We start from the raw sequence: 288,358 nt of genomic DNA on the forward strand, positions 1-288,358 counted from the left end.
TTGAAACATTTGATATTAACTTTCTACACTAACCTGTGATCATTAACTAGTAATATGTTTTCTGTCTTAAGTTTATTTTATTCCATTATTTTATTAGTTAGAACATACTAACATTGTTGTTCTTTATTTCATTTTATGAGTTCAAACGTTTATGTTTGTTGTAATCGTAATTTGTATAATGAGCACATCCATAATGGTTATTGTCGTATTTTTCATATGATTATTCATGCATTTGCATGTACTTTGCCTCCAATTGATACATGTACGAAAAATGTCATACCTGCATTGTTCTACATTTAAGTGTTTTAAATGTATTCGGCGCGTTAAATAGAAAACTGATAAAATATTAATGGTATTTATTTTAAAAGTACATGATTGATAAATATTTTAAGTGAAAACATTTAAGTTTCATTGTATGTTTCATTTTCAAACGAAAAATACACTGTTTCATTACGTTCAAACTCTATTTTAGTGCGTTTTTTTCTAACTGCAAAATCCTACTATGTCTTATTGTCTAAACCCACACATATTTAAAAATATTTTACATAATTTTCTACTATTATCTATAAAGAAAATTTATGTTATGTTTTTTTGCTTTCAATTGTGAACGTTGACAGGTTTTTTTAGTTAAAAGTGACATTGAATTAAGAGGTATAAAAGATAAATTATAAAGTTTATTAAAATACCAAACATAATAAAAATGTTTCCGCTTGATAGCTTAATACCTATTATTCTTCTAATATTTTATGAGTTGGTAGCTTGCATGTTGATTAAGCTTGAATATGCTTTTTTGGTTGCTGTATAATGGTCAAAGCGCTGTTACTGAACAGTCAAAACCTTTTTCGCTAGATAACTTGAGTAGGTAACTTTCTTTCAGAGCTAGATTCAGATTTACATATTTAAATAAAGTAATACTTTATTTTGATCTGCTTCAAAGGAGTGTTGATCTGATAATGTTATTTATATAATTATGTACATGTTTACATTTAATAATCGCATGTGAAATATATCCTTTTGACAACGATGCAGTCTTATCAGGATCACATGTACATCAGCCAACCAGAGCTAACATATCCATTAGTGGACTTTGGTGTGAGCAACAGACAGCCGTGTTTACACGAGTAAATCATATTTGGAATAAATAAATGCCATTACCTGTTCGTTTGTTATTACTCTAGAACTAAATAATTTTATTTTATATGTGTAACTTAAATTATATAAAGTAGAAACACACATTGAGACAATAGTTGTGTATTTATACTGGTTGTCAGCATTCCGGACATTGATATTAGAAGACGCGAAACCCGACTGGTCACAGTGTCTGTGCCATGCCCGATGTTTGTGAGACAGCGAACCTTGAACTATGTATTGCGGTTACACATGCGGAAGCCGTAAGTCCTGAGAGAAATCTAATCTACAAATAACAACAACTATTGGGTGGATGTATTCTACATACTATGTGCAAAATACATTTGAAATGATATGTGCTGGTGTTGACGTAAATGTAAAGTAGGCAACAAGAAAGAGTGTTTTGTTATCTCCACTTTGTAGAAGTGGTGTATATACACGCATGCTGTGCGTTATGTATTCATAATCAAAATGACAGCTTCCATTTCACTTTAGTGACTGTTCTTGCGCATGCGGACCTTTTTGGTTCATTACCAACTTTGCGGACACTCCAAGATGAAGGGTACAGCCAGATAGACCAGATTCCGCTACCTCCTACTTTCCAATTAATGTAAAACTTTATCGAGCGAGATAGCGGGCACTTTTACTAAGCATATTTCAGTAAATTAGATGTATTTCGTTCATGCACTTAATGGCACGATTATTAGTGTTAGTGCTCAAAGACTTATCGAATCGCACATTACAAGCCAATCTCTACGAATAGTTGTGGTTCCATGCTCTCACATACAATCTATGCCCTCACAGAAATCCTATCAGATTTGGTGGGATCTTATTTTTTTGTTTAAGTATTATATTATTAAAAGAAGTATCATTTCTTTTTTTATATTTTTAAAATTGTGCATTAGTTTAGGTTCAAAATAAAATATAAATTTATTATACAAAGTAAGAATGAAAATACGACAATTATTTTACCACCTGGCTCGGCTATCATCACATGGTTGGTTATCAATGATTTGATCATGCTATGCTGGTTCAAGTCAAATGTCTGTGCAGAGGTTGATCGAGAGAGCGATCTATTTGTAACTTCTGGAACTTCCTTTTACCAGTTTACAGCGTCAGCGAAAAACATATTCGATGAAAAACAAAGCACATACTTTTTCCCAATTTTAATAAGATGTAATCATCACAAGATCATGCACGAACATCAACTGTGTATATATTCTAAAATACCATGGTCGTTTGGAAAAAACACAAACAACACGAACAACAACAGCAATTTGTGAAAGAACACTTATTTATTAAGCGCATAATCCATATTTCACCAGACAAGCTCATCTACGAAGAATCATCCAGGTAGTCTCCGTTATCGAAAACCGTACAGCAAAGTAAAGGTTACAATATCTGCTTTACATGTAAAATTTTTATATTGTTCGTAATAAAATCGTGTCCTAGGTCAAAAAGCTGTTTTTGTTTTTTCCACTGAGATTATAACATTTGTTTATCAAATGAAGCAAAATATCTGCTCAAAACTCTACATGGAATAGCAAAAAAAGTTTCGGATTGGCACAAAATATGTTAAGTTTCGATGGTGGAAAGAAACAAATATGTATACAGTATTATACTTTTTTCATGGACATCTATTATCTTACATGTTGGTATCCGTAGGTCTTTCATTAACATAAAAGCACATATAAAAAACGATAATACAATAAAAGCCACATTGAATTATTTTTTTCTAATAAGGCTTCATATACCAATGTATATATTTAAGAAGAAACAATTATGCGTAATAAACAATACAAACCTTTGATACTTAATATATAGGGAATTGAATTTAATAATTGAAAGAATAGCTAGCAACAATTAACATATTTATGAAAAGGTCGAGTCCATGCAAACCTTCAGTCTATTGTTTTTACCACTAGATTTTCTAAAATATGCCAAACATTGACGATAATAACATATCCTTTGTTATAATTGACATGGTTCATATGATTTCAAGGAATATGAATAGCCGAAGTTCAATCCGTTAGTAAAGTTTTTAAATGATTTTTTAATTAACCATGTTTAGAAATCAAAATAAAATTCAAAAACATGACTTATATTAAACAAAAGATCATATAACTTGACAATAGTTGCCACCAACCCTGTACTTAAAATATAAAACTTATTCATCAATAAGTTAACATTTCTGTACTTAAAATATAGACCGATTCATCAATAAGTAACACCTTACCGGTGATTCGTTTTCTGATAATTATACATGTAATCCACAGCAAGGAAACAAAAAATACCAAATTCACAAACAAAAAAATAAACAAAATTCAGGTGAAACAGGAAACACAGAACAGTCCAGTTAATCAATTAATGCATTTTTTCTTCAGTATGGCATTTATTAGCAGACAGTTTTTGTCAAATACATAATAATTTTCATTGTTGCTTCAAATCACATCAACACAAAATAACCTTTGGAGGCATGAATGCACAGTTGAAACAATTTTTGAAATAAATTGAACCACAAAGTCATATAAATAGTCAAATATCCAAGCTGTAAGTTGATGTCCTTTGACCCATACACTACGGCAATGATTGTACGGCATCATTGAGGAATTTATCAGGATCAGGTATGTCCTCAAGTAGTTCTGTAACAAAACAGGATTGTTTTCAAAAGAGCGTGGCACTTATGTTATTTGAATACATTTTCTTCTGAGTTAAGAATGATAGATACCAGCCTGCTAAATTAAGATAGCATTTATGTACAATGTAATATTAATATTGCATATCAAGTTATCAAAATAAAGCTAAGCATTCTGTTAAGGAAATCATATTTATACAATTTTTTTTTAGATAGCATATATCTACAATGTAATATTAATATTGCATATCAAGTTAGCAAATAAAGCTAAACATTCTGTTCAGGAAATCATATTTATACAATTTAGATAGCATAAATATACAATGCAATATTAATATTGCATTGCATATCAGTTATCAAATAAAGCTGAACATTCGGTTTAGGAACTCACATTTATACTTAAATAATCATATTTATACAAAAATAATCATATTTATACAAAAGAATATATTTTTCAGAAAACATTTAATTTACCAGATTTGGAGTATTTTTATAGTACCTTTTGGTCTAAAGACTTGTTTCCTTTTACCCATGAATCAACTAAAATAATTTGCTATATTTATTTTAGAACACATGTGACTTTTTAGCCTAATGGAAAACAAACATGTTTTATTTAGTAAAAATTAAGAAATATACTAGACTAAATAAAATTATGAGACAGAGTTTGATATCCGGGTAACATAAACATGTCGATCCATTAATATTTATATCTTCAAAAAATTCCTGGAATAAAGGCAAATGGTAAATGAGACTAGCCTTCCAAGATTGTTTTGTGCTTTAATTAGACTTATTGTAAACTGTTCCTCACGTATTTTCTACATTCTCCACTCACCCAGTACGTCTGCAAACTCGGCGAGAGACTCGCAGGGCAACATCTCGTCTTGATAGGCAGCCAGCAGACGGTCACATGACTCCAGCACTGCCTTGTCGCTGTTGCGGACATAGTCAGCCAGACTGCGAGGCCAGTCGTCTTCTTGTATGGTGACATTCTGTGGAAATGAGACGGGAAAAATGGATTGACTTTATGAAATCTGATGATGGAAAGGCTAGCAAGAGCTGGTCACATTAGCTATGAGTACGATATTCCCACCCTCAAAGCTGCATTAGTATAATATAGCAGATGGTAGTAACAATGTTAGAGAAATTGAAAGTGTTCATGTCTTTTCATGTTTTTAACATAGGATAATGGAAACTGCACATGCACAACTTACAATTATAACAAAAAAATTCCTTCAAGTTTGAATGTTGTCAACTGATATTAGGGAGGCCATTTGTCCAACAAGGTAATTCATTTATATTACCCGCTAAACAGTATATATTTGCAATAGCCGTATTAGCTTTCAAAGGAGACCTGTGACATTCCATATTATGATATAGTATCGAAATAAAATACATTGATTTATCATAAGACTTAATTGCTTTTGCCACAATTAAAGGCAACAAATATTTAGCTTTAATATTTATATTGTTTGTTGTTGAATTTTGCAATAATAGCGGTCAGAAAAGATTGAACATTTTTGTTCATCAAATGGTCGGATGTCAAATGTTTACCAAATACTCACCTTGAAGATATAGCGATACATTCCATCAACAAGACCAAACAACACCAGATATGGTTTGTACACTGCGTATTCCTTAACAGTCTTGTCTGACACCCTGCAGTGATCAAACAGGCTTCGGTAATATATCATTTAATACATGAGCCCTGCAGTGATCAAACAGGCTTCGGTAATATATCATTTAAAGCGGGTATATACGATTTTTATATGTGCTGAATTGTAAAATATTGATACAAATATGTTATAATAACACACACTATGCAAGAAAAATGATACATTTATGACGAATTTCATAAAATACAGCAAATACAAATTAGCGCCCCGAGCCGTTTGTGACGAAGATAATTCGTAATTATTTTCCTACAATAACCGACGCATTCGTCATTTTTGTAAGTGTTCATGTGTCGTATGAATCGATATCGCTGCAGAAATTTCAAATGAACCGTTAAACTAAATTTAGATTCACATCGTACATGCATGATATATATGCCGGCGAATTCGGCTGTACAGCCTTTTTCGATTTCAGAATTAAATATCTGGCTTATTTAGCATTTTTCGACACATGTTCTTCTTAACTTTTATTTTAGTTTATATTGAAATATATGTATAATACGTTTATTACACATTTTATATTTATTACTAAATATTTGACAAGATCGTATATACCCGCTTTAATACATGAGCCCTGCAGTGATCAAACAGGCTTCGGTAATATATCATTTTATACATGAACCCTGCAGTGATCAAACAGGCTTCGGTAATATATCATTTTATACATGAGCCCTGCAGTGATCAAACAGGCTTCGGTAATATATCATTTTATACATGAGCCCTGCAGTGATCAAACAGGCTTCGGTAATATATCATTTTATACATGAGCCCTGCAGTCATCAAACAGGCTTCGGTAATATATCATTTTATACATGAGCCCTGCAGTGATCAAACAGGCTTCGGTAATATATCATTTAATACATGAGCTGCGCTCTGGAAAAGCGGGGCTGAATGTGTGTGCGCAAAGTGTCTACACAAATTAGCATAGGACGACACTTTTTGCCAAGATTGGATTTTTTTTTAAGTTCCAAAAAGCATGAAATGTCCAATTTTCAAGAGCGCCGTTCATATTTTTATTTATGTTATAAAATTATAAAAATATTTTTGTATTTCAGTGTACTGGCATTTTTTGTTTATCATGAGTGTTTAAGTTATAAGACCATGAGATAAGTAAAATAAACCATTAATTATGTTTTTCTGCAGCTTTCTTGCATTGTAAATAGTAATAGTTTTTGCAATATTTTGAAGGACTTTTAACATTAGAACAATGAAGTAATTTCTTGGTTTTAATACAAATGCAGCTAAAATGTCACTTTATTAAATGTAATTAAAAGGGAATCAAAAACAGTGGAATACCCATTTCATCACACAGATTTTTGGTACATTTCACTTCTTTACGTTAAATTCTTCACGCAGGTATCATTTTGTATAATATTTCTCTTCTTTAAATTTCATTAAAAATGCCTGTGAATCTAAACATAATTTGAACATTACATTTAGATTTTTTTAAATCAAGAAATCTGCCAAGAAAAACAAAGGCCTTCAAACCCAAACTCACGTTTTACTTCCTGGTGACCCCACATTTCGAATATGGGCTGTAACAAGAAGTCGCTCTAACAGCTGAACCCTCTTGGTTTTCCATTGGTCAGGGGACAGCAGGTGACTGGCCATCACACACCAGTATGGGGCAGACTCTGCCTGTAAACATTATGCGGAGTTAGTTGTCAGATATAATTTCACGCATTATATGGTAAAGAAAAGGGAACAAGTTTACCAGCAATAAAACAGAGTTACCTGTTATATTATTTCATTATCATTATTACTTTTATTATTATTCTTTCAATAATTATGATAATAATGAAAATATTTATTATTCTGAAAAAGTACAAACTTGTATCAAACATTAACAGCAATAATACAGAGTTTATATGTATATTATTTTATCATCATTATTATTTTTATTATTATTATTAGTAGTAGTATTATTAATTTAATAAAAAAATACAACAATAAAAATATTAATTATAATTATTTCATTTCATTATAATTATGATTTAAATTATTATAATATAATAATCATAATTATTATAATTCACATACCTCAAAGCAGCTGTCAATCCACTTGTCACGAGGGGCCTCCAAGAAATTGTTCAAATTCTTGTCTTCACGACTATTAGAACGGGTACTGGATAAACAGAAGAAGTTTCAATAAATGCAAACAAAAAAAAAGGACACAGTTATAGCCATTAGCATTCACATATCACATGTAAAGCTGTTTGATTTTATTCATAATTGATAATGTAGATGTATTTTGTTCCGTCACTGTACTGAAAATCACATGCTGAATTGGTGTCCTGTCTTGACAACAAAAAGCGTTCTAAAATCATAGCATTTATAAAACAATGGGAATGTACTTGCTATTCATAACTTTTTAAAGGGAGTGCTAGACTTCAAATTTTGTATGATTTTAGTGTTAGGAATTATATATAATCATACTGGAAAATGGTATTAAACAACAGACAAACAAATACAATTCTAACATGCTCTAATAACATATTCAGCAACTTAACTTTTTTCAGAACTACTTGTTTAAGATTTTGTTTTTGAAATATTTTCTTCCTTGCCATTTTCAAATATAAAATACCATATAAACCATGCTCTGTGAAAACGGGACTTGATGCATGTGCATAAAGTGCTGAGACAGCCTGTCTCATAGTGGTATCCTAAAAAGGGATTCTCTTCTAAATGAAAATACAGTCTAGACAGAAGGCGTTTTCCCAGATTAGCCTGTGCTGTCTTCACTGGCTAATCTAAGTGCGGACTGCACAGGCTTATATGGGACAACAATTTAAGCAGATGAATCAAACGCCCTTTTCCAACAGCACTGTTAATATATTTTAAAACCAAAATTCATGGTAACTCTTCAGCCATCCACTCTCCACCACCCCACCCCCACACCCATCCACTCTCCACCATCCCATTCCACCCCGACACCCATCCACTCTCCACCACCCCACCCCCACGCCCGTCCACTCTCCACCACCCCACCCCACCCCCACACCCATCCACTCTCCACCACCCCACCCCCACACCCATCCACTCTCCACCACTCCACCCCACCCCCACGTACGTGTTGATGACATAGAGACTCATATGCATCATGAATGGCAGCAGGTGCATGTTGCTCTGTCTACCACCACCGCCACTGTCGTCACTGAATGATTTCTCCTCCGCAAACTTCTGCAGCAGCAACTTCACATCGTGAACACTGAACTGGTAATTCGGGTCACGAACGCCCGTGCACTCTTGCAGATAAGTGTTGTGTCTGGAAATATCAATAAATTGGATAGTTGATCTGATATGTTAAAAACAAAAATAACTTTCATGCTATACACAAAGCTTAGGCTGACTCCTGCACTGTTCGTGTATGAATCATTTATTAAGACTGGAAAATGGTTGTTTACAGACAAGAACCAGGTCAATGCCAAGAAACCAGATTTTCCATGTTTTAGTTGTTCATTTAATATAAAGAATTGTGCAATTCCATGCTATGCTTATTTGAAGGCTACATATGCACAAAATTTCAGCACAATATGTCCGAAGAAAAAGCTACCCACACCTTTACCTGACTGGCCTCAAGTGTGCATGTAACTTTAACTGCAATACCTCCATCCCAGCTCCAACTAATGTTATGGAGAGGAAACATTATTTTTGTCTACTAAAAGTGAACCTGACCTTGACTGGACTGGCCCCAAATACAATCCCATTCAAGGTATGTAGTAAGTTTTATCAAGATTGCTAAATAGAAACTAAAATTATGACCAAAACCACATAAGAGCTTTCTTTCTATTTTAAGTAGCAGTGACCTAAACCTTTACCATACTAACTTATCATGCAATCAAAATCTCAAGCTTCATGTAAGTTATCAACGCACAATATTTCAGAGCGATATCCCAATCAAAACTCAAGTTATTGAGCTTAAACTGTAAGTACCAGTGCTCTTTGACAGACTAGCCCCAATACAAGACCAAACAAGCAAATTCGTTGAATTGATATCCCCCACCAATGTGCTTCTGGGCACAAAAGTGTTACATTTGACACTAAAAAAAGCATTTTTTCAAGATACAAAGGGCCATAACCCCATTATTAACAGATGATGTACAATGCCATTTGGCGTGCATCCTCCTCTTATCCATATATATATACCAAGTTTCGATGAAATCCGCCAAAGCACTTCCAAGATATGGCTTCGGACGGATGGAAAGACAGAAGGACGTACAACGCCAAAACAATATCCCTCGACCTATGGTGGGGGATAACTAAGTATAAATGCTAGCTTAATATATCCAAAGTTTAACCAAGATTGGTCAATCTAAACTAAAAATATTAACGGGTAACCATCAGTTTGACAACACGACTGCCCACCCATTTTGAACTGTCCAGACGCGAGGAAAAAGCACATATGCATAACCTTACCTGGTCAGACACTTAACATAAGCAGACTATGTATGAGCCTTGCTCTAGGTTTATGGGGGGGGACACTTTCCTCCTTAACTTGCTTTGCCCTAAATAGATACTTTTTTTAACCAAAACAGACAATACAAGCAGAAAGTGTTGTCCCTGATTAGCCTGTGCAGACTCACAAGGCTAATCTGCGACAACACTGGCTTATTTATGTACCTTGCCTTGCCAAGCGCGTAGCAAACCTTACCTGGCCAGACACGAAGCAAGCCTTACCCGGCAAAACCCATAGCAAATCTTACCTGGCCAACACATAGCAAACCTTACCTGGCCGAAACATAGCAAACCTTACCTGGCCAAACACGTGGCAAACCTTACCTGGTCAGACACTTAGCAAACCTTACCTGGCCGAAACATAGCAAACCTTACCTGGCCAGACATGTAGCAAACCTTACCTGGTCAGGCACATAGCAAACCTTACCTGGCCAGGCACATAGCAAACCTTACCTGGCCAGACATGTAGCAACCTTACCTGACCAGACACATAGCAAATCTTACCTGGCCAGACATGTAGCAAACCTTACCTGGCCAGGCACATAGCAAACCTTACATGGCCAAACATGTAGCAACCTTACCTGACCAGACACATAGCAAATCTTACCTGGCCAGACACACAGCAAATCTTGCCTGACCCGACAAGTAGCAAACCTTACCCGGCCAGGCATGTAGCAAACCTTGCCTGGCCAGGCACGTAGCAAACCTTACCTGGCCAGACATGTAAAAACCTTACCTGACCAGACACATAGCAAATCTTACCTGGCCAGACACATAGCAAACCTTACCTGGCCAGACAAGGAGCAAACCTTACCTGGCCAGACATGTAGCAAACCTTACCTGGCCAGACACCTAGCAAACCTTACCTGGCCAGACATGTAGCAAACCTTACCTGGCCAGGCACGTAGCAAACCTTACTTGGCTAGACAAGTAGCAAACCATACCTGGCCAGACACACAGCAAACCTTGCCTGGTCAGACATGTAGCAAACCTTACCTGGCCAGACATGTAGCAATCTTACCTGGCCAGACACATAGCAAATCTTACCTGGCCAGACAAGGAGCAAACCGTACCTGGCAAGACATGTAGCAACCTTACCTGACCAGACACATAGCAAATCTTACCTGGCCAGACATGTAGCAAATCTTGCCTGACCCGACAAGTAGCAAATCTTGCCTGACCCGACAAGTAGCAAACCTTACCTGGCCAGACACCTAGCAAACCTTACCTGGCCGGACGCCTAGCAAACCTTACCTGGCCAGACAAGGAGCAAACCTTACCTGGCTAGGCATGTAGCGAATGCAGACTCCTGCACCTGTGGCCCCCATAGAGGCAGCAGGCCGTTACACTTGGTGTTGGCATTCTGTAGGGCGGCGCTCTCCCATTCCTCACGACCTCTGGCATGCCTGCAAAACATGGCTCATATGTTTAGGATCTACAGGGAGTTTGAATTGCATACAATAATTCATACCATATGATCTGGCACGAATTGTCATTGGATACACCATTTCATATATAAAAAGGTATGACAAAACAAAACAAGAGCACCCCCTTGCGGGTGCAGACCGCTCATCTATTTTCTTTTTAAAGGTGAAGGGACTCTCATTTTCAATCACAAAGGAGGGAGGAGTGGAGTGAAGAAGGGTGTATAGTGTGGGGTTGTGGACATTTATTACATTATCTTCCAAAAAAGCGAAAAAAAAAAAAAAAAAAAAATCGATGGTTGGACGGTATTTCAAACATAACCGTTTTGAAAAAAAAATGGGGGGGGTATAGTGTGAGGGTGTGGTGATAATTTGTGAGATGATCTTAAAAAAAAAAAAAAAAAAAAAAAAAAAAAAAATAAAAAAAAAAAATTGGGGGGGGGGGGGTGGGGGGAGTGGGGGGGGGGGGTATAGTGTGAGGGTGTGGTGGTCATTTGTGAGATGATCTTAAAAAAAAAAAAAAAAAAAAAAAAATAGGGGGGGGAGGGGGAGGGGGGGAGGGCACGGGGGATGGTTTGGGTGAAGTCTATTGTGGTATGTCAGGTAAGAGTAGTTTCATCAAAGTATCAATCAAATCTAATCATAAATATAGAAGTTATGGCAATTTTAGCAAAATTTAATAATTTGACCTTGAGAGTCAAGGTCATTCAAAGGTCAAAGTAAAATTCAAGTTGCCAGGTACAGTAACCTCATGATAGCATGTAAGTATTTGAAGTTTGAAAGCAATAGCCTTGATACTTCGAGTGGATCGAAACACAAAATTTAACCATATATTAAAAGTTACTAAGTCAAAAAAGGGCCATAATTCCATAACAATGACAACCAGAGTTATGCAACTTGTCCTTTTACTGTACCCTTATGATAGTTTGTGAGTGTTCCAAGTATGAAAGCAATATCTATGATACTTTAGGGGTAAAGTGGACCAAAACATAAATCTTAACCAAATTTTAAATTTTCTAAGTATAAAGGGCCCATAATTCCGTCCAAATGCCAGTCAGAGCTACATAACTTTGCCTGCACCGTCCCCTTATGATAGTTCATAAATCTTGCAAGTATGAAAGCAATAGCTTTGATACTGTAGGAATAAAGTGGACCTAAACACAAAACTTAATCAAATTTTCAATTTTCTAAGTATAAAAAGGGCACATAATTCTGTCAAAATGCCAGTCAGAGTTACATTACTTTGCCTGCACAGTCCCCTTATGATAGTTAGTAAGTGTTGCAAGTATGAAAGCAATAGCTTTGATGCTTAAGGAATAAAATGGACCTAAACACAAAACTTAACCAAAATTGTCAATTTTCTAAGTATAAAAAGGGCACATAATTCTGTCAAAATGCATGCCAGAGTTATCTAACTTTGCCTGCCCAGTCCCCTCATGATAGTAAGTAAGTGTACCAAGTTTGAATGCAATAGCATTGATACTCACTGAGAAAAGTGGAACTAAACGCAAAACTTAACCAAAATTTTCAATTTTTTAAGTATAAAAAGGGCACATAATTGTGTCAAAATGCACGCCAGAGTTATCTAACTTTGCCTGCCCAGTCCCCTCATGATAGTAAGTAAGTGTACCAAGTTTGAATGCAATAGCATTGATACTTTCTGAGAAAAGTGGACCTAAACGCAAAACTTAACCGGACGCCGACGCCAACGCCGACGCCGACGCCAAGGTGATGACAATAGCTCATAATTTTTTTTCAAAAAATAGATGAGCTAACTAGACATACCAATAATAAAACAGAAGTCACATGATTTTTCATGGCTTACCATATATTTCGGAATGAAATGTGATATGATTCAACAGTTTTTTTTTCTAATCTTCACCATACTGCATGCAAATGCTGGGTGGGATGTTTTCTAGATGAATTTCTATTTCCTGCTACAATTCTTTAAAAGACTTCTTCAGACAAAACAAGAGATGTGTTTGTCAGAAACACAATGCCCCCTATTGCGCCGCTTTGAAGCCATATATTTGACCTTTGACCTTGAAGGATGACTTTGACCTTAATCTTTCACCACTCAAAATGTGCAGCTCCATGAGATACACATCCATGCCAAATATCAAGTTGCTATCTTCAATAATGCAAAAGTTATTGCAAAATTTTAACCAAGTTTAAAGTTTTGGGACACACACAATGAATGAATGAATGACAGACAGACAGACAGGCCAAACACAATATACCCCTGATCTTTCGATCTGGGGGCATAAAAAGAATAAACCTCTTTTGTGTTTAGCACATTTATTGTATATCACAGTATGAAAATAAAGGTAATAATGAAAACCCCAAACTTCAGGGCTGAACTTTACAAACAGTGCAGTGTAACCTACCTGACAGCAGCCGTGTGGCAGTCCACATGTATGACATTGAAGTGGGACACGGTCGTGTAGCCAATCGTCTTCCGCTGCTTGTTTTCAAACTCGTCCAAGACGCATCGCTTTGTGAAAGTGTAGATTGCCAGAACCTAGAAGGGCGATAGAATAGATTGCCAGAACCTAGAAGGGCGATAGAATAGATTGCCAGAACCTAGGATAGCTTTTCAAATGTCTGTATGCAGTGTATGCCATCTTTGCCAATGTCCGCATGCAGCGAAATGATTTAAATCTGATTTCAGATTTACTGGATAATCTAACAAAAGTATCTTACCGAGTTTTAATGTTTGCATACAAGACATAAAGAAAAACTTTTAAAAGGAAAGAACTAAACAACAAGTTGATACTAGGCAATGAATACACTGCCTTTTTGGGCATGAAAATAAAACAAAATAAAAATAAACATTAAAATATTAGCCTGTGCAGACATCACAGTCACTTTCAGTCTAGACTGGATTTTCATTTTGAAGATGCCTCAATTTAAAACAAATCTATAAAAGCGGAAAGTGTTGTCCCTGATTAGCCTGTGGGGGCTGCACATGCATAATGTCCAGTTTTCCAAAAAAGCCACTAATACAACTCAAGTATCCACCTTCTGGGGCTGGTAGCGGTATCCCTCCCTGCAGATGCAGCATGTGAGACCGGTCTCCTCCTTGATTTCTTCCATTTGCTTCAACACGGATGACTTCACCGTCACCTGACCCTTGGAGTTTGTCTGTTGGTAAATAAGAGTCTTGTTATGGAAAAACATGGCTTAATGCATGTGTGTATTCCAAATTAGCCTGTGCAGTCTGCACAGGCTAATCAGGGTTGACATTTTCCACTTTTATGGAATTTTAAGTTTGAGTGAAAAATGTTACCTTAGAGTAGCCTGTGCTTACTACACAGGCAAATCTGAGACGACACTTTACACATATGCCTTAAGCCCAGTTTTAAGAATAATAAGTTATATGTGTTTATGTAAAATTTTCTTTGCAGACATTTTAATAAAAACCAGCAACACAAGCAAGATTTGCATGCAAGCAAAATACACAGTTTTCAAATTGTTCAGAGGTTCAGAGGTATTTATACAAATTATAACTTATGAAGTTTTTTCGTTTGAAAATATCAATGTATTAATTTTAGTTGTTCAATCATTGCCATTCAAAACAACAGTTTTCTGCAAAATGTATTCAAAATATTAATGCAAAATTGATTAATAATATTAATGAATAGTGGCTTTTATGCATGTAAGAAATAAATGAGACGCCACCAGAAGACTCACAATGAGATGCCACCAGAAGACTCGCAATAGTACGTAACCAGAAGACTCACCGTCATGCCCAGGGCTCCAAGCTGTTTCTTCCTGACAGCCATGGCCAGACGCTTCTTCTCTGTCTTTGTCTGTTGTCGCACTTCCTCAATCTGTTCAAATCACACAAAAAAGAAAGAATAAAGTGTCAGACAATTTATTAAAGCTTGATTGCGCAAGTCCATCAACCACCCTAAAACATAAAAAGAACTGAACACTACAACACACAGATAAAGTCTCCGGTTTGCAAAGGATATTCATTTAAATGTATGCAACACACATACAATACAGAACAAGTTTCATGGTAATTATTTAAGTTTAATTCAACAGAGTGCTAGAAATATACCTCAATCCACACATGACCCACACAGAAACTAGAGCTTGTCACAGAAGAGAACAATAACTCCAACAACTATGGCGGGTTGTTAAAGTCAATTCATATGATTTCTGTATTAAAAATGCCATACCTTTAGCCATTTTCAAGGATGGACTAGATGCCAAAAAATGACATTTCTAATTATTGAACAAGAGATGTGTTTGTCAGAAGCACAATGCCCCCTATTGCGCCGCTTTGAAATAAAATTTCAATATATCATTTGGCAGGTTTAAAAATTATCTCCCTTTTAAAGCTTATTACTTCCCTTGGATTTTATATTTTTACTTTTGAACTTGGACCTTGACCTTTCACCACTCAAAATGTGCAGCTTCATGTGATACGAATGCATGCAAAATATCAAATTGCTATCTTCAATATTGCAAAAGTTATCGCAAAACTTTAACCAAGGTTGAAGTTTTGGGACAGAATGTCAGACAGACAGGCCAAAAACAATATGAGTGTGACCTTCACCTTTAAACACAAATTTTCTTAAGTAAAATTCATTTTAATTATTAAATACTTACCTGTTATCTCTAGCTTACCCCTTTCCAAGGGAGTTATTTCATCCGGAAAATATTCAAGCGCTGGGAATCGTCCACCTCTATAAGAATCCAAATCAGGTTAAACATAGTACAATGCAACCTAACAGGAAATCAAGAACCACAACTCATCTTTCCTTTACGCAAACATAAAAAGGCGATGAGCGGGGTGGGAGGTGGGACTTACCGATAACAGGTAAGTATTTAATAATTAAAATGAATTTTACTTAAGAAAATTTGTTTTAATATCATAAATACGTTACCTGTTATCTCTAGCTGATTTTGCAGCTGCGGCGGGAAGGTTCGCATATTTTTTCCCATCACAGCAAAACCCATATAGAGGGTTTACAGCCAGAGATAGTAGAATCAAGTCCTCTTATAATCTTTGTTAGTACAGTATAGTACTTAATTCTCGGATGGCACCAGTGTACTTACGCCATAGAAGAAACTACAGTTTGAGCCACTACAAGAGGACCCAACTTATACAAATTGTCTTGTTGGCACTCAAGAGAACGAAGATAAAAAGAGGAGAAGGTGGTCGGATTCCTCCAGAAAGCAGCTTGAAGCACTTCAGATAGTGGGGTCTGATTAATATAAGCCCACGAAGCCGAAAGAGCTCTTAATTCATGCGGTCTTATCTTAAACAGGGATAAATCCCTCGATGAAAGAGAAGAATAAGCTTTCCTTATAGTCGAGGCTATCCAACGAGAAATAGAAGCCGCAGACACATCGCCCCCCCCCTTTTAATGGAATGAAAAGTCTCTTGCGAGAACCTCGAATAGACTTTACCTTTTTAAGGTAGAACTTCAAAGCCCTAACCGGGCAAAGGAGTCTATCATCATCTTCATGTCCACAAGTTCTAGATAGACTTGGAACTTTGAAGGGTTTGGAAGCCATAGAGGGGAGTTGATTTTTAGCAAGGAATCCTGACTGACACAACAATGTAACAGAACCATCAGAAGAGTCAAAACGAAGATGACTATCCTCGATAGAAAGAGCATGAATTTCACTTCTCCGTTTGGCTGAAGCCATAGTAAGAAGGAAAACGGTCTTCCATGTTAGGAATTGTAATGAAGCCTGATCAAGAGGTTCATAGGGAGCCTTAATAAGGGAACCAAGCACACAAGCTAAATCCCATTTAGGAGCAAGTGTACGAGATACAGGACGACTAAGTTCCATAGCTCGAACAAGTTCTGAAATAGCTGGATCAGCACAGACTTGTGAAGACTTAGTGAAAGCCAATGTATGCGAAATCATAGATCTGTATCCTTTGATGGAACTAAGAGAAAGTTTCTTATCATCAAAAAGATAAATGAGAAAATCCGCTATTCGTCTAGCAGAGGGATTGAGGGGATTAATTTTCCCTCGAAAACACCAATTGGAGAAGAGTTTCCAACGAGCATCATAGACTGCTCTGGTGGATTTTCTCCTTGCAGAAGCAACGAGGGTTGAAGCCCTGACAGAAAAACATTTCTTCTGCAAAGATTGCCTGATAACGGCCAGACGTGTAAGTGGAACATTTTTGGGTCCGCATGTAGTCTGCCGCTTTGAGACAGAAGATCTGACCTGTGAGGAAGATTCCTGGGATAATCGTACAGGAGACTGAGAAGATCGTTGAACCAAGATCTTCTGGGCCACCAAGGGGCAATCAGGAGTATCCTGCAAGAGCTCACCCTGATTTTCCCCAATATTTGGGGAATTAGAATGGGTGGGGGATAGGCGTAAGCATCCAGTTGGTCCCATGCGAACGAAAGCGCGTCGATTGCCCACGCTGCTGGATCGTAAACTGGACTCACATACAGAGGAAGTCTGTGATTGTGTCTGGTTGCAAATAGATCGACCAGGGGATAACCGAACTTGAAAAAGATCTGGTTGGTCACTTCTTGATGAAGTGTCCACTCCGATGGAAGTAACTGGTGTTTGCGAGACAAACCATCCGCCAGGGCGTTGAGGCGACCTGGTATATATTTTGCCAGCAGATGAATGTTGAGTGTTTTGCAAAGAACAAGTAATTTTCTGGTTTCCAGATACAGGGATTGAGAATGTGTTCCCCCCTGTGCCTGGATGTAAGCCACCACAGATGTGTTGTCTGTTGACACCATCACACAAGAGTCTCGAAGATGTGATTGGAAATGAGATACAGCTAGAAATACTGCTCGCATTTCTAGATTGTTGATATGAAGGTGAGATTCCTGATGAGACCACAACCCTGAAATTATCAGACTGAGAGGTTCCAGGTGAGCACCCCACCCTTCCTTGCTCGCATCCGTTATTAGATATAATGACGGTTGCGGGGGAAGAAGGGGTACTCCTGCCAACAGAGTCTCCTCGTCTAGCCACCACTGAAGATGAGACCTTAAGGAGGGAAGGATTGGAATCTGTGTTAATAGATTGCCTGGAGACCATTTCCAACAAGCTGAGAGATAGTGCTGAAGAGGACGTAGGAAGAGACGTCCCAACTGCACAAAGTCTGCTACTGAGCTCAGGATACCGTTGAGAGAGAGGAATTCTTGAGCTGTTATATGAGATTGGGACAAAACCCAGTTGACCTTCATCAGAAGGTCTGATATACGTTGAATAGACACTCTGACCCGATTGATGTGGGTCAAGAAATTCATTCCCACAAACGTAAAGTCCTGTGAAGGAATGAGGTCTGATTTGTCTGCATTGAGAAGGAGCCCTAACGAGAGGAGCTCCTTCCAAGAGAATTCTAGGTTGTACAGAAGCAATTGACGATCGAGCTGGTGTAAGAGCCAGTCGTCGAAATACTGAAGAAGAATAATCCCGTGAACTCTGAGGTGTGATCCGACTGCCGACATTAGTTTGGTAAAAACTCGTGGGGCTGTCGCCAACCCGAAAGGCATAGACCGGAACTGGTAGACTTGGCCTTGAAAGGCGAATCGCAAGTACTTTCGGTAGTTGGGATGTATAGGAACATGGAAGTAAGCATCTTCCAGATCCAAAGACACCCCCCAGTGCAGGGGTTTGATGGATTCCCGTATGAAAGAAGGAGTCTCCATTTTGAAAGTTGGTTTGAGGAGATACATGTTGAACACTTTTAAATCTATTACTGGTCTCCAGGAACCATTTTTCTTTTGAACAAGAAAAAGACGACTGTAAAATCCTGGAGAATAAGGATCTTGAACCCTTTCTACCGCCTGTTTTTCCAAGAGCCCGAGAATGGACTCTGGAATATGTGGATGCCGAGATACCAGCTCTATAGGGACGCGAGAAAGTGGAGGCCTTTTTTCGAATTGAAAAGTCAGGCCTTTTGTCACAAGAGAATGAACCCATGCGTCTGAAGTAATTTGAAGCCATCGATTTGAGAAGTGGAAAAGTCTGGCCCCGACTGGTATTTCCGGCATCGGAGGTTGTGGCGGTAGAAAGGGAAGGGACCTAGGGCTGATAAGCAGGAGGTGCGCCCCTGCCGGTAGAAGGTTTGAAATTCCTCTGTCCCGGCTTGGGTTTGCCCTTTTTCCCAGAATCTTTATTAGAAGACTTGTGTGACAAAGAAGGTCTGTTATAGGAAGACTGCCTATTAGGACCTGACCGTGGATTAAAAGAAGGCTTTTTAGAGAAAAGGTTATTTCTCTTAGCCGTCTTGAATGCTGGAACTGCTGGTGGCCTAGAAGCAGGATGCTTAAAGACCCCTTGGCGTTGTCCAGAGTTGTTTCTAGCTAAAGAAGCATGAAGTTGGTCATCCTTGTCAGCTGTGATTGCTTCTTGTATCCTTCCACCAAAAAGAAACCCTGATGTGAGAGGAGCTGTTCTGAGCGAGTTCATACCAGGTTCCAACAGAAAATCTTTAGGTAAAGAAGTAAGGATAAGATCTCTACGAATCCTTAGCATCTCGGACATTGAAGAAGCAGAAGTGTGAGATAAGGCCAGTGTGGTCCGTGAGAGATGAATTAACAAATCACGGAGTTCCTCCGGAACAGATTCCGACCAATCACACACCATTTGTAAAATTGTCGCTAGCATGAAGTCAATTTGGTTAGTCAAACCTAATGATCTACGTTCCCTCATTTCCCAAGTTTCCAACATTGAAAACGGAACAGAAACTGAATTTGAACCACTTGGCATTACAAGAGATAGCTTGCTTATGTCCGGATCTGGAACCGGAAGTTTTGAAAAATCCAACCCAGATGTTGCATGTGGTACAGGAGGTTTGTAACTTTTACTACCTTCCTGGTGTTTTGGATCAGCTAGTTCCTTAGGAATTTTCCATGTTTCTCCTCGTTTTGGAATAGTCTTATTAGCTAATTCCAATGATTGAAGAACAGATAGAACAGTAGAACCAATGGGAAGTCGTGGGTCAGGACGAGCCGTCGACTTAATAACCCTGTTGGGATCAAATGTACGAAAAAGTTGTTCTGTCACAGAAATCGTCGCATTTGAAGACAGTTCAGCAGGTCTTGGACAGTAATCTTCACCAAGAGTACGAAACATCAGTTCATAGATCTGACCAATCGGAGCTAAATATTGATCCGTCTCAACATTAGATTCTGCATCTGAATCAGCCTCACTCTCTACAACACCAGCGGTTTGTATAGAATCAGCAGGAACAGAAGTGAGAATATCTTGTACCGGATTGTAATTGTCTGGTAACAGCGAATGATCATCCCCGACGTCAGTAAACTGATAATGTAAACCGGAAGAAGGTAAATTATCAGCATTGACCGGTACAAAATGTCCCGCCGAATTCTGTATCCATAGTGTATCAGGATTCGACAGGGTAGCTGTAGGGGGTACACGACTAGATACTGTAGATGATACCCGTGGTGTTGACACTGACGCCGTAGTAGTGAGATGAGCTCCTGAAGATGCAATACGTGTGGCAGTCAACGTTGGAACCGACACATTTGGCATGGAAACATGCGATTCCATAACGGAACACGATGGTGAACGACTATACGTATGGTAAGTCCGATGCTGTCTACGTGAACGTTGCCGACGTCCTCGTTTCCTGCAATGTCGAGATCTGGATCGGCTGCGCTGTCGAGATGTGGATCGGCTGCGATGTGATCGAGATTTTTTGGAATACCGTCTCCGTGAGTGACGACGTGATCGCTTATGAGCGCCGCGACGATGATAACTGCTCGACGAAGAAGAGCGTGTCCGATGTCCACTCCTTGATGAAGACGATGTATTCGACGACGAATCGGATGTAGAAGAATACGCCGATGATGAAGACCGAGTTCTTCTTGACCGGCGATTGGTGTTATCGGTGGCAGGCCCAACTGATGACTGTTGACCGGTGACCGGACCGGACCGGACCGGTGACCGGACCGGTGATCAATGACCGGACCGGACCGGTGACCGGACCGGACCGGACCGGTGACCGGACCGGACCGGTGACCGGACCGGACCGGTGACCGGACCGGTGACCGGACCGGTGACCGGACCGGACCGGTGACCGGACCGGACCGGTGACCGGACCGGTGACCGGACCGGTGACATGACCGGACCGGACCGGACCGGTGACATGACCGGTGACCGGACCGGACCGGTGACCGGCCGGTCATATTATGACCGGTTACGTCACCGGACAAAGACCGTAGAATGGCGGCTGCCATGTGGTCTGACATTGATCCAGTCGTTCCATGATCAATGTCGCCGGTATGCATGGTGTGAGTCAAAAGATCTGATGACGATCGACTGACAACAACACCATCTTGCCCGGTACTCGGTGACTGACAAAACCGCTGGTCATCCTTGACCAGTGGAGTCACCGGGTAATCAACGTCGGATGGAGGTTCGTTGCGTTTGCGGCTGATCGACGTCCTCCGGCGACCTGCTTTTGTCCATACGTCGTAAGCCCACAAATCGCAAACCGCACATTTGTTATTAAATGTGCAACCGGTACATGCCAAGCAAGTATCGTGGGAATCCCACCTTGCTTTGATATGACCACAAGAACCTCTATCCTGTAAGTTCATTCTGAAATAAAAGAAACAGAAAGAACCTACAAAAAAACAAATTAATGATTATAAATTCAAATAAAAAGTTAAACCACAAAATGTAAACACAAAGAACGCTGTCCAATTGACCTCAATTACTTATTGGGGAATAGGCACGAATTCCTCGTGGTTCACGTGCTCATGACGTCATGTACATGAGCGACGATACAAACAAAGAAACCCAGCAAAAGCAGAAATATGACAATTACTGCAACAAAAAGTATAGAAATATAAACCGAATGATACAAATAAAAGATAAATAAACTTTATCCTTTTAAACTCCGCCAAAAACACAGTGAAAAGAACACATAAGTCCTGAGCCTAAAATAGGCGTGCACATGGTTTTATCCGGAAAGGAAAGATGAGTTGTGGTTCTTGATTTCCTGTTAGGTTGCATTGTACTATGTTTAACCTGATTTGGATTCTTATAGAGGTGGACGATTCCCAGCGCTTGAATATTTTCCGGATGAAATAACTCCCTTGGAAAGGGGTAAGCTAGAGATAACAGGTAACGTATTTATGATATTAAAATGCAACACAAACATAACAACAAGGCAAATGTGTCAGGTATGTCATTCTAAAATTGCTCTTTGAAAAATATTACTTTCTTAAAAAGTTGGTTTATTCCCATATGTTTAGGATTTAACGTTAATGACCTTGACCTTCAAGTGACAGACACTTGCTCAGAACAAAACACGTCGTAGGAAATTGGAGAAAATTTACAGCAAGGGCCTGAGGAATTTATAAATTAAAGTCTGGATTATGCCAAATATGCTTTATGATCAGTGGAAGAAAAAGAAATGAATAAAGGCTCAGAGTATTTTAGGTACGAAATTTAAGAAAAACTTAGTGAATACAGACAATGAATATTCTTAAATGTTTAGTTCATATTCCAAGACTGTATTGAAGCACTCGGGCCCTTGTTTCTACAGGGGATTATCCACCCACCTTGCCAGCAACTACAGAACTCTTCTTCAGTGTCTCCATGAAGTTTTCTGCCAACGTGCCGATGTGTTTATCTGAGGACACCTGCTCCAGTTTGTGAAGTATCGGGATCAAGTGGTTACCTAGCAACAGCTGGAAATGAACAAAAAATGCTGATGAAAGTTTTAAAGTTAATGCTTATTGATTGCATTCAAACATTTAAAGCACTTATATAATCAGCCAATAAAAATATCAGATGACAATAGCTGTGTCATGCTTATTATCTTTTAAAATAACTTTTTGGGGGTAGAAAGCTAGGTTTTGAGTTTTTTTAATAGATCAAAAAAGTGCTTTGTGAAATTCAGTGGATATGGCAACATGGCCCATTAAAATCATAGAGATTTATATGACATTAATAAATGAACATAGTTGTAGGTAGTTGATTAATTATTCATTTAATCATGTAAGTATTAATTATATAGTTTTCACAGGCAAACATGTATTGGAAGGTTTTACTAAAATATTACTTTTGTCAAGACTTCTTTCCAAGATTTCTGCAGATTATGGACCTTGTAGAGTTGTTTTACATAAGCCTGTGTAGTTTGAGCAGGCTAATGGGTGAAGACACTTTCCACTTGATTTCTTTGTTTAGAGAAAGTCTCTACTAAATAAGACAGTTTGGGCAGAGAGTGTTGTCCCTGATTAGCCTGTGGTGATTGCACAGGCTACTCTGGTAAGACACTTTATGCATATGCAAACACACATACCTGGGTGTTCTCGTGTCCATCACAGATGCCAGTGAGGAACCTCAGTACGTAGTTGAGGGAAGGCTTAGACAGGAAGTCCTTCCACAGCTCGGAGTCAGTTCTGTTGTGACAAACACAGGGGATGTGAATAAAATATAAACAGTTTAACATATAGTCATTGTTTGTTTGATCGTTAGAACTCATGCTATAATTGTATTGCTCTAACCAGTAAAATACACTTTTAATTATTCAATGCATTTCCATATTTAGAGAAGGGAAAATCAATTAGAAAATATATACTTGACAAATTTAGGCATGCCTTACAGACATATTGTTATTTGACTACGAGGAATCTCTCATCAAATGTCGAGTACAAAAATCTAGATCAATAGCCATGAAATCAGTGTCTAGTACAAACCACATGTAGTGTCAGTATTTGAGCCTCTTTTTAGGAAAACTGGGCTAAAGGCATGTACGCAAAGTGTCATCCCACATTAGCCTATGCAGGCTTATCATGGGCGAGACTTTCTGTATAAGCTGGATTTTCGCTGACAATAAGAAGAGAACTATTTAAACGAAAAATGACATAAAATCAGACAGTATTGTCCCTGATTCTAATGCGCATGCTGCACAGGCTAATCTGGGACGACACTTCACTCACATGCATTAAGCAGAGTTTTTAAAAAATGAGGCTCATTTAGACGGTAAAACCAAATTCCCACTTACGCCAAGAGAGTCTTGATTTCGGGCGCATTTTTCATTATGTAATCCAGGGACATCTGTACCAGGCCTTGCTCCACTATCATGTCCTTGAGGCGGACACCATTGGCATTGTTCTGAAAGGATGGTGTGAACTCTGAAGACTGGCTTTTAAAATCGTTTTACTTCAGCTCAACTGCATCAAAATGCGTCAATACCTTAGGTTTATGGTGAAACTCATGTGTATTTTTTCTATAAAGTACCACTATTTTTGTGTTTTGGGGGAGAACGTGAGAAAGTGCTCCAGAGTGTATCTAACACAGGACCTCAATTTCCATTACACTTTTTTTGGTTATAATAATAACTTTATTAATTAAGCAAGAAGCAAGGAAATGCCAAAAAACCATTTTTTTCAATGTCTAAAATTTCATTGAGGGGATATATAAATTTTTTCTAAACTATTTGACTAACAAAGGCACCGAAGCAGAACTAGTTTCAAATGAGAATGACAAACGCCCCTCTGTTAGTTCCATACCTGTATGGCAGCAGCAATGGTACAGAAACAGTCGAGATGGACTTTCTCATCTTGGGTATGCTCCTCGTCAAACCTGCAACAGGGAACATTCTCAAACCTGCAAGAGGTAACATTTTCAAACCTGCAGCAGGTAACATTCTAACACCTGCAACTAATAACGTTCTCAAACCTGCAACAGGTAACCTTCTCAAACCTGCAACAAGTAACATTCTCAAACCTGCAACAGGCAACATTCTTACACCTGCAACAGGTTACATTTTCAAACCTGCAACAGGCAACAGTCTCACACCTGCAACAGGTAACATTTTCAAACCTGCAACAGGTAACATTCTCACACCTGCAACAGGTAACATTTTCAAACCTGCAACAGGTAACATTCTCAAACCTGCAACAGGTACATTATCAAACCTGCAACAGGCAACATTTTCAAACCTGCAACAGGTGACATTCTCAAACCTGCGACAGGTAACATTTTCAAACCTGCAACAATTAACATTTTCAAACCTGCAACAGGTCACATTCTCAAACCTGCAACAGGTATCATTCTCAAACCTTAAACAGGTAACATTCTAACACCTGCAACTGGTAACATTCTCAAACCTGCAACAGGTAACATAATCAACATTTTTCCAGGAATTAATAGGGTCACTGTACACTTTTTAGATGTTTTTTGCAGATGATGCACAATCATACAGTGTCAAATTTTTGTTTTTTAATATATGGTTAAAATTATACAGTAACCTAAATTATTGTGTTAATAATTTTTTTTTAGATGTTCTCACTTGCTGAAGTCCAGGTAGGGCTTGAAGTGATTGATGAGTGTCAACATCTTGTCCTCCTCCCCGAATGCCAGGAAGGGTATGAGTCTCATCAGAGCCTGCAGCACGCTGGTGTTGGAGCGCACGAAAGGGGAGTTAATCCTCTCCAGGAGCATCATCAGCTGGGCCTGGTCACCGCACAGCTTGGAAAACTCCTGGGGATTACATGAACCCTTTACCGCTTAGATACATATTTTGACGCATTTGTAGTCACATAGAAAGTTATATTTAATTAAAGACCTTTCTTTCTAGATTCAAGTTTTAAAGGCTTTATGTCCAACCCTTAGATAAGGATGAAAAGCAAACAGCATATAACCTGAACAGACAGAGTTACTCGCAGGCTGTACTGGTGTTATGCTGGTTGCAAAAGCCTTTTTCACTTTGCTTCTTACGGGGGAAAGGGTTAATAAATGTATGATATCATCCATTGTAAAAAAGCAACCTGCTGTACACTTAAGTTTCAATTATATAATCGAAATTTGTAATTTAATACGAGTGGTTTGTAAATTATGTATTAACCCCAATTTGAATGATGATGGGTTAAAATATTCAAGTAAAGTATTACTTTGGTATTAAGATATGCATTTGAATGATGATGAGTTAAAATATTCAAGTAAAGAAGTACTTCAGTACTCAGATATGCCACAGAAATGATTTTGATGTTCAAAGCCCTTGGGCTATGAACTTTTATCACTTTGACCTTATACTGAAAAGGCACTTTCCTTTATCAACAGAACACACACATTACAATTTAAACCATCATAAATCTTTCTCTACAGATATTAAATGCTTAAAACACACAATTTAATCCCAATGCATCTATACTCCTTACGATGGATTTATTTAAATCACAAACTCTTCTTTAACACATTCCAGCTCAGTAGCTTCATGAAAATGGCTATATGCAACGGGCACAGAACCAGAAATCAAATTGTATGCTGTTTGCTGTTCTTCAGTATCTTAGGGTTGGAAATGATGCCTTTAAAACTGGATTTAAGAAAGAAAGGACTTTCTAAGGGACAACAAACATATCAAGGTACATTTCTGAGTGGTAAAGGGTTATCATGGAAAGTTTTCCACATAGACTTACCGTGTACTTGTCAGTTGACTGTGAGCTCGCCTCCAGCAGGATAGTCTCCATGATCTGCAGTATCTGCTCCGTGATTGTCTGCCCCTTGGTAGCCGTAGTGCCGCTCTCTTGCTCTGCCCACAGTGCCAGGTTCAGTGCCCCAAGCATCACGGTGATGGTGTTCAGCTCTGGTTTGATCAGCTCCTGTCGATTGACCTTGACATTGACGGTGAACGAGAAGAGCTTCAGTAGGACCAGCATCAGTGGCTTGCCCAGCACGAGGTCCTTCACTGAGCCAAGTCTGAAGGGTAATGGTGTCAGACATTGTTAAATATTTGTCACTTAAAAATGTTTTTAACTTAGTCAATGACTTGTAAAATCTTTTTTTTTGTACTTCTCATAAAATTCACACTTAAAACTATGCTTTCACCATTCACCATGAAAGTCATATAAACTTCCATTCTTTTAAAGGCCAACATCAACTCATCAATTATATTTAACATAACAGACAATGACCCCCCCAAACTAAACATTTACCCAGCCTCATGATAAGTTCTGATCCATGATAAAGCACATTGCAGTACAAAGCAGTACATTTATACACCCTCTAAACAACTGCCCTTTTCACCTGATCATCCAACCAACTCACACCAACAAAATTAATATTTGCTAATTTAACATGGCTCCTACTACTCTATCTCTGTCATCATTTCTCCCCCTCCCCTCTAGAAAGACACAGACAACTTACAACCCACCACTTGCCCCCTAACCTGTCCCTCCTTGCCACCTATCCTGTCCCCACTTTAACGCTATCCTTCCTTCACTTGCGACCTCGCCTGTTCCTACTTTACCCTTTACCTGTCCCCACTTAACCCTTTACCTGTCTCCACTTTACCCTTTACCTTTCCCCACTTTACCCTTTACCTGTCTCCACTTTATCCCTCACCTGTCCCCACGCCTGTCCCTACTTTACCCTTTACCTGTCCCCACTTAACCCTTTACCTGTCTCCACTTTACCCTTTACCTTTCCCCACTTTACCCTTTACCTGTCTCCACTTTATCCCTCACCTGTCCCCACTTGTCACCTCACCAGTCCCCACTATTCCCCCCTCAACCTGTCCCCACATGCCCCGTCACCTGTCCCCACTTTACCCCCTCACCTGTCCAACATGACTCTCAGTCCACCCCCTTGTGCCAGCACATTGGCCATCCTGTACACCTCCTCCTTGTCCACATCCTCTTGCGTGTTGTTGTCCAGGGAGTTCACCATGTCCTCTGTGGCGTCACCCAGCAACCCTCGCATCCGGTAGATCACCTGCATGGGCTCCCCCTGAGACAATTTTTTTAAGTTATGAAGCTCGTATTCACCTCCATATCCAAAATTACATATTGCATTGTTAGTTTACATGTTAATTTGTTAGTATATAATACGAGTTCCTCTAATGATTTGTTAAACTTGCTTGATATATGATAGGTATTGCTATGAAAGAATTAGATAAAATTCATGCATAACATTATACATACAAACACACATTTTACTTAGACACATACATATATGACATGTTATAATAGAAAAACAAGTTTGGGCCCTGAATAATGAGAGTTTGACCCTCGATTACTATTTATCCTAATAACGATGGGAAATAACTATACCACACAGACTGTCAGCTTACTTTAGCACAAACAAAACCCCATTTTCATAACTACCGTACTTTAACACGTATTGCACACAGTTTTTAAACCCGAAAATGTCAATATAACAAATTGAATCGCGTTTAACATGGATACAACACTATTCTGAGTTCTAATTTGAGAAACAGTCATTGTGCTATCCTAAATATACATAATACAAGCTATATATTTAACATCAACATATCCGCAGGGCATTAAACATGGTTGAGTGTAATACTTGAAAAAGTACGGTTCCCACCTCCCCATGATCTGGAGCCCATATCTTCTTGTAGACGTCCTTCACTGGTAGATCCAGACTGATAATCTTCTTGTTCACGAGCAGCTCCATACCTGTGTCATCCTCCAAAAGGGCCACCAGCTCACAGTCTGCAAAATAAATAGGCCCTGTTCTGTAAAAAGGGTGTTTAATGAATGTGCGTAAAGTGTCGTCCCAGATAAGCATGTGCAGTCCACACAGGCTAATCGGGGACGACAGTTTCCGCTTGTATGTTTTTTTTCTGTGTAAAGACAATCTCTTCTTTTGGTGGAAAGTGTTTTCCCTGATTAGCCTGTGCAGACTGCACAGGCTAATCTGGGATGACACCTTATGCACATGCATAAACCCCCTTTTCACAGAGCATGGTCCAAATACATGCTATGTAATGTGAAATACCCTTGAGACTTCATAGCTCTACAGCAACTATTTCACCATGAAACCAGTGATACCAATTTTCTGTGTGATAAATAGTTTCCTGGGTGATAATGGACCCGAACCATGAACATTCTAAATTGTTTATGATAACTCCAAAAAGTAGTTTTGAGTATCCACTTAGCTGAGAAATGAGAATGTCAGCAGCTCACAAACAATGTTAACATTCATCTTTATGAAAATGCACATAATCTTCCTCAAACTCAGGGTTGAAAGAGACTCAAAACTCAAAAATACTTGTATGAACAACAAGTTATGCATGGCAGCAAGCTCATTTAAACGAATTGAGAAAACAAACTCTAAATTGAGTCAGAATATTGACTTTAGAATGTTCATAATAAACTGCTATATATTTTCTGTGTAGTAACATGTAATCACTGATAATGTAGTCCTGTTACCTTGACATATCTTGTTCTTGACGTCCCTCATGAGGGGCCCGAGCCCCGCCTCGCTTGAGCTGTAGGGGTTTCCCAGCATCCTCCCCTGCAGGAAGTCCTCCTGCTGCGGGTCCTTCTCCAGAATCATGAAGAAGTCACCTACATCATTCTCCTCCTGAATGAAAACACGTTTATTGGGGAGTTCATGTCTATATTTTTCAGCGCAAGATATATTTAGCCTTGTTCTAGGCCTAATGCATGAGTGCAAGATGTTGTCACTGATACACCTGCGCACACAGCCTAAACCCTTTGCATGCTGGGAAATTTGTTGTCTGCTAAAATGTCGTCTGCTGAATTTCTAAAATTAGCATTTTCTTCGATTTTTTTCAAAGAATATTATCAGAATAGCAAACAGTTTGGATCCTGATGAGACACCACGTTCTGTGGCGTCTCATCTGGATCCAAACTGTTTGCAAAGGCCTTCATAATTTGGTTCCCGCACTGAAAGGGTTAACTGGATTTTCATTTAGAAGAGACTACCTTTGAACGAAAAACTTAATAAAAGCTGAAAGTCTCATCCCTGATTAGCCTGTGATGTCTGCACTGGCTAATCTGGGACAACACTTTTCTGACATGCATTTAGCACAGTTTTTCGGAACTGGGCTCTTAACGTAAAAGGTTGCATTCTCAATTTTAAAAGCACAAGTTAATATGAGCGTATAAACCTATTTGTGCCATCACAACATAGATATGAATTAGCAGGAGCCTCGTTGCTTGTGGTTCATCAAATATGGGATGGACCTTTATTTTTTCATATGAAACATATTATATATGATTGTATTAAAGGTATGAAAGAACAAAGGTGGGCAACTGAAATGAACATTTTAGTGTACAACCCCACACAAGATTAAATTTTTCCTCCTGTTAAATATGTTTTTTGTTTCGAGCAAAAGATTTCATTACAAAAAACTTAAACGGCTAATTTGGAATAGCAGTTTTATACCATGCATAAAGCTTTTAAAAGTAGGCAAAATAATGACCCCACTTACAGGGAATATGATGCTGCAGAGTCTCTCAAAGATGAACACGGGGGACACCTGGTCATCAAGGGGATACTTCTTCACTGTGTCAACACACACCTGCATGAACTCACGGGTCTCTGACTCTGTACCTGCAAGCAAACAAGTGATATTAAAATGACACGAGCCTATAAAAACAAAGTTTCACACAAACTTCCAATATGGTTCATTAAACAAAACTAGGAGTTAGGGTCAATCACCCTTCTTTTTTTACCAAAATATTAACAAGGCCTTGCTACTTCGTGGAGATGAAGTAGAAATTAATTTAATTTCCCTGCCTACCTAAAATTAAAGCCCTTACATAAAACAGCCGAACAAAATATAAACATACTGTCTTACCTCAGGGTTATTTAACTCTTAACCACTCTGATACACACATTTATGCTTTAGTAGTCCCTTAGAAAATCAATTTGAATTTAAGACCTATCAATTTAGATTCAATTTTAAAAGGCTTCATTTTCAACCCTAAAGTACTGATCAGCAGCAAACAGTGTAAACCCTGAACAGACTGTGAGTTACTCATGCACTGTTCTGGTTTTATTCTGGTTCAAAAAAGCCATTTTCATTTTCTTTCTAAGCCAGAAATGGAAATTGAAACCTATTTCTTTTAGCTTGATTGCATCAAAAGCACATGGTTTATTGAAATGTTCTGAAACCCATTCCCTGGGTAGAACCAGTACTTGGTGTCTTTGGGAAGATCTAAAGAACCATCCTATAGTGGGAATCAAAGCCCTAACCTCCCATTCACAAGGTGGAAGGTATATGCACTACACCAAGGGAACCTATAAAGGGGAAAGGGTTAACATGGAGAGCAACAAACTAGCCCCTACCCAACGTAAGTCCCTCTAGGAACCGATTACCAAAAAAGCAACAGAATAGCCCCACTAGCAACAGAATAGCCCCAAAAGCAAGAGAAAAACCCAATAGCAACAGAATAGCCTTAATAGCAACAGACTTGTCCCAATAACAGCCAAACAACCCCAATAACATCAAAATAACTCAAATAGTAACAGAAAAGCCCCAATAGTAACAGAGTAACCCCAATAGCAACAGAAAAGCCCCAATAGGAACAGATTAACCCCAAGAGTAACAGAAACGCCCCATTTGTAACAGAACAACCCAAATATTAACAGAATAGGCCAAAAGTAACATCCAAGCCCCAACCTGACGTGAGTTCCTCCAGGAGCTCGAGCAGCTTGTCCTGGGTCTCGTCAATCAGTTTGGTTCTCTGCACCAGCAGCTTCTTCAGTGACAGGTAGCCATTGAGCACATATCCCACCAGTCTGTTCTTGTAGTGTTGCTTGATTAGCTTCTGCTGCACAAACAGGGACAGCAACTCTGCAAGAAAAAAGGGGAGATAAATGAGAATTCATGTTCAATGAACACAAATAAAAGAGGAGATACAAATGATAATTGATTTACAAAACAGGGAGATAAATGAGAATTGCTGTACAAAACAGGAAAATGATGAGACTTGGTGTAGAAAACAGGGAGATAAATGATAATTGATGTACAAAACATGGAGATAAATAATATTTGATGTAGAAAACAGAAAGATATATGAGAATTGACGTAGAAAACAGGGAGATAAATGAGCATTGATGTTGATCACAGAAAGATAAATGAGAATTGATGTCAAAAACTGAAAGATATATGATAATTGATGTAGAATTAACAGTTAATGTAACACTACAAGAAAACACGGAATAAATGAGAATTGATTTTGAATGAACAGGGACAGTCAAACTGCAAGAAAACAGGGGAGATTTATGTTGAATGAACATGGACAGCAACTTTGCAATATACAGGAGAGATACACGAGAATTGATGTTGAATAAACAGTGACAGCAAGTCTGCAAGAAAACAAGAAAGATAAATGAAAATTGATGTTGAATTAATAGTGACATTAACTCTGCAAGAAAACAAAGCAGATAAATGAGAATTGATGTTGAACCAACAGGGAAAGTTATTCTGGAAAAAAGCAATGAGTGAGCAGTGATGCTTACATGTAATGAACAGGGGACTCTAGAAGAAATTAAGTGTTGTAAATTAATAGCAATTTTGAATAAACAAATTAAATTACACTACAATTTTGCTGGACAAATAATTTAATAATAATGTTGAATGAACAGGAACAATAAATCAAGAACAAAATAAGGAAATAAATGAAACAATAAATCAAGAACAAAATGAGGAAATAAATGAAGTGTTTCTGAATAAACAGGAGTGTTTACAAATTTTTAAAATCTGTGATATAGATTTTTTTAACCTAGATATCATTGGGACAAATGTTCTGACCAAGATTCATTAAGACTGCACAATAAGAAAACATTCCCAGTGTTTTAATTGGCTTTTTTGTCTAACCAATCATTTGCTACTTTTATTGTCAAAATGATGTCATCACATCTGTAGACAATTTATAGCTTTCATTGGCATTTTTCTGTTCATAACAGCTTCCACAATCCAATAATTACCTGTCAAAGATTTCAGTGCAAAGCCCAGAGCCAGGTCAGAACTAAGTGTTGTTTCTTCCAGGTATTGAAGCTTCTCTACCTCCTATAATTGACATCAAGAAAATATATATAAGCCAAACTTTGGGAAAATGGGGCTTAATGCATGTGCGTAGTGTAGTCCCAGATAAGCCTGTGCAGTCTTCACAGGCTAATAAGGGACAGCACAGTTTTGCCTTAAATGTATTTTTGTTTAGAGTAGACTGCCTTTACACTAAAAATTCCAGAGAAAGTGGCAAGTTTCATTCATGGTTGGATTGTGGAGACTACACAAGCTAACATGGGATGACACGTAATGCACATCAATTAGCCAAGTTTTCCCAGAAGAAAACTCATATAATTGACATAATTGAATATAATTACTGTATAATTGACATCATGGACAAACACAGATTCTAAGTACATCCATAAAACTTGAGTGGGGATTGGTAAAAAAAAAATTCAATAATTTCTTTGAACGACCTCACCCTACATCTGAATCAAGAAGAGCAAATGTCAATTTATGGCAATAGAAATGTGCCATTAACTCAGAGGGGCAAACTTGTTTACCAGGATAATAGTAAGCATGTTTAGTCCACTAATAAATATAACCTGACAAAAAAAATATGGTCAATTCTGCAAAAACTAAAAAAATCTAATAAACATAATTGAGATATTTCTTAGATAATTATTTAGCGAAATATATTCGAATAATATGTGGGTACGTCTGTGCCAAAAAAATCAGTTTTAATATTTTAGTACTTTTTGTTCTTTATTTATCCAACAATACAACATCGAGACTGTCATAAATAAGCATATTAAATATCAACTATTAAAAGGTACCAGATATTTCTCTTTCTCCCACTATTGCTAAAGAGGCAGGAGCATATTTTTTTTCACCTAGAATATTTTCCTGGACCTGTGAGTTAACCTGCTCAGATCTACTCACCCGAGTTATGAGGTCCCCCAGTTTCAGCAGCATTCCTTTCACAGCCAGATAGTATTTCCAGTGTACAGGCTGTATGAGTCGACTGAACAGGGCCAAGAACTCCTGGGCACACTCCCCAGCTCTACCCACCTGCTCAAGGCACCTGCAGAAATGGTTATGCAGATGAGTAGAGCCTTGTTCTGGGAAAACTGGGCTTAATGCATGTGCATAAAGTGTTGTCCTAGATTAGCCTCTCCAGTTGGCATGGGCTTATCAGGGATGACACTACGCATTTTACCTGCACATCTCATCAATGTAATCTCCGTACCTATTTAGGATGAAATTGATACCTTTTACAGTTTCCAAGATACAATCCTGACAAAATTCAAGCAAAAAACAAAAATAAAGGGCAATCACTATTAAAACATGGGAGCACGTGTTATGGTTCTTATGCATTCCACATCACTAAATTAGATCTACCAATTATTTTTTCAAGTTGATAACTCTATCAATGTTCAAGATATGCTCTAAAGAGAATATAAGCAAAAAAACAAAACAAAGGGTGATCACTCTAAAAACATGGTAGCAAGAGTAACGTTTCTTTGTGCACTGCAGTTCCTCTCTAATGAGACCTGCCAACCTATTTAGTTTCAAGCTGACACCTCTCCTAGTCTCTGAGCTGTGTTTCCAACAACATTTAGAAATCAAAATAGAGGGCATGAGGTTATACAATGCCTTAGTTGAATACCGGCATAACTTCTGTAATTTTTTAAGTTGGATGATACAAATTGCACATGCTAAAATTCATATCATGAGAAACGATTCCTGCACGTTTGCATTTTTTTCATAGAAAGTTGTAGGAGTAAAACTGCAGAAGATTATGACAGACAAACACCCATGGTGATTTCAGTATACCACCACTTGCTATAAACCAGATCTCATAATAAGGCATTTCATTGAATGTATGGGTAAAATCAAGATGGATATCACAGCTTTGATCATTTTTAATATTTGTGTTGCAGATTCAATAAAATACATTTTGGGAGTAACACAAATTTACACACTAGCTGATTTGCAGTTAAACCAATATTATTAGTCTCACTTTAATTTAAGTGGATTTTGGTGAATCAGTTGAACCAAGATATGAACTGTTCTTATATCAGACATACTAACAAACATGCCTTTTAAAGATACAAATCATATGCAAGATTTTACAAATTGAAGTAATTAAATGTCAATGAAATAAATGATTCCACTGTAGTGTTGAGCAGATAACAGGGACCATCAAGATACACTTTATGAGAGTCTCTTCGCAAAAGTATAAACACTAAGCAATAAACCCATCACCATGAAATTGCAAGAAACTTATTTCCATAATATGGCAAGGGACAAATTTTCATATTTTCATGAAATAGCAATTAATAAATTTCCATAAAATTGCATTAAACCTTTTTGCATAAATTTACAAGAACACATTTCCATGAAATTGCAATGAACCTACTTACATGAAATTCAAAACGACTATTTCCATGAACCTATTTCAACTCAATTACACTTATCAGTTTCCATGACATTTCCATCAAATGTCCACAAAAGTTCTCACTCACCCCGACAGCATATCTATGATCTCCTTCCTCCGCAAGGGCACTTGCGCCATATACTCGATGACTCTGGTTGCTGTCTGACGCGCCGACTGAGAAGATGGTGAAAACATTGCAGCCTGGAGCCATGTCGTCTGCGTCAACTTCAGTGGCACACCCGGGACTTTCCACATTCTGTGGCGCCATCTGGTGGCATATTTTTCTGCTAGGAATTTGACACGCTGTCTGGCTCTCTCGTCTGATTGGTTGGGCTCCTCTTCTGCTTTTTCAATGTTTTCTTCCTTTTGGCCTTCAGGCTTAGCTTCAGGCGGTGTCTGGACCTTTTGAGTTACTGAAATTTGGGGATGCAAATTTGATTGTATGCCAAAGGTATCATAACCACAGACTTTGATAAATCATGGTTGAAAGCACAGACCTACTTCAATCATGGTTGAAACAAAGGACTTAGATCAATCATGGTTGAAACTAAGGAATAAGGACAAATATGGTTGAAACAACAGACCAAGATCAATTATGATTGAAACCACAGACTTTGATCAATCATGGTTGAAACCACAGACCTAGATAAATCATGGTTGAAACCACAGTCATCTGTATCATTATTGAGGGAGCAGTCTGTACAGGCCAATCAGGAACAACACTTTCAACCTTAACTGGTTTTTTGCTAAGAAGAGACTTCATCCAAGCTGAAAATACCATCAAAGCGGAAAGTGTCGTCCCTGATTAACCTGTGCAGACTGCACACTCCACGCACATGCATTAAGCCCCATTTTCCTAGAGCGAGGCTCAATTAAATACTCCCACAAGCCACAATACTGTCCCCTAGAGTGGACTCCATACCTGTCTGTGAGGGTACACACTTCCTCCAGTTGGCGTACAGGTACTTGGGGTTGCCCTGCAGCCACTCCTGACTGTTCACGTGTAACTCTGCCGGCAGGGACATAGTTGGAGTGGTCTCCCCTGGCTTGGCTTCCCCCGTCTGACGCAAAACATTCAGATTTAGTTTTCATTTCAGTTTCAGCAAAATTTGACAGATTATATAGGAATTGAACATTTTTTTCATGGCTTTTTAAATTTTTGAAGCCAAATATAGGCTATATTCCAATAATATAATTAATATAGCACCCCCCCCCCAAACAAAAAACACAAACTTATTCCAAGAAAGATCACTCCCTATGTCAGTCACATTACTTTCAAACTAAAATCTTGTGCACACTTTATTTCCACATGAAAACAGTGAGCTATGAAATAAAATTAACAGTTAAGCTTTGTCACAAAAACAACTCAAACTCCAACATGGCTTCATCAGCTGTGTTCAAAAGCAAAACTATTGTGAATCTGAATATCACTGAGGATGAAAAGTATGTCTTTCACTACTACTATTCATATGACAACATATTTAATGTTTCTATAAAAGGACTTAACAAATGTGAAAGTTATACACACAACAACACTTTGTGGGAAGACCAAGATCAAAGACCTATCAACCAACCATCACTTAAACAGACAGATGACTCCAATATATCCCTGGGATGTGTATGAATATTCTAAAACCCTCTGTCTAGCTGCCTACCTTTGCTGGCTGCAGCTTCTCAGGTGTAATTAGGTCCTTGAGGATGCGTAGGCAGGGCAGGGTGACACTCTCCATCACAACTGGCTGCTTCATCTGCATCCCCATCAGGAACAGGCGCATCACTGAGCAAAACAACATAGTTTATATGAACTCCGTTCTGGGAAAACTGGGCTTAATGCATATACCTAAAGTGTCCTCCAGAAGTCAGTGCATTCTGCAATCAGGGACAATATTTTCCACCTAAAGTGGATGTTAAGAAGAGAACACCTAAACATGAATACTTCCATAAAAGCAGGGCTGTCACAGATAAGCCTGTGGGAAATGAACAGGCCTATCTGGGATAACACTTTCCACACATGCATTAAGTCCAGATTTCCCAGAAAGCGGCTCATATATTTCAAACACTATATATTCCTTAACAATCAACCTTGGGAGCTGAAATGATTTTCTGAATGATGTAGGCGGGTCAATATCAGACAAATAATAAGCTAATCTATCATACATCCCAGATAAATATCAATATCACTGATTAAGAAGAAAGTCAGAGGAATGGGGGGATAAGCTATATGGACTACAGAAAGATTAATTGTTCAAAAACAAAAGAAATATTAATTGTTCAAAAACATAAGCTATAAGGTCTACAAAAAGATTAATTGTTAAAAAAATCAAATAAGTTATTAATTTTTTTCTTAATTTTGTTTGCTATTATAATTTCTGGGCCAAGTGTCATTATGATATATCTGCATGTCCATCAGGAACATCTAAAGATAAGTTTAAGTCCTAGAACCAGTACCTACAACATCCACCTAAGATTAATCTTAAGACATGTTTAAGTTGTGGGGCCGGTACCTACCACATCTGACTCTGCTCTCCCAGCAACTGTCCTCCTGTCTCAGTGAGTTGGACAACAGCAGGATCTCGTGACGCACTGAGGATCCCTGGCAAATAAACAAATCATTGATGTTCTAGGAAAACTGGGCTTAATTCATGTGTGTTAACTGTTAAGTGTCCACACAGGCTAATCAGGGACCACACTTTTTGCCTAGACAGGTATTTTGTTTAGAAAAGACTTCCATGAAATGACAACTTCCATAAAAGCAGAATGAGTCTTCCCTGATCAACTTGTGCAGACTGCAAAGGCTCAAGAGGGCTAACCCTTTCCACCCAGACTGGATTTTTGTTTAAAAGACTGACTTTAAACGAAAACTTATATACTAGCAGAAAGTGTCACCCTTATAAGCTTCCCTTAATAAAACGAGATGTGTTTGTCAGAAACACAATGCCCCCTATTGCGCCGCTTTGAAGCCATATATTTGACCTTTGACCTTGAAGGATGACCTTGACCTTGCCATTTCACCACTCAAAAGGTGCAGCTCCATGAGATACACATGCATGCAAAATGTCAAGTTGCTATCATCAATATTGCAAAACTTATGACCAATGTTAAAGTTTTTGTTAAAGTTTTAAGACACACACACACACAGTGACACACACACACATACAATGACAGACAGGCCAAAAACAATATACCCCCGATCATTCGATCCGGGGGCATAAAAAGGACAACTACCAGGTCTGGGTTGGAGAGGTGACCCCTGACGGAGGCTGCAATACGAGTCATGATGATGTTGTTCATCTCCTCGGTGCCGCGTCGGTTGTCCCTGGTCAGCAGGCAAAGCAGGGATCGAACCTCTGACCTCACAGGCAGCGTGCCACGGCGCAGGTTGTAGTCTATAAGCTCCTGAATCATGCCCTGAAAACAGGTGAAGGGTAAAGAATAAAACTATTGTAACTAGCATTAAAGTTGTGATTGAGGAACCACCAAAGCAGAGGAAACTGGCCCCCCAACAAGGATTAATCAATTTAACTTGTTTTCCATTCATTAATTAATCTTAAAATCTTCAACCAATTTATGTTTGTTTTATTTGCCACATAGATCATGTCACGTGATTTATGCAAGTGTTACTCATTCTGGGTTTTTATCTTGTCTTTGTAAAGTGGCCTTTGGCCTTTCAATTTGTAAAAAAAAATGAGATGAAACTTTTCATAATTGTGAGAAAAAAAGACGCACGCAAAGTTTTTAACATTGATAGAAATGAGTCGCAAACTTTTCAACAAGAGCACCGCATAAAGGGTTTCACGCTCGGCTGCGAAAGCTTGTCAGATTTTTTTTTTTTTAGAGGTCACAGTGACCTTGACCTTTGACCTAGTGACCCAACAAGAGATGTGTTTGTCAGAAACACAATGCCCCCTACTGCGCCACTTTGAAATAAAATTTCTATTGATCATTTGGCAGGTATAGACATCATCTCCCTTTAAAGATTTATTACTTCCCTTGGATTTTGTCCAATCCAACCGGGGGGAGGGGGGGAGGTCTGTAGAAAGTAAAAAATGACCAAGTCAGACATCACTGACAACCAAGAGGCCTCTAGATTATCAAAGAGATCATAGCCAGAGTTCATCATGTGTGTATGGACATAAGTCCACTGGTATTTAATGAAAACTAGCATTCACAAATTAGAACAGGTAAGAAATGATAATTATATCAAGAGATGTGTTTGTCAGAAACATAATGCCCCCTATTGCGCCGCTTTGAAATAAAATTGCTTTTTATCATTTGGCAGGTATAGAAATCATCTCCCTTTACAGCTTATTAGTTCCCTTGAATTTTGTCCAAGGGAGGAGGGGGGGGGGGGTCTCACAGTCAATTATGACCATGTCAGCCATCACTGACAACCAAGGCCTGTGGCCTTAAAGAGATCATAGCCAGAGTTGATTATGTATCTATGGACATAAGTCCACAGGTATTTAATGAACATCAAAGAAATTATAATTATATAATTAAAAAAAACTTTGACAAATCAATCATTTGAGTTATAAATAATCAAATAAATATGTACAGTAACTGTGAAAAGAACTTCCATTCTTGGTAAGGAAATATATAATATGAGATTTATAATTATATAAATTACTTCCCTTGAAAATAATTGTCTCTATCAAATCTCTATTTTTAGTGGCAGATAATTAAAAGCCACTAACGTAACTGTGATTGACCACTCAAAATGTGCAGCTCCATGAGATACACATGCATGCAAAATATATACAGTGGCTATGTTCAATATTGAATAATTATCTCCCTTCTTAAAGCTTATTACTTCCCTTAAATTTGTATTTTTTACAGTAGACTGTAAAGGATGACCTTGACCTTTTACCACAATGTGTTTGTCAGAAACACAATGCCACCTACTGCGCCGCTTTGATTTATTTAACAAAAATATATATGTGGGCAGGTCAGATAACTATGTCCATTTAAAGCTTAATTACTTCCCTTGACTTTGTTTTTTCAACCCCAGACCTTGAAGGATGATGTTCACCTTGAATTTTAACACTCAAAATGTGCAGCTCTATGAGATACACATGCATGCCAAATATCAAGGTGCTATCTTCAATATTTAAAAAGTTATGGCCAATGTTAAGGTTTTAGCACGACGCCTACAGCGGACGACGAGCTGGCTATGACAATAGCTCGGGTTCAGCCTCGCTTAAAATGTGCAAATTTGAGTCACAAACTTCTGAAAACTGAATATTTGAGTCGCAAACTTCCCAAAATTGCAAAAAAGGCAATTCTCCAGGAAGAACAAACAGCCCCATAATTACCTGGCTACAGAGGATCTGTCTGAGGTTGGTGTTGGTGACCAGAGCTCTCAGCAATGTGATACAGTGCTCTACTGTGGCGCTGGCACAGCCGAAACAGTTGCTCAACTGTCCACTGAAATAAAGGAACAATTTAGCCTCGTTCTTGGAAAACTGGGCTTAATGCATGTGCTTTAAGTGTTTTTTCAGTTAGTCTGACACTTCCTACTTTTATGGAATATTTTCTTTTATAGGATATCACTTCTAATGTTGTCACTGATTAGCCTGTTGTGTATTCACTGGCTAATCTGGCATGACACTTAACGCAAATGAAAGAAGCCCAATTTTCCCAGTATGAGGACCAAACTGAAACATGAGATGTGTTTGTCAGAAACACAATGCCCCAAATTGCGCTGCTTTGAAGCCATATACTTGACCTTTGACCTTGAAGGATGACCTTGACCTTTCACCACTCAAAGTGTGCAGCTCCATGAGATACACATGAATGCCAAATATCAAGTTGCTTTCTTCAATAATGCAAAAGTTATTGCAAAACTTTAACCAAGGTAAAAGTTTTGGGACACACACAATGAATGACAGACAGACAGACAGGCCAAAAAACAATATACCCCCGATCTTTCTATCTGGGGGCATAAAAAGGAGACTGAAACAAGTACCTCATTCACTAAATGCCACATGTATTGCTTTGCAAACTGTTATAATCTTGATAAAAAGCATAAGATCTAATACGTTGTAATAAGACATAATTTTAGCAATTGCTGTATGAAGAACAGCAATAATTGTATATGCTCAACTCCATACTATAATGAAAATTTAAAAAAAGGCATGTAATTTTTGATGTTAAACATTGCTCCAGTATACTGAAGACAGACAAACAGACAGATAGTGTGGCATCTATTGTAAATTCAGTTTACCGCCATAATCTGTATTGAAGGGGATATAACAACCTTACAAAAACATATTTTATTTCAACACAAATGTTGTCTTGAGTTATTTTATTATCAACATCTGATGTATAGCTCTGTTAAAAACTAACATTACCTAGACTGGTTGACTCTTCTTACAGGTGGTTTGATGCTCTCTGACTCCCTCGGACTGGTTACGGGTGAGCTGCTAACAGCCACGGCCTGCCGCTGTTGTCTGTCATAGTCCACCAGCTCTTTCCTGCAGGCTAGCACTTTCTGTTGTACAGATAATATGTGTCTTGTTCTGTGAAAATTGGTGAAAATGCATGTGCGTAAAGTGTCCGCACAGGCTAATCAGGGACAACACTTTCTGCTTTAATGGTATTTTGGGTTTAAAAGATGTCCCTTTTACCGAAAATCTAGTTAAAGCAGAAAGTGTCGTCCCTGATAAGCCTGTGCAGACTGCACAGGCTAATCTGGGACGACACTTTACGCATATGCATTATGCCCCGTTTTCTCAGAACAAGACACATATTGTGGAATCAAGAGTTACTTCTACTCTGTTATCATATACTTCATGTAAAACAGTGTCCGCATTGAAACGATTAACTGTATGTATTGATTAAAACAATCGAGCTTATAAACATTTGTTTAAAGAAGCAGTGCTTAGAAACTATACTTCTTCAAAAATTGTCATCATACCTTAAATTGTCTGCACATTATTTAACCGTTTCCAACTCAGAAGGTAAGTGAAATGGCTATATGAAACCAGCATAAAACCAGCACAGTTTGCAAGTAACTAGCAGGTTCTTCAGGTCTTATATTGTTTGCTTCTCATATGTACATTAGGGTTGGAAATAAAGCCTTTAATTTAAATAAATGTAAATCAATTCAGATTTACAAGTTTCTATTTTCATTTGATTTTTTAGGGACTTATAATAAGTTAAAATGCATATCTGAGGGGTAAATTTGTAAGTAAAAGAAGCTCAGGTTAATTAAATCTACTCTTCTTCAAAAATTTCCATCATATCTTTAAATTTATGTAAATTGCTTAATAAGAGAAGCTCAGGTTAGCTAAATACCAAGTACTAAAATACCAACAGGTTGCCGTGGCATAGTAGATATGGTGTCCGCCTAGCGATCGAGAGGTAACGCTCTCGATCCCCAATGAGAGAGCATTCTTTAAATCTCCCCCATAAACACCAAGAACTCGTTCTAGTTCCAGGAAACGGACTCGAGAGTGTTTCAAATAAGCCTAAGGCTTTCTATGCAATCAAGCTAAAACAAGACTATTGCCAAGCAATATATGTCCCCTACCGGCTCCACCATTGTCAGAAATCCCACCATTGTCAGAATTGTTGTTTTTGTTTGTTTGTTTTTTTAATATTTGCTGCCATAGCAACCAGAATTTTTCACATCAGAACAAAATGAAATGACGCGCATAATGTCCATATTTCCATCTATTCATGTTTCAAGTTTCATGAAAAAAATATGAAGAACTTTTAAAGTTATCGCAGGATCCAGAAAACCACCATTTTCAGCAGTATTTCTTGTCTATTTGTTGCCATAGCAACCAGAATTTTTCACGTAGGAATAAAATGAAATGACGTGCATAATGTCCATATTGCCATCTATCAGTGTTTCAAGTTTCATGAAAAAAATATTAAGAACTTTAAGATTAAGAAGTTATCACAGGATCAAAAAAAGTGTGGCGGACAGACAGACAGACAGAGCGCAAACCATAAGTCCCGTCCGGTGAAACCGGTAGGGTACAATAAATAGGTTTAAACTAAAACTAAATGCCATATACCTGTATAATCTTGCTGAGCTCATCAAAGCTCGTCTTGCTGTCGCTGCAATACTTAAGTGCAAGATGCTGTATGGCCCTGTTCACTGCAGGTCCCTGTGGTGCGCCTCCCGACCCCGCTGTGGCCGCTAGGGCGGCCCCTTCCTCGCGCCGCTCGGCGCCGTGCTCCGCCACTTTCACCATGAGCTCCTCCAGCTGAGGCCGGTGCTGCTGCAACTGCTTGTAGATCCGGTCTGCCTTCTCCAGTAGGGTGTTGATGGTTGTGATAGCCTGGGGAACGAGTTTTGAATTAGAATTTTGAAATGTTGCAATTTTACATCATTTTTTGTGTGGTTGCTTTTTTACCAATGAACACACATTTTGACATCTAAGTAATGTGTTAATAGTTGTAATAGATTGTGAAATGATTTTTTAATTTGTTAGATAATTTGTATTGGTGATAGTTGTTTATAGGCTAATAAACTGCAATGTCAAGACCTAAGTGATAGGTCCTTGGGAGCCATCGCCTGAGACGAGATTTCTTGAATGAGCCGCCTTTTCCGGAAAACTGGGCTAAATGATGTGATTAAAGTGTCGCCACAGATTAGCTTGTGCAATCTGAACAGGCTTATAATGGGTATCATTTTCTGTGTTAGCAAGTGTCGTCCCTGATAAACTTGAGCCAATTGCGCAGACTTGTCTGATATTAAACTTTACGCACGTCATTAAGCCCAGATTTCTCAGAACAAGACTTGAATCTGTTTGTTGAAAATATTTTGTGGACTGATAGTTGTTTTATAGGCTTCCATTTCAAGATTTAAATTAAACGGCCATGGTGGTGTTTGCCTGTGGTACGATTTTTGAAATGATGTAATTTTACAATAATATATTTATGTTTGTTGTTTGTTTTTTTTAACAATTGTAACTATCTGGAGCACTATTATTTTTCCCAGGATCCTAATTGTTCCCACGTAAAAAAAGAGATTACTTTTTTCCTGTCGTCTTCTGTTTCTATCGGGTCCACAGCACAGCAAGGCCTGGCAGTCAGTGTGAAGTCAAACTTGGCGTACTTGCAGAAACCACACGCGTTACACAGGAACGGGTCCTTCTCATCATAGTTGATGGCCCTGCACATGTGAACACATTATTTGGTGATCAGATTTGCTCCCATTTCACTGATGTCAGAATATGTTGGAAGGTGTAACAATCATGCTATCGTAATTCTTAGTTTACAAACTGTAACAGTCATGTAACATGAAAACAGTGTGACATTCCATGTAAACTTTAATATGTAAGAGAACAAATGATTCAATAGAACCGGCAATTTTCAACAAAAAATTGAGATAGGTGTAAATTTGAAATCTCTATACAAGCTTTACAAAACTGGCTCCCAGACAAATTACATCACATTCATGATTTGTAATGTTTACTTAGTTATCAAACTAAGTACAGCTGGGTCTATTTTAGCCTAAATCCCTTGTTCACTCTCTAAACAAATAACAATCTTCCGCTCTGGAGTCAGCTTCCAAGACTGCTGACCTTCGAGAAAAAACTCACATAAGCCTAATCCAAATCCAAATCATATAAGACCACAAAAATAAGCTTTACTTAACTGGCCCCTGGATCAATCACACCATAATTCTTAAATTATCAATCACATAACTGGCCCCTGGACAACTCACCTGCACTTGTGACACTGGAATACATTCTCCCCACAGTTTCCGCACACGCCCGGGTTGGCCGGCACAGACGCGCTGCACCGCGGGCACTGAAGTGTCTCGCTGGTAGCCTGCAGGTTGTCATGGAAGTCGGCGTACTCAATCATCAGGTTACACGCCACTATGGGGATAGGAAACTCGATCTTGACGTCCGTCTGTCCTGGCGAGAGAGTCATCTTTCTGGCCTTGTGCCAGAGACTGGGTCTAGTGATAGACATCATGTGAGCCTTATTATTTGTTCATTTAATTACACAGTATCACATGATGATTTATAAAACAAATAGATAATGTGTAGTGTACATTAGAAATTTATTAATCATATTTAAATTAATAAATTGAGCCTTGTTCTGAGAAAACTGCACAGGCTAATCAGGGACGACACTTTCCGCTTTTATAGTATTTTTAGTTTCAAAGAAGTCCCTCCTTACAAAATATCAAATTTAGGTGGAAAGTGTTGTCCCTGATTAGCCTGTGCGGATTGCACAGGCTAATATGGGACGACACTTTACGCACATGCATTAAGCCCAGTTTTCTCAGAACGCGACTCAATAATATTTTATTAGATAAGCTTAGTAATGCAGCTATTTTCAATTTAAAATATAACTGATATGCTTGTGTGAACAGCATCTCCAATCAGCTGTGCTTACTTGTTCTTCAGCTCCACCACTGCCTGCACTGTCCTGTTGTTATAGTAGATGTTCATCACTCTAACCTGCGTAAAACGCATGACATCAATTACTGAACTGCCAATGTGTGGTTTTGCAAACAAGGAAACATTTCAAGTAAATCGCTTACTTTTTATGCTTGCATTACTTTTAAAACCTCGTAATCATTTTGTAATTCAAATAGACATTTGATTAAATTATTTTCATGTTATCACCTTTGTGATAACAATTCTTGTCCCCTATGGATAAGTATCAAGAACCTTTGAGAGAGTAAAGAATATTTCTGTGCCTTTAATAAATTGTCAAACACAGTTCTGAGTGTCAGCAAATTACCATTTTAATCCTCTGGAATTCAGGAATTGTTAGTACAATTTTGGTCATAATAGAATTGTGATACACATATAATGCTAACTTAAGATAAAACTAGAGCTTTGTCACAGAGGTGACAAATACCTCCACATGCCGCATTGACACAGAATGTTTTGCATGTTGTCTTCACAAAAAACAGTGGACACCATGCTCGATGTTTAAAACGCACTAAGTGACGCTATGACCTAGTTTTTGACCCGGTATGGCCCATGTTCGAACTTGACTTACTTATCTTCTGGATACAATTTCTGACCAAGTGTGGTGATGAACGGATGAAAATTGCTTGAATTAGAGAGCGGACACCATGCTGAATGTGTTAAACGTACTAAGTGACCCCGTGACCTAGTTTTTGACCTGGCATGACCCATATTCCAACTTGACCTAGACATTCATCTACATGTAGATACAACATCTGACCAAGTTTGGTGAAAATCGTATGAAAACAACTTGAATTAGAGAGCGGACACTTAATATGGACAGACAGACAGACAGACAGACAGACAGACAGACAGACAGACAGACAGACAGACAGACAGACAGAACGACGGACCGACCGACCAACAGACAGACCGACAGACAGACAAGCTCACTCCTATATACCTCCCTAAACTTCCTTTGTGGGGGTATAACAAAACCCCACTTCACCATAAGTATTTACAAATCACCATCATCTTGAGTTTGGTTATTTAGAGCTTGATTGTAGCTAGCTATACTCATCATAGAAACTGTGATCACATAACATTAACCCATTTATCCCTAGCGTCTGGAAAAAAGGCCTTGGCAAACAGCGTAGACCCAGATAAGACGCTGCATGATGCGGCGTCTTATCAGGGTATGCACTGTTTGCTTAAAGGAATTTCTGTAAGAAATATTCTAAATATAGAAATTAATATGCTAGACATCCCTAATTTTTTAAATAAATTGATCCAATTTAGAAGGATGGGAGAGTCCACTAGGCATAAATGGGTTAAACTCATTGAAAATGATACCACAATTCAAAGCCAGCAGAAGTTACCATTTTGGTCCTCTTGAGTTCGGTGATTCTCAGAATGATCTTTGAGATGGTATAGCTCCCCACCAGCTTCACTATCTGCGTGGTCGTCGTAAACTTGCTGTCTACCTTCATGTTGGTCAGCTTCTCACTCTGGAAAACACAATATATTTGTTATTTCAAAGATTTTTTTGGATAACATTTGTATTTTGAAAAATTGTCCAATTATATTTGCATATTTAAATATTGTCCAAATATATTTATATTAGAAATACTGGCCAACCATTTTGTAATTTCAACACATATTGTCAGAGCTCCAGATAAGAGGTGTATCTGGGTATTTACGCGTTGAAAAAAAAAACACATTAAAAATCGGCCCAGTACGTAACAAAACGCAATACAAATCTTGGTACGTATTTTAAATCGATTAAAGTGCGTAACCGGTTTAACAAATAATCCAGTTGAGTTTTTAGTGTACGTTAAGCTTTGAATCAAAAGTAAGTCATTCAAATTAAGCTTGTAATAACAATGGCGGCCTATCATGTTTGTGGATCAAAAAGGGACGTTTTAAGGGACCTGCGGCTCCTTCGGAAATATTTTTTAAAGTAAGTCTGTTCAAATCGTCATTTTAAATTTATTATGTTTGCATTTAATAATATAAATAACAACAAATAATAATATTTCTAGATTAAACACGCCATTTACTATTTCAGTTTTCTATGGAAATGGAAAATACCCCTAAATATTCCTCAATACCCTTAATGGTTGAAACAAAGGAGTAAAATACGCTTTACCAATAATATCAGGTGGTGAAATACCATTTAGACTAAGTCCTTATCTGGAGCTCTGCATATTGTACACATATATGTGTGTTTTGAAATAATTTCCAACATTTTTGAAATTTCAACTACTATTCAACTATTTTTGTAATATTATATATTGTCCAAATATTTGTGTTATTTTAAATATTAGTGTCAAAATACATTTCCAATTTCAAATATTGTCTAAATTTATTTGAAATTTGAAATATTATCAAAATATTTTTTGTAATTTGAATTATTGTACAAACAGGGATTTCAATAGACGCAGAATCCTGCGTTTTGACGCGAGCAAATTAAAAATGACTCATTTTTGACGCAACACTTTTTTCTGCTGTGCGTCATTTTGACGCGTCGAAAATTTGACCCGTGTGTCAGTCAGTTAACGTCTCGAGTTCCATGGTAATAAATCCCGCTGTGCTCCTAATTGAAATTAATGTTTCAGTATTTGAAACTCGGTCTATAATCGAGGGAATTCCCCGGGCGTTGTTTATCTTATCTCATCTCTTCCAATACACGTGTCACCGTCTAAATAGTGCGTGCCCACTAACTGGGTAATTAGCAGCAGTGGTTACGTGATAATTGATTGACCATCCGATAATTGCAGGTTTTTTGCAGACTTTTCAGACGGCACGGTTAAAGAAAGTCGGCAAAATTAATTAAAGTAAAAACCATATTGATCAAAGGTCTATTAATTACGTAGATCCAATAGTAGATCTAAGTCCAGCGAGTTTTGTCAGTTGTTAATCCACCGATAATTACAAGTTACACCCATCTTATATAAACTAGAATCACAGTTCATTTTTTATACTAACAAGTAATAATAATACACATAAACATTGAGAAAACACATTTTCTCGATAAGATATAAATTATTCGAGTAGAATTAAATTGCTGCGGCATGACCTTTGTAAATGGCGGACTTAACATTCAACCCGAGTTCAATTCAAAGCTGGCGATTCAAATTGAAAGTAATGGCGATTCAATAATGGAGAAAGCATTTACTGGATTTAACAAACATTTGATAAGGTTTGTTAAATCCGATAACAACAAAAAAAATTTGGATTATTAAAGTAAAACTACTACAGGTAAGGCATTCCAAAGTGTACATATTTCGGACATGTATAGTATTCAGATAAACAGTAATAGATATACTAGATGTTCCATGCATTTAGATTGTGTTTTGTTAGAAAAGCTATCATAGGGATGATGATAATATAATGACGATAAATATGTGATGAAAAGGTGCTATTGGTACATATCTTAAATTATTTAAATGTGTTAAAAGTGTTATAACTATAAGGAAGTATAAATAATGTACCAATTCAATAAAATATGTTGTGTAATGTATCATGGTATTGTTATTTAATAAAGCAGTATAACTTTTTAAGATATTGTGTTACTCTTAGAGCATAGTTTTATCTAAAAAATAGAATAATACAGACAAAAACACAATTAATGCGTTCAAAATTGACCCCCACCATTTTTCAATTTGACTCCTCAAAATTTCAGTCCAGGGGTCATTGACTCCTGGTTTTTAAAATCTATTGAAATCCCTGTACAAACATATTTGTTATATCAAATACTGTCCAAATATTTTGTAATATGCCCAAATATTTGTGTAATTTAAAATATTGCCCAAATATTTTGGTAATCTGCAATATTGAACAAAAGGTGAAAAAATGGGCAGATTAACCCATCTATGTAAGTGTAGTTTTGATGCAGTTTTCAACCGTAGTTCATGTCAATGGTGTTATTTAACAGCTCCACACTTTTCCTGGGTAAGCAAGGTAATCAGTACTAAGTTGACATGGTCGCCGTGGTGTAATGGATATGGTGTCCACCTAGCAACCGGGAGGTCATGGGTTCGATCACCAATTTGGGAGCGTTCTTTTAATCTCCCCCAAAGACACCAAGTACTGGTTCTAGGCCCAGGAAACGGACTCAAGGGCGTTTATATAAGCCATAGGCTTCCAATGCAATCGAGCTAAAATAAATAGGTTTAAACTAAGTTGACACAGTTGAGACACTTTATATCTCCAGCCCCATGCCTTACCTTGAGCTGCACCTCCGGATTGTTGCACACCAGGCATGGGTCACTCTCAAGGTAGTAACCATCGAAATCTACCAGTCCTTGCAGCATGCTGAAATATGAACAGGAAGTTAAACTAAGTGTTATTTCTTTGGAAAGTTTTAAACATTAACCATGATAGCATTCAATAAACTTTTATTTATGATGTTGCTTGCTGAAGCGTTAACGTTTAAGTTAAACATGGTAGTTCTTTTTTGGAAACTGTCCATTGAAATAAAAAAACATTTGAAATGCTTTATATCCTTAAGTGAAAAAGTTAAGGATTGCTACAGCAGTGTTCAGCCAAGGCCGCGATTCCGCGATATTGTCGCGCAGAAATTGTATTTGTCGCTAAACAAAAATAGCTGGTGCGAATTTTGTCGCGACCGATTTGACTTGAGTAGGAATCGGAAAGCGATTCTTACACATTAAACATTTCTTAGAAAAGCGGATTTCCTGTTATGGCAGGTGCTCATTGCTTAGTGACTGCTTTGTTAGTCCAGTATTGATAAGATGATATGATTCTCACTCATTTGGTGGCGAATGAAAATGCTTGTTTCATTATGGCATAAATATAAAGTTATTCTATTCAACCTCCTAATGAATAGTTCCATAAATGTCATTGCCAAAGAAAAAAAGCCTTAATTTTTTTTAATTTTTTTTAGTTAATCATCAAGTAGTTCGAAAGAAACTACTTTATATAAGGAGCAAGTTAGTCCTCACTCTACACCTGAGAAGGTGCAAGATAGCCCTGTGACTGTTACTGTACAACATGAGCCAAAATTATCCCATCCACATAAAAAAATTAGCCCAAGCCGTCTGATAAAACGGATGTTAAAAAGTCCCAAAGAAAATTTTAAGAACGTTGGCTTCGTGATTATTCTTGGCTTGAGCATAATGTTACTGGCCAATTAAATAGTTACATGTACCATAGTTGATAGTTAACAGTTGAAAAAAAACTAATTTAATTACAAACAGTAACTAAAGAAACTGTCAGTGCTTTATGAAAGGGACAGAAAGGCTCACAAATGAATATTTAAAGGTATACTAGTTGTTTAAAACACTTGTGCTTTTGGCGTCTCCCTGATTTTAAGAATGTCCCCTATTTTTTAGGGCTGATGGGACAATTGTCCCTTTCTAGATTCTTTCTCTGCAGAATACTGCTACAGCTTAAAAAAAAAAGAATTTGGCATATCTATCAAAGTTGAGAATGCAAAGGATGCATTGATCACGCAGGAATGTTTCCAACATGGCTGTGATTTTGGAGAAAATGTACACTATATCCCTTACTAGGTCTACTCTAAACTGAACTTTCAACATATCATGTACACTATATCCCTTACTAGGTCTACTCTAACTGAACTTTCAACATATCATGTACACTATATCCCTGACTAGGTCTACTCTAACTGAACTTTCAACATATCATGTACACTATATCCCTGACTAGGTCTGCTCTAACTGAACTTTCAACATATCATGTACACTATATCCCTTACTAGGTCTACTCTAACTGAACTTTCAACATATCATGTACACTATATCCCTTACTAGGTCTACTCTAACTGAACTTTCAACATATCATGTACACTATATCCCTTACTAGGTCTACTCTAACTGAACTTTCAACATATCATGTACACTATATCCCTTACTAGGTCTACTCTAACTGAACTTTTAACATATCATGTACACTATATCCCTTACTAGGTCTACTCTAACTGAACTTTCAACATATCATGTACACTATATCCCTTACTAGGTCTACTCTAACTGAACTTTCAACATATCATATACACTATATCCCTGACTAGGTCTGCTCTAACTGAACTTTCAACATATCATATACACTATATCCCTGACTAGGTCTGCTCTAACTGAACTTTCAACATATCATATACACTATATCCCTGACTAGGTCTGCTCTAACTGAACTTTCAACGTATCATGTACACTATATCCCTTACTAGGTCTACTCTAACTGAACTTTCAACATATCATGTACACTATATCCCTTACTGGGTCTGCTCTAACTGAACTTTCAACATATCATGTACACTATATCCCTTACTAGGTCTACTCTAACTGAACTTTCAACATATCATATACACTATATCCCTGACTAGGTCTGCTCTAACTGAACTATCAACATATCATGTACACTATATCCCTTACTAGGTCTACTCTAACTGAACTTTCAACATATCATGTACACTATATCCCTTACTAGGTCTACTCTAACTGAACTTTTAACATATCATGTACACTATATCCCTTACTAGGTCTACTCTAACTGAACTTTTAACATATCATGTACACTATATCCCTTACTAGGTCTACTCTAACTGAACTATCAACATATCATGTACACTATATCCCTGACTAGGTCTGCTCTAACTGAACTTTCAACATATCATGTACACTATATCCCTTACTAGGTCTACTCTAACTGAACTTTCAACATATCATGTACACTATATCCCTTACTAGGTCTACTCTAACTGAACTTTCAACATATCATATACACTATATCCCTTACTAGGTCTACTCTAACTGAACTTTCAACATATCATATACACTATATCCCTTACTAGGTCTACTCTAACTGAACTTTCAACATATCATATACACTATATCCCTGACTAGGTCTACTCTAACTGAACTTTCAACATATCATGTACACTATATCCCTGACTAGGTCTGCTCTAACTGAACTTTCAACATATCATGTACACTATATCCCTTACTAGGTCTACTCTAACTGAACTTTCAACATATATTGTACACTTAAGAACTATAAGCTTTGCAATTTTGGCATCTAAAACCCTAACTACTGTAGATTCATTGGGCGAAGTTGACTTGAAATTTGTGGATTCATAAAATCTGGCGATTTCGTTTGGTTTTAAGTTTGTAGATTTTTGAAAAATGTCTGATAAATGACTTCCGACGTGAGCATTTGTTTGACTATTGATTTCATTATTTAGAAGATCCAAGAAATTCCACAAAACTTCGGTGTCAAAGTAATTATTGCTATAAGCGACTTACTTGTAGATCTTAATTATTGCTAAAAGCCACTTACTTGTAGATCTGTGAGTTAGGATGATTTGCCAGCCTCTGGTTCTCATCCTTCAGCAAGTCTATGGCTTGGTCCAGATACTCCTTGGTCTAAATGAAAAGACAATTTTATTTCATGAGATCGCATCCTTAGTTTAGGACAAGAATGACTCTTATTCTGTGGTAATTTTATCAAGTCAAATATTCCACATACACAATTTAGTATGCATGGTAATAGAACAAGAGCACAGCATAACGGGTGCCACGCTCGGCAACAGGTGCAGTTTTTTTAATAAATGAAAGCTTGTCAGATTTTTTTTTTTTTTTTTTAGAGGTCACATTGACCTTGACCTTTGACACAAAATGGGTGTGGCATGTAGAACTCATCAAGGGGCATCTACATATGAAGTTTCAAAGTTGTAGGTGGAAGCACTTTGATTTTAGAGCCAATGTTAAGGTTTTAGCACAACGCGGACGGCGGACGGCGGATGTCACGACTAGCTGGCTATGACAATACCTGGGGTTTTATCCGAAAACACCGAGCTAAACAAGACTATTGCCAAGCAATATAGTCCCCTACTGGCTCTACCATTGTCAGAAATTCAACCATTTTTTTAATTTTATTATTTATTGCCATAGCAACCAGAATTTTTGATGTGGGAACAAAATGCAATGACGTGCATAATGTCCATATTGCCATCTATCCATGTTTCAAGTTTCATGAAAAAATATTAAGAACTTTTAAAGTTATCCCAGGATCCAGAAAAGTGTGACTGACAGACTGAGAGACAGACAGACAGACAGAGCACAAACTATAAGTCCCCCCCGGTGAAACCGGTAGGGGACAAAAATATCCAGCATGGTAAATACCTGTAGTTTGATGAATATACAATGTATTAATCTAAGCTTGATGACAATTGAAAGTTTCCATCAATCAATTTCAGATTGATTGCATCAAAAGCCTTAGGCTGATTTAGACAATCTAGAGTCCATTTCATGGGCAGAACCAGTACTTGGGGTCCTCGAATATGATATTAGGAGTGCTCCCTGACTGGAGATCAAACCTTGGACCTCTTGAATGTGGACACCATATCCACTACGCCACCACAACACTCATGTACCAGCTAAACAATGTTCTCTGGCAATTAATCAACAGGAAAAAAAACATGATTACAAGAAGCTGAATAGTGTTAAGAACCTTTTTCTCCGAGTTCTGTGGGGTGATAAGAACAAAGTAGCCCAGTAGGTCCACAAACTGTGCTGCCTTGCGACCGTACATGGGCAGTTCTTTCCAGAGGGTCCACAGAAGGTCCAGAAGGCTGGCCTGTTGATCATCACTAGAGTTCCTGTATGGAAAAAATACTTAGTATATAACCAGTGAAGACATAATAAGAATAAAACAAGGATAAATACTGAGCATAAAACAAGGATAAATACTGAGCATAAAACAAGGATAAATAATGAGCATAAAACAAGGATAAATACTGAACATATAACAAGGATAAATACTGAGCATATAACAAGGATAAATAATGAGCATAAACAAGGATAAATAATGAGCCTAAAACAAGAGACAAAAAAAGGAGCGAAAAGTGACTCGGCAGACTTGAAATTTAGCTGTGTTCCTTGCAAACTGGGCTTAATGCATGTGCTTAAAGTTTCGTCCTAGATTAGCCTGTGCAGTCTACAGTGGCTAATCAGGGATGACATTTTCTCTTATCTAATAAGAGACTTCCTTTGAAGGAAAAATTAAACAAAGAAACTTTCTGAGACGGGTGATGCTCCCCAAAGTGTTTTTTTGTCACAATATTGCACTATATATTCAGATAAAAAGAAACGTCTTGAGGGCACAGTAGTTGGGGGGACAAGAATATTTGTATATAAAATTTTAAAGGGCCATAACTCTGTGAAAAATCATCTGACCAGAACCCACTGATAATATGCACATCTCTACTTGGTAGTGAAGCTTCCTATAAAGTTTCATTGAATTCCAGTCATTAGTTGCTGAAAAATAGCCCGGACAAGAATTGCACTATATGTTCAGTTAATGGAAAATTTCAAAGGGCCATAACTCTGTGAAAAATCATCAGACCAGAACCCGCTGATAATATGCACATCTCTTCTTTGAAGTGAAGCTTCCCATAAAGTTTCATTGAATTCCGGTCATTAATTGCTGAGAAATAGCCCTGACAAGAATTGCACTATATGTACAGTTAATGCTAAATTTCAAAGGGCCATAACTCTGTGAAAAATCATCCGACCAGAACCCGCTGATAATATGCACATCTCTACTTGGTAGTGAAGCTTCCCATAAAGTTTCATTGACTTCCGGTCATTAGTTGCTGAGAAACAGCCCGGACAAGAATTGCACTATATGTACAGTTAATGGAAAATTTCAAAGGGCCATAACTCTGTAAAAAATCATCCGACCACGACCCGCTGATATTATGCACATCTCCTCTTGGTAGTGAAGCTTCCCATAAAGTTTCATTGAATTCCGGTCATTAGTTGCTGAGAAATAGCCCGGACAAGAATTGCACTATATGTACAGTAAATGGAGAATTTTAAAGGGCCATAACTCTGTGAAAAATCATCCGACCAGAACCTGCTGATGATATGCACATCTCCTCTTGGTAGTGAAGCTTCCCATAAAGTTTCATTGAATTCCAGTCATTAGTTGCTGAGAAATAGCCCGGACAAAAATTGTGCACGGACAGACACACCGACGCACGGACACACCGACGCACGGACAGACGAAGCGGCGACTATATGCTCCCCCCAAATTTTTTGGGGGAGCATAATAAAAGTGGGAAGTGTTGTCCCTGATTAGCCTTTGTGAACTGCACAGGCTAACATGGTACCATACTTTATGCACATGCATAAAGCCCAGTTTTCCCAGAGCTAATTGTATATGGGCAGTACCTTTCATAGAGTCCACAGTATGTCTTAACTTTTCGACGTTTATCGCTTCAGCATCTGCAGGCATAGATTGCTATTGGTTCATTAATTATATTTTTAACATAACTGCTGCAGCCCTGCTGATGTTCAGCTAACAGGGCATGAAGGTGTTAAATATTTGTCAAACTAAAACTTTCAATCTGATTGAAAATAAAGTAACGGTAAATATAGGTAAATATACACATCCAGCAGGGTAATTTGGCCTTACAAGGGCTGTTTATAAATAATTCAGGTTAACCGATAATGATGAATTTTTACCTTCTAATGTGAAACTCCATTGACAAGTTCGAGTCAATTGTTGCTTTGTTGTTTATTTTTAAAGAAAACAATATTTGTCCACAATTCCTTTGAGGGCTAGATCTATGACACAAAAGCTAGGAAAATTGTAATACTTTGATTTACAAGATAAAGGACACTGACTTGTATATCTGGTGCACCAGGGCATGGGCCTGCCAACGTATGGATGTGGAGTTGGACTCGAGAAGGAACGTGCGCACGAAATGCATCATGAGACCGTCAGATATCTGGGAGCTAAGAAGCTTGATCAGGCTCATGCAGAGGCTTTCTTCAGGCTTCTGAATAGCGGTCTCTGTATCAGCATCTAAAAAGACATCAATACTTTGAATGAAATGCATCAAGTGACCGTCCAAGATCTAGAAGCTTGATCAGGGTTATACACAGGCTTATAAAATACTTAAAAAATCACTTATGGCTCAACCACTTGCAATAATATTCTTTAATATGGTTTGGAACCACTAATGCTCTATATTTACCATTTCAAGGCAGTGACCAAAGCTTATAATGTTTATAATGTTTTTAGTACAGTATTTAATATGCAATTGGTACTGGCAGATGGTAACAAAATATTTTTCTACTGATTATGTTAAATTATCCATATATTCAATGAACAGCAATAAAAGAAACACAATCTTTTACTGTAAAAAAAAGAGTGCCTCTCTCTGGGAAAACTGGGCTGTATTAATTTGCGTTAAGTAACGTCCCAGATTAGCCTGTGCAGTCCACACATTCTAAGGAAGAATTTTTGTTAAGAAGAGACTTTTAAAGGAAAATCCCATAAAATCTGACAGTGTCATTCCCATTAAACCTGTGCAAACTGCACAGGCTAATCTGATACAAGGCTCAACGCACAAGCATTAAGCCCCATTTGTCCCAAAAGGTGGCTAAAAAATCTATGCCTCAGACGACACCTTACACAAACGTATTAAGCCCCATTTTCCCAGAGCCCTGCTCAAATATCATCTGGGGTGGTATTCCAGAAACATCTCAAGTCATTTCTTAAATAATTTCACTTAAGTTAAAAATTACAATGTTTTGTATTTCTTTACTAAATAAGGAAACACATGTTTTTTTGGTATTCCTAAAATATCATTGGTATAATGATGCTATTTAAATGTATATCTTGATGCCAATCTATTGCAATATGAAATGAAACACTTAAGAAAATATCCCAATTTAAGGATCAGAATAAAATTTAACTTAAGATGCTTCTGGAATACAACCCCTGTATCACTCACCATGACCAGGGTCCTTGACCTTGGCCTGTTTGTTGCTGGATGCGGTGGGTCCCTCCTGTGGGGCACTGTTGGCCCTGACCCCTGGGGCCCCACACAGGGCACACTGCAGCAGCTGGAGCAAGGTAGGGGCCACCCCCTCATCCAGTGAGATACTGGACCGGACCAGGAACAACAACACCTCTGACAGGAGAAAAAATGCATTTAAGTAACAAAAACAACAACAACAACAAAACTTCTGACAGGAGAAAACAAAATTACAGAGACAAAGTTTTGCATTCTTGAAGTTTGATAGTGTACCGTAACCTCATGGGCATTTGTGGACCCCAGTTGGAGGGGATTACTTTAGAAGTTCTGTCAGTTGACCCAAGATTCATTTTATTTTCTTGACATCAAATCTCTGGATTTGATAAATCAAACATATTTTTATTAATATGACTTTGTTAGGGGTATATATGAATGAAACAATATAAATATGTTATAGGCAAACAAAATAATCATTTAGAGAAAAAAAATAAGAAAAAAAGGAATAGAAGATAAAAAAAATTCTAATCTCACCTGGGTGCTCCAGACAATACTTCTGCCAGTTGATTGGACGGCTGGATGCGATGTCTGAACACACCTTCAAGTGCTCGATCTACAAGATAAATCAAAGATGCAATTAGTGTGTCTAAATTTTGAAAACCTTGATCCCTTCATACTGAACATCTTAGAAAACTTGAGTAATACATATTATTTTAGAGTATAATAATTTATTAGCACCAACTAATATGAATAATTTATTTCAGTAAATCTATTCATTTCTTTCCAATCAATCATACATCATGAGGAATTTCAAACAATTTTTTGTAAGGCACATGGGCATAGACCCCAAGTTTTGGTAACTGAAAAGTCAAAGATCAGCTTCAGACACATTTAATTTTGTTTTTGATCCTCAAAAATTAAAGTGGAAAAGGAAACAAGAGCTGTGTTTTGTGAAACACAATGCCCTCTACTGCACCTTGTAGCCGCACAACAGCAGCTATTTTAGAGGAAATTGTTTAGTCCAAGGCCATCACTTTGTCGAAAATCAATCAACCATGCTCATTAGTATGTGAGGGCTAGAAATGAAGCCTTGAACACTCAAACCTTTTAAAAAAGTCTTTAATAACCTGAAGTTTATTTTCTACAGTGACTAAAAAGGCGTCAAAATGCGCATAATAGCAGTAAATGGTTAACTTTGCAATCACATACCAGCACCAGCAGAGAGTCATATGGGAGGAGAACGCTGTGTGGGGCCACATCTCCGGCAGACAGCCCGCTCTTCTGGCACTGGCTGGTAACACTCTGCAGGTTCATCTCGATAGAGTGGAGGTCCCGCAACTCTCGGTACTTCTCTTTGGTGCCGCAGATGAAAAGCAGCAGCTGTAATTGTTTAGTTTTTAAATTATATATTTTAATTTTATTTAATACTCCTATTATTAATCATAAATTATTATTCAAATAAAATTGAATTGTTAAAGAGTGTATTGTTTAAATGACCACTATAAAGTATTGCATGAAATCGGGTATATCAAGAAATAAACAAAATAACAACTAGAAATGGCGCGGCAGAGGCCGACGCGTATCCCCACGCCGAATGTTTGACCTAGGTGTGCCCCAGGGTTGGTAATGGGGCCATGCATAGCTGAGATTGACCGTATTGTCATAAGAGAAGTTCATCATCAATTAGAAGTGAATTGGTGTAGAAATGAAGAAGTTATAGTAAAAGGCAATTTTGGGTGGGTGTGGTCTATGTGGGCGGGGCCCCAGGGTTGGTAATGGGGCCATGCATAGTTGAGATTGACCGTATTGTCATAAGAGAAGTTCAGTATCAATTTGAAGTGAATCGGTGTAGAAATGAAGAAATTATAGTAAAAGGCAATTTTGGGTGGGTGTGGTCTATGTGGGCGGGGCGCCCCAGGGTTGGTAATGGGGCCATGCATAGTTGAGATTGACTGTATTGTCATAAGAGAAGTTCAATATCAATTTGAAGTGAATCGGTGTAGAAATGAAGAAATTATAGTAAAGGCAATTTTGGGTGGGTGTGGTCTATGTGGGCGGGGCCCCAGGGTTGGTTATGGGGCCATGCATAGTTGAGATTGACCCTAATGTCATAAGAGAATTTGAGTATCAATTTGAAGTGAATCCGTGTAGAAATGAAAAAATTATAGTAAATGGAATTTTTTGGTGGGTGTGGCCTATGTGGGCGGGCGCCCCAGGGTTGGGATTGGGGCCATGCATAGTTGAGATTGACCCTAATGTCATAACAAAAGTTCAGTATCAATTTGAAGTGAATCCGTGTAGAAATGAAAAAATTATAGTAAATGGAAATTTTTGGTGGGTGTGGCCTATGTGGGCGGGGCGCCCCAGGGTTGGGAATGGGGCCATGCATGGTTGAGATTGACCGTATTGTCATAAGAGAGGTCCAGTATCAATTTGAAGTGAATCGGTGTAGAAATAAAGAAGTAAATGTAAAATAACCTAAAAAAATGAGTGATAATTTCTGACGCGGCCCCACCCCAACCGCTATAACTTTTGACCCAGGGGTCAGATCAAAATTCCAAATAGTGCAGGGTCGCACATATGCTCATAGCTACCATGTGTGTAAGTTTCAAGGTTCTAGTGCTTTTAGTGTAGGAGGAGATAGTGGCCAGGACGGACGGACAGACGGACGGACGGACGGACGGCGGAGATAACCACAATATCCCCACCTTTTTTTCAAAAAGCGTGGGGATAAATACCATAGAACCCCATTTCCTTAACTCTATCCTTACACATACACAAATCTTGTTTAATCAGTTTGAATGGTTTACCTTTCGAACTTGTTTCTTGACGAATGGTGTGCGCTGGGTCATCAAATACTCGGCCAGTACGGTGTGCCACGCTGTGTCAAAGTCTGTGCGTGATACACTGGACACACAGTCTCCAATCTTCTTCAGCTGAAATAAGTAGTTTAAACCCTTAACCACTTAGAAACATATTTAACCCTTTACCACTTAGATACATATTTAACCCTTTACCACTTAGATACATATTTAACCCTTTACCACTTGTATACATATTTAACCCTTTACCACTTAGATAAGTATTTAACCCTTTACCAATAAGATACTTATTTTGACACATTTGTGGTCCCTTAGAAAGTTAAATTTAATTACAGACCTTTCTTACTAGATTCAAGTTTTAAAGGCTTCAATTCATCCCCTTATATACTGATGAGCAGCAAACAGCATAAATCCTGAACAGACTGCGAGTTACTCGCAGGTTGCTCAGGTTTTTTGCTGTTTGCAAAAGCCATTTTCACTTTGCTTCTTTTAATGTACATGTATATAGGAAAGGGTTAAAAGGCATTTGGAGTTTTTATTGTTCTTAAACTAAACAAATTTATACGTTAGTTGGACTGACCAGTTTTGTGAAGTCTGTTAAGCTAACTGTACAAAAGAACACATTTACATATTTGCATCTGATAAATGGACGATCTTTATAATTATATTTCATTTTTTCTTGTGATGTTTATCTTAATATTTGACATTGCCTTATTGCATGATGGGTTACCTTTGCAGAACCTCATGGCACACATGTGTCATTAATGACATGATTGCCCCCACATGATAAAACATTTGGTGTGTACACTGGAGATTTCATACATGGATATCTTAAAATTTCCGTACTGCCATGACTTGCTGTTCTGTTGGTGTAATAAACGTAAATGTTTTCATTCATCAAGAGCTTTTCAATGCAAAGTACAATCAGAAAACATCTTTAAGGGTTCGATTTTTTATGACCTGTTCAGATTTAGCTTCTTGGCCATTTCATTTCTATTACTTAAACAAAAAATTGTTGTCAAGTCAATTAAAAACGTTCATAACAATCTTTTCAGCACTTTTTTTTCAATTAAAAGCATGTTATATATATATTTATATATAAACAAATGAAAAAAGTTGCCATCTCATATAAAATTAAATCACTTCAGAAATTTAGCAATCACACTTTAACATTTCTTAGTCAAGTTGAATAAAGTACATTACATATGCACAAAATGGTCAACAGTGAATGCCTGCACACTATAAAATAAGAAAGAAAAAAAATCGCCCCCTTGCAGCCATGTTTTTCAACAAACACAAGCCATTTGATAATTGAGCCGTAATATCATTAAAATAAATGTTCTAATCAAGTTTCATGAGATTGGACTAATAATGTGACAACTAGAGCGTTAACAAGGTTTCACTATAGCCATGTAAGGAAAATGTACCTGATATGGCAGGCGGAGGGCCATGTAAGGAAAATGTACCTGATACGGCAGGCGAAGGGCAATGTAAGGAAAATGTACCTGATATGACAGGCGGAGATCAATATAAGGAAAATGTACCTGATAGGGCAGGCGGAGATCAATATAAGGAAAATGTACCTGATAGGGCAGGCGGAGATCAATGTAAGGAAAATGTACCTGATGTGGCAGGCGGAGGGCCATTTAAGGAAAATGTACCTGATATGGCAGGCGGAGGGCCATGTAAGGAAAATGTACCTGGTATGGCAGGCGGAGGGCTATGTAAGCGAAATGTACCTGATACAGCAGGCGGAGATCAATGAAAGGAAAAGGTTCCTGATAGGGCAGGCAGAGATCAATGTAAGGAAAATGTACCTGATAGGGCAGGCAGAGATCAATGTAAGAAAAATGTACCTGATATGGCAGGCGGAGGGCCATGTAAGGAAAATGTACCTGATATGGCAGGCGGAGATCAATATAAGGAAAATGTACCTGATAGGGCAGGGGGAGATCACTGTAAGGAAAATGTACCTGATATGGCAGGCAAAGGGGCCAAGTAAGGAAAATGTACCTGATATGGCAGCCGGAGAGCCATGAAAGGAAAATGTACCTGATAGGGCAGGCAGAGGGCCATGAAAGGAAAATGTTCCTGATATGGCAGGCGGAGGGCCATGTTTTGTAAGGAAAATGTACCTGATATGGCAGGCGGAGAGCCATGTAAGGAAAATGTACCTGATATGGCAGGCGGAGGGCCATGTAAGGAAAATGTACCTGATATGGCAGGCGAAGGGCCGTGTAAGGAAAATGTACCTGATATGGCAGGCAGAGGGCTATGTAAGATAAACATACCTGATATGGCAGGCAGAGGGCTATGTAAGGAAAACGTACCTGATATGGCAAGCAGAGGGCTATGTAAGGAAAATGTACCTGATACAGCAGGCAGAGGGCCATGTAAGGAAAATGTACCTGATACGGCAGACGGACGGCAATGTAAGGAAAATGTACCTGATACGGCAGGTGGAGGGCTATGTAAGGAAAACTTACCTGAAAGCAGGCTGAGGGCCATGTAAAGAAAAGGTACCTGATACAGCAGGCGGAGGGCCATGTAAGGAAAACATACCTGATACTGCAGGCGGAGGGCTATGTAAGGAAAATGTACCTGATACGGCAGGCAAAGGGCCATGTAAGGAAAATGTACCTGATACGGCAGGCGGAGGGCTATGTAAGGAAAATGTACCTGATACTGCAGGTGGAGGGCCATGTAAGGAAAATGTACCTGATACGGCAGGCGGAGGGCTATGAAAGGAAAACGTACCTGATATGGCAGGCGGAGGGCCATGTAAGGAAAATGTACCTTATACGGCAGGTGGAGGGCCATGTAAGGAAAATGTACCTTACACGGCAGGCGGAGGGCCATGTAAGGAAAATGAACCTGATATGGCAGGCGGAGGGCCACGTAAGGAAAATGTACCTGATATGGCAGGCGGAGGGCCATGTAAGGAAAATGTACCTGATACGGCAGGCGGAGGGCCACGTAAGGAAAATGTACCTGATATGGCAGGCGGAGGGCCATATAAGGAAAATGTACCTGATATGGCAGGCGGAGGGCCATTTCAGTGAGGAGTTGTGGGTAGTCCTCAAACACGTCATTGGCGTGGCCCCTTACGTACTGACGGAGGAAGAATGGGGACATGTCCGGGGGTGGGGAGGTTGGGCGGGGCCTCAACAGTTGCCCTGGTAACGGTGCACTCTCCTCCTGCAACAGTAATAGACATGAGTAAATAGGATAATGCTAACCCTTGACAAATGAGTTATGCATTTTGAAGCAACTGTATTCACTTAGAAATTTTTTTTTGTTAAGACTTTTCTTATAATATTCAATTTGTATAGGTTTCATTTCCAAAGTTAAGGCAATGATGAGCAGCAAACAGCATAAAACCTGCAAGTCAATTGCAGGCTGTTCTGGTTTTATGCTGTTTGCATAAAGCCATTTTGACTTTGCTTAAGAGCGGGTTAGGGCTAAGTACTTGCAATTCATACTACCTAGCTACTGATGGACCCCATATTGGATATCCACTTGGGCAAGAGATTGCCAAGCAATATGGTCCCCTACCGGTGAAACTCTACCATTGTCAGTAAAAAAATAATAATATTTGTATTAGATTTGTTGCCATAGCAACCAGAATTTTTGACGTAGGAAAAAAATGAAATGACGTGCATAATCTCCATATTGCCATCTATCCATGTTTCAAGTTTAATGAAAAAATATGAAGAACTTTTACAGTTATTGCAGGATCCAGAAAAGTGTGACGTACTGACTGACAGAGAGACAGACTGACAGACAGACAGACTGAGGGAAAACCATAAATCCCCTCCAGTTTCACCGGTAGGGGACAACAAGAAATGTGTTTGTCAGAAACACTATGTCCCCTTCTGCGCCACTTTGACATTTATTTTTTTATATTTTTTTACCTTTGACCTTGAAGGATGACCTTACCCTTCCACCACTCAAAATGTGCAGCTCCATGAGATACACATGCATGCCAAATATGAAGTTGCTATCTTAAATATTGTAAAAGTTATGGCAAATGTTAAAGTTTGACCAAATCAACAGACAGGGCAAAAACAATATGTCCCCCACTATAGTGGTGGGGGACATAAAAAGTCCAGATGTTACTCCAGATATTGCAAATAATTGCAAATAATTGTTCAAGTCAAAGCTAAGAAGTTAAAATGCCTACCCAGTTAGGATGTAGGATTGAAAGAAAAACACTTGATTGTTCAAAAGCTGGGAGCCAAGATGTAACAATATCTACCTCAGCAGGGTTGAAGTTCCTCCAGTATGGCAGCAGGTTTCTCAGGATGGTCAGGCAATACGGGATGGCTCCGCTAGACACTAGCATGGTGGCCGAGATGTTGCTGATAAACGATGACGACTGAAATAAAACATGATAAAAATATACTCCCTATTACAGCTAACAAGCATCATTACGAATAACATGTAACTGACATAAAAATAATTGATAAAAATATTGGCTGCACTACTTGAACCAGAAGTTTTTAATTGCTTGGTACTTCATAGCACAAACCCATCTAGCTTTTGGAACAAAATCAAATCAAATTTCCTTCTTTTTGGAAATAATTAGACAGCAATTGGGAATTTTTAATTTTTCCTCCATCGGGAAAATAACTTACTGGAACTTTATAACCTTAAAGTGCCCTTACCTCAGTGGAAGGTTTGGTCCCTGACTTTGTGCGGGACAGCAGAACACTCAGTAGTCTCAGGTACACAAGCTTCACCTCAAAGGCATCAGTGCGGTTGTCGACCGCCTCAAGACTCGAACCGGATAGGTTCAGCTCCGTAAGCAGTACGGAGAGCAGTGAGTTCAAGGCCGCACAGTCTTTGTCATCATCACAGTCCAGGTCAGAGGTCAGCATCAGGATGACCTGTGAAAGTGATAGGAGATAAAATAAGCCTCGTTCTGTAAGAAAGGAGTTTAATGCATGTGCTTAAAGTTAAAGTGTCCTCCCTGATTAGCCTTGCAGTTCGTACTGGCTAATCAATGATGACATTTTATGCCAAGACTGGATTTTTGTTTAGAAGAGGTTTCTTTTACACACACAATTCTATAAACGCAGAAAGTTTCGTGCCTGATTAGCAAGTGTGGACTCCACAGACATATCTGGAATGATACTATCAACATATGCATTGAGCACAAGTTTCAAAGAATGAGGTTCAATTTAAAATGTAATTGACCAAGGAAACAACATTTAAATTGAAAGATGCAAAATTAATGCATCTGCAAATGCACCAGCTGGTAAATCAAGGTTTAATAAGCACCAATGCATTCTATAAGGATCTTCTGTTAATGTTATGCACTGGTTCTACCTAGGCAGCAATACGCCTAAGTGTTTCAACACGCCTAAGGCTAAAGCTCCAATCCTACTTAAACAAGACTAGAGCTTTGTCACAGACGTGACGTTACCCCCACGTGCCTCATTGACACAGACTATTTTGCATGCTGTCTTCAGAAAACAAGAGAATCAAATTTATGGCGATTTTTAAGAATTATAATGCCATTATCATTTATGGCCATTTCGACCTGTGAACTCTTTAATTCTTTCGCATGACATGCCGTCCAAATTTATGGCCATTTTTTTACTTTTGAACTCCAAGTGTGACCTAGACCTTGGAGTCATCGAAATAATTCTTTCGCATGACACATCGTCCAATGATTGTGAACAAATGTATCAGTTTTTTTTTTAAATCTCACAATAAATGACATAGTTATGGCCCGGAAAAGATCATTTATGGCCATTTTTGACCTTTGAACTCACAGTGTGACCTTAACTTTGGAGATATTGACGTAATTCTTTCGCGCGACACACCGTCCAATAATGGTGAACAAATGTGCCAAATGATTTTAAAATCTCAAAATGAACAACATAGTTACGGCCCGGACAAGCTCATTTATGGCCATTTTTGACCTTTGAACTCAAAGTGTGACCTTGACCTTGGAGTTATCAACGTAATTCTTTGCCAGACACACTGTCCAATGATGGTGAACAAATAAGCCAAATGATTTTAAAATCTCACAATGAATGACATAGTTATGGCCCGGACAAGCTCATTTATGGCCATTTTTTACCTTTGAACTAAAAGTGTGACCTTGACTTGGAGATATCGACGTAATTCTTTCGCGCGACACACCGTCCAATGATGGTGAACAAATGTTCCAAATGATTTAAAAATCTCACAATGAACGACATAGTTATTGCCAAGACAAGCTAATTTATGGCCATTTTTAATCTTTGAACTCAAAGTGAAACCTTGACCTTCGAGATATTGACTAATTCTTTCGCGCGACACACCATCCAATGATGGTGCACAAATTTGCCTCATAATATTAAAATCTCACAATAAATGATAAAGTTATGGCCTGGATAAGCATTTGACCCTTGAACTCCAAGTGTGACCTGGACCTTGGAGATATTGACGTACTTTTTTCACGCAACACACCGTCCCATGATGGTGAACAAATGTACCAAGTTATTTTAAAATCTAACGATAAATGACATAGTTATGGTCCGGACAAGCTTTCAGTTTAAAACACACTTAGTGACCCCGTGACCTAGTTTTTGACCCGGCATGACCCATATTCAAACTTGACCTATACATCATCAAGATACAACTTGTGACCGAGTTTGGTGAAGATCGGATGATATTTCGGGACAGACCGACAGAACGACCGACAGACCGACAAAGTGACTCCATATAGCCCCCATTACCAATGGTAATGGGGGTATAAATATAAGTGAAATTGACAGATAACCCCGGATGATGCATGTTGTATCAATATATGGATTGTGTGGGAACAAATATTTTTCAAGGAGCAAAAACACCTGAAAAGTCACAGGAGCTTATGTTCATCCTGTAGGGATACTGCAAATTTTTCAACGAATTCATATTAAGAGTTTTTGTGATCTGACAAAGAACCATAACAATCATTAGAAAATGTCATTTCATTAATCACAGGGCAATAACTGCTTGACAAATTATTGGAATTGAACAACATGAAAGTATTCACATTTCCAGCTAAAATGAATGCTGCATATGAAGTTCCATAAATCAGACCATTAGTAACTGAGATCTACCACCCAAAGGAATTATTATTCAAAGGGCACTAACTCCCTGCAAAAATCAATGGAGAAGAAAGACCTCACAATATGTGCATGTCTAATCTAAGAAAAATGTGCATATTAACTTTTATTAAATTCTGATCATTAGTTCCTGAGATTTCACCAAAAATAAAAAAATCCATTCATAAAAAAATGAAAAAATAAAAATAAAAGGGAAATTTCTAGCTGAAAAATAATTTGACCTCAAAGAATCTGACAAGGATGCAACTGTCCAGCCTATATGGAAGGGGCATATTTAGTTTAATTGAGGTCCGACCATAAAAGTCTGAGATCTCACTTGGAAAACGAAAAGTGACATATTAATAATCAAAGGGCAATATCTCCATGAAAAATTGTTGGTGAAACAGTCTGTTAAGGATGCAAATACCCATCCTATAGCAATGCTGCATACTTACCAAGTTTCATAAGTCAGATAATACCGGGGTAAGTGTCTGATAGCTTGCACAGAAACAAAATGTGTGACAGACCAAATAATGGAAGGAGGAACACCGAGTAAGTAAGACAGGAACTGATATCAGGAAAAATCATTTCAGACCAAGCCCTACTCAATTGTTATAAAGTTGGAATTCATTAAATAATCTGTAGATTTCTATATAAAATAAACGCCTTTTTTTAAACATTCAATCAAAAGAACACCAATTCGCGTTTCTTCATAGATTTTTTCAAGATTGCAACTTAGACTTTTTTTTCAAAATTTCCAAACTTCAAGTCCTCACATCACACAGCTCAGTGCCCATTTCCAAAAAAAATCACTATGATTGTAACCAACCTGCATGAAGGGGATGGCGTTCACCCCGCCCCTCTTGGACACATCCGGCAGGTACTGTAGCAGACGTTCAAGCAGAGCCAGCCTCAGACTATGTAACCTGGAAAAGATTGATTGGAAAAACATTTTACATGCCTGAAATTTAGTGAAAAGATTGTTTGGAAAAACATTTCACATGCCTGAAATTTAGTGAAAAGATTGTTTGGAAAAACATTTCACGTGCTTGAAAACACGTGAATGTGTGAAATTAATCAAAAAGGTTCTTACATTCCTAGATTTTTTTGTTATATCTAATATGAAAACCAAAGATGTAAACCTTTCTTTCATCATTTTGTCAATGGTTGAGCAGACACACAAACATACACACAATTAGAAAAGCATTTGATTCACAGCATTTATTGTAAAATAATGAAATTCAGACGCCTTATTTTGCACAAAATGCATTAAAGAAATAATTGTGATGTATAATTATGTCAATTAAAGATGATTTCAAGAATGTAACCGCAAATGCTTTGCCCAGAGTGGTTTAACAGCCATGCATTGGAACAATAAAGAATGGAAAATGTACTGGAAAGAATGGAAAATGTAATGGAACATCTAAATTAAGGGAGTCTTTGTCAGGAGACACCGGACTTAATGCATGTGTGTAAAAAGTCCAACCAGATTAGCATATCATTTAGATAGAACTTGTGACCAAGTTTGGTGAGGATTGGATGAAAACTACTTGAATTAGAGAGGACAACATGGTGAGGTTTAAAACGCACTAACATACCCCGTGACCTAGTTTTTGACCCGGCGTGACCCATATTCAAACTTGACCTAGACATCATCTAGATACAACTTCTAACCAAGTTTGGTGAAGATTGGATGAAAACTACTTGAATTAGAGAGCGGACAACATTGTGATGTTTAAAACTTACTAAGTGACCCCGTGACCTTGTTTTTGACCCGGCATGACCCATATTCAAACTTGCCTTAGACATTATCAAGATACAACTTCTGACCAATTTTGGTGAATATTGGATAAAAACTACTTAAATTAGACAGCGGACAACATGGTGAGGTTTAAAACACACTAAGTGACCCCGTGACCTAGTATTTGACCCGGCATGGCCCATGTTCGAACTTGACCTACACATCATCTAGTTAAAACTTCTGACCAAGTGTGGTGAAGATCGGATTTAAACTACTTAAAATAGAGAGCAGACACCATGCTCAATGTGTAAAACGTACTAAGTGACCCTGTGACCTAGTTTTTGATCTGGCATGGCCCATGTTGGAACTCGGCCTTCAGAGCATCTAGATAAAACTTTTGACCAAGTTTGGTGAAGATCGGATGAAAACTACTTGAATAAGAGAGAGGACACCATGCTGAATGTTAAAAAACGCACTAAGTGACCCCGTGACCTAGTTTTTGACCCGGCAAGTCCCATGTTGAAACTTGGCCTTAAGATCATCTAGATACAACTTCTGACCAAGGTCGGTGAAGATCAGATGTAAACTACTTGAATAAGAGAGAGGACAACATGCTGAATGTTTATAACGCACTAAGTGACCCGGTGACCTAGTTTTTTACTCGGCAAGGCCCATGTTGGAACTTGGCCTTAAGATCATCTAGATACAACTTCTGACCAAGTTTGGTGAAGATCGGATGAAAACTACTTGAATTAGTCAGCAGACAACATGCTGAATGTTTAAAACGCACTAAGTGACCCTGTGACCTAGTTTTTGACCCGGCAAGGCCCATGTTCGAACTTGGCCTAGACATCATGTAGATACAACTTCTGACCAAGTTTGGTGAAGATCGGATTTAAACTACTTAAATAAGAGAGCGGACATTTAATACAGACCGACCGAGAGACAGACAAGTTCACTCCTATATACCCCCCTAAACTTCGTTTGTGGGGGTATAACAACAAGTAATTGTTATCAAACATCTACCATTTTGAAGAAGTCTATTGTACAGGCTAATCAGAAACAACAATATATTGTTATCAAACACCAACCGTTTTAAAAGAAGTCTATTGCACAGGCTATAATCCTCAACAATACTTTATGCTTATGCTTTTTGTCCAGTTTTCCCAGATCGAGACCCATAGATATTTGGGACACAACTCACTTAGAGGCACTGTCCCTGTCTGACTCTGTGTCTACAGCATCCTGAGGCAGGGAGGCACTGGGGACCCCCAGACTGCTCGTCTCACTCCTGGGTCCTCTCTCCCTGTCACCATACACGCTGCTCCGGCCACTTGCTGCATATGTATGAGTTGTGTTCTGAGAAAACTGGGCTTAATGCATGTGCGTAAAGTGTCGTCCCAGATAAGCCTGTGCAGTCTACAAGGCTAATCAGGGACGACACTTTTCGCTTTAATGACATTTTTCGTTTATATGAAGTCTCTTTTTAGCAAAAATCTATTTTAGGCAGAAAGTGTTGTCCCTGATTAGCCTGAGCGGACTGCACAGGCTAATCTGACGCGACACTTTACGCACATGCATTATGCCCAGTTTTCTCAGAACGCGACTCATATGTACATATTGGGAGGTTGGTGTTGAATAGGTTATATGTTTTTATAAGTGTTGAATAACTGATAATGTAAATGATACTAGTATGATGTTGAATAGCTGGTACAATTTGACATGTGTTGAATACCTGGTATCTAATGATATAAATATTTCCAAATTGGAATTGAATAGCTGAAATGCTTTGAGAAGTATTGAATACCTATTAATGTTAATATTACTAGGTTGATGTTGAATAGCTGATATGCTTTGAAATGTGTTGAATATCTTATCATTTTAGTTTGAAGTGTTAAAAGTGGATACGTTTAGGAATGTTGAATAGCTGATATTGACAAGAGCACCGCATAACGGGTGCCAATGCTCGGCTGCGAAAGCTTGTCAGAGTTTTTTTTTTTTTTTTTTTAGAGGTCACAATGACCTTTACCTTTGACCTAGTGACCCAAAATTGGGTGTGGCGTGTAGAGCTTATCAAGGTGCATCTACATATGAAGTTTCAAAATTGTAGGTGGAAGCACTTTAATTTTAGAGCCAATATTACGGTTTTAGCACGACGCCTACGGTGGACGGCTGACGGCGGACGACAAGTTGGCTATGACAATACCTCGGGTTTTCTTCGAAAACAGCCGAGCTAATAAATGAAAGCTCGTCAGAATTTTTTTTTTTAAAGGTCACATTGACCTTGACCTTTGACCTAGTGACCCAAAAATGGGTGTGGCATGTAGAATTCATCAAGGTGCAGCTACATGTGAAGTTTCAAAGTTGTAGGTTGAAGCACTATGATTTAAGAGCCAATGTTTAAACCCTTAACAAAACGTAAAGGTTTTAGCACGACGCGGACGTCGGGCGGCCAGCTGGCTATGACAATACCTCGGGTTTTCTCCGAAAACTGCCGAGCTAATAAGTTTAGGAGTGTTGAATAGTTTATAAATTTAATACTTTTGTAAAGCTCATTAGTTAAGGAAAGTATTGCATAGCTAATGCTTTCAAAGTAAACGCTGCTGAATACTTGAAGGGTCTACACGAGTTAATAGCAGCTGATAATTGATTTTCAACATGTTCCCATACATGCCATACATTTTCAGACCAATTATGGGACATTGAGCAAAATTTTTCGGGATATTTGTTGATTTTCCAGTACATGTATACATATAGCGATATATACCTAGACATGTATGCATTTTTGGTATGCAATTTTTTCACATCATAAATTGAGTACATTACTAATAAACCTGTTGCTAGCATCTTAAACGATTTTATGCATCCTTGATTATCACAGGCACTTCATTAATCTTTTCTTAGTGTATGACCTCCACCTTAATTCGATATCTATTTGCCATGTTTGCTTTGTCACAATTTATTTTCTTGAAAGTCCGCCATCTTGTTGAAACAAATTTTCTTAAAGTAAATTTCATTTTAATTATTAAATACTTACCTGTTATCTCTAGCTTACCCCTTTCCAAGGGAGTTATTTCATCCGGAAAATATTCAAGCGCTGGGAATCGTCCACCTCTATAAGAATCCAAATCAGGTTAAACATAGTACAATGCAACCTAACAGGAAATCAAGAACCACAACTCATCTTTCCTTTACGCAAACATAAAAAGGCGATGAGCAGGGTGGGAGGTGGGACTTACCGATAACAGGTAAGTATTTAATAATTAAAATGAATTTTACTTTAAGAAAATTTGTTTTAATATCATAAATACGTTACCTGTTATCTCAAGCTGATTTTGCAGCTGCGGCGGGAAGGTTCGCATATTTTTTCCCATCACAGCAGAACCCATATAGAGGGTTTACAGCCAGAGATAGTAGAATCACGTCCTCTTATAATCTTTGTTAGTACAGTATAGTACTTAATTCTCGGATGGCACCAGTGTACTTACGCCATAGAAGAAACTACAGTTTGAGCCACTACAAGAGGACCCTGACCTGCCCTGACCGGGCAAAGGAGTCTATCATCATCTTCATGTCCACAAGTTCTAGATAGACTTGGAACTTTGAAGGGTTTGGAAGCCATAGAGGGGAGTGGATTTTTAGCAAGGAATCCTGACTGACATAACAATGTAACGGAACCATCAGAAGAGTCAAAACGAAGATGACTATCCTCGATAGAAAGAGCATGAATTGCACTTCTCCGTTTGGCTGAAGCCATAGTAAGAAGGAAAACGGTCTTCCATGTTAGGAATTGTAATGAAGCCTGATCAAGAGGTTCATAGGGAGCCTTAATAAGGGAACCAAGCACACAAGCTAAATCCCATTTAGGAGCAAGTGTACGAGATACAGGACGACTAAGTTCCATAGCTCGAACAAGTTCTGAAATAGCTGGATCAGCACAGACTTGTGAAGACTTAGTGAAAGCCAATGTATGCGAAATCATAGATCTGTATCCTTTGATGGAACTAAGAGAAAGTTTCTTATCATCAAAAAGATAAATGAGAAAATCCGCTATTCGTCTAGCAGAGGGATTGAGGGGATTAATTTTCCCTCGAAAACACCAATTGGAGAAGAGTTTCCAACGAGCATCATAGACTGCTCTGGTGGATTTTCTCCTTGCCGAAGCAACGAAGGTTGAAGCCCTGACAGAAAAACATTTCTTCTGCAAAGATTGCCTGATAACGTCCAGACGTGTAAGTGGAACATTTTTGGGTCTGCATGTAGTCTGCCGCTTTGAGACAGAAGATCTGACCTGTGAGGAAGATTCCTGGGATAATCGTACAGGAGACTGAGAAGATCGTTGAACCAAGATCTTCTGGGCCACCAAGGGGCAATCAGGAGTATCCTGCAAGAGCTCACCCTGATTTTCCCCAATATTTGGGGAATTAGAATGGGTGGGGGATAGGCGTAAGCGTCCAGTTGGTCCCACGCGAACGAAAGCGCGTCTATTGCCCACACTGCTGGATCGTAAACTGGACTCACATACAGAGGAAGTCTGTGATTGTGTCTGGTTGCAAATAGATCGACCAGGGGATAACCGAACTTGAAAAAGATCTGGTTGGTCACTTCTTGATGAAGAGACAAACCATCCGCCAGGGCGTTGAGGCGACCTGGTATATATTTTGCCAGCAGATGAATGTTGAGTGTTTTGCAAAGAACAAGTAATTTTCTGGTTTCCAGATACAGGGATTGAGAATGTGTTCCCCCCTGTGCCTGGATGTAAGCCACCACAGATGTGTTGTCTGTTGACACCATCACACAAGAGTCTCGAAGATGTGATTGGAAATGAGATACAGCTAGAAATACTGCTCGCATTTCTAGATTGTTGATATGAAGGTGAGATTCCTGATGAGACCACAACCCTGAAATTATCAGACTGAGAGGTTCCAGGTGAGCACCCCACCCTTCCTTGCTCGCGTCCGTTATTAGATATAATGACGGTTGCGGAGGAAGAAGGGGTACTCCTGCCAACAGAGTCTCCTCGTCTAGCCACCACTGAAGATGAGACCTTAAGGAGGGAAGGATTGGAATCTGTGTTAATAGATTGCCTGGAGACCATTTCCAACAAGCTGAGAGATAGTGCTGAAGAGGACGTAGGAAGAGACGTCCCAACTGCACAAAGTCTGCTACTGAGCTCAGGATACCGTTGAGAGAGAGGAATTCTTTAGCTGTTATATAAGATTGGGACAAAACCCAGTTGACCTTCATCAGAAGGTCTGATATACGTTGAATAGACACTCTGACCCGATTGATGTGGGTCAAGAAATTCATTCCCACAAACGTAAAGTCCTGTGAAGGAATGAGGTCTGATTTGTCTACATTGAGAAGGAGCCCTAACGAGAGGAGTTCCTTCCAAGAGAATTCTAGGTTGTACAGAAGCAATTGACGATCGAGCTGGTGTAAGAGCCAGTCGTCGAAATACTGAAGAAGAATAATCCCGTGAACTCTGAGGTGTGATCCAACTGCCGACATAGTTTGGTAAAAACTCGTGGGGCTGTCGCCAACCCGAAAGGCATAGACCGGAACTGGTAGACTTGGCCTTGAAAGGCGAATCGCAAGTACTTCCGGTAGTTGGGATGTATAGGAACATGGAAGTAAGCATCTTCCAGATCCAAAGACACCCCCCAGTGCAGGGGTTTGATGGATTCCCGTATGAAAGAAGGAGTCTCCATTTTGAAAGTTGGTTTGAGGAGATACATGTTGAACACTTTTAAATCTATTACTGGTCTCCAGGAACCATTTTTCTTTTGAACAAGAAAAAGACGACTGTAAAATCCTGGAGAATAAGGATCTTGAACCCTTTCTACCGCCTGTTTTTCCAAGAGCCCGAGAATGGACTCTGGAATATGTGGATGCCGAGATACCAGCTCTATAGGGACGCGAGAAAGTGGAGGCCTTTTTTCGAATTGAAAAGTCAGGCCTTTTGTCACAAGAGAATGAACCCATGCGTCTGAAGTAATTTGAAGCTATCGATTTGAGAAGTGGAAAAGTCTGGCCCCGACTGGTATTTCCGGCATCGGAGGTTGTGGCGGTAAAAAGGGAAGGGACCTAGGGCTGATAAGCAGGAGGTGCGCCCCTGCCGGTAGAAGGTTTGAAATTCCTCTGTCCCGGCTTGGGTTTGCCCTTTTTCCCAGAATCTTTATTAGAAGACTTGTGTGACAAAGAAGGTCTGTTATAGGAAGACTGCCTATTAGGACCTGACCGTGGATTAAAAGAAGGCTTTTTAGAGAAAAGGTTATTTCTCTTAGCTGTCTTGAATGCTGGAACTGCTGGTGGCCTAGAAGCAGGATGCTTAAAGACCCCTTGGCGTTGTCCACAGTTGTTTCTAGCTAAAGAAGCATGAAGTTGGTCATCCTTGTCAGCTATGATTGCTTCTTGTATCCTTCCACCAAAAAGGAACCCTGATGTGAGAGGAGCTGTTCTGAGCGAGTTCATACCAGGTTCCAACAGAAAATCTTTAGGTAAAGAAGTAAGGATAAGATCTCTACGAATCCTTAGCATCTCGGAAATTGAAGAAGCAGAAGTGTGAGATTAGGCCAGTGTGGTCCGTGAGAGATGAATTAACAAATCACGGAGTTCCTCCGGAACAGATTCCGACCAATCACACACCATTTGTAAAATTGTCGCTAGCATAAAGTCAATTTGGTTAGTCAAACCTCATGATCTACGTTCCCTCATTTCCCAAGTTTCCAACATTGAAAACGGAACAGAAACTGAATTGGAACCACTTGGCATTACAAGAGATAGCTTGCTAATGTCTGGATCTGGAACCGAAAGTTTTGAAAAATCCAACCCAGATGTTGCATGTGGTACAGGAGGTTTGTAACTTTTACTACCTTCCTGGTGTTTTGGATCAGCTAGTTCCTTAGGAATTTTCCATGTTTCTCCTCGTTTTGGAATAGTCTTATTAGCTGATTCCAATGATTGAAGAACAGATAGAACAGTAGAACCAATGGGAAGTCGCGGGTCAGGACGAGCCGTCGACTTAATAACCCTGTTGGGATCAAATGTACGAAAAAGTTGTTCTGTCACAGAAATCGTCGCATTTGAAGACAGTTCAGCAGGTCTTGGACAGTTATCTTCACCAAGAGTACGAAACATCAGTTCATAGATCTGACCAATCGGAGCTAAATATTGATCCGTCTCAACATTAGATTCTGCATCTAAATCAGCTTCACTCTCTACAACACCAGCGGTTTGTATAGAATCAGCAGGAACAGAAGTGAGAATATCTTGTACCGGATTGTAATTGTCTGGTAACAGCGAATGATCATCCCCGACGTCAGTCTTCTGTATCCATAGTGTATCAGGATTCGACAGGGTAGCTGTAGGGGGTACACGACTAGATACGGTAGATGATACCCGTGGCGTTGACACTGACGCCGTAGTAGTGAGATGAGCTCCTGAAGATGCAATACGTGTGGCAGTCAACGTTGGAACCGACACATTTGGCATGGAAACATGCGATTCCATAACGGAATACGATGGTGAACGACTATACGAATGGTAAGTCCGATGCTGTCTACCTGAACGTTGCCGACGTCCTCGTTTCCTGCAATGTCGAGATCTGGATCGGCTGCGCTGTCGAGATGTGGATCGGCTGCGATGAGATCGAGATTTTTTGGAATACCGTCTCCGTGAGTGACGACGTGATCGCTTATGAGCGCCGCGACGATGATAACTGCTCGACCAAGAAGAGCGTGTCCGATGTCCACTCCTTGATGAAGACGATGTATTCGACGACGAATCGGATGTAGAAGCATACGCCGATGATGAAGACTGAGTTCTTCTTGACCGGCGATTGGTGTTATCGGTGGCAGGCCTAACTGATGACTGTCGACCGGTGACCCGACCGGACCGGACCGGACCAGTGACCGGACCGGTGACCGGACCGGTGACATGACCGATGACCGGACCGGACCGGTGACCGGCCGGTCATATTATGACCGGTTACGTCACCGGACAAAGACCGTAGAATGGCGGCTGCCATGTGGTCTGACATTGATCCAGTCGTTCCATGATCAATGTCGCCGGTATGCATGGTGTGAGTCATAAGATCTGATGACGATCGACTGACAACAACACCATCTTGCCCGGTACCCAGTGACTGACAAAACCGCTGGTCATCCTTGACCAGTGGAGTCACCGGGTAATCAACGTCGGATGGAGGTTCGTTGCGTTTGCGGCTGATCGACGTCCTCCGGTGACCTGCTTTTGTCCATACGTCGTAAGCCCACAAATCGCAAACCGCACATTTGTTATTAAATGTACAACCGGTACATGCCAAGCAAGTATCGTGGGAATCCCACCTTGCTTTGATATGACCACAAGAACCTCTATCCTGTAAGTTCATTCTGAATAAAAGAAACAGAAAGAACCTACAAAAGACAAATTAATGATTATAAATTCAAATAAAAAGTTAAACCACAAAATGTAAACACAAAGAACGCTGTCCAATTGACCTCAATTACTTATTGGGGAATAGGCACGAATTCCTCGTGGTTCACGTGCTCATGACGTCATGTACATGAGCGACGATGCAAACAAAGAAACCCAGCAAAAGCAGAAATATGACAATTAATGCAACAAAAAGTATAGAAATATAAACCGAATGATACAAATAAAAGATAAATAAACTTTATCCTTTTAAACTCCGACAAAAACACAGTGAAAAGAACACATAAGTCCTGAGCCTAAAATAGGCGTGCACATGGTTTTATCCGGAAAGGAAAGATGAGTTGTGGTTCTTGATTTCCTGTTAGGTTGCATTGTACTATGTTTAACCTGATTTGGAATCTTATAGAGATGGACGATTCCCAGTGCTTGAATATTTTCCGGATGAAATAACTCCCTTGGAAAGGGGTAAGCTAGAGATAACAGGTAACGTATTTATGATATTAAAATGATGTAAGCGACAGGTGCGCCTAGCAACCTAAAATCGTATAATATATCCGCCTAATAGGCGATTCGCATTTTGTTTAATTAGCATACATTACAGTAATTGTTTCAATAATTAATTATCTTAAAGACGATAAAGATACACATTGTTTGTGTTTTTTTTTTAATTTAATCTCGCGTAAAAATAAATGTTTTGAATAACTGAATTATGCATGAAATGCACAATTTCCACGAGGACAACATCGATGTTTTCATCAAAAGTCTCCTTAGTAACTGTCCACGATTTTATCGTGCAGGAGTACACAATACGGACCGCTTAGTGTGATTGGTATAACAAAGCCACTAAAACTATAGATTGATATTGACACACGGTTATTCACGCATGACTAATTCACAACCGCACGAATCTTCAGATGAGTGAACAACGCCTTTGCTCTTACGCAGAGGGAAATTATAACGTTGTATATTAAAGCCAGTAAACAACAACATTAAACAATGCCGCCTTTTCGGTGCGAACGCGAGACAATAGATATGATAACAGAACCCCTGTTAATTGATCGATTTTGACACAAAGCGTAGTCACCTATTCGGGTAGCCATTGCCATGGAGACGCTGCGGATTAGTGGGAACACAGATTCGAGGTGCAATTAAGCCTAAGATAAGGTACATGCATATATGGACCCTAAGTTCAAGGTCAAGGTCACATGGGTCAAAATTTGTGTGCATATGGAAAGGCCTTGTCCATATACACATGCATACCAAATATGAAGGTTACATCTGAAGCGACATAGAAGTTTTTCGAAACCTAAACACAAAGTGTGATGGAGAGACAGACGCACAAACGGACGGACGGACAGTGAAATCACTATATGCCAATATGCCTTCCTTCGGGGGCATAAAAAGTATAATTAATTTGTTTGGCTAAAAATACAACTTTTATACAAGCCTTTTTTTAGGGAAAACTGGGCTTATTGCATGTGCCTTAAGTATAGACCACACATTCTAATCAGGGACAACACTTACCACTTAAACTGGATTTTTATTCAGAAGAGAAATCCTTTAAACAACAATTTTCATTACATCTGACAGTGCTGTCCCTGATTAGCTTGTATAGACTGCACAGACTGTAAAATGGGATGACATTTTACACACATGCAATAAGCACAGTTGTCCCACAACAAGGCTAATACAATTTCCACCCAACCTTACCATTTTGGTCGCCTGAGATGGAGCCCTCCGCGCTGTTGCCACTCTCAGACCCAGCGCTGCCGGCGTGTTCTGCCGGAGAGGTGCGCAGCGTGGAACCGTCGGTGGCAGCATTGCTTCCCATCTCGTCATCACTTCCAGGTGCCGACGCTGTCGTGTCGGACATCTGACCTTCATCGTACTGGCCTCGGTTCTGATTGAAATTTGTTTTTTTTAACCCTTTTCTGCCCAGAAGCAAAGTGACATGGCCTTCATGAAACAAGCATATTGTGTAACTCAGGGTTTATTCTGTTTGCTTCTCATCAGTATCTAAGGGTTGGAATTCAAGCCCTTAAAATGAGAATCTACTTAAAAAGAATTCAAATTTAATTTGATCCTCTAAGGGACTGAGTGGTAAATGATTAAATGATTATTGTAGATAATAAAACTGGTTTAGTAAGTTGACTTTGGCAAAGACAATGCTATACTTCCCACCCCTCTTTTTACTGTGTTGATATAAAGACTTCCTTATTTTACAGATCTATTTAAGCTGCAGTAATACATGCATTAATTTTTGTACTATGATGAAATAACTCAGCTGAAAGCATGAGAAAGCACATTCCTGACTGATTTGTAGAAACTACATGTGACCCTTGCTGATGTGTAAAAACTCCAACACATAAGCAACCCTAAATGATGTGCAAAAACTACAACACAGGAAACTCTTACTGATGTGTAAAATCTGCAACACACAGGCGACCCTTGCTGATGTGTATAAACGAAAACACACAGGCAATCCTTGCTGATGTGTATAAACGAAAACACATAAGCAACCCTTGCTGATGTGTAAAAACCACAACACACCCTTGTTGATGTGTTTAAACAACAACACATAAGCAACCCTTAATGATGTGTAAAAACTACAACACACAGGCAACCCATGACTAATTTGAAAAACCTGCACCACAAAGGCAACCCTTACTGAAGTGCAAAAAACTACAACACAGCCCTGACTGATTTGTTGAAACTACAACACAACCCTATCTGATTTGTGAAAACTACAACACAAAGTGAACCCTCACTGATGTGTAAAAACTACAACACAAATGCATAATACCAGGCTGGTAAGATTTCACACATAATAAATTACTTGTTTATTGACTTATGGAGAACGATAATGTAAAGATGAGCTTTGTATCTGCGTTCATCATGTTAGGATATATAACATGTGATGATTTTTGTATGAAGCACTTCTTTTGATAATTTAACCCTTTCAGTGCGGGAACCCAATTTTGAAGGCCTTTGCAAACAGTTTGGATCCAGATGAGACGCCACAAAACGTGGCGTCTCATCAGGATCCAAACTGTTTGCTATTCTGATAGTATTCTTTGAAAAAAAATTGAAGAAAATGCTAATTTTAGAAATTCAGCAGAAGACATTTTAGCAGACGACAAATTTCCCAGCATGCAAAAGGTTAATACTAACCTGTTGCTGGCTAGCCAGTCTCAGGCCTTGCAAATTTAATCCACCTCCATTCTGAAAACATGTGAAATGTGTTAACTCATTAATGCCTAGTGGACTCTCCCATCCTTCTAAGTTGGATCAATTTATTTCCAAAATTAGGGATGTCTAGTATATTTCTATATTTAGAACAATTCTCACAGAAATTCCTTTAAGCAAACAGCGTAGACCCAGATGAGACGCCGCATCATGCGGCGTCTCATCTGGGTTTACGCTGTTTGCAATGTCCTTTTTTCAGGACGCTAGGCATGAATGTGTTAATACAAACAAGAAAAGCACTAATACTGATGAATGCTCCCCAACATGCTTTGTTAACAATGTAATACATGAGGAAGGCAGAACTATAATAATCGCAAAATGTTAATATTTATGAACACAGCTATACAAAAAATCTAAGCAGACATTAATTAAGTACCGGTTTTACCCAGACCATAAACTCAACAGTCTCTCAATCAGGCTTTTTGCACATTCTTTGTATAACAATTAAAAGCTCTCTGTAAAACAATTAGACTAATTAAAAATTGATAGATGTCTTGCAATACAAGAATATAACACCTCTGGGCCTTGTCGTTTAAGTAAAGACTAGAGAGCCTTAACAATCATGCTTGCTCGGCTGCGGGTGCAGTTTTGAATAAATGAAAGCTTGTCAGATTTTTTTTCCAGGTCACAGTGACCTTGACCTTTGACCTAGTGACCCAAATTTGGGTGTGGCATGTAGAACTCATCAAGGTGCAGCTACATATGCAGTTTCAAAGTTGTAGGTTGAAGCACTTTGATTTTAGAGCCAATGTTCAAAACCTTGACAAAATTTTAAGGTTTTAGCATGATGCGGACGACAACGGACACGACGACTGACACAACGAGCTGGCTATGACCATACCTCGGGTTTTCTCCGAAAACAGCCATGCTAAAAAACAATTTTGAGCTTTCCATTCAATCAAGCTAAAATAAGAAGGTTTAAACTAACACTTGGATTGAGTGGAGTTTGGGGCAAAACAAAAACTGTTACAGCAGACTGTACCTGTTCTTGAAGACTGAGAGCTATGGCCAATTCCACCATGGTCTCATCATCAGCGTCAGGGGGTATGTCCACCACCGGGTTGAAGCTGCCCGCCGCCCTCTGGAGCAAGGCCTGAAGTGGGTGGGAATCCTCTCCGTTCGAGGGCTCCATCACCAGGGGATCACTGCTCTCCTGAAGTATGCAGACCAGTCTATGGATATATGCAGACCAGTCTATGGATATATGCAGACCAGTCTATGGATATTTGCAGACCAGTCTATGGATATTTGCAGACCAGTCTATGGATATATGCAGACCAGTCTATGGATATATGCAGACCAGTCTATGGATATATGCAGACCAGTCTATGGATATATGCAGACCAGTCTATAGATATATGCAGACCAGTCTATAAATATATGCAGACAAGTCTATAGATATTTGCAGACCAGTCTATGGATACATGCAGACAAGTCTAGGCCTATATGCAGACCAGTCAATTGATTTATGCAAACCAGTCAATTGATTTATGCAGACCAGTCAATGAATTTATGCAAACAAGTTGATGGATTGATGCAGACCAGTATATTGATATATGCAAACCAGTAGATGAATATGGGCAGACCTGTCAGTGAAAATGGGCAGACCAGAAGATGAAAATGGGCAAACCAGTCAGTGTAAAGGGGCAGACCAGTCACTGTAAAGGGGCAGACCAGCAGATGGAAATTGGCAAACCAGTAGATGGAAATGGGCAAACTAGTACATGGAAACGGGCAAACCAGTCAGAGGAAATGGGAAGACAAGCAGTTGGAAATGGGCCAATCAGTCAGTGAAAATGGGTAGACCAGTAGATGGAAATTGGAAAACCAGTCAATGTAAATGGGCATACCAATCAATAGAAATGGACAAACCAATCAATGGCTATGGACTAACCATTTAATGGAAAACCTGTTGATGGAAATGGGCAAACCAGTCAATGAAAATAGGCTAACCCGAAAATTGAAATGGACAAACCTGTGGTTGGAAATAGGCAAACCAATTAGGAAGACAGTTTATGGAAAGGGCAAATCAGTCAATACAAAGGGGAAAACAAGCCAGGGGCAAACCAGTCAATTCCAAAGAGCATATAAATACAAAAAAGGTTGGTGAAGGGCATTACTTTGATCAATGAAAGTAATGGTTCTGATGATATTGAAAGAATACTTGACAAAGGCCATACAATATTTGGAGAACTCACCACAATTTCCATGTCCATATCTTCTTCCTCATTGTTATCTGGAGCCTCACATATTGCAAGAGACTGAACAGCTGTTGTCTCTGGATTACTGTCCTTCACTTCTCTTTCTTCTTCTTAAAAGTTAATTATTTGTGTCGCGTTCTGAGAAAACTGGGCATAATTCATGTGCGTAAAGTGTCGTCCCAGATTAGCCTGTGCAGTCCGCACAGGCTAATCAGGGACGACACTTTCCACTTTTATGGTATTTTTAGTTTCAAGAAAGTCCATCCTTACCGAAAATCAAGTTTAGGCGGAAAGTGTCGTCCCTGATTAGCCTGTGCGGACTGCACAGGCTAATCTGGGACGACACTTTACGCACATGCATTATGCCCAGTTTTTTCAGAACAAGACACATTTTGTCAAAAGAAGAATACAGGGCTTTTTAAATGTCACAAATGTAACTGGTTAATGCTTTCCTACTCAGATACTTATTTTGACACTTTGGTAGTCCCTTAGAAAATCCCATTGAATGGAAGACCTTTCTTACAAGCTTAAAGTTGTAAAGCCCTTCATTTCCCACCCTTAGATAATCATGTGCAGCATAAAGGAATAAAACCTGATTTGGAAGTATTTGCAGGCTGTTCTAGTTTTATTCTGGTTGTATAATATAGCCATTTTCACTTGATTCTGAGCCAGAAAGGGTACATTAAACACATATTGATAGTTTACCATAATTATATCTACCTGCTAGAACTATGATAACAACAAGCATGACCCATAAACAAATGACCCCTAAAATTTGTCGTGGACCCATTTATTTAAAGCCACAGTTGCATAGTACATATGGTGTCTGCCTAGCCACCGCAGAGTCAAGGGTTCGATCCCAACTGTGGGAGCGTTCCTTAGAAATCCCTAAAAGACATCAAGTACTGGTTCTGCCCAGAAAACAGATTCCACAGCGTTTCAATAAGCCATAGGCTTTCAATGCAATCAAGCTAACATTAAATAGGTTAAAACAAAATTTTCTAAGCAAGCTGCCCCTACCTGGAGAATGGCATCGTGGGGGTGACGGGATGAACACCCTCTTCCTCCTGGCCCTCGGCCTCAGGGCTCGTATCAGAGCCTGCTTGCATGCGAAGCTCACGCTTGAGTCTCTGTCGAGGAGCAGACGGGCGTACAGCTTGCTGGCCAAGGTCACATGGTCAAGGTCGCTGACCGTGAAGGCGTGAATGATCTCCACAATTGCGCAAACTGTCGCTTCCACGTGGGCCAGTCCTGAGGGATTGAGAAATGTGTCTAACTTCAGACAAACTGACTAATAGAGGCAAATATTGTAAAGCCTCGTATTTATAAGCTGCCAGGTGGGCTGGTCCCAAACGATTGAGAATGATTTGATGTTAAGAAGATGTGTCTTATTACAGACAAACTGACTTATACATGGGTCAGTCCTAAGGACTTTAGGACGATTTGATGTAATAAACGATCAGGGGTGTGATTGAGGCAAAGTCAGAGGGGAGGAAAGTTTTGTCGACTGATTTTGACTACACGAATGGCGCGCATAACGCAATGACAAACCTGAAAACAGACATTAAAATAAACAACTTCTTGAACTTCATAACACTATTTCTTTATAAAAAGCTGTTAAACTTCACATTTAACATACTGATGATGCAAAGTAAACAGTTAAGTAAGTATTTATTGTGATCAATAGCAGCAGTTTTTCAATGTATTGAATTATAGTTAATGGACTAAATATAAACAAACACACTTGAGTGTTCTTCTTGTGTTAATGATGTATTAACTGAGTTAAATTAATATATTTAATTTGTTTACCTTTCAATATCTTGCATTTCACATCTTCACTCAGCTCAACGCTATTTCAGTAAACTGAACAGCGTGACAAACATAATAAAGCAGAATATGCATATGAATCTGATTATACACAAACCCACAGACATATAAATCAAATCATGTTTGTCTATTTCCATGTTCGAACGATACTCTTCTAAATTGTTTTACTTTGCGAGTAGACTAAACTCCAATTTGCAAACACTGGTTTCCGTGACACAAATTCAGTGGGCACATTTCTTAACAAAATATGTGTTGCTTGTATCTAAAACGTAGTCTTTTTTTTTTGACAAACACATTTCATTATTCCTATCAGACTAGGTGATGTCAGTCGTTTATTCGATTGCTATTTGTCATTTCAATAATCTTAATTTTCTCTTCACAACGGCGCCATTTGCAAACAAATCAGCTGAGCGCATTTTAAGAAAACGATTTTAATTGGAAGATTGGGAAACAACAGCCAATTATATCGCTCGTTTTAAAAATGCTTAGGCAGAATCTACCAGTGTAAAATGCCGAGAGATTTCACAGGCCGCGGATATTTCGGGCCGCTTATGAAATACGTCCGCCGAATCGGTGGTAGCCCCTCTCCCCCACATTTTTATAAAACAATTTACGCGAATCTCAGAAGTGACCTCCGGGACAACCCAATCCGCGGAAATCCGCGGATCTGCGGAAAAATCACACCCCTGACGATGTGTCTAATCAGACATCAATGGGGCCGTCTTCATTTGAGAAGGATTTGACATACACAAAAATGAGTCTAATTACAAACTGACTGATACAGGAACACATTCTTAAGTCTCGTATTAATAAGCTCCTGTTGCACATAATGTCTGTTTGACAAAGTCATGTCCATACAGAAAGCATATGTAGGGACATGCATACAGCTGTCACCTATCTTTATGTAGACATATTGAGTAAAACTCTACTTAAAAGTTCTTAAAGATTATTACAGTTGCAAATTATCATAATGTCTCTGTTTTAAATATAAAAACTGGCTGGGCCTTGCTCTATGAAAACAGGCTTAAATGCATGTGTGTTAACCCTTTGCATGCTGGGAAATTTGTCGTCTGCTAAAATGTTGTCTGCTGAATTTCTAAAATTAGCATTTTCTTCGATTTTTTCAAAGAATACTATCAGAATAGCAAACAATTTGAATCCTGATGAGACGCCACGTTCTGTGGCGTCTCATCTGGATCCAAACTGTTAGCAAAGGCCTTCAAAATTCGGATCCAGCACTGAAAGAGTTAAGTGTACGCACAGGCTAATCAGGGATGACACACTTTCCACGCTCATGAGATTTTTTTCAAGAAGGCTCTTTTAACCAAAATTCAGTTAATGTGAAAAGTATCATTCCTGATTCACCTGCACATGCATATCTTGGATGACACTTTATGCATATGCATTAAACCCCGTTTTCCCACAGTGCAGCCCATGGCTTATGAATACGGGCCCAGGCCATTTGATAGGACTACATACCGGGCAGGCATACAGGAGCAAGCATGGGATTGGCAGGCCTCGCTGCCAGCAATCTCCAGAAGGCCTGCATCATCTGTGAGACGAAGTGACATCGCTCACTGCCCTCCAGGTGTCCCACAATGGCTGGGGTCGGCTCTGGTCTCTCTAGGTCAACAACTTCCAGGACTGGAATCATGCGAAAAAGGACACATAATTATTTGATTCAAGCAAATGACTGCACCAGAAAAACAAGAGGGCCATGATGGCCCTGTATCGCTCAACTGTTTTTTATGCGAAAAAAGCGTGCAATGTGCATGGGTTGAAATGTACTCAAGCATGTGACTTTCTCTTTCTATCCCTCTTCCCACTGAGCCCTTAAAAGTGGAAGGGGGAGCATTTTTATATATAAATTTGGCCCCAGGGGCATACTTTGAACAAACATGGTAGAGAACTTTAAGATTTTAATACATACCAAATTTGGTAGAAATAGGCCCAATGGTTATGGACAGGAAGATTTTTAAAGTTTGCACAAAAGAGGCTTTATATAAGCATATGTTCAGTTTTGTGACCCCTGGGGCAGAGTCAAATTTGAGCCCAGGGGAATGATTTGAACAAATTTGGTAAAGGACTATTAGATGTCACTACATACCAAATTTAGTAGCACTAGGCTCTATAATTATGAACAAGAAGATTTTTAAAGTTTGCACAAAAAAGGCCTTATTTTAGCATATGTTCATTTTTGTGACCCCCGGGACAGGGTCAAATTTGACCCCAGGGGCATAATTTGAAAAAACTTGGTAGAGAACTTAAGGATTTTAATACATACCAAATTTGGTAGAAATAGGCCCAATGGTTATGGACAGAAGATTTTTAAAGTTTGCACAAAATAGGCCCAATATAAGCATAGGTTCTTTTTGTGACCCCTGAGGAACGGTCAAATTTGATCCTAGGGGCTTAATTTGAACAAACTTGGTAGAGGACTATAAGATGTCACTACATACCAAATTTGGTAGCCCTATGCCATACGGTTATGGACAAGTAGATTTTTAAAGTTTGCACACAATAGGCCTTATTTTAGCGTATGTTCATTTTTGTGACCCCCAAGGCAGGGTCAAATTTGACCCCAGGGGCATCATTTGAACAAACTAAGTAGAGAACTATAAGATGTCTTTACATACCCAATTTGGTAGCCCTAGGCCCTACGGTTATGGACAAGAAGCTTTTTAAAGTTTGCACAAAATAGGCTTTATATAAGCATATGTTCATTTTTGTGACCTCCGGGGCAGGGTCAAATTTGACTCCAGGGGCATAATTTGAACAAATTTGGTAGAGGACTATTAGATGTCTCTACATACCAAATTTGATAGCCCTAGGCCCAATGGTTATGGAGGAGAAAATTTTGACAAAGTTTTCACAAAATAGGCCTTATATAAGCAAATTTTCAATTTTGTGACCCCCGGGGCAGGGTCAAATTTGACCACAGGGGCATAATTTGAACAAATTTGAAAGAGGTTCACCCCAGGAACATTTGTGAGAAGTTTTATCAGAATTGGACTTGTAGTTTAGGAGAAGATGTTTAAAGAAAAAGTTAAAGCACGCACACACGCACGCACTATGGACACAGGACCATGACATAAGCCCCGCTGACCTCTGGCCAGTGGAGCTAACAAGAGCTGTCCCAAGACTGAATCATAGTTGTGGCTTCTACAGTGGCAACAAGGTTTTTCTAAGATTTGACCCAGTGACCTAGTTTTGGGACACACTTACCCAGATTCAAACAAACTCGGCCTAAGAATAGGTCATTACACAATTGCTAGCCCTTTTATTATGTTAAAATCTATCTGTGAATCCTGGTAAATTTAACCAATACTAAAATATTCCCCAAACAAACTTCTTAAAACAGTTCTGTTAAAAACACAGCATATCAAATATCATACCCTCTTTTTCATCTTGTTTCTGTGTATCTCTGTTCCTGTGCGTGGCCTGTTCAGCAAACTTGACCAGGTTAGTAGGTCGCGACACGGCCACAGACCTTGACGTCACCAGCAGTCTTTGGAACGCCTCAACGTCCATCACGGGGGCGTCGCCTTCACCAGTGAGACTTTTTATTACGCTGAGCAACTCTGTCTCGTCCTAAATCAAACAAAAAACAGAGTTCAAACAAACTGTTGCATAGACACCAAGTACTGGTTCTACCCAAGAAATGGACTCAAGAGCAGTTCAATAAGCCATAAGCTTTCGATGCAATTGAGCTTAAATACATAGGTTTAATCTTAAAATGACAATGTTGCAACCATATTTTTGATGTAGCTCAGTTTACATGATGCAAAGCCAACAAGAGCACCGCATAACGGGTGCCACGCTCGGCTGCGAACAGCTTGTCATTTTTAAAATTTTTTTTTTAGAGGTCACAGTGACCTTGACCTTTGACCTAGTGACCCAAAATGAGTGTGGCGTGCAGAACTCATCAAGGTGCATCTACATATGAAGTTTTAAAGTTGTAGGTGGAAGCACTTTGATTTTAGAGGCAATGTTAATTTTTTTGTTAAAGTTTTATATTAGAGGTCACAGCGAAATTGATCTTTGACCTAGTGACCCAAAAATGGTTGTGGCATGTAGAACTCATCAAAGTGCAACTACATATGAAGTTTTAAAGTTGTAAGTGGAAGCACTTTGATTTTAGAGCGTTATATGTTAAAGTTTGATATTAGAGGTAACAGTGACCTTGAACTTTGACCTAGTGACCCAAAAATGGGTGTGGCGTGTAGAACTCATTGAGGTGCATCTACATATGAAGTTTCAAAGTTGTAGGTGGAAGCACTTTGATTTTAAGGCCAATGTTAAGGTTTTAGCACGTCGCCTACGGCGGACGAGCTGGCTATGACAATAGCTCCGAAAACAGCCTCGCTAATAAAATCACATGATAAAATGATATTGCTGTTGCCATAAAGTTTGATCTACACAGTGAGCGAATTTATCTCATCTGATTCAGACCCATCAGAAAAGAACATAATTGCGTCTTGTGATACAATACATTAATGTTTTTCATTACGATTTTGATTTTGTATTTTTAACATTTCAATTGATTTAGATATTTTTTTATGGAGACACAAGGATTCCTTGTGAATATACATGCCTCAACCTTTTTTAATCAGGGCCATCAAGCTAGGTCATTCCTACCAAATTTCCCCCCCCCCCCCCCCCTACTGCTGATTATGTTCACCAATGGTCAGTTACTGGCATAACTATGGTGCCTTAGTACTGGTAATACAGCTAACCAAAGAAAAGTAATGGATGTATACCTGACTGCATTGATATGACTAAAATATTGTTGAAAATGGAGATAAATCCAACTATACAAACAAATCTTAAACTTCCTTTACATGATTTAATGATTCATTATACTTGTATGTACATAAATCATTGAACACATGGCTAACACTTCCTTTATATACCTGAACGATTTTGTCGTTTTTGTTTTCGTTTTTGTACACAAATGATCACAGACTTACTACCGGTAACAATTCCTTTTTGTACATAAATGATCACACATATTGCTAGCACTTCTATTTTGTACAAAAATGACAACACATATTGTTAACACTTCTGTTTTGTACACAAATGATCAAACACCAGGGCTTTTTTTCCTTCTTAGAGAATGGTCTTTGTTCATAATTTTGAATAGTTCACAACTCAAATTGCACAATTTTGAGAGATTTGCAACTCCAATTACCATAATTCTAAAAGTGCTGTGACTAATTTTTTCACAATTTTGAAACATTTGTGACTCATTTTTTTGTACATCTTATAAAAAATTGGCAACTTACTTTCTCACAAATTTAGGGACTAAAGGCTGCTTCACAAGGACCAGAAAAAAAAGCCATGCACACATGACTGAAACTGACCTTGTGTGCAAAGTAGACTGTCCTGTTGGTGAATAGTGATGCCAGCAGGGCCCTCGTGTGCTGCTGTACAGGGGCCGGGGTGGGCAAGGTCAGGAGGTCAGTGGCCGTAGCCAGGGCCTTCTCTCTCAGGGGATGCTGCAATGGGCACAAAGCATTTAGTGCTTCTAAAACATTTACATGCAAAAAGTGTCCTCCGAATCCAATTACAAATCATGCATTCAGTGTGAAACTATTGACTTTTATATTAAAATGTTAGGAAGATATGACAGGCGTGAGACATGCATTAAGTGGGGCCACTTTCTGGGAAAATGGGTCTTAATGCATGTGCTTAACCCATTGCATGCTGGGAAATTTGTCGTCTGCTAAAATGTTGTCTGTTGAATTTCTAAAATGAGCATTTTCTTCGATTTTTTTCAAAGAATATTATCAGAATAGCAAACAGTTTGGTTCCTGATGAGACGCCACGTTCTGTGGTGTCTCATCTGGATCCAAACTGTTTGCAAAGGCCTTCAAAATTCGGTTTCGCACTGAGAGGGTTAAAGACTTGTCCCTGATCTGTCTGTGCAGTCCACACAGGCTATTTAGGGACCACACTTTCCACTTTTAAGTCATTGTTCTTTTATAGGAAGTTTCTTGTAAACAACAATCCAGATTAGGCAGAAAGTTTGGTAACTGATGAGCCTGTGTAGAGTACACAGGCTAATCTGGGATGTCACCTAAAGAAAATACATTAAGCCAATGTTTCACAAAACAAGGCTTTAGTGCTTCTAAGAACATTTTTATGCTTACTAATTTTAATGCCCTGAAAAAACCTGGATTGAGATTTGAAATTAAAGTATTTAATATTGAAATCTTGGTCAGATATGACATGCAACATGATTATAATCAACATTTCAATCTCCATATACACAGGAGAAATTAATTAAAGTACAATTAACCAGCATCTTTTCCTGTATATTCGGCCACTTCAGACATTTATTTTGTTCATATCCTTACTAAATTCTTAATTAACGCAATTTAAACAGTGACACACTTTTATCTTTAATAAAGGATCTCTCTCAAACAACAAAGGCAAGGTTCTTAAATGATAACCTTTCACAGAGTTACTAAACCTTAATTTTTTTAAACATCACCAACCTTTTCATCCATAGGCATGACTGCAAAGGCTCCATCCAACACTTCTAGGGCACTGCTTAGCAACCTGCGGAAACCATAACAACGGAGATGATAAGACTAAATCTACAATGGATTTAATTCAACGGAAACTGTTGTCCCAGATTAGCTCGAGCAATCTGCACAGGCTACATAATAATGACACTTTCAGCTTCAATCAAATTGTTTGTTCAAAGGAAGTATCTTCGAAATAAAAATCCCCTATAAGAAAAACATGTTGTCCTTGATAAGTCTGTGAAGTCTACACAGGCTAATCTGGGCAAACTCTTGAAGCACATGTATTAAGTCCTTCAGTGCTGGAACCGAATTTTGAAGGCGTTTGCAAACAGTTTGGATCCAGATGAGACGCCACAGAACGTGGCGTCTCATCGGGATCCAAACTGTTTGCTATTCTGATAGTATTCTTTGAAAAAAATCGAAGAAAATGCTAATTTTAGAAATTCAGCAGACCACATTTTAGCAGACGACAAATTTCCCAGCATGCAAAGGGTTAAGTCCAGTTTTTACAGATCGTGACTGATATGAATGAAACTACCATTGATACGTAAATGAGTTCAGCGTTGTTTGTACGTACCAATTAGAAGGGTTTTTGCCAATCTTGTAAAGACCAAAATAAAATGTTTTCTGTATTGGCTTTAACACTAACTAAATATTATCGCATCTTCAAAATGACATTGGCAAAACAAACACACCCTATGGGATAATGTTAGCTGTATTTGCACCCTGTTAAACAGAGCCAACAAAATTTGATGCTGTCATGTTGTGTGGTCATGTGATTTTAGGTTTTTCATGTAATGTCGTGCTTTTGTCCATTTCACATTATTTCTTCCTGTTTTCTTTATTTCAGATAAAGATATTTAAAAAAAAAAATCATCTCTGAGCCAAAAGCGATGCCTAATAATACAAAAAATCCACCACTTACTTGTCAGCAGACGTGAGTGGCTGGTAAACTGCGGTCACACCTTTATTCTCCGTTTCCGGGGCGTTTGGAGCAGAGGGGGCTGCAGGGGCTATCTTAGGGGCCGCCTGTTCACTGAATTCATCTGGCTCTTCAGGCCAACCAAAAACCTCCTTGGTCTTTGTGAATACTTTAATGGAGTCCACCATCGTCACTCCACCTGCATCAGTGCTGGGGCCAACTGGAATTGTTACAAGTATTTGTGTTAGTTTAAACCTTTCAGTGCGGGAACCGAATTTTAAAGGCCTTTGCAAACAGTTTGGATCCAGATGAGAGGCCACAGAACGTGGGGTCTCATCTGGATCCAAACTGTTTGCTATTCTGATAGTATTCTTTGAAAAAAAAATTAAGAAAATGCTTATTTTACAAATTCAGCAGACGACATTATAGCAGACGACAAATTTCCCAGCATGCCTATTTATTTGAGCTTGATTGCATCAGAAGCTTATTGCTTAGGCTTAATGTTGCACTTTTGAGTCGGTTTCCTGGGTAGAGCTAGTACTTGGGTGTCTTTTGGGGAAATCTCAAACATGCTCCCACAAATAGGATGAAACAATTGACCTTTAGGTTACCATGGGGACACCATATCCACAATGCCACAGCTACCTTAGTATTTTTTCACAGAAATTTGAATAAATAGTCATAATACAAATTCACAAATCCGAACAGAATCTTTCATATTTTTCAAAATCAAGAGGTTTACATACTTAAAGTTTGATATTATACTTAAATGTTGCATTTTAAAGCCTAAGCCAAATACAAAGTTTTGCATTAAAGAGAAAATTACTCCACTCAGCAAACCCATGATGCTGACCATAAAGGTGTTAGCATTCCCCCCACCCTCCCGAACTGAATTATGATACAACTTAAATTTAGTGAGAAAGCTTCTATATGGAAAAATGCTTCACAGACCCTGTGCTCTTTTTTTGGCGTCAAATTTGGGGTCAAAATTTGGCCCCATTTCAAATCTCAAAAAGTCTGTTATTTTTCAAAACAAATTTTTTAAATAAAATTCATTTTAATTATTAAATACTTACCTGTTATCGTATGCTTATACTTTCCAAGGGGAAATAACTCATCCGGAATTTTAACTGGGAATCCGCCACCTCAATACCGTAATACAGGCCAGGTTAAACATAGTGCAATGCAACCTAGCCAAAAATCGGTAACCAACCCTCGATATTCTTTCAATATATATACAAAAATATTAATCGAATAGCGGGGTGGGAGGTGGGACTTACCGATAACAGGTAAGTATTTAATAATTAAAATGAATTTTATTTAAAAAATTTGTTTTAATGTCATAAATACTGACCTGTTATCGTATGCTGATTTTGCAGCTGCGGTGGGAAGGTTCGTATATATTTTCCCAACACAGTAGAACCCATAAACAGGGTTATCAGCTAATAATATCAAGTAATCTTCGTTAAAACGGTATTAATTATGACTTCTCGGACAGAGTAATATGTCTATGTCGTAAAGAAGACACTACCGTTAGTGAAACCACAACAAGCCCAAACGTATACAAATTGTATTGTTGGCACTTCAGAAAACGAAGATAAAAAGATGACAAGGTGGTCGGATTCCTCCAGTAAACAGCTTAGAGCACGTCAAAAAGTGGGGTGTGATTAATATATGCCCACAAAACAGACAGAGCTCTTAATTCATGCGGTCAGATCCTAAAAAGGAATGAATCCTTAGATAGGATAAGATTAACTTTCCTTAGTCGAGGTCTAACCCCGAGAAATAGAAGCCGCAGACACATCTCCCCCCCCCCTTTTTGGGGAAATGAAGAGTGTCTTTGAGAACCTCGAATGGACTTCTGACTAACACTGCTGAGATAGAACTTCAAAGCCCTGATTGCCCAAAGAAGTTTATCCTCATCTTCATGACTACCAGTTTAAGAAAACTTGGAAACTTGAAGGTAGAAGCCATATAGAGGACTTGATATTAAGCAAGGAATCCTGGCTGACACAACAAAGTGAAAACGACAATAGATCCAACTGGAATTGGTCGTATTCAACAGAAAAAACATGAATTTCACTTCTCCGTATGGTAAAAGCCATAATAAGAAGGAAAACCGTCTTAAAATTATATTGGAACTGTTAATAAGCCTGATGAAAAAGGTTCATAGGGAGCTCATTAAGCATCCCAACATGTTACACAAGTCAAAACCGCTTAAGAAGGTAAAGGAACGAAAAACATAGTGTTGAAGTTCCATAGTTTGGATCAGTTCCAAAATAGGTAAGACAGCACAGAGTTGCGATGACTTACACAAAACAAGGTATACGAAAGCATAATCTCTATCCTTTGATGAAGAAAAGAACAAATTTCTTATCATCAAGAAAAAGATGAGAAAAACCTCTATGTATCTAGCAGAGTGATTAAGGTAATAACTATGCTCTCAATTACCCAGTAAAAAATGAATTTCCATAGAACCTTTATACAGTTCTGATGGAATTATCCTTGCACAAGTAACAAGGATTGAAACTCTAACAGAAAAACGTTCTTCTGTAGAGATAACTAAAAGTTGTTAATGGCCAGACATGAAGTGGCACATGTTTGGATCAGTAAAAATATGTCTCAGTGAGATATATTTGACCTGTGAAGAAGTTTCCTGAAAATAATTGTACAGGAGACTTAAAAGGTCGTAGAACCATAATCCCATGGTTCATTAAGTATATTTCATAAAATTATGGCAAAAACTCAGTTATTGCAAAAACTCACCAAGAAGGCAAGATATTCCAGTTTATGTCAATGGACGAATGTATAACAATCGCACACCCTGCTGGATCGATTTCTGTGAACTGCATTGTTGACGTTGTTCAGCATACCGGTATACACTGCGATATACGATCGCATAACGCTAATAACTAGCGTTTGATGATAAACAACATTCTTTGATATACTATGTACACCATGCAACTCGTCTGCAACTTCACTGCCGCGCATGCGCAATTACATTATTGAACCCAACGGAAAAATAATTCGAAAGAAAGAACTGCAGGACAAAACGTCCAACAGGGCGTTGAGACGAACTGGTATGAGAAAGACGATAGAGAAAATTTGTTGTTCTTGCAAAGAACGAATAAGTTCCTGATTTCCAGTTACAAGGAGTGATAATATGATCACCTCCGTGTCTGTAAGTAAACCACGACCGATGTGTGATAGTTGAAACCATCACAAAGGAATCGTGAAAATGTGTTGTAAATGAAAAACAGCTTAAAAGAATTTTCGCTTTTCAAGATGTAGATGTGCAGGTGATATTCGTTAGGATACCACATAATTGAGAAAATCAAGATACGTTGTTCTATGTGATCGTCCATAACCTTATCTGCTCACATCTGTATAAGATGTAAGGAAGGTTGTGGTAGAATAAACTATATTCTTGCCAAGATAATCTTCTAGTCTAGACACCACTGAATAGTGGTAAATAATGACAAAAAGATGGAAATCTGTGTCATTAAATAATCCCGAGATTAATACAATTATCTTAAAAATAAAGCTGAAACGGACGTACATGTAAGAAAAGACGTCTCAGCAGAAGGACCGGTGACCGGACCGGTAAATACCGACCGGTGACCGGAACCATTTGTCAAGGATGGGTGGGCAAAGAAACCACGGCAAGCCGAACTTTCCCACTCCAAACACACTTGAAAATTGGTAGAATAGGACAGTGTTTAACACTTATAGTTTATGACCTATCTACAGAATATAGCCTCTTCTTGAACCAATAACAGGCGCCTTTAAAATCCTGGATAATACAGGTCGCGAAGTCATCGATTTGCGAAGTACGGAAATATGATTGATAGTGGTACCTCCGGAATCGGAGGTGTGATGGCAGAAAAAGGTGAAAACCCTAGGGGTAACCTTAAGCGGGTCCACGCTTGCCGGTAGAATGCATGGAAGTCTTAAATTCTGACTTGATTAATCCATTTACTTCAAGACTTCTAACCGGGACGAATTCCGAAAGGAATACGACCAGTTATAGGAAGACGGCCTGTTATGGCCAGAAGTGTTATAGAAGAATAACTTTAAGATGAGGTCCCTCCAGATCCTAGGATCTAAGATCTGAGTTCAATAGGTCCTAAGCCATCTACAAGACTGTAGCCGCTATGCGGTCAATCTGATAGGCAATCCTATGTATCAGAACTCTTGTTGATTCCAGTAGCTTGAAAATATGCACTGCCGTAGGAGCAATAGAAAAGCAGAAGTCGATACAAATGTCGTCTTGCTAATCCTGCTAGCGTCAATAATGTGTCCCAACTGTTCCGTGACACTGACTGCAAAGTCTGTAGCCGACAGGTAAAGGCGGTTAAAACAATTCATCCTTCGGGTCTCGAACATAAATTAATAGAGGTCAAATAGTAATGTTCGACCTCAATGCTAGTCTCCGAGCCAACTTCAGCCGATCTATCTGCAAGACCAGTAGTCTGCATGTAGCCGGTTGAGATAGAAGTACAAATAACAGATATAGCATGATTTGGTAACCGTCGCCAGTAGAACATCAGTATTGAAAAACACAAAAAGTCATGTAGATTGTTGAATCCATAAAATATAGTATTCAATACAATCATAGCCAGGGGTATACAACTATGTAATGTAGACGATACCCGTGATACTAAAAATTGACCGATGAAAACACAGTGGAATACCGGTAATTGGTAAGTGGTGACCGAACCGGACCGGTCAATGACCGGTAACTGTAGCCCGGTGAACAGACCAGTCATAATATGACCGGTGACGTTACCAGTTAAAGACCGAAAAAATGGTGGAATCCATATGGTCTGTTATCAATGTCAAGCACTGCTCGGAAAAGAAGATCATGCCAAAAAAAACAATCCGATGGCGATGAGACATCGCTTATTCTGACCGGTGATCAGTGATCGGTGATATGACCGATGAATGGTGACCGATGTCCGGTGATCGGGACCGGTATAATATAACTGCGTCAGAATGGAAATATCTGGTGCAGAAGAATGACCATCCACGAGGTCATCTGATAATATTAACCGGAAAACAACGGTAGATTATCAGTATTAATAGGCATAAGTGTCCTTGTAGTCGTAGTGGAGAAAAGAACAGCTTATCCCGAAGCCTGAATGTTAAACGAACTAGTGTTCGTATACAACTACGGCTCGGTGACTGCAACATGTGTGGATGCCATAAGAAGAACCATCACACGTGGAATGGAGACATGATATTCCTAAAGGAATAAAATGGAGAACGTCGATATGACCAGTAGGTTCATTAACGCCTACGTGAGAAGTGGCGACATCCATATAACTTCGATGCCGAAATATTGTTCGGCTACGCTGGAAATATTGTCTTCTACAATATTGTCTCCGTGAGCATTGACATGATCGCTTACGAGCGTATCAACGCCGAGAACTGCTCAATGAAGGAGAGGTATGTTCGATAACTATCCAGTGGTGCTCAATGCAGTCCGCTGATGTCTACGTGAAGGTTGACGACGTCCTCGTTTCCTGCGATGTCGAGATCTGGATCGGCCGAGATGTGGATCGGCTGCGATGAGACCGAGATCTAGAATAACGTCTCCGTGAGTGACGACGTGATCGCTTACGAGAGCCGCGACGATGAGAACTGCTCGACGAAGAAGAGCGTGTCCGATGTCTAATCCTTGATGAAGACGATGTATTCAACGAAGAATAGGAGAATAATTCAATGAAGAAGACCGAGTTCTTCTTCTTGACCGGTGACTGGTGTTATCGGTGGCAGGCCTAACTGATGACTGTTGACCGGTGACCGGAGCGGTGATCAATGACCGGACCGGTGACCGGACCGGACCGTTGACATGACCGGACCGGTGACATGACCGGACCGGTGACATGACCGGTGACATGACCGGACCGGTGACATGACCGGTGACCAGACCGTTGACCGGACCGGTGACATGACCGGTGACCGGACCGGTGACATGACCGGTGACCGGACCGGACCGGTGATCAATGACCGGACCGGTGACCGGACCGGACCGGTGACATGACCGGTGACATGACCGGTGACCGGACCGGTGATCAATGACCGGACCGGTGACATGACCGGTGACCGGACCGGTGACCGGACCGGTGATCAATGACCGGACCGGACCGGTGACATGACCGGTGACCGGACCGGCCGGTCAGACGTTGATCAATGGTCCGTGATCAACGTCCCCGGTGACGTACCGGTCATATCATGACCAGTGTTGTCACCGGATAATGACCGTATGGCGGATGCCAAATGGTCCGGCATTGGTCGATGTCCTTGACCAATGCCATCGGGCAAAGACCGGCTGACGGGTGTCGCCATATGGTCTGATGTTGACCGACTGTCTAAGAGACTTAGCATAGTACGGTCGCGATCGTGCCCGATACCCGGTGACTGATACTGCAACTATCATCCATGATCTGCGAAGTCACCGGGTATTTATCCACTCTTGTTTCTGCGACCATCATGTAGTCGAATATATGAAAAACAAGAGCAAAGCATATTCAACCATAAACTGGTCACAGACCAGATTATCATACGGCACATAAAATCATTATTTGACCATAATGAAAATTATAATAATACTGCCGTAGATCATAAATTAAACAAAAGTTTAATTCAAAACAGATGAAAAATAAAATGACGATCAATTAGATTGTCATACGGAACGTTAAAATCATTATTGCACACAATGGCAAATGATAAACAATCTGTCAATAGAAGAACACGCTTTGCACGATCTCGTAACACATTAGAAGAACATGCTTTGCACGTTCTAGCAATGTATTAGAAGAGCACGTTTTGCACGTGGTCGTTCGCGCCTGAAAACACCCAGCATGGTAGAAATAAACCATTGTTCGATAAAAACAAGCATGGCTTACCTTTTACAAATGAAACAAAATCCATTAAATCCACACAAATTAATCCGAATGAGAAATAAAAAGATAAATAACACAATTTATCTATTCAAAACCCCAATCAACCAAGTGAAAAACAATATTTTAATTCAGAGCCGTAAAAGACACGTATACACCTGGTTGATCCGGAAAGAATATTGAGGGTTGGTTACCGATTTTTGGCTAGGTTGCATTGCACTATGTTTAACCTGGCCTGTATTACGGTATTGAGGTGGCGGATTCCCAGTTAAAATTCCGGATGAGTTATTTCCCCTTGGAAAGTATAAGCATACGATAACAGGTCAGTATTTATGACATTAAAACTGACAGCCTAAAGTTCCCAATTTAAGGTTTCCAAAAACAAATGAACATTTTTTTATAAATGTTATCACTAAGTTCATTTCCCTATCCAGATCTATAATTTGAACCTAGGTAAATATAGTATATGTTAGCAACCAATTCCTAATTTTAGTCAAAACAACACAGTCCTTCCCAATCCATAGCTCCCCAGGCCTCATTCCCAATATCTTGAGAAAAAAAACACTGAGGCCTCACCAAACAGTGTAAACTTCTTGTCCGCGTTCAGGGACTCCTCCTTGGTAAAGGGCACGTCGACCCAGCGCGGACGCAGGCAGGTTACTTGCACCGTGCGGCCAAACGTCTCCAGATACGTGGGTGCCCGCTCCACAGCCTGGCTGCCCACAAACACCCGCAGTCCAACCATCACTGTGGTGTTGTTGGTGTTGGTGATCTCCATGGAGAACCCTGCGGGCTGAAAAATATGCGTTACGTGTTGTCATTTACTAGAACAAACTTTCTCTACCATCAGTGTGGCTTATCATCACTGTGATATCGTTGATGTAGTAATTGGCAAAAATTGCTGGAAAAAAGTAATACAAAATAGTTTTCTTTTTTAAATATTTTTTTTTCATTCAGTACATTATAAAACTAAACATTACCTTGGTGCTGGCTATGTACATGCCGGTGGTGTTGAGGCGGTGCTTCACTTGCTGAGTATTGTAGATCTGTAGAATGTCATTGCCACCGTACTGAAATGAAACCAGTATGACATTAAGATTTTGTTTCAACCCTATTTATTTCAGCCAGATTGTATAAAAAAATTGCTGATTCAGCATTTTTCCATCAAATTCCTGGGTGTCATTCTTCTTTATTAATTACCTTTATTGAACATTTTCTAAACCATATTTACAAATGGATGACTTATCTAAAACTAAATTAAGAATACATTTTTCTATTGTAAGAGATATATGAATTGTTTACCTCTATGTCATTTGACTGTTGACAGTTCTCAAAGAAGTCTATAGGGAAGTTGACTGAACCAGTTTGTCGACCTGCAACATTCAATCAAAATTAACCAGTCTGCCAACCTGCAACATTCAATCACAATGAAACAGTCAGTCAACCTGCACCATTCAATCACAATGAACCAGTCTGTTGACCTGCAACATTCAATTGAAATAAACCAGTCTGTCAACCTGAAACATTCAATCACAATGAACAAGTTTGTCAACCTGCAACATTCAAACACAATGTACCAGTCAGTCAACCTGCAACATTCAATTGAAATGAACCAGTCTGTCGACCTGCAACATTCAATCACAATGAACCATTACGTCAACCTGCAACATTCAATCAAAATGAACCAGTCAGTCAACCTGCAACATTCAATCACAATGAACCAGTCTGTCAACCTGCAACATTCAGTCACAATGAACCAGTCTGTCAACCTGCAACATTCAATCACAATGAACCAGTCTGTTGACCTGAAACATTCAATCACAATGAACCAGTCTGTCAACCTGCAACATTCAATCCCAATAAACCAGTCTGTCAACCTGCAACATTCAATCACAATGAACCAGTCTGTCAACCTGAAACATTTAATCGAAATGAACCAGTCTGTCAACCTGCAACATTCAATTACAATGATCCAGTCTGTCAACCTGCAACATTCAATCACAATGAACCAGTCTGTCCAAATGCAACATTCAATCACAATGAACCAGTCTGTCAACCTGCTACATTCAATCACATGAACCACTCTGTCGACCTGCAATACATGTATTCTACCACAAAAGCTGGGGTCATGATAAAAAATCTTTATTAAGTCTTGACTTTAGCTGAAAGTACATACATCAATCTTAGAATTTGTGTCCATCGCAACATTCCTTTGCCGTTCTGCTTGACAAAGCTTTAATATTAATACAAGTTCATGAATAGTTGTTTGCAAATCTGCAAGGTTTGAGAGTTTACAGGTTTTAAAGGTTCATGTATTTGATGACCATCATTGTAAAGGTTTATTTTACCATCTGACCATCAGCTTTTACAGATTTGGGAGGTATGTAAGGAGCTTCCGATAGAATTGTGCTTCAAAATTATTAGAGCCGTGCTCTGTGAATAGGGGTTAAACCCTTTGCATGCTGGGAAATTTGTCGTCTGCTAAAATGTTGTCTGCTGAATTTCTAAAATTATCATTTTCTTCTATTTTTTTCAAAGAATACTATCAGAATAGCAAACAGTTTGGATCCTGATAAGACGCCACGTTCTGTGGCATCTCATCAGGATCCAAACTGTTTGCAAAGGCCTTCAAAATTCGGTTCCAGCACTGATAGAGTTAAATTCATGTGCGTAAAATGTCATCCCAGATAAGCCTCTGAAGTCCGCACAGGCTAATCAGGGACGACACTTTCCGCCCAAACTGGATTTTTGCTAGGAAGAGAATTTCTTGAAACGAAAAATATCATAAAAGCAGAAAGTGTCGTCCCTGATTAGCCTGTACAAACTGCACAGGCTAATCTGGAAAAACACTTTACGCACATGCATTTAACCCCCTATTCACAGAGCACACCCATTTGTAATCCCACGATGAACTAAGTTAAATGTATACATGCAATTTGTAAAATACCAGAATTTTTTAATAATATACAGAAAACTAATTTGAAATAGATGTTTTCCCTTCAAAATTGCCCTACAGTTAAACCGACTAATACAACCACTCATAAATAGCAGGTTGGTCTTTGAATCAAGGTAAAGAAGACCACCATCTAAATACATAAGAACTATGTAAGTAGTGAGCTTCCAAATATAAACACCAGCGACAAATAAATGTTATCATTGTTGTTATAAACTGTGTTTTTATATGCTCATTCACACATATTAAACAGTTTAAAAAAAAGGATAAATACCATCACGACATGTTTTGTCATTTTCATCATCATGATTTTCACAGTCTTTTTATCAATTGCACACGTCATGTATATCAAGGACTAATGCACTGCATGGTTTTTCACTCTCACAACATAGCACAGTGATATTTCAACAAAATACAAAGCAAACAAAAAGGCGGATGATCAAGATGTGATGCAAATGATATAATGAGCTAAGCATATAATCACGGAATAAAATTACAACTTGGTCATTTTCAGATCCATCTATAGTTCATTAGCATATTTTCCCATCTCCTGTCAATAAGTGTCTATTAGCATCAATTAGCAAAACCTATTATACAGACAATCTCCTTTCCTTCTCATACAGAACAATCTTTCTGAGACACTTCCTTTTATCTCAAAAAAAGAGTGTGGTTAATTGGAGCTTCTTTGGAGCAACACTCAGATAAGCAGGGTCATTACAAGCGTCAAATGATACGTTGGTCTGACAAAAATCGTCGTAATATGAAATAGCAGAGTTTCCTTGAAATCCAGTTTTAATTGAAATATACAGGAAAGCAATCAGGTCTTTTAAATTAAAATGTGTATCAATTTGCAGGAGGTTGTAAAATCAAGGTGGCCGCAAAGTGGAGTTTTTATGTGTATAATTTGGTAAGACTTTCAAAGTTGCCCACAACCCCCTCTACAGTAGTATAAAACATACCAGTACCCCCTTTTTACACTTTATAAATAGTTTTTTGCAAAATAAACAAGAGCTCTGCAGTCGTAGACAAATGCCCCCTCAAACAGGGTCTTGACACAGGATTTTATGCAACAAAACTGACCATAAGAGTTAATCTTATCATATTAGTGTGACAGACAGACCGACCGACAGACCGACCGACAGACTGAACGACCGACCGCCATCCAGTAAAACAATAAACCCCTTTGAAGGGGGACAATAAAAAGGTATTTTCACCAATAGCATATTCAGCTATGACATTTCACACTATTTTACCTGACTTAGATGCCTTCTTTTTCTTTGAAGTCTTGAGAGTGGCTATGGGACTCTGGGGCTGCAGTAGGGGAGAGAGCCAGTGGTTGGTGTGTTCCACGCTGGCCATGTAGATACGTAGGCTGCCGTCTTCACAAAGTAGAATCATTGTCGTACGTTGCTGGGTCATTAAATAAAAATAATGGGTTATTTGAAGGTTGATGTTAATAAAACTGTACGTAAATAAATTCAGACCTTATCATTATCTTTTTCAAACCAAAAATATACTATTAAAAAGGAAAGTGTCGTCCTGGACTAGCCTGTGCAAACTGCGCTTTACGCACATGCGTTTGTTGATCTTCCCTATAACAACATTTCCTCACCTGGTCAGAGTTTGAGGCATTGTGTCTGATATAATATTTATTTCTGTGACAACTCTCCTCACCTGGTCAGAGTTTGAGGCATTGTGTCTGATATAATATTAATTTCTGTGACAACTCTCCTCACCTGGTCAGAGTTTGAGGCATTGTGTCTGATATAATATTAATTTATGTGACACCTTTCCTCACCTGGTCAGAGTGGGAGGCATTGTGTCTGATATAATATTAATTTTTGTGACAACTCTCCTCACCTCGTCAGAGTGGGAAGCATTGTGTCTGACATAATATTAATTTCTATCAAACCTTTCCTCACCTGGTCAGAGTTGGAGGCATTGTGTCTGATGGCTACCACGTCCTGAATCTTGGCCTTGGCCGGTGTGACCTTGATCTCCTGTATGAGGAGGGTGTCCGGCCGCACCATCAGCACCACCGGGTTGTTGGTGGTCTGGGTCATACAGTACAGCAGGCCGATGTGGCCCGGGACCTCGGACCACTGAACCAGCGGCTGCTGGGCAGAGTTACTGCCCTTGCTACCTCCGTTGGAGCTGCAGATTGTAGTTTGAGGAAATATTTTTTATTTATCTTTGTCCATTCTCCACTAAACAACGATTTTGTGTTCAAACGCAAAGATATTATTGAGCAAATAAACAGCGATTTGGTGTTCAAATGCAAAGGAATTTTTTGTTATATTTGAAATATTTGACAATTTTGTTGCATCTATTTCAACAAATGCCATTAAGTCAATGTACTATTTGTACAATAAATAACCGATTTTTTAATTTATGCTTTCAACTATTTAAATCTGTTATCTTATTATTTGAAAACGTAAAATGATTGTTGAAACATTGAAATAAACTTAAGAAAGTACATACCTTCTGAACGATATCGGGAAGATTGCTCGTGTAGAAGACAAGTCTTTCTCCAACGGGGCACAGAAACTTTTCCCTGTTGATAAGTATTATTAAGTACTGGTATAAGTAATTTACAACAGGCATAAAAATTAACAAAGAAATTGTTTGACATAGAAAGTCTAAGAACGTAAAATTTTGTAAGAAAGTGTAGTTGCTTTTTTCTTGGCACAGATCTGGGGTAAGTTGATGTGTTTGAGTACCATTCACAAACTATTCATCTTTTTTTAATGCATGGTATTCTGAATTTACAACTTTTAACAAAGTTATTAACTTTGCAACAAGATATTATCTCTCATCTGTTTTATCAATAGACCAGTCGCCAAATACGAGATCGCTCCGCCCACGAAGTTGAGTTTTCATAAAACGCTTATTCCATTACTCCAATAGTCTTTGTTTGTAGGACCATGTGGCCGCAATAAATGAAATCTGATTGATTATTTCGTGAATTTGATTGACAGCTGGCAAGTTGTCAATTAGATACCTGGGACTTGTTTTCACAAAGTAACTAGGAGAAATCTTAATTATGTTAAACTCAAGTGAAACATTTTTCCATATCTGTTCAATGCAAAATATAGTGTTTTCTTCTCATCACAGGTGAAAATAATACCTGTTTACACAACATTTAAAAATGCAAAAATCCACAAAAAAACAAAAGAAACACAATAGCCAATACAAGCTTTGGAAAAGTTTCATGCACTTTGCAGATTGTAAATATCTGTTTGCAGGTTTTTTTTCCAGTTAATGGTTTTAATTGCGTGGCATGGTGGACATGATGCACTGGGATGCCATGTAAATTGTAAGAAAAAGATTCCACAGTATCTCAACAACTGTTTTTAGGTGTTTTAAGTTGATCCAGCTTGTTGATGTTTACTTCCAATTACAGCCAAATGAACAGTATTTCAGTGCATATTTTTTTTAACTTCAGTATAACAGAATCTCATCTTGGGGCTCTCATACCTTGTGTGTAGCTGAAGAAGATTAGTTGCAGAGAGTGGGAGAAGTAGATAGACACGCCTCCTCCTGTCACCGTGCCATTCACCTCCTGCAGAAAAGAACCGTTCAAGTTTAAACAAGGGACAAAATGTCACAAAACCAGGTTTTCATTGTGAAAAAAAATCTGATAAAGGGAGAAAACTCAAACTGAACTTTTGAAATGAACAAACAAAATTAACCCCCTTTGTAAGTTTGTTTTTAAAAAAAATCTATTTTTAGTTGTGGCGACCTTGACATTGGAGATATTGACATGATTCTTTCGTGCGACACACCGTCCCAAGATGGTGAACAAATGTGCCAAATGATTTTTAAAATCTCACAATGAATGATATAGTTATGGCCAGGACAAGCTCATTTATGGCCATTTTTGACCTTTGAACTCAAAGTGTGACCTTGACCTTGGAGATATCGACGTAATTATTTCGCGCGACACATCGTCCAATGATGGTGAACAAATGTGCCAAATGATTTTAAAATCTGACAATGAACGACATAGTTATGGCTCGGACGAGCTCATTTATGGCCATTTTTGACCTTTGAACTCAAAGTGTGACCTTGACCTTGGAGATATCGACGTAATTATTTCGCGTGACACACCGTCCAATGATGGTGAACAAATGTGCCAAATGATTTTAAAATCTGACAATGAACAACATAGTTATGGCCCGGACAAGCTTGTTTCCGCCAGCCCGCCAGCCAGCCAGCCAGCCCGCCAGCCAGCCAGCCAGCCAGCCAGCCCGCCCGCATTCGCCAATCTAATAACCAGTTTTTTCCTTCGGAAAACCTGGTTAAAAAATGCATAACTAATAAAATTGTTAAAGTATTTTAATTAACCTTTCAAATGCATAATGCATAAAATGCTTGTAAATTTAACTATTGTACGTTGCAAAGTGCATCAGAAATACGCGAGAGAAAAAGCTCAACGGATAGGTGTTCCTGGTGAATCCAGTCCCACTCAACTTTGTGTTGATAAAAAGGGGTAAAACTAAAGCTGTTAAAGGACAGCAAGCTTGACTTTCCTTTTTCTTGTGAGAGTTTTTGGTGCTTTTTTTCAAAAACCAAACTTTAAGTACAGTTGGTAAAGTCATTTTAGCTATCAAGTAATTTAGTATTTTTCTAATATCCAAAATAGCATGGACAGATAAACCTAGATTTTTAGACATTCACTATTGATCTTCACCCAACGTGCCCCATAAGCAAACAAAAATGATGTTGCAGTATAATGCATATATGCTTCCAGCACTAAGGAGCAACTTAAGATATAGAGAATAACAAGACATGTGTTTGTCAGAAACACTATGTCCCCTTTTGCGCTGCTTTGAAGCTATATATTTGACCTTTGACCTTGAAGGATGACCTTGACCTTTCACCACTCAAAATGTGCAGCTCTATGAGATACATATGCATGCCAAATATCAAGTTGGTATCTTCAATATTGCAAAAGTTATTGCAAATGTTAAAGTTGGCGCAAACCAACCAACAGACCAACAGACCAACCAACCAACTAACAGACAGGGCAAAAACAATATGTCCCCCACTATAGTGGTGGGGGACATAAAAAGTTACAAACATCATACATGTAACTCAATCGTGAAACACTATGTTATTGTATTACTATCAAAGTTAACTATTATTCATGATAAACATACAATCCAAAATACGTTGTTTTTTTTGCATTCTTTCAATGCTTTAAACAAATATTTTACTGTAAAAAAAGCACCACATCCGACTTGTCCTTTAAATCCAAAGAGTCTAACTTAAACTGGAGTGTTTTGTCAGAGAAATTACGTCACACGACACATGTCATACATTTCGTCATTTAAAATCAAAGCGCTGAAGGCATTACAAAATTAATTACTGACATATCCCCATCATTACCTTGATATCTGGGTGGTTGATCTCCACCACGTTGGTGATGTAGAAGGGCCCATGCTTGGCGTTGCTGGTCTCCCCCATCACCTCATAGTAGATGTAGCCCGAGGAGGACATGAGGGCGATGTAGCGACCCTCCTCTGTGAACACGAACGTTGCGTCTCGGACCTTACCACTTGGCAACAGGAAGTAGAACTGTGGGCTCAGCGCATCTGCTGCCAGGTTATATATCTAGGAAAGAAACAAGCAAAGTACAGATACAGAGAATTATACGAGGGCTGTTAAAAAAATTCTGCTGCCAGATTATAGATCTGAAGATAGAACAGAGCAAAGTACAAATATAATTTTCTTTTAAGTGGGCTGTTTCATAAATTTGTAAAATGTTCTTCTTTTAACATAGCTAATCATAACCATTTTTAGGCATATCTTCTTGTCACACCTTTGAAGCACTCTAAACGAACAAAGTACTGTTACAAAGTCAAAGTTTACAGATATTGGTCTGTAACAAGCAAATTTGTTGAATTGATATCCCCTGCCAAAATGCTTCTGGACACAAAAGTGTTATATTTGACACTCAAGATACAAAGGGCTGTAACTCCGTTATTAACAGATGGTGTACAATACCATTTGGCATGCATCATCCTCTTATCCATATATATACTCATACCAAGTTTCAATGAAATCCGCCAAAGCACTTCCAAGATATGGCTCCGGACGGACGGAAAAACGGACGGAAAGACGGAAGGACGGAAAGACTGACGGTCGGACGAACAACGCAAAAACTATATCCCTCCGCCTATGAAGGGGGATAACAAAGTGTAATTTTACAGAAATTGGAAACAAAACCTTCTGATGGTTGCGTCAGAGCAACATAACAAGTACACTAAACAATAGGTAATGGCACTTAAACTGTCAAATTTCCCAGTAATGGTTAGTCTTTAATCGATAAAAATTGAGCCATCATACAATCAGCACATTAGACGACGCCAATTTGAATGTCAAGAAAGCGCTTTAGACCAAAATGGAAGGTTGTAGAAAAGGGGAGCCAAGACCCACCCGCGTCGTATTCGATCCAGCGTTATAACAAAGCGCGTTATATTGGAGTTTCAGTGTATTTCCTGTAAATTTCATGACGTTGTGGTAAAATACAGTTACTTTTAAGCAGTGTTTGATTGTAATTTGTAAATGCAGACTGTATTGCATTGTTACATGGTGATTATGTTACAATCATTAAAAACTGAATGTATCGAGAAAATGGCGCCTTTTTGTGCATAAACTCAAACAGGGTTAATGAATATACTAAGCGTTATTTTCAAGACAGTTTATACACAGATGAAGACACAGAAACATTGAATTATATTACTTACAATTTTATTCTTAATTTTATTAAAAGCTGCGATTATTTAAACTAAAAGGGCCTAAACAGTATTTTTTTCCATGGTGCATGAATCTCCATTCACTTGCAGTGTCATCTTTGTTGAACTTAACAAAATAAACATTCATGCCAAACAATGAGGTCATTTCACTATTGACAAATGGAAAGCAATGTCGATGAGATTTGCACAATACAATGAGGTAAATTTGCATATGAAATAAATTCATTTAGAAATAAAATACAGATAATATGAGCAGGTTATCCAATCAGAATGAAGCATTTATGTGATAAATACAAACTGTCTCTTATAAGCCTGTGAGGGATTGCACAGGCTAATCTATGTTGACATTTTATGCATATGCAATACGCCCAGTTTTTCACGAGCAAGACTTGAATGTACCATACCTTGATAAAGTCTGCAGTGACGATGGCAAGCTCAGCCTGTGTCCCAGGCAGCCACAGTGCCTTGATGATGTAGTTACCACTGGCCAGGGTCGGGTGCAGAACCAGGTGGTCAGCCACTGAGCCGGAACTTGTGAATGTCAGCACGTGGCAGTCCTGTAATAGATATACGCACATTACAGTTCACAATTAGGATTTATACACATTTGTAATGTACACACATAACAGTTCCCAATAAGTTTTCATACAAAGGTCCCCCTTTATATATTAATAAACAAGGGACAAAATTGTCACAAAACCAGGTTTTCAATTTGAAAAAAAAGTCTGATAAAGGAAACCAAGCTGATTGTTTATAATTAACCCCCTTTGTTTCAAAATAAATCTATTTTTAGTCGTGGTGACCTTGACCTTGGAGATATTGACGTATTTCTTGTGTGCGACTCACCGTCCAATGATGGTGAACAAATGTGCCAAATGATTTTAAAATCTCACAATGAATGACATAGTTATGGCCTGGACAAGCTCATTTATGGCCATTTTTTACCTTTGTACTCAAAGTGTGACCTTAACCTTGGAGATATTGACGTAATTCTTTTGCGCGACACACTGTATAATGATGGTGAACAAATGAGCCAAATGATATTTAAAATATCACAATGAACGACAAAATTATGGCCTGGACAAGCTTGTTCCGCCCTCCCGCCAGCCCACCCGCCAGCCCGCAGACATTCACCAATCTAATAACCAGTTTCGACATTCACCAATCTAATAACCAGTTTTTTCCTTCGGAAAACTTGCTTAATTATTTTAATAGCAAATCTACACAGTTTTCGCCATATCCTCAAAATATTTAAATTATACCCATACATTTTATCACCATGATGCTTTCATCAATAAATTTTAAGAAAGACACAGTTAATACACAAAAATGTCATTATACAGAATATTGCAGCATCCAGGCAAGTTTACAAATAATAATGATTTGACTGTATGCAATTAAAACTCCACACTGCAGTTTAGCATCAAGGAATATGAGCCCTCTAGGAAAACAGGGCTAAAAGCATGTGCGTAAAGTGAGGTCTGCACATGCTAATTGTTTATTTAAAGGATATCTCTAGTTAGTGAAAATCCAGCTTGTTCAACGCGTCGTCCCTGATATGCCTGTGCAGACGTTACAGGCTATTCTGGAAACACTATACGCACATGCATTGAACAACATTTTTTCCAGAGATAAACTTAGTTCTCATATGTGTCTTGTTCTGTGAAAGCTGGTCATAATGCATGTGCGTAAAGTGTCGTCCCAGATTAGCCTGTGCAGTCCGCACAGGCTAATCTGGGACGACACTTTACGCCTAAACTTGATTTTCGGTAAGGAGGGACTTTCTTGAAACTAAAAATACCATAAAAGCGGAAAGTGTCGTCCCTGATTAGCCTGTGCGGACTGCACAGGCTAATCTGGGACGACACTTTACGCACATGAATTAAGCCCAGTTTTCTCAGAACAAGACACATATATGTAACACTTGTCCATACCTTTAAGCCACACACAGCCAGATAATCCTCGTTGCAGGGGTTACCAGTGATTGACAGGACTGTGAAGGGTATAGGGGCAGACGCCAGCCTCTGTAGGAAAATATCTCAATTAATTACCCACTAACATATGCCTTTTGACAGGATGATTTAATTGTTAACCTTTTGTTATAGATTCAAGATGGTCTTTTTCCAACATTAAGATACTGATGAGCAGCAAAAAGCATAAAACATGAGTAGCCTGCAAGTTCTGGGGTCGTATTCCAGTAGCTTCTTAAGTTAAAAAATAACTTAAGTTGAAATATTGCGCAATATTTTTTTTATCTCCGCCATTTTTTCTTTTAACATAAGATTTCACTTAAGTTAAATTCTGGTAGCTTCATAAACTTAATAAATTTCTTAACTCTGTGTATTTTTTCTCATATATTTAAAATTAAGTTAACTTCCTTTAACTCTTAAAGGAATTTCTTAAAGAGAAATACTAAGCGTCTCATGTTTTATTTTTGACATTTCAAATTTAACTTAAGAAATGTATTTAAGAAATTTCTTAACTTAAGTGAAAACTTAAGAAGCTACTGGAATACGGCCCCAGGTTTTATGATGGTTGCATATAGCCATTATCTCTTTGCTTCCTTGGAGGAATGCATTAACTACCGTATTCCTCCTTATTAAAAAGATTGAGATGGAACCATGAATATTAAGTTCATATTGACTGGCATTTAAGAACACTTGAAATATTTTTTTCTTATTTGATTCAATGCATTTGCAGCTAAACGATGAGTTTCCAAAATAATTGATTATAATAAAAAAAATACGATTTGGTTTGCTTTTGTAAATGAGACCAAATTCATGTTTTAAAGCTAAAGCTACAAACTAAGAATGAATCTGCGTAGGTCATTTTTTTAATGTGTTTGAGTTAAATCGGTGGATTGGAAGAAAACTATTGTCCAATGAATAATACTAATTTTACAGTATGTTAGAATTCAAGAATCGAAGCCGACTCATAGTCTCAGATTCAGTAGCAGTAAATATCAGTCTGTAAGATTGTGACCTGTCTGTATCTAAATGCAGTATATATCAGTCTGTAAGATTGTGACCTGTCTGTATCTACATGTAAATGTAGCAGTAAATATCAGTCTGTAAGATTGTGACCTGTCTGTATCTAAATGTAGCAGTAAATATCAGTCTGTAAGATTGTGACCTGTCTGTATCAAAATAAGTGGTTTGTTGTAGAAAATTAACTTATAACACATTCTTTATTTAACACAAACAGATTGGAATATGACCAACACAAATTTCTTATTTGTTTCTCCAAAATCATAAATCCAAGAATGTACTTGTCCACACACAAAAAATTGTGGTGAAAAATAAAAAATACAAGAAATTGCATGCCGACAATATTAATATATAAGATTTAACCCATTTATGCCTAGCGTCTAGAAAAAAGGCCTGGCAAACAGCGTAGACCCAGATGAGACGCCGCATGATGCGGCGTCTCATCCGGATCTGCGCTGTTTGCTTAAATGAATTTCTGCAAGAAATATTCTAAATATAGAAATAAATATACTAGACATCCCTTATTTTGGAAATAAATTGATCCAATTAAGAAGGATGGGAGAGTTCACTAGGCTTAAATGGGTAGTATTAGGAAAGCCCCGAGTACGTAAGAACAAGAACTCACAGTGAGGGTGAGTTTTTTCTTGCTAGAGTCCGCCTGCTTCAGCAGCGCAGACAGCTGCAGGATGGTGATCTTCCCCTTCTCATGACTCACGGCGAGGTGTTGGCGCTTGCCGTGAGGAGACGCCAGCACGCACATCGCCACCCGCCGGAGCATGTGGCCGGTTACCAGCTGACGGATCTGCTGCCCCTGGTCCCCGCTGTAGCTCATGCGAACGTTCTCGAAGGCTCCTTCCTGGGAGCCGAGCGTCACTGCCTGCAGAAGAACGATATTTATTTTCTTAATTAGTAAAGTTTTTAACGATATTTATTTTCTTAATTAGTAAACTTTTTAACGATATTTATTTTCTTAATTAGTGAAGTTTTTACGGTTGTGAGTTTGGAACACCTTATATGGACTCAATGGAAGCTTAAGTTTTTTGGTCCATATCAAGTTAATCCGAAAATTTCGAATAATTTCTGCAAATTGCGTTGTTTTAAAGTGTTTGTGGAATGTGTTTTTTAAAGAAATCATTACTTACTAAACATAAGCTTGACAGTTGTCTCTTATCATTTGAGGTAAATGCATTTTTTTTCATATTTGTTGTACATAAGAAATGACTAATTCAACCCTTTTTTATGTTTATTTGAACAATTTCTCTTCAATGTCACTGTTACTCATCTGAACTTCTCACCTAGGCAACTGGGGTTCAATCCCCGTTCACAAGAGCATGTGAGTTGGGTTGGCGGTAACCATACAGGACAGCTAGGGTTTCCTACAAATACTCCTGCTTCCCCCCACAACAAAAGTCCACACAAACATTTAAAAACATTCAGTAATAAATAAATAGCTGGAAATTGAAGCCATTCTTTGAAATTCGTCCTGACTTTCCTTAGACAAGTAAGTTCATGAGAACACACTCCATGGCCACACATAATGCAGCCTCAAATCAGTGGAGGTTTTCGTTCAAAATTGGATCTGGTATTTGGCCTCATTCCCAAGGTAAAAGAAAGAGTACATTTTCCCAAAATGGGACCTACACAATTCCCAATTGAAAATTAAAAAAAAATATTTTTTTTTTAAGATCTCTTCATTTTGTTCATCTCCCATCCAGCTTTGTATGTTCAACCTTATTAAATATAATACTGAAAACACTTTTATATTTCTCAATTTTAGTCAAAATGCCACGAACTTTCTCCGTCCCATTCCCAACATGGTTAAAAAAAACAACAATGCAGATAAAGAAAGACCTCATAAACTTCTACATACACATACACACAATTGTTACTTACCATGAGCTGGTCAGTAGTCTCTATGGTCTTCTGCTGGGAGTGTAGTTCACGAAGGGCAGACTGGGCCCTCTGGAGGCTCCCCATGGGAGACATGGACTGGTAGTTCTCAGTGAGGGACGGCAGGAACCAGTCTAGCATGTCAAGCACAGTCTGCACAGTCTGGGAACCAGTCTGAGAAGAAATTCAGAAATACTGGTATCTGTGTGAAGTGATAAATCATGAAATGTGAAAAGAAGAAATTATCTAATGAGTGTGGATCGGACTGGCAGGAAATGGCAAAATTAAATAGCGATTTATTTTATTACTTAAATGAATAGGTGCATATGTATTGGATCTTCCACAATTATTCTTTCATTACTGTTATGCAATAGCCCAAATCAGTATTTAATTATTTCTGTACAAAATGATTTAGCTTGACAAAATGTATGAAAAAAATGAATAAGTACACTGGACGCAAAATTAAAATAATCTGGGAAATCCAAGATTTTCCAAAAAAGAATATAAAAACCTACCAATGTTTGCATTATCGCATCTTGGTTTCCCTGTAACAACAGAAAGACAACCAGATTATAGAACCAACCAATCATGGAACAGGAGCAGAAATTCTCAATGAGCCATGCTCTCGTAAAACGGAGCTTAATGCATGTGCATAAAGTGTCCTCCCACATTAGCCTGTGCAGTGTGCACATGCTAATCAGGGACACAAATTTCAGTTTTTGTGGAATTTTTCATTGAAAGGAAGTCTCTTCTTAAAGAAAATCAGGTCTATGCATAAAGTGTCGTCCCTGAATAGCCTGTATAGATTGCACTGGCTTATCAGGGACAAAACTTTACGCAATGCATTAAACCCCATTTTCCCAGACCAAGGTTTGTATGTTTCTAATTGTGACTGAACAATGACTTATGCATAACAAACAAGATACTAGATGTCAACAATCTGATTATAATAAACACATCAGATTATAGTGTTGATAAATTCCCTGAAAAAATGCATATGTGTTTTTAAAGCATCACATTTTTTTATTTTTAATTAACGTTGTTCAGGCCATATAAATGGAAACAAATGTTTGCAATGCTATCCTGGATATATGTTATGACGTGTTAATAAGGCTTTTGCTAAAATGGAACAAACGTAAATTGCTGTTAAGCATTTTAACTCATGCTTATTACTGGACCTACTTATTAACTTAGTCAAAGCTTTAAACTGGAGTTGATGTAGAATTGAATTTTAGGTTTAAATAATGAAAAAAGTCCAAAATTGCCTGTTCTTCTTAAATCAGAGGTTGTGTGAGGATTGTGGTTAAAATAATTTCATGAATAATCACCACACAGGTTATGTGGCTGGGCTGGGAATCAAACCCTTGATGCTCAGATTTTAAGTCAAAAGAGGCGTGGGAAAACTGGGCTTAATGCAGGTGTGTACAAAATTTCCCTAATTACCCTGCACAGGCATCACAGGCTAATCAGAGTAGTCACTTTCCCCTTGGAAGTCTATTCTACAAAAAATCCAGTCTAGGTGGAAAGTTATGCCCCTGATCAGCCTGTGCAGACTTCACAGGCTAATTTGGGACGACACTTGCATAAAGCCCAGTTTTGCCAGAACGAGGCTCAAAAGTTCTACCAACTAAGCTAGCCATCTCGGTCCAATCTGAATAGACTGTCTGTAATACCTCCAGTTGTCTTTTCAGCTGTCTCACTTTGCCGACGTGGTCCTTGACGTCAGCCATCTTGTTTTTGTCAGCTTGCACTGAGGACGAGAGGCGACGGCGTAGGGAACTTGGTAACGCGGTCTCCATGGTGAACGGGGACTGGGTCGTCAGCTCGTTGCTGTTCATTCCAGACTGGGTTGTGCGCTTGGTCAGTGCCTGCAGGTATCACTAAGTTTGTTTACACACTTTATGGAATGGGACCAAGGCCCTTTGGATTGGGGTAATTTTATCAGTTTTTACCAAACTTTGTGTTCTTCTTTTTGTGCAAAAAAAAACTATAAATCTGAGAAGAAAAGAGTTTTTTTATGGTATATTTACTAAGGTTAAACTTATAAAGGTGGATGAACTTAATTTTGAGATTTATTAAAAATATAATTATTTTAGAAACATTAAATTGGAAAATTATAGGCAGTCATTTTGGGAAAAATATACAGTTTTTGGTAAAATTTTACCCCCAAAAAATTCACTATATCAAGATTTTGCAGTGCGTTTGTTACATTTTATTGGGAAAAGGGTCTTCACACTGACCTTGCAAGCACCATCTTCACGGGCCCCGCAGTCGCAGAAGAAGGACCCAAACTTGGCGTACGTGAGGTCATGGTCCTTGTGGCACACCTTGGCGCAGACCGTGCACACGCCCACTCCGTCCACCATCTTACATGTGTGGCAGTGGTACCTGTAGAAAACAGAAAAAACACAAAATTATGAAATTCATAATTTGAAGAAGACATCATTTAGACATTATTGGGACATATAAATATGTTTTTTTAAAAAGGTCACACCGAAAATAATTATTGCTTGAGTGGGGTAAAATTTATTAAACTATTAATCAGCATTTTAACTTGTGCACCTTGTTCATGGTACTGGTAACAATAAATATGGTCCTTATGTTAAACAAAAATTACCCAAATTTTTGAAAGTGATGAAAGCTCAACAGCACACAGAAAGGTCTAACAGGGACTTCTCATCATTTATTTACTGACATAAACTGAGTAATGGCCTTTTCTTTAAGCAAAATTGGCAATTGAATTCATTCAAGTAGATTTTTCCCCTTAATCAATACTACCTACGTACCAATATAAAATGCATATATATTTATACAGTGAGCATTAACAGCATTATGAAATATAGAAAGAGAATAATATAATAACATGAGCAACTTTCTGGAGAACTGGGTTTGATCCATAGAGTAAAGTTTTGTCCCAGATTAGCCTGTGCAGTCCGCACATCAACATCGCTAATCAGGGATGACACTTTAAGCTTTTATGGTTTTTTTGTTGAAAGGAAGTCTCATTTCAGCAAAAGTTCAATTAAGCCTTGATTAGCCTGTGCACAATGCAGCCTGTGCACACTGCAGCCTGTGCATACTGCAGCCTGTGCACACTGCAGCCTGTGCACACTGCAGCCTGTGCACACTGCAGTCTGTGCACACTGCACAGTCTAATCTGTGAAGACACTTTAATAGGAACATGCATTAAGCCATGTTTTCAAAGATCGTGCTGTACATAAACGAGAGATTTCACAGTAGCCTTCTATATGGACTCACCAGTGCTGATTCATGAACTCTTTCTGTGTGATGGTGAAGGTACACAGCTTGTTGTTCATGAACTCTTCATCTTGCTGAGAAAAACAAGAAACAAGGCATGTTCAGGCAATGTGAAAACGATGACAGTGTGGAGTGGGGCAAAATTTGGAGCTTACTTTGATAATTAATAACCATTGACCATTGCAAATGCAGTTTTGTTTTGATTTTGGTCAGTTATATGAGCATAAGAAAAGATTTCTGAAATTAAATAGTTGCAAATAATACTTGAGTGTCAATAAATGCACCAAATCCTGATCAAACTTGATTTTCTTCATAAAAAATTTAGTAATTAGTAAATTACACAAAAGTTCACAAAAAAGGATCCATGGACAGTTTGCAAAATAATGAAAACCACAAAGTAACTGATTATACCATATCTACAGTGTATTTGGAGAGATGGGTTTTAAGCAGGGTAATGGTGTCATATGGCATAAAATTCATGTATCACTTGTATTTCTATTGCTATATGCAACCAGCATAAAATCAGAACATCCTGCAAGTAACTCGCAGTCTATTGAGCTTTTATGCTGTTTTCTGCTCATCAGTATCTTAGGGTTGAAAATGAAGCCTTTAGAATTTAAATCTAGAAAAAGGTATTACATTTAACTGGATGTTTTAAGAACACACATGTTTAAGTGCATATCTAAATGGTAAATGGTTAAGCTGGCTTATGTAACAGACTATTGCCAAGCAATATATGTCCCCTACCGGCTCCACCATTGCCAGAATATTTTATTATTATATGTGTTGCCATACCAACCAGAATTTTTGATGTAGGAACAAAATGAAAAGCATAATGTCCATATTGCCATCTATCCATGTTGCAAGTTTAATGAAAAAATATGAAGAACTTTAAAAGTTATCGCAGGATCCAGAAAAATGTGACAGACTGACGGACTGACAGACAGACTGACAGAAACACTGTGGGCAAACCATAAGTCCCCTCCGGTGAAACTGTTAGGGGACATAAAAATTGGCACAAACACAACCCTCGGACAACTCACAGTGCTAATGGCACAAAATAGGCACAAACACAACCCTCGGACAACTCACCGTGCGAATGTACAAAAATTGGCACAAATATTACCCTCGAACAACTCACTGTGCTAATGGCACAAAATTAACACAAACATAACCCTCGGACATCTAACCGTGCTAATGTACAAAAATTGGCACAAACATTACCCTCTGACAACTCACTGTGCTAATGGCACAAAATTGGCACAAACATTACCCTCTGACAACTCACTGTGATAATGGCACAAAATTGGCACAAACATTACCCTCTGACAACTCACCGTGCTAATGGCACAAAATTGGCACAAACATTACCCTCTGACAACTCACTGTGCTAATGGCACAAAATTGGCACAAACATTACCCTTGGACAACTCACTGTGCTAATGGCACAAAATTGGCACAAACATTACCCTTGGACAACTCACCCTGCTAATGGCACAAAATTGGCACAAACATTACCCTTGGACAACTCACCGTGCTAATGGCACAAAATTGGCACAAACATTACCCTTGGACAACTCACTGTGCTAATGGCACAAAATTGACACAAACATTACCCTTGGACAACTAACCGTGCTAATGGCACAAAATTGGCACAAACATTACCCTCTGACAACTAACCGTGCTAATGGCACAAAATTGGCACAAACATTACCCTCTGACAACTCACCATGATAATGGCACAAAATTGGCACAAACATTACCCTCTGACAACTCACCGTGCTAATAGCACAAAATTGGCACAAACGTTACCCTCTGACAACTCACCGTGCTAATAGCACAAAATTGGCACAAACATTACCCTTGGACAACTCACCGTGCTAATGGCACAAAATTGGCACAAACATTACCCTTGGACAACTCACCGTGCTAATAGCACAAAATTGGCACAAACATTACCCTCTGACAACTCACCGTGCTAATAGCACAAAATTGGCACAAACATTACCCTTGGACAACTCACCAAGCTAATGGCACAAAATCAGCACAAACATTTCAATCAATACAACTCACAGAGTCCTCGCCGGTGGTGTTTTCCTCCTCGTGACTGAGCTCCTCGTCCCAGTCGCTGTCAGCCTCCTGGGCGACACTGATCACCTCCCGCTCCTCCGGGACCTCGTCTGCTCCCCCGGCGTGGTCGTCTGCCTTCCTCACCGCCGCCAGTACCCCACCCACATAGGACAGCAGGCAACAGAGGGTACTGAGCAGATTCTGTGGCGATATCAAACAAACACAAGATGAAAAGAGCCTCCTCACTCTGCGAAAAATGGGCTAAATGCATGTGTGTAAAGAATTCTAAACGAAAGAAAAGAGCTCTCAGAACAGCGCAGTTTTAACCAGATATTGGCCAAGTAGTTATGAATACCTCCATAAATACCCCAAAAGCCCCATGTTGCAATACTTAGCAAGATGCAAAAATCATGATATAAAAATGCAATTTAAAAAGGATTGTAATTTTGCTAACCTGGGACGACACTTTTATGCCCATTAAATCCAGTTTATCCAAAACGAGAAATAAATCTTTGTTACACACATGAGTCGTGTTCTGAGAAAACTGGGCATAATGCATGTGCGTTAAGTGTCGTCCCAGATTAGCCTGTGCAGTCAGGCTAATCAGGGACGACACTCCGCTTTTATGACATTTTTCGTTTAAATGAAGACTCTTCTTAGCAAAAATCCAATTTAGGCAGAAAGTGTTGTCCCTGATTGCAGTCTGCACAGGCTTATCTGGGACGACTCTTTACGCACATGCATTATGCCCAGTTTTCTCAGAACGCGACTCACGTGTCTAGATGGAAGGCACATACTTACCTTGCCAGACTTGCTGCTACTCAACATTTTCTCCAAGATATCCTTCTGTGTGACATGGCTTTTACTGCAAGAAGGAAACATTACATACATCATCCCTTTTGGATAACTTTAATGAAGATTTTTTTAGAACACTTAATGATGTAGATGTTAAATTACCCGCAATTCTAAGTTTATTTTTAACACCTAATAGTTGTTTTTTTTTATAGATATTATTGTTTTAGCGATAATCTCTGTGAGAGGGGAAATTCATCTAGGGCAAAGGGCCGAAATTCGGCGGGTCAATAATGGGGGAAAATCTGACAGTTTAAAACTAACAACTTTTAATAAATTATACATATAAATAACATAATGTGACTTTAAAAGACTAATATAGAAATAACAAGAATATCAGTGAAACTGATGGATGCTCCCCGATGATGCGCTTTGTCAATCTATGTGTTAATAACCACCTAAAAAAATCTATTATCAGCCTCGGTGACCTTGACCTTGACCCCAATGACCTCAAACCTCATCAAAAGGTTGAGGTTTATGCAGGTACGTACATGCCAAATATGTAAGAGATGCGTAAAATAGTGAAGGCGCTATGAGAAACCGTAACAAAAGTGTGACTGAAAAATGTATTATTAGCCTCAGTGACCTTGACCCCAGTGACCTCAAACCTCATCAAAAGGTAGAGGTCCATGCAAGGTACCTACATGCCAAATATGAAAGCGATTGGTAAAGTATTGAAGGCGCTATGAGAAACGGTAGCAAAAGTGTGACAAAAGGAAGTCTATTATTAGCCTCGGTGAACTTGACCTTGACCCCAGTGACCTCAAACCTCATCAAAAGGTAGAGGTCCACGCAAGGTACCTACATGCCAAATATGAAAGCGATTGGTTGAGTAGTTAAGGCACTATGAGAAACGGTAGCAAAAGTGTGACAGAAGGAAGTCTATTATTAGCCTCGGTGACCTTGACCCCAGTGGCCTCAAACCTCATCAAAAGGTAGAGGTCCATGCAAGGTACCTACATGCCAAATATGACAGCGATTGGTTAAGTATTGAAGGCGCTATGAGAAACGGTAGCAAAAAAGTGACAGAAGGAAGTCTATTATTAGCCTTGGTGACCTTGACCCCAGTGACCTCAAACCTCATCAAAAGGTAGAGGTCCATGCAAGGTACCTACATGCCAAATATGAAAGCGATTGGTTAAGTATTGAAGGCGCTATGAGAAATGGTAGCAAAAGTGTGACGGAAGTAAGGAAGTAGTCTCGGTGACCTTGACCCCAGTGACCTCAAACCTCATCAAAAGGTAGAGGTCTATGCAAGGTACCTACATGCCAAATATGAAAACGATTGGTTAAGTATTGAAGGCGCTATGAGAAACGGTAGCAAAAGTGTGACAAAAGGAAGTCTATTATTAGCCTCGGTGACCTTGACTCCAGTGACCTCAAACCTCATCAAAAGGTAGAGGTCCATGCAAGGTACCTACACGCCAAATATGAAAGCGATTGGTTAAGTATTGAAGGCAATTGGTTAAGTATTGAAGGCGCTATGAGAAACGGTAGCAAAGTGTGACGGAAGTAAGGAAGTAAGTAAGTAAGTAAGTAACTAAGTAAGGAAGGACAAACTGGCAACTATATGCTCCGCAGAAATTTATTTCGGGGAGCATAAAAAGGACTCCACATGTCTACATATAAAATGTTGTTTGTTTTTTTTTGAGAGCTACAATAAGTTTGATCTGTCAACCAACCAAGCTCTTCTTGCAAGTCAAGGGTTGAGGCAGCCAATTATGTTTATATTTAAGTGGTGAATAGCAGCCCATGGTCTGATTCTCTATTCATTTACTCTGAAACCAATATTATTTGTCCGACAGTAATTTTCGTGGGTCCTAACAACCACAAATTTAAATTCCAAAAATCATTCCAGCCCGAGGTCTAATATCAGACATAAAAATCAATGAATTTAAGATCATAGATCCCATGCCAGATTTTATTAATCCTTCAAATTTAATGTCCATCAAATTAAATGAATAAAGAGTAACTAAAAATCAATGGACAAACAACCTAACGCACATAGAACAGTATATGGCTCTATATTTATTTAATTGGTCAACTTGGCCTGTTTTTTCTTTGATACTTAAGATTTGTCACATAATAACAATCGGTTATGGAATCTTATAGCATTTGATTAAGTATTCATTCAATTAAAATATGCATTTTAACTACAGCTTGGTCAAACACATGACTACTACCCCTGGGTCACCATGAGAGCTATGTTCATGCGCAAATAACTAATGTCTGGATCAATTGGAATATAAAAACGCAATCTAAACTTCATGGTCATTTTTGTTTCACGTTTCAATTTAAACCATTGCTAATTTGGGAAGCAGTTCTATCCACAAACATAACATTTTATGCACACAACAAACTGACAAACCGCCCCACAGACTGACTCCAAAATACCAATTCTTTAACTTCATTTGTGCCATTATAATATTTTGCATCAATGAAAGAAACACTTCAAACTAAAAATTTGTTCTATCTGCAAGTATGTATGTCTTAACACTTTCCCCCATAAGAGGCCTTGTGAAAATGGCTTTTGGAACCAGCATAAAACCAGAACAGTCTGCGAGTAACTCGCAGTCGGTTCAGGTCTAATGCTGTTTGCTACTGACCAGTATTAAAGGGTTGGAAATGAGGCCTTTAAAATTAGAATTTAGTAAGAAAGGTATTCAATTAAATCTAACTTTCTATGGGACTGCACATGAGCATAAGCTGGCAAGCCCTGCAGTGGATGAATTTTAACCAGGCTTGTTTGGATTCTCGGTTTTATAATGGCCGGTTCATAAAAATGTTATTGTCTCAAATAGCAAAATAAGAATTCAGGATTGCTTGGTTGAACTGGTAATTTTGATGACAGTATCCGTACCACAACTCACAAAAAAACGTTTCTATGGTATAATGGATATGGTGACCGCCTGTCAAGCAGGAGGTCACGGGTTCGATCCCCACTGTGGGGGCATTCTTTACAACTGCCCCAAGTACTGGTTCTACACAGGAAACAGACTCAAAAGCGTTTTAAAGGCTCAATAAAGGTTAAGTTCCGTAATTATTTACCGATTTTTTCCGTATTTTATAATATAAAGGTTATCAAAAAACAATATGTATATGCTATTGGACATTACCATAAAAATATGAGCAATACAACTTGTTTTGAGCTCAAAATACAGTGTCCTCCAAGTCAATCGTGTTTACAAACAATCAGTTTATTTACATCGCTGTTTACTTGGGAAAGTGAAAGTGACTCAGGTCACCAAAAATATATCGTTGATTTTCAATGTTTTCCGGTATCACTCACAAAGAATGTCTCTTCTAAAAATGGTCAAAACGTTTGTAGTGATCTAATTTGTTACTTTTTGCTGGTAAAAAGTTGTTTTAAATAGAATTAAAAGTGAATGTTCTTTTGGCTATTTTTAGCAAACGTCACAGCTTTGGGGCTACACATCACATTAGTTGCAAATTTGTAAACATTTCTTCCAATTATGAAACAGGTATCTTCAATACTTCTTAACAACGTTGCACCTAAGCTGTGTTATTAGCATTTTTTATGCAAGAGTAACTGAAATTAAAAATTAAGCAAGTTTATATGCATAGTAATTGGATTTGTCATCTTTATAGGGCCTTTAATAAGCCTTTGGCTCAATGAGTTTAGCCGAAATAAATCAGTTTAAAACCTTAAACACATACCACAACTGTAGCCAGACGGTGGCAGCATTAAATAGAGTTACATGACCAGCCCCCTTCCCCACAAGAGCTAGCGTGTGCAGCACGTCCATCACTTCAGGGAACCCACTGGCCTCTGTGCCCAGGGAGGTCAGCAGCCCCTCCCCCAGGGGCAGCAAGGCCGTCAGAATGGTCCGGGGCAGGTCCTCTCCCGCAGGACACCCTGGACGAATAAGATGGTGGGCAAATGTCTGTAGGAGCTGACGATTCTCTGAGAACTGTTCTTCATCCGTACCCTGCAACCGTAAAAAAGTATTTTGTGAATGAATCATGTTTTGGTCTGCCCCTAAAGTATACTTAGAAATATCCGTCTTGGCTTCAGGATTTCAAAATTAACAAAAAGTTGTGTTTGAACTCAGAACTTATTTCTGAAGGAGTTTGTTCAGGGCTCCGTTCCCCCTCCCACTTTGGTAACAGGGTGCACACACAATCTTCATTTTTAAAATAAGCAACGTTGAGAACTATTTGTTACTCTATCTAGAAATTTAAATGCAAGAAGTCAAAAGCAAGTAGGAAAAATTACACCACCAACTTACAAATCTGTCACCCCTGCTCACCTTTGGTTGCACAACAAACTTGACAAGCCATGCCTGCCAAACAGCAGAGTCTACAGTTGCCAGGTGATGTAGTTTGGAACACAGGCCTTGGAAGTTCTTCGCATTTTTGCCATTCTCACCTTTAAAAACAAAGTGTGCATTGAGAACATTGGAACATGTTTATGATCCGGGCTAGCATAAACGTGTTTTAACTTGTAATAATTTTCAGGTTTTATGGTTTTGAGACTTCTAAGGCTGCAGTTTGGAAAGTCCTGTGACAATAACTGGGAAGTGACTCCAAAACTTCCATTAATGCAAGAAAGATGGTTGCCCTCTTTGATATCCATTGTTAAAATGTTGTGTGTGACATCATTTAAAACAATCTGTGTGCAAGATATATAGAAAACTTGCATTTATTTTTAAAGAAAATCTTAAGAAGTTATATACACTTTTTGTTTTGTTTTTCAACTATGAAGATAAAACATTGTGACAATATTAACCACTTAGATACGTATTTTGACGCATTTGTACTCCCTTAGAAAGTTAAATTTAATTAAAGACCTTTCTTACTAGATTCACGTATTAAAGGCTTCATTTCAAACCCTTAGATACGGATGAGCAGCAAACAGCACAAAACCTGAACAGACTGCGAATAACTCCCAGGCGGTTAGTTTAAACCTATTTATTTTTAGCTCGATTGCGTCGAAAGCCTTAGGCTTATATAAACGCTCTCGAGTCCGTTTCCTGGGCCTAGAACCAGTACTTGGTGTCTTTGGGGGAGATCTAAAGAACGCTCCCACGGTGGGGATCGAACCCGTGACCTCCCGATCGCAAGGCGGACACCATAGGCGGTTGTGGTACATGTATTATGCTGTTCGCACATAGCAATTTTTACGTTGCTTCCGAGTGGAAAAAGGGTTTAAAATTTAGGAAACAGGTTTGATTCCCACTTTGATAGCTCTCTCAAGATTTTCCATTTAAGTTTACAAGGGCTAGTTCTACCCAGGAACAAGATAAACAGACCTTTGGCCTCCAATAACATTGAGCTAACATAAGAAACTTAAAGAACAAAAAACTCACTCAGCTGCAGAAGCCTGTTGAACAGTTTCATCACTCGTGCTGCAAAGTTTGGGCTCAGGTGATTGAGTGAAGAGGAGACAAGCAAGGCTCGCAGATCTGTAGGAAAAACATTAAAGAACTTAACAATCAACAGTACAGTTCTGGGTATTAATTCACCAGCCATTTATGAGGAAAAATGTATTACCCAAAGTATCTAAACAAGACATTTTTATGAAGATAGTTTTTCTGGTTGCATTTTGCACAAAACTTTGAGGAAATTTTGGTAACATCAAATCTTCGGCTAATCATAAATGGTATATTCAAATTGTTGCTTCATTCAACATGCCTTTAAAAAACGGGAGTGGGGGGGATATATAAATTGTGCATAATGCATGGACAAGTATAGTACTCTGTTCAGAATTCTACACAAATTATATAAATAAATAATGAAACTCCATAATTATTATCATTACTAGTATTACACGACAATTACAATCATAAAAGCTTGGGGTCACACCCTTAGAAGGGTTGACACAGAGCATTTGGAAGGTTATCAATTTGTTACAAATGTTCACAAATTTGAGCTGCAGTAAGCGAAAAATGGGCTTCATGAATGTGGGTAAAGTGTTTTGCCATATGAGCCTGTGCAGTATGCACCGGCAAATCATGTACAACACTCTCCCCTTTAGGGAAGTTTTTCCTTGAAAGAAAGTCTCTTCTAAACCAAAATCAAGTCTCTACAGAAAGAATCGTCCGTGATAAACCTGGATTGACTGCACAAGCATATCTGGGACAACACTTTACACATGCATTAAGCCCCCTTTTCCCACAGCAAGGTCCAAGTGTCCTATAAGCTCTTACTTTCTGCCTCAAAGAAGCTGTTAAAGGCCTTCATGGCTGTGGGTTTGTCGATGTGGTTCTCCAGGAACTTCATGCAGTCACAGAAGATGTTCTCATCCAGATGGCTGAAAGTGTATAGGTATGCAACAGTGATATTGAGAACACAGTGCTTGTGTTGGATAATAATGCATTTTTTACTACACACATTTCTGTGGAATATAGAATTTTATACAATAAATATAATTCAAGAAGTCGTTGTTTATGGTGTATTATTGATTACACCGATAGTGCTGACGGTGTATGGGATATACACCCTCATTAATTTCATACCATACGAGAGTGAGGCTCGAGTATGGTATTACATTACTGAGGATGTATATCCCATACACCGAGGGTGTATATCCCATACACCGAGGGTGTATATCCCATACACCGTCAGTTACTAACGGTGTAACAATTATATCTCAACCTACTACTCGATTACTCGGGGTGTATGGAAATTACTCAGGGTGTACTTAAAATACACCATGGGCACGTGACCGCTGTAAGCCAATCGGATTTGGTCATTTTTGTAGGAGGTGAGATATGATCAAATATCAATATCACTCTTGGTTATAGAAAAAAGTATATGTTTACTCACGGCTTACTGATTTACTCAAGATTACTCACTTGTGAAAATATAAAAGAATCTTGACAAAAAATTCAATCATACACCGAAATCAACCAATATCCTCTACATCTTTCATGGCTTAAAGCCCTGGCTGCACAAATGAGTTGACAATTCTAAAGATGAGCAAAATACAATCCTGTGTATGCAATTATTCTACATTTACCAAGAAATTTTGGAAGAACATGACCAGTGCATACTGATATATTCAATAAATACTGAGTTGCTGTTCTTTATACATTTATTATTACCTTTCTTGGTCCATGCAGTTGGTACAGACTACAGGCATGGCCAAGCTTAGACTGGTCACAAGTAAGGAGTTACTTCCCTTTATATTGCACCAGATATTTAAGAGTTACCTTTCTTGGTAATCACATGGTGACACATGCCACAGGTACAGAGTTAAGGCTCTTTATACTGTTATCAATAGTTACCTATCTGGTCTGTGTAGTCAGTACAGAGTTGTCTTATCATGGCGACCACATGCAACAGGTACAGAGTTAAGGCTCTTTATACTGTTATCAATAGTTACCTTTCTTGGTCTGTGTAGTCAGTACAGAGTTGTCTTATCATGGCCACCACATGGTGACCCATGCAACAGGTACAGAGTAAAGGCTCATTATACTGTTATCAATAGTTACCTTTCTTGGTCTGTGTAGTCAGTACAGAGTTGTCTTATCATGGCGACCACATGGTGACACATGCAACAGGTACAGAGCAGTGCCTTCCACAGGATTTTTGTCAGGCGCCCCGGGGCTGCTAGGGGTGGTTCGGGAGGGGTGTCCCCTCCTGACGTTGATTTTTTTTTTTTATTTAACGTGTCAATTCACGTTCTGTGTTGCGTTATAACTCAAAGAAAAACAGCGTCAAAAGACGTCATTCGGTGCGCTATGACTCTTCAAAAAAAATCCCCCAGTCATTCAAAAATATATATTTTTTTATTGTTTAATTGTTTTAAAACTTTCCCGCACAGATAGTAAAATTCCGACTCGAACGATTCCCCAATGCATCCGTTTCAACCCGACTCTATTACTATACACTTACTACTTTTCAAGTTTCTATTTATTACCCAATAATCCTGTTTATTTCCTTTTTATAAATCACAATTTTATAAGTCTGGTAAATATTTACGATAAAAGCTCTCAATTATTTCTTTAACACAAACCTTGCCATTTTTTAAGTGACTATTTATAGATTTGATGAAATATTGCCTCTGAATATGCGTCAAACCCCTGACCTGTTGTGTGCTTGTTAAAACGCTCAATACACGCACGCTTTTGTATGCAAATGACGCGACGTTGTACATGCTGCATAATTTTCGCGCTCTTTCAATCGAGAAACGGATTCGACACAAAATAAACTTGCACTGCTAATTTGAAGCAAAAACATTTAACTTTGCAGTAAGTGTGTTTCGGATTAAAAACGCGTTAACATCGACTTACGGGAATGGGTTTCGGATTACAAATTTAATTATTCCCGTTTGAGTTTTCAACAAATATTAACCGTTGCTTTATAAATTCAACGATAATTTGTGTAAACACTTTACGAGTCCAATAAATGTTTTGACGGAATTATGCATGAAATTCACGTTGTCCTCGAGGATCACAGCCGGTTGCCATCATCAGTCTTCTAACTATCGATTATCGGACGAAACATTTACAAGTGTGCGTAATTAATTCAAAGAAAATTTGTTAAAGGGCATTACGTGTCGAATAAATGTCAGAAAAACGAGGTGAATCATTTCTATAAATGGACATGATGAAATATACATGTACTGGAATTAAATTGTTATCACATAATTGTAACCGGGAGTCATTTGCAAAACTTACACGCTATAAGTAATTAATTGTTTAGCACTTGCAATTAATTTCTCATATTAATTATGAGTCATAGGTAACACTTGTTTACAGTAAAAAGGTGTGATGATGATGCCCGAAACCGTCTTTAATGTACTGTACTTATTACCGTTTTTATATTGCGTAAATGGTACAACTTCTTGCTAATCAAGCTGCGATAAACTCTTACTTCATACCCGACGTTAAATAAAAAATAAAGGTCGATAGTTAACCCTGCCCTCATAAGCATACGCGTAACCGATTGGACGATGAACTTCACAGTTTGACGACTGGAAAGTTACCAGATACATCCTTGTCAGCATTGTAATGACTGTGTAATGTGGCTAGAATAATCGATACGCGCGTCATGCCATTCTCTTATCAGTGGATTATCCATTACCCCATGTGGTGTTTATGGCGTTTACTAGTGAAAGTAGGTACCGAGTGCTCTTTTAAAACAGGGAATATTGATACACTGATAGAGAAACCTTGATTTTTTTGGACAATCTCCACTTTCTTTTACAAAAAAATACACTGATCGGAAAATTTCAAGCGCCCCGGGGACTCTGATTTCGAAATTTAAGCGCCCCCTAAAGGGGCGCTTAAATGGCCTGGGGAAAACCCTGCAGAGTTAAGGCTCTTTATACTGTTTTCAAAGTTACCTTTCTTGGTCTGTGTAGTCAGTACAGAGTTGTCTTATCATGGCCACCACATGGTAACACATGCAACAGGTACAGAGTTAAGGCTCTTTATACTGTTATCAATAGTTACCTTTCTTGGTCTGTGTAGTCAGTACAGAGTTGTCTTATCATGGCCACCACATGGTGACACATGGAACAGGTACAGAGTTAAGGCTCTTTATACTGTTATCAATAGTTACCTTTCTTGGTCTGTGTAGTCAGTACAGAGTTGTCTTATCATGGCCACCACATGGTGACACATGGAACAGGTACAGAGTTAAGGCTCTTTATACTGTTATCAAGAGTTACCTTTCTCGGTCTGTGTAGTCTGTACAGAGTTATCTTATCATTGTCACCACATGCTACATGTAATAAGGGAAGAGTTACTTCCCTTTCTTCTTAGCCAGACAACTAACAGTTACCTTTCTTGATCTGTGTAGTCCGTACAGAGTTGTCTTATCATGGCAACCACATGCTTTACATGAAACAAGGGAAGGTTTACTTCCCTTTCTTCTCAGCCAGATAATTAACAGTTACCTTTCTTGGTCGGTGTAGTCAGTACAGAGTTGTCTAATCATGGCCACCACATGATTATACATTTAATGATAAATTAGTTGCTGGTTTTCATACATTTATTTTTACTTTTTTTGGTCCATGTAGTTGGCATAGACTACAGTCATGCCCATGCTTAACCTGGTCACAAGTCAGGAGTTACTTCCCTTTATACTGCACTGGATAATTAACAGTTACCTTTCTTGGTCTGTGTAGTCCGTACAGAGTTGTCTTATCATGGTCACCACATGCTGGTACATTTCCTCCAGATATGGCTCGCTGTCCACAGGCCCTACATGACTTTCCAGGTACATTGATACCTGCAGACAATACCATGCAGAACTGTTTCAAGTAACAGTGTGTGTTTTTTGTTTCAAATTTGCGGCCTGTAGAAGAACCCATTCTCAATGGGAAAAAAGTATATTTTTTTCCCAAATGGCACCTAAAAATTCCCAATTCCCAAGGTTTCCAAAAAAAAATATTTTTAACAAGAGCTGTCTCCATAGGATGACATATGCCCCCAACAAATGCTTTGATAGAAGTTATGAGCATTTTTCGAAACCTAAATGCATTTTTCAAAACCTAAACGCGGACCCTAAGTTCAAGGTCAAGGTCAAAGAGGTCAACATTTGTGTGCGGCCTTGTCCATAAACACATGCATACCAAATATGAATGTAACATCTGAAGCAACATAAAAGTTATGAGCATTTTTCGAAACCTACATGCAAAGTGTGACCCACAGACGGACAGACAGACAGACGGTCTGACAGACGGACGGTGCGATCACTATATGCCCTCCTTCAGGGGCATAAAAATAAGTCTTATTCATATTTAGTTTATCTCCCATGTTGCTCTATAAGTTGTACCTTGGTAAATGCAATATTGAAATCACTTTTAATCTCAATTTTAATGCATTTGATAGCCTAAAAACAATTACACTTATTTCCCAATTCAAGTCAAAACAACCTGATTTGTTGAATCCAAAGGGACTTGGCCAAGTCCCAAAATGCTGAAAAAATCACTGAGTAAATACAATATTTTTTTGTGAAGTTTTGTGATTCTGCTCAACCATGAACTCAAAGTTCAATGTCTGAAGTTTTATAACAGCTATTATAAAACAAATCTTGAGTTTAACATCCAGCAAATATGCCCAAACCCATGAAATTTTATATCAACAAATATAACAAATTCAAAGTATATCTTAACAAATTAAATATTGTAGTTTTGCACCAAGCTTTCGATTGGAGATACATGACTTTCAAGGCCCAGTGATATATTCAAACAAAGATAAGATGCAGTGCTATGTAAACTCAACGATTTCAACATCAATTGCATCTCCGCTAGATACAATTCTTACTGCAAATATCAAGGGAAGGAAACTGACATTGGCCAAGCAGCATATGGTCCATATAATCTGTAGCAAGCACGTTCATTTTCTCAGAAAACTCATTGGTCCTTAAGACAAATTTAAAAAAAACAAGTATGGTAAAACAAGGGCAAAATGTCAGTTTTTAACCCTGGGAGACAAAGTGAAAATGGCTATAAGTAACCAGCATAAAACCAGAACAGCCTGCAAGGTAATCACATGCTTTTCAGGTTTAATGCTGTTTGCTGCTCATCAGTATCTAAGAGTCGGATATAAAGCCTTTTAAACAAAAATCCATTTAGAAAGGTCTTCAATTTAATTTAATTATATAAGGGACTACAAATGGGTCAAAATGCGTATCTAAGTGGTAAAGTGTTATGCCTGATAATCTATGGCAACTATAAGAGACTCACCATGTCTGCCAGGTACTCTGTGGCCGTGTCAAACAGCAGCGGGAACATCAGACGAGACATCTCAACATTGGGAGTCTTGTCTGGGCACCAGCTGACAACACAACGATCAGTGAATGTTTGTTTATTTAATTGGATGTTTCTCTATTTTTAACAGAATTTTAGTCAAAGGGGCCATGTTCTAAAAAATACTGGGCTAAATGCCTGTGCATTAAGTGTCCTCCCAGATCAGTCGTGCTGTCTGCACAGGCTAATCTGGGGAAATACTTTCCATCTAGATTTTCTTATAGAAGAGATTTCATTCAAACAAAAAATCCATAAACGAGGAAAACTTGTCTCTTATAAGCCTGTGCTGACTGTGCAGGCTAGAAAACTTGTCTCTTATTAGCCTTTGCTGACTTTGCAGGCTAGAAAACTTGTCTCTTATAAGCCTGTGCTGACTGTGCAGGCTAGAAAACGTGTCTCTTATTAGCCTGTGCTGACTGTGCAGGCTAGAAAACTTGTCTCTTATAAACCTGTGCTGACTGTGCAGACTAGAAAACTTGTCTCGTATTAGCCTGAGCTGACTGTGCAGGCTAGAAAACTTGTCTATAATTAGCCTGAGCTGACTGTGCAGGCTAGAAAACATGTCTCTTATTAGCCTGTGCTGACTGTGCAGGCTAGAAAACATGTCTCTTATTAGCCTGTGCTGACTGTGCAGGCTAGAAAACATGTCTCTTATTAGCCTGTGCTGACTGTGCAGGCTAGAAAACATGTCTCTAATTAGCCTGTGCTGACTGTGCAGGCTAATCTATCACGACACTATACGCACATGCGTTAAGCCCCATTTTCTCACAGCGAGGCTATTGTAAACCCATTTCCTGGGTTAGCTGGTTCCCATTTTCTGGGTTAGCTGGTTCCTATTTTCTGGGTAAGCTGGTTCCCATTTCCTGGGTTAGCTGGTTCCCATTTCCTGGGTTAGCTGGTTCCCATTTTCTGGGTTAGCTTGTTCCCATTTTCTAGGTTAGCTGGCTCCCATTTCCTGGGTTAGCTGGTTCCCATTTTCTGGGTTAGCTGGTTCCCATTTTATGGGTTAGCTGGTTCCCATTTCCTGGGTACACTGGTTTACCAGTAATAAGTGTACATAATAAGGGCACACACATTTTGTTCAGTTACTGCTCACTGCCCGTCTTGAAGAGATAGTGGGGAAAACTACAATAAATAGTGATGTCAAATGAACCCCGAAATCCTCAGATTTGTAGTCCATCATTATGTACCAACTAAGCTAGCCATGCCAGCATAAACATAGACAGGAAAATACCGCACATTTTCTTACTCCTACCCAGCTAATATCAAATGATTATTTCCATTTATCATTATGCTTACTTTACAATCACAAACAAAATTCATATGCGCTTTTGTATAAAATTGTTTCACTACTAAAATTGTGCTCACCACAACGTTCATCTGATAATATTGCCAAAATATTCAAATAATAAATATATAATTAAAGGCGTGAAGGGCATATTTCATTAAAGACTTACAAGGCACAACAATAAACGAACTTAAACAAAAAGAAATAAGGGCCAGTGAGGAATACATTCAATTTTTTATTGTAAAGTATAAATATATGGGCTCTGTGAAAAAGAGGTTCAAAGCATGTGTGTAAAGTGTCGTCCCAGATTAGCCTGCGCGGTCTGCACGGGCTAATCAGAGACGACACTTTTCGCTTTTATGATATTTTTTGTTTAAAGAAAGTCTCTTCATGGCAAAAATCCAGTTAATATGGGACGACACTATACGCACATGCATTAAATCCCCTTTTCACAGAGAACGGCCAATATATATAAATCTAACTCTTGACAAAGACCTACCTTGACAGATCTGAGGCCAGGCGGCACAATGCATGAAGGACATGCTTGATTGAGCCAGTCAGACTGAACTTGGCATCTGAAAGGGAAATTTATTTTCATAAACACACGATGACTTGTTCTATCTTAGCAAACAAAAACTGACATATACTTAAACATCAAGGGGTGTGTTGTACAATTGACATGACGCCAACTGTCAATCAAATCCTTATCTAAGGATTGATCAACCAATCAGCTATCGATAAATCGGGCGCGCGAGTAAGCAACATACTGTCCGCCATTTTCTAGACAAGCTGTCTTGTCTAGGTTCACTTTTATTGTAACGAGTTTCTTTTGATTTCCTCTTTTAAAACGTAGATTAAAAATGGTTTAACGGTGTCAATGGGGATTATGTAACTCGTACAATCGATATCCTGAAAGATTTGTTGGTGACATTGAATTTATATCGTTTCCAAAGCCGAAAAGAGATCTTGAGAAGTGTAAGTGATGGATAAATGCATGCGGTCGTCCCCACAAACAACTGAACGTCAACACTGTAAAAGACAATTACAATATCTTTTTATCGAAAATACTAGCAGATTTAAATAGTTTATGTTATCGATCTGATCATCGCATAATAGTTCATGTTTTTTAATAGTTTTACCAGTTACTAGGTGATTAATAGCAGCAATGTTCATCTGAATTACTTTAAGAGAAATAAAACCCAGCATGAAGCCTAATTCATGCTGTGTTTTATTACTCTGATAGTAATAGACTTAACTGTCATCATACATGTTATTTGAAGGTGACACATGATATCTTATCTTATTAACGGTATCTACACATGTGAAGACATGTGGTGTCACCAATAAACGCTTTTAATCCACACTTGAAGCTCGAATGCCTAGTTCTCATTTTTAAAACGTGTTTCGTTTATTTTGTTCGGATAAAAACGGAAATGAAATATGGCAAAAACGCTGTAAATAGGGTTTATGCAAATCTGACATTTGGTATCCAGAAAGATAAGTTAGATGAATAAAATTTATACCGTTTCCAACGCGGAAATGCAGTCTTGACAAGAGCAAGTGGAAGCTTCAAGAATTATCAAGATCCCCCTTATAGAACATTAATTTATTTTAAAAAAAATTGAAATGTCATAAAAGCAATAACTATGCATTTTTAAGTATGAATTATGTCACGTGTGCATGCAAAATAATAGAGAATTTTGGTACCCACTTTGTGTAACTTAACTAAATCCCCGTTAAAAATCGAGTTTTGTGTGTGTCAAAAACAAGTGAAAACTACTTTGTTACTATTTTAATAAAGACGTATCGATAAATGCTATTGTAAAAGAGTTATTTATTACTGATATAAGTTAACCTATAAACCAGTAACTTGGTGGAAGTAGGAACCTGCGCGAGCGTCTGATACTGGTAGCTTTATTAATTAGCATGACCGAATTTCCCTTCGCACAACGCTAATTTATATCAGACAATGACCAGACTTATTGTGTTGTTTTGCGCTTTCAATTAAATTGATTGATAAAGGTCCCACAAGCAATGTTTAATATATCACTTTTATACGTAATAACATGTGGGATTGAGGTACCCACTTGGCGTCGAAAAGCGCGTAAAACTTCACCGAATTACCAGGAATGGAGCGCTATTTCGTGTCAAAAACACTGGGAGGGGGAAATGTTTCGGTAATATTTTTGTAAATAACATGGGTAAATACCGGTGAAATGTTAATTTATTGCTAATACCACCATGACACGTAATAACGGATTCGATTTCGGTAAACGCGCAAGCGTTTGAGAGCGTGTTTAATGTACCGATTTACACGTTTTAAATAGCTGATGTTCTCTATAATCGTATATTTTTTGCATTTGCAGAATAACTTAATGACATCAATCCCTTTACAAGTGTAAAGGGTGTTAACAAAGTCCATAAAAATTCGTCAGGAATATCGCGTAAATCTATATGCAGTCTATAGGCAAAGAAGCCATTTTGGTGTTAGCTTGTCTAGGTTTGTTAACCGCTAAGCCACGTGATTAAGTGGGCGGAGCGATCATCGATAAGGCATCATGTCAATTGTTAAAAAATTATCTGCTCTGGATGTACAAGATGAGAACCTGTGATATAAGTGTAGCTGAAGTGGTTGATAACAACAAAAACACACAGAACAGTTACTGTGTTATTTTTATTTGTATGCAGTCATTTGGTGTTTTTAGTGTGTTTAGTGCATTAACTCTTCCAGTGCTGGAACCGGATTTTGAAGACCTTTGCAAACAGTTTGGATCCAGATGAGACGCCACAAAACGTGGCGTCTCATCAGGATCAAAAACTGTTTGCTATTCTGATAGTATTCTTTAAAAAAAAATCAAAGAAAATGCTAATTTAAGAAATTCAGCAGACAACATTTTAGCAGACGACAAATTTCCCAGCATGCAAAGGGTTAATTTCATGAGATTATCATAAAGTCTGCACAAGCTAGTCAAGGTCGACAATTTTACCTAGACTAGATTTTCGTTAAGAACAGACTACCTTTAAACAATGCCATAAAAGCTGAAAGTGTCTGTGCTGCATGAAGGCCAGTTTTTCCAAACCGTGGCTCAATTAAGTGTACCCTTACTAAACTAGTTATAAAAGAGTGGCGTTCTGAGAAAAATGGGCTTAATTCATGTGCGTAAAGTGTCGTACCAGATTAGCCTGTGCAATCCGCACAGGCTAATCAGGGCCGACACTTTCCACCTAAATTGAATTTTTGCTAAGAAGAAACTTCATTTTAACAAAAAATGCCATAAAAGGGGAAAGTGTCGTCCCTGATTAGCCAGTGCGGACTGCACAGGCTAATCTGGGACGACACTTAACGCACATGCAATATGCCCAGTTCTCTCAGAGCACGACTCTTATAGCAAACAGTACCTGTCAGTTTGCAGACATGCACTTTCTGAATGGCCTCCAGGTAGCTCTCTCCTGGCAGAATGTCAGAGGCAAACGCATTCCTCTGCAAAAAAATCACACACATGAAAACACAATATTATTTGTGAAGTGTTACAAAAAACAATCATATATACATGCATGCAACTTCCTCAATTTTACATTTATCAAGGAATTTACTAACAAAATTAGAATAAATAAACAATTATTTTTTTTAAACTTGGAAAGATTTTTGTAAAACCTGCCCCCTGTACCTATTTGTGTTTACTATGATATATCCCTTGCAACTACTACAACCTGGGGTGGTATTCCAGAAACATCTTAAGTCATTTCTTAAATAATTTCACTTAAGTTCAAAATGTCAATGTTTTGTATTTCTTTACTAAATAAGGAAACACATGTTTTTTTCATATTCCTAAAATAACATCGACATAATGATGTTATTTTCATGTAAATCTCGATGCAAAACTATTGCAATATGAAATGAAACACTGAAGAAATTTTCCCAATTTAAGGATAAAAATAAAATTTAACTTAAGATGCTTCTGAAATACGACCCCAGTTCAATCACTTACCCAGCTTCCCATGCTGGGAAAATCAGTGTTCAGGCTGCTGTTCCACATATCAATGGCCGACTTCACAGGGCCTGGCAGGGCGGACACAAGCCCCAACTGGGTCGCGACCTTACTCGCCCGACTGGACGACACGCACATCACCCTGGAGACGGCCTCTAGTTGACGCGTTGACAGGGTGTCCTCTTGAAGGGATGACAGCTGGCCTAGAATGCTGGATCTGGATTGAAAAATGTTTTCTTTTACACGAAGTCTGTTGTAAACAAAAATCCAGTACAGGCAGAAAGTGTTGTCCCTGATTAGCCTGTGCGGACTGCACATGCTTATCTGGAGAGACACTTGACAAACATGCATTAAGCCCAGTTTTCTCAGAACAAGTCTCATGGGTGACAGAGCCAAAAGTTGAAAAAAAAAACAGAAATTAAGTTAATACTTTGTTTTATGTGGGATGCAAAATCCCAAAATAAGTAGTAAATTTGTAAAAACAAGAGGGCCTAAAAGGCCCAAAGTCGCTCACCTAAGATAAAAAGAAATGACCTGTTCTTTGCAGCCCAAGATATCAATAGAACAAATGTTCTAACCAAGTTTCATCAAGAATGAACAACAAATGGCCCCATGGCGGATATGTTTTTCAACAGACTGGAATCATTTTTGAACTTGTCCAAGATATTATTGGGACAAATCTTCTGAAAAAGTTTCATGAAGATACAACAATAAATGTGACCTCTACAGTATTAACAAGGCAAATATTCATGACGCACAATGGAAGACAGACAATTGACAAAAGGTGATAACAAAAGTTCACCATGAGAAAAAAATATTATGCTCATAAAGATTGTCACCATGTGTGAAGATCAGCAAGTGTCATTCAGATTGAACTAAAAATGTGACTAAAAGTATTCACAATGTTTTTCTAGAAACAACTGTGGTAGTGCGATCTCGTTCGCTTACGCAAGTGAACGGGTCACGGGACGGTTACGAGTTATGTAACTGTGTGAGCACTTATGTAATACGGAAATATTTATCGAGTCTAATTAAAGAACGCTTATTTCTAACACACTTACTGGTTGTAATTCAACTAAAGGCTTCCAGTCAGATAAGCCTGAATACACTCAAAGAATTAATCTATAAGTGAAAACCAAAGCAGCTTTAATGAAAATAACTAACTTTAGTCTAAAGAATCTATGCATCGTTAAAAATGAACAAATACAGCAAATACCTTAATGAATGCAAAAAGAAGTTCACAATCTGTCAAAAAAACTGATATAAATATTAGTTACTGTTAGTCTAGAAGTTGCTTCAAAAATTTTGTTTATAAAATAAGTCTAACTTAATCTAAAGAACACAATTTATGGAGAGTGGAAAACTCCGGTGACTCAAATGTAAAAAATAAGAAGAATTTACAAAAGTTATTTCAATCAAAAGAGTCTTTCTAATTTAGAAAATGCCAAATAACAAGGTTGCCATGGAAACAGTTTCATAGCACAGTAGTCTGCTAAATACACCAAAACACAGTAGGTTAACTTGGCTTATCAGTAAATATAAAAAAATAAGGCTCTACAGTGCAGAGTACATGTACAGTTATTTTATGACATAGGTTTATTAAATTGCATGCAAACTACTGTCTTTATTTACACCACATTTTATGAAAGAAGTCCCAGGTTTATACAAGGGAGTTAACTATTAGTTAACTATTAGAAAGTATGTACAGGTTATCTTTCTTTATCATTATGGCTTATCACAACTAGACTGTTCAAATGCTTTCACTATATACATATAGAGAAAACTGCCCCACCCCCTGGCAGCCATGTTTTTCCACCGATCTGGACCATTTTCGAACTCAACCGTCATATCCAAAAAACACATGTTCTGACCAAATTTCATGAAGATTGGACCAAAAATGTGACTTCTAGAGTGTTCACATGTTTCCACTATATACATATAGAGAAAAGTGCCCCGCCCCCTGGCGGCCATGTTTTTTCACCGATCTGGACCATTTTCGAACTCGTCCAAGATATCAATGAAACCAATATTTTGAGGCAGGCAGGCAGGCAGACCCCTGCGTACTCACCTAACATAGATGGTATAGTATCTGAGGAGAACCAGTACTGGAGCCAGCAGTTTATGGGCCTCGTCCATCAGCGTATGAGGGTCCAGGTCAACCTGGGGTGAGAACAAAGGTTATAGGTGCTGTTTATAGTCTGCTTCTATAACATATGCATCTTCAGCCGACTTCAACATGAACCTCCCGATCACTGGGATTTAAGTCGTCCCTTTACATATGGCGCCGAAGGCAGCCACGGCAAATTGACTTATTTCCCTCACAGGTAACCATTTATACACCTGGGTGGAGAGGAGCAAGCTTGGGATTAATTTGTTGCTCAAAAAAATCCAGGGCTCCAAGCGGGATCGAACCAGGGACCTTCCGATCCCTAGACCAGCATCCTACCACTAGGCCACTGTCCCCACGTGTACAATGTTGCAGCAATCTTGGAACACTGGGCTTATTACATGTGCGTAAAGTTTTGTCCCAATTTGAGAAACGCTTATCAGGGACAAAACTTTGCTCTTGTAAAGAATTTTCAGTTCAAAAGACGTTTCCTTTAAAGGAAAATGCAGTTAAGACGGAAAGTGTCTTCCCTGATTAGGACGACACTTTACGAACGTGCATTAAGCCCAGTTTTTCCAGAATGAGTGTCGATGTTTAACCCATCATCAGGATAATTGTCAAAAGAAGCCCCCATTTACTAAATTTTAGTATGTCTAGGGAAAATACATTTAAGTTTATTTCCTCGGCATAAAACATGAACCATCAAGACTTGTGGCTCAGGTTTTTTAGTCAGCCTAAATAACTTACCTGTATTCATAAATAGCCTAAAATTTCCGAATTATTGACTTTAACCTCTGTATAATGGTCCTGCAAGGCATTAATTTTATGATCGACCAACTTTGCATGCAAGTTCATTATAAGATACTAAAGAAGGCTATGCCACAAAACATTCGTATCATCAAGACATTTGCTTGATTTAAATGAACTGTACAAGCCAAAGATAGGTTTACTCTTTGAGCTACCTGCAAAAGACAATTACATTGAAACAAGAGCACCCCATAACGGGTGCCACGCTCGGCTGCGAAAGCTTGTAAGATTTTTTTTTTTTTTTAGAGGTCACAGTGACCTTGACCTTTGACCTAGTGACCCAACAAGAGATGTATGCCCCCTACTGCGCAGCATTGAAATAACATTTCTATTTATCATTTGGCAGGTATAGAAATCATCTCCCTTTAAAGGTTATTACTTCCCTTCAATTTTGTCCAATCTAACTGGGGGGGGGGGGGGGGACCATGTCAGACAGACATCACTGACAACTAAGGCCTGTGGTTTAAGTGATCATAGCCAGAGTTGATCATGCATCTATGGACATAAGTCCACAGGTATGTAATGAACATCAAAGAAATTATAATTATATCATTAAAAAAAAACTTTGACAAATCAATCATTTGGGTTATAAATAATCAAAATAATACATCTGTACAGTAACTGTGAAAAGAACTTCTTGGTAAGGAAATATATATAATATGAGATTTATAATTATATAAATTACTTCCCTTGAAAATAATTGTCTGAAACAAATCTCTATTTTTAGTAGCAAATAATTAAAAGCCACTACCGTGTAATGATAGATTCACCACTCAAAATGTGCAGCTCCATGAGATACACATGCATGCCAAATATATAAATGGCTATGTTCAATATTGAATAATTTTCTCCCTTTTTAAAGCTTATTACTTCCCTTACATCTGTATTTTTTACCATAGACCGTATAGGATGACCTTGACCTTTTACTACAATGTGTTTGTCAGAAACACAATGCCGCCTACTGCGCCGCTTTGATTTAATTAACAAAAATATATACGTGGGCAGGTCAGATAACTATGTCCATTTAAAGCTTATTACTTCCCTTGACTTTGTTTTTTCGACCCTAGACCTTGAAGGATGATGTTCACCTTGAAATTTTACCACTCAAAATGTGCAGCTCCATGAGATACACATGCATGCCAAATATCAAGGTGCTATCTTCAATATTTAAAAAGTAATGGCCAATGTTAAGGTTTTAGCACGACGCCTACGGCGGACGGCGGATGACGAGCTGGCTATGACAATAACTCGGGTTTTCTCCGAAAACAGCCTCGCTAAAAATTACATCTCAACTCATGTTTGACACTGAAACAGTCTTTCTATTTGAGACATGTTATGAGAAAACTGGGCTGCATGTGCGTAAAGTGTCGTCCCAGATTAGGGACGACACTTTCTGCTTTTATGGTATTTTTCGTTTAAAGGAAGTCTCTTAAAACGAAAATCCAGTTAAGGGGGAAAGTGTCATCCCTGATTAGCCTGTGCAGACTGCACAGACTAAACTGGGACGACACTTTACACACATGCATTAAGCCCAGTTTTCTCACAACGCGGCTCTATTTTTAGTTACAGTGACCTTGACCGCAATGAAACTGTCCCCAAATCCAAAAACAAATCAGATATAAATGTAAGATACAATTACACAATATATTAAACATATGTTTCGTTTACCTTAATTTTAACACAAGATAATAAGCACAAACTATTTTTCTATTTTTAGTACCATTGACCATGACCCCACTGCAATTTAATCTATGTAAAGCTACACAAATTGTTTGTGTACACATACCAATCAAATTTTTCGAACCCAAGTCTTAATTCTACCCCTCCGAGTATATTTCACACTTTTTGACAAATCAGAGGAACACATTTGTGTAATTTTCAGTCATTATCAGACATACCGGAGTACATGTAAAGGCCTGGTCAAGAGACACAGCCAATTTTCCCGCCACAGTGTCGAGAAGCAACACCGGTCCGAATCCTGGCAGACTCTCAGGAGGCAATACCACGTCATGGGGCAACAGGTGCAGGTCACTCTGGAGATGAAAGCAGGCGATACATAACATGGGAATTAACTGTATTATTAACATTTGTAGACATTTCAATAATGCTTGGTTGAACGTCCTAAACAGGATCACGTTAACCCTTTCCCACTTAAAAGCACAGTGGAAATGGCTATGTGCAAACAGCATAAAACCAGAACAGCCTGCCAGCAACTCACAGTCTGTTCAGGTTTTATGCTGTTTGCTGCTCATTAGTATCTAAGGGTTGGATTTGAAGCCTTAAAAACTTGAATCTAGAAAGAAAGGTCTAAAATTCAATTTAACTTTCTGAGGGACAACAAATGTGTGAAAATACGTATCTAAGTGGTAAATGCTTAAACATGGCTGAATATGTATTTCAAAATTGTGTGCATTCAAATCTTTCAACTTTATTTTTCATTTGCTCTGTTTGATTAAACGTTCATAACCTTTTGAAACATATTTGCTGAGGATGTCAGGAAACTTTGGGCATTACAAATTGCTTTTCTTATCAACAAATCCTGATTACCTGTTCCAGTAGATAGTTCATGCAGAGCTGAATGTCATACTCGATGTTGTTGGCCCCTTTGTTGGCCCCTGTCAGTAGGGACTCGGCTTGTTGTGTGGTGAGGCCCTGTTTCACCAGGCTGTCCTGTATACACAAATATACATTAGCTACTCTCTGGGGTAAACCAATTTATCGTGAAAATATCGTGGAAGTTTGTTTCTAAAATGAATATGAAATGTTTGTATTTGCAACTTGTTCTGGGAAACCTGCGTTTTAATTATTAGGCGTAAAGTTCTGGAACACGTTCATAATAAAGTACGAGTTTTGAACTCAAGCCATAAGATCTTTTATAAGAAAGAGCCCAGGGCTTTAAATGTAACAAAAAATGAACTGCGCAAGTATATAATTTGAAGAAATTTCCTTACCTGTTTACCATGGACAATTCTTAATTAGGGTCTGAAGAAATTTCCTTACCTGTTTTCCATGGACAATTCTTAATTAGGGTCTGAAGAAATTTCCTTACCTGTTTACCATGGACAATTCTTAATTAGGGTCTGAAGAAATTTCCTTACCTGTTTACCATGGACAATTCTTAATTAGGGCCTGAAGAAATTTCCTTACCTGTTTACCATGGACAATTCTTAATTAGGGTCTGAAGAAATTTCCTTACCTGTTTACCATGGACAATTCTTAATTAGGGTCTGAAGAAATTTCCTTACCTGTTTACCATGGACAATTCTTAATCAGGGTTTGAAGAAATTTCCTTACCTGTTTACCATGGACAATTCTTAATTAGGGTGGAAAAGTTTCATACATATACGCCTTCTTCTGGTTAAACTAGGCTGCATGCATGTGCATAAAGTTTCCTCCCGCAGTCTGCACAGGCTAAATAGGGACGACACTTTCTGCCTAAACAGGATATTTGTTTAGAAGAGACTTCATTTCAACGAAAAATTCCATAAAAGTGGTAAGTGTTGTCCCTGATTAGTTTGTGTAGACTGCACAGGCTCATCTAGGACAACACTTTGCATTCAGCCCATTTTTTCGCAGAACGAGGCTCATACAGCTATCATACCTTAATCCAGCCAGCGAATGCTTTTTCGCCCAGCCTGGCCCCCCATCGAAGGGTGTGCAGCAGGTAGGCGTGGGACATGTGGGTGGTGCGGGCCTCCAGGAGCTTCAGGTACTCCACCGAGGGGGGCAGGCAGGCCAGCAGCTGCCAGACGATGCTGTAGTTGTAGTGAATGAGGCAGCTCTCCTGTAGAAAACAAAGTTTAAATTAAGGTCAACCATTTTAGCCTTGCTTGGGGAAAACAGGGCTTAATGCATGTGGGCTAAGTTATGTCCAAGATTAGCCTGTGCAGTCCCCACACGACTGGAATTTGAATGGATTTATTTTTAAGAAGTCTCTTTTTGTATAACTCTATCAGTGCTGGTACCGAATTTTGAAGGCCTTTGCAAACAGTTTGGATCCAGATGAGACGCCACAGAACGTGGCATCTCATCAGGATCCAAACTGTTTGCTATTCTGATAGTTTTCTTTGAAAAAAATCAAAGAAAATGCTAATTTTAGAAATTCAACTGACAACATTTTAGCAGACGACAAATTTCCCAGCATGCAAAGGTATAAAATTCCAGTCTAGGCGTAAAATGTCGTCCCTGATTAGCCTGTGCAGACTGCTAAGATTAATCTGGGACGACACTTTACGCACCTGCATTAAGCCCTATTTTCCCAGAGCGAGGCTCATATCTTGTTCAGCTTGATTGCTTCGAAAAGCCTTTTGCTTTTAGAGTGACTTTCGAGGCCTTTAACTGGGAAGAACCAATGCTTGATGTCTTTGGAAAGACCCTGAGAATGCTCCCCGAGTTTTTATCTGGGCCAAGACCTGTCACTTGCAAGGTGGACACAATTATGAATATCCATTGAAGCATTTCTAAAATTACAATCCGCTGAAGTCATTCTGTAAACCAACATTATATAGAGTTATAAAAAAGTGATAAGTATGAAGTGTTTTAATTTCTCAGGCATGGCTGTCATTGTAGAAGAACACTTAGTAAGTTATATTTTTTTCTGATATACCTCTTAAACAAGAGCACCGTATAACTGGTGCCACGCTCGGCTGCGGGTGCAGTTGTGAATAAATGAAAGCTTGTCTGATTTTTTTTTTATGAGGTCACAGTGACCTTGACTTTTGACCTAGTGACCCAAAATTGGGTGTGGCATGTAGAACTAAAAAAGTTGCAGCTACATACCAAGTTTCAAAGTTGTAGGTTGAAGCACTTTGATTTTAGAGCCAATTTTCAAAACCTTAACAAAATGTTAAGGTTTTAGCATGACGCGGACAACACGACACGACGATTACGAGCTGGCTATGACAATACCTCGGGTTTTCTCCTAAAACAGCCGAGCTTAACATAACCCACTCAAGTATTTACCATCTTCCTTTTTCAGTTTGATGTAAATGATCATAGAATTGCAAAAACATGCAGTGTGCATGAACAACTATGTGCCTTATAGATTTTTATCTATCCAAAATTCAGGCACAGGGGTACACTTTCTTGAATATTCAGGCAGAGGCTAACCTTTTTGGAAATTCAGGAAAAGGGGTACCCCTGATTAGGAGAGTCAGAATAAAGGCACAGAAATGCCACTATGCTTAAAGGCATGCTCAACAGATCCGCTCTTTCATAAAATACAAAGGTTTCAGAACGTCCTTTTACCAGTAGCGTCAGCTTGTTGTCTCCCTTGTCCGCCCCTGTTCCGGCCAGAAGGAGGGACACGCAGGCGTTGTAGAGCTGACCGTAGTCCAACTGCTCTGGGGTGGACAGAAGGAAGCTGCAGGCCTGGAAAAGTGGGAAATAATGTGAGAACATATGTGTGAAGTAAAGTGTGAAATAAAGTGAGAAATAAAGTGTGTGTGAAAATATGTGCGTGTGAATAAAGTGTGACAATGTGTGTTAAATAAAGTGTGAAAATAGTGTGAAGAAGTGTATGAAATGCAGTGCAAGAAGATAACAACAGGCTTTTCCACATAAAATATCCAAGCAAATTCTGCAAATATTCAGCAACTTTGTAAAGCTCTATTCTATGAGCTTCAAGAGACAGAAGCAACATTCCTGAAGGAATATAGATAGGAAGTTAAGAACTGCCCTTTCTATATAAACAAATTCAAACATATTGTGAATGGTAATCGTTTTTTTGTAAAGGTCATAGCATAGCAACAGCCTTAAAAGATTTAATTCACAATAACAAAACTGTTTTTCTAAAGAATCAAAACTTAAAAATAAAATAAAACAGAATAAAATAGAATATAAAAAAATAAAAATAAAATAATAAAATAGAATAAAAATTAAAAGCATAACATACAGATGATCTACGCCTATAAATTAATAGAAATTAAGTGATTGATCTACGCCTATAAATTAATAGAAATTAAGTGATTGATCTACGCCTATAAATTAATATAAATTAAGTGATTGATCTACGCCTATAAATTTATAGAAATTAAGTGATTGATCTACGCCTATAAATTAATAGAAATTAAGTGATTGATCTACGCCTATAAATTGATAGAAATTAAGTGATTCAGAGAATAAATCATATTAGAATATATCCAGCAATATTTTGCGAAATAAGGCAAAACAACTGCCTACTTACCAGTCCATCCACCCTGGGGGTCTGCTGGTTGTTGATGTGTGTGGGTCCAATGTTGTAGAACCGAGGCTTCATCACACCAACTACAAACAAATGTAGGTCTTACATGTTACACTCCAACAGACTGGTGGCAGAAGTGCAGAGAAGCAAAAAATGAAGTTCAAATAAAGCCATACTCTTTTGTCTTTGAAAAGAATATCATAACATTTTTAATTGGCATAACAAAAATTAAAAAAAAGTCACTGGGCTGATTCTGTTTTAAGGGAATGGCAAACACAAGTCTTTGAAGTGGGAATTTTGGCATCATTTTGTAATAAAAAGGATTTTTTTAATATGAAATATCATCAAGAGATAGTTTCAGTCAATTTACTATTCTTAATAATATCACCTGCTTTAAGAACCTTCAATTAAAAAAAAAAATACTTTACAGATAACATGACTTCTGATATTTGTTTTTCTATAAGGTGTATACTTTGGGGGCTATTTTAGACTATTTAAAGTGGAAAACAATGACACTGCTTTATTTGGTAATCAGCCTTATTTCTGCTGCAAACATGACACATTACAGTGGCAGTCCAACAATCAAAAGCGTCGTATCGACGCGATTCAATTTTTTGGGAAACTTCTAGGATTGCTTATATAGCTAAACAATACATCCGCTCTGAATGTGAACGTGGATGGTCGAGTGGTCTAGGCGGGAGGCTTTTAACTCCAGGAAACCAGGGGTCAGTGGTTCGTGCCCTGTTGAGGGTTACCTTTTTTCCTTTTCTTTAAAATTGTATGCTTGTTTTTTTACTGGAGATTTTTAGTTCAAATGTTTAAACTTATCAATATAAAGCATTTAAAGCATTTGATGACAAGGTTCAATACATGCCAAAATCTGTTGGACGGCCCATTTAAGAGCTTCGATATACCAGCAAGACCCTTTATATGAGCCAAGCTCTGAGAAAACGAGATTTAATGCATGTGAATGTACGTTAACCCTTTAAGCGCTGGAACCGAATTTGAAAGGCCTTTGCAAACAGTTTAGATCCAGATGAGACACCACAGAACGTGGCGTCTCATCAGGATCCAAACTGTTTGCTATTCTGATAGTATTCTTTAAAAAAAATGAAGAAAATGCTAATTTTAGAAATTCAGCAGACGACATTTTAGCAGACGACCAATTTCCCAGCATGCAAAGGGTTAAGTGTCATCCCAGATTAGCCTATTCAGGAATAACACTTTCTGCCAAAACTGGATTTTCACTAGAAAGAGACTGCCTTTAACGCAAAATACAATAAAAGCAGAAAGTGTTGTCCATGATAACACTGTGAAGACTGGAATGTAGCTTATCACAATGCCTGGGGAGGTATATCTAGGGATAGCAGGTATGTATTTATGATATTAAAATGCAGCTTATCACAGTGCATTTTGTCCCTTTTTTCCAGAGCTCCACTCATATTTAATGCGCAAATTAGTCAACATACCATCTGTCAGCTCCTGAGAGGTGAGCTGTTTCCTAAATGATTCCTCCACCTCTGTCATTGGGAACCACATGCTGTGTCTGCCCTCCATAGAGTCTCCCTCGCTAGACTGGTTCAGTGTGTACACCGTGAACAGGTTCCATTGTACCTGGGAAATAGGGAAACCAGTCAGAAATTAAATAATTGTAACAGACTGGTTTAGTATGCACACATAGAACAAGTTCAATTATACCTGGGAACGAAAGGAACATTCAGAAATCACATGATTATTATAGACTGGTTCAGTGTGTTCACCATGAATAGGTTTTGTTATACCTGGGAATTGGGGAAACCAGTCAGATATTAAATAATTCTTACAGACTGGTTGAGTATGTACACATTGAACAGGTTCGATTATACCTGGGAACAAGGGAACACAGTCAGAAGTCACATGATTATTATAGACTGGTTCAGTGTGTACAACATGAACAGGTTCGATTGTGCCTAGGAATGATGGAAACCAGTTGTTATAAGTCACATGATTATAACAGACTTGTATGGTAAATTGCAGGTAAGAAATGTGGGCCTTGTTCAGTGACCATGCATGAGGATTCCAAAGACATGTAAAAAGTTTCCATTGAATATCTGTAGCAATGAAAGAGATATTAACATACTTGCTACATGCAAACTTTCAAATGAATTTTAAATGAATTTTAAATGACACGCACACCTTAACGTGCTTTTTGTTAGTTTAAAATGGTGCATAATTCTGCTTCAAGGCCGGCCAAAAGTATTGATATATAGACCTTAAACACGTCATGTTTTTTTGTAAATACATAAGGGGCTTAATTCTGCTAAAATGCAGGTCAGAGTTATAGAATTTGGTCGGTGTCTCAAAACAATGCTTCCGATGTTTGAAGTTTCCATTAACCCTTTACCACTTAGATACATATTTACGCATTTGTAATCCCATAGAAAGTTAATTTAATTTAAGACCTTTCTTACTCAATTCAAATGTTAAAGGCTTTAATTCCTATCCTTAGATAATGATGAGCAAAAAACAGCAGAAAACCTGAACAGACTACAGTTACTCGCAGGCTGTTCTGGTTTTTTGCTGTTTGCACATTGCTGATTAGTGTGACAGGGTTAAATACCAGCAGTAACTAGAATTAGAGAGCGGACACTTAAAACGGACCGACGACCAACCGACTGACAGACAGACAAGCTCACTCATATATACCCCCCTAAACTTCGTTTGTGGGGGTATAAAAACACTGATTTGAAGATGTTACATGTTTACCTTAACCAGAGCATTAGGCAGACCCTGACAGCCGACAGAAAAATGTTTGATGAATAGCATAACTCTGACTTTGTGAATAGTCGCGCTTAAAACTCACCTGTTCCTGAAGTTCCGGTGGCGGGTCATAGAAGTTGTGCAGCATGTATTCCAGTATCAGCATCAGTCTGCACAGGGACTGGGGGACCCGGCCCAGCATTGGCCTGATATTGTAAAACAGCAAACATTGTGCCTTTGTTAATAATATATACATGATGCCTAATTCATTGCGTTAAGTGTTGTCAGAGATAAGCCTGTAGAGTCTGCACAGGTTTCTCAGAGATGACACTTTCCTTTTTAAGGAATTTTTTGTTTTAAAGAGTCATTTCTTAACCAAAATCCAGTCTAGGCAGAATATATAATCCAATTTCTGCCTTTACTGAATTTTTGCTAAGAAGAGACTTTCTTTAATCAAAAGTATCATACAAGCATTAAGTGTCGTCCCTGATCAGCCTGTGCGGACTGCACAGATAAATCTGGGACATCACTTTACGCACAGGCATTAAATCCCCTTTTCACAGAGCATGGCCCATATATATATATTAACTAAACAGTTTGTTATTAAATGTTTTGTTTGAAGTGCGCAAAAACATAGCAAACCAACAAATTATTATTCTGGCAATTGTTCAAGGTGTGCAAAAAAACATAATACAACCAGTACTTACTGTTCGTCCATGGCGCCACAGCGCACGACATTCTGTGCCAGCAACAGCAGCAACTGCTTCTTCTGCATGAGGTGGAGGGAGTGGAACAAGAACAGCAGCAGTTGCATGTGCTCCACGTTCACATCTGTAGGAGATGGTTACATGGGACATAGGAAAACATTTCAACACGCTAATCAAGGAACACGTTCTTTTAAACAAAAAAATTGAAAAAAGCATCCCAAACTGCAAAGGTTTATCCGGGACTTCACTTTAGTCACGTGCATTTAACTAGTCTTAAACAGAAGGGCGTAGCACCCTATCACACCAAGGTCCCTCCCTGCCCCCTTTGACCCTAGCATGCCCTTTCTTTGATCTCATAGAGGGCATTTTATTTTAAGTTTTGATAAATTAATTGAATTTTCACAGTGGAAATAGTTTTTTTAATTAAAGAAATAAAGATTTAAATATAAATACATGTTATATGAAATCTATACCAATATAACACATGCTATATTAAAACTATACCACAGGGATGATATGTCTACACACCCTTTTGACAAATTAGCACCCTGCCCATTTCAACTCCTAGCTAGAGTATAGGACATAAATATGTTCACAAGGAAGAAAGACATACATGTATTCAAATGGAACAGAGAGAAATATACATGTTCACATTTGTGGGACAACAAGATGATGTCATAGTACATAGACATAATCATATCGAAAATAAAAGTGTTCACATCTGTTTGACATAGACATGTTCACACAGGGCACAGAAATGTTCACATAGGTTTTAAAGATGGTTACAAATGACATGTTTTGAATATAGTCGATAAACTTCAAAAACTAAATACATGGAAGGACAGTGACTTGGGCCCATATTCACAAACTCATTCTTAGACTTAGACTTTCAGAATAGACTTAAAACTGAGTAACATAATTGTCAAAATGGTCTACATAAAGAGTGATGAATATAGTAAAGGTTAATGCCATCTTTGACTCAAAATCAAAGGAATTCTGTAATGTTAGAATTTCAAGAATATCCTTCATTTAAAGACTTCAGTCTAAATTAATAATATTTAAGGGCCTTTATCTTGGAGTCCATTCCCCTTTAACTTCCATTCATTAACTTTTTCCCTATAAGAAGCGAAGTGAAAATGGCTTTCGCAACCAGCATAAAACCAGAACAGCCTGCGAGTCACTCGCAGGCAGTCTGTTCATGTTTTATGCTGTTTGCTGCTCATCAGTAACTAAGACTTGGAAATAAAGCCTTAAAAACTTGAATTTAGTAAGACAGGTATTTAATTAAATTTACCTTTCTATATGACTACAAATGCGTCAAACTACATATCTAAGTGGTGAAGGGTTAAAAGCCTGCAACATAATTTTTAAGATGACTGATTGTACTGTAGTTTCTTAGTATTCCAGCGATGTTTGTATTCAACTGTACAATGCATATTGGCGAATAAATGGTTAAAACAATAAAAAAATATAAAAAAATAAACCCCTGCAACATACCATCATTGGGGTCTGGCTTGCCGCTGGTGGTCAGGCAGGCGTTGGTCAGTGTGGTCATGAAGCGGGTCCAGATCTGCATGATGACCGGCTCCATCTGGCTCACCATGGCCTTGACCTCTCGCTCCCTCTGTTGCCGTAGCAACAGAACCTCAGCAAGGATGGCAAGCGTCCGGGGGTAGACGCTCAGGGGCCAGGTGTCGCCTTCGCATGGGTCCACTCCAAGGTTGTGCAGCAGGTTTTGCTGGAGTTCAATGTAAAAAATTTATGAGCCTTGCTCTTGAAAAACAGGGTTTAATGCATGTGCGTTAAGTGTCATCCCAGATTAGCCTGCGTGGTCCATACAGGCTTATCTGGGATGACATGTTTTGCCAAGGCTGAATTTTTGTTTTTAAGAGACCTCCTTTAAAGACAAAAACCAATGAAAGCGAAAAATATCTCCTTGTGGACGGCACAGACTAATCTGGGACAACACTTTAAATTTCACATTCATTTGTAATTCACACTTTTTTGTACTATGCAGGTAATAAAAAATCAGGACTCAAAAGCTTGTGGAAAGTTAACTGGATTATTAACAATTTTCCTGGGTAAGCTTGTTTACGAGTAAAAGGTATAAATACTTATGCCATTAAATGACAACTACTCTACTTAAAATAATTTCACGACATTTGAGCACTCAAGTTATGTAGCTGGCCCAGGAAACAAATGCTTATTTAAATAAGCCTCATTCTGGGAAAACTGGGCTTAATGCATGTGCCTAAATTGTCATCCCAGATTAGCTTGTGCAGTCCACACAGGCTAGTCAGGGACCACACTTTCTGCCTAAACTGGATTTTCATTTAGAAGAGACTTCCTTTAAACAAAAAATTCCATAAAAGCCAAAAGTGTTGTCCCTGATAAGCTTATGTAGATTGCACAGGCTAATATGTGACGACACTTCACGCTTAAGGCATTAAGCCCAGTTTTCCCAGAACGAGGCTCAAACTGTAGCACGACCTCTAAATCCATACCTGAAGTGTGTCACTTATGCAGCCTGTAGCGATGAGATTGTGATTGAACCTGGACAGGGAAACTGACAGTTCATCATAGTTTTGGTCTCCTTTGTCTGAAATATTAAAGACAACTGCATTACTCTATAAGAACAAGAGAGTCAATTTTGTTCAAAGGCAGAAAATTTTGTCACTTGGTGTACAAGGGTTTCTTGGTGGAGCTGTAATTAGGTCAACCCGCTAAGAAAAGAAACTTCACCTTAAGGCTATTCTTTTTCTATATAATCTTCAAGGTTAAAGTCAAATCCTTTAGCTGTGTACATACGGTGAACCTAGGAACCTCCGTTTCCATCTCCCTACTGTTGATGCAATGTGCACATCACACAAAAAAATCATCCCAGATAACGAGAACAGGTCCCCATACCAACAAAAAAGTATCGAGATTAAGGCAAGTGCCAGCTTTGAACCTCATCGCTTCCATGTTCATCTTCCTCAAAAAGGCTGCCAGAAAAACCATGCGAAACTGGGAAAATATAAACACCCCTGTCCCCTATGGGCGAGTTAAAAGATAAAGCTGTTTACATGCAGCGAACATCATTGCCTTCCTGTCTGTCATCATGACGACAGATGCCATCGAAAATATGTATGACCATTTGAAAAATAACATTATCTGCTCTCCCCTTTAAATGTGAGAAATTGGACCAAACCCAAATGGTAAGTGCTAAGAAAAGCCCTGTACCTTCATTGAACCTTATGTCTTCCCTATTTATCTCAGGAATGTTCAATAATAACCATCTCAGAACAGGAAAATCCCCTACCTCTTACAGGGTTCATTTAAACTATTCATTTGCACATACATCCAGCAAAGTTAATAACTATTATAAGTTTGACATTGAAATGGAGGACATCATCTGAAAGGAGAAGAAATCACACCCCTGCATCTCTCTGAACACGGTTGACAAAATAACAATGATTTCTTTGAAGAAAAGCTTTTTTTTATGAATCACAAACGGCATCATGTCTTATTTGTTAGGTCTTTACATAAAGCCCTGTACCTTTAGTGAACCTTGTGGCTTGCTTATCCATCTCGCTAACCACGGTTACCAAGGTAACAAAGTGCTTCTCAAAGAACACTTATTTTTCAAAAGAATCCCTAATGGCCCCATGCCCAAAGGGCAAGTCTAGATATGAACTATTTTACCTGCAGTGAACCGTGCAGACTCTCGGTCCATCTCCTTGACAACGGTTGCCAAGGTAACCATGTGGTCCTCGGTGAGGGAGTCTCGCAGGTAACGCTGCAGCATCTCATCGGAGGTGTTCACAAAGTAGCGGCTTAGGAACTGTAGCACGCTGGACGCCAGGCTAAGGTACTGGGAACCACATGGAACAACGTAATTTTATCATAATGAAATGTCAAATCAACTGTCAATGGAAGATATGGATGATCAATAACTCTTTTTGTTAAATATATAGAGAATTTGACTGGGGCCATTTACATGAGGACAGCTGTGTTGTTTTGACTAAAATTGAGAAATTGGTATTGCTGTTTTTTGTTGCTAATAACTAATTTTAAAGTGAGAATAATTTTGTTTTCAGTATTTTATGTACATAGGTTCAAATTAAAGAGCTGGAATACATAATTAATAGAATGTTGACAGATTTGTTTTTGACAAAAGCTTCCATTTGGAATTTAAGCAGTCATTTGGCAAATTTTTAATACTTTTTTTTTTCCTTTGACCTTGAAGAATGACCTTGACCTTCACCTTTCACCACTCAAAATGTGCAGCTCCGTGAGATGCACATGCATGCCAAATATCAAGTTGCTATCTTCAATATTGAAAAATTTATGGCCAATGTTAAAGTTTTCGGACAGACAGACGCCATATATTTGACATTTGACCTTGAAGGATGACCTTGACCTTCACCTTTCACCACTCAAAATGTTCAGCTCCATGAGATACACATGCATGCCAAATATCAAGTTGGTATGTTTAATATTTAAAAAGTTATGGCCAATGTTTAAGTTTTTTTCGGACGGACGGACAGACTGACATACTGACTGACATACTGACTGACGGACAGTTCAACTGCTATATGCCACCCTCCGGGAGCATAAAAACACTGAATTAAAAGTCTATATATCAGTTGAACATAATTGCAGTGATTCTACTGGTTAATTTGGGTCAAGATCAACCAATTATCATTAATGTTATACATTTACAAATAATTCAAATCAGACAATATCATTTTCTTCAAACAAAACTAAGTGTAAATATTTCGCATAATGCCTACCGCATCTGACTCGCGTCTGTCAGGAACCAGGTGGCTCCCGTCCCCTGTGCTGACCTTTCGTGACCTTTTGCCCCCGCCCATTGGGTCACCAGGGTCAAACCTTGGGGGTAGAGAGGGGGGTGGAGTGGAGGGCTTGGGCTCTGAAGGGGACATGATCCCCTCCATCCAGTGGCCCAGTATCGGCTCACAGTCATCGTCTTTGAGGAGAAAATAAAACGAGAGGTTGATGGCATTTTTGCTCTTTTCTCTTTTTGAGCCTCATTCTGGGAAAACTGGCCTTCATGCATGTGCGTAAAATGTTGCTCCAGATAAGTATGTGCAGTCCATATAGGCTTATCCTTGACAACACTTTCCGCCTTTACTGGATTTTCGCTAAGAGACTTCCTTTGATAAAACACAATTAAAGCAGATAGTGTCGCCTCTGATTAGCTGGGAAAAAAGTTAACTAACATGCAAATTCAATTACACATACAATTTCACAATTTCAAAATTTTATAAGTAAAGCTTCATGTCTTCAAAAGCCTAAGAGAACTCAAACAAGGGACAAAATTGTCACAAAACCAGGTTTTCATTGTGAAAAAAATCTGATAAAGGGAGACAAATCAAACTGAACTTTTGAAATGAAAAAACAAAATTAACCCCCTTTGTAAGTTTGTTTTTAAAAAAAATATATTTTTAGTCGTGGCGACCTTGACATTGGAGATATTGACGTGATTCTTTGGTGCGACACACAATCCCATGATGGTGAACAAATGTGCCAAATGATTTTAAAATCTCACAATGAATGACATAGTTATGGCCAGGACAAGCTCATTTATGGCCATTTTTGACCTGTGAACTCAAAGTGTGACCTTGACCTTGGAAATATCGACGTAATTATTTCGCGCAACACACCGTCCAATGATGGTGAACAAATGTGCCAAATGATTTTAAAATCTGACAATGAACGACATAGTTATGGCCCGGACAAGCTTGTTCCGCCCGCCCGCCAGCCCGCCAGCCAGCCAGCCAGCCCGCCCGCATTCGCCAATCTAATAACCAGTTTTTTCCTTCGGAAAACCTGGTTAACAAAATATTGAAAATCTGTAAAATACATATGCATATACAACCACAGCTTACCCTACCAATCGCCAAATTAGCAAATGTCTACAAATCGACTCATTTGGCTAAGAAGTATCTATTTGGCTACACAATTTTCTTCAAAAAATCCTATAAGTGGAAAAATAACCAGAAACATGCCATAGCAAGGCCATTTTGGCTTAAGAAAATTTTGATCAAGGGGAAGCATGGTATCAATTGTTAATTTTAGCTACTAAAACCTTTTCCTTAACACCGGTAATCTTTTATTATGAACACACACAAAAATATGTGATTAAATGGCCTACCTTCCTCCACAGAGCTATCGTCAGAGCAGCTGAAGTCATCCTCGTAGAAGGTGTTGGAGTCGGAGGTGCTACTGCTGCTGGTCTCAGAGCTCTCGGATCCAGGCTTCTGTCGCTTCAACTGCACTGCCTGCATACAGGAAATATATGAACCCTTGCTGTGGGAAAACAGGGCTTAATGCATGTGTGTAAAGTGTTGTCTCAGATTAGATTGTGCAGCCCACACATACTAATCAGGGTCAACACTTTCCGTCTTAACTTTTTTTTGGACCCTTGATGTGCAGCAATCAATGTTGGTGACAGACAAAATTGAGCCTCATTATGAGAAGCCTGCGCTCAATGCATGTGCATATAGATTCATCCCATAATTAGGGACGACGTGTTCTGTATTCCCAGGATTTTTTTGTTTTCAATAGACCTTATATAACCGAAAAATTCGATAAAAGCAGAAAATGTTATTCTTGATTAGCCTGTGTAGACTGAACTGTAGGGCTGCAACAATACGCCAAAAACCGTATTGCAATATATTGTCAGTTCAAAAACCCGTATTGCAATATATTGCGATATATTGCTAACTTATGCCAGAATTATAAATCACCAGCTTATCACCAAAACCAACTTAATTTAAAGAACATAACCTTTCTATTGTATGTTTAAAGCATGTTTATTGCTCAGTTAACAGTTAAACTATGTAACAAACTATGTAACATAACACAATTGTTCAAAAAACTCATTTAACTTTACTTCATGTTTTTCTTAAGAAATATTAGCATGTCCACTTTGTCCGAGTCCATGCTTGCACGCTGGGCACTTAAAATGTCCCCTGCAGTGCTGAAAACACGCTCAGAGGGGACACTCGTAGCTGGGACACACAAATACTTTCGTGCAAGCATAGCCAACAGTGGCAAACTACCCTCATGTTCTCTCCACCAAATGAGTGGGTCAAGTTCTAAACCCAATAAATCACACTTCAAATACTGAAACATCTCCTCTGTAGCTCGCTGAAGTCCTGAAGGAACTGCATTGGTAGGCTTTGAAGGTTGAACAGCCATGACATCACTCAGGAAGGATGCTAAGCCACCTGCTCTACTCGAAATCTGCTTTCCCTCACTAGGGTCAGCTAGAACTGCAAACCAATGGAAATAATATTGTGTTATAAAAAATATAATAATGGTTATAACTTATAATATTAAAGTTTTACATCATGTGTGTGTTCTGTATCATACTATTTTCATGATAATGGTGATATTAAATTATTAACACATAGTCACACATAACATTTACTAAAAAATTGAAATGATTTCAATTATTAATTTTCTGTGTGACTATATGTTGATATTTTAAATGTATTCTCTATTATTGGGATTAGCCTGTGTGGAACAAGTATTCTGACCAATACTAAGTAACTAGTATCTAACTACTAGCTAGTAGCTATACGCTTTATCAATAACTTTCACTGATTTTAAATAAATTACAAATACTTTATATTTTATTTAAAAAAGTATTATTAATTAATATCTAAAAACAATAAAGTGAGTGTTACTGTGTTAGTGCAACAATGTCAGTCACACTACTCACAAAAAAGTGACATTACTGATTACTGAATACATGTAACTGTTAAATGCTTTCTCAATTTTTATACCAGTGACTTTCTGTTGTGATGAGTCCGGGCTAGGGTCATCCACTACACTAGGTACTAGACTTGCAGCACTAGAAATGACCCTGTTGCTTACAAGGAGACCATGAGCGTCTGACAAGTATGATGTTTTGCATCTAGGATCAAGCAAAGCAACCTCCTCTAGAAACATCTTCACACTGGCGCTGGAATATCTGAATAAGAAATAACACATTCCTAAATACTAATAAGTAATAAGACATTTAAATCTGAAAACATGGGATCCGAGATAGTGATAGAATGGTTGTATAAACTTGTCTGGATTGTTTTGGTGACTTTCTCATTTATTCAATCATTCATATTTTGCTATAGTATAAAAGCCTATGCTAACTGTTCGGGATGGTGTAGTGGATGTGGTGTCCGCCAAGTAATTGAGAGTTCGTGGGTTCGATCCCTACTCGGGTAGCGTTTTCAACGTTTCATTATCTCCTCCATGGACAACACATACTTTTATTCCCAGGAAAAGGACTCGATAGTGTAGATAAAAGCCAAAGGCTTTCGATGCAAAAGAGCTTAAATAAATGGGTTAAAACAAACTGTTGGGGTTTCTTATGAATATTGGAAATCAAAAGCACCAAAAAGTTAAGCTACAATGTTACCTTGGCTTCAGGTCATCAGCAATTGTCTGCTTCAGCTGTCTTATTGCTGGCGTGTCTGTGTCATTGAAAGTCAGGGCTTGTTCTAACAGCTTCTTTTGAAGAGGCAAAATCAGGGACGCAGTTGGACACGATTCTTTGCAGAGACCTGTAGACACTGTTCTGAGGGGGATGAGAACAGACATTACATTTTCAGCGAGGGTCACATCTGCATCAGTTAAAGTTGCAACATCCTTTTCCTTTGAACGAATTTCTTTGCTCATGAGAGCAGCATACACTGCTGGTTGCAACTCCAGGAAACGCTCTAACATATCAACGGCAGAGTTCCATCGTGTACTGACATCTTGGATTAATTTTACTGATCGCACCCCAACTACCTTTGAACACTCTTTCAGTGCAGCGGCTGCAGTTGTGCTACGATGAAAAAAAGACACAATTCTTCTTATTTGGCCTAGCAGTCGTGACACACTGTTAATTTTCAATCCCTTTTGAGCAGCTAAATTCAGAGTGTGTGCGTAACAGCCCAAGTGATGCTGAAAGCCAACAAGTTTTGCAGCCACCGACATATTAGCAGCATTATCAGTCACCAAAGCGGAACACTCTGGCAAACCCCACTCATTGATAGCATCTTTCAAAACATTGGCAATGTTTTCTCCTGTATAGCTTAGAGGAAGTTCCCGTGTTTGGAGAACATAATTATGAATTTGCCAGTCAGCTGAAATGTGTGTTGATGTAATGGTTACATACGATTCAGTAGCTCGACTGGTCCAACCATCGGTGGTTAAGGCCACCGATGAGGCTTTGGACAACTGCAATTTTACATCTGCTTTAACTTGATCATACATATCTGGGATTGCCGTTTCACTAAAATAAGTACGAGATGGCATGGTGTACCTGGGATCTAAGGTCTGAACAAGTGCACGGAATCCTTCATTTGACACAACACTAAACGGACGAAGGTCTTTGACAATGAACATTGCAATTTTGTCAGAAATGTCTTTTGATCTTTCAGATGAAGGTCGATATTGGTCAAGTTTGTGGCACACTTCAACAAGTGTTGGCTGTCCTAACATGCGTCGTGGTGCTTCGTCCGATTGTTTACCTTTTCCATCAGATTTAAGGAAAATTCGGTGGTGTCGCTCTAAGTGAGAAAACAAATTTGATGTTCCCCCACTATATTTTACACCATCCTTACACCTGTTGCAATATCCGATTCCTTCTTCGATTTCGTTCGTTCCCCTCTTCCTTTTCAAACGAAAATACGGCCAAACAACACTTTTTCCCTTCGAATTGTCAATAAACTCAAACTCCGCGTCCGTATCGTCTGCCATTTTGAGAACCATTATAAAAGCCGACAAGAAGAATAATAACCCGAAAGAGACTTTGGGCTAGATTGCACTTAATTTTTGTTGATAATAACATCAATTTACATTTGTTTTGTGTAATGAATTGTTTTGTTTGTTTTGTTTTTTCGTATTTTCACAGCTTCATCTGAAATTTTACAGAATGACATGCGGAAGCATATCGTGCGGACTCCCATCACGGACTCTAGACAAGACAATAAACGCTCCGTGCTCCCATGTAACGAAGCTAATCCGTACAATAGACTTTTTCAATTGCTACTTTTACGTAACATATTTTTACTTACCACCGATTTGTTTTGTTTACCGTGTTATCATTATTTTAGATGTTTTTTCCGGACGAAATGAGGATTCTTTTTTTTAGAATTTTCGTACCGGTATGATGAAAATCGTATCGCGATACGATATGCGGTTTGCGTATTGCGATATATACCGATATACCGGTATATTGTTGCAGCCCTACTGAACTGGCTTATCTGGGATGACACTCTACGCACATGCATTAAGCCCAGTTTTCCCAGAACCCAGCAAAATTCTGGGGTTTTTTCCACTTTTTGGGACGATAGCTCATGGCTTTGGAATTGGGAATTTTATTGGAATTTTCATGTAATTGGGAAAAAAAATTTGATAGCCTTTTTATTCCAAACGAAAAGTCCACTGATTAGGGAAATAATAAATTTGATATAACTCTTTATAATCAATCAAATTAAAAGAACAAAATCATATAATACTTTGTTAATTGTAATTGAACTATAATTGAGATAAAATACGCATTAGACACTTCTTTCTAAAAAAAAAAAAAAAAAATTTTTTTTTTTTTTTTTTTTGGAAATTGGGAATTTTTTGCCACATTTTGGGAAAAAGGTATACTTTTTGGGATTGGGTACATAGCCGAATTTCGGCTATAAAATCGGGCCAAAAAAAAACCTAAAATTATACGATCTACTGAAGTTTACATGTAGTTTTCCATATCATTCTGATTTCAAGTTCCTTCCATGAAATAAATGAGGCCCTCATTCATCTACCAATGCTAAGACTGAAGTCTAACAAAAAAGAATAATCTATAAACTTGTTTGTTTTCATAGTATCATATACTTCAATAGTACATAAAATTGTATAACTCTTACTTCACAATTATTCGTTGTGAACAATTTATAAATGAAATAAGCAAAATGTTTAGCCTGTATGTGCTAAAATATTATTCTCTTGGTTCTAATTTAATTCTTTGTTCATTAGAATGAGTTGATGAATATGGGCCACGCAAATAAGGTTAAAGACAAATGCAACCATATAACCGTATCTCATAAATACAAGGCAAACCAGAGCCAGTACCTTTCTCAGTGCAGTTGGCACCAGTGAAAACAGTAGGTCTGGTATGTGAACAGCGGCCAGGAGTTTCTGGATGCGTTTCCATGCTGGAAATGGAGCCAACAGTGTCAGGTCTAGGCCTTTCCCTGGACTGGCCTGCTACAAAGAAAGTCAAAATGTAGTTTCTCTCATACACAAAAACAAAATTTGTTGTTAACTTAGATTTTGCTATGCCCATTGCTTCTATCTATCATGGAATAATGAACAACAGTTACTCTAAAATTCTGGTAATTATACTGCTTAAGCTTGTATATGAGCCCTGTTATGAGAAAACTGGGCTTAACCCTTTGCATGCTGGGATATTTGTCATCTGCTAAAATGTTGTCTGCTGAATTTCTAAAATTAACATTTTCTTCATTTTTTTTCAAAGAATACTAGCAGAATAGCAAACAGTTTGGATCCTGATTAGACGCCACGTTCTGTGGCGTCTCATCAGGATCCAAACTGTTTGCAAAGACCTTAAAAATCTGGTTCCAGCACTTAAAGGGTTAATGCATGTGCGCTGAGTGTCATCTCAGTTTAGCCTGTACAATAGGCACAGGCTAATCAGGGACTAATTTCTGCCTTAATTGTGCCTTTGTTTACAAGAAGTATCTTCCTAGCAGAAATTCAATTGAGATGGAAAGTTCCATTTGTGCTTAGCCTGTGCTGACTGCACAGGCTAGTCTGAGACGTCACTTTGCGCACATGAATTAAACCACGTTTTCCCAGAGTGAGACAAAATGTTTAACATACCTGAAGGCCAGGTGACTGCGAGCTCCCAGATAGTGATGGCATCGCACCCTCTGTTTGTAGGTCATCAAACAACCTCTGTAGAAGGGTGACGGCATGTTTTCCCAGGGCCACTGACAGGCAACCCAGTCCCTGGCTGGACCTTTGGCAGAAGAAAATGGTCATTGCAAACATACTTTTTTGTCAAACACTTTTACTGTCCTGGTAAATAGTAGGGCTGCAACAATATACCGGTATATCGTTATATATCGCAATACGCAATCCGCATATTGTATTGCGATATGATTTTCATCATACCGGTACGAACATTTTACAAAAATTCATTCACATTTCGTCCAGAAAAGCCATCCGAAATAATGATAAAAAGGTAAACAAAACAAAGCAGTGTAAATTATTTTTAACGTAAAAATAGCATTCTAAAAAGTGTATTATACAGAGTAGCGTTGTTACATGGGAGCATTCATTCGATGCTTTTGAACAGATTATCGTTGAATAAATTGCGCACAGCTGTAAATGTTTCGTTCGATTCTGATTTGAGCATTATTTGTAATCCGAATTTCGGAAACACGCTTCCAAATTTGAATGCTAACGCGACAATTAAAAATTATAGCGTCAAATAAACAGTGCTTTATCCTTTGTCTCAATAAAAAGCGCGCGAAAATTATACAGACATGTAGAACGTCGCATGGAAAGTATGGGTGTATTTTGTGTTGTATAAAAACGGGAACATCACGTCAGCTGAATTACGCGTGTTCAGTGGGAAAAACGCCCCGGTTGGACGTTATTTCATCACATCTTTAAATAGTAACAATTGCAAAAATGCATTTGATACTTAAGAAAATTTGCGAATGCTTGTGTTTCTTATTATTCTTGAGCACATTTGTAGTAAATATTTACCAGAATTTGCTTTAAAATTGGAATTTATGGGATTATCGGGTAATTGGCAAGTTATAATTTTGGTACAAGTTAGCAATGTATTGCGATATATTGCAATACGGGTTTTTTAACTGACAATATATTGCAATACGGTTTTTGGCGTATTGTTGCAGCACTAGTAAATAGTAATGAAACAGGTCGATTGCATTTGGTTTGTACCTTAAAATTTGTGCTATAAGGATAATATACTTTATTCAGTGCACTTTTAGAGAAAAAACCTCTATTTAGGCTGCCATTACAATTTATGTGAACCTTCATCTTCATATTTGCTGCACAAAACTGCTCACCAACTCTTTACTCACCCCTTTCCTGACCCAGGTCTCGCCAGGCTGGCCCCTCCCTTCCCCGGGGGTGCCTCGGTCGGCGCCCCTCCCACAGGACGACCCTTGGTCTCCTTCCTCTCCAGTACCATCCCAGGGGTCAGATTCTGGATCCCTCTGAGCCCCTCAAGGAGCAGCCAAGAACCGAGCAGGTTCAAGTTCTGTGCAATCTGTGACAAAAACAGGCAAATAATTGAGCCACGCTCTGCGTAAACTGGACTTCCTTCATGTGCATTGAGCTTGACCTAGATGGGAAAACTGGACTTCCTTCATGTGCATTGAGCTTGACCTAGATGGGAAAACTGGACTTCCTTCATGTGCATTGAGCTTGACCTAGATGGGAAAACTGGACTTCCTTCATGTGCATTGAGCTTGACCTAGATGGGAAAACTGGACTTCCTTCATGTGCATTGAGCTTGACCTAGATGGGAAAACTGGACTTCCTTCATGTGCATTGAGCTTGACCTAGATGGGAAAACTGGACTTCCTTCATGTGCATTGAGCTTGACCTAGATATCACTGGACTTCCTTCATGTGCATTGAGCTTGAACTAGTGGACTTCCTTCATGTGCATTGAGCTTGACCTAGATGTGCATTGAGCTTGACCTAGATATCACTGGACTTCCTTCACGTGCATTGAGCTTGACCTAGATGTGCATTGAGCTTGACCTAGATTTCACTGAACTTCGTTCAAGTGCATTGAGCTTGACCAAGATGTTCATTGAGCTTGACCTAGATATCATTTAGTGGGAAAACTGGACTTCCTTTATGTGCATTGAGCTTGACCTAGATATCATTTAGACACAACTTCTAACCAAATTTGGTGAAGATCGGTGCACTTCAATAAGAAAGCGGACACCATGCTAAATCCTTCAAATGCACTAAGTGACCCCGTGACCTAGTCTTTGACCCGGCATGACCCATATTTGACCTAGGTATTGTCTAGATACAACTTGTGACCAAGTTTGGTGAAGATTGGATGAAAACTATTAGAATAAGAGAGCGGAAACTGCTGTGGACGCCGTCCGCCGCCCGCCCACCAAGGGGAAACTATAATACGTCCCGTTTTGAAAAACGGGAGTATAAAAAGCCAAATCAATATTTCTAACAGAAATTCTTGCTTCCTTCTTAGCTTCAATAACAGTCAAGTAAGTTGAAATAAAAGATAATGAAATTATATCTCATTCTATCTTCTGGCGGAACAGAAGTGAATTAAGTGTTGAAAAGACTTTCCAGATACTTTAAGAACACAAAAATGTGATTTTTTTTAATTTGCAAATGCCTTTTTCATTTTTTTTTACAAACTTATGGAGAACTTGCAGCAGTTTCTTCAATTCATTATATTCAGACAATAAACATTTCATAGTATCTGAAATTTCCACTAAATTACAAGAGAAGGTTTCCCTAAGACGCTTTAAGAAAACTGGCCCAGACTCATAACTACCAAAGATCTTAATCTACAACTTTGATTTATAATGACCAATAAATTACAATTAACAGTTTATTAATTAGTGCTTAGAATAAGAACAAACTAGAGTGTTAACAAGGTTTTACTATAGCCATATAAGGAAAAATGCAACATTGCAGCCATGTTTTTTAACCAACTGGAACCATTTTTCAACTCTTCCAAGATAGCAGAGGGAAAAATCTTCTGACCAAATTACATGAAGATCTGACAATAAATGTGGCCTCTAGAGTGTTAACAAGGCAAATGTTGACACTGCAGGAAGGACAGCGGACAAAATGTGATCACAAAAGCTCACAATGAGCACATTGTGCTCAGGTGAGCTAAAAAGGATTTTGGAATAAGAGGGTCCATGAAACCAGAATGCAAAAGTTCTATGCAATCGAGAGGAAACAGAAGCATGTCAGCGAACAGGCACTAAAAATTAAAACAATAATAGATGTGTTTGTCAGAAACACAATGCCCCCTACTGCACCGCTTTGATTTTTTTTTTCATTTGGCAGGTAAAGATAATGATCTCCCTTTAAAGTTTATTACTTCCCCTGGATGTTTTTTTTTACCTTTGACCTTGAAGGATGACCTTGACCTTGACATTTCACCACTCAAAATGTGCAGCTCCATGATATACACATGCATGCCAAATATGAAATTGCTATCTAAAGCGACATAGAAGTTATGAGCATTTTTCAAAACCTAAATGCAAAGTGTGATGAAAAGGCAGACAGACGGACAGTCCGATCACTATATGCCCTCCTTTAAGGGCATAAAAATCATTGTTTTACCATGATCTTTGTTATTTCTCCTGCATAAGACAGGTAACACAACTTACATTTCCCCCTGCTCGTGTAGAGTTGTGAATTGCCATGGACACGTTGTTGTATATCTCAAGCTGCAAACAGACCAAACAAAGATAATAATGCAGTATGATGAATAACTGATGAACCAAACAAATGCTACATGAAGTCACGTGTATCTAGCAATCTTTTACATTTTGCTTTAGACTAGATTGCATTAAGTACACATAATACTCAATTTCAAAGAGAATACACAGAAAACTCAGCTACAGCGTGCATTCTGGCCTTTAGTACAGTAACAGACCAATTTATCAAGCAAAATACTTTTTTTAATGATCTTTCGTTTACATCACAATTTAACTGTTAAAGTGACTTGTTTACAGATCATTGAAATCACAATTGTCGAACCGTTTGTCATACATGTATATTGAAAAAAATAACTATAAATCAGGGAATATATTCGATTAATGATGTAGACTGACAATGAAAATACAGCTTTGTTGATCAGTTATCATCATTTCAAATGGATACAATTAAAGTGTTACAAACGCAAACAAGTTTAACAATTTGGAAATTTTCTTTTTTTGTTTGTTTTGTTTTGTTACAACACGTTGAAAACTGATATCAAGAGTTAAATCACATAATGAAAATGACAATCTGGATGGACAAGTGGTTCAGGCCATAACCTTAATCTAAAGGACACTGGTTCAAAGCCAGCTGGGGAGAGACTGTTTCTTTATTTCGTCCTTAAAGTCTACACCTGTCATTGTAATGGAGCTTCACAGCTCCATGGTTAACAAGACTATTGCGAAGCAATATATGTCCCCTACCGGCTCCACCATTGTCAGAAATTTCACCATTGTCAGAATTTTTTTAAATATATATTTGTTGCTATAGCAACCAGAATTTTTGACGTTGGAACCAAATGAAATGACGTGCATAATGGCCATATTGCCATCTATCCATGTTTCAAGTTTCATGAAAAAATATGAAGAACTTTTTAAGTTATCGCAGGATCCAGAAAACCACCATTTTCAGCAGTATTTCTAGTGTATTTGTTGCCATAGCAACCATAATTTTTGATGTAGGAACAAAATGAAATGACGTGCATAATGTCCATATTGCCATCTATCCATGTTTCAAGTTTTATGAAAAAGTATGAAGAACTTTTAAAGTTATCACAGGATCAAGAAAAGTGTGACAGACAGACGCACAGAGCGGTTTCAACAGAAGGGGACTAACAACTAGCAATATAAGGCAATTACTGACATGCTTCAAAAAATGCCCAAAATCTGTGAACAAGTCCCTTTAAGGTAACTGAATTATTCAAAGTAATAAAAACTGCAAAAAAACACAGTGACCTACCGCCTTGTTGACAATGCTGACAGCATACCCGTCCACTTCCTCCTCCTTGGTGGTGGGCGTCACCTTGGTGGGCGTGGCACTGGCCAGGTTGATAATGGTGCTGGTGGTTGCCGTGGTGACCGCCAGGTACAGGCACCCCATCGTCACGGTGATGATCTTCTCTAGACGCTTCACCGTCAGGGGCTCCAGGATCGGCAGTGATACCACCATCCAGATGATGGAGATCTCGTCGAGATGGATCTTCAAACTGTGATCAATCACATTTCTATGTTTAAGTTAAATATTATTCAAACTGAGAGAAATCCCATTTCCATGATAAAGTTTAAGAGTTTTCAAAATGTGGTCAATTACATTTCTATGGACGAATTCAAAAGGATTGAAACTGTGAATAGTTACACTCATTTGGGGTTAGGAGTAAAACTATAGTAGCTCATAAAAAGATCTTTGAAGTCAATGAACTGTAATAAATACATGTGCACATAAGCGACAATTGTATCTATACGATACATATGCCCGACTGGTAAAATGTATAGCATGGACAGTGTTAAGACTTAATGCTTCTTCGCCCCTCATTGAAATGGCAAGGGACAAATAAAATATCTGCTGCACAATAATGCAAAAACTTATTAGCCGCATGCTGGGAAAATTGGGCTTAATGCAATTTTGTTCTTAGTAATTCAAGATAAGCCTAAGCAGTTAGCACAGGCTAATCTGGGAAGATACTTTCCAATTTTATTGAATTTTTTGTTTAAAGGAAAAATCTTCAAAATGAAAATCCACTGTAAGTGGAAAGTGTCGTCCCTGAATAGCCTGCGTGGACTTCACAGGCTTATATGGGATGACACTAAACGTACATGCTTTTAGCCCTGTTTTCCCAGACTGCGCCTCATATTACCTGTTACGGGTAGTCAGGGCCTCGGACAGGGTTGTTGGCATGACCATGTTGGATCCTCCAAGGGCGTCACGGTACCGCTGGGTATACTTCTCCATTGTGAGCAGCTGTGTGCACATGTCTAGCAGAATGTTACCGCCATTCAGCTGGTTCAGACTGGCAAGGTTCCTTGTCTTAAACAGGTTCTGTGATTAAAATGAACGGGGTTATATTTTGCTTTATTGAAGGGGCAGTTTAGATGTCATTACAATTCAATATTTGCAATAATGTTTTTATAAAATACAACCTTGAAGGATTGTTTGCATTTGTGTAAAAAAAACATGGTCTTTGAATTTTTTTAAACGTTTTCATTCCTGAAAACATACATTTTACAGTCATACAAACTTATTAACAAACATAATGATTAAGGATTGTTTGTTCTAACAAATGTACCTGAAAGAAATATGGTTTACAAATTTTTTTTTTCTTAAGAGAAAAAGAGATCGTGGTCTGCTTTGTGATTATTTGGCCAATTTTAGGGCACAGGACACAACAAAATACGAGAGAACAGCAGTACCTTCATTTCTTCTGATGACTCAGCAATATGTACAATGGTCACATCTCCGTCGACAGTGACCGAATCGGTCGTCATGGGGTCTCCCTTGACGACCATTGGGGAGGGACTCAGGGTGAGAATCTCGTCAAAGACAGAGGTCATCTGGTTGAAGATGTTGACCTCGCACTCCAGCCTCGACCTCTTCACCTCCTGCTTAGCCATCTCTTCTGCATCTGAAACCCACCAAACAGAAAACTGAAGCTTTTACTATTAGGCAATATATCTCAACTTGATTGCATTGAAAGCCAAATGCTTTTTAACCCTTCACCACTTTGATACCTGTTTTCACGCATTTGTATTCCCTAAGAAAGTTATATAACATTTAAGACTTTTTTTACCAGATTCAAGTTTTCAAGGCTTTGTCTCCAAACCTTAGATACTGATGAGCAGCAAACAGCATAAAACCTGAACAGACTGTGAGTTACTCGAAGGCTGTTCTGGTTTTATGCTGGTTGCAAAAGCCATTTTCACTTTGCTTCTTATGGGGGAAGGGTTAAATATTAAGGATATTCTTCTAAGACTCAATAAGAGCACCGCATAACGGGTGCCACACTCGGGCTGCGAAAGCTTATCAGAATATTGTTTTTTGGAGGTCACAGTGACCTTGACCTTTGACCTAGAGACCCAAAAAATGGGTGTGGCGTGTAGAACTCATGAAGGTGCAGCTACATATGAAGTTTCAAAGTTGTAGGTGGAAGCTCTTTGATTTTAGAGCAAAATGTGAAGGTTTTAGCACGACGCTTATTATTCAAATCTTTGTTAAGAAAAACATGTTAATAAGATAAGCACCATCTTTAGCTTGTATCAGTGATTTTTTTTGTAGACTTTACCCTTTACCACATAGATAAGTATTTTCATGCATTTCTAGTCACATAGAACATTCAATTTAATTAAAGACTTTTCAAATAAAAATCAATAATATTCTCACAACTATTATTATTGATTTTTAGAAAAAATATGTGGTAAAGGGTAAAGTCTACAAACCGGTTGGCGAATAAGGGCCCAGAACTACACAAACGGCTTCCCACTTACTTATTTCTGCTTGCTGGACACAGGGAGGACACTGGGCAGACTTCAGCCTGCTTTTGATGGTGACCTCCTCACTTTGGGGCAGATAACTCTGTCCAGTACACAGGCCCTTGATCAGTACCATCAGTGTCTCCTGGAAGCAGTAAGGTGTACCATGTGACATGAGATGATTCAGGCGCAGATAACTCAGTCCAGTACACAGGCCCCTGATCAGTACCCCTGGGTCCCCAAAAAGCAGTTAAGTCAGAAATTTTTGTTCAAAAATACCACTGATATTTGCCATTTCCCAAAAATGTATTGTGAGAAGAGATTTTACTGAGACTTTATATTAATATTGCAGTTAAAATGCATTAATAAACAATTGGCAAAGTATTCTAATAAAAATTCTCTCATTATCTCTAAGTCGGCGAAAAAAAAAATATCGAGATAACGAGAGTTCGAGATATCCAATTAGGCGTTTTCAAAGAAAAAATTAGACGAAAATTTACCTTGTTTTTAACATCTAAATACCTGCAAAGTGGTCTAACTTAAGCTGTCACCGTGTGGCATAATACTCTCTACCTGATAAATACGCCTTTTTTACGAGGCACCATTAATTTTGCTATTTAAATGCTTAAAATGATATTTTACATATTACAGAATTGCATTAACACATGCGGTTATAATTTTTCTACACTGTCGAGTAAACATCCGGTATTGTTGCTATTTAAAGTTATGATGCAATAGACATCCAATCAAGACGAGGGTTTTCTTACTGAACATGCGTAAATCACTTTCAGGAATACTGAACTGTACACAGGGATGGAAATTAGTGTTTGCCCGTGAGCTCGGGGCAAGTAGATTTTAGCCTGGGCAACTTAAATTCAAAAGTTGATAGTCCAGTCGGGCAACTAGCTTTTTTAAGCTTTAAACATTCAAGTACAATTATACATTTAATAAAACTTTAACAACACTTTGTTGTCATATAATGACTTCATACGGTGGCTTCTGACCATCCTGACATTAAATCTGTAAACCCAGAAAAAGACATTGTCGTCCTGATATTAAACGATTTGATTGCATCGGTGGCGTAAAACGTTAGAAAACACGATGGGAAACGGATGAGACAGTGAAATAGGTGTTCATTTACTTAGCTTACTAGTTGGCTTGTGTTTTCTTGTCAAGAAAAATGAAGAAATAGTATTAGTCAGGAGTTTTAATGTGTAGTTGTATTAGCATCATAATTCAGAATTGAAAACCTAATACAGTAACTGTTTAAGAAGCTACATATATTTATTATAATTACTGCAAATGTTTCTGTAAAGTCAGTTATACACCCTTCAATATCCAAGAACACGGGTAGTACAGTACTACCTGTATTTTTGGATATGGTAGTACAGGTACTAATTGATTTTAAGCGTTACTCCTTTTCTTTCTCTCTAGCTGTTGAGTTTGCAACAGGTAGAAACCTCTTACCAAAATCTGACTATTTACCATCCTGTTTTGTATCCAAACACTCTTACTACTAGACAAAAGCTAAAAAAAAAATTGTTAAGTGTGCCATTAGACACAGGAAACATAGAAGATAATAGGTAACCAAAAGTAGTGACAATGTCTGCAAAAGTGCAATAACTGTGTGGTCTTTCTAGTCTGTCCTTGTGAAGAAACAGTCCTTATTTTTCCTTAGACAGGTCTTGAGATCAACCCTAGAGGGGATTATGACCAGACAGTGGCAGGGCTCTCTGGTGGCAGGGCGGACACTAAATCAACTTAACCTTTACCCACTTAAAAGCAAAGTGAAAATGGCTATGTGCAAACAGCATAAAACCAGAACAGCCTGCAAGTAACGCGCAGTCCAGGGTTTTTTTTTTAGAAAAAGGGGAAGACGCTGGACACTGGGTAAAAGGGGAAAATCGAGCGCGAAAGAGACATATTTGGGGAAAAATAACAACTGTTCATTTTAATGTCTATAACTCACCTACAGACTTCAGGTTTTTTTTTTAGAAAAAGAGGCATGTCTCTGACCTTTTTGTTCTTAAACACATGAGCAAGTATGATATTAAAGTCAAAGTCCTAAATAAAGTTGCAGGTGTAGATCTAATAATGGGAAATGTTTTCAACTGGGGCCGGGGAACGATGTCAACATTATGATTTCAATTTCATGATGAATGGGTTGACGATCTAGATCTGCTACAGTATTGGAAGGGAAAGGTGCGCCAGCTGCCGATAGTCTACATTCACTTTCACAATAATCCGACAGTATTAATCGATGTTGATTACATGTACCTCCGAATCCTGCTGGGTTTCAACGGTTTTTGATGATTCATTCTTAAAAAATGCATCAACGCAATTAATATTTTCCGAGTCCGAACGTTTTATTTTGTTCGTGTATGAACGTCAATTGTGAGACTTTTTTCTGTTTTCACGTTTATATCTTGGCTTTCACATAAACCGGATGAAAATTCAACTGGTTTCCGGTAATCAATTGACGAAACACCCTTCTCGCGCAAGACCAGAATCCAGTAAAATAGTCACATGATTAATACGATTAGTTGCCCGGTTTCCATGACGTAATTTAAGAGCTATATATAGAATCACTGGGATTCCCAGATTTGAGTGCTCGTCAGGAGAGAGAGAGAGAGCGAGATCGTTGTACAGGGTACAAAAAAAATAATTGGATAAGTGTCGACTTCCTGAAAGACAAAAAAACATTTCTTTGAGGGTAAAATATTATATTTTGGTGAAAAATTATATTTTTGGAGGGGAAATGGTATTTTTAGGGGAAAAATTCTGGTAGGGGAAGACGCCGAATATCGGCGTCACTTTCTTAGTTAAAAAAAAAACCTGCAGTCTGTTCAGGTTTTATGCTGTTTGCTGCTCATCAGTATCCAAGGTTTGGAGATGAAGCCTTTAAAACTTGAATCTAGTAACAGAGTTCCTAAATTCAATGTAGCTTTCTAAAGGTCTACAAATGCGTGAAAATATGTATCTAAGTGGGAAAGGGTTAAACATAGCAGCATCATGAACAAAAGTGCATAAACTGCAAACCTGTGATATGGCACAGCCTTCTGTGTGGTGCTGTATCCTTGACAGCAAGTATTCCAAGAGCACTTTACACGCCCCAGATATGCTGGCCAGGTGTGGGGCAGCCACTGAAATGTAAGGAGGGTCATATTTTACACGATGGTCACGATGGTTGCTTGAGGCTTATACTTTAAATGTTATTTGTCGAATCATGTTTATTGTACTAATTACTGAAGGATTATCTAGCATTTTTAATTTTTGGCGAAATCTTCTATTGGGGATTTTTAGCTCCCATTTGGGAAATATATATACTTTTTTTTCCATTGGGAATGGGTCCGAGATTTTGAATGAAAGAAAACACTGGGTTAAAGCAGACCATTGCGTAATTTGAGCTAGATTTTCATAGGGGAAAAGGCCTTCAAGAAGTTCCCATTTATTAATATAACAATACGTGGCAATGTCACTTGACAAGGTTTTCATTGTTAAAGATAATAACAGTGTTCTCCATAAAAAATTGAGCAGCCAGTTATATTTTCAAAGTAGCCAGCAACTGTGAACTTAAACAGGTGTTTTTGTGCTGTTTTGATTTGACATTTTGGGGAAAAGTAGCCAGCGCGGTTGTTAGTAACCGGTGAAATCGCCAGGTGCCGGTGCCTCCGGAGAACACTGAATTTCATGTAATATCAATAATTGCACAATCCTAAGTCAAGTCTGCATAAAAGTTACACACACACACAATTTAAGCAAATACCTAAAGCTCAATTTATTTAGCGGACAACAAGTTGTTTTTTTATAATTAACAGTGGCCATTACCCAACTGAACCCAAATGGAAGCCAAAGCTAGATAAAGATGTAGCCCATTATGGGCATATAAATGGCCCAAATTGCAATCCCAAGCAATGTTTTAATGTAAGAACCTACACAGAAATTGCAGTGTTATACCTCCACCAAAAATCAAGTTATTTACTGAAAACAGTTTTTCTATTAATAATTTTTAGTTGCAGTAATCTTGACCTTGACCCAACATGCCTATATACTATGCAGTGATAATTTTTCATTTTTAACCAATGAGTTTTTAAAGCGCACATGTGCTGAAACAATGAGCTTTTTCCAAAAGCAATGAGCTTTTTTGATTTTCAAATTATTTATAAAAAAAAAATTGAAACATCAACGAATTTTTAATGATTCATAAACATTTTAATTTCTAAAAGTAAATGTTATAACTAAAAACACATAACATTAACACTGAGTTCCGGGTTCAATTCATTGAATACAGCCATTTAAGCAAAAACTTGTTAGAACATGTACTTGCCTCGCTGACGCTCCCTCTAGGATGATGCTACATGTTTATTACATTCGGAAATTCCAAATGCAGCCTTCAAAGTTAATTGATCTTGACAGGGTTTTAATTATCTTTTTGGTGGCATTTTGACAGTTCAGAAAGCGAAAGCGGATGCGAACGTTTTGATGGTTTTACGTCAACCTTATAGATAAGGCACAAAACAGAGAACCAGTATGAAACGCAGATACGAATGACGTAGTATGATGTAGTACACATATAGCCGGTGTTACAGTAAAAATAAACTTTTGCGTTCCGATAAAATGCGGAAAAATTCAGGCTGTGTCAAGTATTGACAAGTATCTTTCTTGAGAATCAATGAGCTTTTTTAGATGCAGATATTTCTGTTGCATGCGCTTTTGGTAATTTTAATGCGCAAATAACGCAAAACGCACATGAAAAATTATCACTGATACTATGTATATACCCCATCTACTCCAAAGCTAGATCTCCTTAGCTTGCTACATTCCAAGGTTTATTACTTCAGGTTGATGCAAAATAAACGTAACAACTAAAAATCAACTGTTTGATGCAACCCGCCGTTCCTATTCCATTAAAAAAAGCAAGATGTTCTGCTTTGTTGAAAACCTGGTTTAAAAATGCCCTGTCTCTTACCATCTCCCGCACAGGTGCTGAGGTAATGTGCGGCAAGCCCAATGAACGATGAATAGAACGGGTCATACACATCATCATGAATCAGTATGTCTTGTTTGCTGAAAATGAGAATAGAACGGGTCATACACATCATCATGAATCAGTATGTCTTGTTTGCTGAAAATGTGAATAGAACGAGTCATACACATCATCATGAATCAGTATGTCTTGTTTACTGGAAATGACAATTGAACTAACTGAATAATTAAATGCGGAAAACCAGGTTTAACGCACTTGGGTAAAATGTTGCTCCAGATAAGCCTGTGCAGTCCACAAAGGCCAATCAGGAATACAGAAAGTTCTATGCCTGATTACACTATATGGACTGCACAGGCTAATCTGGGATGACACTTAAAGTGATCTTTACACAAATGCATTAAGCTCTGTTTTCCTAGAGTTGAACAAACAATACCTTGCAAATAAAAAATTTCAGAACATTAAATAGATTAAGGCAAAGACAAGAATATTGGTGATACTGGTGAACGGTCAGTAGTAATGTCAAGGATTTCAATAGATTTTAAACCATGAGTGTAATGACCCATGGTCTCAATTATGAAAAGTCAAAGAGAATACTTCAGTGGCCATTTTTATTCTAAAGTAACTAAACACATTAATTTTAGTTTGCTTTTTTATTGTTTTAGACAAACAACTTCTTTAAATTGATACACAATGACAAATCTATATTAAATATAATATTTGCAAAGCAAATAATAAAAGCATTAAAGCAAAACTATATACAATCATATAACTTTGTTCCAGAACATATAAAACGCTGATAAATAAACAGCTAGAATAAAACCTAAGAAGTAGGACCAGAAAAATAAATAAAAGTTGCAAATAATTATACGCTGTTCATCATAAAACAACTTTATGTACACAACACACAAACACAATTTTGGTTCTGAAACAAATATAAGAAAATATATCGGTATATATCTGCGTTAACTTGTTCTTTACAAATTTCATTGAAGTTGAAAAATATTTTATAAATGGTGCCATATAACGATGGCGTTACATAATATTCCTTGTAGGTATTTATATGTTGGTTTAAAATTGCAAAAAAAAAATGTTTACATAGAAATAGTACACACTTTAAATGCATCAAATTGATAATTGATAACAAATTATTATAAAAAGCTTTTAACTGGCCACACAATTTTTGCAATGAAAACCAAGTTTTGTACACTACAGTGTGGTGTTGTGGGCAGGGAAATGTGGGTTTCAAAACAGAAATTATAGATTGTTAGGTTTTCATTAAATTTTATTTTAATTAAAAAAACATTTGATTGATTTAAATTACCTTGCAATCATAATTCCAAATAAAAAAAGGATTTCAAACAAAGTCAATAGAACAAATAACATTACTAAGTAGACTAGAGTGAAAGTTAAACATAAACAATTTAGCAGACTCATAAAAATCCAAAAGGATTGTCAGATCTCTTAACACAATGTGAAGCTGTAGAATGAAACAAGAAATAATGGCTTTTTCAGGGCTGGACATTAACTTTTGAAGCCACTTGTCCGATCGGAAATTATAGATTGTTAGGTTTTCATTAAATTTTATTTTAATTAAAAACATTTGATTGATTTAAAATACCTTGCAATCATAATTCCAAATAAAAACAAGAGCACCACCTTGCGGGTGCAGACCGCTCATCTATTTTCTTTTTAAAGGTGAAGGGACTCTCATTTTCAATCACAAAGGAGGGAGGGGTGGAGTGAAGAGGGGTGTATAGTGTGGGGTTGTGGACAATTATTACATTATCTTCCAAAAAAGGGGGGGGGGTGATGGGGGGTAGGATTTTTTTGGTGCGATGGTTGGACGGTATTTCAAACATAACCGTTTAAAAAAAAAAGTAGTTTCGTCAAAGTATCAATAAAATGTTATCATAAATAAAGAAGTTATGGCAATTTTAGCAAAATTCAATAATTTGACCTTGAGAGTCAAGGTCATTCAAAGGTCAAGGTAAAATTCAACTTGCCAGGTACAGTAACCTCATGAAAGTATTGAAGTTTGAAAGCAATAGCCTTGATACTTAAGAAGTAAAGTGGATCGAAACACAAAATTTAACAATATATTCAAAGTTACTAAGTCAAAAAAGGGCCATAATTCCATAACAATGACAACCAGAGTTATGCAACTTGTCCTTTTACTGTACCCTTATGATAGTTTGTGAGTGTTTCAAGTATGAAAGCAATATCTATGATACTTTAGGGGTAAAGTGGACCAAAACATAAATCTTAACCAAATTTTCAATTTTGTAAATATAAAGGGCCCATAATTCCGTCCAGATGCCAGTCAGAGTTACATAACTTTGCCTGCACGGTCCCCTTATGATAGTTAATAATTGTTGCAAGTATGAAAGCAATAGCTTTGATACTTCAGAATAAAATGGACCTAAACACAAAACTTAACCAAAATTTTCAATTTTCTAAGTATAAAAAGGGCACATAATTCTGTCAAAATGCACGCCAGAGTTATCTAACTTTGCCTGCCCAGTCCCCTCATGATAGTAAGTAAGTGTTGCAAGTATGAAAGCAATAGCTTTGATACTTCAGAATAAAATGGACCTAAACACAAAACTTAACGAAAATTTTCAATTTTCTAAGTATAAAAAGGGCACATAATTCTGTCAAAATGAACGCCAAAGTTATCTAACTTTGCCTGCCCAGTCCCCTCATGATAGTAAGTAAGTGTACCAAGTTTGAATGCAATAGCATTGATACTTACTGAGAAAAGTGGACCTAAACGCAAAACTTAACCAAAATTTTCAATTTTCTAAGTCTAAAAAGGGCACATTATTCTGTCAAAATGCACGCCAGAGTTATCTAACTTTGCCTGCCCAGTCCCCTCATGATAGTAAGTAAGTGTACCAAGTTTGAATGCAATAGCATTGATAGTTTCTGAGAAAAGTGGACCTAAACGCAAAACTTAACCGGACGCCAACGCCAACGCCAAGGTGATGACAATAGCTCATAATTTTTTTTCAAAAAATAGATGAGCTAAAAAAGGATTTCAAACTTTCAATAGAAGAAATAACATTACTAAGTAGACTAGAGTGAAAGTTAAATATAATCAATTTAGCAGACTCATGAAAATCCAAAAGGATTGTCAGATCTCTCAAAACAATGTGAAGCAGTAGAATGAAACAAGAAATAATGGCTTTTTATTTACTTTGTTATTCTTTCGTACGCTTTATCCACCATATTGGAAAACTGTCGTAAGGTTTGCAGACTTAAAGTGTTGCTATCAGATAGGTCGCAGTATACCAATCTTTTGCACATTGTGATGTTTGATGTAGCCTAAGTCGATAACGATGTTGAACAGATGTTGAATACTAACACTGTTCCATATTTCAAAATGAAAACATCGGCAAGAATAGTGTGTTAAAACATCGTCGTGTTTTTGAGGTTGCATGCAAAGGATAAAATCAGTAGGCTGCCAATCAGGTTAATTTAAGGGTCGAAATTTAACATGTTTTTGAAGTTTATTCATTGCTTTCCTTAACTGGTAACAAATAACGTCTGTTTAGTGATGCACACGAAATATCTGCCCAGAACTGTGATTGTGTTTGTGAAGGCAGTGATTTTTTTGCACAAAATTACCGCCGATTTTCGGCTGCTTCACAATCGCAAAATTCCAGGTTTTTTCCCAAACATTTGACCAAAATTTCCCAAAAAGGACCAATTTAAAAAAAATATATATATATATTTTTTTTTTGGAAAGAAGTCTCTCATTACTACTTAATTATGATTTCTTAATTCTAGATCTCAACTTAATTTTTTTAACATCCTACAAAATATATATCTTTAATTTAGTCCTTTTTGAAATAATTCCCAAATTATTGATTTAAAAAATCCCAATGAGACCAGACTCCTTTTCCCAAAATGGCTTGAAAAACTCCTGAACATGCACTTAAAAACAATATAAATTCTGTTACTTATATTCTGTTATCATATTTATAATGCTTAATTTTTCCCAAATTCATGGTTGATCGCGCTATTTTTCCCACTTTCACAGTTTATCGCGCTAATGTTCCCATATCAAATGACACAGGCTGTAATACTCCTATAAATATGAGGTCGATTTACATCGACCTCATATCGTTTAACGTTATTTTGCAATAGCATCGTTCCGACATGAATTCATGTCGGAAGCTTTAACGGTATCAAATTCATATAACAGCACAGAATAATCATGCAATAAATTATTAAACATAAAATATAAACATTATTTTACTAATTGCATTAGAAAAATGTTTATACAAACTTACAAGTAATGATAGTCCAGACCTTAAAACACTACCACTGTTCAAATTCCATATTGTTGCCATATAGCACTGTGTAAATTGAAAGTTGCATAATGTTACCTCATTGGTCGGTTATAAATACATTGTTTCTCTATGTATAGTATTCGATTTAGACGAAAATAATAATTTACGTGGAATGTCATATTAGTTTTCCATTAAAACTTTGATCTTGCTGTGTGTGTTTATGGACGTTATTAATTATGTTATACTTATTTTTGTATTTCATTAAGAATTAGAACGTGTAGCCCTTTTTGTTAACTGTTTTTAGCAAACGATTCGCGGCTTAATAAGACACGGAAAATAGTTAAAGCGACACTTTCATTTAAAGGTTTAATGTGAACAATATTAAATGAAACCTTTTTTGGTATTAATATATTTTATTGACATGTTAAATTCGATACTTGAAAAGGTGTTAAGTCTTTAAAAAGATGTCGCTGATATTGTTAATTTCAATAACTGTTAATATGCTTAATGTTGTGTAAGAAATTGAATAGTTTCACTGAGTTTTATTCCCGCCTAAAATCCGATATCGTAAAACGCGCAACGGTTAAGAATAAGGTCTAAATAAGTTTAAGTATTCAGATCTGAATATCAGCAGCTGTGCCAGCTGGGAGCCCCGTTTTGGCTTTAACAACCGCAAGCGAAACAACATACTTTTTTAAGTCTTGCACTTAGACTCCATGATCACAAGTATAGGTCCCTGCTGTGGCGTATGACACCATAGTGTTATTTAGTATTGGTCGGCACAGTATCTGATCATAACGAGACAATTGGTTTGTGCTGAACACAGGGGCAATAAAACCACAGATCTATCAAAAAACAAGATTATTGAGATATCTTTTATTGAACACCGCGATAAAAATGCTCAAACCACGGACTCTAGATTACACGGATAAGAAACATGGCAACATTCTCAGAATCATCACTGCTATACGTGTAATCACCTAACAATTCGTCTAAAAATAATTTATATATTTGAGTTGAAGACGATGTACTGTTGTATAAGTCTGAATAAACTATCTGTCTGCCTGTCTAAATCAAAGCCGTCATCGTCCCAGTGAAAAAAAATCTGATTTTGAATACAGTGTAGTTGAACATGATGCCCTAATGTCAAAATACGAAATGACCCGCGTAACACCGACCGTGATTTTCAAGAATCTTTAATAAATTGATAATTTAAGGTAAATAACATTTCATATAATTATACATAATTCCCTCGTTGATAATTAACAGCAAACGATGAATGTTTTTGACACCCATTTTATTTCAAGTATGCATGCAAAGCCGAATAAAATCGAGAGGGTCCGCTATATACGCTGTTTCATCATAAATTTAACACCCTTTCTGTGTTATAAACAAGAGCTGAAATAGTTAATTTATTAAGATTTATTTATAATAAGCTTTATTGATATGTTTCGTGAACAAAATACTACAATATATCATAAAAAATATAATAATCATGGCAAAGGAAATTCAATGGCCGGTTTCTAAACAAAAGCATAATCGCCAAGACCGTAGCATCAGTTCAATGCGTTAGGAACGCGCGCTACTTTCTTCCGCCTTCATTCCTTAATTACTTTCGTTTTTAAACAATTTTTTTTCTATCGTATACAGAATTCTATTCTCCTAAGCAAGATGTAATTTTTAAAACTGAACTCCAAATATAAACGCTACAAATTGGTATTAAGTACGAACATGTCAACCGTAAATCTAGATTCTAAAACTCCAAAACGGTATGATGTTTGCAAAAGTTAAAGTTATAACTCACCGGGCTGTCGAAATCAGAAGAACGCTACAAATTGGTATTAAGTACGAACATGTCAACCGTAAATCTAGATTCTAAAACTCCAAAACGGTATGATATTTGCAAAAGTTAAAGTTATAACTCGCCGGGCTGTCGAAATCAGAAGAACGCTACAAATTGGTATTAAGTACGAACATGTCAACCGTAAATCTAGATTCTAAAACTCCAAAACGGTATGATATTTGAAAAAGTTAAAGTTATAACTCGCCGGGCTGTCGAAATCAGAAGAAAAACTTAATATATATTTATATATCTGTTTACTACGTAACGTAAGCTTTCTAATGATATATAATTTGTCAAAATCGGCCGAGAAATGAAACTATAATTCAACAAAAGACGTGAGTGGGTACATCAAAATGTATAACCTCGGTGCTTCGCTGTACGCTAATTGTACAAAATCGATAGCCACAATACGGCAAAACGCGCGGTGGTAAAACATAAAATGTGTATTTCTTGTGTTTATCTCGCTATAAATCCATTAATAACAACGGGAATATACTAAAACGTATATTTTTGAAAGAGGAATTAATAAGCAACAAGATAACGTATAAACCAATAAAATCGGATGAATAGTTTTTGCATAAGATTGAATTTACTACAGTAAGGGTCAAATACTCGAATCATCTCCTAACAATATACACTCCGTGATACAACTGGTAGTTTTAACACACACATATAGGTTCCATTTAATTTAAGAGTACAGAAAGCTAAAAAGTGATGTGGTTTGTTGTACAACAACAATTGGTTATGTGTAACCTATTCAAAAAATAATTTCGTTCAAGATAATTCAATGTAATTCTATAAACGACAAACACACGAAGTGTGTTGTGTATGTTTATTTTTAAAAATGTACATAAGTGGTTTAAAAGCACAATTTTTACACATTTAAGAGGTAATCGCTCACATATATGTCTAATTAATGATAATTTTATGCATTAGCAAAGATTTAACGAGAAAAACTGAAGTTTTAGTTGAACTCAATTTGCTATAGGAAAACGACGGTAGCCGTTTAGACGTAAGCGGGGTAGCTTACGTCTAATTATTTGGACTAAGGCTGTAACAAATAAAAGCAAAAAAGAAGGGGTGAATAAGGGGCGTTGCCATATCAAGACTTATCAAAGGCTCTGGGAGTCTGTTTATATGGACATGACTGGATCAATAACACCTAATTCCTGATTTTTACTATTGATGTTGACTTGCTGGTCAGGATTTTATTTCACCCAATTGATTCACTGCAAAACTTTTGATGGGTTCAAAAAATGAGTCAGTTGGATTTGCTTACTTCAAAACGTAAGAATCTGCATCTTTTGAAGTGAATGTGCTTTGTCATTTTGATGTGTCAAGTGTAAACATGGGAACAAGTAAATGGGACAATTACCGTGTTAATAATCACATAGTATGTTTAAATAGACTCTTAATTATTTTAACTATCATGACTGATGGACGAAAAATGTCGACAAATTTTGCGAGCAATAAACACTCAAGACCATGGAACTCGCTCTCCTCCCACTAAAAATCGAAACTACTTATCATAATGCAAAATTAAACATATAAGATCGTTATTCTATGAAATGTATTAGCTTACCTTGCTACGATAGCATTGCTAAACTCTTGTATGTTTGCCTTATTAAAAGACGAATACGATGCTGCTAATATCGGTTTTATGTTGACTGCCCAGGAAATTCCTGGACTAGTCGCCATTTTTGTGCTTTTTATAAGGTTACAAACGGGGAGGTATAAAACCCGGAACTATCCGGAAATCTTTATGGTAAAACCCGGATCCGATATAAATGGTTATAACTTCATTATTATTCGTCCGATATTAATTATAATGGTACCGTTGTAAAGAAGATCCTCTACAAATTCTAACCATATCAAAATATTTTATGGCAGGGTCGTAGTCGGCCTGTAAATCGCGGACAAAGTCGGCCTGTTTTAACGTTTTTTTTTACACACGCAAATGCCGAGAAGAAAACCCGGAACCGATATAAATGGTTATGACTTCATTATTATTCGTCCGATATTAATTATAATGGTACCGTTGTAAAGAAGATCCTCTACAGATTCTAACCATATCAAAATATTGTATGGCAGGGTCGTAGTCGGCCTGTAAATCGCGGACAAAGTCGGCCTGTTTTAACGGTTTTTTTTACACACGCAAATGCCGAGAAGAAAACCCGGAACCGATATAAATGGTTATAAATGCATTATTATTCGTCCGATATTAATTATAATGGTACCGTTGTAAAGAAGATCCTCTACAGATTCTAACCATATCAAAATATTGTATGGCAGGGTCGTAGTCGGCCTGTAAATCGCGGACAAAGTCGGCCTGTTTTAACGGTTTTTTTTACACACGCAAATGCCGAGAAGAAAACCCGGAACCGATATAAATGGTTATAACTTCATTATTATTCGTCCGATATTAATTATAATGGTACCGTTGTAAAGAAGATCCTCTACAGATTCTAACCATATCAAAATATTTTATGGCAGGGTCGTAGTCGGCCTGTAAATCGCGGACAAAGTCGGCCTGTTTTAACGGTTTTTTTACACACGCAAATGCCGTAAAGAAAACCCGGAACCGATATAAATGGTTATAAATGCATTATTATTCGTCCGATATTAATTATAATGGTACCGTTGTAAAAAAGATCCTCTACAGATTCTAACCATATCAAAATATTTTATGGCAGGGTCGTAGTCGGCCTGTAAATCGCGGACAAAGTCGGCCTGTTTTAACGGTTTTTTTTACACACGCTAATGCCGTAAAGAAAACCAGGAACCGATATAAATGGTTATAAATGCATTATTATTCGTCCGATATTAATTGTAATGGTACCGTTGTAAAGAAGATCCTCTACAGATTCTAACCTGTGTAATTTACTGTGTATCTCATTTCTGGAGAAAATCATATAATGAATTCACTGATAAGGATCTTGTGTATTCATTTAGGATACAATGTATTCATGGCTCAATTCTCACTATTACAGGTTTGGCACACCGTACTGTGTACGAATAAACAATGCATATTAAAAACTTCAAAAACAGAAACACAGTTGAAAGCGAGTTGATACGGATTTATTTGTATTATTCAGTATAATACTTACAAATATACACAATCAATTTTTGCAAAAGATGTTATTGAAATTCCGTAGTATGGTTCTGATATTCTAGATGTGGTCAGAAGATATGACCAAACATTTACAAGGGTGTTTTAATGATATAATAGAATAACACTAACACATACAAGCGTGTTTGTATTTACATTGCCTCGATCAAAATGCTCAACCTTATTCAACATATGAATATTTTTTTTTCTTAACCAAGGAAACATACATGCTTTATGAAATGAACACTTTTTCAGATACGGAATACTATATAAATACTGTGTTTGACGGTAATAGCCGTTTTACTGAGACAGTGAATTGTTATCATGAATAACAATTTACACATAAATATTAACCTTTGTATGGGGGAATTAGGTATTCAGATTCAGGAACAATTGGGGTTAATAGAATCAATTATTCCAATGGCCATAACTTTCTACATAATAGACAGTACATAACTTTCCGCAATTACGCACAACTGCATGTCGCCCTGAATAATGTCCATGAGTTGAAAGAAAATCAATTGAAATTGCAAGGAGATGCGTTCACACAAAAATTATTCTTATACTAAGTATATTGAAGATATAATCATAGGGTCATTATTTCAGTTTAATGGCATGCGATGTTTAAATTTCCGAATAAATGAAGTGTAAAAAAAATGAAATTATTGAATACTAACTATTTACTACATTTAATCTTTAAAAAATCACAATTTGGAAAACTCACGTGTTTTCGCAAATATTGCAAGTTCGCGACTCATTTTCACAATTCTGAAGAATTCGCGACTTCAGAAATTTCACAAATTAGGCATGTTTCTTCAATGGCCATTATATACTTTCACCAAAATATGAATCATTTTCTGCACACGTGAAATGCAAATTATTTCATTGCGAATGAGATGCTAATAGACTGATGTAATGACAGCGATGAATTTAAAGAATCTGTTTGTCTTACATGTACACTATACATGAAAGGAAGGTATCATTACTCTCGTTTATTTTATATATATTATTATGAAAAATTATTTCGTTAAAGGCATAGTCAAACGGAAATACTTTTCATGGTTATTATAATATATCATTCCTTCACTAAAATGAATGATATATCTTTGGATAATTGTCAATTTTGTGGTTTAAATTTGAAATGTCATAATATGTAACGTCTCTTACAGAGTATATTATATATACGATTTTGTAGTGACTGTCATGTTTTATACATAGCACACACAATGCACCCATATCCGATTTTTCGTCATTTAAAGTCAAAAGTTTCAATTGGTTGCATCAAAATATCACTCACTACAAGTTGGTTTTTAACTACTTCAAAAAATGAAAATGCCCCTTTAATTGACTATAGAGGATTTGACACCATTGAGTTAATGCTGTTAGTACAGATGACATAATAGTTTCAGATTTTAATTCGCACCGTTCGCTTAACTCAACGTTCAATGGCACGCGAACTTATTATTGTAACTAATGCAAGCTAAAAATAATATGTGAATATTTTCTAAAAAAACCACTATCCTGCGAAAATGGATCTTATTTAATTGTGGTTCCCTCTTATGTTGTCCGTCGACTTTAAGAATAATGTGTCAGTAATAAAAGTATTGTACATATTCACATGCTTTGTAATAAATGAAAGATGCAAATGTGTCCAATTCATCTTTTTCAGTGCGCTTAATGTAGCTTCTTTGTTTTTTATCTGATTGGCATTTATGAAGTGTATTAATTCGGGTCTGTTGGCGATCATTTTATGTGCAAAACTGTGTTTCTTACTGACTTTCAATCGTTATGCTTTTAAACACAATTTCATGAAACCATTTAATTAAATACATTGGCGCGTTGGAACATGAATTGTAAATCAAGCTGAGTGGTATCAGTTTTTAAATCGCATAACTCGCTTAAATCTACGTTCAATATCACGCACGCTTAACAAAATTATAAAAACATCACGTGATTCATTATATTGGTTTAAAAAAGTATGTACACATATGATATGTATTGTTATATTTTGTTTTTGTTTTTAATCAACAAGAAAAAATAAAACATTGTCATATATATAGCGCTTTACCTTTGCAAAATTCTACATTACATAAAGAAGTATCGTATTTGTTAAAGTGAACATGCTTGACATATTTATAATGCATTATTACAAGTAATATAGTGCACACGGAATGTGACCTTTAACTTTATGCAATCCACATTTTTAAGCGTCGTATTGTAACAGTAGCAGACAACAGGCATCAGGTTAATAAGAATAACTGATGTATTTATAGAACGTGAATAAAATCACCAAGTAACATGTTTTGAAATTACAAATAATAGTATAACATTATTCATCTATCAATAGTCATTAAAAGCTATGTTTAAAAGCAAATAATATCAAAATGTTTGCCGAAATAAACAATTGTGCTGTGTTTGTGTCACGCTCTATTGGTATTTACGTCGGTCCATACAATCACCGAAAAGCACCGAAAGGCACTCAATTTCTCTCTCTATATATGCAATATATCGTTTCTAGCGTGTGTTAACGGGTTTAATTAGTTATTAATGGTTATATGAATGTATGTCTATACTACATTTTGCCCAAAATTGGATTAATATCCAATATACCGACCGAATAGCAATTCATGTCAAGACCGAAAAGCAATCAATTTCTTGTATATAAATGAAAAATTGCGTTTCTATTGTGTGAGTAACGGATTAAATGAGTTATAAATGGTTATATTTTATGCATACTTATACTACCTTTTGTTTATTATGATGTATTAATGCCCAAAATTGGATAAATATCGGCAATATACCGCCCGAAAAGCACTTCATGTGACGACCGAAAAGCACTCAATTTCTCGCTATATATATGAAAACTTGCGTTTCTATTGTGTGTAAACGGACTAAATTAGTTATAAATGGTTATATTTCATGCATATTTATACTACCTTGTGTAACAGATTATGATGTATTAATGCCCAAAATTGGATAAATATCGGCAATATACCGACCGAAAAGCACTTCATGTGAAGACCGAAAAGCACTCGATTTCTCGCAATATATATGCAAAAATGCGTTTCTATTGTGTGTTAATGGACTAAATTAGATAAAAATGGTTATATTTCATGCATATTTATACTACCTTGTGTTTATTATGATGTATTAATGCCCCATATTGGATAAATATCGGCAATATACCGACCGAAAAGCACTTCATGTGACGACCGAAAAGCACTCCCGCGACAGCACAGAATCACCGAAAAGCACTCAATTTCTTCATATTTTCATGAAAGTAAGCCATAAGTGCCGTTTATAATGGATTGAAAACATGTACGTATTAATTAAGTAATTAATCACTTCGTTAAATATTGATTTAAGTGTAAAGATCACGCACAAAAGTATTTTTATTTGCAACCGAAAAGCACTATCGCGCCAGCATAGAATCACCGAAAAGCACTCAATTATTCTATATATACATGAAAGTAAACTATAAGGGCCGATTTTAATGGAGTGAAAAAATGTACATATTTATTTAGTCAATAATGACTTCGTTAAATGTTGATTTAAGTATAAAAATAAAAAAGGCAGTTCTTCTTTTCATTTGCATCAAATTAAAGGTTACAGACCGAATGTTTAAAAAAAAACTGCTATTTTATGAATATATATCAAGCACGTACACTTAACCAAAAAATACGATATTTCTTTATTTAATGTAGAATTTTGAAAAAGTAAAGCGCTTTATACATAACAATGCTTCTTTCTGGTACTTCTTGAGTAAATAAACAACAATGTACAGCATATTATATTTGTACATAATTTATAAAAAGAACTATGCGCGTCCCATTGAACGTTGAGTTAAGCGAGAGTTGAGAATTAAATTACACATTCATTGTTTCATTATTTCTTTTTTACATTGAAATGATTAAAAAATTAAGTCAGAAAACCAGCTTTGCTGCATTAAATGACCTTTAACAAAACGCCATCAGACCCGAATGAATACACGTCATTTATTCCAAGCAGGTAAATAACAAATACTATAATAAAACAGGGGAAGTCTACACTGTGTATAAGCAACCTGCTGTGGGTATCGTATCAGCTCAATACACAGGAACATGGTCATAATGGCTACTGTACTGGAAAAATTGGATTTACAGTCAAAATAACCAATTTCGTTTAAGTCTACACTGTGTATTAGCAACTTGCTGTGGTGATCTTATCAGCTCAATACACAGGAACATGGCTACTGTACGGAAAAAAATGGATTTACAGCCAAAATAACTGATTTCATTTATTGCTGAAGTGGTGTGTATTTAAATTAACAACGAGCATTGATCCACCTCACCGTTGCACATTATATTAAATTAATTAATTTAATGAACTAATTAAAGGCGGCGCTAATAAAGTGTGAAGGTGGAAATTAAGAAATAAGATATATTTTCGCATGACACTGAATACACACGATACATGGATAAAATATAAATAAGACACATTTGAATCTTTCATTTCTCCAACAAAATAGCACGTAGTCACATATATCAGATAGCTTAAAGACCAGAAAACAATATAAGTTAGACACATTTGCATCTTACATATCTTAAAAAAAACAAACATGTGAATCTAAAGCAATACATTTATTACTGACACTACCTTTTCTATATGTTGGCGGACAGCATAAGTTCAAAGAAGGAACCACAATTAAATAAGATCCATTTTCGAATGATAATGATTGTATAGCAAGAAGTCATATATTAATTCTAGCTAAACTTGCATTAGTTAAAATAATTGTGTTCATTAAGTTCACATCAATCTGTTCTGTAAAAAGAGATAGAACAGATTAAAGACGGCGCTAATAAAGTGTGAAAGTGCGCGTGCCTTTGAACGTTGAGTTAAGCGAGAGGTGCGAATGAAATTACACATAATTAAAAACTGATAATATTGTGTCACCTTGCATTGTGCTAACATCAATAACTCAAAAGTGTCTCGATGCTCGCGCAATAAATGGTTTTAATGGAACCATTAAAATCGCTATTATTAATACAAAGCACATGAACTAAAATTCATGCTGCAATTTCTATTTAAGAGTTTCACGTCAATTAGAAAAACTTAAAACATTTACATCAATTTACGTATAAGATGATAAACAGCATGAAGTGCTTTTCGGTTGGTACATTGCCGATATATTTATAACTTGCTACCAGTTGATTATAACTATATATTTTATTTGATATTTTACATGACTGTCTTAGTCCTCTAAGCCGAAATGATCCGTAAACTAAAAAAGTTTCTTTGTGTCGTATTACTTAAACTAAATTTTGATTCACATCGTGCATCGAATCATTTCTGTCGGTCATGTCGGTTGATATTCATTATTTTTCTGGGATTGTTTTAGTATGATGCTGCTGCCTTTGCAAATATAACAGAATAGTTTATTTTTGACTTAAGCATGTGAAGCTCATCGTTATTAACATACATATAAATAACAGCATGCGTTGAAGTACACCCAAAAACACACATAATTTTAAAGAATAAATAATCTAAATAAACACGAAATATATTTCGTGAACATATTTCGTGAGAATGGTACATGGATGGGTTTAATACACAGTGGTCACACAATGTTATGCATATAGGTTTACAAAAATATAGATACAGTTACATATTTCTGACCTTATTTTTTTTTGTGAAAAATGTACTTCTATTTAACACTACATATATATGACATTTTCTCTTATTTTAAAGCATGTTAAACAATACATGGCTAGCTTTCTTAATACAGTTTTGTTTGTGCTATTAAGTAGTTTAATAAACATGAACATATTCGGTCGGATTCTATAATATTTCGGAATTAATGCATTCCTAACATCATTATAATAAGGACATTTAAGAACAAAGTGAAATTCATCCTCGATGTCATTTAGGTTACATAATATACATTTGCGTTGATCTCTGTCAATAAGTGTATATTCAGTTATTATCCTTTATAAAAGTGCGGCTCGTGTGAATTTGTGAATAGCAGAAGCATTTGTCTGCTTAATTAAGATCCGTGTTAGTGTTCGTGTGTCGTATGAATAGATATCGTTGCAGGAAATTACAATGATCCGTAAATTTAAGATCTGTACAGTATTGACGAAATCAGAATGAAGTATCTGGCTTATTTGGTATTTTTCCACACATGTTTTTCTTAACTTTTATTTAATTTAAATCCGTTTATAGGAACTCTATATATATATATATATAGCGAGAAATTGAGTGCTTTTCGGTCTTCACAGGAAAAGCATTTCGGTCGGTATATTGCCGATATTTATCCAATTTTGTAGTATAGACATACAATCATATAACCATTAATTAACTAATTAAACCCGTTAACACACACTAGAAACGATATATTGCATATATATAGCGAGAAATTGAGTGTATTTTCGGTGCTTTTCGGTGCTATTCGATGCTTTTCTGTACTTTGCGGTGATTGTATGCACCCGTAAATAACTATGTATAGACATCGTGAACAATACATAGTGAGCAATCTACCCATATATACAATATATAATCATATCATAATATATATATATATATATATGTACTGTGCACGGTACTTACCGAAAAGAAAGGCGCAACTTCAAAAACGTCCCTCTCGTACATAAACTGGAGCGTTTTATATCCAGAATACGAGAACACTGTGTACGATCCCTTACACAAATAATCAGACAAGTACTTTGTCTGGCTATGTCCCACTACTAAAGGCATTGTAAGTAAATAAAATCAAACACAACAATTCGAGCACAAGGTCAATTAACACACTTTATATCAACACCGATTCATAAAATGTTTATATGATTTATATCGTGATCAAAGCTAGACTTGTATTGCAGTTATGATTTTTTTCTTAACAAAAAACTTCTTATTTAAGTATTCGGATCGGAACGGTTTGACAACAAGCTGTATATCTACCCAAGACCCAAATCTTCGATTGACAGTAAGTAAGAACAACATGCCAAGAGCAGATATACAAGGGTGGCACTAACCTGTGATCGCGACCATTGTATCCTTAATTGGCAGTTGTTGTTACTGTGTCCCCGGAAAATTTCAGGGTATTGCATGAACCATGTCACGAAATTGACATTTAACTGGTAATATCAATGTCAAAAGTAGCAGTAACAGACATAGTTACCGTGACTTAGTGGTCTAAGGTGCCCATCTACCTACCCAGGGGTTGTGGATTGATATGGCATCTTTTCATATTGGTATTAACACGGCCGTAGGAATAGGTCCATTGTTTACATTACAATGGTATCAAATAATGTATGGTCGGTTGGGAAAGTGATGATTTTATCACCTTTTCCGGGTAGTCCTATAGGCATTTGCGCGTGTACAAAACGTTAAAATAGGCCGACTTTGACCGCGATTTACAGGCTGAATCTGAACCTGCCTTAAAATATTTTTAGATGGTTAGAAACTGTGGAGGTTCTCCTGTACTACAATACCATTATAATTAATATCGAGTCAATAATACTGTTTTATAACCCCGTTTACCTTCTCCGGGTTTTCCTTAAGGCATTTCCGTGTGTAAAAAAAACCGTTAAAACAGGCTGACTTTGACCGGGATTTACAGGCGGACTCTGACCCTGCCATAAATTATTTTGACATGGTTAATAACTGTGGAGTATCTTCTTTACAACGGTACCATTATAATTAATATCGGACGAATAATAATGCATTTATAACCATTTTCGCTTTGATGCTTCGCCTTATTTCATATTATGCTTTCTCACAATATTTTTTACATATTTAGAAACAGTGGAACAATACCGTAACAACGGTACCAAAAATGTATGGTCGGTTGGGAAAAGGATGCTTTTATAACCCCTTTTAGCTTTTCCGTGTTTTCCTCAAGACATTGTTCTGTGTTAAAAAAAACACGGTATTTTTCGGTCAACTTTTACCGCACAGCGATTTACAGGTTAACACTGTCCCTGCCATAAAATATTTTAACATTATTAGAAACTGTAGAGGATCTTCTTTACAACGGTACCATTACAATTAATATCGGACGAATAATAATGCATTTATAACCATTTATATCGGTTCCTGGTTTTCTTTACGGCATTAGCGTGTGTAAAAAAAAACCGTTAAAACAGGCCGACTTTGTCCGCGATTTACAGGCCGACTACGATCCTGCCATAAAATATTTTCATATGGTTAGAAAATGTAGAGGATCTTCTTTACAACGGTACCATTATAATTAATATCGGACGAATAATAATGCATTTATAACCATTTATATCGGTTCCGGGTTTTCTTTACGGCATTTGCGTGTGTAAAAAAACCGTTAAAACAGGCCGACTTTGTCCGCGATTTACAGGCCGACTACGACCCTGCCATACAATATTTTGATATGGTTAGAATCTGTAGAGGATCTTCTTTACAACGGTACCATTATAATTAATATCGGACGAATAATAATGCATTTATAACCATTTATATCGGTTCCGGGTTTTCTTCTCGGCATTTGCGTGTGTAAAAAAAAACGTTAAAACAGGCCGACTTTGTCCGCGATTTACAGGCCGACTACGACCCTGCCATACAATATTTTGATATGGTTAGAATCTGTAGAGGATCTTCTTTACAACGGTACCATTATAATTAATATCGGACGAATAATAATGAAGTCATAACCATTTATATCGGTTCCGGGTTTTCTTCTCGGCATTTGCGTGTGTAAAAAAAAACGTTAAAACAGGCCGACTTTGTCCGCGATTTACAGGCCGACTACGACCCTGCCATAAAATATTTTGATATGGTTAGAATTTGTAGAGGATCTTCTTTACAACGGTACCATTATAATTAATATCGGACGAATAATAATGAAGTTATAACCATTTATATCGGTTCCGGGTTTTCTTTTCGGCATTTGCGTGTGTAAAAAAAAACGTTAAAACAGGCCGACTTTGTCCGCGATTTACAGGCCGACTACGACCCTGCCATAAAATATTTTGATATGGTTAGAATCTGTAGAGGATCTTCTTTACAACGGTACCATTATAATTAATATCGGACGAATAATAATGAAGTTATAACCATTTATATCGGATCCGGGTTTTCTTTTCGGCATTTGCGTGTGTAAAAAAAAACGTTAAAACAGGCCGACTTTGTCCGCGATTTACAGGCCGACTACGACCCTGCCATAAAATATTTTGATATGGTTAGAATCTGTAGAGGATCTTCTTTACAACGGTACCATTATAATTAATATCGGACGAATAATAATGAAGTTATAACCATTTATATCGGATCCGGGTTTTCTTTTCGGCATTTGCGTGTGTAAAAAAAAACGTTAAAACAGGCCGACTTTGTCCGCGATTTACAGGCCGACTACGACCCTGCCATAAAATATTTTGATATGGTTAGAATCTGTAGAGGATCTTCTTTACAACGGTACCATTATAATTAATATCGGACGAATAATAATGAAGTTATAACCATTTATATCGGATCCGGGTTTTCTTTTCGGCATTTGCGTGTGTAAAAAAAAACGTTAAAACAGGCCGACTTTGTCCGCGATTTACAGGCCGACTACGACCCTGCCATAAAATATTTTGATATGGTTAGAATCTGTAGAGGATCTTCTTTACAACGGTACCATTATAATTAATATCGGACGAATAATAATGAAGTTATAACCATTTATATCGGATCCGGGTTTTCTTTTCGGCATTTGCGTGTGTAAAAAAAAAACGTTAAAACAGGCCGACTTTGTCCGCGATTTACAGGCCGACTACGACCCTGCCATAAAATATTTTGATATGGTTAGAATCTGTAGAGGATCTTCTTTACAACGGTACCATTATAATTAATATCGGACGAATAATAATGAAGTTATAACCATTTATATCGGATCCGGGTTTTACCATAAAGATTTCCGGATAGTTCCGGGTTTTATACCTCGCCGTTACAAACAGCTAATTTAGAGGGTTACAGAGCACGTAATATTTTGTGGTAAAAAAATTGTGTAGATTTTTCTTGAGAATGCAGTGTCTACTCTGTTTAACGGGGTTTTACACTGCAGTTGAAGTTTTTGTCGACAGCTCACGTGAAGCGATAAAAATATGACCAGATTACACCCTTGCGATGTAAATGTGAATTAGACAGTTAACGCGAAAATAGTGCGGTACTTATTACAACAGTCACGAGTAGCCCGAAATTCGAGTTTAAATAAAGTATGATTTACACAATATACCAAACTGATGTTTTATATTACTAGCAAATCAGAGATTCTTCTTATCCTTCTTTTTCCGATACAGCACTCCTTCTTAATATAAGATTTTATGCCGGTGCATTTGGTTAAGGGGTGAAAACTGTACAAATTAAGGTTCTCAATTTGGTGTTAATTTAAAATTATTTACATGGTAAGTACTGACATGTGGATAAAGAAGATAAGCGCTGCATCGTGTATATTTAGAGGTAGAGAATTCAATTGGATAGCTGTTCTTGGATAGAATGAGAATTTGTACGAGTCTTTTGAGGTTTGTATGTGTCCAAAGCAATGGTTATTGCTGAGTCTGGGTCAGAGGTCGACAGGAACACGAGATTATCAGGAGGAGTGATGGCAACTACATGGTGGATAATTATATAAAGCATGTCGATGTGGGTTTTTTTCGGCGCGTTTCGAGAGTGGGCCAATTCAGGGTGTCTATTATATTAGTTACTGAGGTTGTGCGGTGATATATGCGTGTTACTAATCTGACTGCACGTCTTTGGACATTTTACAGTTGCCCAAAGTTTATGACAAAACTTATGGTCCACACCCACTGTTACGGGTCATTTTTACACTTCGCTTTCAAAGTAAACAGAATACTTATTTGAAGCACAAGAACGCCGGAAACTTCCGATCATTTGGGCCTTAAATTTTCAAAATAAGACGTCATTTTCTATCGCTTAATTATCAATCTCAAAGAGCGTTCTTTTTGTATCGAAATATACAGCAAATGTTGCATCAAAATGGATCCAATGGTGAATTAAACACCATTTTATTGGGACGATTTCTTTTCGGGATGCTTATATGTACTTTTAAAAAAAATTAAGTTTTGGAGCTCAAGCGGTGTACTCATAGCTATCTTTATAATGAAAATTGTTGACAGCAAGAACATATACTAATTTGTTCCAAGTATGACTTAAACATTATCTTATATGAGAATTAATGTTATATCAGGCAAATAAACCAGACAAAAACATCGTTGATTTCCATTTATAAAAAATAAAACAAAACGTTCTTTCGCATTTTAAAAATCCGCCCGAGCATAGTGCATCCGAATGCTTGACCTATTTAAATGAGTTGTTTAGGTGTTGTTATTGCATAGACTCCGTGATCGAGTGGTCATGATTTCGATTCCCAATCTTGGATAATTCTCAAGATCTTCGATAAAGACACCAAGTACTGATTCTCCACAGGAAACGAACTCGAGAGTGCCAAAAAGAGTTGCGGACAGGTAGGGTTTTCTCCGGGAATTCTTTCCGCCCCATCCACCAAAGCAAAAACACAGCAAAATTTAATATATTTCAGTAATAACTCCAAACAGATTGAACGTGAAGATATTATTCAAAATTCGGAATGTTCGTGGGTACAGTAAGTAAATTAACAACTAGTGTCTTAGTCGACACATATCATCACATATCGTACTCTCAAATACTAGTACGCAAGGACTTCGTTAACTCTGTTATACACACAGTTGCTAGAGGATGTAAGAAAATCCCGGCAGCCGGACAAATGAAATCCCGATATTTAAGAATAGGCGACGCATATAATTGGAACCGTTTGACCGCGTGTAGGAGACCAATCTGTATCCATGGAACCAGGGCCCGTATTCACCAAACAATTCTTACACTTAAGTCTAAAAATACAGAATATTCTTTAAATTGATATCTTCAATAATTGCTTGAATTTTTAGTCAGACTTGGCATTAAACATATCTATCTATATCATTCTTAGGTAGCACATAAATGACATAATCACCAGTGGAGGCCTGTATAAATTCAAACACTAAACGCATTTTTCTTGGTTCCAAGTTTATTCTTTATTCTTAAGTCTAAGAATGAGTTGGTGAATACGGGCCCAGGTGTTTTAGAATATATGATAGATAAGCTATGAGACGGCGTTGATTAGACTCGTCGGTTTTTCAGGATGAAACAACTGATTTGTAAGGAAATTAAACCCTTTTTATAGTACATAAGCCTAGGTGAGATAAGAACATGTATTGGGGCAGTGGATGTCTTTGATAGTAATTAATTAAGATTTTAATTAAATTATTGAATTAAAACTGTTATCGATATGATCCGAGCTTTTTAACCCTTGCTGAAAAGCTCAAGATGCAAATTTACTGAGGCGTAACATGAACAGCTTCACATGCTGGGATAAGGGTCATATGTTAGTTTTGGGTTAGGAAAAACAAGTTGACACAAGTTTTGGCAGCAGTTATAAACATGATGAGACAATACAACCATAAGTGCAGAGGTCATTAGTATGTTTCATTGAATGGCGTCTCCACCCAGGTAAATATGTGAATTAACATTGTCAAATATATGACCTATTTTAGACTTAACAGTTCATATATTAGTCCAGAGTGGAGTAAAAGTAAAAAATTGAAACAAACAATTTTCATAATGGAAACTTAACAATTGGTAGTTGGGTAAATTTTAAGACCCTGTCTTTTCGTCTGAGGAAAAGGTCCCGCTTTTAGGTTCAATAACAATATTCGAGAATGACATGCTGATTAAACGGTGGTTCATACTTTTTTAGTGCCACGGCATTTAAAGCATGAACCCATATAGTACTGACCAGGCTGTTGTATTTGTATACTGTTCTGTCCTGAAAATGGTTAAATATTTGCGGTTTGTTTATTTGACTTGTTGAAGGCCTAGTTTTAACCGTTTTTATTTGTGAGCCAATTTTGCAAATCAGTATTCCTTAGCTACGGTAGGGCCCGTAACCCATGACTGCCTGTGTGGATAACTCCAGTCAAATTTAGCAGACGACAAATGCGTTTCTGTTTATACTTAACTGGAACACTGCAGCAGACGTCAGCCAGTAATTATATAAACAATAGGAGCTTGTGGGACATATTGGCAAGTGTAGTGTTTATAACAGCTTGTACGATGATATTGGTAAGTTTATCATTGAAATCTGTACATATTGGCTGCTTTCAGGGAAAACGGGGCTTAATGCTGCATTAAAAGTCTGTCACGTGGGCAAAATTGTTTCTCAATAATTTAAAGAAAATAGATAAAGTATTAGATACACATATCACAACATGTACATGATTGTAGGCTTGTTATTTTTTAGCAAGGCAACCACAATTCTGAAGATGGTTGCAAGTGCAGCGACCAATTGTGAAAAAAATGCATTGTTATTTTGTGTAAGTTATCTCTATAACATAAATATGAGGATAAACAGTCACACACATCTCGACCTGTGCTTTAAGACACACTCTTTAAAATTTGAATGGGTTGTGTTCATTTCAAACTTGCGATATAAAAAGCTATAACATGAGTTTGAAAACCGGGTTGCTTCTAAAATTATGCAAAAGCGAACAAATTCAGTGCCTTTGATTAAATAGTGGAATCATAAATAAAATATGTGATTGATGACTCATCCGATATGGCGTATAAAACGGCTCGACAAGCCTCGCCTTTTCCTATGCCTTATCAGCCTCGTCTGATACTACGAAATATCAAATGTCAACCATAATTTCTCTATATATAGCATATCCATACTATAAACCGATGGTTATTTTAAAGACAGGCGTGTACAAAGCGTAGCATAAAACCCCACAGCAGAGTTATCGTACCATGCTCTTATAATATATCCGTCGGGCATGAGATTGCGTAGCATATTGGAAAATATCCAACTTTCTGTTTCGACCATGAGTAATACTCAAAACATGGTGGCTTAAACTTGCTAATACACGTGAGTACAAGTGACTTTTGTTGTAGACACATTTTGATTTAAGTTACTGTATGTGAGATGGCTAACTATCGCATGGTATGCTTTTGTTTACATGATTATCAAAACTCGTTAGGAATATTACTTTTGGCATTATGTGGCTGTTGAACGGTATAGTCTAAATATTGCATAAAATTTAAGTATTATAATGCAGTAGTATGCATATTTAATGCATTAAGTAGGTAAGTCAAAGCGTTGCAACGTAAGATGCAGAGAATCATATTTGTTTTTTTATGACTTAATGAAGCAATATAAGCCTGCATATCATTATGAAATAAACTTCAGCTAACATGTAGGTAGAGATAAATATTTTACCAGTGCACACACAGTCGCAATACTCATTCAGCGGTGTTTAAAGATCGATTAATACGATATGATATTTGGTGGTAGAGCCTGATACTCATATAAACTCAGATTGTACGGTGGCATAGAGGTGACATTCACTCCTCTTTTTTTGAATGGCACTCCTCTATTTTATCTCATGGCCTCGAGTAACTAAGTCGAAGCCACGAGATACAAAAACAGAGCAGAGCAAAACTAAATAAAATAGGAGTGCAATTAAAAAAAGAGCAGTGCAATAAATAAAATAAAGGTGCATTAAACAAAAGAGGAGATAAGTTTATGTATCATGTGGCCAAAAGTTAGTCAGCCAATCAAATTGTGCGTATTGTGCAAATATTCTATGCGCATATATATAGCTGGCAAAAGCGGGCTTTAACTGTGACGATTACTTTCCTTTGTATACAGATCACCATGAACGACCATATGGAACAATTTGATAGGCTGACTAACTCGTGGCCACGAGTTAGCTAAGTCTGGATCTCGAGTTAGCTATAATTCTCCCCTCTTTTGTTTATGATTACTTCCCTTTGTATAAAGATCACCATGAACAATCATGAGGAACAATTTGATTGTCTGACTAACTCGTGGCCATGAGTTAGCTAAGTCGGGATCTCGAGAAAGCTAAAATTCTCTCCATTTTTAATGCACCCTTCCTTTATTTACTGCACATTTTTTTTAATTGCACTCCTCTTTTATTTAGTTTTGCACTCTTTTTTTCTATCTCGTGGCCACGACATTGCTTACTCGTGGCCACGAGTTAGTAAGTCGTGGCCTCGAGTTACTAAGTCGAGGCCACGAGATAGAAAAAGAGGAGTGCAATTTAAAAAAAGGAGTGAATGTCACCTCTATGTCACCGTAAGACTGGAATGCCAATAATAAGCCATTTATTTCGTAAAGGCCTTGTTTGACCTCCGACTTTAAATATGGATTGTGATAACGATGCGTATTTGCAGTTAGCTGATTATCAATGCACTGCTGCACAGATCAATTGCAATAATTCACTAAAACCTTAAAGTATGCAACAAAAAGGTTGGTGATGATACACGGAGTGGAACACCCCACTTAAGGGACAGACTTTCATTCAAACAGGGATTTCATTATGTGGTATCTGTGACACGTGTTTTTACAACCACGCCCGTCATTGTCTATATTGTTGGTACTTATTACTTTTAAATGAGTATTGAAATTGAAAATAATTTTATCAGCGCTTTACTTAATATGGAAATAACTTAAAACCCTTTATAACTCTTGAATTTCGCAATATCAGCAATTGCACTTGAGCTGAGAAAAAAACTGAGCTTAATGGGGTTATGCATCTGTGTAATGTATCGTTCAAGATAAGCATGTGTTGTCCCCACAGGCTTATCAGGGACGATAATTTCGGCCTAAACTGGATTTTCTATTAGAAGAGGCATCCTTTTAAACAAAAAAATCCATTTTAGCGGAAAGTAGTGTCCCTGATAAGCCTGTGTGGGCTGCACTTGCTAGTCCGGTACGACACTTTACGCACACGCAGTAAACCACGTTTTACCAGAACGAGGCCAATTAGTTTTAAGAGTATTACACTAACAAACAGTCATTGTGCTATGCGTGAATAGTTAAAGTCATTGTTATGAAAGAAATATCGTACAAAGGTTCACCTCAGTCTTCGATCTAATTAAAGTATTTCCCCGCAAACGAAGTTTAAAAAGGGTTATATGTGAGTCACGTTGGCGGTTGGTTGGTTTGTTTGTTGGGCCGTCCGTATAAAATGGTACGATAATTTATGTTTTAAATTATAACCACGAAAAGACACTTTTTCACGCCAAGTGATCCTGCGTTATGCGCCATTAAACGTTTACGAATAAAATGTCGTTATTTTGTGGAGCGAACTTCTTCATTTCTCAAGCATTTCACCAAGAATTACAGATGTGTTCGACAACTTTTCTCAATCTCAGTGATCAACACGTCCATTAGATATGTGCCCTTGAACTATGCTATTTGCTATTACTTGTGCATTTATTCAGGGATCGAATTTAAGACTAATAGTATGTGATCACCATAAACGTTAGATGTTCAGGACACATTTTTCTTCACGCGCAGGTATGAAAATGTTCTTGCGTTATGTGAACTTTAACTTTGCCTTTTTATGACAGAATCATACTCAGAAACATGTTGTAAGTTTTTGGGAGCAGACGACGGACAATTGTTTCCAGATATTTAAATAAAAATCAAAATATGTCATCACCATCAACTATAGATATGCGAGAAAAAATGTGTTCATGTGCAGTGATCTACATGTACCTGAGTTATGTGCCCTTGTACTCATCAATAGCTGCCATTCATGTAAAAAACGGGTACGGCGGTATTTTTAGTCACTTTTGTTACACAGCTCTCATTTGTTATTGAACATAAATACTCAACTTCTTGATCTTTTATGTCTTTATAATTTATTCACAGATATATGCATATACTATCTGGCAGACGGTTTCTATAAGCAGACGACAAAGTTTATAAATACATGTCTGGTATTTGTATAATAGTTTCTACATGAACTTTTTTCTTTACAGAAAATGGGTTTACACGACCTTCGCGTGGCAATTCTGGCGTCTCTAATCGTTTGCGCCTTTGTGGAGGCAGACGACAGCTGCCCGGGACTTCCGGCATGTTTTTGCAGCAAGGACAAAACATCGGTGAACTGCGAGGGGAAAAATTTCACAGAATTTCCAACCAACGTTCCAACATCGGGCGTTAAGCTTTACTTCGGCTACAACGCAATTACGCGCCTGTCGACCGACCAGTTGGCGTATCTGCCGTATCTGGAGAAGCTTCTCCTGAATGTAAACAAGTTGACCGCCATCGAAGCCTTCTCGTTCCGGAACTTGACGCGACTCAATTACCTTGACCTACGGGGCAACAAACTGACCTTCGTGGGAAAAGATTCCTTTTCCGATCTGCCGACTCTGCAGACGCTCTACCTGACTACGAACCTTATCGAAACCATTGAGGAAGGTAAGTTCTACTTGTCTTCAGATGATGGTAGATTTAAAATCAATGCTTTTTGACTTGCCATCGCTTAGCGGCAATGAACAACGATTTTAAGGCCCGGTGCGTAAGCAATTTTACAAATACAATTACATAGCATTTATATAGCGCAAACATTATTTGCATATTCTATTGCGCTTCACAATTACATATTCGGCATTAAGACCAAAACTTGTTAACAATATACATGTATGTTCAAGAACGTAAAAACAATCGGAATTTACTATTTTAGTAAGTAAAAAATGCAGACTTCATATTAATCCTACAAGTACATTCATTGTTTGTAAAATTGTCCACATAGATGTGTTTTCAGCCTTGACCTAAAACTGGCTTCATATTGACAAGCCCTAAGATACTCAGGTAGATTGTTCAACCATTTTGGAAAGACGACGGCAAGAGATCCGTCGGCTATTTTTGTTCGTCGTCTGGGGATGTATAATTGTGTGTCAATTTTTTACCTTAATTTGTACTGTCCTCGAGCAGGTACAAACAAGTCTCTTATGTAAACTGGAGCTGTACTATTGATTACCCAAAATACAACAACTAAAACTTTAAACATCACCCTGGCCTCTACAAGGAGCCAGTATAACTGTTTTAGTAGATCAGTGATAGGTTCTTCAAAAGAAGCGTTCAAGACTTCTCTTGCGGCATGATTTTGAACTCGCTTTAGCTTCTTGATTTGGTAAGCGGGAACTTCCGTAAAAAGACCATTGCAAAAGTCAATATGCGACAGAACTAATCCATGTGCTAATGATGCCGTAGACTTTTTTTAAAGATGTTTTAGTACAGCTTTGATATTTCGTAGTTGTGCAAAAGTTGAGGGTGTTGGTCATTATTACACCAAGATCTCTTTCATGATTTACAAATTTCACTTCGCAACCACCGGCAACCGCGCTTGAAGTACTCAATTTGGCCAACTGTTGCCTGGTTCCATATACAATAATTTCAGTTTTTTATTGATTCATTTTTAGTTTGAAGGTTGACATCCACTTAAGGACGTCGCCCAGGCAACTATTAAGTTGCTGAAAAACAGTTGACTCATTTTCGGAATTACCTGTTTGAATTGTGAAAGCTAGCTTTTGGTTATCTGCATATCCATAAAGATCAGCCGGGTATTTTCGAACCACTCTGTTGAAGGCCGATATATACAAAGTAAATATAACTGGCCAGGCACAAGAACCCTGAGGAACACCAAAAAGTAATTGCTCAGTTTCAGATGTTGACTGTTCGACTAACAATTTCATTATTCTGTTGCTGAGATAGAAGTTGATCTATTTTAAGGGAATGCCATGAATACCAAACACGTCTTGAATAATACGAATAAGTATTTGGATATCAATGGTGTCGAACGCTGCACTCAAGTCAAGCATGACCACGATGATGACTTTACCTTCATCAATATTTTCTAGAAGGTCATTATACATTCTTAGCATTGCCGTGTCGACTCCGTGATGTCTTCTATTGGCACTTTGGTAAGGTTGAATGAGATTATTAGCCTCAATATGATCATTTATTTGGTTTAATGCAGCTTTTTCTAGAATCTTTGAAAGAAATGTCAAATTTGAAACCGGACAATAGTTCGGTAAATCCAAAGGGAGACATTTTTTCTTCAACAATGGTGTAATTACAGCGTTTTTCCATATGTCAGGCAATAGCAACGACCTATTTACTATTTCTGTCAAAAAAGGTGCCAAATCTGAAAGATGCTCTTTTAGTCTCACAGTTGGGATTGCATCAAGTTCACATGTTGTAAGTTTGGATGCATGTACAAGTTTAATAATATCTCTTTGGGAGAGTGGTCGAAAACAGTAAGTGGATTTCTGATCACAGGTGGACTTGATGTCGGACTTGAGCAGAACAAATTACTGTTGCATGTTGTTTCAATTGGCAAATTTTCCAGTTCATTTCTTATTTTGATTATCTATCTGAAACGTATCATATGAAGTCATTAGCTAAAGATACTGCACTTGAATGTTATGGGGGTGGTTTTCCTTCGATCTACCCAGTAAATCGGATGTTATAGCGTTTAACTTCATTGTATTCCATTCTGCGTCCCCAATTTTGTCTTTGTAGTATTCATCATTGAATCTGGAAAGTTCCGCACTATAATTGTTTGCCACACCTTTGTAGACTTTTCTAGACAGGTCAGATTTGTTACGCATACAGTTTTTTATATTGATCGTCTATACTGCTTCAACTGTTTAATACACCCAGAATACCTCGGTACACTTGGTCTACATGCATGTAGTTCGGTTCTTTCTTTCAGAGGTGCATGCTGCTGAACAATTTCTGAAATGTGTTTGGTGAATTCACAGACAAGGTGATTAACATCAGATGAGCTTTCAACAATTGCGTTTAATTCTTGAAAATCTGCTTGTAAGATGTCTATTGGCACAGATTTCCAAGTGCGTGATTTAATTTCTTTTCCGGTAAGGGGAGGACGACATTGTTAAATATTGCAGCTGGCAAAACAATGATCATATTTGAAAAAGTCTGTTACAGGTTCTGAAACTTAAACATGTTTGTCTTCAATTTTTGTGATAATCAAATCAAGAATATGGCCTCCAGAATGCGTAGGTGCATTGACATGTTGAACAAGTCCAAAAGATTTCAAATAATGCATAAATTGTTTGGTGTAGCAATCTGATTTATTGTCAATATGGATGTTAAAATCACCTTACAGGATCCGAGACTCGGCTCTGGTTTATATTTGTTCAAGAAACTCCGTAAATTCTGTTATGAGCATAGCCTGCGTCACAGGATATCTCTCTGAGTATGGTGGTCTATATATTCCAATAATGTAGAGGATGAATGAATTACAACATACTTTCCATTCAGCACATTAAAAGGACGTAAATTGTTTTGCAAAGCATTTTGAAACTTTCAGATTGCTTCTGTATAGAAGAGCCAATCCTCCCCCCTTACGGCCTGGCATCGGGACATCATCGAAACAGTACCCATCTTGAGATAATTCTCCCCGGACAACATTATCAGCCTCGGGCTGTAACCAAGTTTCGGTGATTACACAGAGATCAATACTTTCGTCATAGATGTGTTGGAGAATCTCAGCACTTTTCCCCGCAGATATATGGTGTTGACTGTCACTGGGGGCTGACGAGGTCAAAGCGTAGTCCGTTTCGCTACGACGTCGGGTATATGTTTTACTACGAAAACATTGTTTAAAAACATATGACATCGAGAACGGATTAGTCGAAAATTGTGTTTTAAACATGTAAGATCATGCTTTTCTATTAACAAAACTCTGAATTTAAGCATAATGACATTTCATAGGTTTGTTACATCAAATTATATTCCAAGATTTGTCTGGTTTATGCGGTTAAACATGAAATATACCGCTGATTTTCAAAGCGAAGTCAAGTTTCACTTTTAAAAATGCAATTAAGGTTTACAACTGTGTTTAATTGACACCATTTTACAATTTCCATATTGATCTATGTATCGTTAAGCCACTGGTGTGTTTAGAAATGTGTGGGGTGACTCAGTTATCAGAAATAAAGGCTAAATATTATTATTAGGCATGATCATGTCTCTGACAGTATACGTATAAGCCTCGCTACGACAACGTTTTAGCGTGTATGCGTTTCTCACAGAAGACGTATTGGTTATCTCTCGAAGGCAAAATGAAGAAAAAAAAAGTTAATACAGAGTCATGGAGTGGCTGGATGTTTCCTTTGAGGAAGAGGTAGTAACAACGGCACAACATGATTCGAAGCGCACAGTCGACATTGTATTGCACATTATTGCACATGATATAATTAAATTCACGACTAGGCCAAATGAAACGATTAAACTCGAAAATCCATATAATATAAGATGACAGTTGAGAGTCGATAACCTAATGTCGTCGGTCTCAATAAAAATGACGCATCTTTACCTCGTGGCAATCCCTTATACGTTCATTTTGATACAGACCGACGATAGGTTTTCAGCATACGGTACTCTTTATCAAATAACATTCGATTCTCGTTATCCCCAACTCGCTTATCTCAAAACTCTGCTTATGTCAAAGTAAATCCCATGTCCCAACTTCGATCATTATGTATCTCATACGGAATTTGATTTTTACATTGTATATATCAAAGCGATTTTCTTGAAAATCGGTTATCGTCAACTAATTTTGAGATGAATTTCATGTTCGTATACATGATTTTACCTGTAAAATCCACACCTGTAACAGCCGTAAGGTGTGGAAAGTAGGACCCCAATGGCACAAATTCGCAATTGCATAACCAATATATTGTTGTAAAGGTGTGGCAGTGGGTTCTGTCACAGGCTATTGTTTACTGCGTACATGACAGCCGGTAAATTTACCTCGTGTTACAATGCGGTTAAGGCCCAGTCTCACTATGATGCCGGCGGAGCCCCAGTGCGTGATCAGGCATCTACCGGGTTGAACCGGGGCCCTACCGGGATGAACCGGTGCTCCACCGGGATGAACCGTGGACGACCGGGGACAACCGGGGCTCCACCGGGAGTATTAAAATGTTTAATACCTCCGGGATGAACCGGGAGTCACCGGGTAGGACCGGCAACGACCGGCTTGGCACCGGGAACAACCGGGACTGTATCGGGAACAACCGGTATGAAACATTTGAATACTTTCCCGGTGGAGTCCCGGTTGTCCCCGGTTAAACCGGGGCGTTGCCGCAGCTCTGCCGGGGTCTGATGCCGGTATAGTCCCGGTGAGTGCCGGCGTAGTGACGGTATACCAGGACTCTGCCGGGACTACCGGCTTTCACCGGGTTCAACCTTTTCGTTTGGATGTTCATGCGCACAGTGAAGCACGGCATCTTTTGCACTGGGAAATGGCAGTCTGCAGTAACTGCAAACTGCATGTGATTTGTCCTGAAATGTATACAGAAACTTCGTTGAGCAACCTATACATTATATTTGTACTCGTTGCGCAACCAATACCTACTCTGTGCGAAACCTATACATAAAGTGACTTGTAATTTCCTTCGAAAAAAAGCATTTGAATAATTAAAAAATATGTTCGTAACCTGTTTGCACTTTAAAATGTGTAATGTACACTGAATCAAAGTAACATGTAGTTTTATTTTATTTAAGTAACCGTAATTAGCTATTTTAACAGAATAACCACCTTATGCATTGCTTCAAATCAAAATATTTCGATTTTAGCTTAAAATAAACTTAAAGGTTGCAATTACGCGTATTTGTTATTAGTTTGTTATTGAAAATAAGTACCTACTATTACTGGATGTTCCGTTCTCTGATCCATAAACACCAGAAAAGATGAAACTCGCCTGATTAAGTAGTGTATTTACACAATGTTTTCGTAGTAAAACCTATACCCGACGTCGTAGCGAAACGGACTACGATTTGACCTCGTCAGCCCCCAGTGACTGTGGAAAGTTTCAATTGTTTTATTCTATGAGCATTTATCAAAGGCGTTGGATCCAGCTTAATCTGGATTAAATTTGTTAGATGGACACCAGCATTAGATTTTGCCTCGGGCGATCTGCTCGTTTACCCCTGTATTTCAAAAGATTGTGTTTTTTTATAAAAGCTAGAGTTTCTTCACTTGGTCTTATAAACCTTCTAGGTATATGTCTATAATCCAATAATTGGTCTCTATTGTACTGTATAACAAACAGTACATGGGCTAGCCATAAATCCAGGTGAGCTGTTGTTCACACAAAATAGTGAAATCGCTGAACCGTTTCTCCAAAAAGTGCCAATATATAAATGTTTTCCATCTAAGTTTCTCATTAAACAAAGAAAATTCCTCAAAATAATTTCTGTAGCATGTTAATCACAACTTCATAAACAAGTATGCCAAATATCCTTATCCCAGAATCTTTATTTTCTGAGAAATAATCAAAATACAGCATAGCTGAGAAATATTTCAGCCTACACCAGGCGCATATTCAACAAGTATATACAACAACACGATGACAATCAAAACCATCGATGTGTGTAAGTCTATTTGTCAGCGGATGTAATCATTCATTATCGATGTGTCGTTGTTTATAGACTAATCAACAACGAGTTTAGAGTTGTGATGTAAATCAATTATACATGGAGACAAAATGTAAGTCGAGTGATTTAATTATCACACATCATAACTACAAAGAGCTATTTATTTACGGCTATATTGCGATAATGTTTTTATATTATTTTGGATTCTTAGATACTCTAACAAATTTCCAAATGTACCAACAAAGTGGATGGTAGTAAGCATTACGCTGGTCCGTCTGTCTATCCGTACATTCGTTCGTACGTCTTGATATCTTGTTTCCTAAACATCTCTGTAACTGCTGGGTGGATTTCGCTTCAACAGTCACCGCTGAATTACCTTAATGGGATGCTATTGTTAAGGTTGGAATTTTTGCGGCCACTAGTTTCAGCAGTCGTATGGTCCTTTGTCTTTTTTCCACTCATTCAAGCTCCCAGTTAATTAGTCGTTCGCACGAACCACACTGTCGTGTCCACGAGTAAATATATCATTCATACGACGTAATAAGTTGGGTGAACGGAAATGATCTCAACACAAATTAAATTGTGGATATGAAGTATGTGTGCCACTGTATTTGCAACTTACAAAGTTGCCTATTTGTATTGTACACAGCTTCTTAAATATATTAGCTATTAATTATCCATGTTACATTCGCACTCGAAGCTACAAATGTGGTGTGCAGTCTATAGGAGAGTTAAACTACATATATACAGCCGAAACCATATTGTGAAGAAAAGACATTAATTGATGCTTTAAAGCAATGTTTTTGTTTATTTTCAGACAATTAAAAAGTTTAATGTTAAAATGTTGTCTACAATTTTTAATCTATATCACCAACTCACCGTTTATGAGATGTAATCTTGCCCTACACTTTTGAAAAGTACATTTAAAGTTATAAGTTCATAATGTTATACAATCTTCCCTGTGTTCGTATATTTTCAGGTTCGTTCAATGGGTGCAAATCTCTGGAATCCATCTATTTACAGTCGAACAAACTCAAGGCTGTTCCTCCCCTAGGCGATCTTCCCGCTCTTAAACAGTTGGTACTAGAAGGGAACCTCATAGAAAACGCGACGTTTCCGGAGACGTTCTTTAAATGCACGTCTATGAGTAACATCGTAATTAGCAATAACAACATCGAAGAACTGCGGAACGAGACGTTTCAAGCGTTGCAAAACCGATCTCTGTCGACACTGTACTTATCGCGGAACAAGATCACGACGGCATCGGCGGGAGTTTTCAGCCACATCCGGTCAATTACGTCGCTGAAACTGGGCTCGAACCCGCTGGACGGCGCCGACCTTCGTGCTCTTATAGGAAGTCTAGCGGGAAAGAAGCTGGCCTCCATAGATCTATCGGATATTAAACTAAACGGGATCCTAATGCTGGACACGTTTTCGTTGCTAAGCAACACGACTATCACTTCATTAAAGCTGACGTACAATAAGATTCAATCCCTTGAAAACAACGTTTTCTACGGTCTCAACAGGCTTATAGAACTCGATCTGTCTAATTGTCAACTGCAAATAACGAACGAGGCTTCGTTTAATGGCCTGGATAGCTTAAACCTACTGAATCTGGAGAAGAACAAACTTACGGACATCCCACGGAATTTACCGAGTCGTCTTACTAAGCTGTACATGGACGACAATCAAATAACAGCAATTCCGGACAGTATATTCGGCAATCTCGAGTATCTTCAAGAGCTTTACATACGTTATAACTCTATACAGACCCTTACACAAGGCTCTTTTATGGGTCTTCTGAAATTGGAACGCCTTAATCTTTATCACAACGTTATAGCGACCATTCCGGGAAAGACCTTTGACCCGCTGACGTCATTAAAAGGGCTTGACATGGCTAAAAATAACCTCGCCAACATTCAGCAATCTGTAGGGAGGTTTTCCTCACAGGGGTCATTGCAGTACATAAATCTTGCCGATAACAATTGTGTTTATCTACAGCCGGACTTTTTTAAGTTCATGACGTCATTAACGGAAGTCCACCTGGAAAGGAACAATCTTGGTGGGTTGATAGCCGAGAACTATGGGGGATCATTTTTTGCTTCCCTTACCAGTCTAAATCAACTTTACTTGATGGAAAACAGCATTACGCATATTCCCGGCCCAACGTTTCAAAGTCTAGAATCGCTACAAGTACTAAATGTTAGTCGCAACAAACTCAGAGATTGGGACTCTACTCTATTTCGGACAACGCCAAAACTCCGGATATTCGATGTCTCCTATAATCTCGTGGCGAATCTGCAGGACGAAAATCTCCGAGAACTCAGCGCGTCGCTTAGGTCCATGAATTTGACTGGCAACCCTTTTATGTGCGACTGCGACCTCCGATGGTTCCGTGACTGGATAGATCACACCAGCGTCCAGCTAACAAATAATTTAACCTATACCTGCAATGGCCCGGCTGCTTGGAAAAACCAGCCGCTTATGTCATTCAGCAGACAAAAAATAAATTGCTTCGTATTTACGTGGTGGATGATAACAGCTATTTGTGTGACTTTGGCTTTAGTCATCATCATCGTGTCTGGACTTTTGTACAGAAAGCGATGGCCAATCAAACTGTTTATTTACAAACTGAGAAGGACAAGAAGACTTCGCGCTAATGATGGTCAGGGAAATTATGGCGCAATAAACCCGGACGACGGCGTGTACGATGCGTACATATCATGCTCCGAAGACGACACAGATTGGGTCCGAACGCATTTACTTCCAGTTATCGACAATGGCTGCTTGATCAAAGATGAGCCGTTCGGAGGGGAGTTCAAGTGTTATTTTGGAGAGCGCGATAGCCAACCCGGTAAGGCAACACTTGTGAATCTTAATCTGGAATCACAGTGAAACATAGACGATATTCGATAATGTTATAACTACTTGTTCACATATTAAACTAATTTTACATATTTTTTTTTAATATCGATGTTTGACAGTATGTTTTTGCATGTCCATGTAAAGGTTCCCATAAGAAAAGGTTAAATATTTGAAGCCATTTCATTTGCCTTCTACCTTACGCATGCGTCAAATATGGATTGAAAAGGTGTGGATTTTAAGATTTTTATTGCGAATTCGATGCTAGTAACTTAATAATCATAGAAGTGAATTCTCAAAACAATTTCTGTGTTATTGCTTAATAGTAGATTTATTAATTCAAAAACGTAGTTCTTTACACATGGCCTGGGGCCTGTATTCACCAACCGAATCTTAGACTTAAGTCTAAAAAATGAATACTCTAAGAACTGTTATGTTTCAAAACCACTTGAAAGTTTATTCTGGCAATGAACTTAACACAAATTATTACATAATTCTTCATTAATTTTATGATAAGATGCTAATGTTATAGGCAAAAGTTTAAGGTGGTATATATGCACACTTGCAGGAACTTTTTATTATCGAGTTTAGACTATTCTGTATTCTTAAGCATTCGAATGGTTTGGTTAAAACGTCAACTAATGATTTTGTCCAGAAAACGGGAATAAGGATGTCTTAAAAATCATAATGCTTTTGATGCAGTCGAGCTAATATAAGTTGACGATTTCCTGCAAGCGGAAAATAAAATAAAGCATTCCTGTTAGGTTCGGTTGCCGTGGGGCAGATGTACGAGGGCATCAATGCGAGCCGGAAGGTTATAGTGGTTCTGAGCAGGAACTACCTGAACCCTACAAACCTATTCGAGCTGGACCTGACAATTACAGCATTATATGAAAAGAAACTTGAAGATTATGTCGTCATTCATATTGATAAGGTAGGTAGCGTGTGAATGTTGTTTTTGATTTGTAAAAGAAACCGATTCCGAATTTCAATCATGTATATAAGAGGATTACAACTACGCTTGTTCTCGATCGCTCACATGATCCAATGTGCACATTTGGCGTCCCTATTGACATAATTCTGTTGAATAAATACTGCTTAAATCAAGTTTAAATGAAATCAAGCGAGTCATTGGTTTACATCGTAATGGTTAATAACAGATCTTGCTCGCATATTCAAGTCAGCCTTGCTGTTGGAAAACCGGCCTTAATGCATGTGCATATTTGTCTTCCCATATAACCATGGACACAAGCTAATCAGGGACAACTATTTCCACTTTTATTGTATTTTTTCCTTGCAAAGAAGGCTCTTGTTAGAGAAATCCAGTTTAAGTAGAAAGTGTCATCGCCGAATAGCCTGTGCTGACTGCACGGACTTCTCTGGGACGAATCTTTTCGCACATGCATTCAACCCCATTTTCCCAGAGTGAGGCTAATATACATTTATTCGCTCTTTTGCTAACCGGTTTTCATTTAAACTTTATTTAAGCAGTTTTTATTCAACAGAATTATGTCAATATACCAAATGAGACCATATCGTATTACGAAATATCTTTTGCATGATTTAAAGGGCTTGCCGTTACAAAAGTTCCCAAAGCATCTCGCGAACAAGATACGCCGCAACGAGATTCTCGAATGGACGGAAGATGCCCACGCGCAGGCGCTCATGAAAGGAAAGTTAACCGATATTCTGAAGAACCGTGAGGTTGCGGCGGACAGGGATACAGTGTGAGCCTGTGAAGGAGAAGTCTATTGTTGACCATGTCAGTGTCGTTCCATATTAAACTGTGCAGTACGCACTCGCTAATCATTGAATACACTTTTCGCAGAGACTGGATTTTCGTTAAAAAGATACTTTGTTTGAACAAAAACATCCACACACGCGGAAAGTGTCGTCCCTGATTAGCCTGTGCGAACTGCACAGGCTAATATTTCACGATTCTTTGTTGTTATGCACTATTTGATAATTTTAAAATTAAATTTAACAAAGACTCTAGGCAATTCTAAGAACATTCCTAAAGTATTTTCCGAATATGCGCTGTATGCGAATAAATTAAGAATTAAACGGTTAATTCAAAGTAAATAATTAAATAGACGCGTTTCAATAGTCCATTGTAGACCTTAGTCAATCATGTTTAGTCATTTTTACGCATAAACATTTACAGTTTAACTGGTAACGAGATTTATATCATTTAAAGACTCTCTGCGTATTGAGATATACAGATTTAGGAAAATTCCACTTACATATTGATACAAACAAGTCTGTCATATTGAAACTATTTTTTAAAGTCAAATATATCTACCTTACCAAAGTTATTTATGAACGCAACTATGGCTTGTTTTGGAAAAAAGGGTTAGCGCTGTTTGTACCTACGGATTAGTTGGGGTTTCTCTAAAAATTATGGAGATCCGTGCATCATAACTTTAATGTCAAATAAAGTACATTATATTAGACATTATTAAAGAGCCACGTGATGGCTTTAACCAGTTTTAATCAGTTCTAGACGATAAAATTGTTTGAAGTATACTTTGATTCTAATATCTCTACTTTAGTAGATGCGATGCTATAAAGCTGAATTGATAGTTATCTCTGGATGACTATCGTTCTTGTTTAAGGCGTTTAGCAAGAAATGATGTAATTATTCATATAAAAACAGACGTGTTCAATATTTAAAACCGCTGCTCTTATTTTACGTAGATACTTCTCTAAACGAATACTGTGTTTTATCCCATCATCAGACGTGCATTGTCGAAATAAACCACTGTGGAATAAATATTCCTCTATTTCAGCAGTGCTGAAATAAAGCTGTCACGCGCGGCGAAGAATGTTCATATTACTCGGAATCAACTAAAAAGTAATCATTTTTAGTAAAATCGAATCAGATTCAACAAAACAAACAATTTGCTACCAAGATGTAAATATTTTTAACACAAAGTGCAACTCAAAAAGCAAATAAACATTATTTACAAATATTAAGTGCGCGTAATCGTGACGTCATTATTAACACGTCATACGACACAATGCAAGTTGTTTCACGCTAAAGATGCAGTTGTTTAGTGTCTTTTTTTCAATATTTCTTAAAAATCGGGGACGTAGAGGTATGATAAACAGAAAAACAGGTTAGTTACTGATCTTTTTGTAATGTATGAGGCTCGACACGATATTAATTATGAAACAATGTTTGCTTAAAATATCTTTGGGATTTTCCGTCTAGTTCGATTTTCCTATTCTATTTTTAAAGAAATAATTTACGATTAAGAAAATTGATGGGATAAATCGAATACTAGGTCGGTGCCGACCTAGTATTCTCTATGTGTTTGTGGCATTATCGAAAAGGATTTATACTCGATCCATTTTTCACAGAAACATTACATGTATATATTTAGTAATATTTTAATTTGAATTATAAGGCTATACTAGGATGTGTTTTTTACATATAACATGTATTGTTAATATTGCTTGGCTAACTGTTCGTTCTGTGACGTCATAAAATCGGTTTACATATATGAGTCTTGTTCTGGAAGAACATGGCTAAATAAATGCGCGTTAAATGTCGTCACAGATTAGCCTTTAAAAATCCGCACAGGCTAATCAGGGACGACACTTTCCGCCTAAACTGGATTTTCGTATAGAAAAGACTTCCTTTAACAAAATCCATTAATGCGGAAAGTGTCGTCTTAGATCGTCCGGTGAGGATTTATCAGGCTAATGTGGAATGACACTTTCCGGTCATGCATTAAGGCCCGTTCTTCCAGAGTGCGGCTCAATTCGTTTTTATTAATAATCCAATGCGGTCGCTCCAGCTTGACCCATTTTGTTTGTCTTGTCTCTCCTGATGATGCAGCTGAATAACTATTTTATTTTTATTATTTGTTATTTCTCGCAATAAAATATTTATTTTGTCCCTATGTGTTATCTGTCAGAAAGCTGTTTGTATTCTTTTTTATTCTAAGGTGTCTTGTATGTTGTATTTCTTGTATCGCGATTGCTTTATGTTACCTTGACTTTCACGCGTTTTATTGATAAGTTGATTTAGACAAGGGGGTTCATTCCATGTCATTTCGCAGTAAAATATCATATTTGTGTATGTATCACATCGATGCGATTGTATAAGATCGACAACATTGAACTGGCACTCGTGAACTCCATACGCATAAATTATACTCTTGGATTTTTTTCTATATTTGCAATCGGTTTTGTTTGCTCGAATATAAGGAGACAAAAATAGAATAATTGGTAAAGTACGATTCAATTGATTTAAAGCGCTTCAATTTCAGAAAAGTATTTATTGTTTGTAATAGTTCTCTAAGATGTTCACGAATATAAGTTAGTGTCAGGTTATTATAACATCGTTTTTTGTCTCTGTTAAGTACCCTTAATAGGCTTTTCGCCAGTCGATGAAAAATACAACACTCCCACTCGCCGTCCGAATATTCCAAAAGGAAGGAAAATTTCGCCAATTTCGTTGGTTATTTGCAAGTGAACAAATAAAATGAGCTCTGAAACTAAACATTTCAGCAAAAAGGTATGTACAAGAATACTATATTTGATTGATTGATTGTGGAATTAAGTACCTAGCATTTTAAAAAGACCTATACTTTCCCATCTGAAGGTTCCTCGACGCCTTATTCTTAATTTCAGTTTTTTGCGCTTATTGTTCCCAATTGATATGATACCGATACTTATCCCAAGTTTTTTTTATAAATAATCATTGTGTCTGTTTTATTGATGAAATTTCCAATTGTCAATAGACTAGTGCTAACATTTGAAACAATTTCTTATTATTTACCGAATATTAAATTCCAGTTGTTGTGAAATTGTTTAAGATGTGCTTATATTTTGTAATATCGATGCTATTTGTTATATTTCTTTTATCATGTTTTGAGTGTTATTTGTAGCTGTAGTTTTTATTATTGCTTTTGGTTTAACCAGTTGATCGGGATGATTTTGTTTAAATAAAGGTAGTTTTCAAATAGTACTTACTATTTGTGCAAGATATGTTTAATTATTTTCGTAAAATTTCAAATAACAGTATTTGTAGATTTAAAGCTCATCCAGTGTATATAAATTAAAAAAAATATACAAGCGAAACAGAAAATATCATACGAATTTAAAATCCGGGATCGGATATATTGATAATTTCGAAACAAATTATATCACCCAGATCAAAACAATTTCTATATACGGAGAAAGTTGAAGCTATCTCGAGGGAACGACTTACTAACTCGTGGAAACGAAATAGAAAAAAAAGGAGTGCACAACTAAATAAAACAGCGGTGCAGTAAATCTTTTTGTTTTCTCTACTTTAACATTTCGTTTGTCGACTTTTATATTTTTTATCGACTTGTATATTTTGTTCTCTCGACTTGTTAAGTTTGTTGTATATTTAAAATGAACGGATAATTCATATATTCATATATTTGGAGGTAAAACCTTCAACTATCATGTGTCGACCAATCAGAATATTGTAAGTTTTGCTCTAGTCTTTTTTCCATCTCGGTCCCTCGACTTAGTCACTCGTTGACAGACATACCTCACTCGTTCTCTCTGCGTGTGTTTGATGCACCCGTCTTTTATTTCTAGCACCACTCTTTTTTAATTGCACACGTCATTATTTTGGTTACGAATCCCCTTTTTCTATCTCGTTCACTCGACTAAGAAGTTGTTCCCACGACAAAGAAAACTCGTTGGAACGAGTAAGTAAGTCGTTCCCTCGAGTTAGTTTGACGTGGGAACGAAATAGAAAAAGAGGAGTGAATGTCACCTATATGCCATATAATTTTACATAAAAATATTTAATACATGCACATTTATAATCTGAGATCAATACTTTATTACAGAGGTTGTGTTAATCAAAGACACACACACCTTATAATCTGAGATAAATACATTTTTGCATAGGTGGAGTTAATAGAAACACAAATGTTATCATCTGAGATAAATGCGTTTTTGCAGAGGTGGAGTTAATAGATACAAAAACATTATCATCTCAGATAAATAGTTTGTTACAGAGGTGGAGTTCGTAGATAAAACATGACTCAGTCATCTGAGAAAAACGATTGTGTATATTATTTAATATGTTTAGTTAATATATACATCATTTTCGTCTGAGATCAATATATTGTTACAGACGTTAAACTAATAGATACACTACACTAATCCCTCTAGATCAACACATTGTTACAGAGGTTCAGTATAGAAACATCCATGACACAGTTAACAGAGAGAAACTATTGTTTACGTTTTTTACAGATTTCATGGTGGACCAATATTCCGATTGCAATACCCTGTTGGTAGACCAGTATCTGTCAAATAGAGCCTTTTAAACATTACTAGTATTTCAGTAAAGGTTAAGCTAAATTGGTCAATACTCCTATCTAGTTCACAATTATCTTAGTAAAGCAGATAAAGCTCCGTTGCTGGTGTCAAATATTTAAAATCAGGGTTATGCATATTTTGCATGTTTACTCAAATGTCCACGGCGGACTTAGTGTACTATAGGCAAGGCCTTTAGAACTGTATGATATTAAACATTTCATATCAGCTGTAGTTTATTACTTTACATTTACTTGTTCTTTATTTTAGTACACTTCATTAGTTGTTATATTGATCATACATTTGGATTTTTAAAATTATTTTTATATGGTACAGTCACAATATGTGATTGGAAATCCACACATCTATTATACCAAATATGCTTGTTTTTTTGTGAGCTAACCTGAGCACACAGCTGCTGTGATCACCATATGTCCGGCATTTGTTGTCGTGCGTCGTGAGTGTTGCAGTGTTCGGTATGCGTCTTCAACGTTTTGTTTGTTAGCACTCTTAAGGGCCAAATAGTTTGCTCAATTTTGATGAGACTTTATTGCAATATTTACTTTTGCGAAATTTAGGTCTGGATTGATGAAAATTCGTATGCATTCTAACACTATATACAACGGATACAACATGAAATAAAAGTAGGTTGTGTATTTATAGTTATTAATAGTGGGCATTTTTGAAAATGGTAACAAGTAACCGAAATGAAAAAGCAAAAATACGGTTAATACTATTTACAGATTTATATTTATGTCACCAACAATACAACAAAAATATTAAAAAAATATCGATGAATAAAGCTTTAACTTAGTGACTCCAAACTGCGACGTTAAGATGTGCATGTCTATCATTACACTAGAATACCATTTATCTCCGATGAATATCCATATTACAAATAGTAATTTATTGAAAATAGTTCGCACGTATGATACATTAGATGATGTTGTTTTTCAACTCGATACACGCATGTCGACATAAACAAATCACTAAGCATGCCAGGGATATACAAAAACGCATCAAACACCCAAATATTTATACTACGACGGTTCAGAAGAACGGACTATATCGCTAGAAGCCATATGGCAGAATGTTTATTCCGACAATATCAAAGCAGAGTTTTATTACGGGACACATGTATCCCAAACTTAGGTAACCAGTTGAAATCTCATAAAAACCGTGTGTCCACTCAAAATCCACATTAATGGCTAAATGTTGGTGAACTTTTGTCATGAAAATATTTATCTCGACAATACATAGCACACGTTTTAATCTGGTTTTAATCTGGATCACGTGAACCCAAAACTTGTTGACCGGGTGAAATCGTAGTATTTTTTCAAATCTAGATAACACATTTATGATCGAATCTTGATAAAACGTGGCCAATCTGTTTGTCTGGACAATACCTTGGGCAAGCGCGAATCTGTGAGACATTCATGATTTATAAAAAAACTAGGTCACCAGGTCAAATGATGGAAAAACCTTGTAACAACTATAGCAGCCACAATGATGACTTAATCTTGAAGAAAAAGTCATCATGACAGTATCTAGGCCAAGTACAAATATGGGTCACGTGTGTTTCCATGTCCGGGTAACCATTTCAAAAGTAAGAAAAACTTTTACCGATCGATAAGTCATATTAATAACTTAATTGTGATGGAACCTTGTCAGAAGTTTTATTTTGGCGATATAAAGACCGAGTTTGAAATTAGTTAACGTGTGACTATACATTATATTACAACGGTTAAATCTTATAAGACGCATATAAGCTCTATAAAAGCAAAATGTATGCTTGGGGTCAAAAATAAGGTCACCAGGTTAAGTCTTCAACAAGGGATGCACCTTTCTATTCAGGTGAGCGCTTCAGGACTATAATTGACTTCGTGTTATTTTCAGCATACGAAATCAGATAACGGTATTGTTTAATATTATTTTTTTATAAGGCAATCGGCTCGTAAAGACCAAACCATACAAACCAATGTTGTTTTTTTAACTAAATATTTTACAATACGTGCCATGTGTTTTGTATTATCTCGATATTCATGCTTTATTCATTTGATGGTAATGTTTATTTTGCTTATGTCGTTTAGTTTGCAATAAATTAGTTAAATTTATTTGTTCATTTATGGAGTTATTGCCTGTTATAATTAAAAAAACGACCCGTGGTCAGTATATCGTTTTTGATATGTGGAATAAATATATTCCCGCAAACAATGCCAGGCACGAACACCTAAAACTTCAGTGGTAATGAGCCCCCAGAGCGATGTCAAGTCGAATCGATGGGATGCTAGATTTTAATCGATTACTTGAAAGGCTGCTTTTTTTTAACGCGTTGCGGATAATATACAATGTAATAATTTAAATGAGCTAAAGCTGTATATTATTGGTTCACATTAAAATCATATATAAAGTGTTATAATTAATGACAACGACTTAAAATGCGGATTGATAATTTATTAACTAGTCAATTTTTTCAACATTTAACTTAAAATAACTCATTTAAAAGAAAAACACATAGACATATATGAAATTACACTTATAACAGTAAAGTTGATAAAAATCGAATGATCCGAAGTTCAAAACAAGATAATATATTCATTAAATCAATACAAATTATATTTGGTGTGACGTAATTACGATGCTGTTATGAAACAAGATTTGTCACAGAATGTTACCATGCCCCAGTATCAATTCTTGTCATGGAAGCGATGATCAAACTGATTGGCGTCGTTGTTCTTATCTTGTTAAAGATTCAATGACTTTTTTTATTTACAAAACTATACTATTAGAAATTATATAAAATAATAATATTAGCCATAAAAAGTTGAATTACACATATTGTCTTCTCTGTCAAACCCGTAACCTCTTGAAGCAAAAACTAACTCTCTACCCCCTAACCACAAATTCGTTTATTATAGCGTATTTTAAACGGTATAAGTACAGGTATTTTCAAAATCATCAAAACGCACGTTACAAAGGCTTTATAGTATAAAACCGTCGATTATTTATAAAGGATCCAAGTCATGAATGGTATTCGGATCGTTTGAAAGTAAATCATAGATTTTTTATCTACTGCAATTGTTTAAAAAAAATCATTTGGACAATTTATTAATAAGTCCCTTTATTAACTGAACAAGATAACACATCATTGTCACCGTGGCATATGGTAAAAGGACGTCACACAATAATGGTAAAGGAGGAAAATTAACAGAAAGAAGATTCAAGTCCTTCCATGAATTGAAACGTTGCATGGCGGTAACGAAATATATTACGTTTGATATTACATTTGGATAAGGATATTTCACATAACAGCGAAAAGAATTGTACCCGATACATCATATACCTATCACATACCACTTGTAGGTAAAGTCAATGAATATGGATGAACATCTATATGCAGAATGGAACATAACATGTATTAGCCATAACGACTTGCTTGGCTTCTTATTCGATTAATGATTACACACACTTTGTTACTCATGGAGAAAAAAAGAACAGCTATTTTTATATTGTTTATCTGCTTTTTTCACATTATTTAGGATTAATTGTCGAAGAAAAGACTAAACTAAAATGTCCTTAAGACAGAACATATATATTCATCGATCACATGTTCGTGTAGATACTCAAAAAATATCAAATACTTTAAATAACAATCAGAATTTGTGTGACGAAAACAGGCACTTTAAATACAGCTTAAATGTGCACATTTTGTGATTTTAAAGATTATGCGTTTGAAAAGACCATATCTTTGATTTCCTTGTGGGAACAAAGAAGTAAGTAACATTTATTCACATTTCACAATTTTGTATACATACACTTAAGCTTAAAAACAATCTAACAATCAACAAGTTAAACACATTCTTAAAATCAACAAGATAAACACACTCTCAAAACATACAAATTATTTACACTCTAACAATCAACAAGTTAACCACTCTCTAATCAACACATAAACACACTCTAACAATCGAGAAATTAAAAACACTCTTACAATCAACAAGTTAAACACACTCTTACAATCAACAAGTCAAACAAACTTTAATCAACACTTAAACACACTCAATTTACAAGTTAAACTAATTCTAACAATAACCAATTTAAAAACACTCTTACTATCAACAAGTTAAACAAACTCTAACAATCAACACGTTAAACACTCTCTTACAATCAACAAGTTAAACACATTCTTGCAATCAACAAGGTAATCACACTCTAACAATAAACACATAATACACACTCTAATCAAAAAGTAAAACACACTCTAACAATCAAAAAGTAAAACACACTCTAACAATCAAAAAGTTAAAAACACTATAAAAATCAAGAAGTTAAATACACTCTAACAATCGACAAGTAAAAAAGAACAACCGATATGAACATTGGCGTAGTTTAAATACTCACGCGAATAATCTGTTAACAATTAGAAACATTACATAAGGAACATTGAAATAAGTAATAATTTCCTACTCAGTGCTGGTTATTGCGGTAATAACATACGGTTTGGAGATCTGATGCACAATAATGCATAAGAATAAAACATGAATGCGATAGTCCAAACGGTTTGATTACCAACCGTTTGTAATTACCACAATAACCAACGCTTAGTCATTGATTATTTTGCATCTGCAAATAAGTTAAATATAAATCGTTCGTATAATAGTACAATGTTTTAAAATCTTAAGTCTGCCTTTTTCCATGAAAACATAAACACATGCGTTTTCGTGGCATCAACATAGCAAAACAATTCAAAATGGTGACGACTACATTCATAAAAAAAGATTGGTAAATCGACATGACGTCATATGTTAAATACTGTAATGATAGTATATTAACAAATGCATAATATGTATATTATACTTTAAACGTTCACATTTCGCTTCACCTAACAAAAAGTTTGTATTAATAATATGTTTTACTGCGTTGTGCAATGCCAATATTGTTGGTTTGTCAAATTTGCGGTGAAGCAAGTTATATTTACTAAGCAATGTCTTGGAATTCTCGAAGCACGTTATTTTTACTAAGCAATATCTTGGAATTTCCAAAGCACTTTATTTTTTACCAAGCAATGTCATGGAATTTCCGGGGCACGTTATATTTACTAAGCAATGTCAATTTCCGGAAATAATGTCAAAATATTAAGCTCTTATTTCTTTTTTTCAAAAGAATAGAATAAAAATATCGTGGTTGAATTTTAGCAGAATAAGTTTAAAACGAAATCAGTTATAATTTAGATATTTTCAAACGAGTAATTTTTTACATGCATTCACTGTAAATTCCCAAAGCAAAAACACAATGCATCTACCTACAAACAATGTGTAAATTGTTTAGGAAAGCGTTTACATATGTGCAACTGTAAAGCTTCATAAAAACGTGTTCTTGCAATTTATTTCGATTTTGGTTCGACTTTTACGGATATTTAAATAGTATACACGAGGTAATCGTGAATGGCGTACACGATATATGACATTGTTTGCTGACGCCAAAGCTGTACACTTGGATAACACACACACCATTGGATAGTAACATGTACATATGTTCAATCAAAAGCACTTATTTATATTCAAGTGATAACAAACGTACCATAGATCACTCTATTCAATACAATTTGATATGTAACTCAATAAGTCATTAAGTCATTGTTTTAAACTCCGTCATGCTGTCGTTATCATGAATTCCAACAAGTAACTTGCCGTTGTCTACATTAAAGTAGATTGATGAAGGACAGCCATCAACATCAACCGTATCGAGGATTGTCTTGTCGCCTGTGTCTACTTGACTTACAGATTTATTACCAAACACAAACACCTGTCCTGTTGTTGCCATGTGTATACTACATGTTATCATTGAATGTTTAAATGTAGGATCCTTGATCGTTGCTGTGACTGTTCCATCCCTGGTCAGAGTGACAAGCCGTCCATTTTCGGTTCGTGTGACTGTTCCATCCCTGGTCAGAGTGACAAGCCGTCCATTTTCGGTTCGATAGATCCTCTTCCCGTCATGGCTTACTGCAACTCCTACAAATGTACAAAACCTACAACGTATACAAACTGGAATGATGTTAAATGTGGAGATATACATTCGCTGAATTTATTATTGCGTATATCTCCCCATAATAGAAATGGGATTATTAATATTTTTACCCTTTACAAGTTTGACTTGACGTTATATTATATAAACGATACATTTCGAGCTAGCGAGGTAACAAGTTACTTAAGTTTAAGATGGACCACGCATTAAAGTAGGTCGTTCGTCAAGGCCGTTATTCCGTCATTACAAATATTGACCCACACACTATATCGTACTAATGTTACTGAACAGTTGTCAAAACGTCTCTAATAAATGCACTTATTCGTATTGTGCGCGCAAAGAATATATAAGAATTTAATATCAAATCGGTATTGATAGAGGCATGTTTATAATCTACGAAATATATTTTCCCAATATGAGACGCTGCAAGTTTAGTTATGAGGGATATTGCGAGTTACAGGAGGAATTCCAGAAACTCCATTGTACCTTTTCATGTACGGGGTGAAGCACCTAGTACACTGCGACTCGGTGTAATGTTCCATGCGAAATACGAAAAGGTATGTTAGGCAAGAGCTGTGGTTAGAATCCCGCTCACATTTAGTCAAGTATTAATCACAGTAACACACAAGCCTAAATTCACATTAACCGCCTATAATCGCAATTCAAGCTTATACACAAAGAATTCGATTTAATTGATGTCTAATTTCTCTATTGTCAAGATACAACAGAGCCAAATAATGACAACTGTTTTAGGTACGATGAAATCAAATGAATTAGGGTATGCTCGTAATCATTTTCCCCTGAAAATATCATGAACCTAGCAACATTTAGTACACATTCCTATCCATCGAAATGCAACTCAAAAAGAAGTAGAAATACAAGGTATATCATGTCATATTACGTTGCCTGAAATTGGCATACTACTTTATTTTACATAAGCAACGTGTATTCATTGTACAATATTAATAGCCTTACAATAATGGTTGAGCAAATACGAATGGATATTATTCACGTAAGTTACCTGAGAATTGTGAAGACTTATCTTCGTACAACTTCTTCACTAATCGTCCATCTGTTGTATACTGGAGCAAAGCAGTGCCAGAAATTAATTACAAACCTGTCTCCTATGTGATGCGCTATTTCGTAACACGAATGGTTCAGTTGTATGTTTTATTGTTAAAACTGTTTCAGTGTCCACTCGTATGAAATGAATCTCTTTAAGATAATTATAGTCGCTTATAGTAACCGCGCCTTCATTGGGGGAAATGTTACAAATAGACCACGGATACGTAGTTAGCTCGACTTGCCCAATTATGGTATACGCTTGATCGAGGAGTTTTGCACATCGATTGTCTAAATCAGAAATGACGAAATACCCGTTTGACATCTCACATATACCGGTTATGTTGCATGTATTCTTATCAGTATTTGTTCTGTCTTTGAATTCTGAGTTTCCTTGCACTTTAATGACCTTGTTGGGATCAACATGTTGATGTGACACAAAACCAACGCGACTGGTGATGTTCCCAAGATCTGTGCAAGCAGCAAGACACTTCTCCAAGTCCGTGTTATGCTGAAATTCAATGGCAGCATTCGTGGTAACTTTTCGAAGAAATAGCTCTGCCGAAGCGGTTTGGTCCAGATATTTCCTATGCAAAATGAAATATCTCTCAGGCGATTTAATGCTTTAAGAATCATGCACTTTAATCTTTGAAATGAATGTCTCACATTGTTTGCATTCATCCTCCAAAGAATTATTCATACTGGAGTGCAATTAATTCAATTCATGTATTGTATTTTGTTGTAGACGGTCTAAACTGTCATTGATTCGTCGACGAAAATCAAGTATGTCTTATAGAATAATTTCATATGATGTTTGTATAGACTTTATATTCTGTTTACTTTTTTTACTGCTTCCACTAAGAGTTTCTGAAATTGTTCAATTTTTGTTTCGATTTCAGCGACGTTAATAGGTTTAGTTGATGAATTGCATTTTTCAGCTCATAGAACAACATGGCCGCATTGCCTGAAAGAAAAGAAAAATATTATATAAAGTTACATATTCACTTAAACAATACAATAAATTGACTAAACCATACTTCTCTTTTATAATTGATGTGTCATATTTATGGTGAAAATACTATAGAGATCATCACCAAAACTGTCATATTGAAATGTTATCTATTTGATCATAATCAACAATATCATTATGATTATTGTGTGGATGAAGTTGTTGATAGGGCCAAATATGATGATGATGATGATGGTATCATAACTGCAGATATTACCGATATAGTGTATAATATTAAAGTGTATACAATTCAATTATGGTGTTGATCAAGATAATATTGTCGATGATAAAAATGATGATAATGATGACAATGATGAAATGCTTGTCGTTGTTGAATAACCATGAAAAGAATATGTTGAAAATGGAGCATATTACTCAAATTGTTATCATACAACTATATCTACACGGTTCATTGCGTCCCAATTGATGATGATGATAATGACGACGACAAAAAACGATGATTAGGATAATGATGCTGATGCTGATGATGATGCTGATGATGAAGAAGAAGAAGATGATGATGATGATAATGATGATGATGATGATGATGATGATGATGACGACGATGACGACAACGACGACGATGACGACGATGCCGATGATGATGATGATGATGATGATGATGATGATGATTTATTTATCCACCTTTTGAAATTACTTTTTGTATAGAAGAGATTTGCATTAGATTAATGCGCACAGATTTTTCTATCTAGCGACCAAGTGCAGATCTGCGCTAGGCCGCTGTAAGGGTAATGCAATTTATCCTGCCTCTGTTGCAAACATTGACCAAATAAAGCAAGGTCGAATAGATTTTACTATATTCGGTCAACAGGAAGTAGTGTATCCCTACGCACGCTGTGACGATTAACATATTGTAATATTTGACCTATGAAATTTATTGGGACTCATCACGCATGTTATCGTAATATGATCTATCATCCTTTTTTCTTCATTAAAATATATTACCGAATCAGCTTTCCGTATTTATCATTTTCATCTATTTGATTACGCAATTTATGACGTATCTACTCTAGTGTGACGTCATTTCTCAAACAAAACATACAATCTAGTTTCTCAGAGTTTAGGTCAGAGTGGTTAGCATTCGATACAAACGCTATCACAAATAGTTTAGTTTAAAATACATTTCGATAATAGGGATGGAAAAAAGAAAATGGATTTCGACAAAGGAATGGAAGAACAGAAAATGGATGGGTGTATCGTTGTAAATTTATTGTTATAAGCAATGGATTAAAGTTGTCATTAAGGTAAATAAAATTTAGTTTTTGTTTTGCTGCTGCATTTTTTTCATGTTTTACCAAGAAAAATATCACATTCTCGATTCGTTTTCTATTTTTTCTCATATTTTCAATAGGAAAGTATAAATAGGAACAGTTTAAAGTGGAAATATTTTTTACGTGACACAATCGGAAGTTATTCGGTCGTCTGGAATGTTGTGTACATAAAGGAGGCTCGACGAGAATATTTATATTGTTATGTCAATTTATCAATTGTCATTGATAAAATGTGTCAACGGCATGAAGCAGGATACATATAATACATGGTTGGTGCTTTCTCCATCTCGGCACCAACCGTGTATACTCTATATATGCAATCAACATTGGAGCCAATAGCAGATAACAACAACGCGTGAAACAAGAAACAAAATATTACTTAAACATAAACTTCAAGTATTAGGTAACTTTTTGAAATAACTATTTTGTCCAGGGCCGGTGTTCATTACAGCTCTTTGGGAGAGCCTTAACGTTAGTTCATCTGCAATTTACCGATGTTGGGGTTGCATACAAATAGTAATATAAAGAAGTGAAACTCCAGCTGCTGGAGCAGTATTGACTTTTCATTAAAAACAATTAGTTGGTCCTTTATTTAAGGCAAGTGACCGATTGCCCAAACAGTACAAAACAGCACAATACAGCACAATACAGCACAATACAAACCAACATAAACACAAAATATGAATAAAGCTGGGGTCACCGCCTTGGAACGGTCAATGCAAAGCATTGGGGGTTTAAACCTGGTTATAGAGCGCTCAACCTCACACTTGGCCCAGCAATATTCAAAATACATTAAAGTGTAAATAAAATTTAACGTCATAGCATTGTAACTCAAATTAATAAATAATAAAAGGGAATTAAAACGCATTCAATTTAATTACTATTTAATTACTCAATTGCATTGAAGATACAAGAGTAACAGAGTTACAACTTTTTGACGAACGATCAAATAAAACTATTAAAAATTGTCAACTACATTCATTCTTTATAGAAAAAGATTTGAGAATATAGTGTCATAGAGTTAATATCTCAGATAATCATCGCGCAAATACAGGAAGAAGCAGCAATAATGGGTGTAAAAATTCCATATTACATAGCTTGGTTGTTTATGTGACTGCTAAAAAAAATAAAAATAATTAAATCAAACAAGAAACGCCTATCAGAGAGAAAATATAAATAAAATGGAACGTTATAAACCCAATGACCTATGCATGTAGATTACAACTGGGAAAGTCGGTCGTATGACGTCATAAAAATCCATAATGACATAATGACGTGAACAAATTCCAGGGGCAGTACTAAATAAAAATATTAATGGGGCTGTGCTACTAATAAAACAAGTTTAGGTGATTTAATATTAAGAAGCAAATGACTAAAAATGGTAATTCCATTAAAGCGACATTATTGGAATCAAACAGTATATAGGTGTTTTGACAACTGAAGACAAAATGATTTGATGTACGATTTGAGTCCAAATGTAGTTTTCATGCAGATTTGTTCATACGACACAATGACACAATTTTATTAAACAGTGAAAAATGCCTATAATGTAGTCTTCATGCAGATTTGTTCATACGACACATTGACACAATTATATTCAACAGCGAAAAATGCCTATAATATCACTAATAATTCCAAATTTTAAGGGAAGAAAGATATAGTGAATCGAAAACCATCAAACACGTGTTTTTAAGTACATAAGCATCGTATCCTTTTGATAAAAACAAGTTAATTAAATTGAAAAGTTTAATATGAACATTTGGTTTAACATATTTTAATTTGCGGACACGCTTCAAAACATCTCCGTAAAATGATGGATGGGAGATTCCATTATTTAAATGCCATTTTAAAGAAACATTATATTTTGAAATTAAATCACCATACTTAGAGTAAAATCTAGCAAATTTATTTCTTAGGTTATGATATAAAAAGCCTTGTTTGAGCAATTTTTTAGTTAATATTAGATTACGATCATTAAAATCTTTAATACACGAACATGCTCTGGCATAACGTACCAACTGCGAAATGTAAATACCATAGGAAGGTTCTAGGGATGTTGCCATCTAGAAACGGAAAATTCACAATTTCAAAGTTAAAATCGTCCCGTTTGTCGTATAAACTAGTTTTGATCAAATTATTATTAATAGTTAAATGTAAGTCTAAATACGCAGCGTCTGTATTGGATAAACACGATCTATTTAAGACTAGGTCTTTTGGGTAGATTTTGTGAATATATTGTTCAAATAATGGATTATCTAAATTAAGTATGTCATCAATGTACCTACTAGTAAGGTTAAAACAATTAATCAAATCTACTTGCTTAGTTTTAGATAATTCTTACATAAATTCGCTTTCATAACAATATAAAAAAGGTCAGCTATAAGTGGCGCACAATTAGTACCCATAGGAACGCCAATAATTTGTTTAAATATTTTACCATTAAATTCAACAAACAAGTTATCCAAAAGAAAAGTAAGTGCTTCACAAAAGTCAAGACCAGTCCAAATGATGTAATTATCTAATATCTGATTAGTAAAAAAAGCTGTTTTAGTGTTAAAAGCTAGATACAAACACTTCTCTCTAGCAAAAGTTTTTTCAATCAAAGACACAAGTTTGGATTTTATTAAAGCGTGAGGAAGCGTTGTATATAGTGTAGAAAAATCATAAGTACTTACCTGTGACACCTTATATTTTTTTTTTTCAATTTTATCAATAACTTCTAAGGTGTTTTTATTGACCAAAATAGGTTAATATTACTATTTTCATAAACTTTATTACAAAATTTAGCTATATGATATCTAATAGCACTCAATGCAGATGTAAGAAACACTGATAATTGTTTGGTGGTACAAGACACTGAATTAGCGATAAAACGACTTTTATATGGCGTCTTATGTAATTTAGGTATCCAGTAAAGTGATGGCAATTTCTTGTCAGTAATATTGACTATTACATTTAACTTTATGCATTGGGCAATATGGTCGGTAATAATTTCATTAGGTTGCTTATTGTACTCACAATATGATGTAGTTTGTGAAAGTTCTTGTGAAATAGTTTGAACATAAAACACTCGTCATATTATTATACCATTATTAGCAGCCTTATCAGCAGGAACTAAGACGAATTTAGATTTTAAGTCTTCAAGCAATTTACAGAGATTTTGTTTATTAAATTTAGGTGAATGTGGTAGGGCCAAAGGATGTGTATCATAAAAACATATTTTATTCATGGCCATACTAAATATTTTTGTTTTCCAATCATTGAGTGCAGTAATTTCAGCATTTTCCTTCCTGCACCATTTAGTGCAATAATCATGTAAGGATGTTACGATATTCTTAATGCAGTTATCAAAATCAACAGGAATAGGCAGTCTGTACTTAGGGCCTTTGCGTAGCAAATTTTTAAGGTTTTTATTTTGAATGAAATTAAGGTCCCCAGTAATAACATGTCCAACAGGACCATATAAATATTTAGAACTAGTACAGTCACATAATGTAGGACAATTTCTTATTACATTTATATCTGTGGAAATAGAATTATAATTAAAAACGATACTACTTACAGGTTAACTATATTTGTAGCAAATCAGTGGTGATTAAGTATTGCGGAAATAAGGTGGAATCAACCGACCTACATTTTTATCATTGAATATTTTAGGAAGGTCAATTAAATCAAGACCTTTGTTACAAAACTCAATTTTGATACGATTTCTGGTTTTGTTAAGTACATTTTCAATAAAAGGTTTAAGATAGTAGTCAGTGAAAGATTCAATAATACAAGCACATTCACATAGAGGGTCAGATTGAAGTAAAATAAGTTTACATTCCTTATCAATATGCGCCAACGAAGAAACAGAAAGAGAGCAAAGTGCACTTAGTAATTTATGTTTACCCCCATTTTGTAATAATGTGTAGCAATCATTTAAAGAGACCAGACGTTTAAATTTACGCCTTAAGTTACCATTTTTCCTAATGCCATGTGAACGTTTATTTCTTAGACGTTTACTAAACAGAGAAAATGAATTAATCGATTTATTTTTAGAAATTGTTCCAACATTTAGAATATTATCATTTAATCCAAGTGGGAAAGCTGATTGCAAACGTTTAATCCATTCAAATTCTGACATGCACCTTGCTTTGAATTGGCACTGATTTGAAGTACTATCATTAAAAATAAGCTGCTCCACAGGTTGAATTGAAATATTTGTTACGCTATGACCCGTTTTATTAAAGTGCTGGTAAATGAAGTTATAAAATTTATTGTTATTTTTAATTTTAAAAAAATGTTCCCTAAAACGTGTTTTAAGTGATCTACCCGTCTGCCCAACGTATTGCGCACCACAACAGGGTACATTTCAAGTAATAACATAAACCACATGCATAGAATATCATGAGACATCGGATTTAATATTAACTGAAAATTTGCGGTTATTAACCGATGAAAGAATAAAAGAGGACATATTTAAAAACTTGCAACATAAACACTTCCTGGAGTTACACTTATTTATTGTAGGATACCGATTACACGGTGCTAAATTACGCTGCGAACTAGAACCCAGCCGCATTGTACCTCCAATGAAAGATGTTCGAAGTAAACTTAATTTGTCTGTAGGTTTAGAAAAAAGTAATTGTCTATAATTTAACGGCAAATGAATACTACGTGTAATCGGAATTCTCAATGGTGAGAGAACAACTTTCGGGTTTTTTGTATTCAATCTGTCCATAGGTTATTTATTTGGCGAAACCACCAATCTTATAATCACATTAATACACATTGCCAAGTCAACATACATAAAAGAGTAAGAGGCAGCTTGTCAGATAATGGTCTGTAAAAATTCAGTATTACCTGCAGAACTCTCAATTGATGAACATACACGTTTACTTTATAAGTACAGAGAATATATAAGAATCTAAGTATAAGAAAGATCTTAAACAAGGTTTCTTAAAAAATAATAAAAACACAATACCGTCACCAGCCTCTGAAGGCTGAAAATATAACAACTTTGAAGATATGTACGGGGATACACGCTACTGCATCCACGCAGCACACATCAAACTGTTGTGCAATGCAATATAAAGAAGAGAAACAAAACATTAAACAGTATTTCACGCTTTGAAATACCTATTTTTTCAAGAGATTCAAAGGGATTTAGGGAAAGAACATAATTATAATTACAGGGGTGTCAATTATTCCGGAAATCGGATTTGAGCCGTTAAGGATCGATTTTGAGATCAATGTAAATCCGATGAGTTATTTAAGCGGTAGGGGGCGTAGGAACAAATTCGTTGGAGTGCGCGATCATTTGAGAACACATACTTCATAGCTTTCTCGGAATTCCGATAATTTGCGATCGGAACCGATTTTTCCTGGTCTTTTATTTATTTATTTTTGATTAGGTAGCGGCCTTCACGGACATGAACAATTACTGACGCAACCTCATTGCTACTTTCAGAAAATCTTACAATTCTGCGAAATCTGTCAAATATCCACCATCTTGAAATTTTACATGACCGTTTAGCAAATTAAAGCACTGCAATAGCGTATTGTAAAACAATATGTTAACCAAATAATATACTAATTGCTCATAAACGAGATTACTGGTGACTGGTTTTAATTTTCTGCAGTCAAACGATATGCATATTTCATATCACGTGCAAAAAACGAATCTCAAAAGGTTTCCGGACTTTCATTTTCCTATACGGTATGGTTCGTCTATTTATTTTGTTTTTTTTACGTTCTATATTACATTTTGTATAGAATGGCGAATGCCCATGCGGTGTTACGGATTGCCTGGTTTATAATATTTCCCATTGTACTCCCCATGAATTGCAACTAGAAAGACTGAACAAAGCAATATGTTAAGGCTCGAGGCGAGAAGGGGGAGGATCTGCCTGTTATTCCCGTTGGAGACCTACTGCCTGAGACTCCCGGCTGAAATTTCCAGATTTTAAATTTAGGACAATTGACACACCTGATTTATTTATATTCGCTATCTCGATCGCTAGTGTGCTGACTGAAGTATTATCATTGGAAGAGAGAGTGTGTTTTTGAGATCGAAACAAGCCTTCGAAGAATTTTTTGTTTTCTTGTTATATGCTATTCTTTCAAAAATCTTTACATTTTCCTGTTTGTGAAATAAATAAAATGATCTTCGGGGAATGGAGGCTATTAGCAATAATTGGCGTGTATATTTAACTGGCGATACAATTCAGAATAAAACATAACAATACTTTATAGAACGCCGATATGCATGATACAACACTATATTCAGCCTTAAGTCAGTACGTCATATATATAGCATTCGCACGTAATAGATATGGCATGCGAACGTCATAGCTTTCGCATGCGCACTTCATTGATATCGCGTGCTAAAGTCTAGAGCCCGCTGTGTAAAATATGGCATATGTCACCTTTATGCCGCAGTAGTTATGCCATTTTGTATTGATTTTTGTAAACCGTTTACCGCATTTTGTAAACCGTAGATACATATTCAATCAAGCAGAAACAGATGTTTCGAAAAATCATACCAATCCTATCTATTGTATCGACTGCCTAGTAGTGTAATAAAAATGTTAATACAACATTGATAGCCAATGTCATATGAGCCGCGTGATATGTCATCTACGTAGCTCCAGCCTATCCAGCGCGGCTTTACGGTCTGGTCTGGAGCTACCACTTCGCAAATGAGACCAGAAAAGATTGCGTGATTTAAAAGCGAACAGCGTAGCTCCTGACGAAACTGCACACGCTAGGATAGAGCTACGCTGGTCGTATATGACATAAAACACATCTCCGCCTGACGCGGGTCACTGTAGCTTTATAATATGTTTGGTTATAAAAATGTTTACTACTACTGCTATTACCATTACTACTACTTCTACTACTACTACTACTACTACTACTACTACTACTACTACTACTACTACTACTACTACTACTACAACTACTACTACTACTACTACTACTACTACTTCTACTACTTCTACTACTATTACTACGACTTCTACTACTATTACTACTACTACTACTACTACTACTACTACTACTACTACTACTTCTACTACTACTACTACTACTACTACTACTACTTCTACAGCTATTACTACTAATACTACTAATACTTACTACTACTACTACCACTACTACCACTACTACAACTACTACTACTACTACTACTATTACTACTACTACTACTACTTCTACTACTACTACTATTACTACTACTACTACTACTACTACTACTACTACTACTACTACTACTACTACTACTACTACTACTACTATAACAACTACTACTATTACCACTTCTACTTCTACTACTTCTGATGAAGATGTTGATGATGATGATGATGCTGCTGCTGATGATGATGACGATGACGACGACAACGATCACGATGCCGATCACGATGACGATCACGATGACGATGAAGATGACGATTACGATAACGATGATTATGATGATGATGAGGAGGAGGAGGGGGAGCAGGAGGAGGAGGAGGACGACGACGACGACGTCGACGACGATGACGATGATGATGATGATGATGATTAAGATGATGATGATAACGATGTATAATTGTGATGATAAAATCGCGCTTAAATTTCATCATTTGATGAAATATATTGTTTGAAAGTTTCATGAATAAATCTCTCAAAACAAGAAAAATATCGCATGGGATTTTTTTCCCATAACAAATATGGGATTTTTTTTTCTATCAAAGAAAATTTATTGAAAATGAGCAAACATGCATTTACAGTGCATAAAATCGATAACTAAGCATGAACAAACGTATTTTTTTGCCCATAGGATTTTTTTCCCGTAAAAAAGCTGGAAATAGAAAATTCCCAAGGGAAAATGCAAAATTCCCATGCGAAAACCAACTTTGCGATTAAATTTCTTAGTAAAAAAAAGCATTTTTTGTAATAAAAAATAATCAATTACTTATCAAAAATAAGACTTGTATCGCATGCTTTATCTCAAACAAGCCAATCTTCAAGACAAAGGGTACTTGAGTTTGCGAAAGTTTGGTTTCGCAAAGTGTTTTTTTCCGGCGGCCGTTAGTCTGCATTGCAAATGTATGTTAGACATTTAATGTTATTATCCTGTAAAAGCATATAATGATAAGAAATAAACAAATTAATATCGTTCAATATCATTTATCTTTTTTGGTGGGACAAATATTGGTAAGTTTTGTGTTTGTTTTTTATTTTCGTTTAAATTGTCTAATGTTTGAAATGTTTTTTTTTCGATTTCAGATTAACGTAAGGTGTTTATTTGTACTTAAATTAGTTTAATGATTCACTTTCTTTATTCATTAAAATTTGTTTGGGACGGTTTGTGTGTAATCGTTGATGACGAAAATTATAAATACAATTATTAAATTCTTATAGAGCAAATACAACGTTAACTGGATGAAATTATAACACATGCAGATAATCATGATACAATATCTAAACACTATATCTTCTATATATCTCTCGTAAAGAGTGGCTTACAAAGCATTAGGACATACAAAGGCTGAATATAGTGTTATATCACGCATACCGGCGTTCAATAAAGTATTATGTTCTATTCGATTTGTATCGCCAGTTAAATATACGCGACAATTATCGCTAATAGCCTCCATTCCCCGCAGATCCAGTTTAATGTTCGCGACGGCAAACACAACGTAGCAGCAAATTTTCAACATTTAATCTTTTATATTTGTAAAATCTAAGGTACTGGCTTATTGACGATATACGTTTTTATTGATACGCTATACCATTAGGTGGCAGTATGTCAAGCGCTGTAAATGAAATTGATATAATGCATTCAATGAACAACGCATTTAGTTTATTTCACAAACAGGACAATGTAAACGGCTTACCTGTTGCATTCCCAGTTTAAATCTTTGCTTTAAGAAAAACTTGAAAATAAAGCACCGAATTATATTCTAGCGCTGACTTATCCACTACAATAAACAATATATGCTACGATCATAAGTTGACTAGGCCTAAAATAACATGTCACTTACTTATGATTTCGAAGATGGCAGACTTGCCAAAGCAGCTTCTCATGATCTTCACAGAACATCGTCAGTTTCTCAGAAGCATGCTCCTCACAAAGCCCCAGAGTAGTATCCACAGTTTTGGTAACAGGCCAGTTGTCATCATCACCTGTTGTTGTTACTGAATGATTTTTCAGTACTTTGTTGTGCATTAAAACACATTCATTGCAGTATGTTTTTAAGCATTTCTGACAGTGAAACAGCCCTTCCTTATTTATGCCATCATCCTCGCAGACAGAACAACATACGTCGTAAAATTGATCACATCCTTTATTTTGCGATGTTGTCAACTTCGCAGCCATTTTGTGAAATCTGTGTTTTACTTTCGATATCCCTATATCCAAGCCGCGTAAGAACTGCGCTAGCTAAGTTATTGATGTGCGCGTTTAGACTTAATCTAAAGTATCATAAAAACAATAAACGGTAAACTGAAAACAATTTTGAGGAGCATGTCTATACATGCAGATACAATGTACGCTATCTGTTATGTGGGCATATATGCTTTACGCTATGCGGACATATAATTACAATATCAGCGTGACACTTGTATGGAAAACTGAATCTCAAAACTAGTATTTGTAATAAACTAATGAGTTTATTCAGTAATTTCGTTTATAATAAATGGCGCATTATAACGCGTTAACAGCATCAAACATTATAACTTATTTATGTGTTTAAAAAAAGCATTCAACGCATTCGAATCGTGGCTTTATCTTTCAATTTTTGTCAGTTACATATAAGCTTTCAAAGGGGATAAAACAATCCTAAACTAACAACAATTTATTAAATAAAGGCACTTGAACGTCATATTAATCATGTGCAATAATGAAGCTTTTTTTTTAATTCAGTAGCTCAAACTGGTTAGAAACACACGACAGGAATTATTTTAGAAAATGTTTTATTGTTAGCAGAAGATGTAATATAAACACTATCGAACTCAGAATAGAACCTTGGCTTATTTTAGTTTGCCATTAAAATTTGCATTTGTTTGATCCTTTAATCACTTGCGTGGAACACTATGAATGATGAACACAGTTTTTAAACAAATGTAAATAAAATACATATTAGAAGATTTGATCGCGTTAAGATCAGTCTGTATCCATACCGCTTGTAGGAGAACAGTCTGTATCCATGGAAACAGGTGGTCTAGAATATATGACAGACAAGCTGTGAGACGGCGTTGATTAGATTCGTTGGTATTTCAGGACCAAAACTCAGTTGCAAGGACTTTAAACCTGTTTATCGTGTATAGTACATATTTTTAGTGAAATAAGAACATGCATTGGGACAGTGGATGTCTTAAAAACTTATCAATTTAGATTTCAGTCATAGTAGTTAATTTAGATTTTAATCGATATGATCAGAGCTTTGAAAACCTTGCTGAAAAGGCTCAATATGCAAATATACTGAGGCGTATGCAGGGATAATAATCACGCTTGATTGGAATATATATTTAAAATAACTTAAAAATTGATTTTCGATGATAAACCGGAGTGTCTGTCTTCATATTAGTCCACTTGACATGTTAAACATCATAACAATAAATATTGCATACAGGTATCAAGTTTTTAATTAAATTCAACCCCGCTTATCGCAAAAGTACAACTTATTGTTTCCATGAGTACTTCGATAGTAAATGCCTTCGACTGATAGATCATTAATATTTCAAATTTAGTAGTTCTCCGTAAGTTTAAAAGGAAACGTTCAAGAAAATAAGGCCTGATATAAAAATCCTAATGCATTAATATTATGAAACAATAGAAATGTAGTAATACAATATATTGTTACTGGTCTCATTACTTCATATAAGTGGAATTAATACACTAGTATGTCGTTGAAACGTATTAAGAACATGCGCACGTGGGTTGGTAGCTTTCGGCTGGGTCAAACAAGTTGACACAGAATTTGGCAGCATTTATACACATGATAAGACAATACAAACTGAACAAAAATGCACAGGCCATAATTGAATGGCGTCTACACCCAGGTAAAAATGTAAAGAAACACTGTCAAATATAAGACATATTTTAGTTTTTCCAGATCATATATTAGTCCAGAGTAGAATGAAAAAACTAAACGGTATAGTCTAAATATTTCATCAAATTTAAGTATATTATTCCTCATTTAAAATCGCACTAAAGGCGCATAAAACTAGCATACATTGCATTACTTATATAAAAATCTTACAGAGTGAATATTTGTTTTGACCTGATTTATCAATAGAAGCCTGCATATCATTATGAAAGAAACTTAAGCGAACATGTAGGTAGAGATAAATTCAACCAGTGCACACACAGTCGTATACTCATTCAGCGGAGTTAAAAGATCGATTATTATGATAAGATATTTGCTGGTAGACCCTGAAACTAATAACGCATATTGGAATGTCAATTAAGAGCCATTTATTTCTTAAAAGCCTCGTTTGACCTCCGACCTAAAATATGAAGTATGATAACCATGCGTGTTTGCATTTAGCTGAGTATAAACCCAGCAAACATTATATATTGGACCCATAAGGGCCCCATCTGGGCGTCTATATGGGTCCCAACTGGACACCCCATATGGGGCCCACGCGGGATTTGCAACCGGGAAAAATGAGGGACCCATGTGGGTTTGCTATATGGGTAAAATATGGGCCCTATATGGGTCCCTTAACTGCCATCTGGGTATAATAAGGGCCCTATATGGGTCCCTTGTCTGACATCTGGGTATTATATGGGACCTATATGGGTCCCTTAACTGACATCTGAGTATAATATGGGCCCTATATGGGTCCCTTGTCTGTCATCGGAGTATTATATGGGCCCTATATGGGTCCATCGCACGACATCTGGTTGGTAAATAGGCCATATATGACATCCGGTCAATAACCAAGTTCAATATGGGTGTCTACAAATGACATATGGGTCTCCATTGCTATCCCAACCTAAGAATGATAATGATGTTGAAATGCTAGGGATTCTATTTAGATACAACAAAAATAATAATTTGTTATGACATTTAATAAGTGAAAAAAAATGAACATAACAAATGGTTACAGGCAAATTTGTCAAATGTGTGATTCAAACATCACAACTATAAGTCACTGCAGCATTTTGTGCACACGGTCTTTGCATATACACTTACAGATGCATTTACACCACTTACAGTAAGAATGAAGACTTTTTATCAAACATATGTAATAAATTACAATGCAACAAACACAAGGCTCGCGCTTCCGGCGTTCTAAGCCTCGCAACATAAACTTCTCTGTATTCAACGCTAACCTAGTATTCTATTTATCCCATTTGATTTTTTCAACGTGACATTTAACATAAATAGATCTAATAACCTTAACAATAATGTCAATTCAGTCATAAAAGCGCTAAAAATCTAAAAAATGTAACCATGCGTAGTGATATACATGTATTTGTTCTGGTACGCAAAATAGTCTTTAAAAAATTCACACACAAACTGTACAACAAGTAAAAATATCACCATATGCCTCGATTCAATTTTACGCAGTATGCGAATTTTAACACATTACGACCGCGAAAAGAAGATTTTACTTTACTATAATTCCTTTTATTTTCGAAAAAAATGATCAAAATCCAATATGGCGGCGATTTCTCCTGATAAAATGCTGTCGATGTCAACATACATGTACACCATCGACGACCTAGTTCTGGCTACCATAACTTTAAATGTCGCTTTTTATGATTTTTGACTGGCGCGACTTTGTACAGGTCTGCCAATACTATAAAAACTGTACGCTGAAGTTTCTTTAGCTATCGACGACCTACACAATTTTGACGAGTAAACAGACAATTGCAGCGACTGACACTTTATTTGACAAAATATACAGGGTTATACGTTTTCCGACTTCGGACGACGAATTTAAGGACGCGCAGAACGTGTTTTTATATAATGTTATGGGTATGCCGTGTGTGATCCGATGCATCAATGACAATGGTGCCCATGTTAAAATCATTTCCCCGAGAACAGGGAACGACAAAAGTACAAACAAAAATCAAAACACGTAAGAACTAGTATCTTACCTTTAATTATCCTTTAAAATCCTTCTAATAATTCATTTAACTCAATAATTGACGATTTTGCATCTAGGGTCTTTAAAAGTTATTTTAGCATAGTTAAATAAAGACCCTTATGCCATTCTTTTACTTTATTCAAACGAGTTTATGAACTCAATAAACTTTCTTCTTCGTCACACGCTACGTCATGTACTCTACCTACATTTCTGCTGTTCAAATGAACCGGAGCAGTTTATCTAATAATAGCCGTTGGTAAACGCGGTTGCATTTGCAGATTTCTGCATACAAACATAATTATGTTTAAACTTGCACAATGTTTTATTTATCTATGGTAAATGCCCTTATTGTACGAGAAAATAATTTTATATATAAATACACAAAGAATGGAAAACATTCCAGAAAAGAAGAGATACATGAGTAGAAAATACCCGTGTACAAAATGGGACGTTCCCAATTCCAGTGTGGTGCTATTTTTACCATCTTATACTTTACACAGCTCTATGCCTAACGTGAATTAAATAAGAAAGCAAACATAGCAGATTATTCATGAACTGTATATGGCTTGTTGTACATTCTTAATTTTTAAGTTAAATGTCAAAAGTATATGCATTGGTTATAAACAATGCACATTACACGAAATAAGGAAAATGTGATCAATTGACAATTCAGATATGTCGACATACAGTACATAGAGAAAACATGTGAAATAAGTCGCGTTTATAATAAATCGTCAAAAAAAATGGGGAAAATAACGCAATAAGTATGTCATTTTATGACGCCATCAATCAGCTGATTCATTATACGGATGGCGAAAAATTATGTCATATGACTAGATTGAAAGGTTGAAGGTCGTATAATTTTGAAGCTTAAGTTTTGTCGACTTTGTTTCTTATGAAAAATCATTCAGTGGTAAAGTTAATATAAATAAAAAATAACAAAACAAAATTAGTGTATTTTTATATTTTATTTCAACATTTCTTTTGGTGAATATGTCATATATATATATTTTTCTGCAAAATATGCACATTTTTGTCCAATGGGTGACCTTAAAATTCGATCAATGAACGAAACAATATCGACCTAATTTAGCGCATATCGCATGACGTCATTTAAAAAGTAGTCCGATCACGCGACGGGTATATTCCACAGTGTTGAATACAAGCAAGTATATTCCACAACGTGTTATACCGTCAATGTCGCGGTGAAAATGGGATAAAAATTACAATGCAACAAACACAATGGTAAACATACATGCAGACATTACACACTTAAAGATACACAGGGATTTTGACGTATATACATGTATGTTTTAAAAACGCACACACAAATGAACTTGATCGAAGCCTTAAATGTACATGTATTTTATTGAGTCTATCGTGAGATGACTTACTACTAACAGTTCAATTAGATAAATACGATGACCAACTTTGAGGATCAATGTATAGACAAAGGTTGCCATCTTATATGATAGAATCAAGACTTTTAAATCTAATTTTGCACACAAAAATGTTACTAGTTTTCCTATATCAGTCTATACGAAATATTCATAAAAGATTGCTAACAATTAAGCCCATTACAGCTATTTCATCTATAAAAAATCAAACATTCTATTAATTTTATGATTAACTACTATATAAATAACTAGACATTAAACAAAGTTTATGTAAGATTTTCTATGGTGATCTAGTTGTTTTTTTACCTAGATTCATATTCGCCTTAGATATTGTTAGACTAATATTCTGATTACTTTTGCTGCCTTAAAGATATGTGAACTACGCATGTAGCCCACAGAGTCCACTGGAGCTAATGTGTTGAGTCAGTGTCGCATAGGTTAGCTGCAAAAATTCCTGTGCACTATATGAACACGCAACAGTTCGGTGGTAAGTTATAGCGATCAAAACATTTCAAGCGCCGCACCACGCCGTCCATCCGAATGCGCCCCAGTTGTACACAAACTAATGTTGAACCCATATCGATCGCTTGTGAGGATGGTGCCGGCACCGTCACGCTGAGCCTTCAATTACTTGGAATTACCCGAAAAGACTAGGATGATAATCTATGCATGTAGTCAACCGAGTACATTTGAAAAAATGTGCTGAGTCATTGTCGCTTAGGTAGCGGTAAAAGTTCTGTGCACTATATGAGCACGCTATAGTTCGTTGGTCAGTTGAAGCCACTCAATACTGTCCAAGTGTCGCGCCACGCTGACCGTCGGAATGCGCCCCAGTTGGACAGGACCTAATGTTGGAGCCATCTCGATCGGTTGTGAGGAAGTTGCCTGGGCCTGGCACAGATATGCGCTTGGAAGTCGGTCATGGGATTTTAGGAGCCCGCCAGGATTCGGTGTACATTTACTGGAAATAAAAAACTTTTCGGCAGAATCATATAACAAAAACATTTAAGAAAATGTCATCTCTCTAGCGACAGAGCACATTTAATCTTAAACAAACAAACTCTCTCTCGAACAAAATCAATATCTACGTCATCATCAATATCACTGTCACTATCTGACAAATAAGGAGGGTTTTCCGAAAAAGAATCTACATCAACAGAAGACTGAGAGTCTTGCACTAAAAGGTATTGATGATAGTGATCATCTTGAAGAAAATGTGAAGAACTTTCATTGTCAACTGAAAGCTGTGTTTCTTCACGTTGGTCTGTACAGTCTGTTAATTGGGACAAATTAGAATAAAACTCTCCCATTTTTTACAGAAGTGTGAGGCATCGAATCACTACCTTGGTAGATAGTAAATATATATGACCTTCGACATTAGAACGATCTTTTCTGTACGAATACTAATAAGCAGCTTTTCGTTTGTCCGCCATTGCGAAGCAATGTTGAAATTTCTGACTTGAATATAAAATTATATCGCGAAAATATGTGACATATACATTTCAACGCTCTAACAACTGTAATTACAATGGAACAGCCCTTTAGATATTTATTTTTCTAAAAAGAGACATGGTGCCAGAAATTCGTTAGAAAACATACATGTAAATTCGTTCATAAAGCTTACTTTTTTTGCAATTTCACTGCCAATTTTCTTCAACAGACATCCAACTTCCAAGTACCGTTAGAAAGAGCGCCCAGACAGAACTTTCGCGCGCAAACATGTTTTTTAATAAACTTGTTTTTTTTTTAAATGTCGATTTCATTATATAATATTATCATAACATACCTCTTTTAATGCAATCGAGGCGCCAGAAAAAGCTATTTATATTTTTTTGAAAGACAATCCATCTTTCATTAAACACATGCTTAATTACGTCCCTTACAGTACTGTAATGTGTAATATGGGTCCCAAATGGGCACCATATGGACAAGCCAATATACATTAGGGTAGTTCAATTGAAAATATAAAGTACATGGGTCCCATATGGGTACTGTATGGGCAAACCCATACAGGCTTGCCCGGATTTAGCCCATATGGGACCCATATATGCATGTTTGTTGGGAATGCACTGCTGCACAGAATAATTGCAATAATCCATTATTCAGTTAAATTAGACAAAATACAAGTTTGTTAATGATACACGATTTTATGGCGGATGAATACACGGAGTGAAACACCCCATTTAAGAGACAGACATTCATTCAAACACGGATTTCATAATGTGGTATTTATGACATAATTTTTTACAACCACGCCCGTCATTGTCTATATTGTTGGTACTAACTTCTATTAAATGAGTATTGATATGGTTGATTATTTTATCAGCGCTTTACTTAAAATGGAAATAACTTAAAAACCTTTATAACTCTTGAATTTCGCACTTTCAGCAGTTGCAATTGATTTCAGAAACAAAACTGAGCTTAAAGGGGCCTTTTCACAGATTTTGGCATTTTTTAACTTATTCATTAAATGCTTTATATTGATAAATGAAAACATTGGATCGTAAAAGCTCCAGTAAAAAATTAAGAATAAAATTAAAAAAAAGGAAAAGAACATTGCCCGGAGCAGGATTCGAACCAGTGACCCCTGGAGTCCTGCCAGAGTCCTGAAGTAAAAACGCTTTAGCCTACTGAGCTATTCCGCCGAGTACACATACTTGACGTATTTTATACCTTATATAAGCAATCTTCGTAGTTTCACAAAATTTAACGACAAAAACAGAACTCTCCAAATTATTCAATCGTTTCGCGTTGCAACGCTTCATAATTTTTAGGTTTTAAAATCGTCAAAAGATGCATATAATGGCTATATTAGACCATGGTAAATGTTCAGTATTACTGTTTCCTCACAAATATCATAACTAAAACGAAAATTTGCGAATCTGAAAAAACTTTTTTCAATTTTGTCAATTTACCAAAGCGTGAAAAGATCCCTTTAATGGGATTATGCATCTATGTATCATTCCAGATTAGCATGTGTAGTCCGCACAGGCTTATCAGGGACGATACTTTCGGCTTAACTGGATTTTCTTTTAGCAGAGGCCTCCTTTTAAATGAAAAATTCCATTTAAGCGGAAAGTAGTGTCCCTGATAAGCCTGTGTGGGCTGCATATGCTAGTCTAGGACGGAACTTTACGCACATGCATTAAGCCCTGTTTTCCAAAACGAGGCTCACTTGTTCATGCATGAATAGTCAAAGTCTTTGTTTTTAAATAATATCGTACAAAGTTTCAAGTCAATCTTCGATTTAATTAAAGTATATCCTGCAAACAGAGTTGAATAAGGGGTATATGGGAGTCCCGTTGTGGGTTGGTTTGTTGGTCGACCCGTAAAAAAACGGTACGAGAATTTATGTTTTAAATTATAACCATGAAAAGACACTTATTTCACACTAAGTGCTCCACAAGTTTATGCGTTATGCACCATTAACATTTATGAATAAAATTTCATAATTGTGTTGAGCGAACTTCTTCTACATTTCTCAAACGATTGAATTAAAACGTTAAATATGTAATCATCATGAATTACATATGTAAAAGACACATTTCTCAAGCTCACGTTAATCAGATATGTGCCATTGAACTAAGCTATTTTCTATTAATTGTGAATTTCTTTAGGGATTGAATTGAGACTTAAGTATGTGATCACCATTTACGTTTGAGGTTCAAGACACATTTTTTTCTGCACGCGCAGGGACGAACATGTTCTTGCATTATGTGACCTTAATCTTAGCCTTGTTGTGAGTTTTTGGGAGCAGACGACGGACCATTTTTTTCCAGATATTGAATTAAAAATAAAATTTAATCATCACCATGAACTTTAGATGTGCGAGAAACAATGTGATTTACATGTTCCTGAGTTATGTGCCCTTGCACGCATCGATGCTATGCGGTTATTTAGTCACTTTTGTTACCAAGCTCTCATTGTTACTGAACATAAAAACTCAAGGTCTTGATCGTATATGTCTTTATAATTTCTTTTCAGTCATATGTATACACTATCTGGCAGAGGGTTTCTATAAGAACATATAAATACATATATTGTTATTGTATAATAGTTTCTACATGAACTGTTTTCTTTGAAGAAAATGGGTTTGCACGATCTTCGCGTGGCGATTCTTGCGTCTCTGATCGTTTTTGCCGTAGTGGAGGCAGACGACAGCTGCCCGGGACTACCGGCATGATTTTGCAGCAAGGACAAAACATCGGTTAACTGCGAGGGAAAAAATTTCACCGAATTTCCCACAAACGTTCCTTCATCGGCCGTTAAGCTTTACTTCGGCTACAACACAATTACTCGCCTGTCGACCGACCAGTTAGCGTATCTGCCGAATCTGGAGAAGCTTCTCCTGAATGTAAACAAGCTGACCGCCATCGAAGCCTTCTCGTTTCCGGAAATTGACGCGACTCAGTTACCTTGACGTACGGGGCAACAACCTGACCTCCGTGGTAAAAGATTGCTTTTCCGACCTGCCGACTCTGCAGACGCTTTACCTGACTACGAAACAGATCGAAACCATCGAGAAAGGTAAGTGCTACTTGTCGTCAGAAGATGTTAGTTTTAAAATAAATGCTTTTCGATTTGCCATTGATTAGCGGCCATAAACATCGATTTTAAGGTCCGGTCCGTTAGAAATTTTAAAACACAATAACAAACCTTATCGACAACCATCGATGCGTGTAAGAATCATTTGTCAGCTGATGTAATGATTATTATTTATTATCGATTTGTCGTTGTTCAGTAACCAATGAACAACGATTTAGATTTGTGATGCATACATGTATACATTATACATTGAGACCACATGTAAAACAGAGTGGTTTAATGTTCACACATTTGAACTACAAAGAGCTGTTTGTTGACTGCTTTATAGCGAGATTTATTATATTATGAAGATTCTTACATACACTTTTAAAATGCCCCAACAAAAATGAACGTTTTAAGTATTGCGTTTGTTTGTCCATCCGTACCTTCGTACGAACGTCTGTAACTTGTTTACCGTTTCTTTGGGATATATACATTGGCAACAAACACAAGTGGTATTTCCTTGGGCTTTCCTTAGCCGTTTGATTAGATACTCAATTTCCTCAACTGTAACTGGAATCAATGAATATTTACATTATTAAACATTTATAATTATTGTATCATTTGAATGATGAACGTTTAATCACTTTACAAGCCGGTTTCGTATGCCATGTGTGACTTGTATGTCTTTGATCATTTGGGTTGACTTGGATTGACTTGGGTCGACTTGGGTTCACTTGGGTCGACTTGGGTTGACTTTGGTCGACTTGGGGTATCTTGGGTTGACTTTAGTCAACTTGGGATGACTTGGGTCAGCTTGGGTTGACTTGGGTCACCTAGGGTGACTTGAGATGACTTGGGTCACCTCGGGTGTCTTGGGTGTGTTGGGTCGCCTCGGGTGTCTTACACCTATAGCAACGAGTCTGCAGTGTCCCCTCTTTGTGTTATGCAAGGAAGACAATCGGTCTGTGCAGTACAAGCGACAATAAGTAGCTTGACAGACTCAGGTTGACCTACGAGACCTGACACGTGCACTTACTTATATTTCCGATGGAAACATGTTACCCGGACTAGTATGAGCCTCTAGGCTACCCAGCAAGCTATGGTATGTTATGCGTAAATTCGCTTGGGTCACCCCCACTCAAACGGCATCCAAAGTCACAGAAATAGCCCTGGCTTAGACTGACCTAAGAGACCAGAAACATGCACTATCTTATATTACCAAAGAAAACATGTGACCCGGACTTATAAACGAGTCTCAAGCTTACCCAGCAAGCTATGGTATGTTATGCCTGGGTCAAAGTTGCCTGGGTCATCCAAAGTCACAGATACTTCCAATGGTGTATGGTATCTAATTACTGGAACGTATTAAACGTTGTGATCTCCTGGCGTACACGATTGAGCCACCTGTAAATAAGCAAGTTTAAGCACAATTAAGCATACATATAAGCATGAATATGTTCAGATAGAATATCTCAAGTTTGATGCCAAATCGAGAATTGCATTATCAAAGCAATGGTAAGTGCTACATAGATATAAAATGTATGTTTGTATTCGTGTGCGAAATGGCTATTAAGCAAATATGTGAAATTATATGAGCTAATGTTATTTTTATACTGCATGATATTATATAAATTATAAGCTCTACTTATAAGATATACCTATAATCGAAGTCTTATGCATCACTGAAATAGTCTGAATGGATCATCAATGGTCCTTCAAAAAGTGGTACAGCAGCTGGCTCCTTCGGAAGAATGACAGGTGGTATCATTGAGCATCTTTCTGGTAATGATTTTATATTGTCTCTTTTCAGATTTTCATTGATAAAGATCCCTTCTCTGTCCATACCTATGTTATCAGCTTCTGGGCGTTGATATATAGAAAACGCTGTTCCATGCAATGATCCTTTAGCTGTAGTGGAGCTTGGATTGTGGCCAATATTATCAACTGTACACATATTGCCACGAAGTTTCACTGAACACAGAGCATCATCATTATGAAATCTGTCACAAATATAATTTCCCATAGTTGTCGATATATTCATCACTTTTTCATACATGTATGATATGCTAAGTCCTAAACTGAAAAGTTTATGAACAAGATCCTTTTTTTCTTGTTTCTGCGTGGATAACCATTCCTAAGCAGGGTTTTTTTACCTTATATAACAGACGCCGAATATCGGCGTCTTCCCCCACCAAACAAGGCTGGTTTTTCCCCTTTAAGAACCAAAAATTCCCCCTTAAAAAAAATTAATAGAAAGGTGTGTCTCATGATTATAATATTTCAATTCTATTTCAATTAAATCTTGCAAAAAGTAATAAATTATGAAAAAAAAATGAATATAGTGCAAACATGTACAAATGTATTGTAATAATGAGAGAGTAAGTAAACAAATCCCCCAAAAAGGGGAACGCCGCGGAAATTCCCACGCGCACAATTTTTCCCCAAAGTGGAAAATCCCGCGTAAAATTTCCCCCACATAAGGGCTAAAGGCCCCTTCCCCCACAACCCAAAAAAACCTTTTAAGTAAATGTGGGCTTTCTATATGAAGAATGGTAGATTGCATCTGCATCACTTCTACTGTAATAGCTAATAAATGAGGCAATTCTGGCCTTGAGGAGATATTTAACGCATGATTGTATATGGGAAAAAATGGCACCGGACAATTTGTCCGGTTTAGAGATGATTCCGGTATAGAGCGAATCCGGTTTAGAGGGTTTTCACTGTAGTTTGTTTTATGTCTTTACAAATGTTCAATAGATTGCGAAAAATATACCTGAACTCAGAATCGTTTATAATGTACCACTTCTTCAAAACATCAGCGATCAATATGTTTCAATTATGGTCCTCTTTCAGTTAGAACATGACTATATTATCTTGACCTTATTGAATATGAACAATTTCTCCATGACGGCTTACGTTATACTGTCAAGCACTCGAAAAGTCGAGCGCGCTGTCTTCTGACAGCTCTTCTCTGATTACTCTCCCAACATTAAAATCCATGCAGTGTTCTCAAACTTCATCTACGCCAGGGTCACTGTACCTACTGCTTTCAATACTGGTGTCGTCTCCTTGTGTTTTAACGCACCAATTTTCAAACTCACTCTCAACACCAATGATCTCGGCTTGAAGCTTAAATCTAGCATTTTCTAGCTTGACATGCTCAAGTTCGGCTATAATCCTACCCCAGTCGCTTTGTTCCTGATGTGAAGCCATCGTGACTCTGGGTCGGGATGCTAAAGTTCATCCATATATATCCCACCGCTGCCATCAATGTTTGGAACGTGTTTACCGTTTCTTCGGGATATATACAATGGCAACAAACACCAGTGGTATTTTTCAACACGGAATTTCCTTGGGCTTTTCTAAGCCGTTTGAATAGATACTCAATTTCCTCAATTTAAACTGGAATCAATGAATATTTACATTATTAATGATTTATAATTATTGTATCATTTGAATAATGAACGTTTAATCACTATACAAGCCGGTTTCGTATGCCATGTGTGACTTGTATGTCTTTGATCACTTGGGTTGACTTGGATTGACTTGGGTCGACTTGGGTTGACTTGGGTCGACTTGGGTTGACTTGGGTCGACTTGGGTTGACTTGGGTCGACTAGGGTTGACTTGGGTCGACTTTGGTTACTGATAGTTCACGTGACCCGCTTGCTAAAGACATCAAACTACTATTTCATTTCATGAAAACACAACCCTACCGTTTCAAACAGTAATTGTATAATACGGGCAAAAGCCCGCAAAGCGGGCGTTGACCGTTCATGCATATGGAAATTTAGACCATAACATTACATAAGAATACCATATAGGGATGCGTCTCAAAAAAATTTGCCACGCGACATATATTTTCGCGATGCTATTTATGACCTTGAACAAATCAAAAACACTTTGACATATGCTAAATCACATGTAAATACATACTTCAGGAAAAATGATATCAATGACATCATATTTGTGTAGCGAATTGCACTAAATATTCTCGCATTATCTGTTTTTCTTCGCAACCGTTCCAGAATTAAGTCATTACTCAATTATCTCCCCTGAATACTCTTCAGTGGGTATAAGCCGAAGACTGGTTCACTACATATAGTGACAGTCTTTACCAAACACAATTTACGTGAACATAACCCGTCTTAAATATATTGCAGAATCTCAGATTTTTGTCGAATTTATTTGCCTTGATCTTTTCGATATCTTATTGTTATTATTATCCTGACAAATCACAAACGCTTGTTTAAAATTATTTGTTTTAAACATTGAAGTTGGCATCTTTATTCTTCCAGTATTCTCGCGGTATTCCAATAACGACACCCTACTGTTTATTTGTCAGAATTCCTTACGCATTTTCCATGCGCTCTCAGGAAGAAGTTTTACGTGTGATCATGAGCAATATTCTGGTAAGTTGTCGTAGTTATCCATCAGAAACACATTTATTCACAAAATTTAAAGATATTCCGATCTAAATTTTTAGTCTTTAAGCTTTATTTTTTTACGTATTTATTTTCCCGAAAGGTTACATATCACTATAATAAGTTTAGGCCTAAAACCACAAAATTCAATACCGTTGGTTTTCGTACCACAATCTTACGTGAAAAATCTTCCAGATTCGAATTCAACAAAAAACAAGACAGTTATAAATTGTCTGCATTATTGATCAAATTCTAAGATATTCGTTGGTTTTCCGTTTTTAGAAGCTGTTTTGCCAAGGCAAGAGGCCATGCTATCCAGCAAAACTTTTGGTTTACAGAAATCAACAAAGGAGGGATTCCTGAACTATCAAAATTTCCAAGCTATATACACAGCTATTATCTGTGGTGGTCGTTATTGGTTCTGTTGGTTTACTTGGATGGAACATGTGTGAACTTTTATAGAACTTTGAAAAAGTCTATATCTGTCTATCTATAAACAAAAATCAGCTATGGTATAATAAGATCAAATGTGCAAACAATGTAAAAGGGTTGTTAAATTAACAATTTGAAGGCAATTATGCTGAAAAACTTACCACAAGTATGTAAAAGCACTAAGTACCTGTTGTGATCATTTTAAGTAAGATAGTGTAATTCTAAACAGTAGCAAATAACTTGTTTAGTAAATGCATATTGCAATTAATATGATTTCCTTTCTATTGTGTAATTAATAAATTGGTTGTTACTTGTTAATCCATAATAAATGTTTTATGGCTAGTAGAAAACCAGCATTGTTAATTTTGTAAAAGGTAATAAAATAACACCACTTTGTAATTTCATATACGTAAATATTCTTGTACTGTAGGTTGATGGCAGTGTTTTAGTATTACTCATTTTGTCACTATTATTTTATGTGCAAATAAATGATGTGAAGTGTTTTGTATCTCCACACAATACCACATACCTTTTTTTTATATACTGTGTTATGTGTTATTTGAATGTTTAAATAAAAATATATGGATGATATAACATGATGCATTCTAATATTTGCATTCAAATTGTAACTATAGAGCTAAGTGTATGCAGTTTAGACTGTGATTTAAGAATTGCTACAATTTGGCTAGTTTTTTAGTGGCGACTAAATTTAAACTATTCAACAATAGTTTGCGAAAGAAAATTAGAAACCTGCAAGATACCTGTATTTATTTAATATTTTAATTGCGAAACAAGTATGTTGTTATGCTGTTTCACATAATTATACATTGATAATAAATAAGAAGACAATTAGCGATGTTATTGTTTCCCAACAGTAGAAATCATTCTTCTGATGAAGTCTTTGGTATACAGACGAAAGCTCCATGTATGGCTTTCAATACGTAGTGTGTGTTATTTGACAGTCTAAGACTTATTGGATTTTTTAAAAAATCCTGTCAAATTTGTCAATCAAAATGTTTTGACTCATCACATGATTTTGATTAGGTTATATCAGTAAATGTGTGCTAAATGCAACTGCTTTAGCAAGCTGTCAAGTTGAATTGAGACATTTGATGAAACAAACTTTTTCCTGGGTAGGACCACTACTTAGTGTCTATACGACGTTACATGACGTCGAAAGTCTACAAGACCTACTAGGTAGAACGAGAAATGTACTTCGACGTACAATTTTCACCGACCCTTGAGTGTTAGCCAATCAGAAGACACCTTACATCTGTTGCTTTTAGAGATATTTAACATTGAACATTATTATTATTTATACCAAATTATGCGACCATCGATCGCTTACTCATACATATTGTGCGTATATATATTAAACATTATTATTATTATAATTTATACCAAATTATGCGACTATCAACCGCTAACTCATAGATAGTGTGCGTATTTATTGACCTGGCATGGCGGAATTAACCTCTGACTTATGCAAGTTATGTTTATCACAAAATACGACCAACGGGGTGGTTATTATACATTATTTATCCCGTTAATCTTTGGTAACTGTTTGGTTACAATCGGGAATTTCCTACACAGTAATGCGCTGGACAGTCGTGATACTCCTCCCCGCATGATCAATAAATACTCACAATATGCTGAATAATTTTTATTTTAAAAAGGTTACAGTTTAATCTTCTTAAAATGTGTATATAATCTATTTCAAGGCATTAAATACTTGAAACTTCTATGTGTTTTTTTGCCATTCTGATATTTTTATTCATTTTGTCCACAATTAAAAGAGATTTTAAACATTTATTATGAATAAATCTGAAGGAAAAGCGGCTCAAGAGACAAATGTTTTGATTGGCTGTTCAGAAAATGTGTACGTCGAAGTACAAACATGTATGTAGAAGTACAAATTGTACTCTGACGTACAAATATATACTTCGAAGTGTATTTTATATATGTATGTCGACGTACAATTATTGTACTTCGACGTACATTTCTCTATTTACCTTGTAGGTCTTCTTGACTTTCAACTCAAATGGTACCCATAGTATGTTTTTAGGGTTATCTTAAGAATGCTCCCACTTAAGGGATCAATACAGAGACCTCCCAGTCCCAGTGACTAAGCCAGTTAGCAGACACCCCATCCACTATACCACAGCCGCCGAACTAGTTCTGGCTACCAAAACTTAAAATGTCGCTTTTTATGACTTTTGACTGGCGCGACTTTATATACAGGTATGTCAATACTATATAAACTGTACGCTGAAGTTTTTTTAGCTTCCACCGAACCAGCTTTAAATTCCTGGCTAGAAAAAAAAAGATGCTAGATCTTTAAGCTAAGAACATGTAACTCGTTTTAAGATTGATTTTTTTGGGATGCGTTACTTAATTTTTGCAACAATTATAATATTTTGAACACAATCATGTCCATATATTTATTAAAAATACATGGTTATCAAAAAAACTTAAAAAGCTTTTGCCCGTAAATTAGGTAGCACCTATAATCATATTACTGTGACTATATTATGTAATACATATTGTGCATCTTTATAACCGACTTGTATTATTAAATCATCAAATTATGTACATGAAAATACAATGATCAAACCAAAATACACACGCTATTTGCGTGGAACTTGCCGAAAAGTCGAATGCTTGCACAATTGAAACGTACTTTCGTTTTAATGTAAATTCTAGGAATGAACTCAAACAATAATGAACCTAAAGGATAAAGAACCGGCAAAAATCGTCACACGTCCTGCAAACGTATGCCCTCAACACCGCTGTAAAAGCTGCGTGGATTCCGCTACAACATACACATATGGTTTGATATTTGGCGGAGACTTTTTTCGACAGTATCATCGTCCTTAGTCCATTTTCACTTCCCCAGAGTTAATTAGTGTTCAAATGACGTACTTAATCGTTTCCACGTTAACAAGAGTACATATATTGTCCCCACGTCATACGTCTTGTGAACGGAAAACTATGATATGTTATTTACGACATACTAATTCGTCTATTTTTGTTATTGTTAAACAAAGAGACTAGTAAATGATTAGATTGAGAAAAAACATGATGTCCGTATGTTCTTTCCAAATGTATGCCGATATGGCGATCAGAGCAATGAATAAGCCTGTCTACGAATTGCGAAGTCAGCAACACAGGGAAGTAATACGCTCTAATTGTCGTATTTAAATTTCAAGCAATGAAATATAACATGCACTATCAACAAAACAGTTATACAGATTCTCAAATAAACTGTATTCCTGTAAAATTCGCACATGAGGCTAAACATGTTGTGTGCAGCCTGTACAAGATTTCAACTACATAAATACAGCCGAAACTTGTTTGTGAAGAAAATTATTCAATTGATGCGTTTTAAGCATTTTATGGTTAATTGTCCGTACATTAGAAGGTGTAATGAAATATTTTCTCCACTACGTTTTCGTCTGTATCACCAACTCACCGTATATGAGATGTCACCTTACCCTACAAACAGTCTTTATAAGTACATTATCATTAATAATGCCATAATCTTATTTAATCTTCCTTTGGTTTGTATATTTTCAGGTTCGTTAAATGGGTGCAAATCTCTGGAATCCCTCTACTCCCCCTGTACTAGAAGGAAATCGAGAAAACGCGACGTTTCCGGAGACGTTCTTAAATTGCACGTCCATGAGTTACATCGTAATTAGCAAAAACAACATCGTAGAACTGCTAACGAGACGTATCAAGCGTTGCAAAACCGTTCGTTGTCGACACTGTACTAATCGCGGAACAAGATAACGACGGCATCGGCGGGAGTTTTCAGCCATATCCGGACGGAGCCGACCTGCGAGCTCTTATGGGAAGTCTAGCGGGAAAGAAACTTGCCTCCATTGTTCTGTCGGATATCAAACTTAATGGTATCCTAATGCAGGATACGTTTTCGTTGCTAAGCAACACCACTATCACCTCATTAAATTTGTCGTACATTAAGAGTCAATCAATTGAAAACAACGTTTTCTACGGTCTCAACAGGCTTATAGAACTCGATCTGTCTAATTGTCAGCTCCAAATAATCGACGTGGCTTCGTTGAATGGCCTGGGCAGCTTAAACGTACTGAATCTGGAGAAGAACAAACTTACGGACATCCCACGGAATTTACCGAGTCGTCTTACTAAGCTGTACATGGACGACAACCAAATAACAGCAATTCCGGACGGTATATTCGGCAATCTCGCCTATCTACAAGAGCTTTACATACGGTACAAATCTATACAGACCCTTACACAAGGCTCTTTTATGGGTCTTCTGAAATTGGAACGCCTTAATCTTTATCACAACGTTATAGCGACCATTCCGGGAAAGACCTTTGACTCGCTGAAGTCATTTAAAGGGCTTGACATGGCTAAAAATAACCTCGCCAACATCCAGCAATCCGTACGGAGGTTTTCCTCGCAGGGGTCATTGCAATACATAAATCTTGCCGATAACAATTGTATTTATCTACAGCCGGACTTTTTTTAAGTACATGACGTCATTGAACGAAGTCCACCTGGAAAGGAACAATCTTGGTGGGTTGATAGCCGAGAACTATGGTGGATCATTGTTTGCTACCCATACCAATCTAAAGCAACTTTACCTGATGGAAAACAGCATTACGCATATTCCCGGCCCAACGTTTCAAAGTCTGGAATCGCTAGAAGTACTAAATGTTAGTCGAAACATACTCAGAGATTGGGCTCTACTCTATTTCGGACAACGCCCAAACTTGTCATATTCGATGTCTCGTAAATGTCGTTGCGAATCTGCAGGACGAAAGTCTCCGAGAACTCAGCGCGTCGCTTAGGTCAATGAATTTGACTTGAAACCCTTTTATGTGCGACTGCGACTTGCGATGGTTCCGTGACTGGATAGACCACACTAGTGTCCAGCTAACAAATAATTTAACCTATACCTGCAATGGCCCGGCTGCTTGGAAAAACCAGCCGCTTATGTCATTCAGTGAATCATAGTGAAACATAGACGATATTCGATAATGTTATAAATACTTGTTCACATATTAAACTAGTTTTGCAAACGTGTTTAATATAAATGTATTGCAGTCTTTTTTTGTTTTTGGCAAATCCGTGTGAAGGTCTCGTTAAGTAAAGGTTAACTATTTGTAGCAATTTCATTTGCCTTCTACCTTACGCATGCGTCAAAATGAGATTGAGAAAGTGTGGATTTTAAGAATTGTATTGCGAATTCGAGGCTAGTAACTAAATAAAAATAGAAGTCAATGCTCAACAGAATTTCTGTGTTATTGCTTAATAGCAGATTTCTTAATTTAAAACATAGTTCTTTATATCTTGCCTTGGACATGTATTTACCAACCAATTCTTAGTCTAAAAATAATGAATATTCTAAAAACTACAATTTTTCAAAACTACTTGAAAGTTAAGTCTGGCCATAAGGTTAACACACGTTATTACTCAATTCTTCATTTATGACAAGATGCTAATGTTATGAGCACGAATGTAAGCATGTATATATGCAAAATTGCAGGTATTTTTTTAGTATAAAACTATTCTTTATTCTTAAGTATTCGAATGGTTTGGTTAAGACCCCAACTAATGATTTTGTCCAGAAAACGAACATGATGATGATGTCTTGATAAGCATGACGATTTCAATGCAATCGAGCTGAAATAATTGTGTTTAAAATGGCTTATTGGAAGCACAAAATAAAATAAAGCATTCATGCCAGGTTCGGTTGCCGTGGGGTAGATGTACGAGGGTATCACGGCAAGCCGGAAGGTCATAGTGGTTCTGAGCAAGAACTATCTGCAAACCTGTTCGAGCTGAACCTGACAATTAAAGGGATCTTTTCACGCTTTGGTAAATTGACAAAATTGAAAAAACTTGTTTCAGATTCGCAAATTTTCATTTTAGTTATGATATTTGTGAGGAAACAGTAATACTGAACATTTACCATGGTCTAATATAGCCATTATATGCATCTTTTGACGATTTTAAAACCTAAAAATTATAAAGCGTTGCAACGCGAAACGATTGAATAATTTGGAGAGTTCTGTTTTTGTCGTTACATTTTGTGAAACTACGAAGATTGCTTATATAAGGTATAAAATACGTTAAGTATGTATACTCGGCGGAATAGCTCAGTAGGCTAAAGCGTTTTTACTTCAGGACTCTGGCAGGACTCCAGGGGTCACTGGTTCGAAACCTGCTCCGGGCAATGTTCTTTTCCTTTTTTTAATTTTATTATTGATTTTTTACTGGAGCTTTTACGATCCAATGTTTACATTTATCAATATAAAGAATTTAATGAATAAGTTAAAAAATGCCAAAATCTGTGAAAAGGCCCCTTTAAGGCATTATATGAGAAGAATCTTGAAGAGTATGTCGGTTTCACATTGATAAGGTAGGTAGCGAGTGAATGTTGTTTTTATTTTGTAAAATTGACCAATTGCGATTTTCAATCAAGGATTGAAGGGGATTAAAATTACGCTTGTTTCCGGTCGCTCACATGATCCCATGCGCAAATTGGGCGTCCCTATTTACATAGTTCTTTTGAATTAATACTGTTTCAATCAAGTTTAAATGAAATCAAGCGAGTCATTGGTTTTCATTAAAATGGCAAATAACAGATCTTGCTCGCATATTCAAATCACCCTTGCTCTGGGAAAACCGGTCTAAATGCATGGGCGTAGTGTTGTCCGAAATTACCATGGTCAGTCCGCACAGGCTAATCAGGGACAACACTTTCCACTTTGATTGTATTTTTGTCCTTTCAAGGAAGTCGTTTGTTCGTGTGTTAGTAAAATCGAGTTTAAGTGGAAAGTGACGTCGCCGACATCACAGGCTAATCTGGGACGAAACTTTTCGCTCATGCATTTCACCCTGTTTTCCCAGAGTGCGGCTTATATAGATGAATTCTCTCTTTAGTAAACAAAGGTTAAGCGGTGAAGCTATTATGAGTTTTTTTATACTCGTATTGTTTTAGTATTCCTAGTCATGTCAATTAATTTCCAATATTTGTTGTAATTGCCAAATTTAAGTTAATAACGTGTACAGCTCTGCTCGAATAGCACTGTATGGTTAATTCAGTAATATTTTATTTCTTACTCGGGATCTTTTGGATACTTTAGGATATCTTGATGTTTAGTTCGTTTGTTTAATGTTATTCATGAAATGTTATTTCTATTTCCGCGTTTAGCACTAATTATTAAATATATATATATTCCTTGCCTGATTGTTTGATGATATTAATTCAAAACCAACGATCTTGCCAAGGCAGTTCAATTTTATTTCTGTAAAGCGAGACAGGAAAAATATTATGATATATTAAAATAATACGCGTGTGAATCTACATGCACAGTTTATAAAAGCATGTCATATAGCTTTGGAATAAAATACTTCTACAGTTATTTTCAGAAACATAGGATTTCAGTAACTTACAATAATAAGCATATATTTTAATATCTGTTATATTATATGTGTTTCCGGTCCAGTTATTATAAATTCTACGTTATTCTTTACATACCGAATAATCATGCAGAGTTAATAATATAATGTTGTTAATTAAAACAATAGAATCCAAATACAACTAACATCAGTTGTGAACAATATATTACCGCACTAAGTAAAAAAATACAAACAACAAATGAATATCCAAAATGTTAATAATTATAAGAACAATACCTGTAAAGTGAGAAAGAAAAATACGGCTAGTGCGCAGCTTAAATAATAATCATAGAGACTTGGTGTAACTTTTGATCGTGAATGATCGGCTATCTCCGGAATTTCCGTATGATAGTTTTCCACAATAGTGCTAACTGGTATTAATCGATTTTTCCTTGTTTTGGCAAGTTGCTAGGTATATTTTTCTGCTGATTCAGTGACCAATAAACTGGTATTAATATATTTTTCTAATTTCTAGATGCTGAATCAGTGACCTGCAATCAGCTTAACGTACTGTTATTTCACCCTGATCTATATTCTTGGAACTGGGGATATGTGTTTTGCTGAACCGAATACTCTTATATTTATAGGGCTTTACCCTTAACCGAAAATAATGTTTTGTTTCTGTTTTGTAAATAAGCATTTGCTTACGAAATATTTTCTTGCTGTAGGTAAAGACAGGTGTAAAACACATGTACGTATGTCTTTTGTTCTTGGTAACCATTTGCTATTCTAATATGATTATGATACATGATAATTATATAACAAATATAAAATAAAATGATAACTATATTGAATAGAAAAATAAAATTAACAATTAATGTAAATGTATTAATCCATGAAGTCAGTGTTTTGTTTTTAATGGGATTACATTTGACAAACATGCCAATTAAGACCTTGCCATATTACAATATCACTGTTACTTGATTTAAAGGGCCTGTCGTTACAAAAATTCCCAAAGCATCTCGCGAACAAGATACGCCGCAACGGGATTCTCGAATGGACGGAAGATGCCCACGCGCAGGCGCTCATGAAAGGAAAGTTAACCGATATTCTGAAGAACCGTGAGATTGCGGCGGACAGGGATACAGTGTGAGCCGGAGAAGGAGAAGTCTATTGTTGACCATGTCAGTGTCGTTCTAGATTAGCCTGTGCTTTCCGCGATGGCTTATAATTGAATACACTTTCCGCATAGATTGGATTTTCGTTAAGAATATACTTTCTGTTAACGAAAAAATCCATACACGCGTAAAGTGTCATCCCTGATTAGCCTAATTGCGGACACTTTATGCACATGCTTTAATCCCTGTTTTTTGAAAGTGAGTCTCAGTTATTTACCTTTTATGCAATATTTGTAAATTTAAAAAGTATATTTTACAAACACTCCAAACAACTATAAGAGTATTCACAAAGTATATCCTAAATTCATAATATGCGTTCTCTACGAATAAATTAAGAATTAAACGGTTAATTCAAAGTTAACAATTAAACAGACGCGTTTAAATAGTCCATAGTAGACTCAAGTGAATAATGTTTCAGTCATTTTTACGCACAAACATTTACAGTTTAACTGGCAACGAGATTCATAGCATATAAAGACTCTCTGTGAAATAAGAAAACCCACTTACAGATTTAGGAAAATTCCTCTTATTTATTGGTGCAAACAAGTCTGTCCCTTTGAAACTATTTTTTTTAAAGTCATATGCATGTTCAAACGCTATTCTTGAACGCAACTATGATTGGTAGAAAAAATGGTTTAGCGCTGTTTGTACCTAAGGATTGGTTTTTAGCCAATTTGCAACGCAAATAGGCTTTTGTTTTACCACATTTCGAAATCACATTGGGAAGTAGTTGGCCTTTTTGATGCCTTACCTGTTTTAGGGCAGGCGACATATATATTTACTATAGTATTTGGTAATTCTTACAATTTTTCATTTAGAAACTTTTTTCTAACATTTTCTTCCAAGAATATTGCTTACACCGTTTTAAGTGAATTTTTCTAAGACCGTTTTACGTAAAAACACGTTTAAAAAAACTAAAACATAACTTAAATCATTAGGGCCTGGTTTATGGATATGTATAATTTCATTGGTTAATTATAAATAGAAATTTACATATGGTCGACAGGAAGACGGGCAAAAATCACTTTCATTCTTTGAAAATGTGTAAGAAAAATTGCGGAGTACATGAATGTTTTCTGAGTATTTTGACATGGATTCTGACCTGCCTTTCTATGGATTTGATGAAGTATAGTTTTAAAGTAATAGAGATGTGTTAATTGAAATTAAAATGATTTACTTTGAGCCAGATATTTACCGATTTAAATCAATTTGATGTAGAGAATGGGTGGACATATGAATCCCCCATTAACAGGTCATACAAAGTTGAACGTTGAAATGGAGAGGCAGGAGCCATTTAACTTCTTAAAACTGTTAATTGATGGTGCCTTGATTAATTACCTTGTGCTATTTAACTATGCTTCTGCAAAGTTAAATGGCCCATTTAAAAAACACTGAAGAATAGGAAAATGGGAAGAGGTAACGTTTGCTTGAAATTGGAATACTGACAATGGCAATATACATATAGGGCTGTTATACAGGTCAGATTTTTAATCTCTGATAATAGTTAGATTTTAAATGATTTTTTTAAACTAAAAATTGTAACAAAAATAGACATTGATTCAATATTAAATTGCTTTAAAATGTACTGAAACTAAAGGTTACTGAACATTACTTGTTCTCTTACAAGCTTTATTACTAAATACACATTTTCAGGTAAAAAACCAAAACCAAATCAAAAATTTTAAACTACCATCATAATTTACAATCAATGACAAAAATAGAAAAATATAGGTTTTATAAACTTATGTCTTACAATAAATGAAATGCATCCTTTTGAAATAGACCACCCATATCAGCCTCACACTTTCAACGCCATCGGTGCTCTCGTTCATTCAGTCAACTGTCCGATCCCTTAACATTTACTTCAGCAGCAACTTCCCTGTATCTTGTAAATAGGCTTTCAACGCCATCGGCGCTCTTGTTCTCCAAAAGTTGTGGAAATCCGAGTGTCACAAATTAAGGAGGCGTCAACGAAGAACATTGATCGTTTTAATGTTAAATAAAGTACATTAAATTAGATATTATTCTAGAGCCTCGTGATGGCTTTGATCAGTTTTAGTTTATAAAATTGTATAAGTATAATTTGATTCTAATTTCTCTACTTTAAGTAGATGCGTTGCCATAAAGCTGCATTGAAAGTTATCTCTGGATAAATAAGTTCTTGTTTTAGGCGTTTAGTAAGGAAGGTTGTAATTATTCATATAAAAATAGACGTTTTTGATATTTGAAACCGTTGCCCTATTTTTACGTGGATCTTTACTAATCTAGATACTGTATTTTGTTTGTGGCATTATCGAAAAGGATTTATACTCAATTCGTTTTTTCACACAAACATTACATGTATATATTTGGTATTATTTTGATGTTTATAGGTTTATTAAACAATCCATCCAGAAGGCCAAAAGCCCAAGTGGACAAAGCAAGCATACATGATACAGTGTTTACACAATACACAGTTTATAATTATACAAAATAAAGTTATGCAAATAAATAAAATCGTTTGGTTACAACGGTGCATACATGAATTATTATACATTATGAATTATTATACATTACACTAGAACATAAGTAATTATCGAAAGTATACATGTAGTTAAATATATCCTAAGTGCGTCAGAGTGTATGAGGCTAATAAACTCAATTTAATGCAATATACCAAAAATACTGTAATTTACATTTATAAGGTCTTCATTAGCAAGATTTTCTAATAAAGAATACTTTGTACTAATCCGGATTAACATAGTCGGTTTAATTATGAATATTCGTATGTTACTAGTACATTTATATTATTATTATTATTAAACAACACATCCAGAAGGCCAAAAGCCCAAGTGGACAAAGTAAGCATACAGTGTTTACAACATAAATAATTCATGAATTTACAAAAAGAAATAAAAAAAAAATCATACGTTTCATTGCAATAATTCCTACATGTATAATAAAATATAGGTATAATTATATTAATAACTATTGATAGTATATATGTAATTGAATAGGTCGTATTACATCATTTATAATGGAGCTTAATTATGACAACAAAATATCAAATAAGCTTATTGTACATATATTGGGTCTTCACAGGACAATTGTCATAATAATAACACGTTTTACTAACCCGGTGTAAAAAATTTCGTTTCACGTGATAGCACACAGTATTTAACTAAATATCAATTATGCTTTTTTCATGCTTGTATCAATTTCATAAGAATTAGCCCTTGCTTGCTACCTATGCGAAACGAAAATATAGGCAGCTCAAAGGCTCTGCTCATAGTACAACATATAATTTAATTAGACTGATATTATGATATTATGACAAGGTGTATGTAGTTAAACAAACACGAGAAACAAAATGTTTTAACTGGTTGCGTTTGATATTAAAAACAAGCATTTCATAAACCTTAAACAGACCACCTACGCAATCAAAATGTAGATGGTCAAAAGGTCCTGTAATATGCTCTATGAAAATATAGATGTTACAAGTATAGTATTTAATGTGACATAATAGTTGTAAATCAGTGCATAACAGTTCTAAAAATGCAGCCATATTGTCGTAGAATACATCTAGGAACAGATACGATACTATAATATAACCTTCATTAAAAAGATAATAATGGCAATTAATTAAATACATTCAAATACATTTTTGACAGTCCATTAAAGGCGACCGTTTAAACACAAAGACAGAAAAAACACGGTACATATGCGGTACTATCCCAACAATTAATATGCAGTACATAATAAATGCAATTAAAGTTACAACAAGATATATACCGCACAAAACATTTCAGAATACATCAAATTGATGACACATATGTATTATGCGTTCGAACCTTAAAAGAGTGATAAATATAACAGCTTAATTTTTTTAATTAAAAGTTCATTATTTGATGTTATTAGCTCGATAAATTTGTACATGTTTGGTCGTTTTCTGTAATACAATGGAATATATTTTGATCTCAGTTCAGTATATATTGTACATTCAAGAATAAAATGAAACTCATCTTCGAGTTTATTACAAACAGTACACTTTCTTTGGTCTAATGGAATTGGAGTAGGTCTAGCCCATCTGCCTGACTCGATATTTTATCTATGTGATGACATACGTAATTTTGATAAATTTACTCGAAACTTGTTGACATTACATATATTCAGGTACGGTTGAAATTGAAAAACGGCGATATGTTTATAAAAATTTGCCCTAGTAGAAGTATGAAGTCGCTCATTCCAATTCTGCACAAACGTGTCGCTCAATCTTTGTCTTACGACTGATACAAACATATTTTAATTTCCAACATCTTGAAAAAGCCAAGCATGTTTAACTTTGAATTATATAGCTATGAGCTGACGTGTTATTTACAAATAACATGTTTTATAAATATTGCTTTGCTAACTGTTAGTCATGTAACTTCATAGAATCGGTTTAAATATATTAGCCTTACTTTTGAAAATAATGGATTGACAGATGTGCTTGAAATGTCGTCCCTGATTAGCCTTTAAAGTCCGCACAGGCTAATAAGGGACGACACCTTTACGCCTAAACTGGATTTTCGTATACAAAAGGCTTTCTTTAAGAAATCGATCAATTCGGAAAGCGTCGTCTGAGATTTTCCTGTGGGGACTGCGCAGGCTAATTAGGAATGACATTTTCCGTTCAAGTATTAAGCCCCGTTTTTCCAGAGTGCGGCACAATTCCTTTTTCTTAATCAATCAATGCAGTCACTCCAGTTTGACTCATGTTGTTTGTCTTGTCTCTCATGTTAATACAGCTGAATAACTACTTTATTTTAATTTTATGATACATCTCGCCATGAAATGATTATTTTGTCCCTGTCAGAAAGATGTTTGTATTCTTTTTTATTTTAAGGTATGTTTTATGTAATATTTCTTGTATCGCGATTGCTTTCATGTAACCTTGACTTTCACGCGTTTTATTGATAAGTTGATTCAGACATAGGGTGTTTTCCATATCATTTCGCATTAAAATATCATATTTGTATATGTATCACATCAATGTGATTGTAACAGATCGACAACACTGATCTGGCCTTTGTGATCTTCATACGCATACATTATACTCTTGGATTGTTTCTTGTATTTGCACTCGGTTCTTTTGTGCATGTTTCACATGAGTTTATTCAAAACATAATCTTATTATTAGTTCAGTACGCAGTTGAATAAAAGCGCTTCCTCTACAGTAACTATTTTGTTCTTCGTTATGCTTCTTTAAGATGTTCACGAATAAGTGTCAGGTTAATATATCAGTGTTATTTTTTCTTTGTAAAGTACGCTTAAAAAGCTCTTAAAACAGCCAATGAAAAGCTACAAAACTCCCACTGGCAGTCCGAATATTCCCAAAGGAATATTTCGTTTCACAAGTTCGTTATTTGCAAGTGAACACATACAATGAGCTCTGAAACTGAACATTTTACTAAAAAGACATGAACACGAATATTTAGATGATTGTGTGCAATTAAGTATCCTGCAATTAAACAAAACAATTATTGTTCCCAATGCATACGATACCGGGACTCCTCGCACTGTTTATTTTTTAATTAATTATGTGTCCGTTTTATTGATGAAATAGCAAGCATTCAATAATGCTAACATTGTAAAAAAATTTTTTACCGAATATTGAATTCAATTTGTTGTGAAAGCGTTTTCACGAGTGCTTATATTTAGTATTATCAATGTTATTTTTATATTTATTGTTTAATGTTTGTGTGTGTTATTTGTAGCTATAATATTGATGTGTGCTTTTGCTGTAACCAATTGATTGGAATAATTATGCAAATAGTACTTGATTTGAGTACAATCTATATTTTTTGTTTAATTACAAAAACAGCTTTTGTAGATTGTTCGGGTGTCCAGTATCTTATAAAGTATTTAATTAAACATAAAATAAATTATACAAGTGCATCCGAAAAAAATGTCATACTGTGTATTATTAAATTTTTCATATTAGCTGTAGTTGTATTACTTTACAGTTACTTCTTCTTTATATTATTGCAATTAATTAGTTGTTATATTGATTAAACACGTGGATTGTTAAAATCATTTTTATATGGTACAGTCACACTATCAGATTGGAATTCAACACATCTTTCATATAAAAAATGCTCGCTATTTAGTTATCATTTTTTGTGAATTTTTGAAAATTGTCAAATGTAACCATAAACAGGGTGCATGATTACATGACTCTTTGGGTTTCCCCCATTTAACTTTAATGGATTTAAAGACTTCGGTTAGTTGTGCTTTATTTCAAATAACTTTTGAAAACAATATTTCTTAAGAAATTCAACTAGTGCATAAAAAACAGGTTTTTATGCTGATTAAGACAATGTGAACTACGTCAGAATTACTTTTTAATAACTCGGTGTTCTTGTTCAAAATTCGATTCGTACTTCACGGTTATGTTTCACAGAACGCGACATTTTGTCAAAGATTTCATAGGTATTCAAGGATTCATTCTTTTACCATAAGACATTGGCACAAACTGCAAGAAAAACTATCTTTTATACACTTAAGATTTTTGCAAATGTATTTCAATAACTTGAGATATCTGCAAAAATACATTTCTCAACGGTGTGATTATATTCTGTCCAGCCCGTGTGTACACCCCTGAAAGACCCGTTGATTCTGCACCCTGATAATGTAAAAGCCAAAACACGAGATAAAATATTTACAGATGTATTTCTATATTCACGAGAAAAAAAACACAACACAATATAAACTGCGACGTTAAGATTTGCGTGTTTATGATTGCACTATAAGACTATTCATTTCCCAGAAATACAAATAGCAAATAGTTATTTATTGAAAGTCTAGCGCGCGTATCATGCATTAGACGATGTTTGTCTACTCGATACGCGAATGTCGACATCAACAAATCACTGAGCATGCCAGGGATATACAATAACGCATCCAACCACCGAACAATTATTTATACTAAGACTACATTTCTAAACTCTGTTTTGTGTTGATACATGAATGCAATATGAAAGTAGCTCTATGTTAACATAATGAAACATATTAAAGCATTTATTCCGTTTGAAACTAAAAGCTATTGTCAAACTATTGACACCCTTACATGATATCCGTTTTATACCTAATGCGTCGAAGGCATTATAGGCACTCATAACAATATACGTGTTAAACGTATCATACATACACCAATTGTAAGCATGAATCACTCGTATGCAGAATACGATAGTATATATGTAATAACCATAACGACTTGGCTCCTTATACAAATTATCATTGCAAACACTTCGGAACTCATGAAGTAAAATAACCGACAGCTGCATCAGTATCGCCTTAATTCTAATTACATTAAGTCAAGATATTGTGTCGACAAAACTATACAATAAAATGTCCCCTAGACAGCTAATTATAACACTATTCATTAATCATGTGTACGTGTAGATACCTTGATTTGTATCAACTATTTTCAAACATAAAACTACAGAATGTATTTGACAAAACAGACATAAAATATAAATGTACTGGTCTTTAAGTACAGTTTAACTGTACAAATGAATATCGTTCTGGGAAAACTGGGCTTAATGCATGTGCGTAACGTGTCATTCCAGATTATCCTGTACAGTCCGCACAGGCCCATCAGGAACGAAACTTTTCATTTTATGAAATGTTTCTTTTAAGGGTGGTTTGGTCTAAACAAAAAAAAAATAAGCCGGAAAGTACTGTCCTGATCAGCATGTGCTAACTACACAGACAAATCTGGAATAACACTTAACGCACAGGAATTAAGCACAGTTTTAGCTGAACGAGGGTCATTTTGTGTATTGTTGAAAATAATGTTGATGCCATGTCATATATTTTATCTTTTTGTGAAGCTGGGTGGGGCATATGAGTCATAATGCTCTTCAGCTGTAGAATATTTGTATTTACCAAATATTATAATAAATAAAGTAAATACTATTCATGCACCTACCACACTTGTTTATTCTGACACTTTTCCTAAAACACAATACACAATCAATAAGTAAAAACAACAACCAATATGATAACGAACGTTCATTAACCACACATACACAAACGATTAATTTACAATAAGAGACCTAACATTAATATCATCGCATTACAAAATATGATTCCATTTAAGTGATGGTACTAACAAACTGTTCAGTTGCATAGGAATTTAACAATAAAGGCAACTTATTTTGTGTTGTTACATACTGTATGTAAGTATGTTGGTAAATGCAAAATAAGATGCGCAATTTACTGAGTATCACAATTTGGCTGAACTCAGATAATGAATGTGTATAACTTATTTGTTTATAATACGCTGAGCAATATTAATATTATTTATTGGTCCTGTTCGCTCGATTTGGAATTACCGAATTTTTAATAGGCTCTGCACATGGTTTCAGAATGCACCTCACTTATGTTGCTTATTTATTTATGAAATAAAATATGCAAGTAGTGGTAGTAATGAATTTCTAGTGTACAAAAGCATATAACAATAACATATAACATATTTTACATCTTTGCACCAAAACTTTTCTCTAGCAAAGACGTATCTACCAATTTAAAGTACTTTTTTAAAGAAACGTTTTATAGGTAAGCAGCTTTATAGATTCTGAATAATATTTTAAACAAACAAAGACATACGTGTGATAAATGTAATAGTTTAATTTATATTTGAATTGATACATTATGTATTTTACGGTTTACATCGTTTTTTTTTTAAATATATTGTTTGTATGCACTTGCAATTCATTTTGGATTGTTTTGATTTTTACGCGGACACCACATATGATATATGAGCAAAACATGTATGGCCAACACGACATATTGTTAATTGCACTTAAGAAATCATTTGTATATGCATTTTTGTATGAATATGGATGAATATGCTCATCAACATCTTGGTATTTTGCTGACATCAAAACTGTACAACCTAATAATTCGCAAATTGACAAGACCATTGAATAATGACATGTACATATTTTAAGTCAAAATTACTTAGTTATCTGGAAGTTTTAATAAAAAAAACATAGTTCTCTTCTTTCAGTAAAGTTTGACATTGCACTTAATTAATCATTAACTCGTTGTTTTGAACTCAGACATTCTGTCGTTATCGAGCATTCCAACAAGTAACTTGCTGTTGTCTACATTGAAGTAGACAGACTTAGGACAACCATCGACCTCGACTGTGGCTAGGAGTTTCTTGCCGTCTGTGTTTACTTGACTTACATATTTATCCCCAAAGACAAACACCTGTCCTGTGGCTGCCACGTGTAAGTTAGGTATTGTAAAGGACGTTCTAAATGCAGAATCCTCGAGCATGGCTATGATTGCTCCATCCAGGGTCAACGTGGCAAGACTGTCATTGTGTCTGTCGGTCACATATATCCTCTTCCCATCAGGGCTTACCGCAACTCCCATAACTGAACAAGATATATATAAAGATATACTAGTATACAAACTGGTATGATGTTAGATGTGGTACAGTCGCCGTATTTATTATTACGTAAATCACCCAACCATATGCATGTGATTAATAATATATAAACCCTTAACAGTTTGATTTGACGTTTAATTATATAAATGGTAAATTTCGTGATGGCGAGTTAACAAGTTCCTTAATTCTAAGAATGACCACGCCTTAACGATGGTCGTCAATGCCGTTTTTCCGTAATTACAAATATTAACTCGGACACAATATCATACCAATGTTACTGAACAGTTGTCAAAACATATCTAATATATGCACTAATTCGTTTTATGCGTGCACATACTATAAATGGATTTACTATCAAAACGGTATTGATATAGGCTATTTGTTTATTGTCTACGAAATATATTTTCACCATATGATATGCTGTATTTTGGTTACAAGGGACATTTCGATTTACAGGAGGAATTCCAGAAACAACCCTGTGCCTTTTCATGCACGGTGTGAAGCACCTAGTACACTTCGACTCGGCTTAATGTTCCATGCAAAATACGAAGAAATATGTTAGGCATGAGCTGTGGATCGAATCCCGCTCACACTTAGTCAAGAAATAATCAAAGAAACACACAAGCCTAAATACACATTAACCGTCTAGTATCGCAATTCAAATATAAACGAAATTAAATCGATTTATTTGCTCTATGGTGAAGATAGATAAGAGCAAACTAATGCAAAACTTTTTAGGTATGCTGAAATCAAATAAATTAGAGAATACGGTAAAGCACTTTTCCCTGATAAGATCCTGATCATGTAGTACACATTCCTATCCATCGCAATACAACTCATAAATAAGTAGAAATACAGGGTTTATTATGTCATATTACGTAGTCTGAAATGGGCAATCTACTTCTATTTTACATAACCAACATCAAACGTTTTTTCATATAACAATGTAAATAGAATTAAATCATGTTTGACTCAATACAAAGTGTATTCGTCTACTTACTTACCTGAGAATTTTGAAGACTTATCTTCGTACAACTTCTTCATTAATCGTCCATCGGTTGTATACTTGAGCAAAGCAGTGCCGGATGTTACAAACATGTTGCCTTTGTGATGCGCTATTCCGTAACACGGATGATGCAGTTGTATATGTTTTATCCGCATAATCGTTCCAGAGTCCACTCGTAAGAAATTAATCCCGTTAACAGACATTTGGTCGCAAATGATTCAGCTGTACATGTTCAATATTAATAATCTTTCCAGTGTTTACACGTAAGAAATTAATCTCGTTAAGTGACTTACGGTCGTCGCATATAATAACCGCGACTTCATTGAGGGACATGTAGGAAATAGACAACGGAGACGCAGTTAGTTTTACTTTGTCTATTACGTTATACGCTTGATCGAGGAGTTTCACACACCCATTTCGGCGGTCAGAAATGACGACATTCCCGTTGGGCATCTCACATATACCGGTTACGGAGCAGTTGTTCATATCAGTATTTGCACTCACTTTCAATTGCGACTTTTCTTGAAGTGTAATGGCCTTGTTCGGATCGACATGTTGTTGTGCGACCACTACAACGCGACTGGTGATATTCCCGAGATCTTTGAAAGCAGCGAGACAATCTCCAAGTCTTTGTTGTGCTGAAACTCAATGTCTGCATTCGTGGTAACGTTTCGAAGAAATAACTCTGCCGAAGCGGTTTGGTCCAGACATTTTCTATTCAAAATGAAATATTTCTCAGGCGATGTAAAGCTTTTGAAAGCATGCACCTTTATTTTTGAAATAAATGTCTCACATTGTTTGCATTCATCCTCCAAAGAATTCTTGAAACTTTTGTGCAACATCTTCAATTCATATATTGTTTTTTGTTGTAGACAGTCTAAACTGTAATTGAATCGTCGACGAAAATCAAGTATTTCTTTTAGAATAATTTCATACGATGTTTCCATTGACTTTATATTCTGTTTACTTCTGTTTAATGCTTTCACTAAGCGTGTTTGAAATTGTTCAATGTGTGTTGTGATTTCAGCGACATTAATAGATTTTGTTGAAGAGTTGCATTTTACAGCTAATAGAACAACATGGTTGCATTGCCTGAAAGAAAAGAACCATATAATATAAAATTGCATATTCATGTTAATAATAAAAGGAATTAGCTAAACCATACTTCTGTTTTATATTCGATGCGTCATATATAAGGTGAAAATGCTATTTATATCATCACCATCACCATCATATTACGCTATAATATATTTTATCATAATCAACAATATCATTCTTATTATTGCGTGGATGAAGTCATTTTAAGGATTCGTAATGATGTTGATGATGTTTTGTTTATTGACTATAATACCGATATAGTGTATAATATGAACGTGCACAAATTCAATGATGGTGTTGATAATGTTGTCGATGATTAAAATGACGATAATGATGACAACGATGACGTTCGTGTCGTTGTTGAGTTACCATGAACAGAATATGATGAAAATTGTGATTATTACGCTACATCTTATCATAACAATATGTTAGCATGATTTATAGCATATGAAGACTAAATATATGATGTAAAATCAATGTGCATATAGCATTAAAGGGACTTGTTCAAAACATTGGGGCATTTGTTTTGTGCGTCTTGAATAGTGAAATCTATGGGAAAATAGCCATTATATAGGTACTGTGAGATACATTATGCATGTAGTAACAATAATGTAACAATAATTTTAGAATTTAAGAAGGACAAACATATAAAACAGTTTCTTCACATAGGGGCCCGAACCAGTGTTCTGTGGATTGAAAGTCAATATCAATACTCCATCGGATATCTTTACTGTTTTCACAAAAGCGAATAGTTTAAATTACTGATCTATGTGTTGCACATGTTTGAATCAAACAAACTGAAACATCCAACATCATAAATCTTTTCGCATTTTTTATGGATTGAAAATTAAATTTTATCAATTTCAAATTATATTTTTTCATAACCGAAACTGTATCTTCAGTATTAATCTTTAGCATGATTGGTATATCGCTCTCTCATAAACCGTTTTCTTTTCGTGTTTTGAGTCTGTTACAAAACAGACACCTTGCCATTTCAACAATCTGTGAACAAACACCTTTAAATAAAAATGTGTAAAATAGTCATATTCAATTATTTAATCGTATTTAAATATCATAAAACGTCCTTTATAGTAGTTGTGAAAAACGATTTTATTCCACATTCATCGACCTAGGCTAGATCATATAGTAACATTTAACTAAGTCTTTTATCGGCCTAACAGCTAAATAAAAACGTAATTACCTGTGGTAATGAAACATACATAACTGACAAAGCAGCTTCTCGAGATCTTCACAGAACATCGTCAACTTCTCAGTAGCATGCTTCTCACATAACTCGAGAGTATCATCCACTTTTTTGGAAACAGGCCACTTTCGCTGACACAGAATGATCCTTTTGTAGCTTTTTATGCATTATCACACACTCGTTGCAGAAAGTGGTTGAACATTTTTTCCAGTAAAATAATCCTTCTTTATATACGCCATCCCACTCGCAAACAGAACAGCAAACGTCCGGCCCTTTATTCTGCGATGTTTTGAAGTTCGCAGCCATTTTCAGATGTCTGTATTGGCCTACTCTCGATTTCCCTATATTTAAACCGCCTGCTGCGTTAGCGTTTATATATTGTGTCTAGCCGCTTTCAGGCCGTAAATTTATACAAATTAGTTAGCATGCTGTGTTTACGATTGTATAGTTATAGTTTTGTTATGTTAAATAAAACTTCGATAAACAATAATACGCTATTTCTGCATTAAGATATATTTACATTCAGATAAATATGTACACATTTCGCTGTTGCACTTGTGTTTATTAGTCCTTTGTTTAATCCTATGTATAGAGAAACCAGTTATTTTTAATCGACTAATGAGGTAACACTATGCAACTTTCATTTGACACAGTGCCATATGGCTGCTATCGGAATTGGAACAATGATAGTGTTTTTAGATCTGGAATAGCATTACTTGTAAGTTTTTATTAACTTTATTGTAATGCATCAAGTAAAATAATGGTTATATTTTATATTAAGTCACTCTTGCATAATCATCTGCACTGTTTTATGAATTTGCAGCTGTTAAAGCTTCCTACTTAACTTGACTTGTTGGAACGATGCTTTTGTAAATGGATGTTCAAAGATATTAGGTCGATATATATTTATAAGAGTAGTTTGTAAGCACTGCTCTACATACACACTGTGTCCAAATAATATCCTGTGCAAAGATATACATCTCAATCTCCGTTTCATAACGAAATTCTGCATTGTTCCTCCAACAAGAAAGTATATACATGTATTTAGTTTTCCCCCAATTTCAGCCAAAAATTTTACCTTCACAAATTTTGTAAAATTTATTCTTGTTTATAGGAGTAATTTTTTAGTATCAAATTTATTTTGGCACTGTTTAGTTACCAACTATTAGCGATAAAGTGACATCTTCCGAACATGTATTTAGTTTTCCCCCAATTTCAGCCAAAAATTTTACCTTCACAAATGTCTTAAAATTTATTCTTGTTTATAGGAGTATTTTTTTAGTATCAAATTTATTTTGGCACCGTTTAGACACCAACTATTAGCGATAAAGTGACATCTTCCGAACATCTCCACATGGTCATGTACATGCAAATCACTGTTTTAAATTTTCAAAATGTCCTATATTTTGGGGAAAATATTCCTATATTCAATACTTGTTCCTTTATTTTCTTGGTAAAGTTGTTTACAGCCTGTTTTTCCCCAAGATGAGCATTTACCTGGATGGTTATTTTTCACCTATGCCAAATTTATTGGGATATATAATTCCCCCAAACCATAGATCCATAGAGGGCTTTTTCACCTTATAATAACAGAGGCCTATTTCTGAATACTTCACAATTCCAAAAAGTAGTATTTTTTTCACGATTCTGAGCTAAACATTTACAACTGGAATAAATAAATGAACACTCTAGAGTATAAATGTTCATGTATAAGTTATTTGATCTTGGGCTCAATAAAAATGCAGATGTTTTAATAAAGGTAATGGTCAAAGTACAATCTGCACAATAATTTTAAAACTGTGCCTATTGCTCAACCATGTTGTTTCTAAAATTTCACAATTTTGACAAAATTACCAGGCTAGGCTGTCATCACAAATTTGGGTGAAAAACCTCTGCAATAGATTGTAATTATAACAATAATACATAATGTATGTTTTAATGTTCTTTAATTATAGGAAGATGTGTGCATACACATGCCCACATTGAAAATGGGGATATTTTTCTAAAATATGAAGGAAGGTTAACAAGGAAGGAGCCAAATGGAGATGACACATATGTGTTTGAATTCCATTTCAAGGGGAAAAAGTGTTGGTATGTATAAATCTTTTAACAGAAATACTGTGTTTTTTTCTGTAAACACTGTATGGATAAACATGTTAAAATAATTGCTGAGTGTGAAACTTGAAATAAAGGCTTCAACTAAATTCCAATATCTTCTTACATGTATATGTAATTGCAATATTCTCTGTAGTGTATTTAAATACTTTATTCTGTCGTAGAAATAAACAAAACTAATTCATATTCCATACTGTAAAAATCAATTATTATTAATAATATATTACACAAAATATTGTTATGTTATGGTAATTGTAATTTAAAAATGAGCTTTTAATCCATGATGGCAGTCCTTCCCAAAATTATAATTTATTGCCGGCCATGAGGTCCTATAATCATGCAGCCATTGCCGGCCCAGACTGATTATTTCAGGCCCAAAAAGTAATTAATGACGACGAAAGACAAAGATGACATTTTTAACAATATTTTAATATTATCAGATTAATACACAAATCATGCATTTAATCATTCAGAATTGCCAAGATTTCTTTAGCATTTGTCTCTTCATCCTGGATATCTGAATCCTCTACTGAAGTCCCATCCTCTGACTAATCTTCTTTCGTTGGATACCCATCAGTCATAGCCTTGGGTGGGCGCTAATAATTAAGTCGACGAAGACCATCTCCATGTATCATGAGCATACAATGCTTAATCTTTTTGCTAAGCTGTTGTAGGCTAGCATACCTTATAGTACTATACTAGTCTTAAAGTCAATCCCAATGCTTTTGAGTGAATTATTTGGATGATTTTTTTTAAATTATGGTAGAAAACGTTGTTGGTCCTGTATGTAGGTGTGAGTTTGTTACGTAAAAACCTCATTAAATATTTAATTTTACATAAAACCATCGAATCTTAACAGCCATTTGTCTACAGCTGCTGAAGGGTCATAAGCTGTAACGTCTGCAGTGCTGAGTTTGATCATCATGAGAGTTTTTTTTTTTGCTCCTTCACCAAATTTTAATTAAAACGTTTAAAGATATTAAAAAATAAAATGAAAACAAAATCACCAGTTATATATCTGGATACTCTGTTTTCCTTCGAACTCCTGTGTAGATATTGTCAGATTGCTTCGAACTCCTGTGTAGGTGTTGACAGATCGCGGGAAGATCACAATGACCTGTGTTAATGCCCTGCTTGCTTACGAATTAATCGGATATAACGGGAACCAAAAGTATATGGTATCGATTCTCTCCCTTTGCGAATCTACTCATATAGTAATGACGTAGTGTGTAATTTGCATTGACGACACAGCAAAAATCTTCGGATACCGTATATTCACGTATGTCATTCAAGAAATGTAACCAATGAAAAAATGTTTTACATGATTGGAGTATTCATAAATAACTCGGTAAATTTCCACTTTTGCCTTGACACTTTTCTGGAAATAGCTTATGGAATTCCAAATTTTGCCATAGTTTTATTACCAGACACGAGGTCCGGCAATATTAGAATCATTTCCGGATTTTCCAAATTATTATCGGAAAAATCTGAGGACCGACGGTATTTCGGAAAGACTGACCATGGGTAATTTTGATTTGCTTATTTCGCTTCAGAATTGGATGCAATGACAAATTGTGTTATGTTTATTATGCCCTCACAATGGAACTTTAGGTTGGATATCAGGCATTTCCCCAGGCGCTTTTAAGCATCAGGGAACCCTTGTGCCCTAATCTTTCATTAATTAACGCACAAACTATGCTCACCAACTTTTGTTGCCTTGATTCTTCAACATGTATTTAAAATCATATAAAGACACTGTAAAATAAAAAGGTTCAACAGCTTTTCAAAGAATGTTAAGTGTTAGTTTATTTGTTCAATAATTGCATTTATTGTCTTACTAAGTTACTGTAAGATTTGATTTAGTACCTGAAAATTAAACAAGTTCAATGGTTTATAACTTACATAATTGTGTGCCACTGAAGTGACTTGGATAGTTTGTATACCAATGTAGTGACTTGCCTAGTGCGTATGCCAATTTCATGACTTACATAGTGTGTGTGCCACTGTAATGACTTGCATAGTTTGTATGCCAATGTAGTTACTTCAATACATTTTATGCCAGTGTAGTGACTTGCCTAGTGTGTATGCCAATTAATGATTTACATAGTGTGTGTGCCACTGAAGTGACTTGCATAGTATTTCTGTCAATGTTTTTTAATATTTTATAACTTACATAGTGTGTGTGCCACTGTAGTGGCTTGCATAGTTTGTATGCCAATGTAGTAACTTCCATAGTTTGTATGCCAGTGTAGTGACATGCCTAGTGTGTATGCCAATTTCATGACTGACATAGTGTATGTGCCACTGTAGTGACTTGCATATAAATATTAAATATTTATATATATTTTATATAATATATGGTTAAATATATATATATATATTGATTAATTTGTACAAATCTTTATACGTTTTATTGTTTATTTCTCTTTCAATTAGGTGTGATGGAACTACGGAAGATGGCAGTTTTGGAAGGCTTGTAAATGACTCCTCCCACCCCAATTGCAAAGTGCAGTGCTTTGAGGAGGAGGGTCTACCAAGCTTGTATTTCGTTGCCCTGCGTGACATTCTGCCAGGAGAAGAAGTTGTGTATAATTATGGTGCAGGACCATATCCATGGAGGAAAAAGGTACTTAAAAATAAAGAAATGTTTCCTCTAAATGGCCCTTTTTACACCCCAACTACTACATGATCTGTCTGTCCTGAAATTTGGCCGTTCTCCAACTGCCTGATGTATTGCATGAGGCCTGTTTTTACTGCCTTCATAGATTCGATAGTCGGACCCTTTCCCAATGCCAAATATGCAAAGTTTTTCCCAATTCTTACCCCAAAATTCCAAATTGTTGAAAAAAACTGTAATTTATTAGCTTGCCATTGCTATTATGACATGTCTTTTTCAGTTGTTGTGGGTGGGTGGTGTGTCAACATTTTTACTTAAATGACATCTCCTACTAAACCGATCTTGATGTAAATTGGCAAGTGTTCTTTTTAGAATTGCACCCCATGCATAACTCTGGTTGCCATGCCAACCGAAAGGAGAAAACAATCTCCTAAACTGCAAGGTCTAAGGCTTAGATATTTGGCATGAAAATGATGGAACACCGTCTGGTGGAACTTAACCAATATTGTTTAAATAACACTGCAACGTCAATATATAACTGACAGGTATATTGAGCTGACCGGTATATCGTGCTAGTCGGTATATCGCACCTATGGCTTCCGAAAATCTGAATAGCATGATAACTTAATAACATCTTTGAATCTGAGAATTTGCTAACTAAAGCAGAAAACCGGTTCTGGCTTGTATTAACACCATATATTTTTTAGAAATAACTAATTCGTGTCACTGCATAGGTACGGCAGTTAAATGGTATAAAAATCGTTACATTTGCAACTGGTCATTCTGTCTCAGTACACGAAATACATCGCAAAAATGGCTACAAGCAATACTGTCACACGCAAACGTAAACAGTCCTCGATTACTGAGTAGATCGAGATAATAGACAAGATAAAGGCTGGTCATGTGCATATGAACGCAATATAAATAAACATGTACATATGCTTTATTAAACAATTAAACAGATCGTCTTGGGCTGTTGCTGCGGCATTCTTCAAATGAATTTGATTAAACTTAAACAGCTATAAGCCGGAAAACTGATTCCATCAGGTGATTAACTTCAACATTACTTAATATGTAGCACTTTTGGTGTGCTACATAAACACACACACACACACACACACACACACACACACACACACACACACACACACACACACACACACACACACACACACACACACACACACACACACACACACACACACACACACACACACACACACACACACACACACACACACACACACACACACACACACACACACACACACACACACACACACAAACACAACACACACACACACACACACACACACACACACACACACACACACACACACACACACACACACACACACACACACACACACACACACACACACACACACACACACACACACACACACACACACACACACACACACACACACACACACACACACACACACACACACACACACACACACACACACACACACACACACACACACACACACACACACACACACACACACACACACATACGTGCAAATGGTGCAAAGTCACTACACTACATTTTCTCCCGGAAACCCACTACCACTAGATCTATCTATGCCAGCGATTTAATATTTCGAAAAATTATGTCAAATGGGCTGCTTTACTGAACGATGATTTTATTATTTCAATTTAATGTATTTTATCAAACTTATATTTTACCATGTTACCCACTACATACACGCTTCTGAAAAAAAAACACCGGGTGAATCACTACATTTATACACACTAGTTTGTCACTACATGTACACACACATTTTCCCAGACAACTCACTACTTACAATTATCTCAAAATATAACTACTGGACGCTATGAGTTTCAAGCAATACTTATTAGATTGATCAGGCAAACAAAGCCATTTGTACACGCAGTTGTTCAAAATCTCGATATTCCATGAAGTATAATTAGTAGATATACAGCTTGGTGTCAAACCGTTCCGATCCGAATACTTAAATATGATTTTTTGTATGAAAAAGTCATTACTGCAATACAAGTCTAGCTCTGATCACGACTATATATATATAATATATATGTTGCATATTTTAGATTCTAAGAGGATCCCCATTTACAATTATATCGAATGAATAATGCTTGTAGAGTCACTTTTATCATATCCGGATTTTACTGGAAACACAGTTTGTCATTGTAATGAATATAAAAATATACACCAACTTCGGTCGCAATTAGCAGTAATAATATGCTATTCTCACAATATATTTTTACATATTTAGAAACGATGGAGGAATACCATTACAACGGTACCAAATAATGTATGGTCGGTTGGAAAAAATGTTGCTTGTATAACCCCTTTATCTTCCCGGGTTTTCCTCAATACATTGTTTTGTGTAAAAAATCATATCAATAGGCCGACTTTGGCCGCCCTAATATTATACCGAAAAACACTATTTTTTACATCGTTAGAAACCTCATATGATCTTCTTTACAACGGTAGCATTTTATTAATATCGAAATTTATAATAATGTTTGTATAACCACTTTTACCTTTTCCGGGTTTTCCTTTAGGCATTTTGGTGTGTAAAAAAACACCCTCACAATAGGCCGACTTTGACCGCGATTTACAGGCTAACTCTTCTGACCCAGCCATACACTATTTTTAAATTGTAAGAAACTTTTGAGGTTCTTCTTTCCAACGGTACCATTATTATTCATATCGGACGAATAATAACCTTTTTTTACATTTTCCGTGGTTAACCTTAAAGATTTCCGGGTTTTCCGGATATTTCCGGGTTTTATACCTCGCCTACCATTTCCTAATGAGCCGTCCACATTTTTTTCAGATGCTTCATATCTAAATGTCAACCATTCCTTTGCAATTATCCAAATATTTCTATTAACATCGAAGCGCCATCACGTTTAAGGCATTAAGACTGTCAAAATACATTGGAGTACATTGGCAAAGTTAGATCTCTTTACCAAATACCCCAGTAAAATATAAAATATTATGTAAATGTACTGCGCTCAAGAATGTGAAAACGTCAAAAACGACAGTAATAATAATAAAAAAAGACAACACGCATTTTTATATTAACGTATAACACAACTTTAAAAGATAAGTTGCATTAAGGATTATTGATACACGATGACATTTGGTTGATATTTTTATTTTAGTCAGAACTTTCCGAATCCTAAAAAGTCATTGATATTTTTGTAATTTCAAATCATAAAACGTCATCGTACGTTGTTCAACTCCAATAACCTGGGCGATGAAATAAACCATTAAGCGTAAACGGTAATCCATAAGTTGATATGGATAACGGGTGATGCCAGGATGTTAATAAACGTGTATTATTTTTTGTTTGAAAATTATCAAATCTTATACAACCTAACTTAATGTACTTGATTAAAGCTCATACATGTATACAGTCAAACTTATTAGCAATTAAGCCAAGCGGTTACGCATTTGACTGCAGATCCAAAGAGCCTCATTTTCTTCAATTGTTTTTTTTCGCAACTAAATGTTCTTCTTAAAATACTTTAATTATAAAAACATTTGATGTACATCATATATTGATAATCCTTTCGATGCATTATATATTATTTTATGCACCTATTAAAATTCGGATTTTGGGGCAAAATCGGGGTTCGAAGTACCCTTAATAAAGAGGGCTGAAATCTCTAAACTGTTCAATTACGTTAATGTACGTACGTGAAAATAAATTGCAAAGCATAAAAATAACTATATAATGTGAAAAACGTTCAGAAAGAACCTTGGTACACAATCAGCAGTACATGTATATGTTATATTTGATTAACCGTACACAACGTGTTTTTATTTTGCTTTTTAACATTATCTTTGCATAATTGCGTACAAGTAGACTGGTACAATCTGGCCAAAATATTTATTAAAAAAATCACAATAATTAAAATGTGTAATTGAATTTACTGGATAAATAGTCACGTTCTTTCATTAATCTTAACGTGTTTGTTTCTTTAATATAACGTTTAGTTATTTAACGATCATTTTGGCAACACAATATGAAACTACTACACCCCGATCAGAGATCTTTTAATTTGCAGTTGTTTGATGCCTATCCTTATACTATGTGTTGTAACTTGTCATGCGCAACTCGATTTTAGAACGAAAATGAATGAGCATAGATTTTATTCAAAATGTATGGTTATTTTCACCTATTTTAGCAACATTTTTATTTTGCTTTGTGAACTGTTGTACTTAAATAATTGTATGCATGTCTGGACATAGAATTTTAGTTTATGGTGACCATGTAGACACAAATTATTTCCCAAAAAGTGTTTTCATTGTTACTATTAACATAGTTGCGATCTTTATTTTAAAATGAAATCTTAAGCAGGAGAATGGCTATTAATGAAAGATCGGGAAAAAGGGTATTCCATCCCTCATAATCATTGCGTGTAATATCGTGTTATTCCGGTGTATGTTTGAGAGCCATGGACATCACAAACAAAGCAATACTAAATCGTCTCCATGACGTTCTGTTTGAGAAGTTGATGTCTATCGCATACAGCGGTCTACCGATATAAGGCGGACTCACGTTCTTATTATGAATCAATGGTAAACGCTTTTTTATATAGATTATTTTTTTATTCAATCGACATACGTATCAAACGATATAACCATGCTTCGTGTCTTATTACTGTTCACTGAATTTCAAATTATTTACCGTAATAGTTTAAATCATTAAAATGCGTGTGAAGACATTTTTTATTGTAATTCACGTTGTAAAAAGCTGCATAGCAGATCGCCCGATAAGTCGTTCTGTCAGCTTAAACAAACCGAAGCATTCAATTAAAATTTTGCAAAATGTTGTTAAATGTTAAAATCAACACATGTCATACCACGCTGTATGGATAATTAGGTAGACACCCACTGTATGTAAATATATATGTTCGTATTATAAAATATTGGCTTAAAGTTGTTAATAGTAAACATATTATCATGCAAACTGTGTATAACCAAGCAATCAATGTTTGTAATAAACGGTTTACAAAATGGGTATCTAATGTACAAAAAAGTTGTTAAATGATTATTGATTTTCTAATACATTCGAAAATGTAAATACGATTAGTACAAATTCGTTTTTATGTGAATTTAAATGTAGAATTATAGAAACATTTAAACAAGAATGGTTTGACAATATAAATAATAGTTCAGTTTTAGATATGTATAGGGTACTCAACACATCACTAGAATATGAAACGTACTTAGATTTACTGACAAAAAGAGAACTTCACTATACTGCTGCCAAAAAAAAAATGCCAAAAAGTTTGCGTACATACATACCCCAATGTAGTAAATTCCAAAGTTGTATGCCAGTGTTGTGACTTGTCTAGTGTGTATGCCAATTTCATGACTTACATAGTGTGTGTGCCACTGTAGTGATTTGCATAGTTTGTATGCCAATGTAGTAACTTCCAAAGTTTTATGCCAGTGTAGTGACTTGCCTTGTGTGTATGCCAATTGCATGTCAATGAAGTAACCTATTTAGTTTGTATGCCAATGTAGTGACTTGCCAAGTGTGTATGCCAATTTTATGACTTACATAGTGTATGTGCCACTGTAGTAACTTGCATAGTATGTATGCCAATGTAGTAACTTTCATAGTTTTATGCCAGTGTAGTGACTTTCCTAGTTTGCATCACTGCATGCCAATTTCATGACTTATATTGTGTGTGTGCCACTGTAGTGACATAGTTTGTATGAAAATGTAGTAACTAACTTAGTGAGTGTGTATGCCAGTGTAGTGACTCTCCTAATGTGTATGCCAATTTCATGACTTACATTGTGTGTGTGCCACTCTAGTGACTTATATAGTGTTATGCAAATGCAGTACCTTCCAAGGTTTTATGCCAGTGTAGTGACTTGCCTAGTGTGTATTACTGCATGCCAAATTCATGACTTACATAGTGTGTGTGCCACGGTAGTGACTTGCATAGTTTGTATGAAAATGTAACTAACTTAGTGTGTATGCCAGTGTAGTGACTCGCCTAATGTGTATGCCTATTTCATGACTTATATTGTGTTTTTGCCACTGTAGTGACTTGTATAGTGTTATGCAAATGTAGTACCTTCCAAAGTTTTATGTCAGTGAAGTGGCATGCCTAGTGTGTATCATTGCATGCCAATTTCATGACTTACATAGTGTGTGTGCCACTGTAGTGATTTGCATAGTTTTATGCCAATGTAGTAACTTCCAAAGTTTTATGCCATTGTAGTGACTTGCCTAGTGTGTATGCCAATTTCATGACGTACATAGTGTGTGTGCCACTGTAGTGATTTGCATAGCTTGTGTGCCAATGTAGTTACTTTCATAGTTTTAATGCAAGTGTAGTGACTTGCCTAGCGTGTATGCCAATTTCATGACTAACATAGTGTGTACCACTGTAGTGACTTGCATAGTCTGTATGCCAATGAAGTAACTAACTTAGTTTGTTATGCCAATGTAGTGACTCGCCTAGTTTGTATGCCAATTTTATGACTTACATAGTGTATATGCCACTGTAGTGACTTGCATAGTTTGTATGCCAATGTAGTAACTTCCAAAGTTTTATGCCAGTGTATTGACTCGCCTAGTGTGTATGCCAATTTCATGACTTACATAGTGTGTGTGCCACTGTAGTGACTTGCATAGTTTGTATGCCAATGAAGTAACAATCTTAGTTCGTTATGCCAGTGTAGTGACTTGCATAGTTTGTATGCCAGTGTAGTGACTTGCCTAGTGTATGCAAATTTCATGACTTACATAGTGTGTGTAATACATACGCAGGCGATAGTATTAATGATGTTCGCAATAAAATTACGAGCGCACGCTTTAGTTACTATGTGAGACCGATATAGCTATTACGTGCGCATGCGATAGCTATTACATGTGCACACAAGAGTGATAACGTGCGCAATAATATTACCCACCGCTATTAAATGCATATACAAATTGACAAGAGTCGTGATGTAATCTGCTTGCTATGAGTTTTTTAAACTAACAGCGGTGACGAATACCACTGGGGCAGCCTTGCGCAGACGCCGTACGTTTTCCGCATAGATTGCACTATATGAGGGCAATATGATTTAAAATCACGTACTATTTCACAACTTCATCATTTTCATAAATATACAGATTTTTTATTTAAGACTCAAAAGAATAATATAGCGTATATACAATTATATTATTGTCAAAAACATCAAATCAATCACAGTGTTGACAACACTTAGATGACCAGGTAGAGTAAAACAATTTTCTAGCTGAAGATGTCTCACAGTTTAGTAACTCGTATTTTAGTATCGGATTCAGACTCTAAATGTTTGTGAAAAGGAACGCAGGATCCAAAACAAAGCTTATTTTTATTTTTTGGCAACCGACCATCAAAAACAGTGTGACCCATCACTGAGGACAGTGTGATCCATAACTGAGGACAGTGTGACCTGTCACTAATGACAGCGTATTATAGGTCGACATGTCTACATGTATTTAAAATATGTCTTAAGTTAAAACATGTAAATATACATTTGCATTGCAATGTTGATAAGCAAGCTTTTAACAGACGCTATATCCTTATGTATGTTGGTTTGGTGGCTGCTTTCTGACATTTTATAGGTGTATAAGCAGGTTTGAAGGACGCCAACACAACACGCCGATGGCTCCGACCCTAAACGTTTTCTAGCGCGTCTATACAGCGCCTGTAGAGATAACGATGCCAAAGATGTGTTTCTACGGCGTTTCATACGCACTCTCTTCATAGCCTCTTGCAAACGTCATATTCAATGCATTTGAACGGCGACCCTATTTGAAATAAGGTCAAAGTAATCGCGGCGACATGGCGCCTATGCCTAGTCGCTGCGCCAAACGTTGCCGGCGACTGCATAACGAGCACCTTTGCGTTCTGTGTATATCTTGGAGGTCGTGAGTGCGCCATGCAAAGACCGATATGCTGAAACTGGGAGATAATGGTTCAGCGATATTAAGAGAGCTATTTCATAAGTGATAGTAAATACGCGAGTACGCGATAGTTATCACGTGCACACACTTAAGTTATTATGTGCGTTACACTATTATAACGTGCGCTCTTGATAGTATTACATACGCGGGCGATAGTGTTGATCATGTTCGCAATAAAATTATGAGCGCACGCTACAGTTACTGTGTTAGAATGATATAGCTAATACGTGCGCATGCGATAGCTACTATTAAGTGTGCACGTAAGAGTGATAACGTGCGCATGCAATAGCTATTAGATGCACACGCGATAGCTGATCAATGAGAATAGGTGTTCGTTAATTTTTACTTAAGCTTTTGAAGTATTTATAAAATGATTGCTTATCACATAGGGTACGATTTTATAAAAGAAATATTTAACTTCATAATTGTAAAGGATTGTTAATGTGACACTTCGAGTGCACAGAACATCATTTGCAGTAGTGCATCGTTTTGAATAATATATATATATATATATATATATATATATATATATATATATATATATATATATATATATATATATATATTTATATAGAAAACAAGAGCTGTCACCATAGGATAACTTATGCCCCCTATAAACGCTTGATAGAAGTTATGAGCTTTGTTCGAAACATAAACGCAGATTTTGAAACTTAAACGCGGACCCTAAGTTCAAGGTCAAGGTCACAGGGGTCAAAATTTGTGTGCGTATGGAAAGGTCTTGTCCATATACACATGCATACCAAATATGAAGGTTATATCTCAAGGGACATAGAAGTTATGAGCATAATTCGAAAAATAAACGCAGATTTCGAAACCTTAACGCGGACCCTAAGTTCAAGGTCAAGGTCACAGGGATCAAAGTTTGTGTGCATATGGTGCCTTGTCCATATTCACATGCATAGCAAATATGAAGGTTATATCTCAAGGGACATAGACGTAATGAGCATTTTTCGAAACCTAAACGTAGATTTCGAAACCCAAATGCGGACCCTAGGTTGAACGTCAAGGTCACAGGGGTCAACATGTTTGTGCGTATGGAAAGGCCTTGTCCACATACACATGCATACCAATTATGAAGGTTATATCTCAAGGGACATAGAAGTTATGAGCATTTTGAGAAACCTTAACGCAAAGTGTGACGGAAGGACAGACGGACGGACGGTCCGATCACTATATGCCCTCCTTCGGGGGCATAAAAATCGATTATCGTTAAAGGCACTGTAGTTGCGTATAGTTTTTATTTACACGGTTATTATAATAGCAAAATTCATGTTCGACTGCAGACGTCTATCGCAAAACGGACCTTATGATTATTTTTTCCTTACGATACCTATTTTAAAACATTTCTATATTTGAAGTACCCGTTAATTATATTAAAGACATACAATCAATTAAATGTAAATGAAAGATTTGGATATATCTGGCATTCAGCGAGTGACCTTCATTTATAAACTTGACAGGCTGCATCATCGAATGAGCAACCAACTATACAAGATATATATGTACATTAATATACAATATGAACTTAATCCGTAATAACTCATAACAATTAGTTACTGTATTTATTCTTGATTTTCAGATACATGTTAATTATTCGATTGTGTATATTAATCAGTAGAATGCAAATTGTCAAATAATATCAATCTGTAATTCAATTCTATCCGCAATTGTATAGAAATACTGTGTAAGTGTAAAAAAGACCGAATAGCCGAAACATCAATTATTATTCAACTAAAACTGTTTTTATTTAATATTAATTTATTGACTGTTGAAACACTTGAATTCAAATGAACAAACATTTTGCGCAATACATATGCAATTTTGAAAACTAGCCCAGGAAGTTATATTTATGACAAGTGATTTTAATTAAAAAAGATTAGACAATGCTCATCTTAGATATCTGATTCATTTTGAACAGTAACTTTATACAACATAGAGCAAAATGATTAGAAAAGTACACTGTATTTGATAAATAACTAACTTGGTCAAAAAAGCAACTAAACTGAACAGTCGTTAAACATAAGCTACACAAAGGAGTCACTGATCAGAATCGGGAATAAAATTTTGCGGACACATTTAGTAATGAAGCTTCATATTGTGTTTTTTTAATGAGGCAAGCAGTAGTTGTACACAATATTTGATTCATATAATTTCATAGTTGAGCAGGTAATTTTACATTATATATTTATTAAAGCAGTCAACAAAGCCTCATCCTTGAAAAGAAGCAATTTATTGCAGCATATAGTAAAGCGACCAGTGTGCCATGACACTGGTATAAGGCAACAACATATTTTGTTTTTATTTAGATTTTTCAGTCATAAAACGGTTTTGTTTAAATGTTGTATCACTGTCAATGAGATGAATTGTAAGTCTTCAACTTGATGTACAAGCTCTGCACACAGATGTATTCCAGAAAGTAGGCTTTAAGGAGGTCGCCTTTAGTGCTGCTCTAGATGGGGAACTGATCATGTGTCAGTGGTTCCCATCTCCAGGGCATCTGGCCTTTTCATGGGCGCTGGCAGTGACTTGGGCGCTACCAATCGAGCCAACTGAAGGGTGAGCACCTGTTCCAGCAAGATCCTCTCCCTGCACTTTCCATGAGCACTGCACATGAAAACTGACACAAAAACTGCATGAAATATTCATTTTATTTCAGTATTTGCCTTATAATAAGACACTGAAGATATGAACATCAGATTCTGTAGTTGAAAAAAGATGCACACTCGTTGAAAACAAACCCTTTTCTTTTTAAATTAAAAAAGGGTAATAATTATAATTAATTGCCAGGAGAAAGTGATGGGCCTTTTTTGAAGCGTAAAGCTAATGATGGTGTCCTAATGATAAATCACATAAAGTAAAAATACATAATATGTCACTGCCAGCGTATATTGCGTATGTGTGTGTGTGTGATAGAGAAAATGTCAAAAAATTAATAACTATTTTAATATGAATATTAAATATCACACACTATGACAACATATACTATTATTTGTATAATTTATATGCACATTATGTAAGTTGCTGCTTATATGGGATCCCCACCAGGATTTGAACCTGGATTTCCTCTCCATATGGAAAGGTGTGTTTGCTTACACTATAAGGATTTTTCCAGTAACAGCAATATTGTTTACAATTATTTCTGTCAACTACATTTACTATTATCAACTAGTATAAAAATGTAAAACAAACAGATAAAGTCAAATACATGTACATGTGTACAAAGAACACGTGCTTGGAAAGTGGAATTATTTTATCCCAAATTTATTCAAGAAAGAGTAATGTACAAAACATTATTTAGCTTAATAATAAAATTAACAATAATGTTACAGATATTAACACTTAAATTGTTCTTTTCAAAGTTTCCATGATAAATTAATTAAGAATACATCAAAATTTACATTGGCTAATGTTGCTACTGATGATTCAAGGGAAAACAATTTTTAATTTTCAACAACTAAACAGTTTCATGTACTCGTAACTACATACCTACCAAGCAGTTAAGGTGTGCTGGTTTATATTCGCCGGCTGAATGCCCGTTTCTTACATCACAAGCTGAATGTTGACTATCATCTTCTGTATGTAGTTGTAGCCTTGGGGAAGCCATCATTGGTGATGGAACCCGAGAAGTTAGCACACAACTACTCCGCAGGGAATCTGCCAGGTGGCTGGACAAAGGTGATGGGGCTATGCACATCTGTAATTGTTATGTTTAAGTTTATGGTTTATACAATATGAATATTTTACACCGCACTTTTAACTGAAATCAAACACAGTTTGAACTGGATATATATATACGTGTATATGCTTGCTTATTTGCTATTGTTAGTCCAAATATTAACATATGAAAAATGAAATAATTTAATGTGATGTTTGAACTCCAGGAATGATCTGTATCTGAGATGTCTTCTGTGACTTGAAGCCACAATCAATCCAACATTAATTTTTATTTAAAATAAATCGCCAGTTATAAAGTCTATGACAGTTATACATTGAAGTAATTAATCATCTAAACGCTTCATACATTTTTAAACCAAACCAATAAACTTTTCTTATCAATACCTTATTACAGTACATGAACTAACTACAAGACGAGAATCTAAAATAGCAATAACTACTGACCACCAAAAATGTCAAAACATATTTACAAACTCAACATTTGAGTGTTTTGGTCAAGTTCTTCCTCGGATAAAATAAGAAATGTGAAGTATATGCATTTACGCATATAGTACTGTACATATTTTTCTAAAATATTTAACTCATTACAATTAATATATTATCAAAACAAAAAATGCTTACACTATTTGTCTCGAATCATAAGAAACATTAAAAACATTTACTAACACATGTTCCATATAGGTGAAAATACAATACAAAAATTTTAGGTTTCAATTCACTCTTATTAAAATATAATAACATTACGAACAGCTAAACTAAATAATGGTCTCACAGTGACACATGTATATATAACAAGTATTTAATCATTTTGTTATAAAATGTACCTTGTTGGAATGATATGCCACACTCTTTAAAAGGCAAACTTTTTGCGGTTTGTCAGATCCGAGCCAAATATTTGCACAGCAGTTACCTCATGACTCTCAATCACATCTCAGATGATCTGTCCTCTGACAAAGTGCCGGAGGGCTGTCTGGGCTAACTATGGTGACTTTAAGCCGAATCGAACGTAGCTGCCTAGAAGGTAACCGATGCAGACTCATCACTGTACATGTAACAACATGACATAAGAAAACAGATTGAGCCATGTAGTTTTGAACTCCATGCGTCAGTTCTGGATGTAGGCCATCTGGTTCAACATCTTAGTCGTGGACACTGCAGTCATCAAGAACTGTATAATATTATTATAACAAGGGACAAAATTGTCACAAAACCAGGTTTTCATTGTGAAAAAAAAACCTGATAAAGGGAGAAAACTCAAACTGAACTTTTGAAATGAACAAACAAAACTAACCCCCTTTGTAAGTTTGTTTTTAAAAAAAATCTTTTTTTTAGTCGTGGCGACCTTGACATTGGAGATATTGACGTGATTCTTTCGTGCGACACACCGTCCCATGATGGTGAACAAATGTGCCAAATGATTTTAAAATCTCACAATGAATGACATAGTTATGGCCAGGACAAGCTCATTTATGGCCATTTTTGACCTTTGAACTCAAAGTGTGACCTTGACCTTGGAGATATCGACGTAATTATTTCGCGCGACACACCGTCCAATGATGGTGAACAAATGTGTCAAATGATTTTAAAATCTGACAATGAACGACATAGTTATGGCCCGGACAAGCTTGTTCCGCCCGCCCGCCAGCCAGCCAGCACGTCAGCCAGCCAGCCAGCCCGCCCGCATTCGCCAATCTAATAACCAGTTTTTTCCTTCGGAAAACCTGGTT

The 288,358-nt window shown here is 36.8% G+C and overlaps 4 protein-coding genes, 2 long non-coding RNA genes and 1 pseudogene across 10 annotated transcripts in view; 3 read left to right on the forward strand and 4 right to left on the reverse strand.

The window, feature by feature from the left end:
• Window positions 1–1,154, forward strand: part of LOC127838385 (tripartite motif-containing protein 45-like) — an 8,473-nt gene extending 7,319 nt beyond the window's left edge. Inside the window, exon 3 of the mRNA XM_052366102.1 lies at window positions 1–1,154. This exon is cut by the window's left edge and continues 2,174 nt beyond it. The gene's annotated coding sequence lies outside the window, so the exon portion shown is untranslated.
• A 1,250-nt stretch (window positions 1,155–2,404) lies between these two features.
• LOC127838381 (E3 ubiquitin-protein ligase UBR4-like) lies at window positions 2,405–181,802 on the reverse strand. Of its 3 annotated transcripts, none has more exons than XM_052366097.1 (110): window positions 181,680–181,802; window positions 173,942–174,039; window positions 172,012–172,115; window positions 168,988–169,117; window positions 167,917–168,128; window positions 167,364–167,545; window positions 166,469–166,715; window positions 165,139–165,198; window positions 162,827–163,014; window positions 161,592–161,730; window positions 160,821–160,952; window positions 155,860–155,986; window positions 154,475–154,671; window positions 153,384–153,552; window positions 152,204–152,298; window positions 151,197–151,437; window positions 149,700–149,823; window positions 149,096–149,198; window positions 147,723–147,867; window positions 146,257–146,336; window positions 145,320–145,442; window positions 143,674–143,856; window positions 142,620–142,742; window positions 141,971–142,105; window positions 139,227–139,318; window positions 137,159–137,375; window positions 136,569–136,650; window positions 133,669–133,744; window positions 131,819–131,909; window positions 130,238–130,359; window positions 126,327–126,430; window positions 125,487–125,582; window positions 124,428–124,546; window positions 123,835–124,106; window positions 120,106–120,169; window positions 119,308–119,505; window positions 117,235–117,308; window positions 116,217–116,364; window positions 115,650–115,844; window positions 114,492–114,521; window positions 113,980–114,150; window positions 112,712–112,963; window positions 111,034–111,123; window positions 109,504–109,656; window positions 107,730–107,954; window positions 105,816–105,900; window positions 104,820–104,892; window positions 104,261–104,492; window positions 103,592–103,748; window positions 100,688–100,758; window positions 100,366–100,455; window positions 99,962–100,178; window positions 92,484–92,700; window positions 91,526–91,589; window positions 90,389–90,523; window positions 88,421–88,616; window positions 86,505–86,669; window positions 84,219–84,449; window positions 83,196–83,308; window positions 81,980–82,150; window positions 80,923–80,973; window positions 79,462–79,651; window positions 70,520–70,652; window positions 68,404–68,500; window positions 65,160–65,381; window positions 64,751–64,870; window positions 63,523–63,690; window positions 60,481–60,606; window positions 58,880–59,050; window positions 58,205–58,283; window positions 57,650–57,829; window positions 56,535–56,715; window positions 54,355–54,502; window positions 53,182–53,267; window positions 50,088–50,175; window positions 47,238–47,366; window positions 45,836–45,900; window positions 45,153–45,392; window positions 44,459–44,597; window positions 43,495–43,761; window positions 41,821–41,960; window positions 40,783–40,894; window positions 38,696–38,878; window positions 37,979–38,063; window positions 37,126–37,247; window positions 36,393–36,531; window positions 35,559–35,883; window positions 33,973–34,114; window positions 33,009–33,090; window positions 31,699–31,872; window positions 30,505–30,626; window positions 29,477–29,630; window positions 28,629–28,756; window positions 27,859–28,028; window positions 26,720–26,999; window positions 25,594–25,784; window positions 24,812–24,884; window positions 24,304–24,413; window positions 23,599–23,698; window positions 22,856–22,984; window positions 15,056–15,145; window positions 14,334–14,456; window positions 13,700–13,833; window positions 11,169–11,294; window positions 8,504–8,698; window positions 7,474–7,558; window positions 6,932–7,071; window positions 5,326–5,419; window positions 4,596–4,752; window positions 2,405–3,770 (listed from the first exon to the last, which is right to left on the reverse strand). In XM_052366097.1, the coding sequence occupies exons 1-110, from the start codon at window positions 181,793–181,795 to the stop codon at window positions 3,706–3,708; spliced, it is 15,591 nt and encodes a 5,196-aa protein (XP_052222057.1). In that variant the 5' UTR covers window positions 181,796–181,802; the 3' UTR covers window positions 2,405–3,705. The 3 variants fall into 3 exon arrangements, with proteins under 3 accessions (XP_052222057.1, XP_052222058.1, XP_052222056.1); XM_052366098.1 differs by having other exon boundaries at window positions 83,196–83,305; window positions 160,821–160,955; XM_052366096.1 differs by having other exon boundaries at window positions 160,821–160,955.
• LOC127838384 (E3 SUMO-protein ligase ZBED1-like) lies at window positions 156,347–159,945 on the reverse strand. Its single transcript, XM_052366101.1, has 3 exons — window positions 158,131–159,945; window positions 157,499–157,686; window positions 156,347–156,982 (listed from the first exon to the last, which is right to left on the reverse strand). Exons 1-3 carry the CDS (start codon window positions 159,468–159,470, stop codon window positions 156,597–156,599), a joined length of 1,914 nt encoding a protein of 637 aa, XP_052222061.1. The 5' UTR covers window positions 159,471–159,945; the 3' UTR covers window positions 156,347–156,596.
• Window positions 181,803–196,273: 14,471 nt separating the features above from the next.
• On the forward strand, window positions 196,274–217,805 carry LOC127838382 (insulin-like growth factor-binding protein complex acid labile subunit). 2 transcript variants are annotated; one of them, XM_052366099.1, is made up of 5 exons: window positions 196,274–196,349; window positions 200,079–200,520; window positions 207,494–209,368; window positions 210,141–210,310; window positions 210,946–217,805. In XM_052366099.1, exons 1-5 carry the CDS (start codon window positions 196,341–196,343, stop codon window positions 211,105–211,107), a joined length of 2,658 nt encoding a protein of 885 aa, XP_052222059.1. In that variant the 5' UTR covers window positions 196,274–196,340; the 3' UTR covers window positions 211,108–217,805. The 2 variants fall into 2 exon arrangements, with proteins under 2 accessions (XP_052222059.1, XP_052222060.1); XM_052366100.1 differs by lacking the exon at window positions 196,274–196,349 and adding an exon at window positions 197,005–197,151.
• A 359-nt stretch (window positions 217,806–218,164) lies between these two features.
• LOC127838390 (uncharacterized) lies at window positions 218,165–234,467 on the reverse strand. Its single transcript, XR_008029796.1, has 3 exons — window positions 234,096–234,467; window positions 222,740–223,744; window positions 218,165–221,705 (listed from the first exon to the last, which is right to left on the reverse strand). It is a non-coding gene; the product is annotated as an uncharacterized LOC127838390 (long non-coding RNA).
• A 5,908-nt stretch (window positions 234,468–240,375) lies between these two features.
• LOC127839485 (insulin-like growth factor-binding protein complex acid labile subunit) lies at window positions 240,376–254,769 on the forward strand (annotated as a pseudogene).
• Window positions 254,770–285,169: 30,400 nt separating this feature from the next.
• Window positions 285,170–286,636, reverse strand: LOC127838391 (uncharacterized). 2 transcript variants are annotated; one of them, XR_008029798.1, is made up of 2 exons: window positions 286,447–286,636; window positions 285,170–285,573 (listed from the first exon to the last, which is right to left on the reverse strand). It is a non-coding gene; the product is annotated as an uncharacterized LOC127838391 (long non-coding RNA). The 2 variants fall into 2 exon arrangements; XR_008029797.1 differs by having other exon boundaries at window positions 286,443–286,636.
• Window positions 286,637–288,358: the final 1,722 nt, after the last annotated feature.

Source organism: Dreissena polymorpha, chromosome 7 (assembly GCF_020536995.1).
Source record: "Dreissena polymorpha isolate Duluth1 chromosome 7, UMN_Dpol_1.0, whole genome shotgun sequence".
In the NCBI taxonomy this organism is placed as follows: Eukaryota; Metazoa; Mollusca; class Bivalvia; order Myida; family Dreissenidae; genus Dreissena; species Dreissena polymorpha.

Coding starts and splice junctions, on each gene's coding strand:
- LOC127838382 (XM_052366099.1), top strand. Junction 200,521..207,493: donor TATCGAAACCATTGAGGAAG/GTAAGTTCTACT, acceptor GTATATTTTCAG/GTTCGTTCAATGGGTGCAAA. Junction 209,369..210,140: donor AGAGCGCGATAGCCAACCCG/GTAAGGCAACAC, acceptor CATTCCTGTTAG/GTTCGGTTGCCGTGGGGCAG.
- LOC127838384 (XM_052366101.1), bottom strand. CDS start 159,470: ATGGTTCTCAAAATGGCAGACGATACGGACGCGGAGTTTGAGTTTATT. Junction 157,687..158,130: donor GCTGATGACCTGAAGCCAAG/GTAACATTGTAG, acceptor TTTCTTATTCAG/ATATTCCAGCGCCAGTGTGA. Junction 156,983..157,498: donor ATCACAACAGAAAGTCACTG/GTATAAAAATTG, acceptor ATTGGTTTGCAG/TTCTAGCTGACCCTAGTGAG.
- LOC127838381 (XM_052366096.1), bottom strand. CDS start 181,795: ATGGCGACTAGTCCAGGAATTTCCTGGGCAGTCAACATAAAACCGATA. Junction 130,360..131,818: donor CAGAGTACCTGGCAGACATG/GTGAGTCTCTTA, acceptor TATTGTCTGCAG/GTATCAATGTACCTGGAAAG. Junction 34,115..35,558: donor ATCATAGATATGCTGTCGGG/GTGAGTGAGAAC, acceptor CCATTTCTGCAG/GTGCCTTGAGCAGGTGGGTA.